General features: G+C 38.0%; 1 protein-coding gene across 4 annotated transcripts; it reads right to left on the bottom strand.

Moving 5' to 3' along the window:
• Window positions 1-50,353: 50,353 nt before the first annotated feature.
• DMXL2 (Dmx like 2) lies at window positions 50,354-237,987 on the bottom strand. Of its 4 annotated transcripts, none has more exons than XM_030930656.1 (44): window positions 237,611-237,987; window positions 193,133-193,258; window positions 185,293-185,364; window positions 181,652-181,730; window positions 180,685-180,820; window positions 179,944-180,010; window positions 163,638-163,816; window positions 161,986-162,169; window positions 158,789-158,963; window positions 154,935-155,174; window positions 154,190-154,461; window positions 152,872-153,568; window positions 152,372-152,493; window positions 131,822-131,911; window positions 129,223-129,340; window positions 115,458-115,577; window positions 111,102-111,329; window positions 107,157-108,836; window positions 103,627-103,737; window positions 100,210-100,379; window positions 97,187-97,284; window positions 96,608-96,773; window positions 88,489-88,753; window positions 83,068-84,149; window positions 82,471-82,662; window positions 80,787-80,863; window positions 79,109-79,236; window positions 76,631-76,879; window positions 73,516-73,694; window positions 68,416-68,543; window positions 67,787-67,872; window positions 66,905-67,106; window positions 65,653-65,770; window positions 61,930-61,992; window positions 61,049-61,135; window positions 60,846-60,967; window positions 59,637-59,775; window positions 58,629-58,689; window positions 58,386-58,513; window positions 57,485-57,562; window positions 56,032-56,123; window positions 54,152-54,204; window positions 52,677-52,894; window positions 50,354-51,770 (listed from the first exon to the last, which is right to left on the bottom strand). In XM_030930656.1, exons 1-44 carry the CDS (start codon window positions 237,695-237,697, stop codon window positions 51,561-51,563), a joined length of 9,174 nt encoding a protein of 3,057 aa, XP_030786516.1. In that variant the 5' UTR covers window positions 237,698-237,987; the 3' UTR covers window positions 50,354-51,560. The 4 variants fall into 4 exon arrangements, 2 of the variants coding, with proteins under 2 accessions (XP_030786516.1, XP_010359706.2); XM_010361404.2 differs by having other exon boundaries at window positions 79,109-79,239; XR_004057317.1 differs by lacking the exons at window positions 54,152-54,204; window positions 56,032-56,123 and having other exon boundaries at window positions 50,356-51,770; window positions 79,109-79,239.
• Window positions 237,988-240,060: the final 2,073 nt, after the last annotated feature.

Consider the following 240,060-nt stretch of genomic DNA (forward strand, 5'->3'; position numbering starts at 1 on the left):
CATAGGATGTGACTTGCATTTTGAGTAGAGGGGAAGGGTGATAACGGCGTAAAATGAAGTGGCCCTCCACAAAGGCCGGCTAGGGGACTGTTCTTTGACATAGTTTTAAAGGATGTGATCTGGTCCCCTTGGATGCCAGGAGAGAATCCAGCTGAACTTGCTCCTAAATGCTCTTAAATATGCATATTTTCTGCCAACTCACTTCTTTAAACATCTTTCAGCCCAGCGCTGCGGCCCCCGGAAGGGCCACTGCGAATAGAGAGGAAGCTGGAAAAGTTCCTGGGGCTCTGCAGCCAGGAAGGGGAACCAGGACAAATCTTACGTAAAGATTTTCCAACAACTTGCCCCAATTTGTGTGTGTTCTGAAACTTTTTCTCTGGGACCAAATTCATTCTCAGTGGCCCTGAGTTCAATACATTATTAACAGCAGCATTTTAAAACTTAGGAGATGAGCTGGGCATGGTGGCACATAACTGTAATCCCAGCTACTCGGGAGGCAGGGATGGGAGGATCACTTGAGACCAGGAGCTCAGGACCAGCCTAGAAAGACCCTATCTCTAAAAAATAAAATATAAGTAAATGAAACTTAGGGGGTGTACAGATTTAAATATTCAAATCTCCCAGCTCCCTTGAAAGTCCCCAGGCAGCTGTTAGTGACTTGTCTGTTGTGTCCTCAACATGATGGGTATTTGAAAGTTCTCCCCCACTTTTTCATTAGATTGGTTATGCCATAGCACCTTAGCTTTCAAAGATACTCCTTTCAGATTCACGTTCTCTAACAAAGAGTCTTATGTTCAAGATCGATACGTCTAATGAGTGCTGGTGTCCTTTTAAACTATTTAAATAGATATGTTGCCATTGCTGAACACAGGAGACCGGGATAAGGATATAGTTTCATAGTAATAGTATATACAATACTAATTGTATATACGGTAGCAACCAAAAGAGGTTAATTAGCACATACTCCTTTTAGAAAAATGTTTTAGAAACCTCAGTCTTGATATCTGAGCTATCTTGGCTTCCTTACTTGTGAGTAAGGGATCATGCTCACCACTGGAGAAGCTTACACTGGGACTGTTTTTCTTTTTTCTTTTTTTCTTTTTTTTTGTTATGACAGAATAATGCTAATGTAAGGACAACTGAGTTTGATCAGTGTTTAATGGCAGTGGGTAATCTTATCTGATTGTCTTTAAAAGTGAAAAGGATTAAGATTTTATTCTTTCTTGTAAACATTACTTGATTTTTTAAAAAAGTTTTGGCCTCACTGCTAAAATAGAGTGTGCAGCCTAAGGTTTTTAAGTCAAGATACTGTTTTAGGAGTTTGCCCTCTCATTTATAGCCAAAGTTGCTCTAAAGCACTTTCCAAATATCTGCACTTCTGATGTCAGAATCAAACCAGATAATTCTCTAATTCTTCTTTCATCTAAAGTAGATAGCTTCCCCCTGGAGAGTAAACAATACCATCCCTCCCAACCTCAAAGCTAGGCCACACTCTATTTCAAAGCATTTTCTTTCAACTGATAAGGTGTCTTCCTGAAGCCAAACAGGTGGTTCTGGTCTCAAAGTATCATTAGGCACAGGTGCTATCACAGAAAAAGTTCTGGGGTGGAAGTTTTCAGATGAGGAGCTCTGATCTTAGGCATCTTAACAGTCACAAGGTGAAAAGTCAAATGAAACAGTGCAATTCTTGATGAGTCAGGTGTCATCTTCCCGTCACACAGAGGACGTTTTGGCTATGATCATCTGATGGCAAGTGAAGGAGAAATGAGTGATAGGGCTTTTCATTTTCATCCAGATGCCGTGGCCTTGTGTTTCACAGCATTAAGAGCCATAATTTCCAACCTGCACAGATTCTGAACAACAAATGAATAATGATGAATGTCTTTTTGGTTGTAATTTAACAAGTCAAATAAAATAATCATTGCTGAGCACAATCACATGTTGAAACAAGTGTGTTGTTATTTTTACCTCTTGTTAATTTATATGTAACATTTAAAAGAAAAAATCCAAAACAATATTGTGGTAGAATTATACTAGTTGCTCCTCTGCGGAAACTCTCAATTTGCTAGCTCCTTCTGAATACAGTACTGGAAAATTGTTGATATGGACTGTCTTTTCTCTATAAGAAAACACGAGCAATGGAAATATAGTACTACAACTGGGTTATACGTAGACATAAATGCAATGAAGATTTGCCAATTCATCAGCATGGGCAAGGCAACTGAGGACATAATATTTGAGGCTAAAAATTAAAAGAACAAAAATTTAAAACTGGATTTGTGTGAATTTGGGCAAGTCTCTTAATCCCTCGGAGCCTCTTTCATCTGTAAAACATGTCTAAAAAAAAAGTAACAGTATTTACTTCCCTTGGTTTTTCTATGTGATATGCTCTGATAATTATACAGTTCTTGACAAATTATAATTGTTAGTTTTATTGTTCCTCCCTGCAGGGAATCAGAGTGACCCTGTTGTTCTCATGGCCTTATCTAGGGCTGCAGAAATAGTTAGGGACACCATGTGAATAGTTTCCATGGGCTGAGACCAAAGACCTGTTACATCAGGTAACACTGTCACAACACCAAAAGGTGGTCCCTTAGTTATACAACAGATTTACATAAAACTCCCCAAATAATGAAAAAATGGTTCAAATACCTGTTACCTTGACCTATGGACCTTCTTTATAACCTTCCCTAGAAGTGCTTGTTATTGGACTTTTGTAATTGAAATATTACAAAGTAAAAAAGAAAAGTCCAAGGAGAAAATAATAGTCTCACCCCTTTAAGTGGACCCTTCAGACCATGCATGTGATTTTAAGATATCTAATCTTCTATCTATTCACTGTAAAGATTTTAAATAAGGGTGAAATTGGTCTTTCAGTCCCATTACTGTTTCCTCCAAACACTCTGGTATGATCGAGCTCAACAATTGAGTTAAGCTTTAATAAAGAAGTGGTTTAAATTACTTCTAAACTCAGATTTTTGCGTCTGGCAACATGGCATTGTCAATGTCCCAAGCTGCTTGCCCAGAGGCCACATCCACAATTGCAGGATGATAAAAGGTCAACACTGGATGGGACCCCTACAGAACACTCGATCCCACTCTCATTTTAAAGTCTAGGAAAGTGAGACCAGAGGAGATGCATGACTGACTAACCCCACGTGCAGTTGAAGTGCCAGAGTCAAAAGGAAGCACTGTTCCTGACTTTATGTTTTCCACCTCATCCCACCGCTTCCAAAGATAGGATCTGGTTCTTATAACTGGAAAGTGGAAAAGTTAACTTTGAACGCTTTTTAGGGCACTCCTTTTTAAAAAGCTATATCTAGAGAAATATGCCAAACCCAGCCTCGTCTTGCAGAGAAGTTCCATCACTCGGTAATGGCCAGCCTCACCTTCTGGAGCAGATACACACACTCAAGTCCAGCACTACTTGTTGCTCTCGGGATTCCCACCACTGGACAGACCTTCCTTGCCCAGTGCTTTAGAAACATCAAAGTAGCTGCCACTTAGTGCTCATCATCTCTATGCCGTGGTGTCTTCTGGGCAATCACCACACACGATTTCACTCAATCATGCCCGAGTAGAAAAGTCCTTAGATATCCCCCCTTCTCTCTACATGATGTTTAAATCCTCATTACAAATGCAGTGAACACTGTGATGCACTCACAACTTGGATACTACTTCAGAAAACGCATTTTGCTTTTGGTGCTGGAAGTGCCGTCAGCATATAGCTTTCAGTTGTCAGCACCTACAGAAACGGTCAGTACTGCAGAGAACCGCTTTGCCCAAGGATACGCCTCATCATCCAATGACTGATCAGTGTGAGAGTTTAAGGCGTAGACACCTCAGCCCACCTTGGAATTACTCTAAAGAGCAATTCTAGAGCCAGAGCACCCGATGGTTCAGCCAAGTCTGTCCCCGGGCCTGTACTGCAGGTTGACTTTCTCTGTCCTTCCTGCTTCTGGCACCTCCTTTCCACAGTGTTGATCCTAAGGGCTCTTCTTAATGACATCATGCTGGCTAAACTCCATCTCAGAGTTTGCTTCCCAGGGAACCCAACCTGTTGTAGAATTGCCACATAAAATACAGGATGCTCAGCTACATTTTAATTTCAAATTGACAGAAAAATTATAGTAAAAATATGTCCTAGATATTGCATGAAATAGACTTTAAAAAGTATTTGTTTATTTAAAATTCAAATTTAACTGGGAGCCTCGTATTTATATTTACTGAATCTGGCAAGCCTAACCAGGTATGGTCACAGACAGAAGCCACTGATGTGGGGCTTTGGTGCTGGATTACTCACCACCCTTCCTTCAGTGAGGACCCCAGGTTGGTAACAGATAAAGCACAAATAGCAAATGGGACAAGGAACTGGTCGAATTGCTCGAACTTTCACTGGTGATCCACTGGCATGGTATAGCGGTAGAAAGGAAGGCATTAGCTGATGTGATGTGTCAGATGTTTGAGATTATGGGAGAAATAGGTACTGGAAGGATAATAAAATCAGGTGGCTACTGCTAAGCTTGATTGACCCACTGGAAACAGATAAAAAGCTGAGCGTGACTAATCACCAACAGAAAGCTGAGTGAGAAAGCCAAAGGCCTCCTAACCCGCTCCTTACACTTCCAGCTTACAAAAAGGCTCTTGTCTCCTGCAGAAGGGGAGAAAAAGCTCGGGATCACACCCTGGACTTAAAGATCGAAGTTACCAACCTCCAAAGAAGGTTAAACTCCCAACAAAGGAAGACCTGCTATGCCAAGGTTAGAACGTGAGCAGGGACAGGTCGGGGCTCTGACATACGGGATAAAATGTCTGTGTTGGCCACTTCCAAGTTGCCGTTTGTGTAGACTTTGTGGGCATTTGGAAATAAAGCGGAAATTCAAAGATGAGTTAAATCAAGTTTGTTGGCAAACTTTTTCTGTAGAAGACCTGATAAATATTTTAAGCTTTGTGGGCCACATGGTCACTGTTGGAACTGCTCACCTCTGCCATTGTAGTTGAAAACTATAATATGTAAATAAATGAGCATGGCTCTATTCTATTAAAACTTTATGGACACTGAAATTTGAATTTTATATAATTTTTACATCTCACAAAATGTTTTTCATTTGACTTTCTCAAACTTTCAACAAGCATCTTTGACTTTTAAAAACAATTTACACATGTAAAAACCGTTTTTAGTTTGCAGACCATACAAAAACAGGTGGTGAGCCAGATCTAACCTGAAGGTCATAGTTTGCCAACCCCTGGGATAATCATGCTGCCTCATTATACTTTCCATTAAGAACATTTTTTTGGCCACTGCTAGAAGATGGGAGCCACTGTGCCAACTTAAAGATAGCTGCACACATAGGGTACAATAGTTTTTATTTTGCTTTCTCCAAAGAAGCTAGAAAAGAAATACTATGGTGGTGGCAACATCAATGTTGTTCACGTTTTTGAGTGCTGACCATGTGCCAGGCACTATACTAAATGCTTCACATGTGTTAACTCGTGCAATTATGGGAAGTCTATAAGGTATAGTCATTTTTAAATTAATTTTCCAGATTGAAAAATTAAGAAGCTCACCCACTGTCGCCCAGTTTGTAAGTGGTGAAGTTGGGATTCAAATTCAGGCGGTCTGACACCAGAGCTCATGCTTTTAGCAACTACTCTTTCTTGCCTCTAAGTATACCTAGGATTCCTCCATTGGCTCCCTCTGACCTTTCTACTGTAGTGATAAGGGCTAAAGACATTCACATAGGAGGAGACTCAGCAAGTCCTTTTCTGTTTTTGTCTTTTGGTCTCTCTTGTCCTTAGGAGTCTGACAAGGTCATGTGAGGTTGGCAAGCTGATCCCTTGGTAAAAGATGGCTCTATATTTCTATTTCCACCCTTGCCATCTCTCTGTCTTTCCATCCCCCAACTTGTGCTCTAGGATATACTTTGGCTAATGCAAACATGTGCACTCCAGCTTTCTTTTGGTTCATGTTAGCATAGCATAGCTTTTTCCTCCCTACTGTTAATCTATGTGTGTCATAGTAAAGTGGGTTTTTTTGTAGGCAGCATATAGTTAAGCTTTGTGGTTTTTTTTCTTTTTTTACCTAACAACTTCGCTTTTTGAGATATTTAGACCAGGGATTAGTAAACTACAGTCTGGTGTGTTGCCTGTTTTTATAACTAATGTTTTATTAAAATGCAGCCACATCTATTCATGTATTGTCCATAGCTGCTTTTATGCTTATCATAATAAAGTTATATAGTTGCAACAGAAATGTTATGGTCCATGAGCTTAACATATTTATGATGGGCCCCTTTAAGAAAAGGTTTGAAGACTCTTGGTCTGGACAATTTACGTGTTTTTTCTTCCCAACTCCTTAGTTTAGACCATTTACATTTCATGCAACAGATATGCATTTATTGATATGGTTGGTTTAAATCTACCACCTTGTTATTGCTTTATCTGTTCTTTGTTCCCTTTTTTCTTTTTCTGATGACTTTTGAATTGACTGAATGTGTTCTAAAATTTCACTTTATTTCCTTTCTTAGCTTTTTAGTTATAATTTGTGTAATTGTTATTTCTGTGTTATTTTACTTTAGGGTTTATAATGTGTGTGTTTTTTCAGAGCCTTTTTAAAAACTAATTTTTTGGAAGGAGGCAGAGTAAGATGGTGAAAGAAGCCTCCAGCAATCACCGTCCTCACAGGAACACCAAATCTAACTACCATCTACACAAAAAAGCAATCATCGTCCTCACAGGAACACCAAATCTAACTACCATCTACACAAAAAAAGCACCTTAAGAAGCTAAAAAATCAGGTGAGTCATCACAGTACCTGGTTTTAACTTATCACCGAAAGAGGCACTGGAGAGGGTCACAAAGACTGTTTTGCATTGCCAATGCCACAGTGGCCCCATGACAGAGAGAATCTGTCCTTGGGGGCGGGAGAGGACAGTAATTGTGGGACTTTGCATTTGAACTCAGTGCTCCCCTGTCACAGTGGAAAGCAACACCAGGCAGAAATCAATTGACCCCACAGAGAGAATATTTAGATGAGCCCTAGCCAGAGGGGAGTCATCCCTTCCAGTGGCCAGAAATTGAGTTCCGCAAGCCTCGCCGCTGCAGGCTAAGGTGACTTGGGTTCCAACTAACCTTGAGAAGCAGTCTAGGCCACAAGGACTACAACTCATAGGTGAGTTCTAATGCTGTGCTGTGCTGCACTTGGAGCCCGTGGACTTGAGGGGCACACAATCTGGTGAGAAGCCAGCCGGGTCAGCCAAGGGGGTGTGTGCACCAGCTCTCCCCCAGGCTCAGGCCATACAGCTTGCAGCACAGAAAGAGACTTTCCTTCTACTCAAGGTGAGGAGAGGGACAAGTAGAGAGGACTTTATCTCGCAACTCAGAAACCAGTTCAGCCACAGTAGACTAGGGCAATGGGCAGTGTCCTAAGCCACTCATTCTAGAGCCTAATTCCCAGACAACATTTCTGGACACACTCTGGGTCAGAAAGGAACCCACTGTCTTAAAGGGAAGGACCCAGTCTTGGCAAGATTCATCACTTGCTGAGTAAAGGGGCCTTTGGGCCCTGAATAATCAGCAGTGGTCTCCAGGTAGTACATGTCGGGGGCCTTGGGTGAACCTCTGAGACTTACCGGCTTCAGGTGAGACCCAGCACATTCCCAGCTGTGGTGGCTGTGGGGAAAGACTCCTTGTTTAAAAAAAAATGCAGAGGGAAGAATAAAGAGTACTTCGTCTTGCAGCTTAGGTAACAGGTTGGTCACAGTGGGGTAGAGCACCAAGTGGGGGTTTGGGGTCCCTGATTCCAGGCCTTCACTCATAGATGGTATTTCTGGACCTGTCCTAGGCCAGAGGGGAGCCCACTGCTCTGAAGGGTGAGTCTTAGGTCTGGCAGCATTTACCACAAGCTGACTGAAGAGCCCTTGGGCCTTGAGTGGACATTGGCAGCAGCCTGGCAGTATTCCCCATTGGCCTATGACAGTGTTGGCCATGGGAAGAGACTCTTCTTATGGAAAAGGGAGAGAAGAGTGAGAAGGCTTGTCTTCCATCTTGAGTGCCAGCTCAGCCACAGTAGAATAGAGCACCAGGTAGATTCCTAAGGTATCTGACTCCAGGCCCTGGATGCCAGACAGCACCTCTGGACCCTCTGGACCCATCCAGGGATGGAGAGAATTCACTGCCCTAAAGGGAAGAACACAAGCCTGGCTGGTGTTGCCACCTGCTGACTGTAGAGCTTTGAGCAAGCATAAGTGGTAGCCACATAGTCATTACAGTGGGCCTTGGATGAAACTCAGTGCTGTGCTGGCTTTAGGGCTTACCCAGTGTAGTCCCAGTGGTGGTGGCCAATAAGGGTGCTTATGTCACCCACTCTCCCAGCTCCAGGCAGCACAGCATAGACAAAGTGACTCCATTTGTTTGGAAGAAAGTAAAGGAAGAGAACAAGATTCTCTGCCTGCTAATAGAGAATTCCTCTGGATCTCATCCAAGACCACCAAGATAGTACCTCTGAGTCTACACAAGCCACAGTATTCTTGGGCATGGAGTGCCTCTTAATGCAGATACAGCTGCAGTGACCAAATACATAAATCACAACACCCAAGTCGCTTTGAATACCTGGAAACCCTCTCCAAGAAGGACAGGTATGAACAAGCAACAACCATAATAAATACCTGTATTAGTCTGTTCTCCCACTGCTAATAAAGACATATCCAAGACTGGGTAATTTATAAAGGAAAGAGGTTTCTTGGACTCACAGTTCCACACGGCTGCGGAGGCCTCACAATCATGGCAGAAGGCAAAAGAGATGCAAAGGCACATGTTACATGGTGGCAGGCAAAAGAGGTGTGCAGGGGAACTCCCCCTTTAAAACCGTCAGATCTCATGAGACTTATTCACTGTCATGAGAACAGCATGGGAAAGACCGCCCCCCCATGATTCAATTACCTCCTACTGGGTCCTCCCATGACATGTGGGAATCATGGGAGCTATAATTCAAGACGAGATTTGGGTAAGGATACAGCCAAACCATATCATTACACCCCCCTGGCCCCAAAATCTCATGTCCTTATATTTCAAAACCAATCATGCCTTCCCAACAGTCCACCAAATCTTAATTCAGCATTAACTCAAAAGTCCACAGTCCAAAGTCTCATCTGAGACAAGGCACGTCCCTTCTGCCTATGAACCTGTAAAATCAAAAGCAATTTAGTTACTTCCTAGATACAATGAGGGTACAGGGATTGGGTAAATACACCCATTCCAAAGGGGAGAAATTGGCCAAAGTGACGTGCCTACAGGCCCCATGTAAGTCTAAAATCGAGCAGGGGAGTCAAATATTAAAGCTCCAAAATGGTTTCCTTTGAATCCATGTCTCACCTCCAGGTCACACTGATGCAAGAGGTGGGCTCCCATGGCCTAAGGCAGCTGCAGCTCTGTGGCTTTTGTGAACCCCCAAAATTTGAGATGGGTCTCAGTTATTTTAGAAATTTTATTTTGTCAAAGTCAAGGACACACACCCATGACAGTTTCAGGAGCTCCAGATGATATATGCCCAAGGTGGTCAGAGCACAGCTTGGTACATTTTGGGAAGATATGAGACACAACTAACATATGTAAGATAAACATTGGTTTGGTCCAGAAAGGCAGGACAACTTGAAGCAAAAGTGGAACCACTCAAAGCAAGGAGGGGGCTTCCAGGTCACAGGTAGAAGAGAGACAAAAAGTTGCATTCTTTTGAGTTTCTGATTAGCCTCTCCAAAAGAGGCAAACATATAATGCATTTGTCTCAGTGAGCAGAGGGGTGACTGAATAGAATGGAAGGCAGGTTTGCCCTAAGCAGTTCCAGCTTGACTTTTCCCTTTAGCTTATTGTATTTGGGGGCCCAATATATTTTCTATTCACATTTTCTCCCCTTTTTAAAATATTTTGGAGAAAGTATTTTAGAATAAAATGAATCTCTCTCTGGTCTAAGATTTTATCTGATCTTTCATTGCTAGGATGGTGTATTCCCTAGATGGGTAAGTCCCGAGTTATTAGGAAAGCTCATTTTCAGCAGGTTGTGAAGTCTCATGTCCTGTTGTAGCAGGAAGAGCTGCAGACAAAACGCCTCAGACACCGAGTTAAAGAAAGAAGGGGTTTATTCGGCCAGGAGCATCGACAAGACTGCTGTCTCAAGAGCCAAGCTCCCCGTGTGAGTAATTCTTGTCCCTTTTAAGGGCTCATAAGTCTAAGGGGTCCAGGTGAGAGGGTTGTGATCAATTGAGCAAGCAGGGGGTACGTGACTGGAGGCTGCATGCACCGGTAATCAGAACGGAACAGAACAGGACAGGAATTTTTACAATGCTTTTCTATACAGTGTCTGGAATCTATAGATAACATAACTGGTTAGGTCAGGGGTCGATCTTTAACTACCATGCCCAAGGCGCGGCACCAGGCTGTCTGCCTGTAGTTTTCGTTTCTGCCTTTTAGTTTTTACTTCTTCTTTCTTTGGAGGCAGAAATTGGGCATAAGACAATATGAGGGGTGGTCTCTTCCCTTATTCCCCCACTTTGAGACTCTCGCTCATTTTATTAGTGGGAATTCTCACCTTCATCCTCACTACCTATGTCTTCCTGCGTGGCAGATCGATAGTGATTCATATAGTACACTTGTGCTGAAGCATTCTGGTGAACTAGAGTAGCGATGAAATCTTTTACCATTTGAATGAGTACAGGTAGTAAACAAGGGATCACTAAGCAGGTTCCTGTTACTACTATAATTTTTATTATAAGAGTTTTAAATCCTCTTAGCACTGGGAACCATATTCAAACATGGCCTCAGGGTCAAATCCATGCCACACTTGGATAGGCACATGTGCCGATTTTGTCATGTCTTTATATCTTTGGCTACTTGCCCATGGTCATCTATGTGCAGGTAGCACATAGTAAAGTTAAATTTTCCACAGACTTCTCCTCCAGCTGCTAGCAAGTAGTTGAGTGTTAATCTATTTTGATAAATAGCATTTCTCATCTGAGTTTCTTGCTGGGCCAAAACAGTCAAGGCTTTACTGGTTTCATTAGTGATGATCTCTCCAAGACAGCTTTTAACCATATGATTCGGTTGAGCATGTAAATGGGGGTCCAGTATCCCCATGAGCCATCTTGTGCCTTGGTGGCAGGCCCATAGTATTGTATAATTTTTTTCAGGGGGACCGTTTATCATCTTTTTAATTATCTATGGCTATGCTTCACTTTTTGCAGGAAGCATAGACAGGGAAGCCCAGGAGTTTGCCAGTGTTTATGGGCAGTAGGAAGAAAGATGGTTTAATAGTGCCAATAACACAACTACCTGTCCACTGGTCAGGCAGCTTAGCATAGGCTCTAGGTCCACATATCCAGTATAGCCCAGTGGAGGCCGTCTAGTCCTGGTGGGATTCTGGGTGGACCTAAATGGTCTGCAACTTTGGAAATTTACTGAATGTATTTTTCTTTGTGTGGTTTGAACTCCACCATGTAACTGTTTTTGTGATACCATTATACAGTTTTTGTCCCAGGCAACTAAGTCATCCTACAGGATAAGTGAATTCTTTCCCTCCTCTAGCTATGCAATATTGTCTAATGATTGACACTTTTAGAACCCAGAAATGATCAGGGTGATTCTTTTGGGCCAGGAATTCATCAGAAACTGGGTCTGTAGGCACTAATACTTGGGTTTCCTATGGCCATTGATCTCCCAGTACAGTTCCTCCACAAACTTAACATGAAGTGACATTTAGAGACTGGGCTACAGGCTCAGCTAATTGCAAAAACAAATTTCTGGTTTTACCTGGAGTCTCCGGTACTGGCACATTTAGTTCATCGTAGAAAGTCTGAAATACCAGTTCTGGAGAGAGTTTACTAAACCTCCACTTTTAGTAAGGTATTTACTCTAGGATTTAGTCCTTTTCCATCGATACCCAGAGATACGTGTCCTCTTTTTTCCCACCTTGGGTTTAAGGGATTTGTAATTACTAATTTCAAGAGGTTGCAGCTTCCACTTGTACAGGAGGGGCTGCCTTCTCCTTTTTGGAGCTAAACAGGGTCTTTTTCATCCTTTTTCTAAGTAGTCCAGATGGCACAAGACCAGTAATTATACACATTTGCACATGAGTCCAATTCATGGCAGATATACTTATTTCCTGCCATGTAACTTTTTTTTTTTTCTAATTTAAAGAACTGCATCCTATTCCATGCCAATTGCTATTGACAGTGGCACAAGCATTAAATTTTAGGGTTATATGTTTGGGGACCCCTCTTTCTTCTGTCTTAGCTATTACTTTACTTGTGTCGCCTAGAAAAGGACCAGTCCTTAATTTTATTTTAAAAATGTGATCATGGGAGGCTTAAAATGGGTCATAACACAAATCAGGTTGGTTATTTCCTGGGCTACATACCTTGGATAGAATAGCATTATACAAACAAGTTCTTTTTAGAGTTCCAGTACACTTATAATAACCATAAAATAATAGGACTGTAGCAATCTTTTGTCCTACCTCAGTGACTTGATGTATATACTGGGAACAACCCTCAGTCTGAGGAAGGTCAGTTGAAGTCCTTACTGTACAAGTCCAAATTTTAAGGAAAATGAGTCCTGCAATGAGTTTCCTCATGGTTCAGCCATGCGTGGACCAGTCAGCTTCCAGGTGTGACCGGAGCAGGGCTTGTCATCTTCTTCAGAGTCACTTTGCAGGGGTTGGCGAAGCTGCTCCCATCCACGTACAGCTCCCAGTCTACTGATGTTTAAGGGTGGTCTCGGAGGTTGGGCCCACTAGAATAAACTGAGTCTAATACCTCTACACAGTTACATTCAACTGGGCTCTGTGATACCGGGAGCAAGGTGGCGGGGTTTAGGGTGTCGCAAACTTCAGTGGTTATGCGGGGATTTTCAAAGAGCAAATTTGGTATCTAGTTAGTCTAGCATTCATTAGCTAATGATGTCCTTTGGTATTTATTAAAGTCACCACAGGATGGGGGGACGTGAGGTTTTGCCCAAGAGTTAGCTTATCTGCTTCTTGTGCTAACAGGGCCGTTGCTGCCAGGGCCCTTAGACATGGAGGCCAGCCTTTGGAAACCCCGTCTAGTTGTTTTGAGAGATGGGCCAGTGGCCTTGGTCAGGGCCCCACAGTCTGGGTTAAAACTCCAACTGCCATTTTTTCTCTTTCTGACACATAGAGTGTAAAAAGTTTTGTCAGGTCAGGTAGCCCCAGGGCTGGAACCAACCTAAGTTTTTCTTTTAACTCATGAAAAGTTTGTTGCTGTTGGTTGTAATAGATGTAGTTTATCTAATATACATTTTTATTAACTGTCACCCACTAAACTATTGACTTAAATCCTGTAGCTATTTGATTTTAAGCTTTAAATTGATCTGGTATTTCTTGTGGGGCTCCAATTGCATCTAAATAGATGTGAGAGTCAAAAGACCCATAAGGGGTTTCTCTCACTTTATGATGTCTTATTTGTTTGTCCCTCTGGTTGATGAAATGCCAGTGTGAAAGGGATAGCCAAATGGACTAAAGCACAAGTGCCACTCCAGTTATTCGGCAGAGTGCCCAGTAAAGGTCCACCACAATACCACCCCACTTCCACTTGGGGATGAACAAGAGTTGATTGATAAGCTCTTGAAAATTCTTAAGCTCACTGCATCCCTTCAGGTCTCCAATGAATGCTAAGTTTCCTACCTGTCGTGAGAGACATGAAATGAACTTACTGTTGGGAGACAGAAGCTGGATGGCGCTCGGGGGCCGACATGCAGGGTGCTGGACTTCAGGATATAGCAGAAAGAGTTCGGCATGATTTACTACTCCAGACTGCAGAATCCTGGAAAAGAGCTACCATGCAGCCTACACCTGGTTGACTGGAGAACCACCTTAGTGGAAGGGGTACAATCTGGGCCTCTGGCCTGCCATGTGCACAAGCATAACATTTGCTTTTGCTTAACGTGCCGATGGAATATTTGATCCATTTTAACCAGGCATTTGCATCTTAGTATCCTGTCTTTATTGCTAAAGTCTGTTTTAAGTCTTTAACTTATATGATCCTCTAGTAAAATGAATGTATGTATGGTTTTAGGAAATTACAAAAAACGGTTGGGGCAGTCCATCTTTGCTCTTTAGTGGTCCACAGAACATTGGAACAACTGTGGCATGAAAGCTCTACATCGGGGGGGCAAGACTCCTTGTTGGCACTGGGGTCTTTATCGAAATCTCTCCAGATTAAATGATGTAGTTTACTAATGTCCAGTCTGAGGGGAGTCAGGAGGGACAGAAGTACTTTTCTGAAGAAGAAAGCTGTCTTTGACTTGGCAAGTCTCCACAGGGTATAACAAGGCAAGCATTAAATGCAATAGTTTGAGGCAAAATTGACTTGATTATGTTATTAACTAGATGGTCAGCAATAGAACAAGGAAAGAAGAAAGAGTAATAGAATAGATGAAAAGTTAAATTTTTCTTAGCTTTAGTTTCTTAGGGTTTCCCCTGGGACTATGGCCCACGACTCTGGAGGGGGTGGTGCTTTCTTGACTCAGGTGTGATGAATCCATCCTTTTTTTTTTTTTTTTTTTTTTTTTTGCTGTACGAACAGCAGTCTTGGTGGTTAGCATCACAAGGTAGGGGCCTTCCCAGGCTGGCTTGAGTTTTTCTTCTTTCCACCCTTTGATGAGAACGTGATCTTCAGGCTGGTGCTAGTTTACTGGAAATTCTAGAGGTGGTACATGTGCTAAAAGACTTTTAGTTTTTGAGGGAAAGGAAAGTGGAAGATAGACCAAGTATATAATTTTTAAGAAATTGACCTTTTGTTTTAAATATGGGGACCTTGGCAGTGGACTTTATAGTCCTTAGTGCCTTTTTACTGAGAAATTTCCTTTAGCATCTATTTTTATTAGTTTTTAAACCAAAGAAAGCCAAATATTTTATATTTAGCAATGCTTTTTGTATGATTTTTATACCAGATAAGCTAAATTTTACCTTTATATTAGTGTGTTATTAATGTTAAACTTAATTTTAATAAAACCTTGTAGATATATGGTCAAACATTAAAAATTGGATAAATAAGGTAGGGTTTTATAGACTCTTTAACCTTTTATAATTTTTGCTAAAGAGCAGGTTGGTGCTTTAAGAAAAACCTGCTATGCTTTTATTTTAATGTTCAGTTTACAGAAAAACTGGACGATACCTCTTTAGCCAATGTTTACACACAGAATTTTCTTTCCAATTAACATTTTAAAACTTGATTAAATGTTTAAAACAAAATATACATATTTTTAAACTTTTAATGTAGGTAAAAATTTATATTCTTATGCGTCCTTATCCTTTTACCAAAGGTATATTTTACTTTCCTTATACACCTTGCACATAAACTGTTTTTTTTTTTCCAATAGTTTTGCATTCAGGAGGCCTAGTTACTTTTAAATTATACAATATTTCTTGCATAAATCCTTTTTTATAACATTGTTTTCTTTCATGACTTTCACAGACAATTCTTTGACCTTCCTCAGCTTTCTCACTCATTACAAACATTTCTTTCTTTAAACAACCAGTTAATTTATTTCAGGACAAGAATTTACCATATAATACTGTTTTTACGTAAATTCTGCCCCCCATTTTTTCCCTTTTTTTTTCCCCGAAGATAACCATTCTTTTGCAAAGCGAACTTCTTTTATGTCTGTGGACTAGACTGTCTAAGGCCACAAAATTAGAAGTTACTATAATACATATTACATGTTAACTTTTAGCAAACTTTACTTTTCTTGAAAACCTTGTAAGTTCAGGATTTCAATTATCCTTTGCTATTAATACGACCTTGTTTTGCCCAAATTAACTTAGAATTGGTATAGATGGCTTTTTCCCCCCCTTCAATTACCTGGGAGAAACCATTGATCATCCTGTCCTGAAGGGAGTTCTTAGGTCTGATCGGACCTTTGTACGGTAATTAAGATTTAAACCCCTTGTTAGGAAACCTGCTGGGTTGAGGGAATTTCCCTTTTTTATTTTTTATTATTATTATTTTTTTTCTAACAGAATAGCCCTATACTTTAAGATTTTTGAGTTAGTAAGCTACTTTTTGGCTTTTTTGATTTAGGATAGTTCTGAACTGAACTAGTGAGATGGCCTCACAAGGAGGTTTCCTCTAAAAGTTATTTTTCTACTTTCTTCCGTTAGCAAAGCAGTTGCTGCTACAGATTGAATGCATATGGGCCATCCGTTGGTTACTGGGTTAAGAATTTTTGATAGGAAGGCCTCAGTGCATTTGGGACACGCCCTTGTTTACCCTGACAACAAAGTGGTATTGGAGTGTTATAGGGTTACGGAGAATACCTTCAGTTATCAATTACAGGTTTTAAATTTACCTTGGCTTTTAAAGGACTAGAGTACTCTTTTTTTTTTTTCTTAACTACTTGTATGTATCTCTTTCTCTTTCTTTCTCTCTTTGACTTTCTCTTTGACTTTTCTGAGCCTCTGTCTCTTCCTCTCTTTCTCTGCCTCTCTCTCTCCTTTCTGCCTCTTTCTCTCTCCTCGGCTTCTCTCTCTCCTCTCTACCTCTCTCTCTCTCTCTCTCCTCTCTACCTCTCTCTCTCTCTCCTCTCTACCTCTCTGTCTCTCTCTTCTCTGCCTCTCTCTCTCTCTCCTCTCTGCCTCTCTCTCTCTCCTCTCTGCCTCTCTCTCTCTCTCCCCTCTCTGCTCTCTCTCTCTCTCTCCTCTCTCCTCTCTCTCTCTCTCCTCTCTGCCTCTCTCCTCCTCTCTCTCTCCTCTCCTCTCCTCTCTGCCTCTCCCTCCTCTCCCTCTCCTCTCCCTCTCCCTCTCTCTCTCTCCTTCTCTGCCTCTCTCTCTCTCTCCCCTCTCTGCCTCTCTCTCTCTCCCCTCTCTGCCTCTCTCTCTCTCCCCCCTCTGCCTCTCTCTCTCCCCTACTCTGCCTCTCATCTCTCCCCAGCTCTCTGCCTCTCTCTCTGGCCCCGCTCTCTGCCTCTCTCTCTGCCCGCTCTCTGCCTCTCTCTCTCTCGCTATCTGCCTTCCTCTCTCCCCTGCCTGTCTCTCTCCCCGGTCTCTGCCCTCTCTCTTCCTCTCTGCCTCTCTGCCCTCTCTCTCCTCTCTGCCTTCTCCTCCTCTCTGCCACCCTCTCTCCTCTCTGTTTTGTTTTTCTAAGACCACCAGAGCGGGTACAAAAGAACCAGCAACTAGGCAAGGGTAGGAGCAAAACTGCAAGTTTATTTTGGTCACCTAGCTTCAAGGGAAGAAGGTGGGTAGGGAGAGGTCTGTTGGCCCCCCGAACAAAGGGGCCCCAGAGTCCACCCGTACAGCTCTCGGACGGATGTTCTCGCATCCTAAACATCCCGACAGGAGTGGAGGACTGAGGAAGGCTGCGCGTGGCGTGCCTCTGGAGCGGCTTTTCTAGGAGTGGGAGGGCAATAGGCGGGGCACGGGCATGTCAGGGGGCGTTCCACAGGTGCGACCAGGTAAATCTTGGTCTCTTTAGATTGACATCACCTGGCGCATGCCTAGTTGGTCTGCACCTTCCCAGGTCACCGGCTGGATTTTCGCGCGCGCGGGAAAAGTTGGGGGGGATGAAGAACCCGGAAGTGCGCCATCTTGCCTCCCTTCATCCAAACACTCTCTGCCTCCCTCTCTCCTCTCTGCCTCCCTCTCTCCTCTCTGCCTCCCTCTGTCCTCTGCCTCTCTCCTCTCTGCCTCTCTCTCCTCTCTGCCTCTCTCTCTCTCTCCTCTCTCTCTCTCTCCTCTCTCTCTCTCTCCTCTCTGCCTCTCTCTCTCTTCTCTCTGCTCTCTCTCTCTCTCTGCCTCTCTCTCTCCTCTCTGCCTCTCTCTCTCCTCTCTGCCTCTCTCTCTCCTCTCTGCCTCTCCCACTCTCCTCTCTGCCTCTCCCTCTCCTCTCTCTCTGCCCTCTCTCTCCCCTCTCTGCCTCTCTCTCCTCTCTGCCCTCTCTCTCTCCTCTCTGCCTCTCCCTCTCCTCTCTGCCTCTCCCTCTCTCCTCTCTCCCTCTCCCTCTCCCTCTCCTCTCTCTCTCTCTGCCCTTCTCTGCCTCTCTCTCTCTCCCCTCTCTGCCTCTCTCTCTCTCCCCCTCTGCCTCTCTCTCTCTCCCCTCTCGGCCTCTCTCTCTCCCCACTCTCTGCCTCTCTCTCTCCCCGCTCTCTGCCTCTCTCTCTCTCCCCTCTCTGCCTGTCTCTCTCTCCCGTCTCTGCCTCTCTCTCCTCTCTGCCTCTCTCTCCTCTCTGCCTCTCTGCCTCTCTCTCCTCTCTGCCTCTCTCTCCTCTCTGCCACCCTCTCTCCTCTCTGCCTCCCTCTCTCCTCTCTGCCTCCCTCTCTCCTCTCTGCCTCCCTCTCTCCTCTCTGCCTCCCTCTGTCCTCTGCCTCTCTCTCCTCTCTGCCTCTCTCTCCTCTCTGCCTCTCTCTCCGCTCTGCCTCTCTCCTCTCTGCCTGTCTCTCTCTCTCCTCTCTCTCTCTCTCCTCTCTGCCTCTCTCTCTCTCTTTCCTCTCTTCCTCTCTCTCTCTCTCTTTCTCTCTGCCTCTCTCTCTCTCTCTCTCTCTCTGCCTCTCTTTCTTTCTCTCTGCCTCACTTATGCTGCAGTTCTCTCAACCACTGTGGAGGGATCTAAAACCAGCTGTAACCAAGCATCTATGTATGGAAACTGGTCTGGGTGCCCTGGCTTTACAGGTTACCTTGTGCCATACCTTTGAAACAAAGGACCTGTCCAGGCTCCTTCTGATGACCATCCCACCTGTAATGCTGGCCAGTCTATTTTACATAAGGTTCTAAGTTTTCCTGGTGTCATAGTACTCCATAGTCTCCTTTAAATTCTTTCTTGAAATTTTTCAACATGGTTCCTAGTGGCGTGGGCTTACTTTGCGGCTGACCCATGTTTCCTCGAGACAAAACACCATGCTCACACCACATGCATACCACAAAACAAAGAATGGGTAAAAAGGGTGCACACACACTTTTACAGTTTACACCAAACCAGAATCAAAACCAAAATCAGAGTATCAAGAAATCCAGACCAGGTCAAAACCAAAACCAAAATATCAAGCAATCCAAGTCAAGTCAAAAACAAAAACCAAAGTGCCAGTACAGGCACGTCATTGGTGATCAGGCCATGCTTCCACTCAAATGGAGTAGGCAAGTTCCCAAGAGCAGTCCTGTCAAGCAATTCAAACCAAGTCAAAACCAAAACCAAAGTGCTGATAAAGGCACACCGTGGGTGGTCAGGCCACGCTTCCACTCAAACAGAGTAGGCAAGTTCCAAAGACTGTTCTTATCAAGTTTTAGATGTCCGGACTCCAAGTGCCACTGCTCTGGCAAGGCATCCCACTGGGGCAAATACCTACCTGGGAGTGCTCTCAGGATCCGCATGACTTGAGCTGGTCGGAGTCCCCCACAGGGACGTTCCACAGGGCAGACTTAAGGCACCTAAGAAGCTGCATCAACCATCTGCCAATCACCTCGCTTCTTGGTCAGGGAACCAAGAAATGTAGCAGGAAGAGCTGCAGACAAAACCCCTTAGACACCGAGTTAAAGACAGAAGGGGTTTATTCAGCTGGAAGCATTGGCAAGACTACTGTCTCAAGAGCTGAGCTCCCTGAGTGAGCAATTCCTGTCCCTTTTAAGAGCTCACAACTCTAAGGGGGTCCGTGTAAGAGGGTCATGATCGATTGAACAAGCAGAGAGTACATGACTGGGGGCTGCATGCACCGATAATCAGAACGGAACAGAACAGGACAGGGATTTTTACAATGCTTTTCCATACAGTGTCTAGAATCTATAGATAACATAACCAGTTAGGTCAGGGGTCGGTCTTTAACTTCCTGGCCCAGGGCACGGCACTGGGCTGTCTACCTGTAGATGTCATTTCTGCCTTTTAGTTTTTGCTTCTTTCTTTGGAGGCAGAAATTGGGCATAAGACAGTATGAGGGGTGTTCTCCTCCCTTACTGTAAAGATAAAATAGAGGGAGGAGGGGAGAAAAACAACAAAAGAACAATCCTGGAAAATCAATATAGGCCACATTACTCTCAAGTCCATACATCAGTAGGCAGGTATGAAAGTGACTTATCTATGTAAATAGGTTGCTATTGTTTTCTTCTGAAGTTTGTCTGGCTTCAGTTCACAGGGTTTTAAGAAAGCACAGCTTAGTTTTCAGTGACTCCAAATTAGGAAAAATGGGGAAAAAAGAAGGAAAAGTAATTGAAAACATTATTTTGAAGACTTGTAGTCAACAAAAAATAGTTTGGTTCAAACTGAAAAAATAATAAAAATCAAAAACAATTAGGCAAGACCAGACTCTAGTAACAGGTGTACTATAGTTTTTGAAACATAACTTTTCCTCCCTTCAGTTTCCCAGTTTTACTAAAGACAAATCATGGTAGGATTTATTTGCTTTATTACACTTGATCTGATTATTTGTATACAGTACAGCAAGAATAATTATTTTTATATAGGTTTTTAAATTGGCTTTGATGGAACCTTGTTCCATGGTACGAATCTCAGGTTAAGACTTTTTTTAAAGCCCAGCCCAGCCATAGATTTGTACCATTAAGTACTTATGAGTTGGGTGAACTCCTCTTCTCTTGAAGTTTCATGATAAACTACCTCCCAAAGAGGACCAAAACAAGACAACAGTTGTCCACGGATGACAAAAAGTTTTAGGGCAGCCACAGTCAAACACAATTGACACGGAAATTTGTTACCTCTATGGCACACAATAATTTAACATAATTATTACTGATAATGTACACTACATTATATCAGAATTACAGGAGCTTCCCTTAATTTTGGAACACATACCAATAACATAACTATACAAATACAGCTCAAAGAAAACCAAACACCATTTCGTATTTGACAATATTTCCTGTACGATTTTTATATCAAATAAGCAAACTATGTCATTTTAGGACATTAGGGAACCTAATATCTTAAAGGATTAATTAGCCCAGAAAAAGACATAATTTATAATTTAATCTTGGAAAGTTTGTCAGTCATCAAAGGTTTAAAACTCTTGTTATCACAAAATGGATAATTTAACCAAATAATAACTCAAAGATGTTTTTTGAAAAGGCAAAAACCTTCATTCTTTCAGAGGAGACTTAGTTTTCCAAACAATAAGCCCTAATAAAAACAGCATGCAGCCAATTAAATTTGGTTTTCAAAATTTTATAAACTGCCTATAAAATTTTAATCTTGACCATAAGATATAACTTCCATAAGCCTTTTATAACCTTTATATCTTTTATTAAGGAGTTGATTAATGCTTCAAGAAAACCTTGTTAATCTGACACAGGGGCCCATATGCTGGTCTTGTATTAGTGTGCCTTTGAAGTTAGTGATTGCTTTGTAGATAAACTGAAGTTATCTTTCAAAATTGGCCTTTACAATCTTCCATGCCCACCTCTTCCATGATAACCCCTGGGCCTGGAGTTGAAAAGCTTTAATTTCTAGCACTGTGTCTTAGGAATGCAGTTTGTTTTGATTGACGTCATCATAGGAATGCAGTTTGTTTGATTGACATCTTCTATGGGGCCTGAAGGTGAGGATTTAATTGCTGTCCGTGTTTAAGATTTGGCAGGACTTGGTGTCCTTTTAAGACCCAGGAGTCAAAGCCCTGTTACTCACTGTCACAAGGACTTCAAAAGCATGTACAGAAAGATACACGGATATAATAACCTCAATTGATTTTTTTTACCTCAAGCCCAATCTCTAGAATGAACATTACAAGTTCTTTTTAATGAAAGACAACTTGATCTTATAAGAGTTTTTTTTTTTTTAAATAAATCCTCTTATTGTGATTTACATAGACCATTCATGACATGCTTAGACTTTCTGGTTTGTCCTAAACATTCTTCTTTCTTAACCAGTCATTTTATTCTAGGACTAAATTTACCATACAATATTTTGTTCTTACATAAAATTATTTATCTTTAAGCTTTCTTACCCCCAAACTCTTTATTTTTATGACTTTCTTTACATCTCTCCTATTTCCTGGTTCCTTTTAACTTGTTTCATATATAACCTTTAGATCAGCTTTGAATTAGACAAAAATTGTTCACCTTTGTAAAAGGACACTTTTTTTTTTTAGCAAGAATGTTTTTCTACAATATATTTGTATAGGAAAATACTCAAATAATGAAATACCTATTATTTAATATAACCTTAGATTCTAAACTGTAACAAGTTTATCTACAAGTATTTATCCCATTACATTTACTTATTTTAATAATTTACTTATATTGTTTATAAAAACTGCATAGTCATCATTTAAAGCTATGAAACTGTCATTGCAAAATTATAACTCAGACAGTGAAAAAGATCTGCCCTAAATGACTCTATCTTGCTTCTAACTTCCAAACTGTCACTGTTCACTCCTGGATGTAGGCCAAACTAACTTTGAGAAGGATTTAGTTTATAGTTAACTTGATACAAAAAGGATAACAGTCCCTTCCTAAGGCAAACCTCCTTACTGCCTGTGTACTCGACTGCCTAAGGCCACAGGATTAGAAGTTACGATAATTTTACTAAATTCAAGATGTAGCTATTTTCATTAAACCAATACTAATGTCTTATTTGTTAAAAAATTACATAAGCAAAGGTCATTCTGTTTGGAGCTGTTTATAGTTTTGTAACCCTTATGCCAAATGTTGATACCTTATAATATTTGACAAGGATAAGTATGAAATTGCTTGATTAATAAAGGTAAACAAAAATGTATGCTGGCAATTCTTCAGACATTTCTAATATTACTTGACCAATAATTTTAAAGCTAGCTTATTGAAGATTTTACTTGTCATGTAAACTTCAAAACGATTTGACTAGCCTTTTCTTTTTTATGATAAAGTATTTGATTTAGGTGCTTTTACTTTTATAAGCCAATGAGAGCTTTTTTATGTATTTTCAGTAGTGAAATATGGTGTACACAACACATAAATACATAGATGTATTAGGCATGCCGATAAACGTACAATTTATAGATTCATAAAAACCTTTTTCCCTCTATCTTAGACTTTCAGATTCTTCGTAACCTCTTTCACAACCCTAGTTAGTTGTCAGCTAAATAGCCTTAAATTTGCATATTAAAGGAAACAAGGTGAAAATCACATAGCAAAATTTACATCATAAGGTACAGAGAGAACAACTGGTGTACTAGAGGGAGATTAAAGATGGATGCCAAATCAAACATAAAATTATAAAAATTTATCATATGATTGTAAAATGAGACCAATTATATTTATTTTATTTTATTTTTTATTATACTTTAAGTTCTAGGGTACATGTGCATAACATGCAGGTTTGTTACATATGTATAGTTGTGCCATGTTGGTGTGCTGCACCCATCAACTCGTCAGCACCCATCAATTCATCATTTATATCAGGTAAAACTCCCAATGCAATCCCTCCCCCCTCCCCCCTCCCCATGATAGGCCCCGATGTGTGATGTTCCCCTTCCCGAGTCCAAGTGATCTCATTGTTCAGTTCCCACCTATGAGTGAGAACATGCGGTGTTTGGTTTTCTGTTCTTGTGATAGTTTGCTAAGAATGATGGTTTCCAGCTGCATCCATGTCCCTACAAAGGATGCAAACTCATCCTTTTTTATGGCTGCATAATGTTCCATGGTGTATATGTGCCACATTTTCTTAATCCAGTCTGTCACAGATGGACATTTGGGTTGATTCCAAGTCTTTGCTATTGTGAATAGTGCCGCAATAAACATACATGTGCATGTGTCTTTATAGCAGCATGATTTATAATCCTTTGGGTATATACCCAGTAGTGGGATGGCTGGGTCATATGGTACATCTAGTTCTAGATCCTTGAGGAATCGCCATACTGTTTTCCATAATGGTTGAACTAGTTTACAATCCCACCAACAGTGTAAAAATGTTCCTATTTCTCCACATCCTCTCCAGCACCTGTTGTTTCCTGACTTTTTAATGATTGCCATTCTAACTGGTGTGAGATGGTATCTCATTGTGGTTTTGATTTGCATTTCTCTGATGGCGAGTGATGATGAGCATTTTTTCATGTGTCTGTTGGCTGTATGAATGTCTTCTTTTGAGAAATGTCTGTTCATATCCTTTGCCCACTTTTTGATGGGGTTGTTTGTTTTTTTCTTGTATATTTGTTTGAGTTCTTTGTAGATTCTGGATATTAGCCCTTTGTCAGATGAGTAGATTGCAAAAACATTCTCCCATTCTGTAGGTTGCCTGTTCACTCTGATGGTAGTTTCTTTTGCTGTGCAGAAGCTCTTTAGTTTAATCATATCCCATTTGTCAATTTTGGCTTTTGCTGCCATTGTTTTTGGTGTTTTAGACATGAAGTCCTTGCCCATGCCTATGTCCTGAATGGTACTACCTAGGTTTTCTTCTAGGGTTTTTATGGCATTAGGTCTAACATTTAAGTCTCTAATCCATCTTGAATTAATTTTCGTATAAGGAGTAAGGAAAGGATCCAGTTTCAGCTTTCTACTTATGGCTAGCCAATTTTCCCAGCACCATTTATTAAATAGGGAATCCTTTCCCCATTTCTTGTTTCTCTCAGGTTTGTCAAAGATCAGATGGCTGTAGATGTGTGGTATTATTTCTGAGGACTCTGTTCTGTTCCATTGGTCTATAGCTCTGTTTTGGTACCAGTACCATGCTGTTTTGGTTACTGTAGCCTTGTAGTATAGTTTGAAGTCAGGTAGCGTGATGCCTCCAGGTTTGTTCTTTTGACTTAGGATTGTCTTGGCAATGCGGGCTCTTTTTTGGTTCCATATGAACTTTAAAGCCGTTTTTTCCAGTTCTGTGAAGAAACTCATTGGTAGCTTGATGGGGATGGCATTGAATCTATAAATACCTTGGGCAGTATGCCATTTTCACGATATTGATTCTTCCTATCCATGAGCATGGTATGTTCTTCCATTTGTTTGTGTCCTCTTTTATTTCACTGAGCAGTGGTTTGTAGTTCTCCTTGAAGAGGTCCTTTACATCCCTTGTAAGTTGGATTCCTAGGCATTTGATTCTCTTTGAAGCAATTGTGAATGGAAGTTCATTCATGATTTGGCTCTCTGTTTGTGTGTTACTGGGGTATAAGAATGCTTGTGATTTTTGCACATTGATTTTGTATCCTGAGACATTGCGGAAGTTGCTTATCAGCTTAAGGAGATTTTGGGCTAAGACAATGGGGTTTTCTAAATAGACAATCATGTCATCTGCAAACAGGGACAATTTGACTTCTTCTTTTCCTAACTGGATACCTTTATTTCTTTCTCTTGCCTGATTACCCTGGCCAGAACTTCCAACACTATGTTGAATAGGAGTGGTGAGAGAGGGCATCCCTGTCTTGTGCCAGTTTTCAAAGGGAATGCTTCCAGTTTTTGCCCATTCAGTATGATATTGGCTGTGGGTTTGTCATAAATAGCTCTTATTATTTTGAGGTACGTTCCCTCAATACCGAATTTATTGAGCGTTTTTAGCATGAAGGGCTGTTGAATTTTGTCAAAAGCCTTTTCTGCATCTATTGAGATAATCATGTGGTTCTTGTCTTTGGTTCTGTTTATATGCTGGATTACGTTTATTGATTTGCGAATGTTGAACCAGCCTTGCATCCCAGGGATGAAGCCCACTTGATCATGGTGGATAAGCTTTTTGATGTGCTGCTGGATTCAGTTTGCCAGTATTTTATTGAGGATTTTTGCATCGATGCTCATCAGGGATATTCGTCTAAAATTTTCTTTTTTTGTTGTGTCTCTGCCAGGCTTTGGTATCAGGATGATGTTGGCCTCATAAAATGAGTTAGGGAGGATTCCCTCTTTTTCAATTGATTGGAATAGTTTCAGAAGGAATGGTACCAGCTCCTCTTTGTATCTCTGGTAGAATTCAGCTGTGAATCCATCTGGTCCTGGACTTTTTTTGGTTGGTAGGCTATTAATTATTGCCTCAATTTCAGAGCCTGCTCTTGGTCTATTCAGGGATTCAACTTCTTCCTGGTTTAGTCTTGGAAGAGTGTAAGTGTCCAGGAAATTATCCATTTCTTCTAGATTTTCTAGTTGATTTGCGTAGAGGTGTTTATAGTATTCACTGATGGTAGTTTGTATTTCTGTGGGGTCCGTGGTGATATCCCCTTTATCATTTTTTATTGCGTCTATTTGATTCTTCTCTCTTTTCTTCTTTATTAGTCTTCCTAGCGGTCTGTCAATTTTGTTGATCTTTTGATCTTTTCAAAAAACCAACTCCTGGATTCATTGATTTTTTTGGAGGGGTTTTTGTGTCTCTATCTCCTTCAGTTCTGCTCTGATCTTAGTTATTTCTTGCCTTCTGCTAGCTTTTGAATGTGTTTGCTCTTGCCTCTCTAGTTCTTTTCATTGTGATGTTAGAGTGTCAATTTTAGATCTTTCTAGCTTTCTCTTGTGGGCATTTAGTGCTATAAATTTCCCTCTACACACTGCTTTAAATGTGTCCCAGAGATTCTGGTATGTTGTATCTTTGTTCTCATTGGTTTCAAAGAACATCTTTATTTCTGCCTTCATTTCGTTATGTACCCAGTAGTCATTCAGGAGCAGGTTGTTCAGTTTCCATGTAGTTGAGCGGTTTTGATTGAGTTTCTTAGTCCTGAGTTCTAGTTTGATTGCACTGTGGTCTGAGAGACAGTTTGTTATAATTTCTGTTCTTTTACATTTGCTGAGGAGTGCTTTACTTCCAATTATGTGGTCAATTTTGGAATAAGTGTGATGTGGTGCTGAGAAGAATGTATATTCTGTTGATTTGGGATGGAGTGTTCTATAGATATCTATTAGGTCCGCTTGGTGCAGAGATGAGTTCAATTCCTGGATACCCTTGTTAACTTTCTGTCTCGTTGATCTGTCTAATGTTGACAGTGGAGTGTTGAAGTCTCCCATTATTATTGTATGGGAGTCTAAGTCTCTTTGTAAGTCTCTAAGGACTTGCTTTATGAATCTGGGTGCTCCTGTATTGGGTGCATATATATTTAGGATAGTTAGCTCTTCCTGTTGAATTGATCCCTTTACCATTATGTAATGGCCTTCTTTGTCTCTTTTGATCTTTGATGGTTTAAAGTCTGTTTTATCAGAGACTAGGATTGCAACCCCTGCTTTTTTTTGTTCTCCATTTGCTTAGTAGATCTTCCTCCATCCCTTTATTTTGAGCCTATGTATGTCTCTGCATGTGAGATGGGTCTCCTGAATACAGCAGACTGATGGGTCTTGACTCTTTATCCAGTTTGCCAGTCTGTGTCTTTTAATTGGAGCATTTAGTCCATTAACATTTAAGGTTAATATTGTTATGTGTGAACTTGATCCTGCCATTATGATATTAACTGGTTATTTTGCTCGTTAGTTGATGCAGTTTCTTCCTAGCCTCGATGGTCTTTACATTTTGGCATGTTTTTGCAATGGCTGGTACCGGTTGTTCCTTTCCATGTTTAGTGCTTCCTTCAGGGTCTCTTGTAAGGCAGGCCTGGTGGTGACAAAATCTCTAAGCATTTGCTTATCTGTAAAGGATTTTATTTCTCCTTCACTGATGAAACTTAGTTTGGCTGGATATGAAATTCTGGGTTTAAAATTCTTTTCTTTAAGAAAGTTGAATATTGGCGCCCACTCTCTTCTGGCTTGTAGAGTTTCTGCCGAGAGATCTGCTGTTAGTCTGATGGGCTTCCCTTTGTGGGTAACCCGACCTTTCTCTCTGGCTGCCCTTAAGATTTTTTCCTTCATTTCAACTTTGGTGAATCTGGCAATTATGTGTCTTGGAGTTGCTCTTCTCGAGGAGTATCTTTGTGGCGTTCTCTGTATTTCCTGAATGTGAATGTTGGCCTGCCCTACTAGGTTGGGGAAGTTCTCCTGGATGATATCCTGAAGAGTGTTTTCCAACTTGGTTCCATTTTCCCCCTCACTTTCAGGCACCCCAATCAGACGTAGATTTGGTCTTTTTACATAATCCCATATTTCTTGTAGGCTTTGTTCATTTCTTTTTCTTCTTTTTTCTTTTGGTTTCTCTTCTCGCTTCATTTTATTCATTTGATCCTCAATCGCTGATACTCTTTCTTCCAGTTGATCGAGTCAGTTACTGAAGCTTGTGCATTTGTCACGTATTTCTCGTGTCATGGTTTTCATCTCTGTCATTTCGTTTATGACCTTCTCTGCATTAATTAGTCTAGCTGTCAATTCTTCCACTCTTTTTTCAAGATTTTTAGTTTCTTTGCGCTGGGTACGTAATTCCTCCTTTAGCTCTGAGAAGTTTGATGGACTGAAGCCTACTTCTCTCATCTCGTCAAAGTCATTCTCTGATCAGCTTCGATCCGTTGCTGGCGATGGGCTGCGCTCCTTTGCAGGGGGAGATGCGCTCTTATTTTTTGAATTTCCAGCTTTTCTGCCCTGCTTTTTCCCCATCTTTGTGGTTTTATCTGTCTCTGGTCTTTGATGATGGTGACATACTAATGGGGTTTTGGTATAGGTGTCCTTCCTGTTTGATAGTTTTCCTTCTGCCAGTCAGGACCCTCAGCTATAGGTCTGTTGGAGATTGCTTGAGGTCCACTCCAGACCCTGTTTGCCTGGGTATCAGCAGCAGAGGTTGTAGAAGATAGAATATTGCTGAACAGCGAGTGTACCTGTCTGATTCTTACTTTGGAAGCTTCCTCTCAGGGGTGTACTCCACCCTGTGAGGTGTGGGGTGTCAGACTGCCCCTAGTGGGGGATGTCTCCCAGTTAGGCTACTCAGGGGTCAGTGACCCACTTGAGCAGGCAGTCTGTCCATTCTCAGATCTCAACCTCCGTGTTGGGAGATCCACTGCTCTCTTCAAAGCTGTCAGACAGTGTCGTTCGCGTCTGCTCAGGCCTCTGCTGCTTCCCCTGTTGGTTTTTTAGCTGAGCCCTGCCCCCAGAGGTGGAGTCTATAGAGACAGGCAGGTTTCCTTGAGCTGCTGGGAGCTCCACCCAGTTCGAGCCTCCCAGCGGCTTTGTTTACCTACTTAAGCCTCAGCAATGGCGGGTGCCCCTCCCCCAGCCTCACTGCTGCCTCGCAGTTAGATCGCCACAGACTGCTGTGTTAACAATGAGGGAGCCTCCGTGGGTGTGGGACCCTCCCGGCCAGGTGAGGGATATATTCTTCTGGTGTGCCCGTTTGCTTAAAGCGCGGTATTGGGGTGGGAATTACCCGATTTTCCAGCTGTTGTGTGTCTCAGTTCCCCTGGCTAGGAAAAGGGATTCCCTTCCCCCTTGCGCTTTCCAGGTGAGGCGATGCCTCGCCCTCCTTCAGCTCTCGCTGGTCAGGCTGCAGCAGCTGACCAGCACCGATTGTCCGGCACTCCCTAGTGAGATGACCCCAGTACCTCAGTTGAAAATGCAGAAATCACCGGTCTTCTGTGTCGCTCGCGCCAGGAGTTGGAGACTGGAGCTGTTCCTATTTGGCCATCTTGCTCCGCCGCCCCATATGAACTTTAAAGTAGTTTTTTCCAATTCTGTGAAGAAAGTCATTGGTAGCTTAATGGGGATGGCATTGAATCTATAAATTACCTTGGGCAGTATGGCCATTTTCACGATATTGATTCTTCCTATCCATGAGCATGGAATGTTCTTCCCTTTGTTCGTGTCCTCTTTTATTTCACTGAGCAGTGGTTTGTAGTTCTCCTTGAAGAGGTCCTTCACATCCCTTGTAAGTTGGATTCCTAGGTATTTTATTCTCTTTGAAGCAATTGTGAATAGGAGTTCATTCATGATTTGGCTCTCTGTTTGTCTGTTATTGGTGTATACGAATGCTTGTGATTTTTGCACATTGATTTTGTATCCTTAGCAGAAGGTAAGAAATAACTAAGATCAGAGCAAAACTGAAGGAGATAGAGACACAAAAATCCCTTCAAAAAAATCAATGAATCCAGGAGCTGGTTTTTTGAAAAGATCAACAAAATTGATAGACTGCTAGCAAGACTAATACAGAAGAAAAGAGAGAAGAATCAAATAGACGCAATAAAAAATGATAAAGGGGATATCACCACAAACCCCACAGAAATACAAACTACCATCAGAGAATACTATAAACATCTCTATACAAATAAACTAGAAAACCTAAAAGAAATGGATAAATTCCTGGACACATACACTCTCCCAGGACTAAACCAGGAAGAAGTTGAATCCCTGAATAGACCAAGAGCAGGCTCTGAAATTGAGGCAATAATTAATAGCCTACAAACCAAAAAAAGTCCAGGACCAGATGGATTCACAGCTGAATTCTGCCAGAGGTACAAGGAGGAGCTGGTACCATTCCTTCTGAAACTATTCCAATCAATGGAAAACAGGGAATCCTCCCTAACTCATTTTTTGAGACCAACATCATCCTAATACCAAAGGCTGGCAGAGACACAACAAAAAAAGAGAATTTTAGACCAGTATCCCTGATGAACATCGATGCAAAAATCCTCAATAAAATACTGGCAAACCGAATCCAGCAGCATATCAAAAAGCTTATCTACCATGATCAAGTGGCCTTCATCCCTGGGATGCAAGGGTAGTTCAACATATGCAAATCAATAAACGTAATCCAGCATATAAACAGAACCAAAGACAAAAACCACATGATTATCACAATAGATGCAGAAAAGGCCTTTGACAAAATTCAACAGCCCTTCATGCTAAAAACTCTCAATAAATTCAGTATTGATAGAACGTATCTCAAAATAATAAGAATTATTTATGACAAACCCACAGCCAATATCATACTGAATGGGCAAAAACTGGAAGCATTCCCCTTAAAAACTGGCGCAAGACAGGGATGCCCTCTCTCACCACTCCTATTCAACATAGTGTTGGAAGTTCTGGCCAGGGCAATCAGGCAAGAGAAAGAAATAAAGGTATCCAGTTAGGAAAAGAAGAAGTCAAATTGTCCCTGTTTGCAGATGACATGATTGTCTATTTAGAAAACCCCATTGTCTCAGCCCCAAATCTCCTCAAGCTGATAAGCAACTTCAGCACATTTCCAGGTATCTTTACAGCAGCACTTCACTATATCATGTGAAAGAAAAATAAATCTTCAGGCCCCCAAATCATTAAGCTAAAGGGAAAAGTCAAGCTGGAACGGCTTAGGGCAAATCTGCCTTCCATTCTATTCAAAGTTGTCCCTCTGCTCACTGAGATAGATGCACATCTATTTGCCTCCTTTGGAGAGGCTAATCAGCAACTCAAAAGAATGCAACCCTTTGTCTCTTATCTATCTGTGACCTGGAAGCCCCCTCCTTGCTTCAAGTGGTCCAGCTTTTGCTTTGAGTTGTCCTGCCTTTCTGGACAGAACCAATGTTTATCTTACATATGTTGGTTGATGTCTCATATCTTTCTAAAATGTATGAAGCCAAGCTGTGCTCTGACCCCCTTGGGCACATATCGCCCGGAGCTCCTGAACTGGTCATGGGTGCATGTCCTCAACTTTGGCAAAATAAACTTTCTAAATTAACTGAGATCTGTCTGAATTTTGGGGTTCAAAACTGGTACCAACTTACTCTTAGTCTGTTCTCTTGCTGCTAATGGACATATTTGAGACTGGATTATTTATAAAGAAAAAGAGGCTGAATGGACTCAAAGTTCTGCATAGCTGGGGAGGCCTCACAATCATGGTGAAATGTGGAGGCATACTGAACGCACATATTTACATGGCAGCAAGCAAAAGAACATGTGCAGGGGAACTCCCCTTTATAAAACCATAAGATCTCATCAGACTTATTCACTATCATGAGAACCGCATGGATAAGACCAAGCCCCATGATTCAGTTACCTCCCACCAGGTCCCTGCCATGACCCATGGGAATTATGGAAGCTAGAATTCAAAGTGATGTTTGGGTGGGGACACAGCCAAACTATATTGATACCTAACTCTTCGATGTCCAGATACCAACAAACATCCACAAACATCAAGACTATCCAGGAAAACATGACCTCACCAAATAAGCTAAGGCACCAGAGACTGAAAGAACATATCACAGCCTTGAGCAATGCCTCCACTTCCTGGGCCCGACACAAACACATCACAGCCTTGAGCACATCACATCCCCCCATATGCCTCCACTTCCTGGGCCCGACACAAACACATCACAGCCTTGAGTACAACCATTTGTAAAAGCGCAGGAACCGATAAGAAAGCTGCTAAAAGTATAATTTAAAATGTAAACCAATTGTAATACTGTAGCCTAGAGAAATGCCTTGTTCCTCTGTAACCTGACAAGTCCTGTTTACCTCGAGCTATAAAAAGCGAGCGCATGCATTGTTCTGGGCCCTCTTGTATGTTGTAGAATGGAGGGACCAAGTTCGAACTTGCATTAAAGATCCTTGCCGCTTGGCTTTGACTCTGGACTCTGGTGGTCTTCTTCGGGGAACAAACGGTCTGGGCATAACAAGACCAATCCTGGAGAAGCCGATATGTGACCTTTCAAATGAATAATTCAGAATAGCTGTGTTGAGGAAACTTGGCAGAATTTAAGATAACACAGAAGAAATTCAGAATTCTATCATATATAACAGATTGAAATAATTAAAAAGCAGAAATTCTGGAGTTGGAAATGTAATTGACGTACTGAAAAATGTATCAGTGTTTTTGTTTTTTGACATTGTGTCTGACTCTGTCACCCAGGCTGGAGTGCAGTGGCACAATCTCAGCTCACTGCAACCTCTGCCTCCCAGGTTCAAGTGATTCTCGTGCCTCAGCCTCCTGAGTAGCTGGGATTACACGCCCATGCCACCACACCAGGCTAATTTTTGTGTTTTCAGTAGACATAGGGTTTTGCTGTGTTGCCCAGGCTGGCTTCAAACTTTTGGGCTCAAGGGATCCACGTGCCTTGGCCTCCCAAATTGCAGGGATTACAGGTATAAGCCACCATGCCTGGCCCAGAGTCTCTCAACAGCAGAATTGATCCAGCAGAAGAATTAGTGAGCTTGAAGACAAGCTATTTGAAAATACAGAGGAGACAAAGAGTGAAAAACAATGAAGCCTGCCTACAAAATCTAGAAAATAGCTGTAAGCTGGCCAGATCTGAGTTGTTGACCTTAAAGAGGAGGTACAGAGATTGTGGTAGAAAGCTTATTCAAAGGGATAATAAGTGACTTCCCAAACCAAGGGAAATATATCAGTATTCAAGCAGATTTATAGAAGATTATAAAACATTAAGTTTTAACCCAAAGAAGACTACCTCAAGGCATTTAATAGTCAAACTCCCAGAGGTCAAGGATGAAGAAAGGATCCCAAAAAGCAGCAAGAGAAAATAAACAGCATACAATCTGACACTACATCTGACTTTTCAGTGGAAACCTTACAGGCCAGGAGAGAGTGGCATGACATATTTAACATGCTGAAGGAAAATCTTTTACTCTAGTATATCTGGTGAAACTATCCTCTAAACATGGAGAAATAAAGATTTCCCCAGACAAAAGCTGAAGGATTTCATCAAAACCAGGTACGTCCTATAAGAAATGCTAAAGGGAGTACTTCAATTAGAAGAGGATGTTAATGAGCAATAAGAAATCATCCAAAGGTAAAAAAGATTCACTGTTAATAAGTACACAGAAAAACATAGACTACTATAATACTATAATTATGGTATATAAAGTATTTGTATCCTGAATAGAAATATGAAAAGATGAACCAATCAAAAATAACTACAACTTTTCAAGACATAGATAGTATAATAAGATATAAGTAGAAACAACAAAAAGTTAAAAAGAGTGGGGACAAAGTTAAGGTGTAGAGTTTTCTTTTTGCTTCTTTTGATTTTGATTGAGTTTGATTATGCAATCAGGGTTAGATTGTTATCAGTTTAAAAAGTGGGTTATATAAAATATTCGCAAGCCTCATGATAACCTCAAATCAAAAAACAACAGATACACAAAAAATAAAAAGCAAGAAATTAAAACATCCTATCAGAGAAAATCACCTTCACTAAAAGAACAACAGGAAAGAAGGAAAACAACTAGAAACCAAATAGCAAAATGGCAGGAGTAAATCCTTATCAATAATAACATTGCATATAAATGGACTAAACTCTCTAATCAAAAGATATAGGTGAATAGATTAAAAAAAAAAAAAAACCCAATGACCTGTTGCCTATGAGAAAAACACTTCACCTATAAGGACACATACAGGCTGAAAATGGAGTAATGGAAAAAGATATTCCATGGCAATGGAAACCACAAAAGAGCAGGAGTAGCTATACTTATATCAGACAAAATAGTTTTCAAGACAAAAACTATAGAGACAAAGAAGCTCACTATACAATGATAAATGGGTTGGCTGGGTGGGGTGGCTCACTCCTGTAATGCTAGCACTTTGGGAGGTGGATCACTTGAGTCCAGGAGTTTGAGACCAGACTCGGCTAGATGGTGAAACCCTGTCTCTACAAAAAGTTAGCTGGATGTGGTGGCACATGCCTGTAGTCTCAGCTACTTGGGAGGCTGAGATAGGAGAATCACCTGAGCCTGGGAGGTTGAGGCTGTAGTGAGCTGTGATCATGCCACTGCACTTCAGTCTGGGTGAAAGAGTGAGACCCTGTATCCAAAAAAAAAAAAAAAAAAAAAAAAAAAAAAAAAAAAAAAAAAAAAACCAAAATGATAAAGGAGTCAATTCAGCAAGAGGATGTGACAATTTAAAATATATATGCAGCTGGGTGCAGTAGCTCACACCTGTAATCCCAGCACTTTGGGAGGCTGAGGTGGGCAGATCACTGGAGGTCAGAAGTTTTGAGACCAGCCTGGTTGACATGGTGAAACCCCATCTCTGCTAAAAATACAAAAATTAGCCAGGTGTGATGGTGGGCACCTGTAATCCCAGCTACTCTGGAGGCTGAGGTAGGAGAATTGCTTGAACCCAGGAGGCAGAGGTGGCAGTGAGCCAAGATAGTGCCACTGCACTCCAGCCTGGGCAACAGAGTGAGACTCCATCTCAAAAATAAGTATATATGCAACAACACTGGGGCACCCAGATAAATACAGCAAATTTTAGAGCTAAGGAGAGAAGTAAGCTCTAGCACAATAATAGCTAGAGCTTTCAACATCTCACTTTCAGCAATGGATAGATCTTTCAGACAGAAAATCAAAGAAACACCGTATTTAATCTGCACTATAGAACAAATGGACTTAATAGATATTTATAGAACATTTCATTCAACAGCTACAGAATACACATTTGTCTCCTCAGCATATGAATTGTTCTATAAACTTTCCTGTTAGAATTGCTTTTCCTGCTTTGCATAAATTTTAGTATGTTTTCATTTCTGTTGGCCTCAAGATATTTTAACATTTTCCTTTTAATATCTTCTTTGGCCCATGGATTGTTTAGGAGTATGTTTAATTTTACTGTATTTGTAAAGTTTCTGAAATTCCTTCTATTACTGATTTTTAGTTTCATCCTATTGAGGTTAGAAAAGATTATAATTTTAATTTTAAATTTGTGAAGACTTTTGTGGCTTAACTCATGACCCATCCTGGAGAATGTTATATCTGCACTTGAATGTGTATTCTGCTATTAAATGGAATGTTCTCTTTTAAGTCTGTTAGGTCCATTTGGTCTCAAGCATAATTTAAGTCTAATATTTTCTTAGTGATTTTCTGTCTGAATCGTCTGTTTATTGCTGAAAGTGGAGTACTAAAATCTTCCTCTATTATTGTATTGCATTCTCTCCCTTCAAATCTATCAATATTTGCTTTATGTGTTCAGGTGCTCTGATGTTGGATGCATATGTATCTATATTTGTGATATCCTCTTGATGAACTGACATCTTTATCATATGATCTCCTTTGTCTCTTATTGCAGTTTTAACTGAAAGCCTAATTATCTAGGTATACTTCTTTTTTTGGGTCTCCAGTTGCCTGGAATATATTTTTACATCCCTTCACTTTCAGTTGATATGTTTCTTCAAAGGGGAAGTTACTCTCTTGTAGTTACAAGTTACTCTCTTGTAGGCAAAGACCCACATAGTTGGGTCTTTTTTCAAAGAATCCATTTAGCCACTTGATCTTTTGATTAATCCATTTATATTCAATGTAATTATTGATAAAGACTACTGCCAATTTGTTAATTATTTTCTGGTTGCTTTGTAGGTTTTTTTCTGTATCTCTTCTTTTGCTGTCTTCCTTGTAATAAGATAATTTTCTGTAGTGGTATACTTTGATTTCTTTTTATCTTTTAGGTATCTACTATGTCGTTGCTTTATAGTTACATGAAGCATGCATAAAGCATCATATAATAGCTACTTTAAGCTGATACTTTGATTGCATACAAAAACTCTACACTGTATTCTCCCTCCTCACATGTTATGTTTTGGGCATCACAACTTACATCTTTTTATATTGTGTATTCCTGAACAAATAATTGTAACTGTTATTAATAATTTTGTGTTTTAGCCTCCATTCTAAAGATATAAGTCATTTACATACCACTATTACCATATTAAAGTATTCTGACATTCTTTATTATTTAAAAATTTTTTTGTGGGTACTTAGTAGAAATATATATTTATGGGGTATATGAGATGCTTTGATACAGACATGCAAAGTGAAATAAGTCCCTCATGGAGAATGAGATTATATAATTCATCCCCTCAGGCATTTTTCCTTTGAGTTACAAACAAGCCAATTACATTATTTATTTTAAAATATACAATTACGTTATTATTGACTGTAGTCATCCTGTCATGCTATCAAATAGTAGGTCTTATTCTTTGTTTTTTTGTACCCATTAATAATCCCCACTTCCCCTCAAAACCCCCACTACCCTTTCCAGCCTCTGGTACCCATCCTTCTACCATGAGTTCAATTGTTTTGATTTTTAGATCCCACAAATAAGTGAGAACATGTGATATTTGTCTTTTTGTGCCTGCTTCGTTTCACTTAACATAATCTCCAGTTTCATCCATGTTGGCCCAAATGAGATCTTATTCGATTTTATGGCTGAATAGTACTCTATTGTGTAAATGTACTACATTTTCTTTATTCATTCATCTTTTGATGGACATTTAGGTTGTTCCCAAATCTTAGCTACTGTAAACAGTACTACAACAAATATAGGAGTGCAGATATCTCTTTGATATACTGATTTCATTTCTTTTGGGTATATAGCTGGCAGTGGGATTGCTGGGTCATGTGATAGCTCAATTTTTAGTTTTCTGAGGAACCTCCAAACTTCTCCACACTGGTTGTACTAATTTACATTCCTGCCAACAGCGTACAGTGGTTTCCTTTTTTCCACATCCTCACCAACATTTGATATTGCTTGTCTTTGAATATAAGCCATTTTAACTGAGGTGAGATGGTATTTCATTGTAGTTTTGATTTGCATTTCTCTGATGATCCATGATGTTGAGCATCTTTTCATATGACTGTTTGTCATTTGTAGGTATTCTTTTGAGAAATGTCTATTCAAATCTTTTGCTCATTTTTATTGGATTATTAGATTTTTTTTCCTGTAGAGTTGTTTGAGCTTCTTGTATGTTCTGATTATTAATTCCTTGTTGAGGGGGGAGTTTACAAATATTTTCTACCATTCTGTAGGTTGTCTATTCACTTTGTTGATTATTTCCTTTGCTGTGCAGAAGCTTTTTAACTTGATGTGATCCCATTTGTCCATGTTTGCTTTGGTTGCCTGTGCTTTGTTGGGTATTGCTCAAGAAACATTTGCGTAGACCAAATTCCTGGAGAGTTTCCCCCAATGTTTTCATGCAATAGTTTCATAGTTGAGATCGCTAAATTTAAGTCTTTAATCCTGCTTTGATTTGAGTTTTGTATATGGCAAGACATAGTGGTCTAGTATCATTCTTTTGCATATAAATTTCCAGTTTTCCCAGCACCATTTATTAAATAGACTATTTTTCTCCAGTATATGTTCTTGGCATCTTTGTCAAAAATGAGTTCATTGTAGGTATGTATATTTGTTTCTGGGTTCTCTGTTCTGTTCCATTGGTCTATGTGTCTGTTTTTATACTAGTACCATGCTGTTTTTGTTACTATAAGTCTGTAGTCTAATTTGAAGTCGGGTAATGTGATTCCTCTAGTTTTTGTTGAAGAAAGGTATGGCTATTCTGGGTCTTTTGTGGTTCCATATAAATTTTAGGATTGTTTTTATCTATTTCTATAAAGAATGTCATTGATATTTTGATAGGGATTGTATTGAATCTGTAGATTGCTTGGGTTGTACGGACATTTTAACAAAATTTATTCTCCCAATCCATGAACATGGAATATTTTTCCATTTTTTGGTGTCTTCTGTAATTTCATCAGTGTTTTAGAGTCTTCATTACAGAGATCTTTCACTTCTTTGGCTAATTCCTAGGTATTTGATTTTATATGTGACAAATGTAAATGGTACCACTTCTTAATTTCTTTTTCAGATTGTTTGCTATTGGCATATAGAAGTGCTACTGATTTTTGTATGTTGATTTTGTATCCTGCAACTTAATTTATCAGTTCTAATAGCTTTTTGGTGGTCTTGGAGATGTTTTCTCAAATATAAGATTATATTGTCAGCAAATAGGGATAATTTGAATTCTTTATTTCCAATTTGGATGCCCTTTATATATTTCTCTTTTCTGATTGCTCTAACTAGGGCATTCAGTACTGTGGTGAATAACAGTGGTGACAGTGGTCATCATTGTTGTGCTCCAGATCTCAGAAGAAAGGCTTACAGTTTTTCTCTATTCAGTATGATATTAGCTGTGTCTGTAGTATATGGATTTTATTATGTTTGGGGTATGTTCTTCTGCACTCAGTTTTTTTTTTAGGGTTTTCATCATGAAAGAATGTCGAATGTTGTTAAATGCTTTTTCAGCATCAGTTGAAATGATCATATGGATTTTGTCCTTCATTCTGTTCATGTGATGTGTCACATTGATTTATTTGCATATGTTAAATTATCCTTGCATCTTCTGGGATAAATCTCACTTGGTCATGATGAATGATCTTTTTAATGTGTTGTTGAATTCAGTTTGTTAATACTTTGTTGAGGATTTTTGCATCAGTGTTTATCAGAGATATTGACCTGTAGTTTTGCTTTGTGGTGGTGGTGCTTTGTCTTTGTCTGGTTTTAGTATCAGGGTAATCGTGGCCTCATAGGATGAGTTTGAAAGTATTCTCCCATTCTCCCCTCCTCTACTTTCCAGAATAGTTTGAGGAGGATTGGTATATTGGTAGAATTCAACAGTGAAGCCATTGAGTCCTAGGTTTTCTTTACTGAGAGACTTTTCATTATGGCTTTGATCTCGTTACTTATTTATTGATCCATCCAGGTTTTGGATTTTCCTAATTTAATCTTGGTAGGTTGTATGTATCTGGAATTTGTCCATTTCTTCTAGATTTTCCAGTTGATTGGCATATACTTGTTAATAGTAGTCACTAATTATCTTTTGACTTTCTGTAGTAGCAGTTGTGATATCCTTTTTTCATTTCTGATTTTATTTGAATCTTTTTTTTTTTTTTTTTTTTTTTTTTTTTTTTGGAGACAGAGTTTCACTCTTGTCACCCAGGCTGGAGTGCAATGGCGTGATCTTTGCTCACCGCAACCTCCACCTCCCGGATCCCAGTTCAAGCAATTCTCCTGCCTCAGCCTCCTGAGTAGCTGGGATTACAGGTATGTACCACCATGCCCTGCTAATTTTTGTATTTTTAGTAGAGATACAGTTTCACCATATTGACCAGGCTGGTCTCGAACTCCTGACCTCATTATTTGCCTGCCTTGGCTTCCCAAAGTGCTGGGATTACAGGCATAAGCCCCCACGCCAGGCCCCTCTCTGTTTTTCTTAGTCTGGCTAAAGTTTTGTCAATTTTGTTTAACTTTTTCAAAAAATGAAATTTTTGTTTCATTGAACTTTTATGTATTTTTTCAATTTCATTTATTTCTGCTCTGATCTTTATTTCTTTTCTTCTATTAATTTGGGGTTTGGTTTGCTCTTGTTTTTCTAGCTCTTTAAGATGTGTTGTAAGCCAGGCATGGTGGCTCATGCCTGTAATCTCAGCATTTTGGGAGGTCAAGAAGGGTGGGTCACTTGAGGTCTGGAGTTCAAGACCAGCCTGGCCAGTGTGGCGAAACCCCATTTCTACTAAAAATACAAAAATTAGCCAGGCATGATGGCACACACCTGTAATCCCATCTACTCAGGAGGCTGAGGCAGGAGAATCATTTGAACCTGGGAGGTGGAGATTTCAGTGAGCCAAGATCACACCACTGCACTCCAGCATGGATGACAAAGTGAGACTCTGTCTCAAAAAAAAAAAAAAATTGTTTATTTGAAGTTTTTCCTCTTTTCAGATGTAGGCACTTATAGCTATAAACTTACCTTTTTTAGTTGCTGTATCCCATAGGTTTTTGTATGTCGTGTTTTGATTGTCATTTGTTTCAAGAAATTTTTCATTTTCCTTCTTAATTTCTTAATTGACACACTGGTCATTCAGGAACATATTGTTTAATTTCCATGTGTTTGCATTGTTTCCAAAATTCCTCTTGTTTTCTAGTTATATTCTATTGTGATCTTCTTAGAGAAGATCTTCTTAGAGAAGATCTTCTTAGAGAAGATCATATGATTGCAGTTTCTTTGAATGTTTTAAGACCTGTTTTGTGACCTAACATACGGTCTATCCTTCAGAATGATCCATGTGCTGAGGAAAAGAATGTGTACTCTGCAGCCATTGGATGCAACATTCTATAAACGTCTATTAGATCCATTTGTTCTATAGTGCAGATTAAGTATGGTGTTTCTTTATTGATTTTCTGTCTGGAAGATCTGTCCGATACTGAAAGGTGGGTGTTGAAATCTCCAGCTATTACTGTATTGAAGCCAATCTCTTTCTTTAGCTCTAGGAATATTTCCTTTATATATCTGGGTGCTCCAGTGTTGGGTGCATATATATTTAAAATTATGTCCTCTTGCTAAATTGATCCCATTATCATTACATAGTGACCTTCTTTGTCTCTTATAGTTTTTTTCTTGAAATCTGTTTTGTCTAATATAAGTATAGCTACTCCTGCTCTCTTTCGGTTTCCATTGGCATGGAATATCTTTTTCCAACCTTTTGTTTTCAGTCTATGTGTGTCTTTGTAGGTGAAGTGTGTTTCTTGTAGGCAACAGATCAATAGGACTTGTTTTTTCATCCATTCAGCCAGTCTGTTTTTTGATTGGAGAGTTTAGTCCATTTACATTCAATGTTGTTATTGATAAGTAAGAACGTACTCTTGCCATTTTATTATTTGTTTTCTGGTTCCTTTGTAATCTTCTCTTCATTTTTTTCTTACTGTCTTCCTCCTAGCAGAGGTGATTTTCTCTAGTGATATGATTTAGTTTCTTGCTTTTTATTTCTGTATATCCATTGTATGTTTTTTGATTTGAGGTTACCATGATGCTTTCAAATACTATCTTATAACCCATTATTTTAACCGGATAACAACTTAGCACTATTTGCATAAACAAGCAAAAAAAAAAAAAAACACTAATAAAAGTCTATGCCTTAACTTCATCCCCCTCCTTTTTAAATTTTTGTTGTTTATATTTATATCTTATAAATCTTAACTGTCTTGAAAAGTTGTCATAGTTATTATTTTTGGTTGGTTCATCATTTAGTCTTTCTACTTAGGATAACAGAAGATTACACAGTACACTTACAATGTTATAATATTCTGTATTTCTCAGTGTACTTACTATTACCAGTGAGTTTTGTACCTTCAGGTGATTATTTATTGTTCATTGACATTTTATTTTCTTTCTGGTTGCAGTACTCCCTTTAGCATTTCTTGTAGGACAGGTCTGGCATTGACAAAATCTATCAGGTTTGTTTATCTGAGAAAGTCTTTATTTCTCCTTCATGTTTGGAGGATGTTTTTGCTGGATATACTATTCTAGGGTAAAAGTGTTTGTTTGTTTCAGCACTTTAAATATGTCATGCCACTCCCTCCTGTAAGATCTGTAAGGTTTCCACTGAAAAGTCGACTGGCAGTTATTGAAGCTTCAATGTATGTTATTTATTTATTTATTTTCTCTTGGTGCTTTTAGGATCTTTATCTTTGACCTTTGGGAATTTGATTATTAAATGTCTTGATGCAGTATTCTTTGGGTTAAATTTGTTTCATGTTTAATAACTTTCTTGCACTTGGATATTGATATCTTTCTCTAGGTTTGGGAAGTTTTCTGTTATCCATTTGAATAAACTTTCTACCCCTGTTTCGTTCTCTACCTCCTCTTTAAGGCCAATGAGTCTTAGATCTACCCTTTTGAGGCTGTTTTCTAGATCCTGTAGTTGTGCTTTATTGTTTTTTATTCTTTTTCCTTTTGTCTCCTCTGACTGTATTTTCAAATAGCCTGTCTTCAAGCTCCTTAATTCTTTCTTCTGCTTGATCAGTTCTGCTATTAAAGGACTTGGAATTCCTCAGTGTGCCAATTGCAAGTTTCAGCTCCAGAATTTCTGCTTAATTCTTTTTAATTATTTCCATCTCTTAGTTACATTTATCTCATAGAATTCTGAATTCCTTCTGTGTTATCTTGAATTTATTTAAATTTCCTCAACACAGCTATTTTGAATTCTCTGTCTGAAAGGTCACATATCTCTGTTTCTTTAGGATTAGTCTCTGGTGGTTTATTTAGTTTATTTGGTGAGGTCATGTTTTCCTGGATAATATTGATGCTACTAAATGTTCTTTAGTGTCTGGGCATTGAACGGTTAGGGATTTATTGTAATCTTCACTGTCTGGGGTTATTTGTAGCTGTCTTTCTTGGGAAGACTTTCCAGATATTTGAAGGGACTTTGGTATATTGATCTAAGCTGTATCTGCCTGAGGGGGTAACCCAAGCCCAGTAACACTGTCATTCTTGAAGATTTGTAGAGGTACCACCTTGGTGGTCTTGGATAAGATCCAGAATTCTCTGGTTTTCTGGGCAGAGACTCTTGTTCTCTTCCCTTAACTTTCTCCCAAACATACAGAGTCTCCGTCTCTCTTCTGAGCCAGCTAAAGCTGAGGGTGGTGTGACACAAGCACTTCTGTGGCCACCACCAGTATGACTGCACTGCATCAGACCTGAAGCCAGCACAGCACTGGGTGTCCTCCAAGTCCAGCTGCAACCACTCCCTGACTACTGCCTATGTTCACTCAAGGCCCTTGGGCTCTATAATCACCAGGTGCCAAAGCCAGTCAGACCTTTGTCCTTCCCTTCTGGGCAGGGACATTGCCCAAGCCCCAGGTGGGTCCAGAAGTGCTATCTGGGAATCGGAGACTAGAGTTAAAAACCCTTAGAAGTCTACTTGGTGTTCTATTGTATTGCAGCTGAGCTGGCACTCAAACTACATGATGCAGTCCTTCTCACTTTTCCTTCCCCTTTCCAAAGGGAGAGGAGCCTCACCCCACAGCCACTGCCACCCCAAGCCACAAGGAGTACTACCAGATTGCTGCTGATGTTCCCTTAAGGCACAAGGTTTCTTAAATCCGCTTGTTGTGAATGCTGTCTGGCCTAAGACTCACCCTTCAGGACAGTGGGCTCCCCTCTGGCCCATGGCAGGTCCTGAAATGCCATCTAAGAGTCATGTCTTGGAATTGAGGGACCCCAATTGGTGCTCTCCCCTCCTGTGGCAGTGTTGGTACCTAAGGTGCAAGAGACTTTTCCCTCTGCTTTTCTGAAGCAGAAGGAGTTTTTCCCTGTTGCCACCACAGCTGGGGAAGTACTGAGTCCCATCTGAAGCCAGCAGATCTCAGAGGCTTACCTTAGGCCCTCAGTATAATAGTTGGGTATCACTCCTAGTTATTCAGGGCCCAAGGGCTCTCCAGTTAGCAGGTGATGAATCCTACCCAGACTGGATTCTTTCGGTCAGAGGCAATGGGTTCCATTTTGGCCTAATGTGTGTCTAGAAATGTCATCTGAGAGCTAGGGCCTGGAATAGGGGCCTCATGACTCTGAATGGTACTCTATTGTGCTGTTGCTGGGCTGGTATTTTAGATGTAATAAGATACAGTCCTCCCCACTCTTCTCTCTCCTCTTCTCAAGTGGAAGGAAGAGGTCTGTCTTGGGACCATGAGCTATGTAGCTTGGGGTTAGGGAAGAGGTGACGCCAGCACTCCCTTAAGTGCTCCGGCTGGTGTCTCGTATGTCCTCCTCCAAGTCCACTGTTTTAGTGTAATTCAGTGCTAGGACTTGCCTAAGAGTTACAATCCTTATAGCCTAGACTGTCTTTCAAGTTTACCTGGAGACACAGAGCACTGTTGACCTCAGTGGCAAGGTTTACAGGCACTCAAGTTCAGACTGCTGGGATCAGTGATTCCCCTCTGGCTACGGTTGGTTTAAATGTTCCTTCCATGGACAGGCATCAGCTGAGTGTGGTCTGGTTTTCCTTTCTGCTCTAATAGGACAGCACTGAGTTCACTGCCTCACAATTGATGTGTTCTTTGTCCCCCAGTGCCCAGCGATGCCTGGCTTATTTCACTTAGCATAGTGTTCTCCAAACCCATCCACGTTATCATGAATGATAGTATTTCCTTCCTTATAAAGATTGAATAATATTTCATACATATATATACCTCATCTTCTTTATTCATTCGTTGATGGACACTTAGGTTGATTTCTTAAGATGACTATAGTGAACAGTGCTACGATAAAGATAACTGTGCAAACATCTCTTCAACAAACTGACTTTTGAGTAAATATCCAAAAGTGTAGTTGCTGGATCGTAAGTCTTCATTTCTTTAGGGTCAGTTGCTAGTGCTTTATCTTGTTCTTTTGGTGGTGTCATGTGTCCCTGATTGTTCTTGACTCATGTGGCCATGCATTCATGTCAGAAAAGGACTGATTTGAGTCTTTGCCGACTTGCTTTGGTTGGGCAAGTACTTCACCAGTCAACCTGTCCAGAGATTCTGGCCAGGCTATCTGTTATGGCCCATGGGCAGGCTTGCTTCTTGTGTTCTTGGGCGGGCGGGCCTGGTGCCTAGGTCTATGAGCCTAGATTCACTGGAGTAGACCTGTTGATGAGGTCTATGGGAACTGATCTAGTGCTGGGGTACATACAGGCTTTGACTGTGAATCTGCAGGGTCTAGCCAGGCAATGGGATGATCCTGGCAACAAGTCCACTGGGAGAGACCTTGACTCTGAGTCTGTAGGGCCAGGTCTGGGTCCTGAGTCTGCAGGGGCTAGCCTGGTACTGGGTCTACTAGGACAGGTCTGAACCTTGGGTCTGCTGGAGCATGGGTTTGTAAGAACTGGTCTGGCACTGGATAGGGCTAGAGCCTGTGTCCACACATACCAGCTTGGGACTGGGGTTTGTGGGTGCTGACCTAGTGCTAGGACAGGCATAGAGCCTGGGACCATGGGGGCCAGCCTGTTGCTGGGAAAACCTGGAGGCTGGGTCTATGGATGCCAGCCTGGAGTCTGGGACTGCAAAGGCCAACCTGGAGCTAACACAGACTGGTTCCTGAGGCAGCAAGTGTCAATCTGGTGCCTGAGGCCAGGGGTATCTACCTGGTGCTGGGGTGGGCCTAAAACCTGGGGTTATGTGGGCCAGCATGCCCTGAGCTGCTCTGGAGCTCAGGACTTCCAGGGCCATCCTGGTACTGGGGTCAATGGCTGCCAATCTAGTGCTGGAGCAGGCCTAGAGGATGGGTCTGCATGTACTAGCCTGAAGTCTGGGGTTGTGTAGGCTCAGCCTGGCACTGGGGCAGACTGGGTCCCTGGTCAGCAAGGGCTGGCTGGAGGCTGGATCTGTGAATGCTGGCTTGAGGCTGGGGAGGACCTGGAAACCAGGTCTACGAAGGCTGGTCTGGAGTCTGGGGTTGCAGGGCCAGCCTGGAGCCTGAGGCTGCTAGTGCCAGCTGGATGTTGTGGGCAGTCTGGAGCCTCAGGTCACTAGGGCCATCCTGGCAGTGGGACAGGCCTGGAACCTGAGAATAGTCTACAGCCTGAGGCTGCAAGTGCTAAACTAGTGCTAGGGCAGGCCTGGAGCTTGGGTCCATGGGTGTCCCACTGATGACTAGGGCTGCAGGGACTGGCTCAACACTGGAGGGAGCCTGAAGCCCAGGGCTATAGAGGCCAGCCCAGCACTGGGAACAGTCTGGAGCATGGAGCCACTGGGGACAACCCAGCCCTGGGGTAGGTCTGAGAGAATAAGTCCACTGGCACCAAGGTAGGCCTGCAGGCAGCTCCATGGGGTCTTGTCTGGAGCCTAGATCCAGTAGGGTCTGCCTGTCACTGGATGGATCTGAGGACTGAGTCCTCGGGGCCATCCTGGAGCCTGACTGCGGTGTTTGGCCTGGCATTGGAACCGGTCCAGAGCCTGGGGCTGCTGAGGCGAGCCTAGAAATTGGGCCCAGAAACGAAGTCCAGTGAGGGGCCTGGGGCTGCAGGAACCTGCCTGCTGCTTAGATGGGCTTAGAGGCTCAGTCTGCAGGTATTGGCCTGAAATCTGGGCAATAGGGGTCTAGCACTGGGTTTTACTGGGGGAGGCCTGGTGTTGGGGTCTGAGGTACCATTCTGGTGCTCACCTCCCTCTCTATCCTGCATGCGGAAGGTATCTCTCTCCACATCATACTACCCAGGGTTGGAGGGAGAGTGGCATGGGTCATTTTTGTAAAACTCTTTCCTATCCTCTTCACAGCATCTTTTCTCATTTCTGTGCAACATTCAGGTGCTGTAATCTCTCATTTGGTTTCCTTAGCTCTTGTGAGTGTATTTTCATGCATGGATAGTTCTTTAAATTGGTGTTTCTGTGAGGGGTGAGCATTGGAAAGTCCCATTCTGCTATCTTGCTGATGTCGCTCCCCAAACTAATTATACTGTAGATTTTTATCTAACTTTAAGTGATATATCACTTCACATATAATGTAAGAAGCTTACAACAGTATACTTCTAGTTCTCCTCTCCTGGCCTTTTGTGCTGATGTTGTCATACGTTTCACCTGTACATATACACACGATACATTATTACTTAACGCTTTTTAAAATTTTTTTGAGACAGTTGTGCTCTGTCACTTAGGCTGGAGTGCAGTGGCGCAATCTCGGCTCACTGCAATCTCTACCTCCCAGGTTCAAGCGATTCTTCTGCCTCAGGCTCCTGAGTAGCTGGGATTACAGATGCCCACCACCACGCCCGGCTAATTTTTGTATTTTTAGTAGAGACAAGGTTTCACCACGTTGGCCAGGCTCGTCTTGAACTCCTGACCTCAGATGATCCGCCCCCACCCCAATTGGCCTCCCAAATTGCTGGGATTACAGGCGCAAGCCACCACGACTGGCCTTACTTATTATGCTTTAAACAATTGCCTAGGAGAGATTTAAACAATGAGGAAAAGTCTGTATGTAATTTACTTATGTAGTTATAATTGCTGGTACTCTTTATTCCTTTGAATAGATCTGTATTTCCATCTGGTATCATTTTGCCTTCTGATTGAGAAACTTTCTTTATATTCCTTTGATATTTCTTATAGTGCAGATTTGCTGGTGATGAATTATTTTACCCTTTTCGTGTCTTTATATAAACTTCATTTTTGAAAGGTATTTTCACTGGGCAAAGAATTCTAGATTGACGGCTTTTTTGCTTCCAGTACTTTAAAGATGTTGCTCCACTCTTCTGGTTTGCATTGTTCCTGAAATAAATCTGTTGTCATCCTTATCTTTGTTCTTGTGTATGCAATATGTCTATATTCTCTTTGTGATCCTAACATTTTTCTCTTATTACTGATTTTAAGCAGTTTGATTGTGATGAGTATTGCTATATTTTCCTTGTTTCCTGTGCTTGAGTTTCATTAAACCTCTTGGATCTGTGGTTGAATCAAAACTGGAAAATATTTGGCCATTATTTTATTTTTTTCTTTACCTTCCTCCCTCAGGGACTCCAATTACACATACATTAGGATGCTCAAAGTTGTCCCAGAGCTCACTGGTGTTACTTGGTTCCAATGTTTTTTAAAAGTGTTTCCTTTTAGATAGTTTCTATTGTGCCTTCATATTCACTAATTTTTCTCTCTGCAATGTCTAATCTGCTGTGAATCCGGTGTATTTTTTTATCTCAAACATTATAGTTTTATTTCTGTAAGTTTGATTTGAATCTGTGTGTCTTCCATGTCTCTTCTTAACATTGAATTGTTTCTCTAGCTTCTTGGACATATGAAATAGTTATAATGCTATTAATTTTATCATGTGTTATTTCTAGATCTGTTTTGATGTATGTTTTCCCTCTCATTATGGTTTGTATTTACCTACTTTGCATGCATTTTTTTTAAATGTCAAATATTGTGAATTTTGCCTTGTTGAGTGTTGGATATTTCTGTATTCCTACAAATATTCTGGAGCTATGTTCTCAGATAAAATTTAGCTATTTGGGAAACAATTTGGTCATTTCCTTTTTAGCTTTTTTAGGCAGGACCATGATAGTGTTTATCCTAGGACTAATTTTGTCTTGCTACTGCAGCAAAATCCTTGAGAGTACTACCTAATGCCCCATGAATTATGAGGTTTTCCAGCTGGTTGGTGAGAATATGAATTACAGTAGTCCCCCCACCTTATCTACAAGGGAGATGTTCCAAGACTCCAGTGGATGGATGCTTAAAACTGCAGATGGTACTGAACCCTATATATGTGTTTTCCTTTCTATATATACGTATGATACAGTTTAGGACAGGCATGGTGGCTCACACCTGTAATCCCAGCACTTTGAGAGGCTGAAGGAGGCATATTACTTGAGGTCAGAAGTTCAAGACCAGCCTGGCCAACATGGTGAAACCCCATCTCTTCTAAAAATACAAAAATTAGCCGGGCATGGTGGCACATGCCTGTGCTTCCAGCTACTTGGGAGGCGGAGGCATGAGAATTGTCTGAACCTGGGAGGCAGAGGTTGCAGTGAGCTGAGATCACACCACTGCACTCCAGCCTGGGTGACTAAGTGACTCTGTCTCAAAAAGTGTAATTTATGAATCAGGCACAGGAAAAGATCAACAATAATACAACAATTAATATACAGTAATAAAAGCTATGTGAATATGGTCTCTCCCTCTCTCAATTTCTTATTGTACTGTACTCACCTATTTTCAGGCCATGGCTAACCACAGGTAACTGAAACCACAGAAAGCAAAGCCACAGATAAGGGGGGCCTGCTGAATTCCTAGCTTTGTGTGATTAGATTGGTACCTCTAATCCCTTTCAATGGCTATTGTCCTGGGTGCCAGTAGTTTGCTCATACACATACACTGATCCCCTTTTCAGCCAAATATTGAGGAGGATCTTGATGTGGTTTGACTGTGTCCGCACCCAATTTCATCTTGAATTGTAGCTCCCATAATCCCCAAGTGTTGTGTGAGGGACTCAGTGGGAGGTAACTGAATCATGAGGGCAGATTTTTCCCATGCTGTTCTCGTGATAGTCTCACGAGATCTGATGATTTTTATAAAGGGCAGTTTCCCTGATGCTTTCTTGCCTGCCGCCATGTAAGATGTGCCTTTGGTCCTCCTTTTCCTTCTGCCATGATTGTGAGGTCTCCCCAACCATGAGGAACTATGAGTCCATTAAATCTCTTTCCTTTATAAATTACCTAGTCTCAGGTATGTCCTTATAGCAGTGTGAGAACGGACTAACACAGACCTTCTGTGCACCTCTCCCTGTGCAGCTCTGTTGCCTTTGGCCTGCAAACTCTAGCCACATTCTATTCCCCAGACTTGCAGTTCTATCTTGGCAACTTGGAGAGACCATTAAGCTCTGCCTGGGTTCTCTTCCTGCCTGTGGCCTAGAAACTTTCTCGAGGTGGTAAGTTGGGACGATTAAAATGCTCACCTCTCAGGGATCAGTCACTCCCTACCTGATGCTTAATGCCTTGAGAATCATTGTTTATATATTTTGTGTTCTTTTTTTCTTTTAGTTGTTTCAAGCTAGAAGGTGAATCTGGAGTCTCTTACTGCTTTTATCTGACAGAGAAAGTTCTCTTCCCTTTTTTCTGAAAGCTCCTTAGAGCCAGTTTTCCTTTAGGCATTGAGATGTCTCTCACAAGCTCATTTTCCTGGCTGTTCTTGTCAATGAGCATATTCTGACCTCCCTTACTTAGGAGCAAGCAAAGAGCCAAGACTCAGATTTGAGTTTTGGATATAAGGTTAGTACTTCATTCAATAAACTTCAAATCTGTCTGGAGAAGGTATAGTGAGGTTAGCTCTTGCCCAGCTAAATCTCAACATTGTGTGCTTTCTCTGTCTGGCTCTCCACTGTATCCCATTTCCTAGAATGGCTTTGGTATACAAGGTATTCAGTAAATACTTACGAATGAATAAACTGCCTAATGGCTTGCAAAATCTCTAACAGTTAAAACATTTTATCCAATTAAAAATCTCAACTGTCAAAAACAGTATCAAAGAATGCCAGAGCAGTCTATTTAAACAAATCAAACTAAAATAAAACTCTAACAAATAACATTTATTTTTCTTTTACATACATATTTCACAGCCTGAACATCACATCATCTTCAGAGAAAGTTACTTTTATGCCATTGTATTTACTATTTACCACACAGGCATTAAACATTCTCATTAACATAAGACAATTTGCTGGTAAACATTTAAACACACAGACATTAGTTTCAGTATATCAACATATTTTTGGTCATAACCAAGGAAATACATCAAAGTAATGACAACATTGGCTAATATTTTACAAGCAAATATTTAACTCTGCATAGTTTATACAATAGGCTGTGGCAATAAATAATATCACCAATCTCATCAACTATTAACTGGCCACAAGAAGCCTAACATTCATTTTAATTATGATATGAAATGCTCTATTGGTGTAGTTTCAACATATCCTTAAATGTTGTGGGTGTTTAACTTTGAATACACGAAAAGAAAACGTACTAAACTGGACTAAGAAGGTGTGTTTGGTTAACTACAAATATGTCATGTTCACATAGTACATTCCTAACATGAAGGCAAATATTTAAATAGAAAAAACTAGCAGTCCAAAAAATGTAAATGTGCAAATTGTGAGGAAAACATTGCATTTAAATTTGCACTCATTTGCAAGTTACAGTACTAGCTCAGTATAAACACTAACAGGAAAAATATTCAGCAGGAAAGAATGGAAATAACCTCTCCCAGCAGAGAACTGGTCACTGCGCACTGCTCCACAGCTAAGTAAGTTTTCCTGGTGGTCTAGCGCTCCTAACACCTTATGATTATCCTTCATTCAACAGAGGAGACTGCAGGCATGCTTCGGTCAGTGGTAAGAACAGGAAGAAAAACCCGAATCAGCAACATTTTCTTCCTTAATTTGGTATAAACGTCCTTTTCATTATTTCAAGTTACTAATTTGCTAATCTCAAATGTTTTCTGAATCAGGTTTGCTAAATGCTGTAAAGAATAGCTATCCTTCATACAATAGGTACTAGGTTTTATTTTTTTTAGTATGTCAGCATAATAAGGTACATGCACATTCATTCCACCAACCTGTATAGATAATACTCAGCTTGGGTCATATTCGAATTCTACACAGAGATTCTCTGTTTTCAATATGTTAACTGCTTAGAAAGCAGAATTGCCTAGTGATTACTGTACTGTGCCTTTTAATTGAAATGGATATAAAAATAAAATCCCAATCTTTAAATCTATAGAATGTCAAGAATTCTGTTAGGGATGTTAAAAGCATTGGGCAAAACCCTGGTTTTCAGCGTGCCATCTGCACCACAGGAGAAGATCCGATTGCCCTGGATGATGTCAATCTGCATGACTCCGGCCCCAATGTTTCGAAATATGGACTGCTTAGCATGTTCACTTTTAAATGAATGAATTAGGCCATGGCCTGTCAATCTCCAAACCTGGTGCAAAACAAAGAGTTTAAAACACATTACGAAAAGACCAAAAGCAAAAACATGGCCCTTCTGCTCCCCTGGTCCAAGTGATCTCACTAAAGCCCAACCTTCCCACCCACTGCCTCTTTCCTAAGAGCTTATCTAAGTGGGAAATAATAACATCACTCCCACGATTCATTTACTGTCCTCCTTTCACATTTTTCTTCACATCCTCTCATAGTTTCATATTAACCATATGAAGCCCATCTCTAATTCAATTAACTATTTGAGTTAATTCGGTTAAATGTGTTCCTCATGCTGAGCTAGGCCCTAAGACTATGTAAAAAGTAGTGTGGTACAGACAGTCCTCTACTTACAATGGTGTGACCTAAGACTTTTTGACTTTATGACAGTGTGAAAGCAATACGCATTCAGTATGCTCCTTGGCTTATCCTGAGGTTAGTCTCAATAAACTCACAGTAAGTTGAAAATATTAAGTTGAAAGTATGTTTTTCAACTTAACAATATTTTTAACTTATAATGGGTTTGTCGGGACGTACTCCCACTATAAGTCAAGGAGCATCTGTGCTAGCTCACTTAATGGAAACGCCACCTCCGCCACACACACGAGGAGGGAGAGGGGAGAAGCTTCTAAGAAGCCAAACTAATGTCATCAAAAATTTTCATGTATTAAACTCATATACTTTACTCAAAATAGAATGCTTTAAAGCTTTCTAATGACCTAAGTCCAAAGAGTTTGATAATCTCATTGACCAAAACAGTTTAGAAAGAACCATACAGAAGCATAGGGATGCGGTAGAGTGTTGAGACATCTTATATCTCCACGAAGCTTTATTTCAAAGAATGTGGAGTTTTTGTTTTTTCTCTTTCCAATCAGTCTTTAGCACATTCCAACCTCTTATGCTGACTCACCTTTATGTTACCTTCTGCTGAACCTGTGGTAAAATATTCCTCATAGGGATCCAGGGCCAGAGCCTTAATAGCTGAGTCATGGGCCTGGAATGTGTGAATGAGCTGCCTTTGCCTGATGTCAAAAATGCAGACATGTCCTTTCCTACCCCCCGAGATTAGGAGTTGCTGTTTGGGTGCATACTGAAGTACTGTGGCACCATGATCATGGCATGTGAAACCTGAAGAAGAAAAACATCAGAGACTTTCTCAAAACAATTTCTTACCTTGGTAACTATGATGTCTAAATCCACATTTAAATACAGAAATTACTGATGCATTTTTCATTCTAAGGAACAATTTATTGTTTTGTAAGTCATTGAATTTCTGTAATCATATGATTAAAGAAAAATGTTAAGCAATATCAGAACAAATCTTTTATCCATAATCTCAATATGAAATGAACACAGAGAGAAAAAGTTTAAACCTTAAGCCCTAAGTGATACTGCCTCATAAAAAGTATACAGAGCAGCAGAGACCAAGCTTCTCAGAGTTGGTGAGTATTGACCCAACCAAGTGCTGTACCGTACATGTTCTCTCATCACAACAACACGGTGAGGAAATGTGTGAATGTTTTCAGTTACAAGTTAAGAAATTCATTATCCTTCCCAGGAGTATTTGCATTTCAATATGATTAAGGATTCAAATTAACATGTAGAAAATCTGTAAGCAATGTTAACCACTGTTCACAGAATTCTGCAATAAAATTGAGAAGTAACGACATCTTTCAAAATGCATATCAGTGTATTAAAAGACTGAGAATCTTTCTGTAAAACTACTTCATTTAACCAAACTTACTTGAGCATGGAGCACTTTTTGGGTGGTACTATGTGGAAGACAGAGTTAGGACACTAATTTGGCAAGTACTGTCTTAAAGGAATATTTAAATGGCACTGTTTACATTTCTAGTCATTATCATAAGGTTAACCTTTGTTTTATTTTATGGTTAGGGCCAGGTGTGATGGCTCATGCCCCTAATCCCAGTACTTAGGGAGGCAGAGGTGGGAGGATAGCTTGAGCCTAAGGAGCTTGAGACCTGTCTGAGCAATACAGTGAGACCTTGCTCTCCACAAAAAGGAAAAAAAAAGACAAAATGTATTTTATGATTAGGTTAAATTCTTTAAAATATGCTCTTTTCTATTAAGCTCAATGAATACTTTGCAACTAATCTCTTAAATAGCCTTGTTAGTAGTACCACTATCCATACCATATTTTCTGAATAGAATACAATATAAAGACTATTTTGGATTTCTGAGACCATATATATTTAACTCAGCAAGAAAGCTAGATATGCTAATTAACTTTCCAAATTTTTAGTCATTCATTTTAAATATTTCTCCATTTTCAACCTGACAATAAACACTCACTGGATTCACTAATTAAAACCAAGAAAGCATTCCTTCATGGTATATTTTTAAAAATCATAGACCTTAACTCACCATGAATGAGGCTGTTTCCGGGTGATATTAATGTGTCCCAGAGGCAAACATTTCTTTTAAAGAAACACAATAACAAAAATATATCATAAACAATTGTTCTAAGTCATCACCAGGGACAACCTGTCTTTCAAATATTTTGCTTATTCATTCTTATTTTTTTAGTTCACTCACACCTATAGAGAGTAGTGATTCCCAACTAGGATGTGGGTAGGGACAAACTCCACAGTTCCATCTTACATGGTCCTGCCCGTCTCTGCATCCTCTACCCCAACTCCTTTCCATTACCACTCCAGGAGACTGATATGACTTCCTGAGTATAAGGAATGCTTTTACATCCCCAGGTGGTAGCCACTGCAGGGAAACGAGATGCTTTTCCTGGCCACGTGTTGCTAATGAAAACCATGTGAGGTCAAAATAAATGTTGAGAATGATGGGGACAGTGACAAATGCCTGTTAGTCCCTGAATCCTCATCTCTCACCCTATACAAAAATCAACTCAAGATGGATCAAACTTAAATCTAACACCTGAAACCATAAAAATTCTAGAAGATAACATCGAAAAAACTACTCTAGACATTGACTTAAGACAAAGAATTCATGACCAAGAACCCAAAGGCAAATGCAACAAAAATAAATAGGACCTGATTAAAATAAAAAGCTTCTGCACAGCAACAGTAAACAGGCAACCCGCAGAGTGGGAGAAAATACAATGCATATATCTGACAAGGGACTAATATCTAGAGTCTACAAGGAACTTAACAAAAAAATCCCATCAAAAGTGAGCAAAGGACAAGAATAGACAATTCTCAAAATACAAATGGGCAACAAACATGAAAAAATGCTCAAAACCACTAATTACCAGGAAAATGCAAATTAAAACTCCAATACGATACCACCTTATTCCTGCAAGAATGGCCATAATAAAAAACCAAAAAATCATAGATGTTGGCATGGAGGTGGTGAAAAGGGGACACTTCACTGCTGTGGGAATGTAAACTAGTAAAACCACTATGAAAAACAGTATATGGAGATTCCTTAAAGAATTATAAGTGGAACTACCATTCAATCCAGCAGTCCCACTACTGGGTACCTACCCAGAAGAAAAGAAGTCATTATATGAAAAAGACACTTGCACACTCCTGTTTATAGCAGCACAATTCACAACTGCAAAACTACGGAACCAACCTAAATGTCCATCAGCCAACAGTGGAAAAAGAAAATATGGAATACTTCATAAAAAGGAATGAAATAATCATATATGCAGCAACCTGGATGGAGTTAGAGACCATTATTCTAAGTGAAGTAACTCAGGAATGGAAAATCATGTGTCATATGTTCTCACTTATAAGTGGGAGATAAGCTACGAAGATGCAAAGGATCAGAATGATATATACTGGACTCTGGGGACTTGGGAGGGGTGAGAGGAGGGTGAGGGATAAAAGACTACACATTGTGTACAGTGTACACTGCTCAGGTGATGGGTGCACCAAAATCTCAGCAATTGCCACTGAAGAACTTATCCATGTAGCCAAACACCACCTATTCCCCCAAACCTCCTACAATAAAATAAAAATGTTGAAAATGATAGTGACAGTATCAGATGCTTGTTAGTCCTGGAGAAACTAACAGTGTTAACAGTAGTGGTTTTAAAAAGACTGAATAGCTTTAAAATAAAAATTACACATATTAGGAATAATTTTCATTTTTGCTTTTCTCCTTTTGGTAAGAAAAAACACTCTGAAATAAGAATTATGTAACAAAGTTTTTTTTTTTTTTTAATGCCTAGAGTGGAAAAACCCTACCAATAGAAATCCATACTTTTAGCAAGAATACTTTTCTAACATTTTTATATTTCTTGCTTTGCTTTTCTGTCAACCTACCTATTGTCATTGGAGTGTCCAGATGTGGCAACTAGACTTGAAGAGGTAATAAATGCAAAGTCACTTGTGGCTTTACTGTGGCACTGCCAACTCTACGAAAAACAAAGTGCAACTGATGTTATTTTACCATCAGATAAAATTTGATATAGTACTAACATAGTCTGCTAATAACATACTATATGCATGAGCTAAGAACAGTTTTTAAAAACTCAGTCTAGAATAAAAGAATAAGGGATAATACGAGGGTTAACTATGTGTATATTTGGCTACTGTCCAATAATTTTTAATAACTGGAGTTGGTAAAAACAGAATTAAAGGTCATGTTTTTTAGATTATGTAAGAATAGGACATCAAAGTACATGAACCTACCTAAGCCCTGTCAATTTTAGTGCTAATGATCTCAAATACACGTAATAAGCTTTAATAATAAGCCACAAAGGAAATGCTTACAGACCCAACTAGTCTTACGATGTCAAGGTATGTTAAAATATATAATGCATGCTTTTCTGTCTGGAATTAGAGTGGTGCAGATCTGACTGAAGATGAAAGTATAAATTCAAGATTACTTCCATTTCTGCATAGACAAGGTACAGTCTATAGTGTACTAATTTAAGAGAAATATCTTATACACATAATTAAGAACATATCTATAGTTTAGAAAACTTTTTTAAAGTATTTGGGTAATCTATCTGGTCCCAGGAGGTTCAAGGCTTCCTGAACCTCCCTCCATATATGTGAAGCCTGAAATTTCATACAAGACTGTCACCTTCCACCCTCTCCCGTGTTCCCTTCCCCCACCATATCTCCATCAGGTAAAGATCTACTTGTCTTCATCACCAAGTATTTTGTAGTCCAATTTGGATTAATAAAGTGGCTCATTGGGATTGGCTATTTTATAATCTGGTAAGCACAGTTCTGGAACAAATTGGAATAGATGTTTGGAACCTGATTCTTTTTTTGAGACGAAGTCTCACTCTGTTGCCCAAGCTGGAGTGCAGTGGCACAATCTCGGCTCACTGCAACCTCCGCCTCCTGGATTCAAGCAATTCTCCTGCCTCAACCTCCCAAGGCGCTGGGAATACAGGCATGAGCCACTGCACCCGGCAGAACCTGATTCTTAATGATAGAATTTTATGGTGTGTATATTAAGAAGATAGAGTTTTCAAAATGGATAAAAGTATAATAAAAAACCCCAAGGTGTACCATATACAGGGAAAGCCCCCAAAATTTTTAAAATATAATGATTGCCCTTCAAGGTGAAAAGCAAGGGTTTTTGTTTTTCAGGTCATTTCAGTCTAAAACTAGGGTAAGGATGGGTGCTGCTGTTAGGCTGGGATTGCTGAACAAGATCATCCTTTTCCCAGTAGGACCACCAATGAGATTCACTGTCTGAAACAGACTTCATGAACAAAGTGTTGTCTATATGTGCCCTGGAAACATTAGTGATACTTACCATATAAGGTTTAGGATTTGATGCAGTTTGGTTAACTTGCCAGATACTCAGAAAACCCTCTCCATCCGCAACACCACACTGTAAGAACAGTATAACTACTAAACACATGTTCTTAGCATCCACAGCAAAGGTAAAAACATGGAAAGATGATTCACTAAGGCCCTACTAAACAAATATTCTGCCCCTAACTATGTTTCTGTTGTTGTCATTCCCAAAAAGTCCAAGTGCTAAAAAATTCCTTGTCACTTTTTTTTTTTCTTTGAGATAGGGTTTCACTCTGTTACCCAGGCTGGAGTGCAATAGTGCAATTATAGCTTACTATAACCTCAAACTCCTGGGTTCAAGGGATCCTCCAGGCTCAGCCTTCTGAGTAGCTAGGACTAGGCACATGCCTGGGCTAATTTTTAAAAATTTTGTAGGGATGCGGCCTCCCTTTGTTGTTCAAGTTGTCTCAAATGCTAGAGTTCAAGCAATCCTCCTGCCTTGGCCTCCTAAAGTGTTGTAATTACAGGTGTGAAAAACTGTGTCTGGCCCTTCCATCACTTCTTAACTGCTTACCTGTTTCACTGTTTTCCTCTAACCTCTTACTGATGAAATTTAGTAAGAAACTAGATTTCTCTCAAGAACTTGCCTGTGCTTATAGGAATCACCAACACACTCGAGAGGCAGTTTTTTTTACTCTCACAGTATATTTAGTATCTTTAAATAGACGATCAATCCATACTAAATTTTGTAGATTTTTGCTTCTATTGGAAGAAAAGAGTATATGAATAGACACCAAAAAACTGCCTGCTCAGTTTAAATCCAGGGTCAATGAATTCATTTTTCGATGCACTTTTATCACTCCTAAATATCCACAATTATTTTCAGATGAATTTAGCAGAAGCCCCCAGGAACTAACCTTGTTGCCTTGTGAATTAAAATATAATCTAGTAACTCTTGCATTGCCAGCTTGACGAAAGCAGACAAGTTGCTGAGGCCGCGTCCATTCAAACATCCGTACACTGCCGTCCTGAGCACCTGTAAGATCTGAAACACAAGAGAAAAAGCAGGAAATAGGAAATTAAAGAGTTCCAATATTCTCTATTCTATAAATCAACCTCCAAATGAGGACAGTTACAATTATTAGGTCATAAATACTTACAGTATTGATGGACTGGGTGTGAAGTCATTCTCTTAACATTATGTAGATTCCTTTTCATAAGCTTTAAAAGAAAATTTTAAAATTTTTATTTTGTGTATTCAGAAGAGATGAGCAAGGATATGCTTCAGGATAAATTCTGACATTTATTCTCTTACACCCTGCTTATTTCTGAGAGAAAGCCTGTTATGGATGTTCCGAACCACTACACAGAACAACTGTCTGAAGAGGCTGAGGAAGCAGTTACTTGCTGGTACAGCCCTGGCCTGTGAGGTTACCAAGGAGCTTCATCTCATAATAAAGGAACTCTTCCTCAAGTGCTCCTCCCTGAGGACATTCAGGAGCACCTCCAGATGGTTCAGAGCAGAACAGAAGAATGGGACCCCTCCAGCTACAGTGACAAGAACGTTACTGACATGCTTTCAAACACTTAGAAGTAGACATGAATTCCCCTTTAACTTTGCTTTACCATTTTGTATCTGTTTATTCATCTATAAAATGATAATGGAGCATCATAATAGCACCTACCACCTAGGATTGTTGTGAGAAAAAGCATGCATCTAACACTAAGAAAGTCATATGAGGCCAGTGTGCTGGCTCATGCCTGTAATCCTAGCACCTTGGGAGGCTGAAGCGGGTAGATCAGTTAAGCCCAGGAGTTCGAGACCAGCCTGGGCAACATGGTGAAATGCCAAATACAAAAATTAGCCAGGCGTGCTGGCATGCACCTGTAGTCCCAGCTACTTGGGAGGTTGAGACGGAAGGATCAATTGAGCCCAGGAGGTCAAGGCTGCAGTGAGCTGAGATTGCACCACTGCACTGCAGCCTGGGCAACAGAGCTAGACCCTGTCTCCAAATAAAAAAGCCACAATAAATGTCAGCTGTCATTACCATGGCCTATCTACTGGTATTTGTCCCTGAACTTTAGGATCATTCCTATGTCAAAGTGATTCCAACTGATTTTTCAGAGAGTCCAAATCCAGAAATGATACCTATAAGTAAATAACATACCACACTAGCTCCAGTGCTAGTCTGTCCACTGCCCAGCCATGGCAGAGATGAAGGTGGATGCACCTGACTTGCTGAATAGGATGTTGCACTGGGCTGATAAAGAGTTGTAGTGGAACCACGATAATCAACATCATCTGAACTGTGAAAAACATTTATGTGTTACTTTGAAAGTTCCCTTTTAACACAAATTCCAACTAAAAAGCTTTTTATGTACCCGTAGGACAATCTTTATTTTAAAAACTAATTAAGTGGCCATGAGAAAAACTTAGGTACAAGTCCTAATCACCAATTTTAATACTGGTTAACTTTTTTCCCTTTTGGCAAAATATAAATTTAGTCTAATGTTGTTTGGGGACAACTTTATTGCTGCACAAGTTGAAACAAATGTTTGTTGTAAAGTATTTAATATAGATTTATCTATGGAAAAAATATATGTTCTCTTCAAGTACAGATATCTCAGTATCAAATTAACACCTTTAAAGAAATTTGAGTTTAAAGATTTCCTGGAGTAAGATATATAAAACGTGAAAGTAATTTTTGTGATGGATTGTATCATAGTACATGGTTATATCTACTTTGAAATGTGATATTAAATCCTACTTATATCACATACAAAAAAATTCAACAAAACAAGGAGAGAAACTATCATGGCACCATCCTCAAGCACATACAATTTCTAAGAGTCTGGAGAAAAGCAAGAGGGAGGGCAAACCATGAAGGAGAAACCTCAAAATAGGTAAGAATGGCAAAACACTCGTGGTGCCGTGTCCAAAGCTTTAATGAAAAGTGAAGCCGTCTACATTTTTATATGTTTAAAAAAGAGTATGCTTATTAGGTGGTAAGAAACTCTGCAAAATTACTCAGTAAATGTGACTCAGTGTACTTAACATACTTGTGTATACTGTTTTAATTATCCAGGTCAGATTAATTTACTGAATATCATGAAGCCAAGTGTCAGGGATTATCCTGATTGAAATACTATCAAAAAAAGAAATACTATCAATAGCGTAGGGTTTAATGGAAGAAGTATAATTTACTCGGTTAATGTAGGCAAAGACTTTCATTGGCAGCTAAACCAATTATATTTGTCACCTACTCAAATGAAGAAAGAGATACATGTATACCTTTTGAAATAATTCAAATCATGTGCATAACCATTTAGTGAGTACTTCTTACAGAAAACTATATGTAAAAGTGACTATGAGACACCTTTTGGATTCTCTGTCATATTCTTCTCCGATCCATATATATGACTGACAGGCCAGTAGAGAAGTAACATCAAGTTCTTGAACATCATGTGTTGAAGCCAAAACAATTTCATTACAATTTGCCTATAAAGCAAAGGCAGAGTCAATGATTTAAGCAATTTCACTGAAGAGAAATACATTGTTTATAATGATGATAGCTTTTACCTTATTAACAGAAAATGCCATGATCATATCAGATTCCTTATGAATGACTTTCGCTTTTCCACCTGGATAGCCCAGATCAGCTTCAACCTAGAAAACATTCATCAGCAGTTTTAGTTGTGGCAGCACAGCTCTATTTAGAGTTATGCACATCCCATAAGATTTGAAAGCAGGATAAGAAGAAAATGTAGCAGCAGCAGCGATAAAAAAGGGTAAGAGTAACTGTAACGTGTTGAAAACTAGCTTTGGAAAATTCGCTTAAATTCTCTGATGTCCTGTAATCACCCCAATTTCCATTGTGATGGTAAGATACTGATTAATTATAAAAGATGGCTAATATATTTTTATTAGTAATTTATACAGTAATATGTCTCTCTTAGCTCTTCCAAAAGTGCATATTCTGCAATAAGAATGTGCATACATTAAGAGGCACAGAGTGAGGTAAAAAGCCATAGAAAAACCACAAAGAAACCACCCTTTGAAGTAAGGGTGATGAGACAGAAATAAGGAAAAGTTGGAAAGAGGGATAGTTCGAAAGGGATAAAAGAGACTGACGAGAGGAAGGTGCAATGCCTTAGGGTTTGTGATGGCAAGGAAAGAAAAGGCAGAATCGAGAAGGAAAGATGAAACAGCCATGCTTAAAACAGAAAAAGTGACAGAAGTGAAGATGGAATAGGGAGCAAGAAAGACAAGAACCAAGGGCAAGACAGAGCAAGCCAGATACAGTGAAGCATCTCCTCCCCTGTAACACTGAAGTGGTATGGGAGCACTACGAGTTCTCTGAGTAGTTAGCCATTTGGGCAGGTCATGGTTAGTATCAGAGATGAGACGTTAGCTCCTTGAACTTTAAAGAATGAGCTAAATACAAGATCTTGGAATACTACCTTGATGTGGCAATCTTCTGCTACGCAGTTTTGGTTGACCTGCTCCACATGTTCTTCTATAGACTAAATACCACCACACCGTCACAAACACAAAACACATGCATGGAATGAAATTATAAAGACAGTGAAATATTTCAAGCTGAAATGGCCACTCCACCACTGAAAGATGATGAAAATGAATTTGCAAAATCAAGAAATTAAACTGAATAAAACAGTCATCAAATAAACAACACAAAGCCAAAAGAGCAAAATTAATGTGACTATTACATATACACAAGAACATAAAAGCTATTTTAAAATCAAAATTAGTTATCTGTATACAGTTATAAGAAATTTAAGTTACATAACTGGTAATCTATAAAATTAAAGCTCACTTATATAAGCAGATGCACAAGATGCTACATAAATTCCTGCCCTATAGGGGTGGATTTCAAATATAAATTATTTATTTCTAAACATAGATTCAAAATACTGATAATTATTTCACTCATAAGGAATATGACTAATCACATGATTTTTCTCTAAGTAAATAAATGTTTAATAAAATCAGGCATGGAAAAGAAATCACTCAGTGATTTGCTCCCAGGTTGATGCAGGGTCCTAAGGATGACTGTAATCGCCAGTCATACTTCTGCTCTGCTGTGGAAACTCTGAAGATTTGATCAGAGAAACAAACTCTTCCTCATACCTTTTCAGGTGACTGCCTCCCTTTCATCATGAAGGGCCATTCAAAATTTCTGACCATGCCTCCAGGGACTCCCCTATGGCTGCTGTGGCTGATAAAGATGTATCCAAGAAAACTTCCAAGGAATGGTCAATGTGTGGCACAGCTAACTCAGTGAAGGCCAAATTGCTGAAGAATCTATTTGTCTTAACTAGCCGAATTCACCAATCTGTTTCCCAAAACCTTGTTTTGTGAAATATTTTTCTTTAATATCTTCAGTGAGTAAAAGATCTTATTCTTATACATATATCTATAACTTCATTTATCAGGGATTTTTTTTTTAAATGCATCCAGCATTTTTAGGATTAACCTGCCAATTTTATTGGTCACTTTTCTGAATTTGCCAAATTTAGTGATTACCAAAATTCTATTTGACAATTTTAAAGATTTAAGCACTCTTACTGGATTGGGTAGAGTTTTAATAAGTTTTGCATATTTCTGAAGCTAGCGACGAGTTTTTGTCCAGCAGCGTTAACATTTTATTCATAATTTTTTTCTTAATGAAAACACCTTTTTTTCAGATCTGTGCTATTCAAAACAGCAATCACTAACCATACATAACTATTTAGATTAATTGTAACTATTTAGATTAAAATTTAAAATTGTTTCTCAATCACGCTAGCCACACTTCAAGTACTCAGTAACCACATGTGGCTGGTGACTACTACATTGGACTATGCAGATACAGATTTCCATCATCACAGGAAGTTCTATGGGACAGTACCAGACAAGACAGTAATTCCATTGTTTTAAAATTAAAAGGGTACATGATAAAAATTCTTCCATCCTAACTCCCAGTTGCTTATATAGCACTTTAAGAAACATTCCATTTATCTCTGTCCTACTTCCCTGTTTGTGGGACCACTGCTGGAAGAAAAATAGAAGAGAACACACAGAGACTAAGGGGCATAATGGAAGGGAGACTGAGGGACAGAGAGGGGGAGAATTAGTTAAGGAAGAAGCAAACTAGTGGGGAAGGGCAAGACGAGAATGGGAGGGTCCAAGAAACCCAGACACCTGGCTTCCCATAGCACTCTACACTCTGATAAGTCAACCAATCAAGCTGCTATCAACTTTACCAATATTTAAAACATACTTGTGATCAATCTTTAATTTTAATAATTTGAAGAACAAAACACTCAGAAAATTGATCACTCAATGAACTGGTTTTCTGTGAATAACAGAGCCCCTAATTGACCAGAAATCTTATTAAGACAGGGTCTCACTTTGTTACCCAGGCTGGAGTGCAGTGGTGGTTGATCTCAGCTCACTACAACCTCCTAGGCTCAAGCAATCCTCCTGCCTCAGCCCTGCAAGTAGCTAAGATTACAAGCGTACACCATCACACCTGGATAATTGTTTTGTATTTTTTGTAGACACGGGGTTTCACCATGTTGCCCAGGCTAGTCTCAAACTCCTGAACTCAGGAGATCCCACGTCTAGTGCTAGGATTACAGGTGTGAGCCACTGTGCCTGGCTAAAATCTTTTATTTCAAATCACTATCTTAGATTCTTATATCTTAGTTTATGGAATTTGGACTCAGGATCACTATAGGAAATGCTATACATAGTGGTTTAAATGAAAGAGGCAAATAATTTGCCTCTGATTTCCCTAACAAAGCTCACATCAATAATTTCAATGCCATAAGGGTCTTTTGTTATGAAAAAGCTTATAACTAGGACTCAAAAGGTCTCTACACTTCATTCTTCTACTTCCTCATTTAAGTACATAATTTTTTAATCCACAGAGAAAACAAATGACTGTTCATAAGGGTTGACCACAATTACCATTCAGGTAAGTGGGTAAGTGGGAAAGAGAACAAGTATGGTAGGTTCCACTGCCCTAGGCATGAGGAAAAACTGAAAAGCAGTTTTATATTTTTAATCTTGGGAAACTGAGCCATATGGACTCTCTCTGTTTTCACTTTTCTAAGTAAAATATAATTCATTTCTTCTCTTCTCATTGATTGATTTGCCAAATCTTTTTTTTTTTTTTTTTTTGAGACGGAGTTTGGCTCTTGTTGCCCAGGCTGGAGTGCAATGGCACGATCTTGGCTCACCGCAACCTTTGCCTCCCGGGTTCAAGCAATTCTCTTACCTCAGCCTCCCAAGTAGCTGGGATTACAGACATGCGCCACCACGCCCAGCTAATCTTTTGTATTTTCAGTAGAGATGGGGTTTCTCCATGTTGGTCAGGCTGGTCATGAACTCCTGACTTCAAGTGATCTGCCTGCCTCAGCCTCCCGAAGTGCTGGGATTACAGACATGAGCCACCGTGCCTGGCCATGTTTGCCAAATTTTTAATTGCATCAGACACTCAACTCTGAACACTCTTCAAACTGCTCATTACCTCACTAAATAGCCAAACAGACTGAAATGCTCATATAAAAGGTCCTACTTTTATAAGGAAGAGGTCATCTGCCAATCTCCCAAACTGCTGGTTCTTCTTGAACCATGTCTGCTATTACATTTGTATTAACTTAAAAATAACCATGCAATGCAGAACCTCTGCCTTGCTTTGTAAGAGCAATCTTCCTTCATCTTGTATTTGCTATTTCTGTAGTTTATTTTCTCATAAAAGTATCCTGAATTTGTTGCTTCAAATCTTCATTCTGTTCATTTCTAAGTGCTAAGTAAATAAAATGCCTTTAAAGGGCTATTTTATGTTTTAAACACATATTTGGAGAATATTATAGAGTAAGTTTATATATTAAATTCCTCAAACCATCCATCACAATGTTTATTACATGTAAAAACCTAATGACAAATACTATAAAGTACCAACTTTCACTTGAATATATGTAATTTATCAAAGCACCTATGTTGCTTCATTGCTATGAAATGAAAATTATAAGGTTTTATCTTAAAACTAGTTCACGGTAGTTTAGTGAACTTTGACTATTACCCAACCAGAAAGAAAATTTCAGAATAAATTGAGCACTGATTTACTTAGAAACGTTAAAGAAAAATTATAATAGAAAATATTTTTCTCAAAATACCTCACTCTGCTTTCTTTTCTTAGTGAAAATATATCTAATAAATGTCTCTTGAAGGACTTCTTGTTTAACAAGGAAATGCCAAAGTCGTTTGACTGGAAATGCAGAAGAATCCCGGGACCTATTAAAAAAAATTAATATATCACACTATTTTAGTCTATAGAAAATATGTTTATATTTGTAGATATTTATTTTTAAAACCTTCACAATCTATTGCAAAGAAGACACAACATTAAACTCAACAAAACTGTACAGTTTACTTTTAATTTTTAGTTCTACTAAAAATCATTTCATCTAGCAACTAATTCTCTAATCACACTGAATGAACCAGTTAAGCTGACAAATTATTATTCTCTTTTTAAAGTATACTTTATGTTGGTTCTCTTGGTTAAAGCATATCGGCAATGACTATAAGTCATAGATGTCAATTCTAACAGCCTAACAAGCTAAAAAGCTTTGTTCTTTTAACCTTATTTTAATAGTAAATACTATTAATCAGGGTCCACTATCTCAAAAAAAAAAAAAAAAAGCATGCTGCTTATCAAAAGGGATCTAGATGGGTGGGCAGGCAGAAGATAAAAAACGTCAGTTAAAAACCTGTGATGTGTTTACTGTTAAATTACTGACAAAAGCCAGAAGCACCTTATTTGCATATATAGATTGTTAGAAAAAAAATTCTGTAAGAGTTCTGACAATAAGAACATAAATATGCCGTGTGCAGTGGCGCATGCCTGTAATCCCAGCACTTTGGGAAGCCAAGCTGGGGGACTGCTTGAGCCCAGGAGTTTGAGACCAGCGTGGGCAACGTGGTGAAACCCCATCTCTACACAAAATACAAAAAAATTAGCCGGGTGCAATGGTACTCGCCACTAGTTCCAGCTACTCGGGAGGCAGAGGTGAAAGGATGGGTTGAGCCCAGGAGGTTGAGGCTGCAGTGAGCTGAGATTGCACCACTGCACTCCATCCTAGGAGACAGAATAAGACCCTGTCTCAAAAAAACAAACAAAAAACACCACACCAGAAATTAATACAATAAAGAATTTTTCCTTTATGTAAATGGAATGTCTATGAATTATAGATAATACAGGGAAAAAAATTCTATTCAAATTTCTGATATTTTTCTTAGGGTATTCTGCTAAAAATAGGACTGCAGGTTCAAAATTATGAATGTTTTAAAGTATATTGGCATATTTAGCCAAACTGTCTTCCAGAAAAGTTAAGCTATACTCTATCAGCATTATAAGAGCTTTCTTACTTGAACGGGGTATTTTCAGGTTCTAGCATTGCTTTATTTCGAAGAATAGCTGGTCCAGCTCCCACTGAAAGGTCAGTTGGATATGTGTTGATATAGTTAGCGGGTGGACCTTCAAACTGATCCATTTTCTCTTGCAAGATCTGTTCCCAGTTCTCCAAGTTTTTAATCACAGCAATACCTAATGGTGATGTTACAGGCAGCTCTACAAGGTGACAGAACATGTTATTTAATAAAAAATATGGATCATCATCCAAATGTTTATAGAATCTGAATTCTGAGACAAAACCTCTGAAAATACAAATAAATCTGGAAATGTTAATGTAATACAGTTTAGATTCTTAATGCTCTCAACAAAACAGAAGTGGGTTTCTGCTCTTTCTCCATCTTCTGTGTAGAGAGTGATTCCTGATATAAACTAAAGTATTAGACTAAAGCCAGGTGTGGTGGCTCACACCTGTAATCTCACCACTTTCAGAGGCCAAGGCAGGTGGATCGTTTGAGCCCAGGAGTTCAAGACTAGCCTGGGTAACGTGGTGAAACCTTTTCTCTACAAAAAATACAAAAATTAGCCCAGCATGGTGGCAAATCTATAGTCCCAGCTACTCAGGAGACTGAGGTGGGAGGATGGCTTGAGCCTAAGAGGCAGAGTTTGCAGGGAGCTGTGATCACACCACTGCACTACAGCCTGGGCAAAAGAGCAAGACTCTATCTAAAAAACTAAAAATAAAGTCACAGATTGGAGCCTAAAATAAACAAGACTTTATAAAATATCTAATGCACTGTTTTTAAGTGCCAAAGGACCTTTTATATAGATTCTGTAAAGAGAAACTTGACGGCAATTTATTATATTTAATAACATTAATTTTTAAATTCCAAACTCACCAGAGAATTCCAGTCCAGCAATAGGAAAGAAATTCTTGACATTGTGAAGTGCTAGCTTAACCATTGTCAAATGTAGAAGAGCCCAGCTGTTCAAGAAGGAGCAAAAAAGTCTTTAAGTGAAAAATAAAATCATGGGAGACAACAGAGTAGTGTTCCCTGCCTACTGTTTAGCCCACTCTCCAACCCAGAAAAAAAGCTGTCATTGAAATTTACTATGCAAAAATGACAGCTTTGTGGTCACTGAATATAAAAAACTTGCAATACTATATTACACATGCTGAAAATTACCTCATGGAAAAAGATTTACCACATAGTCACATGGAACCTAATAGTATACCAATAAATTATATATTAAATTCTAATAGTATAACATGAGTTACATATTTTTTCCTCACTAAAAATGCTTGTGTTTGCATTCTCCATGAAAGCTAGTCTTTGGAGGTGGAGAAAATATTATGGAGAAATTGACCTCAAAGGTGCAGAATTTGTTACCTGGAAACATAAGTCATTTCTTATATAAATTCAGGATAATAATGTTATTTAAAATTAATAACATTGGGATTTTCTACAAAAAGAAAAGCCAAAAAAAAAAAAAAGAGAGAGAGAAAGAAAAGAAAAGTCTTATTTACCTATAGGAATTTGGATCTTGGTGCTCCTGTATTTGTGTATCTGAAAAAAAGGCATCATCTTCTTCATCACTATGAATGCTTTCATCAGAATCATATATAACACCACTATCAGACAAAGGAAGAAATGGCTGCAATAAAAGATAAAGTTATTTTTTAAAGATTATGATTTTATAAACATATAAAATATATTTTAACTATATAATTTATGTATTATATATTTAATATAGAAAATGTTTTTAGTATATAATTATTTTTGTTCTAACATAAAAGTAAACATTTTAAATGGTGTTGGCATAAGTAAAAATTTTCTTTTGCAGATGATGCTACATTTACAAAGTCAAGATGACTAGGTAAAACTCTCAGACTCAGTAACTGAATAGCTAGATATGAAACGTGTTTAAAATCAATAGTTTTCTTCTTATAGATCAGCAATAAAAAAGTTAGAAAAATCTAAAGAAATACAAAAGGACAACTGTGAAAGCTGTGAGACAGCTTTGTGAAGGAAATTATAAACCTTTATAAAATTATATGACAGGAAGGAGTGAAATGTGTAAAAACTGTAATTCTTTATAAGTTAATTTACATAGGCTTTAAATAATTTCAATAACAATGCCCCTGGGAATTTCTCTTCCTATTTTGGAACTTTAAAATGATTCTGAAGTTCTTAGAGAAGAAAAAATAGATGAGATCAGCTGGGAAATTTTTTTTTAATAAAAAAATCCCATTTTTTTTTAGTGGATATTAAACTAAGTAAGAAAAATGTAGTCTAGCAATTGATTGATACAAAGATATAATACAAGAATCATATATGTATAAGAATTTAATCTGATAAAGATAACATCTTAAGTCAGTGGGAGAAAAGGAAGGATTATTTAATGAATAATAATGGAACAACTAGTTAGCTAAGTGTGGGGATGGGAGATGAAGTCTGATCCAGTCTGTTCCTCACTTTATTCTAGATAAATAAGAGAATTAAAAGTTAAGGAGGAGGAGAAGGAAAAAAAACAGGAGGAAACAGAGAAGGAAGGTAAAATAAATGTAAACATTTATTAGTGGAAAAGACTTCTGCTTAAAAATAATGTAATCAATAAGGAAATGTATGGATAGATCTTTTTAAAATTTCTGTGCATGGTAAACTTTTTAAAACTTCAAATGCATAATAAACAAAATTTTAAAGCAAATAAACTAGAAAAAGTTTAACAAGATAAATTAATATCCCTAGATAAATAAAGTATCCATAAAAAGGAAAACGCCATAATCTCAATAGATAATTTAGGTAAGAATATGAACAGTCAATACCTCAAACTGGAAAATCAAATGGCAATAAGATCATTAAAATTTTAATGTCACTAACAGAAAATAAAAATCATTTAATCTATCAAATTAACAAAAATGAAAAAGGAATACTTAATGCTAATAATGGAGTAAAGTCAGATGCATCCTCTCACTATTCTCAAGAAAGTACAAATCAGTAATGTAGAAAATAATCTGGCAATACGTATTAAAAGCCTTATTTAAGTTTATAACCTTTGACCTAGTATTTTTTTTTTTTTTTTTTTTTTTTTTTTTTGAGACGGAGTCTCTCTCTGTCACCCAGGCTGGAGTGCAGTGGTGCAATCTCGGCTCACTGCCAGTTCCGCCTCCCAGGTTCACGCTATTCTCCTGCCTCAGCCTCCTGAGTTGCTGGGACTACAGGCGCCCGCCACCACGCCCGGCTAATTTTTTGTATTTTTAGTAGAGATGGGGTTTCACCGTGTTAGCCCGGTCTCGATCTCCTGACCTCATGATCCATCCACCTCGGCCTCCCAAAGTGTTGGGATTACAGGCGTGAGCCACCACACCAGCCTGACCTAGTACTTCTTAAGGAAATAATCTGCTCATGAACAAGAGGTATCTTTAAAGATACTGTTCTTGGCATTATAAACATCAAATCGCTAATTAGGTAAACTATAGTGTATTCATCAAAGTGAAATGTTACATGGTCACTATAATTGATGCTTATCTAGAAGCAATGATCAACCAAGCAAGAGTGAGCACCCCAGCATCTGACTGTAATTTCTAAATATAATTTCTCACAAAAAGGAACCAGGTTATTTAAAAAAAAAAAAATGATTGTTCTCAGTCACGGGCAGGAAATATACATGATTAGCCTAGAATAAAACTAGAAAGCAGGCAAACTCAAACAGTAGTGGAATAATCTCAAAAAGATTCGGAGCCAACTGTGGAAGAGGCTCTCACTGGCAAAGATGGATAATCTGAGGCCCCATGAGAAAAATAACTGCAATGGATTAAAACATATAAAATATGTTTAAATCTATAAGCTCATAACAAAACTGAAAGCAAAACAAAACTCACTGCCCTTCTCTGAAGGATGCTTGAGAATCAACTCATCATTTTGAAAACTGGTACACAAAAGCAAAGAATAAAGCATTTATCATGTCTTTCCAACTCAAAATGTACTTCAGGGTAACTGAATAGATTGATGAAGAGACATTCCAGCAAATAGATGAAAAATGAATGACAAGATTATATCATCATAATTTAAAACTTTCACTGAAATAATAAATGTAGGCAAAGATCAACTAAAATCATAAAAAGCTTCCTGACAGAAATATACAAAACCACGGACGAAGTTAATCCTGCACTCCCTCTTCCTATCCCATCAGAATGAAACTGGATTTAACTTTCACTTTACAAGATTCAGAGGAACAAAATATGGTGATGCCATCGGCAAAATCCGTTGAAAAATTCTAAACGTCAAAATTCTTTCAGGGCAAACAAAAAAGGTAGGAGTTAAGTTAAAAAAAAAAAAAAAAGAGAGAGAGAGAGACGGAGGTGGAGCCTATAGATTAAAAGAGACTGAAGATGTAGCAACCACTTGCAAGGTATGAATCGTATTTTAGATCCTAATTTGAACAAATCAACTATATAAAAACGTTTAAGATGCAATTGGTGAAATGTGAATACTGTCTGAATATGTGATAATATTAAAGAATTGTGAGTGTGCTTCGGTGGCTGTAACACTAGTGTAGATCTGTTTAAAATCCTCTTTTTTTCAAAAACAAATACTGAAATATTTTTGAATGAAATTTTATGTCTGGATTTGCTTCCAAACAATCTTAAGTAGTGGGGTGAGGTATAAATGAAACAAGACTGTCCATGAGTAGATAATTTTTGAAGCTACATGATGGTAGATAAAAGATTCATATGCCATTACCTCTCCTTTTGTGTATGTTGGAAGTTTTCTACACTAAAGTTTTAAAAATGACAGCTATCTAAGTTTTTAATGGTATAAAAACTGTTTACCTTGTTAATGTTAACAGAAAAAAAACTACATGCACTGATCCAATTATATACCTTTTTTAATCTGAGGAAAAAAGATTAGAAGTAAATTGGCCAAAATGGTAACAGCTATCTTTGCATAGATGAGTGCTATTTCCCTTCTTTATAATATTTTGCATTTTCCAAATTTTCAAAATATATATCAGGAGGAAACATTTTTGAAAAACAAAAATTAATTTAGCACATTACCATTTACAAATCTTAATGTTGTTATCACTCACATTAATGATGCAATGAGCTTTCATTCATGGCAAATAAAACGTTTAAAAAGGTAGGAGTGGGAACTGCCTATACATTTTTAAGAGTACTTTATTACTTCCCTGGTTTATTAGCTAAATACAATTAAGTACAACTCAACTGGCAGCCTTAAGGGATAGGCCAGAATGACTCTGGAAGTATAACTCGGACCCTGATAGAGTGTAAACTTGGAAATCTGCACTCACAATGTGCCCAATCCCATAGTTCTCAAACTTTAGCACACATTAGAACCATCTGGAGAGCTTTTTAAGACACAGATTGTTGGTTCTCACTCCCAGAGTTTCTGATTGAGGGGTCTGAGGGAGGACCCAAGAATTTGCATTTCAAACAAGTTCCCAAGCAATGCTGATGCTGCCGGTTCTGAGACCACACTTTGAGACCCACTGACATAACCAAAGTCTTTTTTGGGGTTTTTTTTTTTTTTTTTTTTTTTTGAGACACTGTCTCAGTCTGACACCCAGGCTGGCACGCAGTGGCACAATCATGGCTCACTGCAACCTTGACCTCCTGGGCTCAAGCAATCCTCTCATCTCAGCCTTTCAAACAGCTAGGACTACAGGCACACACCACTGCACCTATGTTTTTAAATTTTTTTGGTAGAGACATGGTCTATGTTGTCCAGGCTGGTCTCAAACTCCTGGATGTAAGCATCCTTCTACCTTAGCCTCCCAAAGTGCTGAGGTTACAGGTATGAGCCACTGCACCTGGCCTCAAAGTCTTTAGATAACAAAACAAAGCTTCCAAACTCACACTGAAAGACTTTTTAAGGATCAGCTTCTTAGCATACAAAAAAACGGAATGGGATCAGCACCTCAATAACTCTGAGATCTAATAAAAATCTAAAAATGGGAAGAGGCATGACTCTGGAGATGTATTCCCTAATGTGTACGCACAGCAAGGTGACAACAGAGTTAACACATGCAAAGAGGGAAACATACCAATAGAAGGAGAATCATGAGCTCAAAAAAGCAAAGTGCAGAAAAGCAAACATTAGCATGCACCCACTATGGTATGAAATGGGGCTATACCAGATCCAGTCACCATGAGTATTCTGATCCCCTGAGAAGTTTCCTTTGCTCTGGGAAAACAGAGATGTATCATGGGGCCTCATCATGGCCTGATAAAACCCTCAAATGTCCATCCATCTCCTTCTATTCTAATCCCATGCTTACCAAGGTAGCCACTGATAATTAGAAGGCAGGTGCCTAGATGGTAGCTGCAAGTATTCCAGTCACTAGAAAAAGATAGTGCTGATTATATAATAACCTGACTTCTGATTTATACCCAACTCCCATGTGATTTTAATTTGTCTCCTACATCATCAAGTAACTGATCATCCTTAAATTTACTATGACTATTCAGTTTCTGGACTTAATAAATGTCTAAACTATGGTGATTCAATCCAAAAGCTACCCCATCATTCCTATGTGAGACACATGCAAGAGTTAATAAAATAAATGATACAATTATCTTATAGCTTGCATTCCTCACACTCCTTACCTTTGCAACAAAATAATCCCACATACTAAGTTCAGGAGGAATAAATTTTTCTTTGTAAGATGGTCTTTCTGCAGGCACCGGTGGTGGGGTAGCATCTTTTACAGGCCTTCCAGGGACAAGCATTCGCATGTTAAATCTTCTACGGTGTTTATCTATGTCTTCAGAAAGGACAGGAGGTGCTAAATGAAGATAGAAGGAAAAAAAATCTAGCATTCATTTTCCATTGTTAATTGATAGAGTTAAGCTTTCTTTTTATCCTACTCTTGCCATGTTTTGGTCTAGACTAAATTACTTATTCCTGTGCTTCTAAACTTTTCTAGTTACTGAATCAGCTTTCCAGCAGTCAAGGCAGAGATGCAGATGGAGATAAAGCATTAAAGCATATCTTGCCATGTGCTCCATAAAATAAGGATTAAAGTAATTCTATATAAAATATACTAAATAAGTGGTATATTCAATAAATATTAAAGTGAGTGATTGACTGATTACCCCTGGCTATGAGGTTCAAGAAAGATTCACTGAATATGTAGAATTTAATAGTGTGCCTTAAAAGAAGGGCGGAAGTTCAATGGGAAAATGGAAAAGGGCAACATAAATAATCAAAGAAGGTTTGGGTAAATGAGGAGTCAATTATTTTTGGTAGACAGGAGTTATGGAGGGAAGTAATATCGACAACAAAGTCTAGAGTTAGGTTAGGACAAGTCTGTGGCTAGGAAGCTGGGAATCTGTGTTTTGGGCAATTCTCACTAACACTTCTTAAGCTTTAGTCACACAATGAAGTATGGCTTGTCTGATCAATTAGAGAGAAGATGAGAGATGACATAAGAACGGCCTGCACTAATATGGTGGTGGGTGGTAAAAAGTAGAAGGGTTGTATATGAGTGATACACAAAAGAAATAGCAAAAGGATTCAGGAATTGGATATGAGAGGGCGAGAAAGTAGAAGTCAACCTGCTCCTCTCCTAAACCTCCCCATCACAGAAAATAATTTTATCTCAACTCTTCTTTCTTCCCTACCCCACACACAATTCATCAACAAATCATTGGCTCTAACCTCAAACTATATCCAGAATATGATCACTTTTCACTCTGACCATAACTAACACCCTAGGATAAACCACTATTATTTCTTTTTAATTGAGGCAAAATTTACATAACATAAAATTAACAATTTTAACGTGTACAATTCAGTGACATTTAGTACATTTAACATGTCATGCAACCACCACCTCTATCTAGTTCCAAAGCATTCTCCTCACCTCAAAAGGAAACCCTATATCCAATAAGCAGTCACTCCTTATTTCTCCCTCCCACTAGCCCATGGCAACCACAATCTACTTTATGTCTCTATGGATTTACCTATTCTGGATATTTCATATAAATGGAACCAGACAATATGAGACTTTTTGTGTCTGACTTCTTTGGCTTAGCCTATTTTTGAAGTTCATACAGATTATAGTATGCATTAGTACTTCATTCCTTTTATAGCTGAGTAACACTCCACTGCACGTATATACCATACATACTTTGTTGATCCTTTCATCCTTGATGGTAACCCACAATTATCTTTTAAGTGGACTAGCCTCCCTACTACCAGGCTCCCTACTCTTATTTATGTTACCCAGTCTATTCTCCACAAAGCAGCTAGAGCAGTTCTTTTGAAAAGCTGAATCAGATTATGTCACTCCTTTCTTTCTTTAGAACAACTAACACTTTTACCATGATCCTAAAGGACCTTACTCCCGCTACTTTTCTATTCTCATCTCCTACAACACTCCCCCTCTTCACGAGAGCCATGATGGTCCCTGGGTAGTTCTTGGAAAAGGCCAAACTCAATTCTACCTCAGGACCTTTGCATTCATCTGCCTGGAGTGCTCTGGTCTCAGATATCCACATGGTGTGACTCCTAACTTCCTGACAGCTCTGCTCAAATACTATCTCATCAGAAACATGTCTTCCAACCCCCTTAACTAAACTGGTCCATTCCCATTCCCTCATCACTCTCTTTCCACTTACTCCATTTTTATCACAGTTCTTATCATACCTGAAATATCATTTGTTAATTGCCTGATAGGTGTTGTGAATAAATTAATGCAAATATAAATATGTACTGGCAGGTTTTAAGCATGGATGATTTGATGGATAAATTACCACGAACAAAAAATCAGAAAACTCAGGCAGAGAAAGAAACAATTTTGAGGAAAAACTTTTAAGTTTAAAGTGGACTATAACCAAGCAGCAAGAAAGAGATTCAGAGGTATCCACATTTAATGGGAATGGAAGCAGTGGGAGTTGATGAGATCATCTCCCTTACAATGACTTACACAGGAACCTATTTATTTAACTCAATCACAGACAATGAAGACAGAGGTTAGTGTCATTTAAACTTGTGTGCCACTGATTCCTCATCTGTAATATGTCCATTTCTAAGGATGAATTAAGATGATTTCTATATATGAGCATCAAGATAGAAATCTTTCCTGTGGCATCAGTCTATACCTCACCATATCCTACCATCTTCAAAAGTGGGATGAAAAATATATTCTGGTCCATGAGGGAAGAAAAAACAAGGAAAATGGAATAATACTATCACACTGAAGACTATGGGAACATATTTTAGAAAATAAAAATAAAATAGAATTTTAAAACCATGTGTACGATTGGAATGGCTGTCTTGCACATGACCATACACTTAATCTGAAGCCAACTGCTGGTATGCGCTAAAGATTTTGAACACTTATTTAAATTTTCTTTCTGTAATTAAGAACTATCCTTTTTGTTTTTGTTTTCATTTTATTTTCTTAGGAACTATCCTTTTTGTATGACTTTGTTCCTTAATATTGTTTCTGTATTTACCTTTACCTTTCCTCTATTTTTAATCTTCTTCAAACATGTCCTGCTTTATCAACCTCAAAAATGTTATTTCTATAAAAATAAAAGTAACAAACTATATTTTTATTATATCATGGGTTTAATTATTTGCTGTCATTAACAAGAGTGGTTATACTTTAAGCATCGCTTATTTTCAAAGTGAAATTTCTTAAAACATTAAAAAATTTTTAACATTCAAAATGATTGACATTTACATACATTACTGGTATCAAACTTATCTTACCTGAAATATTTTCTGATTGTCTTCGAGGTTTCACAACAAGTTTTACACCACCTCCAAAAACAGCAGCCCACATTCGATTATTTAATGGGTGGGCTGCAAGCCGAAATAATTCATTGGAGGAATTTGTGGCAAGAGCATGTATTAATAAACTTAAGTAAACAGCAACAACAGCTTCACATAACAAAATGTTCAGTTTTGGCTGGTCTTCATCTTGGGCTGAACTCAAGAGATTAATAAGTGAGCTCACACCTATAAGGGAATATAAAATCATAAGAAGTATGTCAGGATGAAGAACCAGAAGGAAAAAACATCCAAATTTGCAACTTATCCAAAATTATGCATTTATATTTTACAAAAATATTTCCATAATTTGAGCAATAAAATAAATAATGATAGGAATGGATTATAGCCTATAAAATAAAATCATCCATTTGTCTACAATGATATAATAAATGAGTAGATGAACAAAAGGTGAGAAGGGGAAGCTCTTTCTTATAGTAGAATTTCAACTAATACATAAAATGAGTGATAGCAGTAGAAAATCACCATCTAGTAACCCCACAGTAATATGATTCAGGCAAACATCATCACTAGATGCTAAAATTAGCAAGTGAAAGTATAATATTTTACACAGTCTCAAACTCTTCACAAGATACTGATTAATTACAAAGGGAAAAAAAAAGTAACTTTACAATGGAGAAACTTGGCAGAAACCACCTTACCAAGTGATCAAAGTTAATAGCAGTTGGGGCCAAATGACATCATATGCCTCTTATACCTCCTACTGAGAAAGGCACATCTTTTTTGTGGTATCCCTGCCAAAAAATATGTAACTTGAATCCAACATTAAGAAAAAAATCAGGGCTGGGCACGGTGGCTCACACCTGTAATCCCAGCACTTTGGGAGGCCGAGGCAGGTGTATCACCTGAGGACAGGAGTTCGAGACCAGCCTGACCAATATGGTGAAACCCCATCTTTACTAAAAATACAAAATAATTAGCTGGGCGTGATGGCGAGCGCCTGTAGTCCCAACTACTCAGGAGGCTGACACAGGAGAATTGTTTGAACCCAGGAGGCCAGAGGTTGCAGTGAGCCGAGATCGCACCACTGCACTCCAGCCTGGGCGACAGAGCAAGACTCTGTCTCAAAAAAAAAAAAAAAAAAACAGAAAGAAAGGAAAGAAAGAAAGGAAGGGAAAGGAGGGGGGAAGGGAAGGGGAAAGGGAAGGGAAGGGAAGGGGAAGGGGAAGGGGAAAGGGAAAAGGGAAAAGGGAAGGGGAAAGGGGAAGGGGAAGGGAAAAGGGAAAAGGGAAGGGGAAGGGAAAAGGGAAGGGGAAGGGGAAGGGGGGAAAGAGAAAAGGGAAAAGGGAAGGGGAAGGGGAAGAGGGGGAAAGGGAAAAGGGAAAAGGGAAGGGGAAGGGGAGGAAAGGAAAAGAGAAAACATCAAAAATGCCCAAATTGAGAGACACTTTAAAAAAATAACCTGCTGGTACTCTTCAAAAGTGTCAAAGTTGTGAAAGAGAAAGAAGGAAGACTTGACTCCATATCAGAGGAGACTAATGAGACATGACAACTAAATGTTACATATAGGCCCCAAAAAGCACATTAGTGGGACAACTGGCAAAATTCAAAAAAGCTCTGTAGATTACAGAACATAAATGCTAAATTTGGTAATTATGTGAGAAGGTCTGTTTATAGGAAACACACATTGAAATGTTTAGATGGAAAAGGATACCAGGTCTGCAACTTACTCTCAATTTAAAAAAAAAAAAAATACACTTAGATACACAAACATAGCAAGTGAGTGAGAGAGAAGAAATGAATGATAAAGCAAGCATGGTAAAATGTTAACATTTGAGGAATCTGGGTGAAATTTAGTATTATGTTTGCAATTTTTTGCAAGTCTGAAATTATTTTGAAATAAGAGGTTAAAATGAAAACAATGTGTTTCTATAAGGCAATGGTTAAAGTAATCTGAAATATACACTTAAGGTATTGAAGAGAGCAGAGAAGTTTTGAAATAACTGAGGTAGAAAATGAGAAAGAGAGCCAACCAGAAAAAAAGGACTGTCAGACTGCATGATATATGTACCATAGAATAGTCACTCCTACCCCAGTACATAAATTTACACGCCCAAGAACAACTATATTTTCTCTGGTATGTCTGTGACTTTCTAAGACTCTAATTCAAAATTTCTAAGAAAGATAATGTGCTCCATCCTTATGAAGGATGTTAAGACATTGCTTTTTTACGTTGCTTAACATAGCTGGTTTTATGAAGCCTTAACTTCCTGAGTCTTCAGACAATACTGCAGTACTTCATAGTTCCTAATCCATAGCAGAAAAACATCATCAAAAAACGAAGAAAGCAAGAAACCACTCACTAAATCCAGCAACAAGCAGGAAACTGGTCAGTAGACTTTTAAGAAGAAATTGCCAAATAGAAGATTTTTTTTTTTTAATCACTTAAATTCTCACCAGGCCACTGAGCAGGAGATGAATTTGGTGTTGCGTGTTCTTCAATGCTTTCCGTCCTTAGTCTTCTACGATCACTTAAAAGAAGTCCTTGATAAGCCATTCCTGTAAACTGATTTCCTTCTGTTTGACTGCTAAAACAAATAGGTTCAGTTATTTATCATTGTAAGAGAGGTAAGAAAAAACTGCACTTTATGCACATCATCTATTTTAGACGGCTACTTTAATAAACAAAAATTTTTAAAATGCATTCACTGTTCTAATAAAAATTTATTTTAGAAAATTATTGAAATTAGTTACAAATGCTTATTTTTTTTTTAAACAAAATAACAAATTTTACTATGTTGGGCAGATGACATTTATTCCTTTAGAATTTTCTCCAGATGCCACTTTAATACTTTAAAATCTTTTCTATTTGCAGTAATTTTTATTTTGTGTTTTTACAAAGTCTGAGGTAAGGAGACTACTGTTGGTACTAGGATATAGTAGGCAGAAAATTTCAGGGTACTAGTGGGTTGCATTTCTTTTCTCAAAAGTTGTGCAAGCTTAACTCTAAATTAAAATATGAACTAAAACCTGGAGAATCATATTTTAGAAATACCTAAACCTGAAACTAAATGTCCCTAAATATTGTTTAATAATATTTACTTCCCTCTCTATAATTGCTATCTTTGTGAAGTTGGGGAAAATATAAAAGCAGAAAGTCAAGCTGAGTCTAGTAAATCATAGCCGACCAACTGGAAAATACATATTTAAAAACAATGTATTTGCATTTTCATTTGGCGCCATTTTAATGGTGACTGACATCAAACAAGTTATCTTTGATCATTTAGATGACAACAGTCAACTAAATCAACTTCTTTCCTTATTTACATTTCTAATCTTTCGAGTTATTTAGACACAGCCTTCATTAAGTTATAATCAGAGTACAGGTCATTTTGATAGATAATTCTTTACTTGATACCAAATGCTCCCACAAAAGGCTGCTACCATTACAAGAAAGAAAGCTAGACATATATTTAATATCAATTTAATGTCAATCTACTATTATAAACTTTTCATTTATTAATATAATTCATTTAAATCTAGGTTATCTTTCCAAGTGATTCAATTTCTTGCTACTTATATTGCTCTAGTCATTAAAATGCAAAGTACATACTAATGAAGGCAATTTTACATTGGGAAAAATTCAGTCTCTTTCTTCTAATTGATATCACTTCCAAAGACTTCTACATCATATGTAAATGGTAGGTAAAAGTAATTTAAATAATTCCATTTTAGGAATATACTTTTTCAGTTTTCAAAAGTATTTTTATTTCAATGGATAATTAGCTAAATAAATAGCTGCTAATCCAATACAAAAAGAAATTGTTTCTAAGGAAAAACAATTAGAAAATTTCATATTATAAGTTATTATGGACAGTAAACTCTTCTTTCTTCAAAACAAAAAAGATGGTAATGATGGTAATTTACATTTACTGTTTGTTACTTTCTCTGTGACTACTAGGTGATAACTAAACAAATAATTATTTTATTTCTGATTCTCTCTCATCTATTAAAATATCATGGCAGTCATATTTAGGGATTTTTCAGTCCCTAGGAAATAGAAACTTAATATAACTCTGGAACAGTTTAATTGTTTTTGCTGTATTAATACTATTTTGGGTGATTTTTTTTTTACCTGTAGCTATGACTGTCACATAATGCTTGGTAAATTGATGCAGAAAGTGATGCTGCTAGTGAATGAAGTGTGTGCACCTAAAACCAAAACAGCCACAATTACATTTTGTACTAACATTTCTACACAACAGTAATATTTCAAAAATTAGAAAACATCCAGGAAACCTAGCAACATCATAAATAAGACTGAATCCTAGATGAGACTACTAACTCTGCTTTAAATCTCCTAAAGTAACTCTCACCCACCTTTATACACATGCCACAACAAAGCTGACTGTTTCAGACACATTTTAATCAAACATTTACTTACTGTGAGCCTGCCGTTTACCAGGCCCTGAGCAAAGTGCTAATGTTTGTATTACAGGGATTTGTCCTAGCCTAACAACTAGCTTAAATAGTAATACTCAAAAAAAAGCAGAAGCAAAATAAGAATAGAATTTTCAGAGCTTTTATTTAAGCTTGCCTCATGAAATTCACCTTGTTGAAAATAAAGACTTGATCTTATCAATAAAAATGAATTAAATCTTTTTAGTAAATGTATCAATCACTGTGTGAAACAGCTAATTTTCTAGAAAGTAAGTAATTTACTTGGTACTCATGAATTGAGGATAGTCTTAGAATTTTACATTTAGAAAGTTTTAAATTTCTCCATATAATTAAAAAAAAACACCCTGAAATGCTATACTGAATCAATATTTTCAGACTCACAAAATCTTTAAATTTGAAGGGACCTTAGAAACAGTTTCATATGTTATACAGATTACTCTTTGAAAGCCTTACCCAAATTTCTAGGAACCAGAAATGTTTACTTTGAATTCATATGCTTTTTATGCCTTTTCTGCATGACCCTATTCACCTAACAAATGCTTTAAATAATCTCTGCTAAAATACTAATATAGGTTAATTCATACTATGGATGAGAAGTCCCTAATTGGTTACGACCAGGCCTTTAGAAGAATGTACTGCCAGAGATTAAATGTGCTTGTCAAACAAAACAAATAAAAAGTAAGAAAACGGGGGATCTGAATTGTGCATCAGCCACTAGAACTGGAAAAAGCATAGCACAAATACACTTAGGCTGGGACAGTGGAAGTCTGATCAGCTCCCCAGATCCTGCCAAGCTCCCTAGCGTTTCTTGGACTCTATCAGTTTTTAAGATTTTGGCACGGGGTATCAATATAGTTTGCGATAGTAACTGCTGAAACTCTGATTGCCTCTAACTATTGCCTCCAATAACCACAACCACCAAGGAAACAGTAATAAGGACACTCTCTGGGACCATTTGTGACCAATCACGGTTCCCTCCCAGATACTCCCCAACTTATATTTTCATAATATCTTGGCGTGTAAACAAATAATCATAAATATTTCCAACGTAATGGTTCATTTAAGGGGAATGGAGGATCTAGAGGGATATTAAGTGGCAAGAATACTGTCAAGAAAATTAGTTTTATTGCCAAAAGTATTTGTCTGTCTTAAAGGGAGACAATAATTTTTCCAGAAGTAAGAACACTTGCTTTTAAATTACATTAATTGGACAAATAGTCTTGAACTGATCAGGAGTGAGAAAGGTAGCACATAAGAGCACATTAAAATATTTCCTCTAAGTTCAAATTAAAAGACAGGTATAACATATTTACCTTCTCAGTGTGTATAATATCAAATGATCATAAACTTTACATTACCTTCACATCTTCAATACTGGGATGAGGTGGTGTTTTCATCTGAACAATAGTATAAAGTATATCATGGATGTGATTATTTAAGTACAATACAGGATTAGCTATGACTGTTTTTGTTGACGCAATACTTGCTGAAAGCAGAGGTAGGGTGGTAGGCAGTGGTAGTGGAGACTGGAGCTGCTTTACTGTAGTTTCCTGTGGGTGATAGTGAATTATTTTTTTCAAAGTAGTTAAAAAAATTTCATCAGTTATCTGATAGAAATACTGGTGATAAACATTGTGTAAAGGGAGTATGTTCAATCACTAATTTTACACAAATTTATTGAGTACCCAGTATATACCAGGTACTATGCTAGATGTAGATGGTATATAAAGAGAAATATGACACAAGAATACTCTCAAGCTTTTAAGCCTACTCCTTATTATCAAAACTTGAGTCTAAGACCACATAGAGTACAAATATCTGCCTCCTATAAAGAAAGGAGCTGAACATATTTAGATTAACTAGTAAAAAGTAGTAAAAGAGCTTTATAGCTATAACTGCAAGAGCTACTGAAATTATTGAAATAACCAAGATTGAAAAAAAAGTGATATTCACACCTGTTGGGATTCTTGTAGCAAAAATTTGAGTTCCATCCTTACTGAAGCCAGACCACCACCTTGGGCCCCATGAAGGCTACAGTAGCTGAGAAACACTCTCAGGAGATCTTGGTTTTTCTGCAACCACGACTTGCGTCTTTCTGCATGCTCTCGTTTGGCCTGCAATCTTCTTCTTTCTATTTGATGGCGCTCATAGGAACCAATATCTGGTTTGTCTACCATTTCTTCCTGATCCAGTAGATCACTCTCTACTTTGGAATATGTCTTACTGGAATATTCCTTAATAACTGATTCATGATTACATATTTCATGCAAGGCAGCAATTTCCTTTTCAAGCCAGTTATAGAGTTGAAATCTGAGTTTCCCTCCATCTACTTCATAACCTGTAGCCAATGTTCTTAATTCAGTCATAAGGATCTTTAAACAAGCTCTGAATTTTAGTTGCTCAGCAATCACATCAACTTCAGTATCACCTTCAGGACCATCCTCTTCCTGAGGTGTTAATAACATGGTAGGGTCTGAGGCCTTCTGATCTGATTGTTTATCTTTTTCCCTGGCATCTGTACTTTTCATCACTAAACCAACAGCATCTTCTTCCTCTTCATCTAAGGCACTGTCGTGATCTTCACCCCAATCAAGATTAAGAGGTTCCTCATCAACTTTTACTACTGGCTGACTCCAGTCATACTGTGATGAAGTTACATTTGACCAATCAATACCAGAACTTCCACTGCCATCACTCAGAGCTTTTGATTGTGAAGGTACATCATCCATCTTGTGAGAAATGAAGTCAGGCTGATCTTTTTTTGCAGATAAGACAGATGTTTTAGTTACTTTTGGAATTTTGGAGAGTACCTCCAAGGCTAAAACAGGGCATCCAACTTTAAAATGAGCATTTGCAGTGGTAAAGAATAATTTTCTTTCTATGAGGTTAATTTTATCAACAAAGTTCTTCTCAGTTTTGAGACCTAAGGTTGCCAAAGTTCCTTCAGGGGAGGCAAGATTTCTTCGAATGAGCAAAGGATGAGTTCGAAGGTAGTTATAAAAACTAAATGCCACTGGGTTACAAGACTTGATGATAACTATGGATATCAAAGAGATAAAATCACAAAGCATTATGTTAATATGTATTTACATTACAAAACAATAAAATACGTCAGCATTTCTTCAAAAAAACAACATGTAAATATTAACCTACGATAGGTTAAACTACGGCACATACAATCATTAAAACTGTACAGGTGAAATAAAAAGAATTTCCCAATATGCTATAGAGTGATGTCCAGGATACACTAAGAAAAAGAAGATGCAGAAAGTACATGTAGTAACCACCTTTTATCTATATAAGACAGTGGAGAGGAAATACAAATACACACCCATGCCTATTGGCTTATCTTTTTTAAATGGAAGACAAACACAAAAAATTTTAATCGATTCCTTAAAAGGGGAGAGCAAAACAGAGAAAAAAAGCTAGATTCCTCTGAAAATACACTGGTTTTATATATTTTATTTCAACACCATGTCAACACTTTACATAATTTTAAAATAAAATCAAATCTAAACCACAATTCACAAAAGGCAAAATTAAACAAATCAATCTATCGAGTTGGGAGCATAATCACACAGAGATGAAATCTAAAAAGTGAGTTAAAAACAAGTAATTTGACTGTACATCCTTAGCAGAATGTACCATAAAACAAAAAAAATCTGCAAAAAAGCTTAAATTATGCTCAGAATCATGTTATTATAAAAATATCTGTATTATTATTCTGAAACTTATACGCACATAGATAGCAAATAACTACATTCATGCCATGAGAATTCAAGCATTTCATTATAAGACACAAACTTGACATCTAAGAAGAAAGAACCCTATAATCTATATGTGCATGAGAAATATCAGGGTAAATTCCTAAATTCTTAAGGAAAAAAAATTTCCTAATTCCATTCATTGCCATAGTATAGAAATTATGACAAGATTAGTACCAATGAGGATCCCAGTGCCAAAACTATAGTTTCTAAATATTATTCCCCACTAAAAGGAAGCAGAATGCTTTGGAGGAATGGTCATTTCCAGGTCTGGGGCAGGAAATGTACAAGATGAGCCTGAAACATTCTGTAATACCAGAAAGCAAGAAAACTATCAAGAAATAATGCCAGAAGAATTCAGAAACCTGAAGAAGCTCCATTTGTGAAAGACAGAACAATCTGAGCATCCATAAAAACAAACCAAGAGAATGATGTCAGCAAGATGGCTGACTAGACACACCTGGCATTCATCCTCCGAAAAGAAAGGACCAAGGCAATGAATAAACAGCTAAGATTTGACTGGAGTGTCAAAGGGAGAGCACTAGAGTGCAGCAGGGGAGTGGAGATGCACCTGTGGTGACTGCAAGTCTAGGACAGCAGTGTGGAGGTACCCAGCCTCTGCAGCCCTATCTCCCCTACCCAGACTGGATCTGCCCACAGTCAGGAAGAACTTCTCATTGCAGAGGGGAAAAGGTAAACAGAAGATCCCCAGCAGCCCTCATGGCCACCACAAACATCTACAGTCCTTACAACAGAAGAATCCCACAGTACTTGCAAACCCTGTGTCCAGTTTGGAGAGACGTCAGAAATTCATGCAACTGCATTGCCCCAGATTAGGAGCATAAGGTGTGTGCCCTCCACCTACCGCCAGTGAGCCAAGCTGCTGCAGCAAAGTACTATCTTGAGACCAGTCCCTCTGGCATGCGCACTGCTCTGGGGGCCAGGAGTCACCGTACCTCTCCCACACTGGGGCCCCATCTTCATTCCAAGCCCACATGGGTAGCTGAATGCTACAATCCCAGCTATGCAGAGCCTAGGTCCACGATTGGCTATGACTTTGGTCCTGCATGGCAGGGAAATCAACCCCTACCATCACGCTTTTAGTCAGAGAAACAATCTGGGAGTCTTGCCCAGGGTGAACCTGCCCTTGAGCCAGCCAAACCACTACATACATACCCTCCCCCAAATGAGAGAGGTCCCCAAGCCTATGAGCAGCTGATATGCCCCTGGACCAGCAAAGAAGCTACATGCCCACACTCAGGACCTCAGAAACAGCCTGCAGCACCCCTGCTCCCTGAACTCAGAGTTCTGGCCTGCCAAAGGCCCTGCACCTGCAATCAAAGCCTGAGAAATAGTCCTTCAGGCTGCCCCTGGCAGCACACCACCAGGCCAGCCAAGCAGCCAAGAGCCCATTTCCACGGTCCTGTGGGCTATCCCTGGTGGACACATCCCAGCCTGGTCAAACAGCCCCGCAGGCTGCCCCCAGTGTGCACACCCCTTAGCCATTTGAACAGTCTTGCACCAGCCTCAGACCGGAGAAACAGTGACATAGGCCCCTAGCAGAAATGCCCCCATGCCAGCTGAGCAGCCTTATGCCCACACCTCAGGCCTGAGGAGCAGCCTCACTGCCACCCCAGCCAACATAGTCCCAGAACAGCTGAGCAGCCCTGCACCTGCATCACAGGTATACAAATAACCCATGGGCAACACCCTGCAGAAACACCCCCAGGCCAGCTGAGCAGCCATGCAGTCATGTCATGGGCCTGAGAAACAGCCTTGTCCCCACCCCCAGCAGACAAAACCCCAAGCCAGCTGAGTAGCCATGAGCCCACATATGAGGCCTGAGAAACAGACCTGCAGGCTGCTTCTGGCAGGCACACCTCCAGGCTGGCCAGGTGACCATGTACCCACACTCCTGGCCAGAGTAACAGACCTGTGGCCCCAATCCCAGCCAACCAGACCCTAAGCTGGCTGACCCATTGTGTGCACATATGCACCCCGACCTGACAAACTGCCCAGCAAGCCCATCCTGGCAAAGCTACATGACCATCACCACAAACTCAGCCTAGGCAACTGAGAGGACTGCAAATGCCACTAATGTGGATTACAGCTGAAGAAGCTACATGGAGACTACACTACTGTATCCATCTAACCAACGCACTCCACCAAACCAACACCTGAGGACCTATTCATAATAACAAGTCTTTCCCTATAAACCCTACTCCATAAAATTAGAAGAGGCAACTTTTTCCACCAGATGCATAGGATCAATGTAGAAACACACCAACGATGAGAAAGCAAGGAACTATGACACCAAAGAAAAAGAATGGAAAGGAAAATACTAATTCTCCAGTAATAGACTCCAGTCATAAGGAAACATATGAAATGCCAGAAAAATAATTAAGGAAATCATAGTCTTAAGGAAACTCATTCAGATACAAAAGAATACAGATATACAACTAAAAGAAATCAGGAAAAGAATTCATGATGTGAATTTGAAATTCACCAAAAAGAAAGGTATCATACAAAAGAACCAAACAGAAATACTAGAGGTAAAAAATTCAATGAATGAAATAAAAAATATAATCAAGAGCTTCAACAACAGACTAGACCAAGCAGAAGAAAGAATTTCTGAACTTGAAGACAGGTCTTTTGAAATAACTCAGGCAGACCAAAAAAAAAAGAAGGAAGGAGGAGGATGAGGAGGAACAGGAAAAAAAATAATAAAGAACGCCTACAGGATTTATGGGACACCATTAAGTAAACAAATATTCATATTATGGGCATTCCAGAAGAAGAAGAAAAAGGAAAAGGTGAGGAAAACATATTTAATAAAGTAACAGCCCAAAATTCCCAAGTCTTGGGAAAGAGATAGGCATCTAGGTCCAAGGGTATTCAAATAATCCCAGATAGATTCAACCTAAAAAGATCCTCTCCAAGGCACATGGTCAAGTTGTCAAAAGTCAAAGACAAGGATCTCCTCATTTTTATTCCCAAAAGGCAGTCAGTGACCAATGACCAGTATTTCATTTCTTATGATTTGTTTCGGGAAACAACCAAAGGAAATGGAGGAGGCAGACACAATATGTGTGCACATTCAGGTGCATGTGTGTACAACATATATATGTCAAATGCAACAAGAACCACACTGCTGTGCATCTTACTTTTTCCACTTAAAAATACAGCACATATTAACACATCTATCTACCTCAATTTTTAACGACACACTGATTCTATATGTGGATATATTAAAATGTATTTAACTATTCTACTGACAAAAACTTAAAATGTTCCATTCCTTTCAAATTATTGCAAACAATGCTGATAAATATCCTTTAAGTGCTTGTAATATCTAAATTATTTAGGACAACAAGGAAAAAAGAAAATTTACCACAGAGGCATAAAGTTTTTGTATGCTTGTTAAATATATATGTAATTAGAATAGGATGATAATCCTATCTAATCCTTTAGCCACACAAGAAATTTTAATAATAAATTCTCAAAGTTGAAAAGCAAATCTGGTAATGATTTTTCTTAATCTAAGGGAACATTAGTTCAGAAAGTGTCTCTTCCTTTAAAAAACAAAATAAAGAAATCCACAAAATGTCCTACCTTGATGTTCATCATCCTCCTTTGGTGTTTGTTCCAGTAATGTGTCCAAGGCTCGGGTGTAATCTTTCATTACCCAATAGGCAAGACTACGCAGGAAAGGATCAGGATGTAATCTTTTGCAACTGAATCCTGAGCCATCCTTTTGGCAACCCAAAATCTTCTGATTTAGGATGGATATATAAGTGGATGAAGTCTCAAATTCAGATTCATATAAACGGGCAATAACCATGGCTAGCTGAATATCTTCCATTTTTTCAAGACATACCTGAAAATTTAAATTTTAATACTTATCTTACTTAATGATAATTAGAGAGATGAAATATCCCATCAATACCCTGAAATTATCTACCATTTATATTCTCATGGTGGGGGAAGCGACAGTGAAGGGTAGTTAAATGATTGATAGGAGATTAAGGAATAGCAAAAAGAGTAACAGGTTGGAACTTAGTAGCTTCCAAACTAGACAGATCATTTATAAAATAAGCATGAAACAAAGTCTATTAATATCATCTCAGACTTAGATCAATTTAAATAATACTCATTTTTAAATTAAATACTACATATGACACTAGAATTTATATACCACTCCCTCTTAATTTCCAAATATATTTCTGCATAAACATAATTATTACTATCGGTCTCATATTTAAATAGTAAATAACTTATGAAATAAAGCCACATGTTCTATTCATAGTCTCTGGGAGCCTATATGCTAACGCAACTACCAGTTCTGAGCATTTGAGGTCATTCAGGCAATATGAGCATCTCTCAGTCAACACTTCTCTTTGCTTGAATATCTTCTAAGCTAAACTTCCAATTTTAAAATCTTAAGTATTGATAACCAGCGCCCAAGATGGCCGAATAGGAACAGCTCCAGCCTCCAGCTCCCAGAGTGAGAGACACAGAAGACGGGTGATTTCTGCATTTTCAACTGAGGTACCGGCTCATCTCACTGGGGCATGTGGGACAGGTGGCGCTGGTCCGCGGGCGCAGCCCGACTAGAGAGAGCTGAAGCAGGGCGAGGCATCACCTCACCTGGAAAGTGCAAGGGGGAAGGGAACTCCTTTTCCTAGCCAAAGGAAATTGAGACACACAACACCTGGAAAATCAGGTAACTCCCACCCTAATACTGCACTTTACCAAGGGTCTTAGCAAACGGCACACCAGGAGATTATATCCCACACCTGGCCCAGAGGGTCCCATGCCCACGGAGCCTCCCTCATTGCTAGCACAGCAGTCTGAGATCTAACTGCAAGGCAGCAGTGAGGCTGGGGGAGGGGCACCCGCCATTGCTGAGGCTTAAGTAGGTAAACAAAGCCCGCCAGGAAGCTCGAATTGGGTGGAGCCCACCACAGCTCAAGGAGGTTGGCCTGCCTCTGTAGATTCCTCCTTTGGGGACAGGGCATAGCTAAACAAAAAGCAGCAGAAACCTCCGCAGAGGTAAATGCCCCTGTCTGACATCTTTGAAGACAGCAGTGGATCTCCCAGCACAGAGGTTGAGATCTGGAAACGCACAGACGGCCTGCTCAAGTGGGTCCCTGACCCCTGAGTAGCCTAACTGGGAGACATCCCCCACTAGGTGCAGACCGACACTTCACACCTCACACGGTGGGGTACACCCCTGAGACAAAGCTTCCAGAACAAGAATCAGACAGCAACACTCGCTGTTCAGCAATATTCTATCTTCTGCAGCCTCCGCTGCTAATACCCAGGCAAACAGGGTCTGGAGTGAACCTCAAGCAAACTCCAACAGACCTACAGCTGGGGGTCCTGTTAGAAGTAGAACTAACAAACAGAAAGGACACCCCACTAAAACCCCATCAGTACATCACTATCATCAAAGACCAAAGGCAGATAAAACCACAAAGATGGGGGAAAAGCAGCGCAGAAAAGCTGGAAATTCAAAAAATCAGAGCGCATCTCCCCCTCCAAAGGAATGCAGCTCATTGCCAGCACAGGAACAAAGCTGGACAAAGAATGACTTTGACGAGTTGAGAGAAGAAGGCTTCAATCAATCAAACTTCTCAGAGCTAAAGGAGGAACTACGTAACCAGCACAAAGAAACTAAAAACCTTGAAAAAAGAATGGATGAATGGATAACTAGAATAATCAATGCAGAGAAGACCTTAAAAGAACTGATAGAGATGAAAGCCATAACAAGAGAACTATGTGACAAATGCACAAGCTTCAGTAACCAACTCAATCAACTGGAAGAAACAGTTTCAGCAATTGAAGATCAAATGAATGAAATGAAGCGAGAAGAGAAGTGTAGAGAAAAAAGAGTAAAAAGAAATGAACAAAGCCTCCAAGAAATATGGGATTATGTGAAAAGACCAAATCTACATCTGATTGGTGTACCTGAAAGTGACGGAGAAAATGGAACAGAGTTGGAAAGCACTCTGCAGGGTATCATCCAGGAGAACTTCTCCAACCTAGTAGGGCAGGCCAACATTCAAATTCAGGAAATACAGAGAATGCCACAAAGATACTCCTCGAGAAGAGCAACTCCAAGACACATAATTGTCAGATTCACCAAAGTTGAAATGAAGGAAAAAATCATAAGGGCAGCCAGAGAGAAAGGTCGGGTTACACACAAAGGGAAGCCCATCAGACTAACAGCGGACTCTCAGCAGAAACTCTCCAAGCCAGAAGAGAATGGGGGCCAATATTCAACTTTCTTAAAGAAAAGAATTTTCAACCCAGAATTTCATATCTAGCCAAACTAAGTTTCGTAAGTGAAGGAGAAATAAAATCCTTTACAGATAAGCAAATGTTTAGAGATTTTGTCACCACCAGGCCTGCCCTACAAGAGATCCTGAAGGAAGCACTAAACATGGAAAGGAACAACAGTACCAGCCATTGCAAAAACATGTCAAAATGTAAAGTCCATCGATGCTAGGAAGAAACTGCATCAACTAGCGACCAAAATAACCAGCTAATATCATGACAGGATCAAGTTCATACATAATAATATTAACACTAAATGTAAATGGACTAAATGGTCCAATTAAAAGACACAGACTGGCAAGCTGGATAAAGAGTCAAGACCAATCAGTTTGCTGTACTCAGGAGACCCATCTCACATGGAGACACACACACAGGCTCAAAATAAAGGGATGGAGGAAGATCTACCAAGCAAATGGAAAACAAAAAAAGCAGGGGTTGCAATCCTAGTCTCTGATAAAACAGACTTTAAACCATCAAAGATCAAAAGATCTTTACCATTACATAATGGTAAAGGGATCAATTCATCAAGAAGAGCTAACTATCCTAAATATATATGCACCCAATACAGGAGCACCCAGATTCATAAAGCAAGTCCTTAGAGACTTACAAAGAGACATAGACTCCCATACAATAATAATGGGAGACTTCAACACTCCACTGTCAACATTAGACAGATCAACGAGACAGAAAGTTAACAAGGATATCCAGGAATTGAACTCATCTCTGCACCAAGTGGACCTGATAGACATCTACAGAACTCTCCACCCCAGATCAACAGAATATACATTCTTCTCAGCACAACATCACACTTATTCCAAAATTGACCACATAGTTGGAAGTAAAGCACTCCTCAGCAAATGTAAAAGAAAAGAAATTATAACAAACTGTCTCTCAGACCACAGTGCAATCAAACTAGAACTCAGGACTAAGAAACTCAATCAAAACCGCTCAACTACATGGAAACTGAACAACCTGCTCCTGAATGACTACTGGGTACATAAAGAAATGAAGGCTGAAGTAAAGAAGTTCTTTGAAACCAGTGAGAACAAAGATACAACATACCAGAATCTCTGGGACACATTTAAAGCAGTGTGTAGAGGGAAATTTATAGCACTAAATGCCCACAAGAGAAAGCAGGGAAGAACTAAAATTGACACCCTATCATCACAATTAAAAGAACTAGAGAAGCAAGAGCAAATACATTCAAAAGCTAGCAGAAGGCAAGAAATAACTAAGATCAGAGCAGAACTGAAGGAGATAGAGACACAAAAAACCCTCCAAAAATATCAATGAATCCAGGAGCTGGTTTTTTGAAAAGATCAACAAAATTGATAGACCACTAGCAAGACTAATAAAGAAGAAAAGAGAGAAGAATCAAATAGATGCAATAAAAAATGATAAAGGGGATATCACCACAAACCCCACAGAAATACAAACTACCATCAGAGAATACTATAAACACCTCTACGCAAATAAACTAGAAAACCTAGAAGAAATGGATAATTTCCTGGACACTTACACTCTCCCAAGACTAAACCAGGAAGAAGTTGAATCCCTGAATAGACCAATAGCAGGCTCTGAAATTGAGGCAATAATTAATAGCCTACCCACCAAAAAAAGTCCAGGACCGGACGGATTCACAGCTGAATTCTACCAGAGGTACAAGGAGGAGCTGGTACCATTCCTTCTGAAACTATTCCAATCAATAGAAAAAGAGGGAATCCTCCCTATCTCATTTTACCAGGCCAACATCATTCTGATACCAAAGCCTGACAGAGATACAACAAAAAAAGAGAATTTTAGACCAATATCCCTGATGAACATCGATGCAAAAATCCTCAATAAAATACTGGCAAACCGAATCCAGCAGCACATCAAAAAGCTTATTCACCATAATCAAGTGGGCTTCATCCCTGGGATGCAAGGCTGGTTCAACATTCGCAAATCAATAAACGTAATCCAGCATATAAACAGAACCAAAGACAAGAACCACATGATTATCTCCATAGATGCAGAAAAGGCTTTTGACAAAATTCAACAGCCCTTCATGCTAAAAACGCTCAATAAATTCGGTATTGAGGGAACGTATCTCAAAATAATAAGAGCTATTTATGACAAACCCACAGCCAATATCATACTGAATGGGCAAAAACTGGAAGCATTCCCGTTGAAAACTGGCACAAGACAGGGATGTCCTCTCTCACCACTCCTATTCAACATAGTGTTGGAAGTTCTGGCTAGGGCAATCAGGCAAGAGAAAGAAATCAAGGGTATTCAGTTAGGAAAAGAAGAAGTCAAATTGTCCCTGTTTGCAGATGACATAATTGTCTATTTAGAAAACCCCATTGTCTCAGCCCAAAATCTCCTTAAGCTGATAAGCAACTTCAGCAAAGTCTCAGGATACAAAATCAATGTGCAAAAATCACAAGCATTCTTATACACCAGTAACAGACAAACAGAGAGCCAAATCATGAATGAACTTCCATTCACAATTGCTTCAAAGAGAACAAAATACCTAGAAATCCAACTTACGAGGGATGTGAAGGACCTCTTCAAGGAGAACTACAAACCACTGCTCAGTGAAATAAAAGAGGATATAAACAAATGGAAGAATGTACCATGCTCATGGATAAGAAGAATCAATACTGTGAAAATGGCCACACTGCCCAAGGTAATTTACAGATTCAAGGCCATCCCCATTAAGCTACCAATGAGTTTCTTCACAGAATTGGAAAAAACTGCTTTAAAGTTCATATGGAACCAAAAAAGAGCCCGCATTGCCAAGACAATCCTAAGCCAAAAGAACAAACCTGGAGGCATCATGCTACCTGACTTCAAACTATACTACAAGGCTACAGTAACCAAAACAGCATGGTACTGGTACCAAAATAGAGATATAGACCAATGGAACAGAACAGAGCCTTCAGAAATAATACCACACATCTACAGCCATCTGATCTTTGACAAACCTGACAAAAACAAGAAATGGGGAAAGGATTCCCTATTTAACAAATGGTGCTGGGAAAACTGGCTAGCCGTAAGTTAGAAAGCTGAAACTGGATCCTTTCCTTACTCCTTATACGAAAATTATTTCAAGATGGATTAGAGACTTAAATGTTAGACCTTAAACCATAAAAACCCTAGAAGAAAACCTAGATATTACCATTCAGGACATAGGCATGGGCAAGGACTTCATGTCTAAAACATTAAAAGCAACGGCAACAAAAGCCAAAATTGACAAATGGGATCTAATTAAACTAAAGAGCTTCTGCACAGCAAAAGAAACTACCATCAGAGTGAACAGGCAACCTACAGAATGGGAGAAAATTTTTGCAACCTACTCATCTGACAAAGGGCTAATATCCAGAATCTACAAAGAACTCAAACAAATATACAAGAAAAAAACAAACAACCCCATCAAAAAGTGGGCAAAGGATATGAACAGACATTTCTCAAAAGAAGACATTCATACAGCCAACAGACACATGAAAAAATGCTCATCATCACTCGCCATCAGAGAAATGCAAATCAAAACCACAATGAGATACCATCTCACACCAGTTAGAATGGCAATCATTAAAAAATCAGGAAACAACAGGTGTTGGAGAGGATGTGGAGAAATAGGAACACTTTTACACTGTTGGTGGGATTGCAAACTAGTTCAACCATTATGGAAAACAGTATGGCGATTCCTCAAGGATCTAGAACTTGATGTACCATATGACCCAGCCATCCCACTACTGGGTATATACCCAAAGGATTATAAATTATTCTACTACAAAGACACATGCACACGTATGTTTATTGCGGCACTATTCACAATAGCAAAGACTTGGAATCAACCCAAATGTCCATCAGTGACAGACTGGATTAAGAAAATGTGGCACATATACACCATGGAATACTATGCAGCCATAAAAAAGGATGAGTTCGTGTCCTTTGTAGGGACAAGGATGCAGCTGGAAACCATCATTCTCAGCAAACTATCGCAAGAACAGAAAACCAAATACTGCATGTTCTCACTCATAGGTGGGAACTGACAACAAGATTACTTGGACACAGGAAGGGGATCATCACACACCAGGTCCTATTGTGGGGAGGGGGGAGGGGGAGGGATAGCATTAGGAGATATACCTAATGTAAATGATGAGTTAATGGGTGCAGCACACCAACGTGGCACATGTATACATATGTAACAAACCTGCACGTTGTGCACATGTACCCTAGAACTTAAAGTATAATAAAAAAAAAAGAAAGAAAATAACCTATGGAGAAACAAGGATGAACAATTACATCAGAATTATCAACAGCAAAACTGAGTATAAAAAATAAAACAATGTTCAATCTTAAGTATTTGTTATTTAAAAAAAGAAACTCAGATGCCTGGGATAATTGTAAAACAAAAAAAAAAGAAAACCGACTAATTCTAAATTTAAAATACTAAAGTACTTTCACTTAATTGAGTATTTTTCTATCATTTATTATTTCCAATTGTATTTGCCCTTTACCTGTTCATATTTTACATGATAGTAAGTAATCTAAGAGGAAGATACCAGAAGTAAACAGAAACATTTGTAATTACTCTCATAATCAGCTGCTAGGATTACATATCAAAAAATGGGAAGTTTTACCTCCTCACATCATTTTCTAATATAATATTCTAATATTATGAAATATTATAAAACAGTACAAACTGCAGTTTCCATTCCTTATTTATGAATTTCATTATAAAAAAAGAGAACAGCTTAATGTATCTGCCTTTCTGCACAGAATAAGAAGGTTGTGACCTACATACTTTAAATAGTTCAGAATCACAAGATGGTCGGGAAGACAACATTCATAAACTGTTTTTCAGCATTTTTTTCATACATTTTACACATAGTCTTGAAATGCAATGTGCCATATATGAAATTTTTCTTTTTTTCTTTTTGAGATGGAGTCTCACTCTGTCACCCAGGCTGGACCGCAGTGTCGCAATCTCACCTCACTGCAACCTCTGCCTCTTGGGTTCAAGTGATTCTCTTGCCTCAGCCTCCCAAGTAGCTGGGACTATAGGTGTGTGCCACCACACCTGGTTAATTTTTGTATTTTTAGTGGAGACAGAGTTTTGCCATGTTGGCCAGGCTGGTCTTGAACTCCTGACCTCAGGTGATCCACCCTCCTCGGCCTCCCAAAGAGCTGGGATTACAGGCGAGAGCCACCATGCCCAGCCTGAAATTTTTCATTTGTTTCATATTTTCTGTTACCACAGGGCCACTATTTTAAGTACAGCAACCTTTGTAGTTATTCTGTGTCCTTACAAACATATGACCAAAAGTTACGACCTCCTCTACAACCTTCTCAGGTTTTCAATCTTTTACAAGTATTATACAGTGTGTTTTCTTATTTATACCTCTATGGCATCTTTCAATGAACCCGCTAGCAAGAAAAAAGCGGCTGATTGTTCAAAGCGTTGTTTTCCAAGTAAGGAAAAAGCATTTTTCAAAGCAGCTTTTCGCCATCTATCTTCATTAAAGTTGTGGCTGAAAAATGTTGTCATTTTTTCATCATGCTGTGACCTGGGAACCAAGCAGAAACATAAAGTGGTTAAACCAAATTTAAAATGTTCTACAAAATGTATAAAAATATAATATAAAAACCTCAAACATAAATCTAAAAGAAGAACAGGCATTTGTTATCAAGCATCTCTTCACTTCTTCTAATAAGGAATATCAACGCCTTATGTATACATAAATAGGAAACGAAAGCATTTTTTACTTTGCAAAGTGCTTTTATCAACTTTTAAAACATCCCATCCCTTAGATTAAGCTGAAAATATATTTTACCCTTTTTTTTCAGCTAAAGGAACCAAGTCGCATAGAAGTTGATTTGATGAAGCTCATACACCTAATTATTTTCAAAAGCATTAGGTTTCTTACTCACAGCACAATCTTCATTCTGTTGAATCACGTTAAGTGTCAAGGCAACTTACCTAAACAGACCCCACACTACTGCTTTCTTCTTCATTGAAAGGTAGAATAGTGCAGCATCTAAGGCATCATTGTTCCTTTGAAAAGAAGCTTTGGCAACCTAAATGATAAATAAAATATTAAATTAATAATTTGACAAAAGAATTACAATCAATTAATCAACAATGTTTCCCTGCTACTTCCATGGCTGATAGAAACTGTAGAGACAGAAAAAGTTGGTTCTGTTTCACAATCTCCAGTAGGTTATAATATTAATACACGCTCCTAGAGATAACCATTTGCAAGCCAGTAATTATGGTAAAAATCATAATTACAGCCAGCACTTATTGACTATTTACCATGTACTGGGCACGAGTCTATGCACCTTTTGTTATCTTATTGCATCACTACAAACCATGAGGTTCTATCATTATCCCCATTTTACAGATGAAGTGACTGAGACAGAAAGGTTAAGTGAATTGCCTACAGTCACACAGTAAGGGTTAGAAAAGGGAATAGAACCCACATAGAACTGAAACTAACATAGAAAGCAATAAAGAAGGCAGAATATTCAATAGACGTGAGCTTTTTCTTGAAAATTCAACATGTTATACCGTATGTAATCATACTGTCTTAAACATAAGAACATATAGGCCATATCTGATTTTTCCAGGATGCTGAGATACAGCCTCTGCAAATCATTAAGCTGAAAGGCATAATGACAAAAAAACAGTGGATGCTTTACTAATTAGCTCACATTGATGGCAAAGCAGGAAGCTATAATAGTAAGGTATGGGAAAAAGGGAAAAGACACCTAAAATTACATCACGAAAATGCTTTACTCTTGGGCCGGGTGCATGGTTCATGCCTGTAATCCCAGCATTTTGGGAGGCCGAGACAAGCAGATCACTTGAGGTCAGGAGTTCGAGGGCAGTCTGGCCAACGTGGTGAAACCCCATCTCTACTAATAATACAAAAATTAGCCAGGCGTGGTGGCGCACACCTGTAGTCCCAACTACTCGGAGGCTGGGTGGGAGAATTGCTTCAACCCGGGAGGAGGAGGTTGCAGTGAGCCAAGATCACGCCACTGCACTCCAGCCTGGGTGACAGAGTGAGACTCCATCTCGGAAAAAAAAAAAAAAAAAAGGAAAAAAAGAAAACCTTTTACTCTCAATGCTCTTTTCCCTTCCCCCTTTTAATTGTTCTCTGCCCCCTATCATTTAACTTAGTGCTTCAATATGCTCCATCAGTTTTAGAGGAATTTTATTTGTATTCAGGTGATTTATAATATACATTTCAAGGCAGAAAATGTACATATCCCTTTGATTTAATTTTAAGAAATAAATTACTTGCGGAAATAAATCATGTGTATATTATCACAGATAATTATAATGACAAGACACATGTTGACAAGAAGTAAAATCTTTGTGGGATACATCTGAAACAATTCAGTTAAAATATGTCCTCTTTTATCCAGTGCTTTGGAATATAAAAACTTTAATGTAGATACTGTATCATTTATATTCTTTAACAATTAACTTTTCCTATACATCAGAAATCACATTTTTTAGTTGGTGCAGGAATGAATTCCTTCTTATATCTGTGCTTATTTTAGAAAAGAAATACGGGTATTTTGTCGGTAGCCTTACATGTAACAGAAAAATAATACTTTTAGACTCACATTTAAAACTGTGATCTGACAACCATACACACCAGAATCATGGGATGCTGATCAAGATGAAGAAACCTCAGCCTTACCACTAACCTACCAAATTAAAATCTCTGGTTATGAGATGGAGAATATGCATTCTACATAAGTTTACCAGCTGAGTCTTCTTTGGGGAACTACTATTAAGGAATTAATCAGGAAAAGGTCTTGGCATCCTTCAGAGAAACAAATTCATACTTCACAAATATAGTACCGCTGATTGTACTCCAGGGAATTCCAAAGGACTAAAAGGAAAATATGAATGAGAATTCCACTTTCCTAATCCTGCTAAAGTAGAAAGGGCACAGGCTAAATCTAACATTTATAAATGACTGGAGTTTGGGCTTGTTACCCAGCCTCTCTGAATCTTAGTTCCATTATGTGTAAAATGGAAATGACGACATGGGGTTGATTAGAACATAATCATGGAATTATTTATGAAAAGCAACTGGCACCAACCCTGGTAGAGAGCTGAACTGAATTTTTTTTTTCCTAAAAGGAATCTACCAGAAAACTGACTCCAAAAACCTGCCCTAAAAACTTTTACAGCCATTTCACTTGCTGCCACAGATATGTTCTTCAAGTACATACAAATCAAAACTGTTTTTATCCAATGAGATTTCAAGCATGCAAAGAACGTTTGCTACTTATTAAACTAGTAATGCAGAGAGTCCTTTGTATAAAAAGTTTTTTAATTTGTAATGTAAATAACAAACAAGAACTCAAGTTTACTTTCTAAATTTAGATTTTTGCATTTTCTTAAACTAGAGCACACCTCAATTAATAACAGAAAATATTATTATTCCACGGATATATTATAAATTCAGCCTATACAGAAAGACACAATATCATACTGCATGGATGTTTTATGAAGGTCAAGTTTTTATAATCTCCAGAAACTTTAAAAAGTCTCACCAGTCATGGTGGCTCACATCTGTAATCCCAGCCATTTGGGAGGCCGAGGAGAGCAGATCACCTGAGGTCATGGATTCGAGACCATCCTGGCCAACATGGGTGAAACCCTGTCTCTACTAAAAATACAAAAATTAGCTGAGTGTGGTGGCACATGCCTGTAGTCCCAGTTACTCGGGAGGCTGAGGCAGGAAAATCGCTTGAACCCAGGAGGCAGAGGTTGCAGTGAGCCAAGATCACGCCATTGCACTCCAGCCTAGGCGACAAGAGCGAAATTCCATCTCCAAAAAAAAAAAAATCTCAAGACCTCAAGACAGACAAACAAATTTCCCACTACAGGTTTTCTGGGAGATAGTATCTTTTTTTCTTTAGGAAAAGTTTTTTTTTTTTTTAATATAACTCAAAATCCACTAAAAAAAAAGTTACCTTTTCAATGCATCTTCGAAGCGTGTTAATGTTCCTCACCCACCACCCTATTCCCATAGCTCTTAATTCAGACCACTGGGGGTCCCCTCTCTGAATTGCTGGAATCATATTAATCAGTTCTTCTTCAGCCTCAGAATGAAAAGCCCAGGCAAAATGGCATGTAGACACACCTAAATTGGAAATATAAAATAATAACCTTCATAATTGTATCAAATAAGAAGAAAAACAATTTTTCATGCAGTCACATACGCATTCGTTTTGGAAAGAATTTTGAAGCAGAAAGAAAGAATGAAAGGCAGTCTGTCATCGATTCAGGACTTTATACTGTAAGTTTCTGAATACAAGATCAATAATGTGATACACAAAATCCAAAATTTGTTTTTGTTTCCCCTACAAAAATAGGGACACTAAAACTTAATCATTAGAAAGAAAAATATTTGAATATCAGGCCATTCACACGTATGGCACACCAAATTTATCAAGAGGTCATAAGAGCTGCCCAAGCTCACACAACTAAGAGTGTAGGGCCCAGGCCTGATTCCAGGTTTCTCTGTCACGAGGACCTGTGAATCTGGCCTGCCCAAGAGGACACAAGGTGTGTTGTCCCCGACAAGAGCCCAGGGGAAGGAAAGCGTGGTGAAAGCTTCGTTCATCAAGTCAAAAGCACTTGGCTCACCGGCCTGGATGTCGATTCTAGCACCACTACCCCATTCTTCTCTCTACCCATGGAGCTAAATATCACTTCAAAGCAAGCTCTAAACTTCATGAGAGTTCCAGAAAATAATAAGGGTAAGTTGCAATCATGATGTACATTCCTCTGCTTTTAGTGCCTTCAGTTAAAAGTAAAGTGCCTAATACTGATGCTTTTTGATGAACATTGTTTTTTGTTTTGGGTTTGTTTTTTTTCCTCCTGGGAGAAGACTGACAGAGATCTAGGCTATTTATAGAGACAACAAAATCTTTACTGATGCTATTAGACTTCCAAGTACTAATGGATTTATCAACAGTTCAATTATTAATAACACTCTTACTGAAATTCGACTTAGAGCAGGTAAAAACAAAACATAATGAATGTGAACCACGCAGAATGGTAATGAATAATGGGAATTCTGGGAAGAACTCTGGGAAGCCCTGGAAAGAAGCCAAACTAGTCCAAGTAGCCATCTCTATGAACTCATTTTAGAAATAAAGAAATGTCTCAGGTCAATGAAAGTCACATTACAACACAGGTCTCTCAGTGCTATTAAGTATCAATATTGTTACACATAATTTTTTTCATTATCAACTACTATATAGATTTTTGTATGCAGTTTAAAGCTTTTCTAATAATTACTGCTTCACTATAATTCCTTTAGAAAGTAAAAAACAAAAAACTATTATGATTATTTTGAATAACAATCTTAACTCTCTTATATTTCCCATTGCCAACACTCATATAACAACTGTGTTTGTAATCATACCACAAAACTAATGCAACATGTCTTGGCTGCCACTATAAATTTAGGGGAAAACACTGGACAAAATTAATAAAATCAATTTAGTTTTTTATAACCTGAAAGGCAGACTAATTTTTTCACTATTTAAATCTCTGCTGTAAGAGAGACTTACTGTATCATATAATTGATATTCTGCTTTAGAAACTAATATACAGCAACACAAAATGCATAATTTGCTGATATAAAATTTATAATATAAAATAATACATAGCATATTACATTCTATATCCTTAAATTAATTAAAATTTTGGTATAAGAAGAAACAAAACAAAAATACACACAGACATGTCAGAAGAATTAGGTTCAGAAAGCAAGATTAAGAGCCGTGAATGTATTTGAAAACTTGCAGAGGTGAAAAAAGTTATTAGGGAAGAAAACGAACAGGGGCACCAACAGGCACTTCCTTTTATTTACCTACCAATGGCAGGCTATTCTCTGCAGTTTACCTCTGCTCTTCTCAGCTTTTCTATCTACATACTGGCTACTTAATTTTTCCCTGAAAACTGGTCCCAGGACCATCACCTACAACACCAGTCATTTCTCATCGCCCATGCTTTAACTGTAGCAGAAGGGAAAATGGAATTCGACAAAGCTTTAGAAATTTGAAGTGTTTTAGATTGCCCTAGGAAATGTACAAAATTGTCATTAATTGATTCAATACCACTTGACTATCACCCAAAATTAAATTTAAGAGAACACGGAGATACCATTTTAAAAATCTATCCAAATGGCATAGATTGCTTAAAATATTAATATCAAATGTGGGCAATGGGTTAGTTTTGGCATCATCAAACTTTTTTATTTCACATTTTTAATAATTTTTTGTTTTCAATTTCTGTGGGTACACAGTAAGTGTATACAAACTTCTGGGAATGTAAATGAGCGTAGTATTTCTGAAGGGCATTTTCATGATACTTATCTTATCAAGAGTGAATAATTTTCACGCCTTTTGATTCAGTAATTCCACTGCTAGAAACTAGCATGAGGAAATAAACAGGAATGTAAATACTTACACGCCAAATTACAAGGTTATTCATTACAGTGACAATTCAAATAGAAAAAAAACTTCAGCAAAATCTATTTCAAAAATAAAGGATTTGGTAGATAAAATACAGTTTAGACACAGAATTTCAGATGGCTATTTAAAGTTATGTTTTCAAAGAACATTCATAGGTTAAAGGGTATAAGTGTCATGGGTAGGAATAACAGTCTATCAAGCCTAGTATTCTAGGTTCTGTAATACTAAGACATATATTATGGGACTCTTTCCAAGATGTTGGTTTCAAAAGAAATATGGTCCAATGAAACGAGCTCTGGACTGGGATTCGAACTCCAAATCTTCTAATAAATAGTCCTGTATCCTGGGCAGGTCACTTTTAATTCTATGGTTTCAATTTTTTAATCTGTAATAACAAGGCTGATATAAATCCTCAGGTCTCAAATCAGGTGTGGCAGTATGCTTGAAATATGCAAATCCACTGTTATCAATATGGCAGATCTTCCTGAATCATCAACTTTACTTGCTGGCAAATAACTAGAACATAATGCTTACATTAAAATAAATACAAAAACATATCACAGAGCAAAGCTTACACAATTTTTCAAAGAAAAGACATCAAGATATTTAGGGCTAATCTGCAGAGAGCCACTTTGGGTTACCACCTCAGGCATACCACATGTACCCCCTAAGCTACTACTTTAGTAAATAAATTCTAAGAAATTTAGTTAGATGAGTTAAGTCACAGAATAGAGCTGAAGGATGCACAGAAAAATGGTAAGTGGGTACTATGTGACAGAAAGATCTTAAGGCCAGTGATAGGTATGCACGTAATGACTTACCTAATGTTTACACACAAATGCAAAAAACCCCACCGCTCCAATATTAAGTAAAAGTTGTGCAAAGCTTCAGTGAGTGAATTACCTTGATGAAGTAGCTGCACTCGGTATAAGGGAGGCAGAGATGTCAAAAGGCATGTGTGTAGGCGCATAGCTAACAAATATCTCAAACCACACTCATCTAATGTATCTCTTCCTGTAATTTAAACAGGAAATACGTTTAAGGAAAAAGGAATGCAAGAGGCCACAAATTGATAAGCTATAAAACAAACATTAAACTTAGCCATAATTTATATAAAACACATAAGATATTTTTAGTGTATTCCTTCCTGAACACTTTAACGTTTTTACAAAAAAATCATATCTTTACAAAAAAAAATATGTGACTACTAAAACTCTTAAAAGAAAAATGATTTGGGGAAATATAATTAACTATTAGAACAGATAACAAGAGCATTTATAGTGACATAATAAATGAAAGACATCTTGAAATCCAATAAAAAATATATTAACTATAGTATGTTAGGTACAACTTTTAATAATATTTTCTACACGAATTCCGATGAGATGTAATGGAAATTACATAACTGATGTGAAATCATGTTATATATTTAAACAGGTAATATTTTCTACCATGGTTAAATTAACTGAAATATCGTACTACCAAAGATTTAAAATTTGAATCCCCTAGCTAGTTAGTGTTACATGGTTAGGCTGAATCTTCACCTTGATTCCACAATTTATACAAATGAATTCCACTTAGTTGAAGTATGAAGGTGTGGCAAGTGTAACCAAAACTATAGCCACTGCTGGATGAAAGCAAAGCAAAAATACTGACAGCACCTAGCCCAATAACTGACACTTCAGAAGTACTCAAACATTATACAATCAAATAATATTTTCCAGAAAAAAAAACCAAAAACTTTTAAATGGCCAAAGATCAAGCCCAAGTTCTGCTTTTCATTACCTATATCAATCCATCCATCTATCCATCTATCTATTTATTTGGCTAGATAGATAGCTATTAGGTTGGTGCAAAAGTATTTGCAGTTTTGCCATTACTTTTGCACCAACCTAATATCTACCTATTTATTTATTTATAGACATAGGATCTTGCTATGTTGCCCAAGATGGTCTAAAAGTCCTGGCCTCAAGCAATCCTCCCACCTAAGCCTCCCAAAGTGCTGCCATTAAAGGTGTGAGCCACCATGCTCATTCGTCCATTTATTCATTCAACAAATCAAGCATCTATTACATGTGAGGAACTCTTCAGGTACTGGGAATTCAGCAGTGAATAAGGCAAAGTCCCTACTCTCTTGGGGATCATATTTTAGGAGGTAGAGACAAACAATAAACAAATAATATGTGGAAATTAATGCTACGAAGGGAAATAAAGCAGGACTGAGAGATAGGGAATGCTAGAGTGAGAGAGTTCTATTTCATACAGTATGGCCAGGAAAGAACTCTCCAGTAAGATGACATGCCAGCAGCAATTTGAGGAAGTAAAGGAATGAGCCATGCGTGAATCTGGAAGAAGAGCATTCTAATAGAGCAGAAATGAGCACAGATTGTGTGCTCTTTTAGGCCACTTTAAGGCTCTTAACTTTTATTCTAAAGTGAGACAGGAAGGCACTGGTTTATGTTGAGCAAAGGAGAGATTTAATGTGATTTGGTTTTAAAGGAATCACTGGTTCATAAGCAAAGAACAGACGGAGGTAACAAGAATAAAGCAGTTAGGAGATGACAGGGACTTGGACCAGAGTAGTAACTGCAGAGGTAATGATAATTGATTGTTGGATTCTGGATATTAATAGAACTGACAGCATTTGCCAATGAACTGGATATGAGGTATGAGAGAAAGCAGAGTCAAGAATGACTACGTTGTCTCACCGAAACAAGTGGAAGAACTCATTTACTTAGAATCCATTTACTGAGATGTGTAACTCATTTAATCTCTGACCTTCGGTTTCCCACCTGTAAAATGGAGACATTCATTCCTGCCTTATTACCTCATGAATGTCCACTGTGTCCAGGATACACTATTTCTATATTGCTTTAGCCAATGATATACTTTTGTATTAGAAAGTGTAAACTATTTTTTTTACAAATTATGGCATGCCTACTTTCTTAATGTCCCACAGTAAAAACTAATATATATTAAACATACAACACAAGCTTAAGGTTGTTCTGGGAAGAACTCACTCAACTGCATACAACCTCATAATGGTTAAGATTTTTCTTTTCCAATTAATAGTGAGAAAATAAGTCATAGGCAAAACCCTAGGTCTCTAGTTACTTTAACCTGCAGAGGAGAAAACTTTGGGGAATATACTATAGGGATGTAAATCTACATGAAGAGATATTTTCCAGCTGCCTTTCTCCCACAAATCTGGAAATTATGCAATAGTTAAAAGGGTACAGGCTTTGAGTCAATAATTTATCCACATATGAACCCCACTTCTACTCCTTAATGCCTATGTGAACTCAGGTGAGTCCCTTAATTTCTTAAGGATCAGTGTCTTCATCTATAAAGTTAAACATAATAATAGCTATCTGCTAGAAGATTGTGATAATTAAATATGATAAAGAAAATGCCTGAAACACAGCCATTTTTCACTCCTCCACAATATTTTTGAATTAATGAAATTTTGATCATTAATTTTCAGTTTCCTTTGCCCCTGCTATCATTTACAATCGATACCATTACCCTGAACTATGTGCATAAAAGAGAATGCAATCTAGTTCCAGGAAGTAGCCAAAAATTTTCTAGTTACAGAATGAATTAGGCAAAATACATATGACATTAACTATAAGGAAACCTCTCTGAAGAGACTTTTTGGAGAAAATTAGGTAATTGTAAAAAGTTGTTTATGGCTAGAAATGGGAAGACCAACAAGTTGAGCCCATGAGGTCCCAATAAGCCTCATGATTCCAAGTAACATTAACAAATGGGCTGTTATTATCAAAGGAAAAATCATAGGGATCAATCTGTTTTAAAAAAACGAGAGACTTGGCCAGTCCACGGTGACTCATACTTATAATCCCAGCACTGTGGGAGGCCAAGGCAGGAGGACTGCTTGAGCTCAGGAGTTTGAGACTAGCCTCGGCAAAGTAAGGAGACCCAGTCCCTACAAAAAAATAAAAAGAAATTAGCTGGGCCCCCATGGTGGTGCACACCTGTGGTCCCAGCTATTCAGGAGACTGAGGTGGGAAGATTACTTGAGCCTGAGAGGTTAAGGCTACAGTGACCCGTGACTGCGCCACTCAACTCCAGCCTGGACAACAGAGCAAGACCCTGTCTCAAAAAAACAGAAAAACAAAAAACCCACCCAAACACACACAAAAAACAAGAGATTATAAATCAAAAATGACACAAAGGTTTCAGTGTAAAAACTCATGAGAGAATGCACATGGATCTCACAAATCTGTGCATTCATATGCCTGCCTCAACTGTCTTTTCTGAGCATATTATATAATAGTAATTGCCTATTAAGGAGGTCTTTTCCCTGCCAAGTTTGAAAGTTGAGACTACAATTCAATAAATGAGTCAGTATATAGATAATATAAACATTTCTATTAGGTACAACTTTATCCATTTTTAGTGAGAATATTTACCTGAGCAACTCTTATCTCTGCTTTCATCAAGCTCAGTACTGGTAGTAGCCACTGTATCAGCCAAAGCTACAAGGAACATCTGCTCCAAACGGGTAAGGCCTGGTAGACTTGAGTGCATAAGATGACTTGAAAGTACCCTTGCATGTTCTTGGCCAAAGTAAGCTGGTCCATACTGAGAAAGATTTATTACTTTTGATTTGTTTTCTCTCTTTTCGGGCTCTAAATCAATATCATCCGTTGTTATATCCTGGATTTGAAACAGCTCTGAATACTGATCCTCTGGTTGACTTACTGTCTGATCTTCATAGCTCTGTGGTATCTTTGTACTTTCTTCTGAAATTCTGTACGATATATCTTGATCTGCAGCAAGTAATGCATATAGTGGGAGTGGAGGGATAGAATCTATCTCAGTATAATCTCGAGTACCATCTTTTCCTACGGTGACTGTTTCCTTTGCTGTACTGCCGCTTACACTAATAGTTCGAGAAAGATGTCGCTTAGTTCCTTCTCCAGCATCAGCATCTCTAACTATTGCTACTTCACCTGCAATACACTTTACTAAATGAGAGAGAATGGCTTTAGCCCTTCGCACTTTCCCTAAATCCATCAATTCTAACAGCTGAGTTGGATGATACTGTGGAAGAGTAGGGGAAAGTACATGTGCAGCCTCAAATAAGCCACCATCTTGAATTACAGTTGGTGAACAAAAAACATCATCAGAAATAGCTGTTCCTTCAACAATACTTTTTCTTGCCAGCATATTAGATTTAAAGGTCAAATGATCTTGCATTGCTGCCTCTTCTGCATTCGGACTATCAGCTTCAGTGTCTCCAAATTTGACAGCATGCTTCCACTGTGCATATACATGCATTTCACAATCCATTCCTACCACCAATATCCCATCTCTTACCCAAGAGAGAGAAACAGGCAGTGAAGGAGTACCATCAACGGAAGATACCAAGTCTATAGATCTAAGAAGAACCCATCTTGACCTAACCCCTTGCTTGATACTACCACCTAGTGGTAAAGTAATGACAGCTACTCCATCCTTACTGTTGGTTTGCTCAGTCACAATTCCTGAAAGCCTTCCATACATGAAGATATTAGCACCGACCCCCACTGTAAGAATGTGGGAGCCATCTTCTTTTGATACCCAGTCCAAATGTACTAAATGTTTGATATTCGGAATAAGATATCTATCCTTGCTCAAGAGTGCATCTGACTTGCTATATACAAACAGATTACTGTCGACGCTGACCCTTGAATCAAGTACACTCCCAACCTTAACCAAATCATCAAGATGAATTGTTTGTTCTAAAACCCACTCTGATCCTCCTGTAGATTCACATTCAAATATACAAACATGCATGGAAAATTCTTTAGAAATAAAACCATTATGGTGGATAGGTTGCTTATAAGCCACTGCAAGGCGACCTGTGTATGAACAGCTAACAGCAACTGGTCTTCCCACGATGCTCACTGTACTGCTATTATCTTCTCCTTCATCATTCATCAAAGGCCATCTCTTCCAGTGATAAATTTCTTTCTCATCACTTTTATTACAGTCTGGGTTGGTTTCCATACAACATTTCCAGAAGCGTACTTTATTGTCAGAACAAGTTGTAACCACTAAATAAGGTGCAAGGCACACTGGATAAATTGAAGAAGAGCTCAGATGGCCTTAAAAAAGAAAAAGCAAAGTTAGTTATAATAATAATACTAAAGCCACAAAATAATATGGTTATAATCAAATTCTGGAATGTGATCAATTCAAAGTCACTATGAGCTTCTTCAGAATAACTCAGCAGTCTTCCTCTTAACTAGTATCCCACTAAATGTACATTGGCCAACGCATCTATAAAGGTCTTGAAGAGCCCATCAGTGAAATCAAGGTATGCAATAATAATCACTTAATTTGTTTTTAGGCAATTAAGTTTAAATGAGGCAACCATTTAATTAAAATAAAACTCAAAAGCACTGAAATAAGTCAACCCTTAATGTGTTTCTGATATTTAAATTTACCTTCACAACATGCCTCCCTAGACTTTCATACTATATATTTAATCATTTTCATCATGAATACTTGACTGAGCTTTACAATTTGCCTTTCAAATGCCCCTAACCCTCCCTCAAATAATCCAGACCCCAGATGGTACATTAAATTTTGTTTCAGACAGCAAAACAAACCAATAGATCTTACCCATTTTACCAAGTTTAATTCATCCTCTCTTAGCACTGAACCAAAACCCTCTTATCTATTCCTGACTGCCAAAGACTAACAAGGTACATCTGTTGTCAACTGTAAGACAAGGGGATATAGAGATTAAGATCTGAGGCCAGAAGATCTGGATCTCAGTTTCAATCCATCAATAATTTCATTAACAGTGGGAAAGCTACTTAATTAATTAATCACCTGAGCCTGTTCCATCTAAATAACTGGGATCAGTTACTGTTTCCCCTAGAATATTATTGTCAAATAAGACATTTTATAAGGCCTCTGTAAAATATAATTTATTATCACGAACTCCAATAAACTTGAGTATAACCCAAACCTTTCAAATATTTTGAAAGATTAACAAATTGGCCTAGATCTGCACCCGCCACAAAAGCCCAGAATACACTCTTCTCAACATGATCTTTCCAACTGTAAATGCAAACCTCTTGGGGATGAATGAGAAAACACCCTTACTGAATATCATCCACCAGTAATATTAACAGCCCTGAACCTCCAATTTTGGTTTCCCAAAAACACTATTCTAGAAACTCCCCAACTAAGATTCTATAAGTAGCAGATCACTTTAAATATAGCTGCCAGTCTTGCCCTCCAAATATGTTATCTATCTTGCTAAAGTCGGTATCATTCCAGACCAGCCGAACTATAATCTTTTATCCTACATTTTTCCTCAGAGTATCTGCCAACCCTTGTTCAAACATTCTTAATAAAAGTGAGATATGATTACCACAATGTGAATGAAAAGTCTTAATTAAAAAAAAAAAAAGCCTCAGTGGTTTACAAATGAATTTGTTCTTTAAAATTTTTACTATCATGATATTCCAAAGTATTGGCAAGACACCTCACATTAAAATATTTACACTATTTTGGCCGGGCATAGTGGCTCACACCTGTAATCCCAGCACTTTGGGAGGCCAAGGCGGGTGGATCATGAGGTCAGGAGATCGAGACCATCCTGGCTAACATGGTGAAACCCCGTCTCTACTAAAAACACAAAAAAATCAGCCGGGCATGGTGGCATGCTCCTGAAGTCCCAGTTATTCGGGAGGCTGAGGCAGGAGAATGGGTGTGAACCCAGGAGGGGAGCTTGCAGTGAGCCAAGATAGCACCACTGCACTCCCAGCCTGGGCGACAGAGCGAGACTCCGTCTCAAAAAAAAAACACACAAAATAGTAAAAATTTACACTATTTTCTGTCAAGCTGATTACATTTATCACACGAAATGTGTGTGTGTGTGTGTGTGTGTGTGTATAGTCTCACTGTCGCCCGCCCAGGCTGGAGTGCAATAGTGCAATGTCGGCTCACTGCAACCTCCACCTCCCGAGTTCAAGCAATTCTCCTGCCTCAGCTTCCCAAGCAGCTGGGATTACAGGCGCATGCCACCATGCCCAACTAATTTTTGTATTCTTAGTAGAGACAAGGTTTCACCATATTAGCCAGGGTAGTCTCGAACTACTGACCTCAAGTGATCCACCCACCTCAGCCTCCCAAAGTGCTGGGATTACAGAAGTGAGCCACTGCACCCAGTCAGGAAATTATTTCTAATAAAGACATGTTTCTAAACATCTAGACATATCATTAAAAGAAAATAAATCTTTATTTTAATGTCATCATAGCACATATTTCAGAAGAGTTCATCTATTTTATCTACTAAAGAGTTCATACATTTTATCACTATGAGCTACCACTGTGCAGTCTTAAAATGACCTTACCTGCTGAAGGAGTTGCTCTTATTACTTCAACTGATTCTGGGAGATCGAGGGGTTGGCTATATACCAGTCTAGAACTCAGAATAAGTTTACTGGCAGTTTGAAGATTGGCAATTGACGAAGAATGTGGCATGGGGCTCACACTAGGAGAAGTTTCTGGAGAAGAATCTACATTCTTCTGTCCAGGGACTGAAAGTAGACTCTCAGAGGAAGCACCTTCTGAAGCTTTAGCTTTAAAAATAAATTATAAAATTACAAAATGTATGTATATCATTACTATAAATATGAGCTAGAATATTACTTTGTTATTATTTAAGAAATATAGCTTCTTAAAAGTATTTTGGAGGTGAAGATACAGAGAAAAGAGAATTCTTTTTAAAATAGAAGGACCATATGACTCAGCAATCTCACTACCAGGTGTTTATCCAAAGGAAAGGAAATCAGTGTATCAAAGGGATAACTGCACCCCTACATTTATTGTAGCACTATTCACAACAGCCAAGACATAAAATCAACCTAAGTATCCATCAGTGAATACACGGATAAAGAAAATGTGGTATATACACAATGGATACTATTCAGCTATAAACAAGAATGAAATCCTGTCACTTGCAGCAACACAGTTGGAAACCAAAGGTCACTATGTTAAGTGAAACAAGCCAGGCACAGAAATACAAATATCACCTGCTCTCTTACTCACATGCGAGAGCTAAGAAAGTGGATCTCATGGAGGTAGATAATAGAATAATAGACACCAGAGAATGGGAAGGGTTGTTGGTGGGTAAAGAGACTGTTTAATAGGTACAAACATAAAGTTAGACAGAAGAAATAAGTTCTATTGTTTGATAGCACAGTAGAATGACTACAGTTAACAACAATATATATTTCAAAAGAGCTAGAAGATCTGAAATGTTCCCAACCCGAAGAAACAATAAACTTCAAGGTAATGAATATCCTAAATACCCTGATACGATCACTACATATTCTATCCATGTATAAAAACATCACATGTACCCCAGAAGTATGTATAATTATTATGCATCAATAAAATGTTTTTAAAAAATTACTTTGGAGACAAGGTCAATTTTCAAACTTTTGCTTAGTTTGCTTGAGCTTACTTTTTTTTTTTTTTTTTTTTTTTACAGTTTTACTCTTTCTTAGCATCAGTTCCATCATGGGAGACTGACAAGGAAAAATCACAACATGTAAAAGCTAAAAGAAACCCCTTATACAGTCCAGTGCTTACAACCTTTAAAACACATTAAAAGCTTGAGGAATTTGTTAACACGCAAATTCCCAGGCCTAACCACAGAGACACGGATTTAGATGATATGGGGTAGATCCCAGTAAAGCAGCCCAGGTGTTTTTGAAACAGATGGATCATGAACCAAACTTTAAGAAATAGCAATGTACTGCCTCACTTTTAGATTAAGAAATTTAAACTTAGAGAGCTTAGTGATTTTCCTGAGGCCTTATAATTAGCTAGGGGCAAAGAAGACATTAGACTAGCAGCCTCCTATCAAGTACTCAAATCAGAGAATGATTTCAAGAATAAACACAAAAAGTAAAAGTTGTAAGAAGATTTAAGACAATATTAGTTGACTGCCTTTGTAAGCCATATTGACTTGATCTTCCAAAGAACTTCCAATGAGTATAAATCTCTAAGATTCAGTTATCTGTTCTTCCATGACATATAAGAGATACTCTATATTTATTTATTTATTTGTGTATCTGTCTCTCCCCATTGGACCACAAATTCACTACAGGCAGGGATGATATGTTATTGCCTTGTACATCTCAAGGAGCACCAGAATATCTAATAAATAATAATCAATCCTCTTTTGTTTCTGTTAAACATGTCAATCTATCTTATACTGGTAGGCCACTAAGTAAGAAATATGAAAACATTTTTTTGTAAAATGAAATAAGACTACAAACTTGAATCCATAGTCAGAATACAGGAGTCCCACTCCTGGCTCTATCACTAATGAGATGTGTTTCCTTAGGCCAGGCACTTCACCATCTCTGGCTACTTTTTCACCAGCAAAGTAAGGTTAAAACTACGTCATTTCTCTTCCTGTGAAGCATGCTATTTTCTAACATATATCTCATGCTAAGAAAGAAAATAAGAGCAGAAAAAAAAAGCAAAGACTTTAGAGTCACCAAGGCCTGATTTTGAAACTTGGTTCTGTGACAAACTATATAATGAGTCTTGGTCAAGTTACTTACCCTTACTCCATTAGTAAACTGGGTATAATATCTATCTCACATATATAAAGCACCAGTCTCAGTACCTGGCACCCAGAAGGTACTCAACATGTTCCCTTCTCTAACAAAATTTAAACCAATTATTTATCCTCTAACAGGATATTTACTACCGTGGTAAATTTAAGGATTAAATGTGAATGGCAGGACACACTGTTAAATCTGCAGCAAAGATCAGAGCAAAAAGATGGATGTTTTCTATCACAGCTAAGAAGAGTACATTATTTGCCTCTACTGTAATCTCATTGTCTGTGACCTACTGCTGTCACAAACAGTGTAGGCAAGCAACTCAACTCTAACCCTGGCTTTAGTGAGACACACACCTCATAAACAGTGGGGACAAACAAAATCACACAGTTCCTGTCCTCCCACAAGGATCTGTTACTACCTCTGTAAATCTCTTGAGAGTCACTCCTATCTCTGTGCCAAATTCTAGAAATTACTATATTCTCTGCTGGGTGAATCTCTTCCTGATGAACTGGTTTTAGATCCCTTCTCTTGCATTTCTATCAAACAACATATAATGCAAAAAATTAACTCCAAAGGCTTTGAAAGAATTTTTAAATACCTGGTGCCTCAAGAAGATTAGGCTCAACTAGGTGAAGGTAAAGGTTCTGTCAAATAATTTGGCTTTTCTAATGCCAATTCATGGCCCAGTTAGAACTGCTACCTACAAAGTTATGTGATAATGTGTAATACACATGAACAAAAAAGTACAAATTATTCTTTCACTGTATTAAATGTTGTATAAGAAGTTGTATAAAATCAACTAATATAATTACAAGAAATAATAAAATATTACAACTCAAATATTTTGAGTTAACAGTTTAAAGCACATTCAATGTGATATGGCTATCCATGCAGTTCTTCATTTTAACAATTATCTCTCAAAAAGTAAAAGTTTGTTTTTAAAAAAAACTATGATCAATTTCTTTGCTTCATACTACAGATTTCCCAATTTGTTTAGAGATTAATCTAAATGTGTACAGCAAAAGAATGGCTGAAATAATTTTTTAATCACAAATGCGTTTCTTTTTTTTTTTTTTTTTTTTTTTGAGACAGGGTCTCACTTTGTCATCTAGGCTGGAGTGCAGTGGTGCAGTCTCAGCTTATTGCAGCCTCTGCCTCAAGGGCTCAAGCAATCCGCCCATCTCAGCCTCCCAAGTATAGGCACACGCCACCACACTTGACTAATTTTTTATTTTTTTGTGGAGATGAAGTCTCATTATATTGCCCAGGCTGATCTTGAATTCCTGGGCTCAAGCGATCATCCTGCCTTAGCCTCCCAAAGTGCTGGGATTATAGGCATAAGCCACCATGCCCAACCTGTATTTCTTAATGTTCTACAAAAACAGTTCTGCTTATAAGCCTCAGGCACTCAATCATATTTTATCAAACAGCAATTCTGCTTTTTTTTTTTTTTTTTTGAGACGGAATCTTGCTCTGCTCTGTCGCTCAGGCTGGAGTGCAGTGGCGCAATCTCAGCTCACTGCAACCTCCATCTTCCAGGTTCATGCCATCCTCCTGCTTCAGCCTCCTGAGTAAGCTGGGACTACAGGTGCCCGCCATCAAGCCTGGCTAATTTTTTGTATTTTTAGTAGAGATGGGGTTTCACCATGTTAGCCAGGATGGTCTTGATCTCCTGACCTGATGATCTGCCCACCTCAGTCTCCCAAAGTGCTGGGATTACAGGCATGAGCCACCGTGCCTGGCCAATTCTGCTTCTTTTAATGATGATAAAGCTGATGATGTACAGTGTATTGGATGGGAATGTGTATTACCAAAAAAGTATAATATTAGTTCTATGGACATCTAGAACAGTCATAATGTGCACTCAATAATATTCACTGAAAAAAATAAACCAAGCTTTTCTTTTTTTTCAATATGTCTAATGTGCCCATAGGCTACTTTTTAGGATTAACCAGTTTCATTAATGATTTATGACCTTGTAATTAAAAGTTTAGAAGAGACATAATTCAGCAACTCAATTTACAGTTTACTGGAACTTCATTTTACAGAATTAACCAAAGTAAAGCATATTCTATAAAATGAATTTATTATGTATCATCTCTGTATGAAACTATAATTACTTACCTAAACATGCTTGTACAGATTTAAGATGAAGGTGCCACATATGCAGAATAGAGTTATTATTGCTGTCCTTCTCAATTACTACTAGAAAGAACTTTTCTGAAAATGGTGGTGGGCGGTATCCTATTATTCAAAGGAAAAGGATATTTAAATTAGTATGCTTTTATAGGGTTAAAAAAACACTTTTTAAAAGCTACCACCACCTCTTGATATGCACAGAAGTTGGGAAGAAAAGGCAAGAAATACCTTTAGGAGGAGTTTTATATAATTTTTGTGCCAAAAGTTAGATAGCTATCAAGGACTAATGAAGTTATGTCAAAAGTACACAAAAGCTAATATGAAAGGATACCCACTGGTCAAAGAGGGGACACTTTGAGCATCAAAGAATAAAACTGAATACAATTTGTTAAAACATATTTATCCTATTACAAACTAGGAGTTCACACAAATACCAAAAGAGGCTACATAAAAAAGAAAGGAAAGGAAAGGAAAGCAGCAGAAGAATGGAAGAGAGAAGGGAAGTAAGCGGGTTGCTGAGCATACAAAAGCTCAAGCCGGCCTCACAGGATGCTCCTGGAGTAACTGAGGCACTTACTCCTTATTTAGAGAACTGGCAATTAAAAGGAAATAATAAAATATTCAACCTTTCTTGTATGAAAACAGCATTAAAAAAAACTTAAGTTGTGGGAGAAGGAGTAGTGGTAGGGTAAAGAAGAAATTTTGTAGAAATTTCACGCATTTTTTAAAGAAAAGACATTACTTGTATATATAATTTTCCCTGTTGACAATTATAGTCTTCATAACTGAAAATGAGATCTATGCAGGATAATAAAAGCTTTCCTTAATAATGAAAACTCATAATGACAACTTATTGGCAATGAGCGCTGCTAGAGTTAAAATTCTGGCCTCTAACCATTTCCATTAAAAGAAACAGTTTGGCACTGCATGTTCTCACTCATAAGTGGGAGGTGAACAATGAGAACACACGGACACAGGGAGGGGAACATAACATATCGGGGCCTGTTGAGGAGTAGGGAGCTAGGGAGGGGAGAGCATTCGGAGAAACACCTAATGTAGATGACGGGTTGACGGGTGCAGCAAACCACCACAGCACGTGTATACCTATGTAACAAACCTGCATGCTCTGCACATGTAACCCAGAACTTAAAGTATAATAATAATTTTTTAAAAAGGAACAGTTTGGAAGGATGATTCCATTCTTGCAAAGGACAGCTACAAGATAAACCCAGGAAAATATTGTGCCTGAAAGAAAGTAAACTATTACGGCAAGATGGCCGAATAGGAACAGCTCCAGTCTCCAACTCCCAGTGCAAGCAACAGAGAAGACCGGTGATTTCTGCATTTTCAACTGAGGTACTGGGGTCATCTCACTAGGGAGCGCCGGACAATCGGTGCTGGTCAGCTGCTGCAGCCTGACCAGTGAGAGCTGAAGGAGGGCGAGGCATCGCCTCACCTAGGAAGCGCAAGGGGGAAGGGAATCCCTTTTCCTAGCCAGGGGAACTGAGACACACAACAGCTGGAAAATCAGGTAACTCCCACCCAATACCGCGCTTTAAGCAAACGGGCACACCAGAAGAATATATCCCTCACCTGGCCGGGAGGGTCCCACGCCCATGGAGCCTCCCTCATTGCTAACACAGCAGTCTGCGGCAATCTAACCACAAGGCAGCAGCGAGGCTGGGGGAGGGGCGCCCGCCATTGCTGAGGCTTAAGTAGGTAAACAAAGCCGCTGGGAAGCTCAAACTGGGTGGAGCTCACAGCAGCTCAAGGAAACCTACCTGTCTCTCTAGACTCCACCTCTGGGGACAGGGCACAGCTAAAAAAACAACAGGGGAAGCAGCAGAGGCCTGAGCAGACGCGAACGACTCTGTCTGACAGCTTTGAAGAGAGCAGAGGATCTCCCAACACGGAGGTTGAGATCTGAGAACGGACAGACTGCCTGCTCAAGTGGATCCCTGACCCCTGAGTAGCCGAACTAGGAGACATCCACCACTAGGGGCAGTCTGACACCCCACACCTCACAGGGTGGAGTACACCCCTGAGAGGAAGCTTCCAAAGCAAGAATTAGACAGGTACACTCGCTGTTCAGCAATATTCTATCTTTGGCAACCTCTGCTGCTGATACCCAGGCAAACAGGGTCTGGAGTGGACCTCAAGCAATCTCCAACAGACCTATAGCTGAGGGTCCTGACTGGCAGAAGGAAAACTATCAAACAGGAAGGACACCTATACCAAAACCCCATCAGTACGTCACCATCATCAAAGACCAGAGACAGATAAAACCACAAAGATGGGGAAAAAGCAGGGCAGAAAAGCTGGAAATTCAAAAAATAAGAGCGCATCTCCCCCTGCAAACGGAGCGCAGCCCATCGCCAGCAACGGATCGAAGCTGATCAGAGAATGACTTTGACGAGATGAGAGAAGTCTTCAGTCCATCAAACTTCTCAGAGCTAAAGGAGGAATTACGTACCCAGCGCAAAGAAACTAAAAATCTTGAAAAAAGAGTGGAAGAATTGACAGCTAGACTAATTAATGCAGAGAAGGTCATAAACGAAATGACAGAGATGAAAACCATGACACGAGAAATACGTGAGAAATGCACAAGCTTCAGTAACCGACTCGATCAACTGGAAGAAAGAGTATCAGCGATTGAGGATCAAATGAATGAAATGAAGCGAGAAGAGAAACCAAAAGAAAAAAGAAGAAAAAGAAATGAACAAAGCCTGCAAGAAGTATGGGATTATGTAAAAAGACCAAATCTACGTCTGATTGGGGTGCCTGAAAATGAGGGGGAAAATGGAACCAAGTTGGAAAACACTCTTCAGGATATCATCCAGGAGAACTTCTCCAACCTAGTAGGGCAGGCCAACATTCAAATTCAGGAAATACAGAGAACGCCACAAAGATACTCCTCCAGAAGAGCAACTCCAAGACACATAATTGCCAGATTCACCAAAGTTGAAATGAAGGAAAAAATCTTAAGGGCAGCCAGAGAGAAAGGTCGGGTTACCCACAAAGGGAAGCCCATCAGACTAACAGCAGATCTCTCGGCAGAAACTCTACAAGCCAGAAGAGAGTGGGGGCCAATATTCAACTTTCTTAAAGAAAAGAATTTTAAACCCAGAATTTCATATCCAGCCAAACTAAGTTTCATCAGTGAAGGAGAAATAAAATCCTTTACAGATAAGCAAATGCTTAGAGATTTTGTCACCACCAGGCCTGCCTTACAAGAGATCCTGAAAGAAGCCCTAAACATGGAAAGGAACAACCGGTACCAGCCATTGCAAAAACATGCCAAAATGTAAAGACCATCGAGGCTAGGAAGAAACTGCATCAACTAACGAGCAAAATAACCAGTTAATATCATAATGGCAGGATCAAGTTCACACATAACAATATTAACCTTAAATGTAAATGGACTAAATGCTCCAATTAAAAGACACAGACTGGCAAACTGGATAAAGAGTCAAGACCCATCAGTCTGCTGAGACCCATCTCACATGCAGAGACATACATAGGCTCAAAATAAAGGGATGGAGGAAGATCTACCAAGCAAATGGAGAACAAAAAAAAGCAGGGGTTGCAATCCTAGTCTCTGATAAAACAGACTTTAAACCATCAAAGATCAAAAGAGACAAAGAAGGCCATTACATAAATGTAAAGGGATCAATTCAACAGGAAGAGCTAACTATCCTAAATATATATGCACCCAATACAGGAGCACCCAGATTCATAAAGCAAGTCCTTAGAGACTTACAAAGAGACTTAGACTCCCATACAATAATAATGGGAGACTTCAACACTCCACTGTCAACATTAGACAGATCAACGAGACAGAAAGTTAACAAGGATATCCAGAAATTGAACTCATCTCTGCACCAAGCGGACCTAATGGACATCTATAGAACTCTCCACCCCAAATCAACAGAATATACATTCTTCTCAGCACCACATCGCACTTATTCCAAAATTGACCACATAATTGGAAGTAAAGCACTCCTCAGCAAATGTAAAAGAACAGAAATTATAACAAACTGTCTATCAGACCACAGTGCAATCAAACTAGAACTCAGGACTAAGAAACTCAATCAAAACCGCTCAACTACATGGAAACTGAACAATCTGCTCCTGAATGACTACTGGGTACATAACGAAATGAAAGCAGAAATAAAGATGTTCTTTGAAACCAATGAGAACAAAGATACAACATACCAGAATCTCTGGGACACATTTAAAGCAGTGTGTAGAGGGAAATTTATAGCACTAAATGCCCACAAGAGAAAGCTGGAAAGATCTAAAATTGACACTCTAACATCACAATTAAAAGAACTAGAGAGGCAAGAGCAAACACATTCAAAACCTAGCAGAAGGCAAGAACTAACTAAGTATCAGAGGCAGAACTGAGGAGATAGAGACACAAAACCCCTCCAAAAAATCAATGAATCCAGAGGTTGGTTTTTTTGAAAAGACAACAAAATTGACAGACCGCTAGCAAGACTAATAAAGAAGAAAAGAGAGACGAATCAAATAGACGCAATATAAAAATGATAAAGGGGATATCACAACGGACCCGACAGAAATACAAACTACCATCAGAGAAATACTATAAACAACTCTACGCAAATCAACTAGAAAATCTAGAAGACATGGATAATTTTCTGGACACTTACACTCTCCCAAGACTAAACCAGGAAGAAGTTGAATCCCTGAATAGACCAATAGCAGGCTCTGAAATTGAGGCAACAATTAATAGCCTACCCACCAAAAAAAGTCCAGGACCAGAGGATTCACAGCTGAATTCTACCAGAGGTACAAGGAGGAGCTGGTACCATTCCTTCTGAAACTATTCCAATCAATAGAAAAAGAGGGAATCCTCCCTAACTCTTTTTATGAGGCCAACATCATCCTGATACCAAAGCCTGGCAGAGACACAACAAAAAAAGAGAATTTTAGACCAATATCCCTGATGAACATTGATGCAAAAATCCTCAATAAAATACTGGCAAACCGGATTCAGCAGCACATCAAAAAGCTTATCCACCATGATCAAGTGGGCTTCATCCCTGGGATGCAAGGCTGGTTCAACATTCGCAAATCAATAAACGTAATCCAGCATATAAACAGAACCAAAGACAAGAACCACATGATTATCTCCATAGATGCAGAAAAGGCTTTTGACAAAATTCAACAGCCCTTCATGCTAAAAACGCTCAATAAATTCGGTATTGAGGGAACGTACCTCAAAATAATAAGAGCTATTTATGACAAACCCACAGCCAATATCATACTGAATGGGCAAAAACTGGAAAAATTCCCTTTGAAAACGGGCACAAGACAGGGATGCCCTCTCTCACCACTCCTATTCAACATAGTGTTGGAAGTTCTGGCTAGGGCAATCAGGCAAGAGAAAGAAATCAAGGGTATTCAGTTAGGAAAAGAAGAAGTCAAATTGTCCCTGTTTGCAGATGACATGATTGTATATTTAGAAAACCCCATCGTCTCAGCCCAAAAGCTCCTTAAGCTGATAAGCAACTTCAGCAAAGTCTCAGGATACAAAACCAATGTGGAAAAATCACAAGCATTCTTATACACCAGTAACAGACAAACAGAGAGCCAAATCATGAATGAACTTCCATTCACAATTGCTTCAAAGAGAATCAAATACCTAGGAATCCAACTTACAAGGGATGTAAAGGACCTCTTCAAGGAGAACTACAAACCACTGCTCAGTGAAATAAAAGAGGACACAAACAAATGGAAGAACATACCATGCTCATGGATAGGAATAATCAATATCATGAAAATGGCCATACTGCCCAAGGTTATTTATAGATTCAACGACATCCCCATCAAGCTACCAATGAGTTTCTTCACAGAATTGGAAAAAACTGCTTTAAAGTACATATGGAACCAAAAAAGAGCCCGCATTGCCAAGACAATCCTAAGTCAAAAGGACAAAGCTGGAGGCGTCACGCTACCTGACTTCAAACTATACTACAAGGCTACAGTAACCAAAACAGCATGGTACTGGTACCAAAACAGAGCTATAGACCAATGGAACAGAACAGAGTCCTCAGAAATAATACCACACATCTACAGCCATCTGATCTTTGACAAACCTGAGAGAAACAAGAAATGGGGAAAGGATTCCCTATTTAATAAATGGTGCTGGGAAAATTGGCTAGCCATAAGTAGAAAGCTGAAACTGGATCCTTTCCTTACTCCTTATACGAAGATTAATTCAAGATGGATTAGAGACTTAAATGTTAGACCTAATACCATAAAAACCCTAGAAGAAAATCTAGGTAGTACCATTCAGGACATAGGCATGGGCAAGGACTTCATGTCTAAAACACCAAAAGCAATGGCAGCAAAAGCCAAAATTGACAAATGGGATCTAATTAAACTAAAGAGCTTCTGCACAGCAAAAGAAACTACCATCAGAGTGAACAGGCAACCTACAGAATGGGAGAAAATTTTTGCAACCTACTCATCTGACAAAGGGCTAATATCCAGAATCTACAAAGAACTCAAACAAATATACAAGAAAAAAACAAACAACCCCATCAAAAAGTGGGCAAAGGATATGAACAGACATTTCTCAAAAGAAGACATTCATACAGCCAACAGACACATGAAAAAATGCTCATCATCACTGGCCATCAGAGAAATGCAAATCAAAACCACAATGAGATACCATCTCACACCAGTTAGAATGGCAATCATTAAAAAATCAGGAAACAACAGGTGTTGGAGAGGATGTGGAGAAATAGGAACACTTTTACACTGTTGGTGGGATTGTAAACTAGTTCAACCATTATGGAAAACAGTATGGCGATTCCTCAAGGATCTAGAACTTGATGTACCATATGACCCAGCCATCCCACTACTGGGTATATACCCAAAGGATTATAAATTATTCTACTACAAAGACACATGCACGCATATGTTTATTGCAGCATTATTCACAATAGCAAAGACTTGGAATCAACCCAAATGTCCATCTGTGACAGACTGGATTAAGAAAATGTGGCACATATACACCATGGAATACTATGCAGCCATAAAAAAGGATGAGTTTGCATCCTTTGTAGGGACATGGATGCAGCTGGAAACCATCATTCTTAGCAAACTATCACAAGAAGAGAAAACCAAACACCGCATGTTCTCACTCATAGGTGGGAACTGAACAATGAGATCACTTGGATTCGGGAAGGGGAACATCACACACTGGGGCCTATCATGGGGAGGGGGGAGGGGGGAGGGATTGCATCGGGGAGTTATACATGATATAAATGATGAATTGATGGGTGCTGACGAGTTGATGGGTGCAGCACACCAACATGGCACAAATATACATATGTAACAAACCTGCACGTTATGCACATGTTCCCTAGAACTTAAAGTATAATAAAAATAAATTAAAAAAAAAAAAGTAAACTATTACCATAATGAACTTATGTCAAAAGGACTCAGGACCTACTTCAAATGGTATTTACTAGCCTAATATAGGACTATGTAGGCATTTAAAAAATGATTGCAACTGATTGAAATATCCTACGTACATAAAAATTCGTTGAGTTATATGAGAACTTCTCGTATGTATATTATTGTTCATTAAAGAGTTTTCTTAAAATGAGTTCATATTGACACTTAAAAGACAAAGAAATCCAAACAACAACAACAACAAATTCAACAGTAGTAGCTGGAGACAACCAGCGCACAGACTCCTCATTTTGAAACTGTTAATTAAATGGAAAGAATTAAGCACTTAAACCCTTTCCAAAAAGAACTGTTTTTCAAAGTAATCCAATAGCCCCAGTAGATAAAGAAATGCTTTTCTTTACAGACCTTTTCTAGCTGATAAATAAATGAGAACTGATAAAATTGGAATATCATAATTTTTCAATCCTTAATGAACTAGTATAAGATCAATAATATTCATAGGAAGAAGCCATGAGATAAAGACTGTTGTCAAACTATAATGACACCACCAATTGAATCTTCTGACTCTTAATATGACTAAAAGTGAGATATCTGAATACTATTTTTTTCTAGTATGATACATATGAAGTACTGCATCACCTAGAATGTTGAACCCAGATCTAATCAAGTCTATAGAGCTAACTTGCACTTTACAGGTAATACAGTAGACAAGAAAAAGTTGAAACAACATCACAAGTAAGTAGTCAGAGAAACTCCTTAAAAAAAAAAAAAAACTTGCCCTAAAACTAAAGGAGACAGAGACACAAAAAAACCCTTCGAAAAATCAATTAATCCAGGAGCTGGTTTTTTGAAAAGATTAACAAACTATATAGACCACTAGCCAAACTAATAAAGAAAAAAAAAAAAGAGAAGAATAAAACAGACACAATAAAAAATGATAAAGGGGATATCACCACTGATCCCACAGAAACACAAACTACCATCAGAGAATACTATAAACATCTCTACACAAACAAACGAGAAAATCTAGAAGAAATGGGTAAATTCCTAGACATATAAACCCTCCCAAGACTAGACCAGGAAGAAGTGAAATCCCCAAATAGACCAATAACAAGTTCTGAAAGGCAGTAATTAATAGCCTATCAACCAAGAAAAGCCGAGGACCAGACAGATTCACAGCCGAATTCTACCAGATGTACAAAGATGAGCTGGTACCATTCCTTCTGAAACTATTCCAATCAATAGAAAAAGAGGGAATCCTCCCTAACTCATTTTATATGGCCAGCATCATCCTGATAACAAAACCTGGCAGAGACACAACAAAAAAAGAAAATTTCAGGCCAATATCCCTGATGAACATGGATGCAAAAATCCTCAATAAAATACTGGCAAACCAAATCCAGCAGCACATCAAAAAGCTTATCCACCACGATCAAGTTGGCTTCATCCCTGGGATGCAAGGCTGGTTCAACATACACAAATCAATAAATGTAATCCATCATGTAAACAGAACCAATAACAAAAACCACATGATTATCTCAACAGATACACAAATGGCCTTTGATAAAACTCAACAGCCCCTCATGCTGAAACCTCTCAATAAACTAGGTATTAATGAAACTTATCTCAAAATAATAAGAGCTATTTATGACAAACCCACAGCCAATATCATACTGAATAGGCAAAAGCTGGAAGTATTCCCTTTGAAAACCAGCACAAGACCAGGACCAGGATGCCCTATCTCACCACTCCTATTCAATATGGTATTGAAAGTTCTGGCCAGGGCAATCAGGTAAGAGAAAGCAATAAAGGGTATTCAAATAGGAAGAGAAGAAGTCAAATTGTCTCTGTTTGCAGATGACATGATTGTATATTTAGAAAACCCAAATGTCTCAGCCCAAAATCTCCTTAAGCTGAGAAGCAACTTCAGCAGTCTCAGGATACAAAATCAATGTGCAACAATCACAAGCATTCCTACACACCAATAACAGATAAACAGCCAAATCATGAGTGAACTCCCATTCACAATTGCTACAATGAGAATAAAATACCTAGGAATCCAACTTACAAGGGATGTGAAGGACCTCTTCAAGGAGAACTACAAACCACTGCTCAAGGAAATGAGAGGACATAAACAAACGGAAAAACATTCTAGGCTCACGGATAAGAAAAATCAGTATCGTGAAAATGGCCACACTGCCCAAAGTAATTTATAGATTCAATGTTATCCCCATCAAGTTACCACTGACTTTCCTCACAGAATTAGAAAAAAAAAAAACACTTTAAATTTCATATGGAACCAACAAAGAGGTCACATAGCCAAGACAATCCTAAGCAAAAAGAACAAAGCTGGAGGCATTATGCTACCTGACTTCAAACTATACTGCAAGGCTACAGTAACCAAAACAGCATGCTACTGGTACCAAAACAGATGTATAGACCAATGGAACAGAATAGAGGCCTCAGAAATAACACCACACATCTACCACCATCTGATCTTTGACAAACCTGACAAAAACAAGCAATGGGGAAAGGATTCCCTATTTAATAAATGGTGTTGGGAAAACTGACTTGCCATATGCAGAAAACTGAAACTGGACCCCTTCCTTACACCTTATACAAAAATTAACTCAAGATGGATTGAAGACTTAAACATCAGACCTAAAACCATAGAAACCCTAGAAGAAAACCTAGGCAATATCATTTAGGACATAGGCACGGACAAAGACTTCATGACTACAACACCAAAAGCAATGGCAACAAAAAACTAAAGAGCTTCTGCACAGCAAAAGAAACTATCATCAGAGTAAACAGGCAACCTACAGAATGGGAGAAAATTTTTGCAATCTATCCACCTGACAAAGGGCTAATATCCAGAATCTATAAGGAACTTAAACAAATTTACAAGAAAAAAACAACCCCATCAAAAAGTGGGCAAAGGATATGAACAGACACTTCTCAAAAGAGGACATTTATGCGGCCAACAAACATATGAAAAAATGCTCATCATCACTGGTCATTAAAGAAATGCAAATCAAAACCACAGAGACACCATCTCACGTCAGTTAGGATGGCAATCACTAAAAAGTCAGGAAACAACAGATGCTGGAGAGGATGTGGAGAAATAGGAACGCTTTTACATTGTTGGTGGGAGTATAAATTAGTTCAACCATTGTGGAAGACAGTGTGGCAATCCCTCAAGGATCTAGAACCAGAAATACCATTTGACCCAGCCATCCCATTAGTGGGTATATACCCAAAGGATTATAAATCATTCTACTATAAAGACACATGCACATGTATGTTTATTGCGGCACTGTTCACAATAGCAAAGACTTAGACCCAACCCAAATGACCATCAATGATAGACTGGATAAAGAAAATGTGGGCCGGGCGCGGTGGCTCAAGCCTGTAATCCCAGCACTTTGGGAGGCCGAGACGGGCGGATCATGAGGTCAGCAGATCGAGACCATCCTGGCTAACACAGTGAAACCCCGTCTCTACTAAAAAATACAAAAAACTAGCCGGCTGAGGTGGCGGGCGCCTGTAGTCCCAGCTACTCGGGAGGCTGAGGCAGGAGAATGGTGTGAACCCGGGAGGCAGAGCTTGCAGTGAGCTGAGATCCGGCCACTGCACTCCAGCCTGGGCGACAGAGCGAGACTCCGTCTCAAAAAAAAAAAAAGAAAATGTGGCACATATACACCATGGAACACTATGCAGCCATAAAAAAGGATGAGTTCATGTCCTTTGAAGGGATATGGATGAAGCTGGAAACCATCATTCTCAGCAAAGTAACACAGGAACAGAAAACCAAACACTGCATGTTCTCACTCATAAGTGGGAGTTGAACAATGAGAACATATGGACACAGGGAAGGGAACATCACACACCGGGGCCTGTCGGCGGGGTGGGGGGCCTAGGGAAGGGATAGCATTAGGAGAAATACCTAATGTAGATGATGGGTTGATGGGTGCAGCAAACCACCACAGCACGTGTTTACCTATATAACAAACCTGCACGTTCTGCATATGTATCCCAGAACTTAAAGCATAATAAAAAAATAATTTAAAAAAAAAAACTTGCTCTAAAACAAGTCAGTGGCATAATGCGGGTGTATATAAGGTATCACTTTAGATTAAAATACTCTTCTTAATAGACAGTGAAAACACAATATGTAAACCTTGTTTGGATATAGATTCAAACAAAAACACATAAACAAAAACCTCAACTTTTTGACAATTCAATGAAAAATGGGAGTAGTTATTGCATGATTCTGAGGAATTTTATTATTTTATCAATTTGATAATAGCAAATATGTAAGGGAGTTATTTTTAGAAATGCATATGGAAGTGAAACAACACTGCAGGTGGATTTACTTCAAAATATTTCAGGGGGGCCAGGCACGGTGGCTCACACCTGTAATCCCAGCACTTTGGGAGCCAAGGCGGGCTGATCACTTGAGGTCAGGAGTTCAAGACCAACCTGGCCAACAGGGTAAAACTCCGACTCTAGTAATAATACAAAAAAATTAGCCAGGTGTGGTGGCACATGCCTGTAATCCCAGCAACTTGGGAGGCTGAGGCAGGAGAATTGCTTGAACCTGGGAGGTGGAGGTTACAGTAAGCTGAGATGATACCACTGCACTCCAGCCTGGGCAACAGAGCAAGACTCTGTCTCAGGGAAAAAAAAAAATTTCAGGGGGGAAAAGGAAAGAAAAATTGTGTAAACAAAACAAGTGTGATAAAATCTTTAACTTACATTATAGAATATGGAGGTTCACTTAATTATGAACTCTAATTTTGTCTATTTTTGGCATTTTAAAAGTAATAAACTTTTAATTAAAACTTAGAAAGTACAAAATAAAGCAGAGGCAGAGAAGAAGAGAGACCTATACAAGTCCTTTAAGAACACAGCTATAAAATCAGGAAGAAAGAGAAACTTCACACAAAAACTAAAGGAAAATCAAGAAAGCACTGAGGAAATCTTTTGGCCTGACTTAGCAGTGGCACAACAAATATCAAAAGCGAGAAATAAAGAAAATTTTTAATGTAAGTCAATTAAAATATTATAAAGAAAAGTACCAACTTTATAAAAGCATTGAATTCTCGTAAGTTGGCATATCTTTCCTGTTAGAAATAACGTGATAAATAGCAGCTACATTTGTTGGAAACCATATTAAAAAGATTAACCCAGGCAAAGGTAAGATACTACAGAAAAGTAAATTTTAAATCTGTAAAGAAGTACTGCTGTTATAATGATAGTGAAATAAAAGTGAACATAATTGAATAACATAAATAGGAGAAGTTTTGTGTATAAAGAAAGATATATGAAAGAAAAACAAGTTACTAGTCTGGCGAGTGAAAACATGTTTGAGCTAAGCTTCTTAGAATACAAGACCTCAATCTGATTTTCCACTAAAGCAAAGGAAATTATCTGCACAAATTACATAGAAACAGTTTCCTTAGATGCTATACATAATTTTGTGATGAAAACTATACTAAGAAAATTAAATATGTCCATCTGGATATTCACAATTTGTAACCAAATGAAATTAATTATCTGAAAACCCTTTGTAAACTAAATATTCACCACAGACACTTAATTCTTAAAGACATGGCTTTTCAAATAGAACATGTTGGTTTTATAATTATGAAGTTTTATATATATATATATACAATTTTATTTGCCAATTAAAAAAACTTAAATACAGTTTAACGTCTGAAGGTAACATTTTAAGCTAAGTTATAAAGCTTAAACTAAACATCATATTGTTTGTTTTTGAAAGGGTTAAACTACTTACTTTCACAAAAAGGAAAAAATACCACACTTCAAAGGGGAAAACTTTGAGATGGTACCTTGCATTCACTATTTCCATGAGGTTTCTACTGTCCCACACAACATGATACCTTATATCTTATATTCATCATTGGTCTGAAGCAATTTACTGATAATTTTTTAAAACCTATAATAAAATTAACTGTTTTCCTTGAGATACCAAATGGAACTACCAATCAAAATAATTTATTTATAGAGTTGAATAAACTTACTTTTTAAAACAAATTAAGGTTCATAGACACCATTTCTTGGCAAAAGTCTGTATCACCGATGAACTGTCTTGCAAAATGTAATGTTCACCCACATGCCCTCTTCATCTACAAGCAAGCAATTTTGACAGAACTAACTGGTGTATCTGTCAAAAATTATGAGAGTGGTAACTTTTGAAGATCCATACTCAATGAAAGCTTAGAGATCTTCTTGTTAACATGAAGGTAAACAAATGCAGACTATTTTTTTAAAGTACCTTGTGATGGCTGAAAAAATATTTCTGTTTCCTTTTTCTCCATATCTTCTTTATGTGGTTTATATCCTATAATAAAGTCTTCTTGAAACACATGAAGCAACTGTGTATTTGAGCCACACTACAAATATGAAAAAAAATGAAGAGGTTTTATCTTTGAAATTCCCTGTCTCCCATCTCCCATCCATCACCTCCCCAATGCTAATGCAGAAGAAATATATCTAACAATTTCTATTCTTTACCTACTACTAATTAGAAAGAAAAAAAGCAACAGAAAAAAATCATTAAAAACTACTTTCAAAGATGTCACAGCCAACAGCAGAATAGAAGAACTCTAGTAGAAACAAATCAACAGGTTTGCTTCTCAAAAAAACAAAAACAAAAAAGAAGCTACAAAAACCCAAATTTAAAGAGCAGTTAAGCAACCTTCACCACTTTGAGCCTGAAAGCATCAGATTCACAACTGACGGGGGAGGGCTGCACTAACTGTGTAAGACACACTAGACTACTACACAACTTCTAGTTTTTTCAATTCCACCGGAGAACCAAAAAACAAAACAAAACCCAGAGAGCTCCTCAAAGTACCCCAATAGCTCTGTCTAGTGGGAATTACCAGGGATCCTGTAACAGCCAGCAGGATGATACATGTCTAGAGAACTAAACTCACACATAACTAACTAGAACCCCTCAAAGGATGGATGAAACATCACTGTCAACTGCTATGCTCCATGACCATGTTTTAAGACTGTCACGAATGGCTACTTAGAACCTTAACGTGAACCGAAGTTCAAGGAAAGGCTACATCCAAAAGAAAGCTTATTTTGGAAGTGTATTAAGACAATCAGATGGCTCCCCCAGAGATTTCAAGAGAGGGAAGTAGCTATGATTATCTTGGCATTTGATGAGGAGTCAATAATCTTATAAAGGAAACCCTGCTTCTTTACATAATAGAAAGAAATAAAAGGATTATAATATTTGGTTGGGTCACACAATTTTATGAAAGTTATAGGGTATTTTGTGTTTCTATAGGTAAAAACATTAAAAATCTCTTCATATTCATTGTCTAGGAGGTCACCTCCCCAAGGGACAAAGAATAAATGAAAGTAAAGAGAAGGGTGATACCTTTATGGATATAGAAATCATACAACACACTGGGAACAAAGCTAGAAAGAATTTTAAACTTTGTCATTCATTATTGCTTACAGTTTACCAGGCCTTCTGTTAAAAATAGCCACAAGGAGCAGGGAAGAAAATGTTGAGCAAATATGAAGTAAAAAGACTGCTTTGTGAGAGTCTTTGCAAAGGTAATCAGTGCAAAGGAGGCTAAAGCAGGGGATGAATTTAACATCCAATCCATTAAAAATTAACTTATCTATAGGAAGGAAGCCAACCCACGCTTCTACATCCCTATGGAGTAGAAAAAAGAAATCACAGGCTGAATCTGAAGAAAGGTGGGGCACTGGGGATTAAAAAGCATTTCCCAGGAGGTATTAGCAATATGGGTCTGGCAGCCCCAGTTCTGGTATCAAGAGATGATGTATTTTATCTATATTAGCAGAAATGACTACATTTTCCCCAACAGAAAGTGCAAAACACCAAAGAAAATTTATGATATAATTCTATACTTGCTTTTAACTACAGTTGGCTCTTTCTTCATTTCCTTGTTTAAAACTATTGGTAGCTTCCTTACCAAACTAAACCTTTTCACATTTGGAATGAATGTTAGTTCTATCCCTTAATACATAAACATAGTCCTAAAGAAACAAATATCCTGAGGGCTAAAATGGGTTTTACATCTCCCTGTAGGGAGAAGGGTTCTCCTTATTTTCTAGGTAGTAGCTAGGGAGGAATACTGAATTCACAAAGGACCTGTGATTAAAAAGTTTATGTTCACTTTGATCTGACTTTTATCTGCATTTTAAAGGACTTCATAAAAGTACTCAACATGGGGCCTAACAAGGCAAACACTCTGAAGCTGAGGTTACCCTCTACTGAGTTGAAAAGAGTAATAATATAAAACGAGAAACCACAACCCGATCCTCTATGCAGCTGCACTGTATTTTCTCTCAGCATTTCAAGATCAGGGTCATGGTTTCTCTAACTGAATCAAATTTCCTTTGCTACAAATACAATTCAACTGGAGAAGAATAATTCCTTTTTAAAAAAATTTTATTTAAATAGCTTTTGGAGTACAAGTGGTTTTTTTGTTACATGGATAAACTATATAGTAGTGAATTCTGAGATTTTAGTGTACCCATCACTCACGTAGTGTACACTGTACCTAACATGTGGTTTTTTAAATCCCTAGTTCCATTTCCACCCTCCCGCTTCTGAGTCTCTAAAGTCCATTATATCGCTCTGTATGCCTTTGCATACTCATAGCTTAGCTCCCACTTTGTAAGTGAGAATATATGGTTCTTGGTTTCCCAAGGAGAAAAATAATCCCTAAATCATTAGTAGATTTTCACTATGGGAATCAACTGAAGTTGTCTGCATTTAATAACAAACAAGAAAATTATTCTGAGAATGACATATATCATATACACATAAAACATCATGGGATAAAGTATATAATATCACCAATTCACAAGCATGTTTTTACTTGGTTGGTTATTGCATCGAGTTCAATAATGCAGCCAGGTCGAGCTGTAGACTGTTGGCTCACAATATTAAACACTTCTCCAATAAGTTTCTGTAAATAAAAAACACAAAATGTTAATGGCCAACAACTTATAATCTACTGTCAATATGATACAGTATCTTGGACATTTAAGGCTCCCTCTAAATAGTCACTGATTGACAATGGAATGTGATAAATTCAAAGAAATATTTCAACTTTCTATACTCATTCTCATGTTAACTCTAAAGTTAAGCGGAGAGAAAACTCTATAGTGTTTACAAAAATAACATATAACTTCAAGGCATCATATCTTCTTCATTTCTGCAACCTTAAAGCCCAAGACAGACATGACTAAAGATCTGGCCCAATGCCTGAGTGGTGTGCAGACGTGCAATGACATTTAAAAGTACAACCCTGCCAGACTGAAGGTAAGGGCAATGGTTGAGAAGAAGTGGGACTGTGTCTTGGGATAAAGATGTAGGAACTAACACATGAAGCCTAACTTTGGAACCCCAAAGCCCCAAAACTTTCTGCTAAAAAGAACAGTCCTCCTCACCTATGTTCCAACCAACTTTCTCTTGCATAAAAACCTTTCAGTAATTTCATCTGAAACGGCTTGCCTCAGAAAGAAATGCCCATTCTCCTCAGCACCCACCTTTACTACTTTTCACTACCTCAAAAAGGCCAATAAGAGGGGTTAGAGGCTAGCTTCACCTAGATATAAGTACAAGATAGGGGAGAAAACAGCATATATACTGGAGTTGTAGAAACTTTATTTGTATCAGTAGGATTCCAGAGAGCATCTAAGAAAATGGATTCTAGGGTTATTAGATCAAAAGAAAAAAAATATGTAGTTAGGTAGGGCTGAATTTATTGATATGGGTATGTTCACCCAAGATTCATGATTTAAAGTGTTAGCTCAGACATTTAGAAATGGTGTTAACAGGGCCAGGCGCGGTGGCTCACACCTGTAATCCCAGCACTTTGAGAGGCTGAGGCAGGTGGATCACCTGAGGTCAGCAGTTAGAGACCAGCCTGGCCAACATGGTGAAACCCCTCTCTATTAAAAATATAAAAATTTGTGGGGAGTGATGGAGGGCACCTATAATCCCAGCTATTCAGGAGGCTGAGGCAGGAGAATCACCTGAACCTGGGAGGCGGACGTTGCAGTGAGCCGAGATTGCGCCACTGCACTCTAGCCTGGGCAACAGGGTGAGACTCCATCAAAAAAAAGAAAAAAGAAAAGAAAAAGAAATGGTGTTAACAGTCTGCTGGGTTTGTTCACTGAAATCTGGACTCAACTGTGGCCTATAGTTGGTGAGGTGAAAACAGTGAAATTTTTGTAGCACACAACAAAGCTTTGCTACTCAAAGTGTAGTCAATGGACCAGCAGTGACAGGAAGATTTTTATGAATGTATACTTACTTCCTGAAACTAAGACATCTGTGTTTTAACGAGACTTACATAGGATTCATGTGTATACTAAAGTTTAAGTAGTACTGCTGTAGATCACTTGTTCTCAATCTTGGCTGCACACTGAATCACCTGGAGAGCTTTAACAATCAATGATGCTTAGGTCCCATCTACAGATTGAGGTGCTGCCAAATGTGCAGCCAAGGTTGAGATCCCCTCACAGGAATAGATATGTATTCCAGCTAAGGATCTGCTTTCCCTGCCCACAACTCTCTGCCAGTACTATAATTAACAGACTTTCTGAACACTACACTACAGAATTCCAGAATTCTACAGAATCTCACTCAACATCACCCCCAACAAGGAACTCATTTTATAGTGGAAGACACTACTGGAAATTAGAATGAAGTGAAGCATTCACCCAGGGTGCAAAATTTAAAAGCGTGCTCAAAAATTCAATAATCAAGAAAAATAATATTTTAATGCAATACTTTTAAAATCAAAATGTAAACAATCCATAATGAGCAAAATATCAAACATTTACATACAGAACCCAGTAGTATCTTAATGAGCCATATTGATGCCATTAATGTGCATCAAAACTGCACATACGTGTTTTGATTTTTTTTTTTTAATGGTTAATATTTTTCTTTTTTTTGCTCTACTGGCCTCCAATTTCCAGGCTCAAGTGGTCCTTCTACCTCAGCCTCCCAAGTAACTAGGACTACAGATGCACACAACCATGCCTGACAAATTTTTTAATTTGTTTGTAGAGACAGGGTCTCACTATGTTGCTCAGGCTGGTCTCAAACTCTTGGCCTCAAGCAATCCTCCCACCTCAGCCTCCCAAAGCACTGGGATTACAGGCATACCACTGCGCCTGGCTGTAGTTAACATTTTCCCGGAACATTAAAGTAGCTGAAAAATACTAAAAATTGAAAAGTAGGTGCATTAAAACTCACGTATTACTTTAAGTTTAAATTTATTTATACCAGAAATTTGACTAATTATAGTTTCATTTTTTTGGCTTTAATGGAAACAAACACATTAATAATATTTTCAAAATCTCTTTCTTTGATTATCTGGTTTTGACAAAGTCTCTTTTTTTTTTTCAGATGGAGTTTCACTCTTGTTGCCCAGGCTGAAATGCAATGGCATGGTCTCGGCTCACTACAACCTCCGCCTCCCGAGTTCAAGTGATTCGCCTGGCTAATTTAGTATTTTTAGTAGAGACGGGGTTTCTCCATGTTGGTCAGGCTGGTCTCAAACTCCTGACCTCAGGTGATCCACCTGCCTTGGCCTCCCAAAGTGCTGGGATTACAGTTTTTGTTGTTGTTGTTGTTGTTGTTTTGAGACAGAGTCTTACTCTGTTGCCCAGGCTGGAGTGCAGTGGCGTGACCTCGGCTCACTGCAACCTCTGCCTCCTGGGTTCAAGCAATTCTCATGTCTCAGCCTCCCCAGTAGCTGGGACTACAGGTGCACGCCACCACACCTGGCTAATTTCTATATTTTTAGTAGAGACAGGGTTTCACCATGTTGGCCAGGCTGGTCGCTAACTCTTGACCTCAGGTGATCCACCCACCTCGGCCTCCCAAAGTGCTGGGATTACAGGCATGAGCCACCACACACAGCCCTGAATTACATTTTAAGGGCATCATTCTAACCCCTGTGTTGAGAACAGACTTTGAGAAAGCAGAGCAAAATCATAAAGGAAAGCAATACAAATTGTTTCACACTCTAACCTGTAACTTCCTATCCAGTCTCAGCTATTTCCAGCAGCCATTCACATTCTATGCTACGGCTGTAATAAACTACTTACAGCTTACTATGCATATTCTTATACCTCTGTGCATTTTTAGTTGCTGTTATCTCTACCTGAAATATCCTTTTCCTCCTTCACTTTCACATCTTACCCATTCAGTAAGTCTCATCTCAGATATCTCCACCAGAAATTCTTTCCTGACCACCACAATCTGGATTAAGAGTTGCTTCTAACTATAGGAAAAGCCATCTTATCTGACAGCATTGGACAGAGAGAGGATAAATCACTCAGCAAGGTCAGTTAACCCAGAGAATCATTTTTAAAATAATATGTATACTTTAAACATTTTGTTTTATTTTAAACATAAAACATATATAAATAACTGATATTTTGGTGTTGAGTAAGAGTATGGGCTTGCTAATGGGAATTACAGGTCTTTCTTGCTTATGCCACCCCTGTAAGGCCTTGGCTGTATTTTTCAGTTCTTTAAATGGAAGTAGGCTGGACACGGTAGCTCACACCTGTAATCCCAGCACTTTGGGAGGCCAAGCTGGGTGAATCACCTGAGGTCAAAAGTTCGAAACCAGCCTGGCCAACATGGTGAAAACCCCATATCTACTAAAAATACAAAAATTAGTCTGGCATGACAGTGCGCACCTGTAATCACAGCTATTTGGGAGGCTGAGGCAGGAGTATCGTTTGAACCTGGGAGGCAGAGGTTGCAGTGAGCCGAGACTGTGCCACTGCACTTCAGCCTGGACGACAGAGCAACATTTGGACTCAAAATAAATAAATAAATAAATACATACATACATACATACATAGGAGTAAAAACATAAAGACACCTACAAAGCACTTTGAGTGCAGTTTTTCTTAAACATTTTCCTCCTGAATCTTTTACAGTTGTTTTGACCATGCCTAATTAAAGAATGATTTTTAGCAAAATTGCTTCCAAAGCACTTGTTGTTTTTATAAAAACATTCACATTTTTATACTCACATTTCATCAATTTATGTAATAATTAAGTTACAGAATGACACTAATCTGTGCAACTTGACATATACAAGGTTGAAAATAAACACAGCTGGCTCTTGAGAGACAGTCAACGTAGTTGCAAGAGCTTGGTCTCTAGAGCTAGGTTGCCTGGGTTCGAATCCTGATTCTACCATTGCTAGCTGACTAAACTGGGACAATTAATTACGTTTCTCTATGCTTCAGTGTCCTTACCTCTAAAGTATGGACAGTAATATTACATTTTTCTTAAGGTTACCAGGAAGGTTAAGTGAGTTAATATATGTAAAGCATTTAGAAGAGAGCCTGACATACAATAATCACTAGATAAAAGTTTGCCAGCAGCAGCAGCAGCAGCAGCACTTTTTTTCATGTTAAGTAACTTTCACAGCTATTATTATTGTTAAGGTTATAAGTCAACTTGTGGAATCAACAAAGCCTGGTATACTATTCCCTATGAGCATCCATCCTATATTTTATAGAGGGAATGGACAGCATCAATGAATCCAATGAGTTGGCTTAAGTGAAGGCCAATTAAATGAATTTCACAACCTGAAATCTGCCTTTTCTTCTAATTTACCACTTATTACATACTATATGTACATATTTACATGACTCTATAGATACAAGATCCTTGAAAGTAGGGACTACTTCTATTCATTTTAACACTATTAGCACCTGGTACAATATGCATATTTATTCTTCCATGTACTATAGGTTATGCACAGTGAGTCCTCAATAAAAATTAAAGATTGAGTAAATAAATTACTGAGTGAAAACAAATTACACTTTAGATCATTCCTACTTTAAAAGCTTCTTTTTACTAATAGCAGCACACACTATACCATCCTATCTTTCAACACAACTTCTCCCTTATTTATTTGTAGAATATCTTAGTAAGTATTCACTAAATACCTGAATGAATGGATCTCACCAATCTAGCATCACTGGGTGAAGATAATCAAAAGCTTATTTTTTAGGCACCAAAACAACTGTATCTTTGATATTTTAAATGGAATTTTTTTTAAAAAAGCTTAATCCCTGTCTTCATAAACAGCTTGCTAAACATAAGTCTCTTCTTGATGACTGGCAGTCACATTTATGAACATTAACTATTACTAATGCCTTTAGAGATCTAATGACTTCAAGTACTGTCTTTGTAATAATAAATCCCAAACGTGCACTGATACCTAATGTGAAACATTAGGAATATCTCCAATTGCCTGTAAAACAGGTATCTAAACCAAACTTAGGGGCTGGGCACGGTGGTTCACGCCTGTAATCCCAGCACTTGGGAGGCCGAGGCAGCCGGATCACTTGAGGTCTGGAGTTCAAGACCAGCCTGGCCAATATGGTGGAACTTCATATCTACTAAAAATACAAAAATTAGCCAGGCATGGTGGCACACGCCTGTAGTCCCAGCTACTCAGGAGGCTGAGGCACAAGAATCGCTTGATCCCGGGAGGCGGAGGTTGCAGTGAGCCGAGATCATGCCACTGCACTCCAGCCCGGGAAACAGAGCAAGACTCTGTCTCGAAAAATAAACAAACAAATAAACCAAACTTAGGAAACTAAAACCAAGGTCATCTTACATTCAATGTGTCCAAAATTTAAGTCATTGTTAATACCTCAAAACTATCTTGCCATAGCTACTGGAACAACTGTCACAAACTAGAAACCTCAGAATCCTCTGTTTTCATGTCCATTTCAAGCAACTACTAAGCTCTGCTCCTCTCCTTTCCTAGACTATGAAATCCCACTTTCAATCAGGTTTGTTTTACCACAAACTTAGCTGACCTCAAGAGACTCCCTGCTATCTGCTATCTTCATGCTTCCGGTACCTACCAATTCTACTCTACCCTGCAAATTAATCACTGTATTTCCCTTCTTGTGCTCCCTAAATCTACCCCTCTACCTACAGAACAATATTTATAGCTTTCAAGTATCTGTTACAAAATTTTTAAAAAGCTAGCCTTTACTTGGCATCTACTAAAAATCTCATTTGAGGAATAGGAGAGCATGTGACAACTTGCTACATTTTGCCTCAGAATTAATAGAAGTAAGTAGGAGAACTGCTATTGTATTAAGAAAATCAAAACGATGAGCAGAAACAATGGAAATGTGACAGAAAGTAGTCACGTCATCTTAAGAGTTTAAGATTGAAAATAAGGGCAAGACTCTATAGTTGATATTTTAGAAAGGTTAAAAAATCCCAGAATGCCTTATAGTATGGGGGTCTCAAAGTCAAAATGGCTCAAGGAAGTCTGGAGGCTCAAGAGACTTTGAAAGTTCCCGACTATGCAACTACAAATATAACTGATGAGAAAAGAAAGTTGATCAGAGTAGTGGGTTAAATAGTATCCTCCCAAAATTCATGTCCACTCAGCATCTCGGAATGTAACCTTGGTTTGGAAGTAGGGTCTTGCAGACATAACTAGTTTAAGAAAAGGTCATACTGGATTACAGCAGGTGCAAAATCTAATGACTGGTGTCCTTACAAAAAAATGATACACAGAGACTCTCAGATGGAAGAAGGCCATGTGAAGACAGAGGCGGACCGCAGTGATGCAGCTACAAGCCAAAGAACACAAAGGACTGCCAGGAGCAATCTAGGAAGAGGCAAGGAAGGATCCTCCCCTTGAATATTAGAAAGAGCATGGCCTTGCCAACACCTTGAATTTGAACTAAACGTATATACACCAAAGAACAGTGCTGTAAACTATGTGAAGCAAAAACTTATAGAAGTAAAAGGAGAAACAGACAAATTCACAATTATAGTTGGAGACTGCAATACCTCGCTCTCAAGACTGGATAGAACGATTGGGGAGAAAATCAGTAAAGATACAGAAGAACACCATCAATCAACAACATCATCAATCAAAATAAGATTAACTAACATTTATAGAACACTCTACCCAACAACAAGAAAATACACATTCTTCTAAGTGCTAGTGAGTGGAACTTATACTAAAATAGACCACGTCCTGGGCCATGAAACAAACTTCAACAAACTAAAAAGGACTGAAATCATACAGTACATTTTTCTACCCTGACGGAATCAAACTGGAAATTATTAACAGGACACTTGGATGCTAAATCATACACTTCTAACTAATCGAGGGTCAAAGAGAAGTTCTCAAGGGAAATCAAAACATATCTTGAACTAAATGAAAATTAAAATGCTACATATAAAAATATTAAAGCAGTGCTGAGAGAAAAATTTGTAGGCACTAAATGTATACCTTAGAAAATTTTTTTAAAAATTAAAATCATTAAGCTAAGCTCCTGTCTCATAAATCTAGTAAAAAAAGAACCAAAAAAAAGAAAAGCCCAAAGCAAGCAGAAGGAAGGAAGCAATAAAGAGTAAAAATCAATGAAGATAAAAATGAAAACATTACAGAAACAAAGAGCTCAATTAAACAACAAGTTGATTCTTTCAAAATATCAAGAAAATTAACAAACCTAGAGAACTTCCTCAACTTAATAAAGAATATCTACAAACAACCCAACAGCTGGAGGCAGGAGAAGAGGAAGATGGCAGAATAGAAGGCTCCACCAATTGTCCCCCCAGCAAAAACACCAATTTAAACACTACATGAAAAAAAACACCTTCATAAGAACCAAAAACCAGGTAAGCACTCACAGTACCCAGTTTTAACTTCATTATCACTGAAAGAGGCACGGAAGAGGTAGGAAAAACACTCTTGAATCACCAACACCACCCTTCTCCCATACCCTGCAGCAGCAGCAGCAAGGTGCTGAGTTTCCGTGTCCTGGGGAAAGGAAGAGCAAGCAAGTGTGAGCACTGAAGTCAGTGCTGCCTTGTTATATAGCAGAAAGAGAAACCAGACCAAACTCAGCTGACACTCGCCCATGGAGGGAGCCCTACCCAGAGGGGAATCGCTGATCCCATTTGTCTGAGCTTGATTCCCCAAAAGCCTTGCCACCACAAGGCTCAGGTGCTCTGGGGACTTAAATAAACTTGAAAGGCAGTCTAGGCCACAAGGTCTGCAACTCCTAGATGAGTCCTAGTGCTGAACTGGGCCAAAGACAGTGGGCCTGGGAGGCATGCAACCTACTGAGACACCAGGCGGGATGGCTAAAAACGTGCCGGCATCATCCCTTCCCTAACCCCCAGGCTGTACAGCTCACGGCTTCAAAGAGACTCCTTCCTTCTGCTTGAGGAGAGGGGACAGAAGAGTGGGGAGGATTTTGTTTTGCCTCTTGGATACCAGCTCAGCCACAGCAGGATAAGGCACTAGTCAGAGTCATGAGGCTCCCTTTCCAGGCCCTATCTCCCACATGACATTTTTAGACACACCCTGGGCCAGAAAGGAACCCATTGCCATGAAGGGAAAGACCCCTGGCAGGATTCATCACCTGCTAAATGAAGACCCTTTGGGCCCTGAATAACCAGCAGCAATATCCAGGTACTCTGACGAGGGTCTTGCATGAGACTCTGAGACTGGCTGGCTTGAGGTGAGACTCAGCACATTCCCAGCTATGGTAGCTACAGGGCAAGACTCCTGCTTGAGAAAAGCAGGGGCAACGTGCTCGCTTCGACAGCACATATACTAAAATTGGAGAGAAGTAGAGGCAAAACTAAAGGGAACTTTGTCTTGCATCTTAGGTACCAGCTTGGCCACAAGGGAGTAGAGCACCAAGCAGGCTCTTGGAGTCCCCAATTCTAGGACTTGGCTCTTAGACAACATTTCTGGATCTTCTGTGGGCCAGAAGGGAGCCCAATGCCCTGAAATGGTGAGTCTCAGACCAGGCAGCATTTACCACAAGCTAACCAAAGAGCCCTTGGTCCTTAAGAAAACATTGGTAGTAGTCTGGAAGTACTCCCTGTAGGCCTGAGGTCATGGTGGCCACAGGGTAAGGTTCATCTGCCTTTGGAAAGGGGAGAGAAGGGTGGGAAGGACTGTGTCTTGTGGTTTGAGTACCAGCTCAGCCACGGTACAATAGAACACCAGGTAGACTTCTAAGGTTATTGACTCTGCTCCCTACCTCCCAGATGGTACTTCTAGACCAGCCCAGTGCATGGGGGAAATCATCACCCTAAAGGGAAGGACACAGGCCTGGCTGACTTTGCTACCTGCAGACTGTAGGAGCCCCAGGGCTTTGAGAGAACATAGGCAGTAGCTGGGGAGTGATTACAGCTGGCTTTGGGCAAGAACCAGTGCTGTGCTGGCTTCAGGCATGACCCAGCACAGTACTATAGGTGATGGCCACAGGGGTGCATGTGTCACTCCACTACCATCTCTAGGTGGCTCAGAAAAGAGAGACAGAAAGAGAAAGAGAGAAGGAGAGAGAGGTGAGAGATGGGGGAGAGAGGGGGAGAGAGAGATGGGGGGGTAGGGACAGAGAGGGGGAGGGGGGGAGAGAGAGAGAGAGAGAGAGACTGAGTTTGTTTGGAATACAGTAAGGGAAGAGAACAAGAGTCTCTGCCTGCTAATCCAGAGAATTCTTCCAGATCTTGTCCAAGACCATCAAGGCAGTACCTCTAAGAGTCTGCAAGAACCATAGCATAACTGGGCTTCGGGTCCCCCCAAAGCATATACAGCTTAGATCACAACACCCAAGTCCTTTTAAATACCTGGAAAGCCTTCCTAAGAAGGACAGATACAAGTAAGCTCAGACTGTGAAGACTATAACAAATACCTAACTCGTTAATGTCCATGCACCAAAGAACATCTACAAGTATTAAGATAATTCAGGAAAACATGACTTCACCAAATGAACCAAATAAGGTACCAGACACCAATCCTGGAGAAACAGAGATATGTGACCTCCAGACAGAGAATTCAAAATAGCTGTTTTGAGGAAACTCAAAGAAATTCAAGATAGCACAGACAACAAATTCAGAATTCTATCAGATAAATTTAACAAAGAAATTTAAATAACTGAAAACAATCAAGCAGGATTTCTAAACAATGCAACTGGCATACTGAAGAACGCATCAGAGTTTTTACTAGCAGAATTGATAAAGCAGAAGAAAGAATTTGTGAGTTTGAAAACAGGCTATTTGAAAACACACAGAGGAGACAAAAGAAAAATGAATAAAAAACAATGAAGCACATCTACAGGATCTAGAAAATAACCTCAAAAGGACAAATCTAAGAGTCATTGACCTTAAAGAGGAGGTAAAGAAAGAGGTAGGGGTGGAAAGCGATACTAATGGGGAAATTCCCAAGCCTACAGAAAGATATCAATTTATTCAAAGGGATAGTAACAGAGAAATTCCCAAGCCTACAGAAAGATATCAATATCCAAGTACGAGAAGGCTATAGAACACCAAGCAGATTTAACCCAAAGAAGACTACCTCAAGGCTTTTAATAATGAAACTCCCAAAGGCAATAAAGAAAGGATCCCAAAAGCAGCAAGAGAAAAGAAACAACATACAATGGAGCTCCAGTATGTTTGGCAACAGAATTTTCAGTGAAAAACTTACAGGCCAGGTGAGAAAGGCATGACATATTTCAAGTGCTGAAAAGAAAAAAAAAATTACCCCAGAACAGTGTATCTAGTAAAAATATCCTTCAAACATGAAGGAGAAATAAAAACTTTTCCAGACAGACAAAAACTGAGAGATTTCATCAACACCAGACCTATCACACAAGAAATGCTACAGGAGTACTTAAATCAGAAAAAAAGAGGACATTAATGAGCAATAAGAAGTCATCTGAAGGTACAAAACATTGGTAATAGTAAGTACACAGAAAAACACAGAATATTATTACACTGTAACAGTGGTGTGTAAACTGATCTTAAGTAGAAAGACTAAATGATGAATCAATCAAAAATAATAACTACAACTTTTCAAGATATAGACAGTACAAAAAGATATAAACAGTAATAACAAAAAGTTGTAGCAAGACAAAGTTAAGGAGTAGAGCCTTTACTAGTTTTCTTTAGGCTTGTTTATTTATGCAAACAGTGTTAAGTCATAATTAGCTTAAAATAATGGGTTGTAAGATAATATTTGCAAGCTTTGTGGTAATCTCAAATTAGAAAACATACAGTGAATACACCAAAAATAAAAAGCAAAACACTAAATCATATCACCAGCAAAAATCACCTTCACTAAAAGAAAGACAGGAAGGAAATAACAAAACAACCAGAAACAAATAACCAATGGCAGGAGTAAGTCCGTATCTATTAATCACTTGGACTAAATGGACTAAATTCTCCAATCAAAAGACATATAGCGGCTGAATGGGTAAACAAGATTCAATAATCTGTGGCCTGCAAAAAACACACTTCACACATAACGATGCACATAGGCTGAAAACAAAGGGATGGGAAAAGATACTGATATCAGTATCATTGTATGTCTGATACTATGTATCAAACAAAATAGTTTTCAAAACAAAAACTGTAAGAAGAGACAAAGAAGGTCACTATATAACATTGAAGGGGTCAATTCAGCAAGAGGATATAACAATTCTAAATGTATATGCACCCAACACTGGAACACCCAGATATATCAAGCAAATATTAGAGCTACAGAAAGAGACAGACCCCAATACTATCATAGCTGGAGACTTTGACATCACTCAGAATTGGACATATCTTCTAGACAGAGAAATCAACAAAGAAACATCAGACTTAATATGTACTACCAAAAAAAGGGACCTAATAGATACAGAACATTTCATGCAACAGCTACAGAATATACATTCTTTTCCACAGCACATGGATCATTCTCAAGGACAGACCATACATTAGGTCACAAAACAAGTCTTAAAACATTTTAAAATATGAAATAATATCAAGTATCTTCTCTGAACACATTGGAATAAAACTAGAAATCAATAACAAGAAATTTTGGAAACTATATGAACATATGGAAATTGAACAATATGCTCCTGAATGACAACAGAGTCAATGAAGAAATTCAAAAGAAAATTGAAAAATGTCTTGAAACAAATGATAATGAAAACATGACATACCAAAATCTATGGGATACTGCCAAAGCAGTACTGAAAGAGGGAAGTTTGTAGCTGTAAGTGCCTACATCAAAAAACAAGGAAGACTTCAAATAAACAACATAATGATGAATCTTAAAGAACTAGAAAAGCAAGAGCATACCAAACCCAAAATTGTAAAGGAAAAGAAATAATAAAGATCAATCAAAGCATAAATAAATGAAACTGAAACAAAGAAAAACATACAAAGATCAACAAAACAAAAAGTTAGTTTTATGAAAAGATAAAATAAAATTGACAAACTTTTTCCCAGACTAAGAAAAAGACAAAGAAGACCCAAATAAATAAAATCAGAGATGAAAAAAGGGATATTACAACTGATGCCCAAGAAATTCAAAGGATCAACAGTGGCTACTATGAGCAACTATATGCCAATAAATTGGAAAATCTATAAGAAATGGACAAATTCCTAGACACAAACAACCTATCAAGACTGAACCACAAAAGAAATCCAAAACCTGAATAGATCAGTAAAACAAGTAACAAGATCAAAGCCATAATAAACAGTCTCTAAGTAAAGAAAAGCCCAGGACCCAGTGGTTTTGCTCTGAATGCTACCAAACATATAAAAAAGAACGAATACCAACCCCACTCAAATTATTCTGAAAAATAGAGAAGGAAGGGATACTTTCAAACTCATTCTATGAGGCCAGTATTACCTTGATACCAAAACCAAACAAAGACACATCAAAAAAAGAACACAGGTCGATAACTCTGATGAATACTGATGCAAAAATCCTAAACAAAACACTACCAAAGCAAATTCAACAATATGGTTAAAAAGATTAAAAGATCATTTATCATAACAGGGATACAAGGATGGCTCAACAATATACAAATCAATCAGTGTGATACATTTCATCAACAGAATGAAGGACAAAAACCATGATCATATCAATTGATGCTAAAAAAAAAAGCATGATAAAAGTCAACACCCCTTCATGATGAAAACTCTAAAAAAATCTGGGTGTAGAAGGAACATACCTCAACATAATAAAAGCCATACACCACAGACCCACAGCTAGTATGCTGAATGGGGAAAAACTGAAAGCCTTTCCTCTAAGATCTAGAACACAAGGATGCTCACTTTCACCACTGTTGTTCAACATAGTGCTGAAAGTGCCAGCTCAGGCAATCAGACAAAATAAAGATATATAAAAGGCATCCAAATTGGAAAGGAAGAAGTCAAATTATCCTTGTTGGCAGACAGCATGATCTTACATTTGGAAACACCTGAAGACTCCACCAAAAACCATTAGAACTGATAAATTCAGTAAAGTTGCAGGATATCAATCAACATACAAATATCAGTAGCACTTCTATAGGCCAACAGCAAAAAATCTGAAAAAGAAATTTTGAAAAAGTAATCTCGGCTGGGTGCAGTGGCTCACGCCTGTAATCCCAGCACTCTGCGAGGCTGAGGCGAGAGGATCATGACGTCAGGAGATCAAGACCATCCTGGATAACACAATGAAACCCTGTCTCTACTAAAAAGAAAAAGAAAAAGAAAAATTAGCCAGGTATGGTGGCACATGCCTATAGTCCCAGCTACTCCGGAAGCTGAGGCAGGAGAATCACTTGAACCCGGGAGATGGAGTTGCAGTAAGCTGAGATCATGCCACTGCACTTCAGCCTGGGTGACAGAGACCCCGCCTCAAAAAAAAAAAAAAGTAATCTCATTTACAATAGCCACACATAAAATTAAGAACCTAGGAATTCACCAAAGAAGTGAAAGATCTCTATAATGAAAACTGTAAAATATTGAAGAAAGAAATTGAAGAGGACAAAAAAATGGAAAGATATTCCATGTTCATGGATTGGAGGAACTGATATTGTTAAAATGTCCATACTACCAAAAGCAATCTATAGATTCAATGCAATCCCTATAAAACACCACTGATATTCTTTATGGAAATTTTTTAAAAATCTAAAATTTATATGGAACCACAAAAGACCCAGAATAGCCACAGCTATCCTAAGCAAAAAGAACAAAACTGGAAGAATCATATTATCTGACTTTAAATTATACTACAGAGTTACAGTAATCAAAACAGCATGGTACTGGCACAAAAACACACACACAGACCAATGGAACAGCAAAGAGAATCCAGATACAAATCCACACACCTACAGTGAACTCATTTTTGACAAAGGTGCCAAGAACATACAATGGAGAAAAGGCAGTCTCTTCAACAAATGGTGCCAGGAAAACTGGATATCCATACGCAGAAGAATAAAACCAGACCCCATCACTAACCATATACAAAAATCAAATCAAAATAGATTAAAGATTTAAATCTAAGACCTCAAACTATGAAACTACTACAAGATAACATTGGGGAAACTTTCCAGGACATTGGTCTTGGCAAACATTTCCTGAGTAATACACAACAAGGACAGGAAACCAAAGCAAAAATGCACAAATGGGATCACATCAAGTTAAAAAGTATAGGATACAATCAACAAAGTGAAGAGACAACCCACAGAATGACAGCAAATATCTTCAAACTACTCATCTGAAAAGGGATAAATAACCAGAATATATAAGAAGCTCAAACAACCCTATAGGAAAAAATCTTAATAATCTAATCAAAAACTGGGCAAAATATTTGAACAGATATTTCTTAAAAGAAGACATACAAATGGCAAACAGACATGTGAAAAGGTGCTCAATATCAGAGATCATCAGAGAAATGCAAATCAAAACTACAGTGAGATATCATCTCACCCCAGTTAAAATGGCTTATATCCAAGACAGGCAATAACAAATGTTGGCATAGATGTGGAGAAAAGAAAACCCTCATATGCTATTGGTGGGAATGTAAATTAGTACAACCATGATAGAGAACAGTTTGGAGGTTGCTCACAAAACTAAAATAGACCTACCATACAATCCAGCAATTCCACTGCTGGGCACATACCCAAAAGAATGAAAATTAGTATATTGAAGAGGTATCTGCACTCCCATGTTTGCTGCAGCTCTGTTCAAAATAGCCAAGATTTGGAAGCAACCTAAGTATCCATCAACAGATGAATAGGTAAAGAAAAAAAATGTGGTACTTATATACAACAGACTACTAATTGGCCATAAAAAAGAATGAGATTCTGTCATTTTGCAGCAACAAGGATGAAACTGGAGGTCATTATTTTAAGTGAAATAAGCCAGGCACAGAAATACAAATATTGCATGTCCTCACTTATTTGTGGGAGCTAAAAATCAAAACAGGTGGATCCATGGAGATAGGGAGTAGAAGGATGATTACCAGAGGCTGGGAGGGGTAGTAAGGGATTGGCGGGAGGCAGGGACGGTTAATGGGTACAAAAAAATAGTTAGAATTAATAAGACCTAGTGTTTGATAGCACAACAGGATGACTATAGTCAATAATTTAATTGCTCATTTTTAAATAACTAGAAGAGCATATCATTTGTAACACAAAGGATAAATGTATGAGGTGATAGATACATTTTCCATTATTTGACTAAGAATTGCATGCCTATATCAAAACATCTCATGTACCCCACGAATACATACATCTACTATGTACCCACAAAAATTTTAAAAAAAGTTTTTAAACCTGCAACTAACATTATATGTAATGATCAAAGACTGAATGTTTTTCCTCCAAAAATGGGAAGAAGGCAAGAACATCCAATCTCACTTCTTATTCAACATGGTGTTGGAAGTTTTAGTTAACCACAACAAAATAAGAAAAACAAAAACCATACAGATTAGAAAGGAAGAGAAAATTGTTCCCATTTATAATGAGACGATTATCTACATGGAAAAGTCCCAGAAATCTACCAAAAACACTCCTACACCTAATATATGCATTCAGCAATGTTACAGGATACAAGATAAACACACAAAATTCAATTGCATTTGTATATTCAATCGTATTTGTATATTCAACTGTATTTGTATATCCCGGCAGTGACTACATGGACACCAACATTAAAAAGACAGTACCATTTACAATCAGTAGAATAAATGAAATACTTACGTATAAACCTAACAAAACATTCACAGGACATGCATGCTGAAGACCACAGGAGAGGGAGATTGGGGATACTATTGAAAGTTGTTTACTATATATATATTTATATACGTTTACATTATAAATATATATATATTTATATACGTTTACATTATAAATATATATATATTTATATACGTTTACATTATAAATAGATATATATTTAGTATAACGTTTCATTATAAATATTCAAATTATTTATATACGTTTACATTATAAACATATAATATAATTTATATACGTTACCATGATAAAATATATATAATTTATATACGTTTACATTATAAATATATATATTTCTATATCGTTTACATTATAAATATATATATGTATTATACGTTTACATTAAATATATATTTATACGTTTACATTATAAATTTATATATTTTATATACGTTTACATTATAAATTTATATTATTATATACGTTTACATTATAAATTTATATATTATATCTTTAATTATAAATTTATATATTTATATACGTTTACATTATAATATATTATTTTATATTTATATACGTTTACATTATAATATATATTTATATATTTATATACGTTTACATTATAATATATATATTTATATATTTATACGTTTTACATTAAATATATATATTTATATATTTATATACGTTTACATTATAAATATATATATTTATATATTTATACGTTTACATTATAAATATATATATTTATATATTTATATACGTTTACATTATAATTATATATTTTATATTTATATCGTTTACATTATAAATATTATCTTTATATTTTTATACGTTTCATTATAAATATATATTATATATTTATATACGTTTACATTATAATATATATTTATATATTTATATACGTTTACATTATAAATATATATATTTATATATTTATATACGTTTACATTATAATATATATATTTATATATTTATATCGTTTACATTATAAATATATATTTATATATTTATACGTTTACATTATAAATATATATTATATATTTATATACGTTTACATTATAATATATTATTTATATATTTATATAATGTTTTACATATATATATATTTATATATTTATATACGTTTACATTATAAATATATATATTTATATTTATATACGTTTACATTATAATATATATTTATATATTTATATACGTTTACATTATAAATATTATTTATATTATATATACGTTTACATTAAATATATATATTTATATTTTATATACGTTTACATTATAATATAATATTTATACGTTTACATTATAAATATATATTTATATATTATACGTTTACATTATAATATATATATTTATATATAATTTATATACGTTTACATTATAATATATATATTTTATACGTTTACATTATAAATATATATATTTATATATATATTTATATACATTTACATTATAAATATATATTTATATATATATTTATATACGTTTACATTATAAATATATATTTATATATATATTTATATACGTTTACATTATAATATATATATTTATATATATTTATATACGTTTACATTATAAATATATAATTTATATATCTATTTATATACTTTACATTATAATATATATATTTATATATATTTTATACGTTTTACATTATAAATATATATTTATATATATATTTTATACGTTTACATTATAAATATATATATTTATATATTTATATACGTTTTACATTATAAATATAATTTATATATATATATAGATAGGTTACAGGATGAAATGAGATGGGAGAAATATAGATTTATAAGTTTACATTATAAATATATATATATTTATATATATATTATTTTACATTTACTTATAATATATATATATTTATATATATATATATGTTTACATTATAAATATATATATATTTATATATATATTTAGAGATGGGGTCTCACTATGTTGCCCAGGCTGGTCTTAAACTTATGGGGTCAAGCAATCTTCTCATCTCAGCTTCCCAAAGTGCTAGGATTACAGACGTGAGTCACCGTGCCTGGCTACATTATATTTTGAGTATTATATTATTATTTGAAGGTAGACTATGAGAGGTTAAAGATGCATATTACAAAACCTTGAGGTACCACCAAAAACAAAACACCGAGTATAATGGAGAACAAATAGAACCATAAGAAAATACAAAATCCCCCAAATCATGGGGAATGCCATCAATGGCAAAAAACGAAAAACCAGCAAAAATTCCCATTTTCAAAAAGGAAAAGAGCATACTGCTGCAGGGCAGACTGAGGAGCTTAATGTCTATCTAGTACAACGTTTTGGTCACCAAGGGATGTCAAGGTGTGTACATTATACCTATCATATATTAAAACAAATCACCTCATATAACTTTGACTTTCTTCTTTGACTGCAGAAAGTAGAAAGAGTGTATTTTATTTCAGAAAGTATATGACAGGCTGTCTCACAGAAATCCTTGAAACAAGCTGAAAAACATTCCAAAAAATGAAAATGGAGAAAGATTTCAAATGTATACTGCTAGGTTCTTTCTTCAGACCTGTCTATTTATCATATTAATAACTGACTCAGATGATGTAGATATAACACTCTTCAAATAGGCTGGTGACATAGTCATAAAGCAGTAACAAATATATTAAATAACATAATCCAGATTCAAAAAGATACTGAGAGACTGGACTGTTTAGTTGTGCTCAGCAAGATGAAATGTAATAGGAAAAAATAGGTCTACATTTGGACCCCAAATTCAAATGCACAAATACAGAATGGAGAAGACAAGGCTTAGCAGAGGGCAGGGACAGGGAAAGACTTCGGGATATTGAGAGTCAGCTCATGATGAATCAATTACATATAAAGAATGTAGAGTGCCTGTCAAAACATAAATGTATCTAACGAGAGAGGTCACAATATTGCTGTTTTAGTCATCCTACAAGGCTCAGAGCACAGACAAACGGAAACCTGCTCAGAAGAGTAACCAGGGTCAAATGTAAAACAGTTAAAGAAACTTGATAGGCACAGGCGGAGCAGGTTTGGCCTGAGGTAGTAAGGTTCACGGGTTACAAGAAAGCTGTCTTTAAATATCTTGAGGTGTTCTCATATGCAAGAAATATTAGATTTACTATAAGTAGAACTAGCACTAACAAATAGAATTTACACAAAATAAATAGCATTTAAATACGATTGTTTGAGCTATTCAAGGACAGAATAAGCTGCATTTAGAGTTGAGTCTCCCTCATCAGTGGCTAGATGACAAATTGACAGGAATGAAGCAGAGGGGAATAAAGCATCAGATGACTGGTGAGACCAGGTGACCTTTAAAGTATCTTCCAATTCTAGTTCTATGATTCTATTTTTCTAGACTTTCTCTATGCCAAACCTTAAGCTCCAATCCAAATGGCTTTCTCACTGTTTCTGGAACAAGCTTTACATATGTACTTTCCTGTATCTATACTTACTTTCAGGCAATTTTCTCACTCAGGCAAAGACAAAGAATTTATCTTTCTAAATCTTATCCACCCATCAAGAATGAACCCAAATACTGTCCTTAATGACTTCCATGCCTACCTTAATCTGATCTCTCTCTCCTCTGAATAATGAAACACTTCTAGGGCCATCCTTTTGGCAATTAATTGCGTATCACTCTTAGACTTCTTGTCTTATGTCTTAAACTGCTACTTAACTTTTTATTAATAAGCTTTCTCTTCAACTAAATTAAAAGCTCCTTAAAGGTAGATCTGAAACTTATATTCTGTACTCACTTTACATCTAGGAGAACACAGTAGATGCTCAAAAATAGTCACTGGTTTTCAATAATGGAAACATTTTTATTAGAATAGTTGTTTCTATAGGTAAATGGAAAATCTGTTCAACTCTAGATACTATCATATATGACTTCTAGCTCATATACAGAACTATCAGAATGAGATGCTGCCACCCACTGATAACAAATTCTAACCAGAGAATTTTTTTAATGGTCAATCAAGCTTGAAAAAGTTCCAGTTTTCCAACCTAAACATACAGCTTGATAAAGATGTCTTAAAACCTTTTTTGAGCAAAGTAAGATTAAAAGAACCAAACTAGAGAGTAAAATATGTTACAAACAAATAATATTTTAGAAAAAATCCTTTTTATTTCTTTTTATGTAAAATGTATTAATGTGTGGTATGTACACTAAAATTTTGATTCATATACCTTGGAACACAACTTAGGAAAAAATAAATGTGTCATATATATATCATATGCAGCCCAGAACATATGCTTACTCCCTAAACAGCAACTAACAAATATAGGTCCTAGACAAGTCAAAAGAAAATTCTTTACCACCTTAGATAAATTAATAAAGATTATTAAATACTTACTGAAGATTCTGGGTCTGACAATTCATCCAATAATTTCCTTGCATCCACTACAGCTTGATAGAGTCTCAGATTTTTGCCATCAGAAGCAACAAAGCAAGCACTTGCAGAATTGCAATATGTGCCTGAGAAAGGAAAACAAGGACTCTGGGTTCTAAACATGTAGTTTATTTTTCTTATTGGCTAAAGGATAAGAAACAAGTATTCACATTTTTCTTTTGAGGCTTAACCATGGTCTAGAATCACAATTAAACAGGTACAATAAGTAGATACAAAATTATTAACAAAAAAATTTAATTTAAAAATGGATTATGAGAGGTTAAAAACTTCTCAGTTCTAAAAATAAGTCTCATGCCTGTATTCTGAATATTAAAAATCACCTTAATAATAAAACTGAATACTTACTAAAAATCATCTTAATAACAACAATATAAACCATTTTGTATATAACAAATAATAGTTTAAAAGCTTTTGTTAATTTCACAATTACAATGAACACTTACCTAGACAGTAACTGGGAATGAGAGTTGGAAGCCAAGCCACATTAGAGAACGCTGAGGTATGTAAAGAGTTAATTCGAGCCAATTCTGATACTCCTCCAGTGTATGACAAAGGTCCTATTGGGTCTACACGCCACAGAATAAGTTCACTGTAGATTGCATTTGGGTCATGAAATGTACGAGTTGCTGCATTTCTAAGAGGTTGTTTTGAGGAACCTTTCATATGTTTTACAGGGTCCATTAATCTACTTAATTTATTGTCTGAGTCCCACTGATAATCTGATTCAGGAGTCAACAGAGCATTATGATGAGAGGATGTCAATAACAATGGTAAAACTGAATGACATGCCAGGTCATTGAGGTGAAATCGATGACCGCAATATCTAAATTTGTGAGATACAGTTAGAACAGTGGTAAAGGCAGACTTATCAGCAAAAGTGACTGCCCACTGATTTAAAGAACCATCTATGTGTTTAGAGATCATCATCACTGTGGGAGCTAAGATGTTCATATTTGTACTGTGTGATCTAGAGTGTGGCTGTGATCCGTGAGGACTGCCTACAGACATCCCCTCCTGGTGTAACAAGGTGTGGTCAGAATCTTTTGTCGCATTTATACAGGCATACATCATGATATTTTTACTAAGAGAGCTTGCATCACCAGAGGGAAATGCAACAGGAATCCGAGAAGAAAAAGAAACCTGGAAAACATAATTATATGATTCAGTACAAATAGTTTACCTCCTCTCAAAAAAAAGACTTCTCAAAATACCAAATCTCAGCTTCTTATCAAAAAACGTCATTTTCAACCTCTTTATGGTTCAATCCCTTTCTTCTATTTACGAAATATCATATCTCTATTCGTGGCCTAAGAGAAGGCTGAAGAAATAAAGTTCAGGTGCTTTGCTTGTACAACAGAATGACCACCAGCCACAGATCTAAATAGCAATAAAGTTGAAAGAGATGACAAGTAAAGGCAGCTTCGTTTAGCTCATCAAATTGGGCACAAGGAGGAGCTCATCCTGATTCATATTTTCAGGGTAGTTTCTTAATCTTATTCAAAATATTATTAACTCCCCCCAAAATCAACACATATTTAAATATTCAGTACTGCATTTCAAGGCCAAATTCATTATCTTCTAACTAATCAAGTTTGCTAAGCTTATAGTCACTGATCCCTTCTGAAAGCAAGAAGTATTCTTTACTCAGATGCTTATCAAAACCAAAATTTTCAGTAATTCTACAAACATGCTAACTCTACAAAGCATTTATTTTTTTATTGCTTTCAGAAACGTAAAAACTATTTCATCAATAAAATATACCTGGACTTGTCTAAATATTCCAGGATTATATTCATCCAAATACTTTACATGCCACACTAGAAAGGTACCATCTACAGGGTGTATTGTAAAAAGCATATCAGGATTCTTATTCCATTCAGTTAGCAGCGTTTCAATCTTCCGATCAAGCAGAACCGTAGGCAGTGGCATTGGTACACTAAGTCGTGAATAAGTTCTAGGACTTCCTTCTCTTTCTCCATCTTCATGTTCCGATGATCCTGTACCTGCCTCAGATTCTCTATCCAGGGATAAATCTGAACCAGAAAATATATTTATCAATACATGCATTAAGTAATTCATTTACATACTAGACTACAAATAAATGGCATACTATCTTTAAAAACTATAAATCTCTTTTCCAATTTACAGTCAGGAAAAAAAAAGGAAACTTTTGTCTGAATTGAAAGTTACTATAGTTACTACTTTTAGATAAATTAAAACTTCATTCACCCTATCATTACTACTACCATTAGCAAAACCTGTTCCCCAGAAAAGGCTATGGCTTCCAAAGACTCAAAGAAATATGTTATAACAAAACATATAGTTAGATGATGTTTGCAGGACCTAGCAGAGTGTCTGATCCAAGGCAGATGGTCAGTAAATACTTGTGTAACAAATAGAAAAGTAAAAAGGAGGAAGAGTGGGAAGGAAGAATTCAAAACTAAAAGTGGTACCACAGAAGGCTGTTAACTTTGGAGTAAGAAAAACCTGAACACAGGATACTAACCATGGTCTAATTTCATATGTAAACCCCGTTCTCTATCCTCCTGTGAATGCTCCTCATCTTCTCTATCTGCATCATCACTTTCATGATCTACCTGCTTATCAGAAAGTTTTCGTAACTGATGCATAAATATTTCTGTAGATGACGTAAAATGAAATTCCTTGTTGTTTAACCAATGAACTACAAAGCCCCCATTTCCATCATCAACATTAAATGCAGTGCCAACCAAGACATTTGGAATATCTGTGGAAATAAAAAAGATTTCAATATAAATTTTTTTATTTCTTTAAAAACATGACAAGTGCTTACAATGAGTAATCTATACAAAGAAAAGGTGCTAAACAAGTCAACACAATTTTAGCAGCATTTGTAAAAACGTTAACTGAATTTAATGGTAAATGTAAATCTTAAGAATGACAGACTTATATGAAATTAAACTATTAACTTAAAAACAAAATACACAAATGTATCAACCTTCAGTGAATTCTAGTTTGGGGACAGGAGATGAAAAATTAAAGCAGAAAAGCAGCCATAAAAGAGATAACTGGGGAAGTTTAAATATGAACTGGATATTAGATATTATGGAATTACTTATCATTTTCTTAGGTATGATGATATTACGATTATGTGAGAGAATTTTAGGAGATACTTGCTACTGTAAGGGTGATACACCATGATAGGTGTAACTTATTTTGAAAAGACTAAGAAAACATTTCGACTGTGTGCTCATGCCTGTAATCCTAGCACTCTGGGAGGGAGAAGCAGGTGGATTGCCTGAGCTCAGGAGTTTGAGACCAGCGCGGGCAACACAGTGAAGCCCCATCTCTACTAAATACAAAATACAAAAAATTAGCCCAGCATGGAGGGGTGCGCCTGTAGTCCCAGCTACTTGGGAGGCTGAAGCAGGAGAATTGCTTGAACTCGGGAGGCAGAGGTTGCAATGAGTCGAGATCACTCCACTGTACTCCAGCCTGGGTGACAGAACAACACTCCGTTTCCAAAAAAAAAAAAGAAAAAGAAAAGAAAGAAAGACAAAGAAAAGAAAACATTTCACACACATACACACAGAGACATTTGCCACACATAAAGCAACCGTGGCAAAATGTTAACTGTTGAATCAAAGTGAAGAATATAAAAGTATTCACTGTACTATTCTTCCAACCTTTCTTAGTGTTTGAAACTTTACTAAAAATCTGTCAGGAAATAACATGAAGAAAAAACACAAGAAGGCAGGCAAAATTCTAAGTAAGAGAGAATTTCTCCATTTGAGGTAACTGAAATTTATGAAGTTGACGAGTTCATGTAAGACAGTATAAATTGGCCAGGGTGGTGGCTCATGTCTGTAATCCCAGCATTTTTGGAGGCCAAGGCAGGAGGATCACTTGAACTTAGGAGTTTGGGACCAGCCTGGGAAACAGAGAGACAGTGTCTCTACAAAAAATACAAAAATTAGCCAGGAGTGGTGGCACACACCTGTGGTCCCAGCTACTCAGGAGGCTGAAGTGGTAGGATTGCCTGAGCCCAAGAGGTCAAGGCTGCACTCTAGCCTGGGTAACAGAGCGAGACCCTGTCCCCCTCCGCCCAAAACATGGTGTAAATCAAAAACTTAATCTCCTTAATTTCAATCCATATTATAAATAATTCATTCAACAGACGGAAAAATTGTCCTTTGCAAAAAGAAGTGAAAATCTAAAGATAAAATGCATGGACAATAAATATGAATGCTAAATAATGCTTTAAATTGTTCTTTCTTTCCAGTTCCTGGATGACCATCCTGGTTTTGTGATAAAAATGAAATAAATCATATAAAATAGGATTTGTGAATTAGCAATCCTGTAAAACACTACATCACCTATGTGACTATATAGTAATCTTGCTCAAAGTGTTAAACCTAAATCTTATGAACAAATATTCAGACTGTGAGACATTCTGAAAGAAAACTGAGAGACAACTTTTTGAGACTGACAGATTTTTTTTTGACAGTTGAGAGAGGGACTGTTCTAGATTGGAGGAATTGAAAGAAAATAATCTGCATTTAAGACAGGAATCTATATTTGCATATGAACTATATATTACATGGTATTATTTTATCCGTGTTCCTCACATGCAATAACAGTATTACAGTTATGGAAGCAAATTCCCTTTTTTGCTAAAAGATATATTCTTAAACATTTAGGAGGTGAAGGGTAATGTGATAAACAACTTTACTTTCAAATGGTTCCGCCAAAAATAAGGGAGGAGGCAGCAAAGACATATCTATACAGGCAGAGAGGGGAGAATAAAAGAATAAATGACAAGATGTTAATATGTGGTAAATCTGGGTAAGTGGTATATGGGTATTTGCTGTACTATTTTTTCAACTTTCTTGTAGTTTCAAAAAATTTTTTGAAAAAAAGGTGAAGAGGACAAGTCCTAACAATATAAAATTATTTGCATTTAGTAATCTATTTGGTCAACTTAAATGTTATATTTACATGCAGTAACCAAAAATGCATGATGTTAAACATTTTTAAGAAAATTGTTTTTAAAATAATATGTAGGTAAGTTAGGATGAGCATGAATAAAATTAGTGACGGTTAGTAAAGAAGCTGGGGAAGACCAGGGCCCAGTGGCTGCAAGAACATATCCAGTCCTTAGGCTCAAATGATGTGACACAATGCTCATCCTCTGTGATCCTATTCTATCTAATTAGGACAGTGCACACAGTTAAAAACAAAATAACATGTAATCAGATGGCAAAGCACTGTCCAATAGAAATATAATGCAGACCAAAAATGCAAGACATGTTAAACAAATTTTAGATATTTCAGTAGCCATGTTTCAGAAGGTAAAATGAAACAGGTAATATTAATTTTAATGATATACTTTATTTGACTCAACATATACAAAAGAGTCTTTCAACAAGTAATCAATATGAAATAAAATTATTAATGAAATAGTTTTCATTATTTTTTATACTAAGTCTTGGAACTTCAGTGTGTATTTTACAGCATATCTCAGTTTGGACCAGCCACATTTCAAGTCCTCAAACAGCTAATACGGGGCTAGTGGCTACTCTATAAAACAGCACATATCTAGAGTCACCACTGAAGATCACCCTTTTAGAATTCTATTTACTAAATACTGTATTTACATACAGAAACATTTAAAACTAAAAGCCCCTTCACTCTGAAGCAACAGACCTCCAGTTCAATAACATACAACTATAATTTTATATAAAACTTTATATAGTTCTGAGCAATGTAATATAAAATTTATAGCCTTTCTCATACATTTCCATGTAGAAGGAAAACATATTGCCTTTAAAATAGAAGCTCACAAATATGTGTGCCAACAAAGAACCTGCCTCAAAATACTTCTCAGTCACATAGGGGAAAAAGGGAAAAGAAAATATTCAAGTTAGAAGGAAAAGTGTTTTCCTTAGTATAGGACAAGAAAGTCTACAAGGGTAGAAAACAAGATATGCTGAGATATAAGAAAAACTTTGTAAAAATATATTTAGAGGAGGTTATAAAAAAGAGTTGGGAAGATTTAAACTGTGAAGTGAGGGAAATTACACTAATTTACCAGGCTGCCACCAATTGTGACATCAGGTTCAGTTAAAGCTCTAATTTACTGGGAAACCTTGTTATAGACTAGACAAAGATGCTCAGAAATAGCTACTGAAGTTAATACCCTGAGAATCACATAGTCCCAATTCAAAAAATGGTACTTTATATTATATCTCTATTCCAATTAAGTATTTTAAAGGCAACATGAAATAATAAAATAAAAAATAGGTTATAAAAGTAGTTCCACTTTTCTATTTAATTACCTGACTTCAACATATTTATGGGAAATAAAACTTTATCCTTTACCTGTGGCAGGGTTGATGCTTGCTGCAATATGAAAATGACAGAGGGCATTTGCATGGTGGGAAATGTGTCTTTGAACTTCATGCATTGCTGTCTGGTCGGGCATTAATTCAGCGTGAGTTACAAGAACAGATGACCTCCTCTGTCCTTTCCTTAAATTTTTCAAATGGTGTATTGTCTAAAATAGAAAAATAGCTGCTGAGCCCAACTGTTGAAGGTCTAATAAATGCCAACCAAAATACTCTTAATTATTAAGAGGTTTCAGATTTTTTTCTCCATATAAACCTGATCATTTTAAAGGGAATTTTTTAAATTACAGTAAAACTATTTTGGATGTATTCTCTACAGTTCTTGTAAACTTTTAGTTCAAGGCAAAAAGTAGTGTGCAAAAATACGTATTCATGTTATCTACAAAACATGAATAAAATTCCCGTTAATATTAGAAGGTCCAAAGTTTTTTTTTTTCAGGATATCCTAGTACTGAGACAGAATTTTCTAGTCATAAGAGTAAAAAAAAAAAATTCCTGAGTCTTCCTACCAGGAAGAATATTGCCTCCCCAATATTGCCTCTCACTTAAAATTAAACAGTCAGCTAAATAATCAAATTCATGATATTGATTATAAAGAAAAAAACAGGGTATGAAAATACAGAGTAACAAGGGGAACCTACCCAGCTAGGAGTAGACAAGGAAAGACCTCATTAAAGTGTTGACCTTTAATTTGTTTAAATTGTTTTAAACAATTTGCAAATTGGATTTGTTTAAATTGAGATAAATCTATATGATTAAAATTCTTCATTAGCATGCGTGATCATGTGGACTATTTTAGACATGGGGCCACGTCATCCTTGGCATTATCTTTTTTCTCCATGTCATGGCCCCACCTCGCAGTAATTCCTTATTCTGTAACTTAACCCACTCCCAAGACCATGTTTCATAATAACTTTCTATTCTTTTCCTTTGTTCTTCACATTCAATTAAATAAAGTATAAAATGTTATCAATTCTTTCTTCATTAAAGTAACATATTTGGTATATCCTCTCAATTTCTACAGCCCTTCTCATTTTACCTATGGAAAATAGTATCAGGTCAATGGTATGTCCCCCACCTCTGGTCTCCCACTACGGAGTTGCTTATTGCTTTGATAACAGGGTTAAGATGGACATTAGAGACCCCCTGGTCCAAACTGCGTATCAAATTATTTTCACTGGATCCTTGACATTTACCATTATTTTAAATTAGACTGACAAGACTGATCTAACACTGGCTATTTTCTCCTAGAAACAAAAAATATAACTTAAGTATATATACAATTATATAGACCTAACAGTTAGGAGTTCCATAGGAAAGGATAGGATGTCAGAAAGCAAAGTTACTTGTAAGTCAGACACTTATGCCTTTTTTTAAAAAAACTATCTTAACATATTAATTAATAATATTACTAAAAGACAGTAAAAACTTGTCAAATCACTGGTTACATATCTACTCATATTTCTGTTCTATTTTACATGGCAATAATTCAATTTAACAAACACTTGAAAAGCAATATATCAGGTACTATGGAGGATACAAAGATGTCTAAAAGCCCTTAGTTTCCAAAGGCTCATATATAATTTGAAGATAAAATACGTTACATAAGTATAAGTAAATGATCATAAATATCTAGTTAAAAATTAAGTACTCTGTCCTACTAAATACCAGTATCAAAATAAAAGATAACTGTTTTGACATCTGGTTTTAATTTCACTTACATTTTAAATACTGAAAAAAATGTACAAATAGCGCCCAATCATAGGCAGTGATATAGTTTGGATACTTGACCCTGCCTAAATCTCACGTTGAATTGTAATCCCCATTGCTGGAGGTACAGCCTGGTGGGAGATGTTTGGGTCATGAGCCAGATCCTCATGGCTTGGTGTTGGTATTGTCTTTGCAACAGCGAGTGAATGATCATTTAAAAGTCGGCACCTCCCCCCAACTCTTTCTTGCTCCTGCTTTTATACCATGTGATGTGCTGACTCCTGCTTCAACTTCTGCCATGGGTAAAAGCTCCCTGTGGCCTCCCTAGAAGCCAGCCAGATTCTGGTGCCATGCTTCCTATAGGACCAAGAGGCAATTAAACCTCTTTTCATTATAAATCACCCAGTTTCAGACGTTTCTTCATAGCAGTGCAAGAATGGCCTAATATAGACAATATCTGAGGAGGGCTGCTTCATATAAAACTTTTATTACACATCCTTAACCTGTCAAAGTTGTACAATATTTCTGCTTGGTAAAATGGCAAAGCCACTTTGACTATGCAAGCTTTAAACTGTTAATGTAAATACATAAAGTAAAAGTATAGTCAATAATGTAGAGTGTAACAAATTAAGTATAAAAAGTTATAAAATATTACTGCATAATATGATCTCAATCTTATAAAGAAAAATACACGTATTCACATGACTAGAATAGTTGAATTATAAATTCCATCATTTCTTCTCCTTTTCTTAATCCAATTCTAGCATACATTATTTGAATAAAAAAGTCACAAGAAAAATAGTAAACTAAGTTTACTATAATACATTTCTGACAATTTAAAATAATGCATATATCTCACTGTATTACCTAATCATATGGGACACAATCATTTGTGCTATATGTTATAATCTAATTTCTTATGAAGCACTTTTATTTCATACTGTATTTAAAAATTAGAAAAATTATTTCATTTTCAAAATATTCAATCATGGAAACTCCAAAGAAGTTCAGTTGTGTCTAATATCTTAATAAACATCTGTATTCTTAAGGAACAAAATAGTCATTTTTAACTAGAACAAAATTTTAATCTTTATGAAACAAAAGCAAAATATTTTTAATTACAACTAATTTCAAGGACCTTTACATTATTTTACTAATACTCCTATAGATTTTCACATCTGACATGCAAAGGATTAAAATATTATCTAGAACTTGAGCATATATCAATTTTTAAAAAATTTTTAATAATATTTACCTATACAACATGTCTGAGATCATTAATTTCTGCATTTGGCTTCTTAGTGCAATAAATAAGTAGTCTAACAAGCATAAATGAGAGTTTATTGCTGTTAATTTCACTCATTACATGTACCATGTGTGCCATCTGCATATTAGTTTATAAATTTCCACCAGGCTCACATTATCATCAAAATTCATTTACCATTTTAAATAATATAATACCTCAAGAGCATGCTGTATTCTGTCTTTGTGTCTTCCAGCATGAGAAAGGTTGCTGGCAATGCTGGAAGTGGTAGTCTCACAAATCTGCTCACCCAAAAGACAGTCTTCTGGTAATAAAGTTTCTGCCCAGAGCCGGCACACACCATCATGACATGAAGTTAATAACACATTACAGACAGAGCCCCTAAAAACAAAGAGAAATAAATAAAGGTTAATGTGAATATCAATCCCATCAATTAATTAATATTTTGGTTCTTCATGCATAAAGTTAACATTAGGGCAAAACACGATGGAAAAAAGGAATCAATCAAAGAGCTTGAAATTATATATAGTATCACTGTGAACATCATAAGAACCGGGAAATTGTTTTGAAAAAAGAGCTAGAAATTACTGCTAGATTATACATTCAGGTTCTAGAGGATTATTAGTATCTCCTAAACAAAATATACAAACTAAACAGCAAAGGAAAACCTAATCATTGCAAATTACAGAATGACCATAATAAAAGATCATTAAATGTAATTAAACTATCTGGCTTACGGCAGTAGTTTCATTTTACATCATCCTTCCTATAACCCAAACAGTTACAAATAAATAATTATCTTCATCATGAAACTGTAAGGAGAGTATCATTTCAAACTATAAATCCATTTCCATTAAGTTAAAATAAGCAAAAATGGCATGGCATGGAGCAACGAAAGTAACTTACCTCTTCGTTACAAAGAAACAAAAAAATCATTCTCCATTTAAAAAAATGCTCACATAGAATCTAAGTCAAAAGTATTCTGCAAATAGATGCAGATGACTTAAGTAGAATAGACTTTTTATTTAGATTCAAAAAGTATATAAATTTCCCATGTTATCATTTACTGAGCATCTCTACAATGTGTGCTATATTTCCTATCAGGCATAAACAATCCTCAGATATATTCAGTAGGCGAAATAACCCTCCCTCAAGAACAAACTAGATTTCTAAGCAAGCTTCTGAGTGCCCAACAGCTTTCTTAGACCTGTATAAAATAATCATTTGTATAAGCTGTTTTGCAGTTTATTTAATCTTCTAAATACCTTTAAGAGATGCCACAACAATGAGGAAAAAATGTATAATAAAAAATTCTTTGAGAAACTTCTGTTGACAGCCCTCAGATTTAAAAAAAAAAAAAAAAAAAGTACAACCTGGCCACTTTCTTCAGACTACATTATATGCTTTAACACCATATATATAATTGACAGTTTTATACTGATATATTTCCCTTCAGTGTGTGCTTTCCTGTTATTTGCAAACATTTTCTTGCTAGGGTCTGCTAGAACCACAGCTACTACTAACAATTTCATTGCCTGGACACAAAGTATGTGCAAAAAAGCCTGTACTAAGCACTTCCCACCCACAAACTACACTTTTAGTTTCACAACAACTTTCTGAGGTAGGTACTATTACAACCCTCATTCTACAGAGAAAAACTAAGGCATAGACAGCTTAAGAAATTTAGTCAAAAACTCATGAAGCTAACAGGACTTAATTTCAGGCAGCTTGATGTCACAGCCTATGCTATTAATTACCACCATGTAAATAAACTAAAAGGACTTTACTTTCATTACTTTTATAAACATAAAAGGATAAAAACTAAAGTTGTATGATTCATTCATCTAACCTGGGCATATACTTGCTAGTTTTACGCCATGAAAAACCTGTCACAGCTCGGGGATGTGCCAAGTAAACAAAGGAAAATTGAGTAGAGGACTGTCTCCTTTTCACTTCATGATGATCCTGAGGTATAATTGAAGACTTCCAACCAGTCATAGGATACCATACTTTCAAAAGACAATCATCCTGAAAAATATATAGGTCAATATAAAATTAATTTGTACATACACAATTCAAAATTTAAGTGGTTTGAAGAAGTTTTAAAAATTAAGCTATATCTGAAAACTAAAAAGTGACTTATACATAACACAAAACTTATCTTAAAATTATGTTTATTAAAGAATACTATTCTTGAAAAATAAATGAACCTATATCAATCTTTTCTGTGTGATAGTGTTTTTCAAATGCAGACTGATGTCAAATTTCCCCATTTAGACATAAACTGCTCAGTGCAGAGAAAAGATTCTGATGCCAGCCCCTTGGATAAGTTAGTTAAGAAAGAATTAGAAAGACTTATGCTATCTTTTCAGTAATTGTTATTCCTTCCTTTTTGAAGTAGTCTATCACAGTGAAACCCTTCACCCTTCACCTCACGAATATGAATTGTTTCTTGCTCTAAATCAGGAGTCAGCAAACTTTTCTGCAAAGGGCCAGATGGTAAGTAAGTTAGGCTTTGTGGGCTACACATGTCTATGACGCAGATTCTTCTTCTTTCCTTACAACCCTTTAAAAGGTAAAAAAAAAAAAAAACTTTCTCAGCTCTTGGACCACAGTTCTGCGATCCCTACTCTAAGTGATGAGAAAGCATGCAGGTAGCTGTCACCTCTATGTCCACTTAAAATATTTACAAGTATAACAATAGGCACTGACTTAATCATTTTACTTAGTTCTAACAATTTAGTTAAAGGCTAAATAATTGTATTTTAACAAACTATCCTTTATAGTGCTTTATAATCAATAATAAAAACTGCTTTAAAGGGAAATAAATGTTATCACTTATGCAAAAAGATAACCTCTGAGAAATTTTGAAATTACGTATTCCTGAAAAGTATGCATTGGTCCAAATATTTTCATCTGGACTAGACAGACAATTCTGTTTTTTCCATCTTGGTACTCATTCTCAAATTATGCTGCATAATGAAACATACATTTCCATTAATGTCTCATTTTTTTGGATATTTTAATTATACAGCAAATCTTTTAAGTGCTTGCCCTCAGACAGCAACTAGCCACAATATACTAGTTGCTTTCCTCCAAGTGTCTTCTTCAGCATAGCATCATTTTCACATGATCAAATTTACAGCACATTCTATGCAGTGGTTTCAGACTATGTAACACAGAAATTCTAGAGGTACCTGAGAGCCCCTCAAAAGTCACAATGAAATACAAAGAGCCCCACGAGCAGGTGATACTCTAGCCCTTCTCCCACTCCCACCAAGCTCCCCCTCAAATGAAGCAGTCCCTCTTTCATCTGTTATTGTCTACAACTGTAAAACCACAACAAAATTAATCACTGATAACAGAAAGATATCTAGAAAATTCCCATATATTTGAAAACTAAAACCTTCAAAATTACAGGGGAAAAGTTTAAATATGTTGAAAATATGAATGAAAATGAAAGTACAACATATCAAAACGGGAGAGTAGTAGTTACCTGAGTGCATGGGGGAAACTCCTAGCTTTTTTTTTTTTAAGTTCACTTTTGTTTAGTGTTTTTGTGTTATTTATTTATTTAATTTCCATAGGTTTTGGGGGAACAGGTAGTGTTTGGTTACATGAATAAGTTCTTTAGTGGTGATTTGTGGGATTTTGGTGCACCCATCGCCCAAGCAGTATACATTGTACCCAATTTGTAGTCTTTTATCCCTCACCCTCCTCCCACCCTTCCTTCCTTGTCCCCAAAGTCCACTGTATCATTCTTATGCCTCTGCATCCTCATAGCTTAGCTCCCACTTATGAGTGAGAATATATGATGTTTAGTTCTCCATTCCTAAGTTACTTCACTTAGAATAATGGTCTCCAATTCCATCCAGGTTGCTGCGAATGTCATTATTGCATTCCTTTTTATGGCTAAATAGCATTCCACGGTGTGTGTGTGTGTGTGTGTGTGTGTGTGTGTGTATATGTATATATATCACAATTTCTTTATCCACTCATTGACTGATGGGCATTTGGGCTGGTTCTATATTTTTGCAGCTGCAAATTGTGCTACTATAAACATGCGTGTGGAAGTATCTGTTTCATATAATGACTTCTTTTCCTCTGGATAGATACCCAGTAGTGGACACCTGGATCAAATGGTAGCTCTACTTTTGTTCTTTAAGGAATTTCCACACTGTTTTCCATAGTGGTTGTACTAGTTTACATTCCTAACATCAGTGTAAAAGTGTTCCCTTTATATCACATCCCCACCCACATCTATTATTTTTTGGTTTTTTGGTTATGGCCATTCTTGCAGGAGTGAGGTGGTATCGCATTGCAGTTTTGGTTTGCATTTCCCTGATCATTAGTGATGCTGAGCATTTTTTCATATGTTTGTTGGCCACTTGTATATTTTCCTTGCAGAATTGTCTATTGATGTCTTCAGTCCATTTTCTGATGGGATTGTTTGTTTTTTTCTTGCTAATTTGTTCGAGTTCCTTACAGATTCTGGATATTAGTCCTTTGTCAGATGTATAGATTGTGAAGATTTTCTCCCACTCTGTGGATTGTCTGTTTACTCTGCTGCTTCATTTACTGTGCAGAAACTTCAGGAAAGGATATGACAAAAAAAAGGCAACCACAGACCAATATCCCTGATGAATACAGATGCAAAAATCCTTAACAAAATACTAGCTAACCGAATCCAACAGCATATCAAAAAGATTATCTACCATGATCAAGTAAGTTTCATACAAGGGTTGCAGGGATAGTTTAACATTCACAAGTCAATACATATGATACACCACAAAAACAGAATTAGAAACAAAATCACATGATCATCTCAACAGATGCAGAAAAAGCACTTGACAAAATCCAGCATCCCTTTATGATTACAACCCTCAGCAAAATCAGCATACAAGGGACAACCCTTCCCTTAAGAAATCTTCTCATCCTAGCCCTTGAAAAACCCAGTTTTTCACTCAAAGGCATAATCTTCTCTCAAAGAAAATGCTGCATTTTTAATTATAAATTGACAACTTATAATTGTATAAATTTACAGAGTACGAAGTGATGTTATAATTCACAAATATAACACGATAATTACGTCAAGCTAATTAACATATCCATCACCTCAAATACTTAACATTTTTTATGGTGAGAAGACTTGAAATTTACTCTTAGTAATTTTAAAATATACAATATTCTATTACTAACTATATTCACCATACTGCACAAAATAACTCAAAAGAAGAAAAGATATATTCCATTTTTTGAAGAAAACAGGATACTTAAATTATTTGCAAATTTTACAAAATAACCAAGTGTCATTTTTTAAAGTGTTCCAATACAAACATTTTGAACATAAACAAATAATACTTCAGCAAACATCTCCTAGTAAGCAAATCAGAGAAAACCAATTCTTGAACTAAAGATTTAATCAGGTATGTTTTGTGCGGGAAAAAAGGCTCTTTAGTAAGTAAGTTTTATTTTAAGCTCAGATAGAAATTTAAAATACTCTTAAGCCTAAGAAAAATTTAATTTACCACATTTATAAAAAATATATCTTACCAGCCAAAGTCCTCAATGAACTGTAATATTAAAAATCCTGGAAGTAACTGAATTTGAGTCTCACAACACCTGAAATAAAATCCTGTCATGTGTAGCAGAGGCGGTGGAAAATGCCTTCTAGTGGGAGATCCACACAGTGACCATCTGTTTCATCAACTCAAATTTGGCTTTATTAACAGAAGCAAAACAAATTGTACCAAAAAAAAAAAAAAACTGCCCAACATTCCAAAGTTACTTTCTGTTCTTTTTATCAGGATAATCTTAATCAGATGCGGTATATTCTCAAAAATGTGAGAAAATAGTTTTTTTAATTCAAGACACATTTGCTCAACCTCCACAGGATCCTCACCAGAAAAGCATTCTTATCTTTCCATAAGAATTATGAAACACTTAACTCTTAGGATAACTGAATATAAACAGCTTAGGGAGACGTGACTAACACAATGGAAAAAACACTCATCTAGAAAATAAAATTTTTGTGGACATTTTGACAGTCCATATGTCTCTTTCAGGGAAGGGTAGGCATCCTGTAGTTTGTATCAAGCTACTATTCTTAATTCAATCTAATTACATATATTTTAATATGTTTCATAAGAACCAATTATTATACATTTGATTATGTCCAGAAACAGATTTATTAAAGAGCCAAATTTCACTCTAAGCAAACTCAATGGTTTTCCAACCATTCTCAGGATCAAAAACAAAATCAGTCCTCAACATACTAATAGATAATGATGATGTGCCATAAACTGCCTGTACAACTATGAAACAGTTACAAGATTCACTCAAACAACAAGTATTTATTGAACAAAGCTACTGTGTGAATGGCTGGGGATATAGCTGGGGCAGAGGAAGACACGGACATAATAAAATGTATTTCCTCATCCCACAGAGCTTATTCTCTAGAAAGGAAGGCAACATTAAGTAAGGATATAAATTATTGTTTTAATTACAGTTGTGATAAGCACTATAAGAAAGAAGCAGAGGGTACCAGGAAAGTATTTAATTAGGAGATTTGACCTTGCCTGGGAGATCAGAGGATTCCTTAAGGAAGTGGTATTTAAACTGAGAGTTGAAGGATACATAAAAGATGACCAGGCAAAGAAGCAGGAAGGCTCGGTATTCTAGGTATTCCCTAAACAAAGAACAGCACATAAAAAGACCTGGAAGCAGGAAAGAGCTTGGCATATTCAAGGCCTTGAAAGGACATCAGTGTGGTAGGCATTAAGGTGGGAATGAAGCTGGAGAGGCACAGAAGGGTCAGATCAAATAGCAGAGCCTCACAGGCCATGGTAAAGATCATAATCTTCATTTTAGGAGCAACAGGAGTCATTAAAGGGTGGTGAAAAGGAAAACGGCATGTTCAGGTGGCTGGCTCCTGAGGGCAGACCGATGAGAGGACATCTGCGGGACATCACTTTAGGGACTACTGTAAAGGTCCGCAGCCCCGAAGATGCTGACACAGGCAGTGGCAGTGGAGGGCAGAGATGTGGACTTCATCCCTTTTTAAAAACCTTAGCTTCTTCTGTGATCACTAAGATCATTAATTAAAACTTTATGATTCCACAAAAGTTTCTTTGCTTTAATTTATGCAGTTAGGCCTCTACTATCTACAGATGTTCAAACTGTTCTCCCATATGTTCTAGGTCATTTGACAAAATTAATTGACATTCCCTCCTTGAACTTTTTTTCTTGGCTTCTCTAATGTCACATTCTCCTGGTTTTCCTTCTATTTTAGTGGCTACTCCTTCCCAGCATGCTTTGTAGGCATCTCCCCTCTCCATCATTTCTTAGTGTTTGAGGATCCTGGGATTTGATCCTGAGTCCCATTCTCTTCTCTGACACACATTTTCTCCCTAATTTCATCCAGACCCATAACTTTAAATACCACCTTTGGATAAAGAATTCAAATTGCCAAAGAACTCCTGACTCTCTTATCCTATCTGATATCTTAACCCAGATGCATCTCAAACTTTGGTCTAACCACTACACTCCAGCTTTCTGTTGTTCTTTAACAAGCCCTGCTAATTCCTATTTCAGAGCATTTGCACTTGGTGTTTGTTCCCTTGGCCAAAACACTCTTTCCCCTGAACTTCAGTTGTCCCCTTCGTAGTATTCAATTCTCAGTTTAAAGGTATCCCCTCAGCAAAGCTTTCTCTAAAGATCACCCACTCTAATAGACACCCAGTCACACTACCACATTATCCTGTCTTAGTTTTCTGGAAAGCACTTGTTAATACTTGATTTTTTTTCTGTTTTTCCTCACCAGAAGTTAAGTCCTGTAAGAACAAAAGCCTTGTCTGTCATCTTCATCATAAGATTGCCAGCACACACAACAGTTTAGGGTATATGGTGGTGTTCAAAAGAATATTTGCTAAACATGTGAATGAAGGTTGTTAATTTCAGATATAATTTCAAATCAATTTTTCCTCCAAAATGCACTATCAATTTTACATATATAAAGTCTATCATGATATGAATACGACTATAAAAGATTCTCATGTGCCTTACCAGTGTAGATTGCTAGAATTCTAAAATGCATTTTCTTTGACCAGTTTATATGATAAAAAAAAAATCAATGTATATGTTAAAGTACAGTTGATCCTTGAACAACATGGGTTTGAACTGCACATGTCCACTTACATATAAATTTTCTTCTGCCTCTGCCACCCAAGAGAGCAAAACCAACCCCTTCTCTTCCTCCTCTCCCACCTACTAAATGTGAAAATGATGAGGATGAAGACCTTATGATCATCTATATCCACTTAATGAATGCTTAATTTATTTTCTCTTCCTTAAGGTTTTCTTAATAACATTTTTCTTCTCTTCCTTAGAAGAGTATAGTATATATTGGATGCCACATGCAGGGTTTAAAAAAAAAAAAAAAAAAGTACAGTATATAATACATATACAAAATGTGTTAATTTACTGTTTATTTTATTGGAAAAGCTTCCAGTCAACAGTAGGCTATTAGTAGTTAAGTTTCTGGAGACTCAAAAGTTAGACAGGGATTTTTGACTGTGCAGGGGGTTGGATTACCTAACTGCCATGTTGTTCAAGGGTTAACAGTACACGAGTCAAGGAAAACTTAAGTGTACACAATACCTGCCCATGATCAGAGTGCCATTAATGATATTTAAAAGGAGGCAACAGGAAAACATGCTCCAAATGATGCACAGTATGTACAATAACCAAGATGACATCAGCAATGACTAACTGGGAATATTATAAGGCTGGATTCCAGTATGACTCTCCAGCAGCTCTCTGACCACGCTGAACTAGTCCTATATTAAATCATCCATAGGTTCACCTATTATGGACTTAAGTCAAAGGAATGATTGGCTTTATTAATCACTTACTAACGTGGTAATCCTAAGAAATATGAGTAACAAAAAAAAGGCCAAATCTGTGAGTTTTTTCAGTCAAATTTTAGGAGTAATGGGGTATTTGTTTTTAAAGATCCAAAGTTTTAAAGGTGACTGCCTAGTTTTAGAGATCAAGACATGAATTACGCAAAACAAAATAAAAAAGGAAAAAAGGACATGAATTATATTATTTCTCAAACTGTTTTTCCTGTGATTCTGGTAAGTGTTCCCTTCATGAGAAACCCACGCTTCTCAAATATTACAGAAAATTCTTCACATGTCTCTACATTTCTATCCAGAAACACTATGTTTTATTATTTGTAGATTATTGAACTGGCTTATCAAAATTTCAGTGTTTTATTTTTGAAATCTAGTTTAACAACAGTGAGGCAAACTAGCTGGAGTGGAGTGTGCAGGGGTGAGAGTTAGCAGGAGATAAGGCTGAAGCAGTGACGAGAGTCCTGATAAGCATGGAGCAGGCTAAACCATCACAAAGACTTGGGCTTTTGGTAACTGAAATGGAAAAACTTTTGACAGTTTTGTACAGAATAAGAGTAATAAGATCTGACAACATTTTAAAAAGATCACTCTAGGCCAGGCGCCGTGGCTCACACCTATAATCCCAGCACTTTGGGAGACCAAGGTGGGGAGATGACTTGAGGCCAGGAGTTCAAGACCAGCCTGGTCATGATGATGAAACTCCATCTCTATTAAAAATACAAAAATTAGCCAGGTGTGGTGGCACATGCCTGTAATCCCAGCTACTAGGGAGGCTGAGGCACAAGAACTGCTTGAACCCAGGAGGCAGAGGTTGTAGTGAGCCAAGATCGCGCCACTACACTCCCGCCTGGGCGACAGAGCGAGACTCCGTCTCAAAAAAAAAAAAAAAAAAAAAAAAATCACTCCACCTGCTGGTTTGAACACAGATGGTACAGAAGTGCAGCAAAAATTGGGAAACCAATTAATTTAATACAATAATACAAGTGATAAATAATGGTGGCTTCAACCAGATTATAAGAGTGGAGGTGGAAAGAAGTAAGCAAATTGTGGATATATTCTAAAGGTGAGCCATCAGGGAGTAGACTGAGGGGGTGGGGAAGTGGAGATCAGGGGCGAGGTACAGGCAAAAAATACAAATTTGAATGTCATCAGCATACAAAAATGGTATTTAAATGGCATCAGAAACTTTTGAGACTAGAAGAGCCCTGGGTACTCCAACATTTAAAAGTAGAAAAGATAACACTAACAACTAAGCAGGGGTAGCCAGAGTTAAAAATAAGCAGAGCACAGAAGACTTTTAGAGCAGTAAAAAGACTTATAAAATTGATAAACTTATAAAATTGATATAAGTAAAAAGACTTATAAAATTGAGATGAATGAAGAAAGAGGGAAGGCACAAATAACTAGTATCAAAACTGAAGAAGAAATCATTATACATGTATTATAGATATTTAAAAATACGGTGTTTTACACAATTTTGTGCCAATAAATTTGAAAATCTAAATAAAACCGAAAAATTATAGGTAAACACAACTTACCAAAACTGACATGCAAAAGAAAAAGAAAATCTGAATAATTTAAAAAACTGAATCCCACAAAGAAAATTCCTGATCCAGATGGCTTCACCAGCAAATACTTAAGAATAAAACTGTATCAATCTTACATAAAATCTTCACAAAAGAGAGCTTTCCAACCCATTTATAACGCCAGCATAACATCAACATAAAAACCTGTCAAGGACATTATGAAAATGGGAAAATTATTGGCCGAATCTCACTCTAACACATAAATCTTAAACAAAAGATCAGCAAATCAAATCCAACAAGGATAATACATTATAATGAAGTTGGGATTGTTCCAGGAATACAAGGTTTATAAAATCGGTCCATGTATTTCATCTTATTAAAAGATTTAAAAGATGGTCAGACGTGGTGGCTCACACCTGTAATCCCAGCACTTTGGGAGGCTGAGGCAGGTGGATCATCTAAGGTCAGGAGTTTGAGACCAGCCTGGTCAAAATGGTGAAACTTTGTCTCTACCAAAAATATGAAAATTAGCTGGGCATGGTAATGGGTGCCTGTAGTCCCAGCTACTTGGGAAGCTGAAATGGGAGAAATACTTGAACCTGGGAAGCTGAGACTGCAGTGAGCTGAGATTGTGCCACTGCAATCCAGCCTGGGTGACCGAGCGAGACTCTTGTCTCCAAAAAAAAGATAAAAATTGTCTCATTAGATGCAGAAAGAATGCTTGCTCAAATTCTGTATCGTTTGTGGTTTAGAAAAACAACCTAGCAAACAACAAATAGAAGGAAAGTTTACCTGAAAAAAAAGTATCTACCACAAACATCAACAGTAAACATTGTATTTATGATGACACAGTGAAGGGTATCCCTTTGAGACTGGGAACAAGAAAAAGATACCTGTTATCACCACATTTATTCAGCACTCTACTAGAGGTCCTAGACACTGTGGTTAAAAAAAAAAAAAAAGGAAAAATACGAAACATGGGAGAGTGACAAAAGATGAACTAGAGCTTTCATTATTCATAGATGATATTATTGTGTACATATAAAATCCAAAATTATCTACAGAGGAATTATTAGAATTAATGAGTTTAGTAAGGGTGCTGGGCATAAAGCCAATATACAAAAACTGCATGTCTATATACTAATAACAATTATTTTTCCAAAATTTACATAATGACTCCATTTATAACAGTATCAAAGACATCAAATATCTAGGAATTAATCCCAAAAGATATCTGGGACCTTCACAGAGAAAATTATAAAACATTACTGAGGAAAAAAAGGTCTAAAATAAATGAACAGATACATCATGTTCATAAATTGGAAGACTAAATATAGTAAAGATGTCGATTCTCCCCAAACTGACCTATACGGTCAACGTAACATCAATCAGAAACATAAGAGGTGTTCTGTTTGCTTTGTGAAATTTATCATTTATTCTAAAATTCATATAGAAATGCAAAGGGCCAAGAATAGATAAGATGATCTTAAACAAGAAAAGAGGGTAGGTATCAAGACTTAAATTAAAGCTATAGCAATTAAGTCAGGTGGCACTAGTACAAGGAAAGACCAATGAACTAGAGAAAAGAGCCCAGAAACAGACCTACAGAGATATGGACATTTGATTTTATGACAAAAGTGGTAATGTAGAACAATGAATAAAGGGAAGATTTTTTCCAATAAATTGTTCAAGACAACCAGATATCCATAAGGAAAAAACAAAACTTGACCTTCTTCAAATCACACCTAAACATTATTTCACATAGATTTTAGACCTAAATGTGAAAGACAAAACATAAAATGTCCATATTCTAGACCAGAGGTTCTTGGCCTGAGGTCCTCTGACCCAAATGTCCTGTGGATAGACTACAAGATATAAAAGTTACTTTTGACACATCATTTGTATCCCATCATGCCTTACCGTTTTGGTGTGCCAGTTTCAACTGCAAGCATCTACATCTTTTTGTCTGAAGTTTTCCAGGAGCTGGTTATGAGTGCTGAGAACTGATGCCTGGCCCTCACCCGCCTTCAACTAATATGTGTGAAGAACATGTGTAAGGAACATGATGCAAGTGAGGAACACGGGCTCCCAGAGGACCCAGAGATTCAAGCTTCTTAATACACTTAACAAAGGTTATTAAGTGCCTTTACTTCCCTGCCTCCAATCCAAAATATTTCGTGTGATCATTCCCCCATATTAATTACTTACACTTGAATCCTTATCTCAGGGTCTGCTTCTGAAGAAACCAAGAAAACTGAGACCCAAAGGTACCACGAACCTTAATGGGGAAAAACGATTACTTATTTTCATAAATGCTAACTGAAAAAAACAAACCAAAGTAGTAATGGCAGTACATACGACTATGTCTCTAACAGAATCAAAGATGTTTTCATATCACATTTTTTTACACTCATTTCTACTTTGAAATTGTTAGTTATTGGAACTGCTACTAAACAGCACATGATTGCAGTCTTCCTGTCTATATTGTTCATGCAACCGTTAAGCAACTACCTCTGTGCCAACTAATTGCTGAGCAATAAAACAGTAAAGTTTAACGTTTCTACAACTAGAGATCAACCCAAAAAGCCTTCAGTGAATTTTGTTGTTCTTGGAAAGCCTATCCTCACCTTATAAAGTGAGATATTGAAGTTTTAATTCCACATACAATAGCTAAACACAATTAAAACTGCCCATATTTTAAGTGCAATTTTTGTTACTGAACACATTAATTTAAAAGTACACAATGTCTCTATCACAAATGTATTTTTTAATATCTTGAAGCTGTATTTCAATAATTTATTTCTTTTGCAATGCTACATATTTTATTTTACGTGTTTAAAAACATCATACTATGAGGAAGGTTATTATAGGCTTCACTAGATTTCCAAAGGAATTCACAGCACAAAAAAACTTAAAACAACTCTGATCTAGAAGCTTATATAACATATGAAAATCCTCAGAATCTCAGAGTAGGAAAAACTTATTAAATAGGACTCAGAAAAACACTGATATATTTGACATTAAAATCAAATATCTCTATTCATCAAAAGATACCCTTAAGAGAACGAATGAACAACTAATGGAGTGGGAGAAGATCTTTGCAAAACATGTAACTGACAAAAAGCTCATATCCATAATAAAGAACTCCTACAAATCAACAAAACACCAAAAACTATTTTAAAAACGGGCAAGGAACTTGCCCAGTTACTTTCTTTTAAATCAGTCATCCAAATACCCGATAAATAAATGAAAAGGTATTTAGCCTCATTAATAATCAGGGAAATGCACTTTAAAACTACAAGGAGACCAGGCACAGTGGCTCACACCTGTAATCCCAACACTTAGGGAGTCCAAAACAGAAGGATCGCTTGAGGCCAGGAGCTCAAAACCAGCCTGGGCAACATAAGGAGATCCCATCTCTACCAAAAAAATAAATAAATAAAACTTAGCCAGCCATGGTGGGCATGCCTGTAGTCCCAGCTACTCAGGAGGCTGAGGCAGGAGGATCGCTTGAGCCCAGGAGTTCAAGGTTACAGTGAGCTATGATCAACTGACATACTATACATATGTGTGTATGTATATATACATGTTACATATAACATATAACCCAGCAATTCTATTCCTATGTATATATCCAAGAGAAATCCACACAAGAGCCTAACAGACATGTGTAAGACATCTGCTGCAGCATTATTTAATACATGTCAGAATGGCATGGCAGATCAGTGGGAAAAGAATGAACTATTCAGTAAATGTTATTGAGACAACTTTCATTTGGATTAGGGACTTAATTATAAGAGATTAAATTTTATGATTTTAGGAGAAAATAGAATACTTTTATAGCATCACAGTAAGAAATTTTCCTAAACAAGATTCAAACTACATTTAACCCACAATATATTGTGGATATTTTTGTAAAATCTTTATACTTCAAAAGTAGATACTTAAATATTTACAGACAAATGACATCAGTGACACAAGCCTAAATAACCCAACTGGGGGAGAAGTAGTACAGATGAAATAAGATTGGCTGAGTGATAACTGCTGAAGCTAAGTGATGGGTACAGAGGAGTTCAGTACATTTCTGTTCATGATTGAAGAAAACTTTTTTTAATTTAAGTCATCACAAATAAAGGGAAAAGAGACCAGCCTGGGCAACATAATGAAATCTTATTTCTACAAAAAAAAAAAAAACAAGCAAACAAAAAAAAAACTAGTGCACACCTAGATGGTGCACACCTGTAGTCCCATCTGAGGTAGGAGGACTGCCTGAGCCCAGGAGGTCGACACTGCAATGAGCCGTGATTGTGCCACTGCACGCTAGCCTGGGTAACAGATTGAGACTCAGTCTCAAAAAAAGAAAGAAAAAGAAAAACACAAACTCTGTGAAGTCCAAAACTGTGGAAAACTAAATATTATCTTATTTGGGAATTTAGATGAATGAAACTTTTTAAAATAAAATAATAAACATGAAAATCAGGATTCTGGTTGCCTGGGGTGGGAGGAGAGGAAGGAGATGCATGGAGAAAGATAAAGGACCCATTTGTTTCATGTTCTTTGTCTCAAGTTGAGGAGCAGGGTACATGTGTATTTGTTTAATTGTTTATTATATCTGGTTTTTTTTGAGACGGAGTCTCGCTCTGTCGCCCAGGCTGGGATGCAGTAGCCGGATCTCAGCTCACTGCAAGCTCCGCCTCCCGGGTTCACGCCATTCTCCTGCCTCAGCCTCCCGAGTAGCTGGGACTACAGGCGCCTGCCACCTTGCCCGGCTATTTTGTATTTTTTAGTAGAGATGGGGTTTCACCATGTTAGCCAGGATGGTCTTGATCTTGTGACCTCGTGATCCGCCCATCTCGGCCTCCCAAAGTGCTGGGATTACAGGCTCGAGTCACCAGCGCCCGGCCTGTTTATTATATCTTATACAACATGTTTTATATATACTTTTTTAATTTATGAAATATTTTGTAATTTAAAAAAAATCAGAGCATTTTAAAACCTCTTAAAAACTAAAAATTTAATAGCAGAAAAAAATTACTTTGAAGTTACATCTGAAAAGTCCCCCAGAAATTAAAAGAAAAAGATGAACAAGTGGAAAACAGTAAAGGGGGAAAATACTAAAACAGAGAATTAGTGTAAAAGTACCCATATCTGAATAAGAAAAGATCCAGAGAGAGAAGGAAATAACACAAAAGAAATAATACAAAATAATCTCTCAGAATTGAAAGACATGAGTTTCAGATTTAACAGGTCCCCCAGATGTTGTGGTGTTAGTTGGATAGTATTCTTTGGCTTTGGTTCTGGGTGACAGAAGAAGAGTCGCCTTCATACAATTTCTTCAGCCACTTTTATTCTTCAAGTGTCAGCACTTCACTTTCATTCTTTGTCAGTGTCAACAGTGTCTGTGAGTTACTCATTGTCTTAGGTTGTGGTTGATAGCAGAGGCTGTGGTGAGGCTTTGCTGCAGACAGGGACACCAGACAGGCCAGTTCTGGGGCACACGTGGTGGCAGAGGCAGGCCAGGCATGCTGGCCCTTGGGCTCCCAGGCAGCATACATGGACACCAGCAGTCACAGGTCCAGGAGGACCAGTCTTTGGGCCTACAGTCAGCTTGCTCAGGTGCCAGTGGTTATGGAAAACAGCATGGAGTTTTCTCCAAAAAACAAAACTAGAACTATCATACAATTCATCAATCCCACTACTGGGTATTTATCCAAAACAAAGAAAATCAGTATATCAAAGGGATAGCTCCACTCCCATGCTTACTGCAACACTATTCACGATAGCCAAGATATAGAATCAACCTAGATGCCCAACAGTAAATGAAGGGATAAATGAAATGTAGTAAATATACACAGTGGAATACTATTGGGCTGTACAAAGGACAAAATCCTATAATTTGTAGTAACACATATGGTCATTATGTTACGTGAAATAAGACAAGCACAGAAAGAAAAAATACCACATTTTCTCAATCTTATGTGGCAGCTAAAAAAGGAGATGAAGAGAAGTTGGTTAATTGGTGCAAATACACAGATAGATGGAATAACTTATAGTGGTCAATAGTACAGTAGGGTGGCTATGGTTAACAATAATATATTCTATATTTCTTTTTTTTTTTTTTTTTTTTTTTTTTTGAGACGGAGTCTCGCTCTGTTGCCCAGGCTGGAGTGCAGTGGCGCATCTCAGCTCACTACAAGCTCTGCCTCCCGGGTTCACGCCATTCTCCTGCCTCAGCCTCCCCACTAGCTGGTACTACAGGCCCCCACCGCCACGCCTGGCTAATTTTTTTTGTATTTTTTTTTTAGTAGAGATGGGGTTTCACCATGTTAGGCAGGATGGTCTCGATCTCCTGACCTCGTGATCCACCTGCCTCAGCCTCCCAAAGTGCTGGGATTACAGGCGTGAGCCACTGTGCCCGGCCTGTATATTTCAATTAACTAGAAGATTTGAAATGTTCCCAACAAAAAAGAGATAAACATTTGAGGTGATTGATATCCTAAATACTCTAATTTGACCATCATTACACATTACACATGTATCGAAATATCACATGTATCCCACACATATATCAATAAAAAAAGTTTACTGAGATACAAGATCGAGGGTCAGTGATTTTCAACCCAATTCTATGTCTGAGAAAATCAAGCGTAAGAAAAAAATCTTTCAGACATGTAAGGCCTGAGAAGTGTTTTTTCCTATTCACCTTTCTTCAGGAACCTATTGGGGGATACTGCCATCAAAACAAGAAAAAAGGAAGATAAATGATGCCAAGAAACAGAAAATTCAACAAAGGAGAGAGGCAAAGAGAATTTCCCAAAGTTGGTAAAATAAAACCCGAAAATGGTAGCTCTGCTATTTTAGACTGGTAGAGCAATTAAGCTGAATGAGAGCAAAGAGAACTCATGTTCCCAGAACACCTCCTATGTGGGATTATACTGAGAACAGAGTCAAAGCAGTTCTAAGGATGAATTAGGTATATAGGGAAAAAAGCAAACCGTAAAACACAGTAATTATTATCTCCAAAGTAATTGCCATTAAGAATATTCTGTACAATCTTAATAATGTAAACAATAACTATGATTTACCCAAAATCATGAGATACCTACATCAGTAAGATAGGAGCAAGTGAAATGAATATGTGTATGTATTAGATTTGAAGATGAGGTTGGGGATATCAACCCCTTCCCTTTATCAAGCTAAAGCCTCAGCTTCTACGGTGGGAAGGCAAAAAATAATGCACATAACTCAGGGGGCTGGGCAGAGAGAATCAAGAAATGGGAGCACTTCAAGTTACTCAAGGACATGGAAGGAAATACCAAAATATTCAACTTGACAAATAATTGCCTCCTGGACACAGGAATTAGCGTGGGAATAATGAGGCAAGGAGTACATCTTCTCATTGTGAATCCAGTATTATTTTACTTTTTAAGTTATGTACATACGCTATTTTTAAACACAAAACTTAGTTTTTAAAAATGCAAATGAGCCAAGGTCAAATAAGAGTAACAAGAATAGCCATTATTTCCCTAGTGCCTACAACCTGTGAGCACACCACCAGGTCTTTTACAAACACCACTTGTATTCTTCAGGCCAGCTTTGCCAAGGAGGATTAGCCCAGTTTTACAGATGAAAAAACTGAAAATAAAAATAAATAAGGAATATTTTTAATTCCTTCATTGTTTCTTTCACATGTTTTTGTTTGATCCTTTACCTTTCCAGCAGTAGCAAAATATTCACCATCAGGAGACCATTCCATCAAATGTACAGATACTGAGGTTCTAAAAAAGAGAGTTAGGCAATTAGCACTTTTAAAATCTGGTGTACTGTATATAAAAATGGTCAAGATGAAATTTTTGTAATATCAAAGTCAGAATCCTCAGAATAAGACTGTTTTTGCTTCCCTAAAAATATAAACAAAATATTTCACCTCCATAACAATATAAATTAATTAAAACTAATCCAACATTCACTTTGGGAAAAGAAGAATGTAAGTAGCATGAATACAGTATATCTCCACCTACATGTCCCACCAACATCCTAAATATAACATGTTAAAAGCTGAGCTCATCATCATCCCTGACTAGTCTTTGTCACATAATCTATATGACTGTTAACAGTACATCTTCCACTTGAAAGAGTGGCTGGCAACTTTCACATCTTCCCCCTCCCCATCCTTATCTCAACCTATTAATGAGTAATTCCTATGTATCAACCCTGTCAACTCCTGTCCTGGGGCTATAACTATGAAAATACTTTCATCCTTTTTTTAAATGATTAACTAGCACAAATTAAAGAATGCTATTATACGGGGTTTGGTTAGAAAAAAAATCTACTTTTTAGGCTTCTAAATGCAATGGTACCATCAAAAAATAAAGATCTTTGTGAAAGGAAACATATTTTAGGAAGCATTTGCTTTTAATTAATGAATATAACAATAGAAATAGACACTAACTTGCACTGCCAGATGCACTTCCAATCATTTAAAACAGGAGGAATTTTATTATCAATTTCTTCCTCCTCTTCCAGAATATCATCTCCTGGAGGAGCCCACAACTGAATGGAATCGGTTGCTGTCAACAGTCTATTATCTGAAAATTAAAGAATGTTATGATGAATAGGCAAATATTATATAGGGAAATACATGCACATGGGCTTCTGTTTAGATCCGTAAACTATTAACATTATGTGAAAAGTAAGCAATATCGCCAATGAAAAACACTTGGTATATATTTTTTAAAGTCCCTTAGAAGAAAAAAAAGAATCTTCCGGACAACAAAGAGTAGTTCTTAAGGAAGATTTGAGAATAACAAAGTAAAGCTTACTGGCAAAGAGCTATTACTATCAAGCAAGTCAAAAAAACTAACAGCAAATGTATTAATAGAATAACAAACTCCCCAAAACTCTGATATATACCACATAAAATGTCCTCAAAATATAAGGCATAACTACAAATTAATAAAATGTGGTTTTATACATGAAATATAAAAATAATCCTTATTAATTGTGAATATAAAAAGGGACAACAGCTATTATCATTAGAGGTTCCTAATTTTTCAAAATTAAAGATAGTAATTTCCTGATACAAATGATAAAATGAGTTCAAGTTTTTTCGGTCTCTGTTTTATTTCCAATGTGTTTCTTAGCAAATACAACAAGAATAAAGGGCAGCACACGTTAACTAGGAAACAAATCATAACTGTTTCTTGAAATAAAACACTGAAAGGCAGGGGAAAACACAGAATAGTAAATTAAGCATTTTACAAAGCACTGTATACCAAGAAGGAAAAATTGTATTTGTCAACAAAAAGAAAATACAATATATTGATCATTTTCGTTTTATGGGAGACTATATCACATTTTTATCATACATTTAAAACAAATATTTAATTTAAATAATTTTAAATCTGATTGCTAAATACCTTGAGGATCCCATGCTAAGTTGTATGTCACAGAACTCAAAAAAAACTGCCCAGTTTTAAGCCACTGGCACTTGAGTTGCTGAAATATATAGACGAAAAGAAATAAGAAAAAAGAAAAAGATGTTTTTAAAATAATATCCCAAAACACTACCATTTTATCATTTTCTTCAACTTAAGACCTTATGATCTGAAACAAAGATGAAAATATTTCACTATTATTTTCATATACTGTTTTAACATAACTTTCACTGGTTCTACTACTATTTATTATACCATATTGAGCTCCTTGCCATGCCCAAACAAAGCAGGTTCTCTCAGGCTTCCTTCCATGCCCATAAATACCTTCTTATATTTAGGATATCCTATTCCTCACGTCTCCAACTGCAAACCCCTATCCTTCCACTAAGATTAGCTAACTCATCATCTCTGCTATGAAGCCTTCTCTGACATCCTGGCAGCACCAATACCACTTTTACATTCTGCCATTATAACACTGATCACATGGAATTAGTATTTGTTTATACATCTGACTCTCCCATTAAATTGCAACTCTTCAAGGACAGAAACTGTGTCATAACAATTTCTGTTATCTTCAGAGTTTCTAATGGCTGGCAATAAAGATGTTAAATAAATGTTTATTAACACAAAATAAATGCACATTAGGAAGAAATGCAAATTGTCATAATCCCATGGACTCAATGTCTAAAAGAAACCTAGATATATCTCCCCAAAAGTCAACCCATCTGCACTATATTGTATATATAATCCACAAACTTTGTATCTGAATTTCTATCCTATTTTCTTAATATTTTCATTCTAAAAGGTGATTTAAAGTTTAAAAGTCAAAAACCTTTGACATGAAATACATTCTCTAAGTAAACAAAAGTTTATATATTTCTTTGTAGTACATAAATATAAAATGTCCTTTTGTGAGAGGACATTTTTGAAAAGCTTTGCAAAGCTATGTTACCTTAGGCAAGCTATATGTTAACTGCTTGGCAAATAATACTTTTTAAACAGTAATGCCCTTTCGTGTTATAGTATTTTAAGAATATTTAACAATTTTTAAATGTATACAAGGTTTCCTGACTACCTCGAGGCAGAATTTTAAAATACAGCTGCATTCCAACAGTCTGGGAGGCCATGACAGGAGGATTGCTTAAGGCCGGGAATTTGAAACCAGCCTGGGCAACATAGCAAGACCCCCATCTCTATAAAAAATTTAAAAATTAGCTGGGCATGGTAGCTCATGCCCGCAGACCCAGCTACTTCGGAGGTTGAAGCGGAAGGATCACTTCAGCCCACAAGTTTGAGGTTACAGTGAGCTATGATCACACCACTGCATTCCAGCCTCGGTGACAGAGCAAGACTCTGTAAAAAAAAATGTGTCGGGGCCAGGGGGGTGGGAAATGTGTGTATGTATCTGCAAACCCTGCACTTCATTATCCAAAAATAATTTTACATTTTATAATCAGAGAAAATGTTAGTTTTAAACCCTACCACTGCTGACCAAACAACAATCACAACAGCATAACACGATTTTAAATACTGTTCAACGAATCTATTTTAGTGTAGTAATTAAATAATTCTTAAAATTATAGACATCCCTAACACCATTTCCTTTAGTGTTCCTTAGAGTGTAATCTGTGGAGCAAGTATCTTGAAGAAATTTGGGGAATGAGACATGGAAACCTAAATTTTTAGTATGTGCTCTAGGTGTCTCTTAGGTAGTCCAAAATTTGATATCCATTTCATAATACTATTGTAGGGAAAGATTAATACTTTAATTTATACTGCTTTAGGGGAATGTAAAAAGATATATCAAAATACATATATTTAATGAAAAAATTCCAAAACCATTTGTTTTAAGGCATTTCACTTAAAAATATACTTTAAATATTACTTGTAAATATATACTCAGCATTCAGATTTAGCATTTGCAATTTTGATTATTTGTGAGTGATAGTAAAAATTTAATGCATGCAGTACTTTTTAGTTCTAACCACATTAGATGTTTTGAACGTTAAGTAAGACAAATATAATATAGCACCCAGTGTGAATCTGAATGGTTCACAATGTGGTATGCTTAACCATTTAGCTGAGCTGGTAAGTGAGCTTTTTAAACTCCTTCATTTGACCAACATTTAGGAATACCTACTATGTTCCAGATACTTTTTTTTTTTTTTTTTTTTTGAGATGGAGTCTTGCTCTGACGCCCAAGCTGGAGTGCAATGGCACAGTCCAGGCTCACTGCAACCTCCACCTCCTGGGTTCAAGCGATTCTCTTGCCTCAGTCTTCTGAGTAGCTGGGATTATAGGCGTGTACCACCACACCCGGATAATTTTTGTATTTTCAGTAGACACAGGGTTTCACCACGTTGGCCAGGCTCATCTCAAACGCCTGACTTTGTGTTCCACGCGCCTTGGTCTCCCAAAATGTTGGGATTACAGGTGTGAGCCACCGCATCTGGCTGTTCCAGATACTGCTCTAAGTACTGGGGATTCATCAGTGAAAAAAAGAAACAAAGTTTCCTACCCTTATGTACCTTTAGATAACATTCTACATAGCAAACAATAATAAATAAATGCTGTAAAAAAATTTTAAATAGCAAGATAAGCGGGGGTACAATTTTTTAAAGGGTGGTCAAGGTAAACCTCATTGTCAAGATATTAGTGAGCAAAGACCTAAAGGATCTATGGGAGCTATCCTTGGAGATATCTGGAGGAATAACATTCCTGACAAAGGAAACAACCAACACAAAGGCTCAAAGAGGGAAGGTTAACTGAGAAACAGTAAAAATGCCAATGTGGCCAGAGTAGAACCAGAGAGGACAAGAACTTAGGAGGTGACCTCTGAGACGTAGTAAGTGTGGGACTGCGTAGAAGGGAAGTCGTAGTCTACAAAACACTTTTGGCTTTTTATCTGAAAGAAGTACGGAGCAGCTGGGCATGGTGGCTCATGCCCATAATCCCAGCACTTTGGGAGGCTGAGGTGGGAGGATCGCTTAGCCCCAGAGTTCAAGACCAGCCTGAGCAACACAGGGAAACCCCATCTCTACAAAAAATTTAAAAATCAGCTGGCCATGGTGGTGCATGCCTGCAGTCCCAGCTACTTAGGAGGCTGAGGTGGGAGGATCACTTGACAGGTTGAGGCTGCAGTGAGCAGTGATCATGCCACTGCACTCCAGCCTAGGGAGAGTGAGACCCTGTCTCAAAAAGAAAAAAAAAAAAAAAAAAAAAAGAGAGAGAGAGAGAAATATGGAACGATTACAAACTTTTAGGCAGAGAAATGTCACGACCTGCTCTATTGAGAATAGAGACTGGGGTTGAAGGCAGCAGGAAACCAGATTATCAGATAGAGATTAGTAATCCAGATAAGAAATAAGAGTAGTTCAAACTAGGGTAGCTCTCATTTAACACAGGAAATCTCAATTTGCAATATTCTAGAGACTTGGGTTTCTAAAAGCACTAGGGATGTATCCCCAGTGAATGTAAGGATCCTAACATAAAGCACTAGACCAATTTTTCACTGATACTCTAGTCTATGTTCAGCACTAGCTCCTAAGGAGCCTTTATTAACATCAATTGGATTCTAAAGTTAACTAGATTCTAAAAATATTCTATTATTGGTTAATACTTACACAATTTCTTTTATGAGAATTTATGCCCAAGGGCTCAAATATACAAACAGCATTACCATATGAAGCTGCAATCTAAAAAAGAATAAATATAGCATTAATATCTAGAAAAGGGTAAAATAAAGGTATCTTCCTTTTCATAATAATGTATAAACTGATTACATATAATATAATCTCAATACAGTATTCATGGTTTATTTCCTTCCATAAATATACCTGGAAGTGTACTGGAGTTAAGAGTCTCTCCTCTGTTATCAAAAAATTCAGCAGGCTTTATTTTACACATCAAATACAAGGCTGATCTATTCAAACAAATCATATTTGGATGGACAGCTGGCAAGATGGCCGAATAGGAACAGCTCTGGTCTGCAGCTCCCAACGAGATGGATGCAGAAAGCGGGTGATTCCTGCGTTTCCAGCTGAGGTACCAGGTTCATCTCACTGGGACTGGCTGAACAGTGGGTGCAACCCACGGAAAGTGAGCTGAAGCAGGGTGGGGCATTGTCTCACACGGGAAGTGTAAGGGGTTGGGGTATTTCCCTTTCCTAGCGAAGGAAAGCTGTGAGAGACTGTACCGGGAGGGACAGAACACTCTGGCCCAGATACTGCACTTTTCCCACGGTCTTCACAACCGGCAGAACAGGAAATTTTCTCTGGTGCCTGGCTCAGCGGGTCCCACCCCCACGAAGCCCAGCAAGCTAAGATCCACTGGCTTGAAATTCTCGCTGCTATCACAGCAGTCTGAGGTCGACCTGGGATGCTCGAGCTTGGTGGGGGGAGGTGCATCCTCCATTGCTGAGGCTTGAGTAGGTGGTTTTACCCTCACAGTGTAAACAAAGCTGCCGGGAAGTTTGAACTAAGCAGAGCCCACCAACAGCTCCCTGAGACAGAGCCCCTGGGGGAAAGGGTGACTGTGGGTGCAGCTTCAGCAGACTTAAACGTCCCTGCCTGACAGCTCTAAAGAGAGCAGCAGTTTTCCTAGCACAGCACTCGAGCTCTCATACAGGACAGACTGCCTCCTCAAGTGGGTCCCTGACCCCCCGTGTATCCAGACTGGGAGACACCTCCCAGTAGGGGCCAACAGACACCTCCTACAGGATAGCTCTGCCTAGCATCTCCCAGAGGAAAAAACAGGCAGCAATCTTTGTTCTGCAGCCTCCACTGGTGATACCCAGGCAAACAGGGTCTGGAGTGGACCTCCAGCAAACTTCAGCAGACCTGCAGCAGAGGGGCCCAACTGTTAGAAGGAAAACTAACAAACAGAAAGGAAGACTATCAACATCACCAACATCAAAGAAAAAAGGTAGATAAATCCATGAAGATGAGGAGAAACCACTGCAAAAAGGCTGAAAATTCCCAAAACCAAAACACCTCTTCTCCTCCAAAGAATCACAACTCCTCACCAGCAAGGGAACAAAACTGGATGGAGAATGACAAATTGACAGAAGTAGGCTTCAGAAGGTGGGTAATAACAAACTCCTCCGAGCTAAAGGAGCATATTCTAAACCAATGAAAGGAAGCTAAGAACCTTCAAAAAAGGTTAGATGAATTGCTTAGAATAACCAGCTTAGAGAGGAACATAAATGACCCGATGGAGTGGAAAAACACAGCACGAGAACTTCATGAAACATACACAAATTATCAATAGCTGAATCGGTCAAGCAGAAGAAAGGATATCAGAGATTAAAGATCGACTCAATGAAATAAAGCGAGAAGACAAGATTAGAGAAAAAAGAGTGAAAAGAAACGAACAAAGCCTTCAAGAAATATGGGACTATGTGAAAAGACAAAATCTACGTTTGATTGGTGTACCTGAAAGTGATGGGAAGAATGGAACCAAGTTGGAAAACACTCTTCAGGATATTATCCAGCAGAGCTTCCCCAACCTAGAAACACAGGCCAACATTCAAATTGAGGAAATACAGAGAACACCACAAAGATATTCCTCGAGAAGAGCAACCTCAACACACATAATTGTCAGATTAACCAAGGTTGAAATGAAGGAAAAAATGTTAAGGGCAGCCAGAGAGAAGGTCGGGTTACCCACAAAGGGAAGCCCGTCAGACTAACAGCAGATCTCTGGGAAGAAACCCTACAAGCCAGAAGACAGTGGGGGCCAATATTCAACATTCTTAAAGAGAAGAATTTTCAACCCAGAATTTCATATCCAGCCAAACTAAGTTTCTTAAGTGAAGGAGAAATAAAATCCTTTACAGACAAGCAAATGCTGAGAGATTTTGTTACCACCAGGCCTGCCTTACAAGAGCTCCTGAAGGAAGCACTAAACATTGAAAGGACCAACTGGTATCAGCCACTGCAAAAACATACCAAATTTTAAAGACCATCAATGCTATGAAAAAACTACATCAACCAACAGGCAAAATAATCAGCTAGCATCATAATGACAGGATCAAATTCACACATCACAATATTAACCTTAAATGTAAACGAGCTAAATGCCCCACTTAGAAGACACAGACTGGCAAACTGGATAAAGAGTCAAGGCCTATCAGTGTGCTGTATTCAGGAGACCCATCTCACATGCAGAGAAGCATATAGGCTCAAAATAAAGGGATGGAGAAAGATTTACCAAGAAAATAGAAAGCAAAAAAAAAAGCAGGGATTGCAATCATAGTCTCTGATAAAACAGACTTTAAACCAACAGAGATCAAAAGAGACAAAGAATGGCATTACATAATGGCAAAGGGATCAATTCAACAAGAAGAGCTAACTATCCTAAATATATATGCACCCAATGCAGGGGCACCCAGATTCATAAAGCAAGTTCTTAAACACCTACAAAGAGACTTAGACTCCCAAACGATAATAGTGGGAGACTTTAACACTCCACTGTCAATATTAGACAGATCAACAAGACAGAAAATTAACAACGATACCAGGGCTTGAACTCAGTTCTGCACCAAGTAGACCTAATAGACATCTACAGAACTCTCCAACCCAATCAACAGGGTATACATTCTTCTCAGCACCACATCACACTTATTCTAAAACTGACCACATAATTGGAAGTAAAATACTCCTCAGCAAATGCAAAAGAATGGAAACCATAACAAAGAGTCTCTCAGACCACAGGGCAATCAAATCAGAACTCAGGATTAAGAAACTTACTCAAAATCTCACAACTACATGGAAACTGAACAATCTGCTCCTGAATGACTACTGGGTAAATAACAAAATGAAGGCAGAAATAAAGATGTTCTCTGAAACCAATGACAACAAAGACACAATATACCAGAATCTCTGGGACACATTTAAAGCAGTGTGTAGAGGGAAATTTATAGCACTAAATGCCCACAAGAGAAAGCAGGAAAGATCTAAAATCGACACCCTAACATCACAATTAAAAGAACTAGAGAAGCAAGAGCAAACACATTCAAAAGCTAGCAGAAGACAAGAAATAACTAAGATCAGAGCAGAACTGAAGGAGATAGAGACACAAAAAAACCCTTCAAAAAAATCAGTGAATCCAGGAACTGGTCTTTGAAAAGATTAACAAAATACAAAATACATAGACTGCTAGCCAGACTAATAAACAGAAAAGAATCAAATAGACACATTAAAAAATGATAAAGAGGATATCACCAGCGATCCCACAGAAACACAAACTACTATCAGAGAATATTATAAACACCTCTACACAGATAAACTAGAAAATCTTGAAGAAATGGATAAATTCCTGGACACATACACCCTCCCAAGACTAAACCAGGAAGAAGTTGAATCCCTGAATAGACCAATAACAAGTTCTGAAATTGAAGCAGTAATTAATAGCCTACCAACCAAAAAAAGTCCAGGACCAGACGGATTCACAACCGAATTCTACCAGAGGTACAAAAAGGAGCTGGTACCATTCCTTCTGAAACTATTCCAAACAATAAAAAAGAGGGAATCCTCCCTAACTCATTTTATGAGGCCAGCATCATCCTGATACCAAAACCTGGCAAAGACACAACCAGAAAAGAAAATTTTACGCCAATATGGCTGATAAACATTGATGCAAAAATCCTCAATAAAATACTGACATACCAAATCCAGCAGCACATCAAAAAGCTTGTCCATTACGATCAAGTTGGCTTCATCCCTGGGATGCGAGGCTGGTCCAACATACACAAATCAATAAATGTAATCCATCACATAAAGAGAACCAATGACAAAACCCACATGATTATCTCAATAAATGCAGAAAAGGCCTTTGACAAAATTCAACAGCGCTTCATGCTAAAAACTCTCAATAAACTAGGCATTGATGGAACGTATCTCAAAATAATAAGAGCTATTTATGACAAACCCACAGCCAATATCATACTGAATGGGCAAAAACGGGAAGCATTCCGTTTGCAAACCAGTACAAGACAACGATGCCCTCTCTCAACACTCCTATTCAATATGGTATTGGAAGTTCTGGCTAGGGCAATCAGGCAGGAGAAATAAATAAAGGGTATTTAATAAGGAAAAGAGGAAGTCAAATTGTCTCTGTTTGCAGATGACATGATTGTATATTTAGAAAACCCCATCATCTCAGCCCAAAATCTCCTTAAGCTCATAAGCAATAAACATACGAAAAAAAAAATGCTCATCATCACTGGGCATTAGAGAAATGCATATCAAAACCACAATGAGATACCATCTCACACCAGTTAGAATGGTGATCATTAAAAAGTCAGGAAACAACAGATGCTGGAGAGGATGTGGAGAAATAGGAACGCTTTTACACTGTTGGTGGGAGTGTAAATTAGTTCAACCATTGTGGAAGACAGTGTGGCGATTACTCCAGGATCTAGAACCAGAAATACCATTTGACCCAGCAATCCCATTATGGGGTATATACCCAAAGGATTATAAATCATTCTACTGTAAAGACACATGCACATGTATGTTTACTGTGGCACTATTCACAATAGCAAAGACTTGGAATCCGCCCAAATGCCCATCAATGACAGACTGGATAAAGAAAATGTGGCACATATACACATGGAATACTATGCAGTCATAAAAAAGGATGAGTTCATGTCCTTTGAAGGGACATGAATGAAGCTGGAAACCATTTTCTCAGCAAACTAACACATGAACAGAAAAGCAAACACTGTATGTTCTCACTCATAAATGGGAGTTGAACAATGAGAACACATGGACACTGGGAGGGGAACATCACACACCAGGGCCTATCAGGGGGTAGGGGGCCTAGGGAAGGGATAGCCTTAGGAGAAATACCTAATGTAGATGATGGGCTGATGGGTGCAGCAAACCACCATGGCATGTGTATATCTATGTAACAAACTTACACGTTCTGCACATGTGCTCCAGAACTTAAAAAGTATAATAAAAAAAAATATGCACATAAAAAAATCACATTTTTCATAAGAATTTTATTTTTAATATAAAAACAACTATTAAAAAATACATTTCAAAAGCACACATCTTTGTCAGAAACTTTATAATCTAGTGAAAATAACATAAAATCCATGAGAAAAGCATCAATTAACAACAGGTCTTAAAAATATTTCAAATAAAATGGCCTAATTATACCATCAAACAGAAAATACCAATTGAGACACCATCTAGAGGAAGAATAGAAAAAACAGGCCAAGATGTAGTCAGGGAGCCATACACTGCACCTGGGGGAAAGAGCTGAAGAAGACATCTCCAGAGGACTGAAGCAAGAAATTTAGGGACCAGGAGGATTTTGTTCCATGTCACATACCTGATAAGAAAAGACATAAATCCCTCTGTTCCTAGAAACTACCAGAGCCTGTTTTCCAATAATTTCTTGAAGGCTAGTTCCAAGTTCATCCTCCTCTTGGTAAGATTTAACTACAGGGCACAGATCAAAAACCATCCTTTCTGACACCTCTGCACCCCAGTTAACCTTTAAAACTCCATTAGGTATATATTCTTTTAAGGTCTGCCAAAAATATCCCCTATGATTTTAAGGCACTGTCATGCCAAAAAGTGATTTTAACTCTTACCTAACATCTAACATTCTTTCCAAGAAAAATCATAATCCACAACAGAAAGCTACTTAAAATAACATGCAAAAAGTGTTGTGAATGATTCCATTCAACATGTCAATGAATGAATGAATGATTGTAACAGACTAATACGAAGTCATGAATGTGAAAGTTATCACCACAAGAACTGGGGGATAAAAAGACTAAAGGAAGATGTCAACAAAGACAATAAAGATACTACAATTTTGCCTTATTTACATTAAACCAGCTCAAGAAAAGTAGAAACACAAGTTGCTCTGTTTCCCATGGTATGAATACCAATGTCTTATACACCTCTTTTTTTTTTTTGAGACAGAGTCTCACTCTGTCACCCGGGCTGGAGTGCAGTGGCCGGATCTCAGCTCACTGCAAGCTCCGCCTCCCGGGTTTATGCCATTCTCCTGCCTCAGCCTCCTGAGTAGCTGGGACTACAGGCGCCCGCCACCTTGCCCAGCTAGTTTTTTTTTGTATTTTTTAGTAGAGACGGGGTTTCACCATGTTAGCCAGGATGGTCTCGAACTCCTGACCTCGTGATCTGCCCATCCCGGCCTCCCAAAGTGCTGGGATTACAGGCTTGAGCCACCGCGCCCGGCCTATATACCTTTTAAAAAAATTTTACTCCCAGAGAACGTGTTCGTTGCGATTATCACCGGCACTTGAGCTATTTACTAAAATTCACCTCTGACAACTATCATACAACTTTAGGCAGGCTTAAGCTACCTTGCTCGGCCTAGAGAGAAGAGCAACAAAAAATTAATGAGAGAAATCTGACATTCTCCGTGTTTTCTAAAATAAGTATAAGCAATGCTTGAGGGTGAGGAGTACCTTGGGGGAAAATTAGAAAAACAAGAAACTAGTATCAGGAAACACCAGGAAATCCAGTGTTCCAATACTAGGTCAAATGTATCACTGAACTGTCAAGTACTGGTACACTTACACAAATATTAAGGCTTGATATGGGCAGTAGGATAGGGCAGGAAAAATGGTATAATAAAGTAACCATAATTTACCATTCAGTATAAATGTGTATGATTACTATTTATCAACATGAATATTCTGATTTAACATATCCTTGACCAAATTTGTTACCCAATAAAGAACAATTTCTAGAACACTAAGATAGTTTAAACCATTACAATGATTATAGGTAAAAATCTTACTTCTCTGTTCTTGTAGAGACATTCAACTCGGCAACATAACATTGGCCTTACTGAATTGCTGGGGTATACAGCAAACAGGCCATATTGACATGCAACCAAAATTTGATGTACATTATGTTTGAAAATTGCGGGAGAGGTACATATGATGAAATTTTAACTATTTCAAAATAAATCGTCTGTTTTAAAGCCTGAATGAACTATAAGACTCTTCACTCAACAAAAAAACTTTCATTATGCTAACAGATTTTACAAATCTCTTCCTATATGACAAGCATGATATTAGACATTAACAACTTGCAGAATTTCTTAATACAACTTTGATGTTATAATATGAGGGACATAAGGGGTGCTAGGTAGAGAAGATAAAAGTTTACTTCCCCTTACTGGCTTAATGGCTGCTAGAAGTAGTAACTGGCAGAATGTCAGTATGCACAGTATTGTAAGGCCTACAGATCTTTGAAGACAGTATACATACAGCTGTAGAACAATTGTCAAATTATCAGTTTAATGGCACTTTACAATTTGTATAAACCTATCGCTTTACAACTTCTATTAACAGCCACCCAAGCAATACATAAGAAATTATAGACAAGCTTTGCATAAAAGGGTAAGAATATTCTGAGATTATTAAACACATTTTTAAATGACATTTAGTAAAGAAATTAAATCCCTTACTCTTCCTTGTTGGTTAGAACACTCCACACAGCTGACTTGGATGTTTCCATGTTTAGCACCAGGAATGATCTGTACACATTCAAAGTCATTTGCCAAAATAACAATATCACAGCCTGATCCATATGCCTAAAAAAAAAAATTTTACAATATATAAGATACATAACTTTTGAAACCTTATTACATAATATTTTACCTTAGATTTTATTGCCATTATAAAGTATACCTTGGGACATTTTACAAAATAGTTAATATAAGAATATCAATTTCTAAATAAGAACATTAAAAATCACATAAAAAATAAACTGATGATACTCCATGCATTATCATTCAACAACTGTTACTAATAGGAAAAGAGTTCTTCCAGTTCTTAAACATGACATCCTCTGTTCCTGCAGGTCATAAATTATTCTGTTTAGACTTTCTCTCCAAAGTTCATCTCAGTAAACCCTAAAGTATAAAAGCTCCATCTAAAAATACTAAGACATTGAAGACTACAACTGTGTTCCCAGGGTTCAAACCAGACTTAAGAAACATCAATATGGAAATCAGGCATGCATTTTCCAACACAATTCCACATGCCTTAAAGAGCTAGTGAAGTAGACATGAACAACAAAGGCAGAATTACACGCACTAAGGCAATGGCTAAATTTAAATGCGTCAACGACTCAAATGAATCCATAACGCAGCCTGCCTCCAATATCCACCATCCATCCCCAACATCATCAGGCCTGAGGGAGAAAGGAAACCAACCCAAAGTTGTTTTACCAAAGGTAAAAAAAAAAAAAAAAAAAAAAAAGTCAAATAAAACAGAAAATGAACAAACTTATATAGAATATTGGGCAAATATCCCTATATGGTCTGGAAAATAGACCACAAAACAGAAATTGTTGGGAAAATTCCCATGTCCAACTCTAATAAGTAAAACCACACATTTCTTCCTATTGCAACACTTCTTGCTGTATGCTATTCCTGTTTTGCAATGTTGTGAATTTTATGACATAAGGGTCAGAGAGTGGGGACATTTTTCTTTTTCTTCCAAACTATTTATGATTAAATATTCAAAACAACCTAACCCAATTCTCAAAAGCAAAGTGCCATTAAAAGCAAGATAAACATAAAACTTATGACACGGTATTTTCCTCACTGTTTCCACACCCTTAAGCAATGTGGTTATGACCTACAAAATAGAGATATCCAATAGCAGGGCTGACATGTGATGAGATCCAAATCAGTGACCCATGCCCTGAAGGGGTCCATATAAGGCTGCTAACGAAAGACGGAAATGAAGATAAAGACCAGACAGGAAGACAACATTACTTCTACTAAAACTTCCAATGTTACCAAAATCCTGCCCTAACCACTATATAAAACATCTTAAACCCATGTGTTTATAAAAATCAAAAAGTTCACCAAAAGAAAAGCAAAGATAGAATTTTAAGCAAGAAAAATATAGAGAAAAATCACTCACAAGAGGAAATGATCACTTACATTCTTATAGACAAGGCAGACTTGGTTATACCATGAATTCAGGAAAGCCAAACTGAAGAATATTGAGTATATGCAGAAGAAATGTTTCAATCACCATGCTAATTTTTGAAGTATAGTATTAAAATAACAAAAATCATCTTACACTTGAGTAGCAATTTCAAAATTTCCAACATGCCTTATATCATTATCTCAGCAAAGTGGATTCATGGAAAAAGCACAGACTGTATCTAGTTTGAAATTACACACAGTTTTCAATTTTGGTTATGCCATGCTGTGCTATCTTAAGAAAGTTATTTAAGTTTCCTGAGCATTTCCTCATGGTAAAATGAAGCAAATAATACTTGTCTCTTAGGATACTTACGAACACTAAAATGGAAAATGTACACAGTCATTTAAGTAACAGAACAGTGCACCAAGTCTCGAGTCTGGGCTAGTGACTGGGAACACTAAAGTACAAGACATGGTCCCAGTTACTCTAATGGGGAGATGAGTAGGTAAATTACTAATTAAAGCTAAATGACAAACTGCCATGACAGAGATAGCCATAAAATACTAGAAGACAGAAGAGGTACTCAACAAATGTTGTATCACTCTCTCTTTAATCTTTGCAACAAATCTGGAAGGTAGATATTATTATATAAAGAAAAATTCAAGTTCATTAATTTGCCCAAGATTACAGTTACTAAATGCAAAGTGTTCAAACTCAGGTCTTTACAATTTTTACATTCTTTTCCCTACATTATATATCAAAAAGACATAAAATATTCCAGATAAATATTAGTACACTTTGTTTCTCTAAAGATGGGCCATCCCTAGCAACTGCTACTTAAGATAAATTCACTCTTACAGCTCAGTCACTGAAAAGGCTTTTTACTCTTCCCTAGATAACCATAATTGCCTGATGTTTTCCAGAGGATGTGTACTATACTTCATTTTTCTGATCCGGCAATAGTTCAAATTGGAGGCATCAAAATCACCTAGGAAACTTGTCAAAAACACAGATTGCTCAGTCCCACTCCAGACTTTAAATTAAAATCTTCATGGATAAAATAATTTGGCAATATCTATCAAAATCTTAAATACAATATACCTTTTGATCAAATATTCCCTATTTTACCCTAATAGTCCCTATTTTGCCCTACTTATATACATATATGTACAAAAGTTTGCCAAAATATATGTAGGACATTCAGTGCCTCAGTATCTATAGTAGCAAAAACTGAAAATAATTATACCACTCATCAGTAAGGAGTAGTTAAATAAATTACTGAATTACATGGGAATACTATACAGCTACTAAAGGTTAAGAGGTTGGGTACAGTGGCTCATGCCTGTAATCCCAACACTTTGGGAGGCCAAGGCAGGAGGATCACTTGAGCCTAGGAGACCACGAATAGCCTGGGAAACACAGTGAGACTTCATCTCTATAGAACATCAAAAAATTAGCTTAGCATGGTGTCACATGCGTGCAGTCCCAGCTACTTGGGAAACTTAGGTGAGAGGATCACTTAAGCCCAGGAAGTCAAGGCTGAAATGAGCTATGATTGCACCACTGCACTCCAGCCTGGGTGACTAAGTGAGACCCTGTCTCAAGAAAAGGAAAAAAATAGAAAGTTTAAAGACCACTGGTTTAGAACGGTTTCAACCCCCCTACCAAACTAGTAATTCCCATCAAAATGGAACAACTTATGTCCGGTGCTAGTTTCCTGTTGAACCAGAGTTAGGCAATGCCTACCATTTTATATAATAACCATGATTACTGCTAGAATGGAATCTCTTAAACTATTGCACACTAACAGCTTGAAAAAGTGCACAGGGGCATTTTCCAAAGAGTCTAATGCATAAATAACCCAAGTGTGGAAGAAAAAGGGACTCATATAATCAGTCAGTATTGAATCATGTGTATTCTGTAACTGAGGGCCCATGAGATTTTAATGGCTTTAAGGCATGTTTAATGTCTGTCTGGTTCCCACTATACTGAATGGTTCATTAGAGCAAGGACCTCACCTTGTCCTTGTTTACCACTGTAGTCCCAACACCTAGCACATAAGCAGCTCTCAATAAATAGCTGTGTAATAAATTATTAAAAGTCTTTCTAACCGAATATCTGGCTCCAGAAGTCTAAGCACTTAGAAACTTAGTCAAAGAACATGGAGTTGAAACACTGACACTGCCTTGTTGCTAACAATTTGGCCAACCTATCCTCATAAGCTTAAGAAAAGAGGGAGAGATTTTGACTGACTTTCCAGCTAACAGTATCCACAAATGTAGAAGTTCTACTAGAAGAGAATCTACCTAAGCCTTCCTTATAATTCACCATTTACTGAATACCTACTATGATCAAGCTGTTTTGCTAGGGTCTTTATAAAAATTATCATTATCTTCACAGGCCTGCTTTTGAAGACGGAGAAACTGAAGCCCAGAAAGGATAAGTAATTTGCCCTAGTTCACAGAATGAGGATTCATTTGCTTCACAGTAAAGTTCCTACTGTTTCCACTGCATTGCCCTACCTCTCTTCCATGAAGATCTTGTTGGTGCTAGAAGGAGTATGTTCATCTTTGTAATCCCAATTAATTTACCACATCATGGAGCACAGAATAAGCATTCTGTAAAGACCAACAGTTTATACAAAAGCGATAATTTACTCAAAAGATTCCCATTCTCTCAATTTTAGAGAGATCAAAAGTGATTTTGTTCCATTCTTTTTCAGAATCCAGTATTACCAGAGGAAGAATGTTTAGTGCAGGAGGAAAAGAGGGTGCTCGTTAAGACTGCAAGTAAATACTAAACTGACCCCAGAGAGTATGGATGTGGGCTCCTTTGTGTTAGATAAATGAAATACTTCTGACTAAGCTAAGTTAGTAAAGTCAGTAAACTAACTTCTTCACATGTGGGAGACAGGTCACAGGATTATTATAGAGAGGCAAGGAAAAGGACAGCAAGCCTTTTCTGGAGAAATGGAATCACTGGACTGGATTATCCCTCCTTGGATTCTTTGTAGAGCTGACCTATGCCAGAGCACGATATACCAGCGTCCTGCTCTTCGAACAGTACTGACCTATAAAACACTTTATCTAGAAATCAAGGATATGGCTCAGCCCCTACCCACAGAGAAGGCCCAAGAAAAGAGGAAGGGTCTTAGAAAAACTGCTTTCCTTCCATTCATGTGGGAGGATTTGTTTTATAAAAGTACTAAGCTGATGATAAAGAATGATTAGCTGATATTAGTAATTCATAACTAAGAGATAATTCTGTAGCATAAGCTGTTACATCCAAAACAAAACTTTACAAATATTAACCCTCGACCGGGCGCGGTGGCTCAAGCCCAGCACTTTGGGAGGCCGAGACGGGCGGATCACGAGGTCAGGAGAACGAGACCATCCTGGCTAACACGGTGAAACCCCGTCTCTACTAAAAATACAAAAAACTAGCCGGGCGAGGTGGCGGCACCTGTAGTCCCAGCTACTCGGGAGGCTGAGGCAGGAGAATGGCGTGAACCCGGGAGGCGGAGCTTGCAGTGAGCTGAGATCTGGCCACTGCACTCCAGCCTGGGTGACACAGCGAGACTCCGTCTCAAAAAAAAAAAAAAAAAATATTAACCCTCACTTGTTATAATCCTATTCTTAGAGACCAAATCCATCCTATTAGGAAAGAGAAAAGTATTCTCTGCTTTGAACATTGAAACTAAGAGTTTTCAACCTGAAGTCTAATAGACGTAGTCATAGATGGCCTCAGTAGGTCTCTGAACTCCTAAAAATTGTATTTAAAGTTGTGTGAATGTGTTTCTTTTCTTTGCTGTGGTATTATTACCACAATAAAGATATTGCTGCTTTCTTTAGAGCAGGGGCCCCCTATTCCTACCACCAGTCCATGGCCTATGAGGAACTGGGCCTCAGAGCAGGAGGTGAGCAGTGAGTGAGCGAGCATTACTGCCTGAGCTCCACCTCCTGTCAGATCAGCGGTGGCATTAGACTCTCACAGGAACGCAAGCCCTATTGTAAACTGCACACACTAGGGATCTAGGTTGCATGCTCCTTATAAGAATCTAGTGATAAACATAATGTGCTTGAATCATCCCGAAACCATCCCTCTCCCTCACCGCTCGCTGTAGAAAAACTGTCTTCCACAAAACCACTCCTTGGTGCCAAAAAGGTTGGAGACCGCTGCTCTAGAGGGTTTAATGTCCTCATGAACAATGCAAACTTTGAGATCACTGACAACTACTGACAGATGTGTCTAAATTTAAGAGACAAAAAAAGCACTGATAAGGAGTATTAGACATGTTGAGAGGACTTTTAATACGCAGTATGAAGAGGCATAACACACTCATTCAGTCTTCTCTAACTTTAGTTTTATATATAATTGTCTTAAGTACATTATTTTCAGAAAAGAAAACTAATACTCTAATCCCACAAACACTGTTCTAATTTCTCAAATTTCCTTTATGTCTCAGATAAATTGAAGTGGAGAGTAACAAAATGAAAACTTTTAAAAACCTTAAACAAACATGACCACATTTCCTATGAAATTACAGCATACAATAGATTAATTACATTGGCATTTACTATAGAATAGTTGGATGTTTTAACATCCCAGAAGTTACAGGGTCAAAGCATGAGATCATTGACAACTACTGATATGTGTCTAAACTTCAAAAACCAAAAAAAAAAAAAAAACCCTGATAAATGAAGGTGCCTTAAGCATGTTGACAGGTTTAACGAAGTACTATAATCTTACCAAGAATACTTTATCAAGAGTATTACTATTAAACTCCCACCTCTCCCTGGGAGTGAGTTTTGATCACTGTAAATATGTCTACTTTTCTACAGAAGAAGGCACATCTTATTAAGAGTTAGAAAACCTATTCAACATAGTGTTGGAAGTTCTGGCTAAGGCAATCAGGAAAGAGAAAGAAATCAAGGTCATTCAATTAGGAAAAGAAGAAGTCAAATTGTCCCTGTTTGCAGATAACATGATTGTATATTTGGAAAACCCCATCGTCTCAGCCCAAAATCTCCTCAAGCTGACAGGCAACTTCAGCAAAGTCTCAGGATACAAAATCAGTGTGTAAAAATCACAAGCATTCTTATACACCAATAACAGACAAACAGAGAGCCAAATCATGAATGAACTCCCATTCACAATTGCTTCAAAGAGAATAAAATACCTAGGAATCCAACTTACAAGGCATGTGAAGGACCTCTTCAAGGAGAACTACAAACCACTGCTCAGTGAAATAAAAGAGGACACTAACAAATGGAAGAACATTCCATGCTCATGGATAGGAAGAATCAGTATCATGAAAATGGTCATACTGCCCAAGGTAATTTATAGATTCAACGACATCCCCATTAAGCTACCAATGACTTTCTTCACAGAATTGGAAAAAACTACTTTAAAGTTCATATGGAACCGAAAAGAGCTCGCATTGCCAAGACAATCCTAAGTCAAAAGAACAAACCTGGAGGCATCACGCTACCTGAATTCAAACTATACTACAAGGCTACAGTAACCAAAACAGCATGGTACTGGTACCAAAACAGAAATATAGACCAATGGAACAGAACAGAATCCTCAGAAACAATACCACACATCTGCAACCACCTGATCTTTGACAAACCTGACAAAAACAATAAATGAGGAAAGGATTCCCTATTTAATAAATGGTGCTGGGAAAATTGGCTAGCCATAAGTAGAAAGCTGAAACTGGATCCCTTCCTTACTCCTTATACGAAAATTAATTCAAGATGGATTAGAGACTTAAATGTTAGACCTAAAACCATAAAAACCCTAGAAGAAAACCTAGGCAATACCATTCAGGACATAGGCATGAGCAAGGACTCCATGTCTAAAACACCAAAAGCAATGGCAGCAAAAGCCAAAATTGACAAATGGGATCTAATTAAACTAAAGAGCTTCTGCACAGCAAAAGAAACTACCATCAGAGTGAATAGGCAACCTACAGAATGGGAGAAAATTTTTGCAATCTACTCATCTGACGAAGGGCTAATACCCAGAACCTACAAAGAACTCAAACAAATTTACAAGGAAAAAGCAAACAACCCCAGCAAAAAGTGGGCAAAGGATATGAACAGACACTTCTCAAAAGAAGACATTCATACAGCCAACAGACACATGAAAAAATGCTCATCACTCGCCATCAGAGAAATGCAAATCAAAACCACAATGAGATACCATCTCATACCAGTTAGAATGGCAATCATTAAAAAGTCAGGCAACAACAGGTGCTGGAGAGGATGTGGAGAAATAGGAACACTTTTACACTGTTGGTGGGACTGTAAACTAGTTCAGCCATTGTGGAAAACAGTGTAGCGACTCCTCATGGATTTAGAACTAGAAATACCATTTGACCCAGCCATCCCATTACCGAGTATATACCCAAAGAATTATAAATCATGCTGCTATAAAGACACATGCACACATATGTTTACTGCGGCACTATTCACAATAGCAAAGACTTGGAACCAACCCAAATGTCCATCAATGACAGACTGGATTAAGAAAATGTGGCACATATACACCATGGAATACTATGCAGCCATAAAAAAGGATGAGTTCGTATCCTTTGTAGGGACATGGATGCAGCTGGAAACCATCATTCTCAGCAAACTATCGCAAGAACAGAAAACCAAACACCACATGTTCTCACTCACAGGTGGGAATTGAACAATGAGATCACCCGGACACAGAAAGGGGAACATCACACACCAGGGCCTGTTGTGGGGTAGGGGGAGCAGGGACAGATGGCATTAGGAGATACACCTAATGTAAATGATGAGTTAATGGGTGCAGCACACCAACATGGCACAGGTATACAAATGTAACAAACCTGCACGTTGTGCACATGTACCCTAGAACATAAAGTATAAAAAAAAGAGAGAGAGAGAAAAATAATTACAAGAAGGAGATATCATTTATTAAAAACCTACTGGGTGAAGGATATTATACTATTTTCATTCTATATTCCTAATCTTTCTTTGAAGACTGCAACAGTCCTAGAAGTTGGTTATTAATCCCACTTCAACATTTTTGAAAATGGAATTTCACAAGATTTAATCAAATTTCTAAGTCACAAGGTAAATACATGACTATAATTCAAACTCAGCCCTCTTTACTGTTTTTTCCACTTCACTAATTACATTTTTCTATTGTTTTGTTTTCTGTTGCTCAAATTTTTTGCTCTTTATTGGTTAATTACATTTCAATTCTTCACTTCTGCTGTATCTTTGCTCATAAACAAAAAAACTAATAAGACAGGGTTGTCTGGGCTTTGATGGTTACTTGGTTGCACCAAGAGATCTTACAAAAAGAGTTTTAAGAGGCCAGTGTTGACATACGAAAAAATCTTACAACCAAGAGGACAAAACACAGATTAACAAAGATTTCCCAGGAAAACACCCATTCCTTCTCTCCATTTTAGTCACCTAATTAAAATCCTAGCTCTTTACGATACTCTCAGAATTATTAATTTCTAAAAGGACAAATAGGTTTCCTTACTAAATACATTCCTGATTAAGCAAGAAATTTCACAAGTCACATATCCATTGAAATCATGTACAAGGTAAATAAGGCACATAAAATGTTTAATTTTAACGTTTTCAGTAACAAGATTTTCTTTTTCATAGAGGAAATAACACATATACTAAATTTTAAAATTAAATAAGAAAATGAAGTCACCTTCTCATCCTGTTCACCCTTCTTACCCCTCCCCTCCTCATTCCCAGGAAGCAATTACTTAATAATTACCTATGAACCCTTCCTGAAATGTTCAATATATAAAAGTATATCTTTTATAAATCTTCTTTTAACATAAATGGGATCATGCTATACACAATTCTGCCACTTCTTTTCCACTTATTTAACAATGCATCTTGAAGAACTTTCTACATCAGCACAGAGGAAATTACTTCATTCTTCTTAATAGTTGCACAGTATTAATATTTCATGTTGTGGTTTTGCCATAATTTTGGTTGTTTCCAGTCTTTTACTATTTCAAACGATGCTTCGATGAACATGTATGCATAGATGATATATGTGTATGTGTCCAAGAATCCCTACAGGATAAATTCTAAGATATAATATGCTAGATCAGTGATTAAAATTAATTGCAACTGCAAATTGTCTTCCAAAAAGATTATAGCCCAAAGGTGTATAAAAGTACCTATTTCTCCAGTTACTCACTAACCCCAATCATTATCAAATGTTTTAATCTTTCCATTCCAACAAAACCTGACATCTCCCTGTTCTAATTTGTATTTTTATTAGAAGATAAGCATCTTTTCATATATTTATCAGCCATTTATATTTCTTTCTCTGTAAACTGACTATTCATATTATTCGTCCATTTGTCGTTCTGCAATTTTTCACACCTACAATCCCTTATCATTATTAACTCCCACCCACCACCAAGCACCGCCAACTCCAAGATAAATAAAACTCCTACCATTGATATATGAGTTCACATTACAGTAAGAAAAGCAGGGAAGGGGTAGCATTTGAATAAATTCTTTTGTCCACATGATTGAGAACACACTTTACTGATATGATTCAGTTATTCTAACTGCCCAAAGTCTGCTCGAGAGTGCTGAATAAGCAAAATAAACACATGAAAAAGGAACTAAACAGCATGAAGAAAGCTTACAGCAAAAAAGTTTAACCTAAGTCAATGATGAGTACGGAAATGTTGGAAATAACCTAATAACGACTGCTTGTGTGGTAATCAAAGGGACTGTTCCTCTTAGAAACAACTTGTATCAGAAAAAGCAAAATGAACAAAATTTACACAAGTAGCAGTAGAAAAAAGCAAAGCTGTGGGTGGTATGTTGAGGGAAACATAAGACAAAGCTTGACTACAAATATGTAAAAACAAAAATCTATGGCCAGAAAAAAAACAACAGAAGAAAACTTAAGAAAACATTCTAAGTGTTTATGAGTAAGTGGTAAAATGCAAAATGATTTCAACTTTCTTCCTAACTACTCCAAAACAGCAACTGGCCTGAAAGAAAGAACTTTCTTTATAAAAATAAAATTTTAAATTTAGACTTTAAAAAGAGCAATTTAATGTTACTAAAAAAAACTCGCCAATTTTGATAATTTACTAATAGATGGAACTATAACAAACTTCTAAGTACTAAGCTAAAGAGAAACATACTTTTGGTCCAAAGTAAGTCTATTTACATACCTCTGATAAAGAAGAAAAATGTGTTTTTTTTGTTTACTGGTGGTAGTAATATCTGAAAGGAAAATGAGACCTTGAAAAGCAAAATATGCAATAATTATTTGCTCTAATTAACCATTATAAAACCAACTCTGTCTCCAGCTTGCCTACATTCTCAATAAAAGGTAGATCCAGAAGTGGAAGTCAAAAATCTTATCTCTTATATTTTATATGTTAGTACTTTTAATAACTATTTATATGTCAGTGTTAAGAATAAACCATTCAAAGTATTCACTGTCAAAAATCTCTAAAAAAAAAAAAAAAAAAAAAACAGCAACACTGTAAAAATCAGCCCCATGGCCTGGCCAACATGTATAGAAACCTACAGTCACCTTTTAGCCTCAAATTTATCCTCAAAAGCTTGGAGTATGTAACAATTTCCTTCATAACAAATAATGAAGTAAAATACTACTTTTTAAAATAGCTACTTCTAAAGAAATAAAAAGAACATTTTTAAATGACCCAATATTGTTTAGGGTTTTTGTGGTTTTTTTTTTTTTTTTTTTTTCTGAGATGAGGTCTCACCCTGTCCCCTAGGCTGGAGTGCAGTGGCACAATCTCAGCTCTCTTCAGCCACCACCTCCCAGACTCAAGCAATCCTCCCACTTCAGCCTCCCAAATAGCTGGGACCACAGATGCAAGCACCACACCCTGTTAATTTTTTTGTATTTTTTTGGTAGAGATAGTATTTCATCATGTTGTCCAGGCTAGTTTCAAACTCCTGGGCTCAAGTGATCTGGCCAGGAGCGCTGGGATTACAGGCCTCATCCTCCTAAAGCGCTGGGAGTTACCGGCATGAGCCACCACACCAAGCCACAATTTTGTTTCTCAATTTGTTCTTAATACATTTTACATTTGAAAGTTTTAAAGTTAGGTGTATATTATGTCATATATAGCAACATTAACAGGTAATATTTATGACAACTTCAAATTATTTTTGTAACTATTGGAAATTTCTAGAAAACCATTTAATCTAAATGTTGATATTTTGAGGGAAATGGTCGTAAGTATCCCAAAAAATTTGCTTAAATAATATGATTAAACTATTAAATTGTAATTAAACTTCCAACACCTTCAGTATGATGGAAAGAGCAGATTCCTGAGACTCTAGGAGCTAACACTATAACAATGGGTACATCACACTCTTCCTATAGATGTTTCCTTCAGCAGCCAAATGAAAGATTTCAGCTAGATCACTTGAGACTCCTTTTTTACACTGTAGTTCTGTGATTGTAGTACACAAATTTGCCTCAAAACGCCTCCAAAAGATTAAATAATCCAGTGTGCACTATTTTATATAGAGCCGTAGGTAAGCAGACACAGTATGTTCTTTACTTTGTGATGTTTCCCCTCCTCACAGATGGCAGAATTAGAGGATGGTCCAGAATAATGACTAATAGCCATCTGGAAATGATGGTGGCTAATAATCAGCTGGAAAAGAAGAGCTAAGCCAATCAGTCTACTCAGGGAAATTTAAACCAAAAGACCCAGAGTTACCAGAAAGATTGGAGCTGAAAAGTCATGCACATTCAGGAATAAGGCAACTATTAAGAATCATGTGCAACGTGAAGAGGAACTCACAAGTTTCAGAAGCAAATAGGTCAGATGGCCAAAGACAAAAAGACCTATGAGAAAACAATGCATAAAATCCCTAAGACAAAGCAGTTGATACTACCAGCTTTCTATTTCCAATTACTCTGAAGTCCAACTGCCCTTCCTTGATGGTTTATTGTGCATATTAAAATAAACCTTGCTCTTACTTCAGTACATCTGTCTCTTGCCCTGACTAGAAGCAAAACTGGTACAAAGATTAGGGATATACAGAGCAGGGCTTCAAAGAAAATGTGGATTTGGCCATGAAATTAGGGTAAGGAGTGCAGTGAGAATGCTGGGAGGAAAAGAGAGCGAAAACAGGATATATATAGTGAGAGGAGTTACTAAAGTTATCTGTGATCGCTTAGAACCCAGAATATGTGATTGCAAGGCTTTTCAGCATTAGATAGCTAACTGTACTTTTTTCAGCCTTTAATAAAGAATAGGAAAAGTAAAGAGCAAGAGTATGGTACAGCATCAAACCATACAGCTTTTCTGGAAAACAATTTGGTATTATGAATTAGGAGACTATAAAGAGATTTAAATAGAGTACTTTGATTCAGTTAGTCTATTTTTAGGACTTGATCCTAAGAAAACATCCAGACATGCAAACAAAGATCACAATTAGTATTAAGATGTTTATTGCACAATTATGTAAAGTAATAAAAAAGGGAACAATCTGAACAACACATAATAGAAAAATTATGCTTTATCATGTCAAATGTATTGTTCATTTTATTCACAGGCCTTTCTAGAGAAAAGTGCCCCATTTACAGTCCTTCTGAAAGGTCAGCCCTGGCAGACCATGTGATCAACACCCACAGTATAAAACTGACTGGGCCAGGCGCGGTGGCTCAAGCCTGTAATCCCAGCACTTTGGGAGGCCGAGACGGGCGGATCACGAGGTCAGGAGATCGAGACCATCCTGGCTAACACGGTGAAACCCCGTCTCTACTAAAAAATACAAAAAACGAGCCGGGCGCAGTGGCGGGCGCCTGTAGTCCCAGCTACTCGGGAGGCTGAGGCAGGAGAATGGCGTAAACCCGGGAGGCGGAGCTTGCAGTGAGCTGAGATCAGGCCACTGCACTCCAGCCTAGGCGACAGAGCAAGACTTCGTCTCAAAAAAAAAGAAAAAAAAAAAAAACTGACTGGATCCGGGGTTGACACTTGATTCCAAAGACCAAGAATTTAATACCAAAAGCTATAGGCTGGCAAGCAAGCTATGATGTGGTCTGGCTTAAAAGAGTGAATTGGGCCAGATTCTACTTCCTAGATATTCAACTAGTAAAATTAGGAAGTATAGCAGGTAGTAACAGGCACTAAAGCCAAAATGGTTTTATGTACACAGAGGCCAGGGCACTGTGATTTTCATGTAAGCCAGTTTTAATAGACTGAACACAAAAAGAGGCATAGACACTGTGAGACCACACAGCCCACTAGGAAGAGTAAGCAGTCCACAGAAATGAGTCCCTGATAACTGAGGCTCAGCTGTACTACAACTTGTGTTACAAGATTCTTGGAAGATTTGTCTTCTATTCCCTTTTCTATATCCTTAAATTTCCCATTACTAAGGTAATCTGCCTTGACTAGTTGGGCTCTCACTATGTTAGTTGGACTCAAACTCCTAGGCTCGGGTGATCCTCCCACCTCAGCCTCCCAAGTAGCTGAAACTACTGGCATGCCACTGCACCCAACTTCCATTTTAATTCTTTATTCAGCAACTATTTATAACACAGTAACTGCTAAGCATTAAGTCAACAAATGTCTACTGAGAAGTTACTCTAGACCAGGCACACAGGGCATAACATGGTAGAAAATACACACAGGATCCTGCCACATGTGCTTATATTTTGCCAGGACAGGAGGAGAGAGAGAAATGGACAATAAGTTTTTGTTTGTATTTTTTAAATTTGTAAAGCCTTGAGACTCTCATTAAAAATAGTAGACAAACATGCACCTATATAATCCCTCACAAAACCCACTAAGATAATGTTTTAAATTTAGAGGTGTACCCAAAACATACTCCGCAAAGAATAAATTAAAGTGAGCACATGTGTAACCACCACCCAAGTAGAGAAGAGTATTTCCAGCAACTCAAAAGATCATCCGTCCCTTCCAAATTACATTCTCCCTCTCAAGCAAAAGTAGCCACTACCCTTTTTGGGAAATCACCCCCTTACTTTTCTTTGTAGTTTTTCCACCTCTGTGTGCATGCCTAAACAAAATGGTTTAGTTTTGCCTTCCCTCTGAACCTTATGTAAATGGAATCATACTGTATGCTTTTCTGTCTCTTTCCCTGAACATTAGGTCAGAAGTTTATCCATGGTGCATGTAACTGTGATCCACTCATTTTCATTTCTTATTAATATTCCCTTGTATGTATCACAATTTATCCACTCTAATGTTGACAGGCATTTTGCCTATTACATACAATGCTGCTCTGAACATTCTTGTAGGGAAATCCCACATACGTGCATGCATTTCTCTAAAATATACACACAAAAGAGGAACTGATGGATCACAGGTTAGGCATATCTTAAATTTTGGCATTAATGCTAAATTGTTTTCCAAAGTAGTTGTACCAATTTATACTGTCACTAGCAGTGTATGAGAATTCCCATTACTGGACATCCTTGCCATCACCAGATATATGTGAGAGTTAGTAATTTTGTACAAATCTGTTAGGTATGTAATAGAATCTTCTGATTTCAATCTGTATTTTTGTGATTATTAACGAGCTATGGCTCCTTTTCAAATGTTTACCGGTCATTTAGATTTTCTCTTGTGACGGGCCTGTTCAAATCTTTCATCCATTATTATCATTTTCTTATTTATTTGTAGGTATTGTTATATTCCGGCCACTAGTTCTTTGTCAAATATAGATGTTGCAATTCTTTTCTCCAGCTCCACAACTTGCATTTCACTTTTAATGCTATCTTTGAGGAAGTTCCTAATTGTAAAGTAGTCTAATTTATCATTCATCTCTTCTTTTATGATACAGTATTTCCTTTACTTTTAATTTTTTAGAAAGTTGTAAAGTTATACAGTTATACAAAGTTATAAAAAGTTACCATATATCACATTCCCCAAATGTTAATATTTTACATCTGTTTTATCCTTGTCTCTATATACACAGATAACTTTTTTCCTGACCATTTGAAAGTTGCAGGCATGATTACTTTTTCTTCCTTAATACTTTAATATTTTCTCTTAAAATTTTCTTATATGACCACAGTACAATTATCAAGATCAGGCAATGGATACTGATAAAATACTATTATCTATAGAGCTTATTTAGATTTCTTGAACTGCTGCAATAGTGTCCTTTATAATAAAAGAAAATTCCAGATTAAGTGTTTAGCTATCATGTCTTTTTAGACTCCTTTAACCTGGAGTAATTCTTCACTCTTTCTTTGTCTTTCATGACATTAACAGTTTGAAGAACACAGGCCATTTATTTTCTAGAGTATCTCAAAATTCAGGTTTGTCTGATGTTTCCTCTCAATTAGATTTAGGTTATGGGTTTGGGACAGGAATACCACAGAAATGCAGCAACGTTCTTACTGCATTTTATCAGGAGGCACTTCTGTTAATTTGCCCCATCTCTGATGATGTTTACTTTGGACAGTGAATGCAGACAGTATCTTCCAGGTTTCTCCTCTATATTGCTTTTCCTTTATAAGTAATAAGTATATTATGGGAATATATTTTGAGATTATGTAAATATCCTGTTCCTTACTAAACTTTCATCCATTAGTTTTAGTATTACTATGATGGCTGCCAAACGGCAATTTTCTAATTCCATTGTTGCATCATTTGTCAGTTTCCCTCTGTAAAGAAGAGCATTCCTTATTTGTGTACTTATTTATATCAGTAAAAATTCATGGATTTTTATCTTATTCAAAGGGTTATAATCCACTATCACTTATTTTCATACCCAAATTGTCCCAGACTTGGCCAGTAGAAGACCTTTAAGCTAGCTCCTGTGTCATTATGACACGCTCTGATCATTCTTTGAGCAATTCCTTACTTTCTGGCACAAGAAATTCCAAATTTATCTTATTTTTCATGCTCCAGCTGAAAATCAGCTATTCTCCAAGAAATGCTGGTTCCTTTTAGTGAACAAAGGTATTTAGAAACCAAGATCTAAATGCCAGTTGTGTTCACTGATACAGGGGTATTACTGCTTCTAGGCCTCTCAGCTGACAAAGTTAGGAAACAAATGTGTGTGTATATTTATGTATGTATCTATAAACACAGACACACACACATCTATTTTCAACTGTCCACTGAAAGGGCTTAGGATCAAAGACACACCAATACAAACATCCCTATCATATCTACGTATCTCTATACCTATACATCATTGCTTTATGTCTGTTTAAATATATACAAATATATGCATGTATACATACACATATTATTCATATAAACACGTAATATATTCATATGTGTATAGACACATACACATCTATGAGGTCACACTAATGCCTCTAATCCAATTATATCGACAAGGTTCATTCTAGCCTCGCCACTTTCTCTTTTTTTGAGTCTCGCTTTGTCACCCAGGCTGGAGTGCAGTGGCGCAACCTCGGCTCACTGCAACCTCCACCTCCCAGGTTCAAGCGATTCTCCTGCTGCAGCCTTCCGAGTAGCTGGGATTACAGGCGCGGGCCACCATGCCTGGACAAGTTTTTGTGTTTTTAGTAGAGACAGGGTTTCACTGTGTTAGCCAGGATGGTCTCAATCTCCTGACCTCGTGATCCACCTGCCTCAGCCTCCCAAAGTGCTGGGATTACAGGCATGATCCATTGCGCCTGGCCGTCTTCCCACTTTCTATACCTGTAACTCTCTTCTTCAGTAATGAGAAACCTGGCTCACAATATCCAAAATATATCTATCTGCAATTGTGGTTTATTTGTGCAGTGAATTCCTGTAATTTTAGGTTGCCTTGCCATTCATTTCAAGTATAAGTCTGACTTTCTCATTGAAGAATCAGGGCTCAGTCACCCTTAACACAGATTTTAGTCCTCCATTTCCTTCCAGGTCCTCAATATGGTCAATCAAGATATCTGCCTTTTACAACCACTTCCTGGTTATCACCTCCTTTTGGGAGAGCTAGGTAGAATCTACCTGACTCACCGTAACGACCCCAAACCCTGCACAGACTGTACAGATATGCGTCAGTGACCACCTCTTAGTCACAGCATGACTCCTCAGAACTCATGCCTGCTTGCTCCAACCTACCAATTAGAACTCCCCATCGGAAACTTGCTTGGTTAAGAACACCCTGGACCCCAATAAAGACTTCAGTTCCCCAGGTCCTTTCTCTTTCGTCCCATCCACTGGTTGCACTTGCATGTCCTAGGTGGCTCCCCTCTTCCTGTTGACCTTGCAAGGTGTGCTTTCTCTTCTAAAATCTGAAATAAAAACTTCTTGTTATTTCAAGTGTTTTGTTTTACCATCTCCTCTGTAGCTCACCTGACCAACACACCTGAACCTAATTCTCTTCTTGGTCAGGGTTCTCCTAAAGCGTGGCTGTCTTGGTCAAATAAACTGGACACAGATCGGACAAGAACCACAAGGGTATCTGCCAGTATAAATAAGTCTCCTGTGAGAAGAACACCTTGCCATGGGTCTGACATTTAAGCATTAGGACATCTACCAAGATAAAGAACTATCTCATGAAGGACTGACTGTAAACATCCACGACCATCTCATATGGTCATATCCCAGCCCTACAATAATCCCTGGACATCATCAGGACAGAGATAGAGTTTATAGCCACTCTCCAGAGAGTTTATAGCCACTCTAAAGAAAGATCAAATTAGAGGAAAATACAACAATTTGGAGTTTTAAGAAACCTTTTGTAACCTCAAGGTTAGCAATACATTTTCCTCTAAATGTATTCCTCTGAATTCTGCCTTCTAAAATAAGTATTATTCTGTCTTGCACATCTCTAATCTACTTGGAGTTAATTTTTATGTATGGTATGAGATAGGGACCAAGTCTTACTTCTTTCCTATGTAGATAACAAGATGTCCAAGCACCACTGATTGAAAAGATCAACCATCCTGTTACTCTACCATGCCAATGTGTCATAAATCAAACATCAACAAATGTGTGGGTCTCTTTCTGGTGCTGATTTTGGTGTATTTGTCCTTAGACTGCCATCACACTATCTTAATGACTACAACTTTTATAAGTGGAGCTGGTAGAAGTCTTCTTTATTGCTCTTCAATATTGCCTTATCTATTCTTGGCACTATCGATCTCTATAAAATTTTAGCATCATTCTATCAAATTCCACAAAATGCTCTTAAAATTTTGACTGGGAATGCATCAAAGATACATAAATAAGCTTGGAAATGGTTGATTTTTTGTTTGTTTGTTTTGTTTTTGTTTTTGTTTTTTTCTGAGATGGAGTCTCGCTTAGTCACCCAGGCTGGAGTGCAGTGGCACGATCTGGGCTCACTGCAAGCTCCGCCTTCTGGGTTCACGCCATTCTCCTGCCTCAGCCTCCCAAGTAGCTGGGACTACAGGCGCCCGCCGCCACGCCCGGCTAATTTGCATTTTTAGTAGAGACGGGGTTTCACTGTGTTAGCCAGGATGGTCTCGATCTCCTGACCTTGTGATCCGCCCACCTCGGCCTCCCAAAGTGCTGGGATTACAGGCATGAGCCACCACGCCCAGCCAGAAATGGTTGATATTTTTACAGTAGTGAATCCTCCAGTCCATGAACATAGTATTTATCTCCTTTAAGTCTCTCAATAAAGTTTTACTAATTTTGCTTATAACAGTCTTAAATATGTATCATTAGATTTGTTGCTAGGTCCTAGATATTTTTTGATGGTATGAAATATTACATCATAGTTCCAGTTCTAAGTAAAATAAAGTAACCACGATGATGTATCTCCCACTTGAGGCAGCCATAAAACATAGAATGCACAGAACAGTTAGTGGAGGACTCTTAATAAAGTAAATGGCAGCAGATAGATGAGGTAAGAAGAATGGAATTTGAAGTTCACTGTACTAGCAGAGAGTTTCCCATTTTACTGAACTAAGTTAGGCCTGGACTGTCAGGCCTAAACCAAGCAGCAAAAACAGGGAGCTCCAGGAGACGCCATTTACTTTTGGCTCAATGAATGGGAAAGGAGACTCTTAATGTTCAAAGAAAGGGTGGAAAAATTATCCATTTATCTTTTTTTTTTCTCTCTATTTTCTGATATCCCAGCTCCCAAATAATTCCACAGTTCTACTCTGAGGAGCTATAATCCCAAGAGAGTAGAGCGGATCCACATTGCTCTTTTTCTTTCTCTAGCTACTTTGGCACTGAATACAGACAGGTACAGTCACAAGAAGGGACTAGTTTTCCAGCCAGAAAACCAGAAAGTACCAGGAAAGTCACAGAAAGAAGAGTCTGGAAAGGCAACTCAATAAATTTGCTTGTAAACTCCTGGGCTCATCCCCAGGCTGTGCAAGCATAATCTTAGCTTAAACAGCTGAGCAAAAACCTTGAGACCACTGCCGAGGTCCCATACTGGCCACTAAGTGGCACATCACAGGATAGAGTATATTCAGCTAGCACTGCAAAGGCTTTGAAAATCGAACTTCCATAGAAACCACAATATTATAGAAGGTTGGTCAAATCTTTCCACCTCAACCCAGCCAAGTCTAATTCCTGCTAAAACAAAAATATCAACATTCTCCATAGGATTTACACAAGGCCCAGAGACACATAATGTAGTATTTTTAAATGTGCAGGCATAATCCAAAATTACTTATATAAAGAACTAAGGCCAGGCGCGGTGGCTCACGCCTGTAATCCCAGCACTTTGGGAGGCCAAGGCAGGCGGATCACGAGGTCAGGAGATCGAGACTATCCTGGCTAACACAGTGAAACCCCGTCTATACTAAAAATACAAAAAATTAGCCGGGCGTGGTGGTGCGTGCCTGTAGTCCCAGCTATTCAGAGGCTGAGGCTGGAGAATGGCGTGAAAACAGGAGGCGGAGCTTGCAGTGAGCCGAGATGGTGCCCCTGCACTCCAGCCTGGGTGACAAAGCGAGACTCCGTCTCAAAAAAATAATAATAAAATAATAATAATAAAAAAAGAACTAAGAAAATCTCAACTTGCAAGACAAAAGACAACAAGACACATGTTGAAATCAACTGACAAAGATGTTAAAATGACTAGTAGAAAACTGTTTGAAGAAGTATGGGCACTCCCAAATCAATAATGTAGGTTTCCATCTTAATCAATTAGAAAAAGAAGAGCAAGGGGGCGGAGCAAGATGGCCGAATAGGAACAGCTCCAGTCTCCAACTCCCGGTGCGAGCGACACAGAAGACAGGTGATTTCTGCATTTTCAACTGAGGTACTGGGGTCATCTCACTGGGGAGTGCTGGACAATCGGTGCTGGTCAGCTGCTGCAGCCCGACCAGTGAGAGCTGAAGCAGGGCGAGGCACTGCCTCACCTGGGAAGCGCAAGGGGGAAGGGAATCCCTTTTCCTAGCCAGGCGAACTGAGACACACAACACCTGGAAAATCGGGTAATTCCCACCCCAATACCGCGCTTTAAGCAAACGGGCACACCAGGAGATTATACCCACACCTGGCAGGGAGGGTCCCACGGCCATGGAGCCTCCCTCATTGCTAGCACAGCAGTCTGCGATCTAACCGCAAGGCAGCAACGAGGCTGGGGGAGGGGCACCCGCCATTGCTGAGGCTTAAGTAGGTAAACAAAGCCGCTGGGAAGCTCGAACTGGGTGGAGCTCACAGCAGCTCAAGGAAACCTGCCTGTCTCTGTAGACTCCACCTCTGGGGACAGGGCACAGCTAAAAAACAACAGGGGAAGCAGCAGAGGCCTGTGCAGACGCGAACGACTCTGTCTGACAGCTTTGAAGAGAGCAGTGGATCTCCCAACACGGAGGTTGAGATCTGAGAACAGACAGACTGCCTGCTCAAGTGGGTCCCTGACCCCTGAGTAGCCTAACTGGGAAACATCCCCCACTAGGGGCAGTCTGACACCCCACACCTCACAGGGTGGAGTAAACCCCTGAGAGGAAGCTTCCAAAGTAAGAATCACACAGGTACACTAGCTGTTCAGCAATATTCTATCTTCTGCAACCTCTGCTGCTGATACCCAGGCAAACATGGTCTGGAGTGGACCTCAAGCAATCTCCAACAGACCTACAGCTGAGGGTCCTGACTATTAGAAGGAAAACTATCAAACAGGAAGAACACCTATACCAAAACCCCATCAGTACGTCACCATCATCAAAGACCAGAGGCAGATAAAACCACAAAGATGGGGAAGAAGCAGGGCAGAAAAGCTGGAAATTCAAGAAATAAGAGCGCATCTCCCCCTGCAAAGGAGCGCAGCTCATCGCCAGCAACGGATCAAAGCTGGTCAGAGAATGACTTTGACGAGATGAGAGAAGAAGGCTTCAGTCCATCAAACTTCTCAGAGCTAAAGGAGGAATTACGTACCCAGCGCAAAGAAACTAAAAATCTTGAAAAAAGAGTGGAAGAATTGACAGCTAGACTAATTAATGCAGAGAAGGTCATAAATGAAATGACAGAGATGAAAACCATGACATGAGAAATACGTGACAAATGCACAAGCTTCAGTAACCGACTCGATCAACTGGAAGAAAGAGTATCAGCGATTGAGGATCAAATGAATGAAATGAAGCGAGAAGAGAAACCAAAAGAAAAAAGAAGAAAAAGAAATGAACAAAGCCTGCAGGAAGTATGGGATTATGTAAAAAGACCAAATCTACGTCTGATTGGGGTGCCTGAAAGTGAGGGGGAAAATGGAACCAAGTTGGAAAACACTCTTCAGGATATCATCCAGGAGAACTTCCCCAACCTAGTAGGGCAGGCCAACATTCAAATTCAGGAAATACAGAGAACGCCACAAAGATACTCCTCAAGAAGAGCAACTCCAAGACACATAATTGCCAGATTCACCAAAGTTGAAATGAAGGAAAAAATCTTAAGGGCAGCCAGAGAGAAAGGTCAGGGTTACCCACAAAGGGAAGCCCATCAGACTTAACAGCAGACCTCTCGGCAGAAACTCTACAAGCCAGAAGAGAGTGGGGGCCAAAATTCAACATTCTTAAAGAAAAGAATTTTGAGCCCAGAATTTCATATCCAGCTAAACTAAGTTTCATCGGTGAAGGAGAAATAAAATCCTTTACAGATAAGCAAATGCTTAGAGATTTTGTCACCACCAGGCCTGCCTTACAAGAGACCCTGAGACACTAAACATGGAAAGGAACAACCGGTACCAGCCATTGCAAAAACATGCCAAAATGTAAAGACCATCGAGGCTAGGAAGAAACTGCATCAACTAACGAGCAAAATAACCAGTTAATATCATAATGGCAGGTTCAAGTTCACACATAACAATATTAACCTTAAATGTAAATGGACTAAATGCTCCAATTAAAAGACACAGACTGGCAAACTGGATAAAGAGTCAAAACCCATCAGTCTGCTGTATTCAGGAGACCCATCTCACATGCAGAGACATACATAGGCTCAAAATAAAGGGATGGAGGAAGATCTACCAAGCAAATGGAGAACAAAAAAAAAGCAGGGGTTGCAATCCTAGTCTCTGATAAAATAGACTTTAAACCATCAAAGATCAAAAGAGACAAAGAAGACCATTACATAATGGTAAAGGGATCAACTCAACAGGAAGAGCTAACTATCCTAAATATATATGCATCCAATACAGGAGCACCCAAATTCATAAAGCAAGTCCTTAGAGATTTACAAAGAGACTTAGACTCCCATACAATAATAATGGGAGACTTCAACACTCCACTGTCAACGTTAGACAGATCAACGAGACAGAAAGTTAACAAGGATATCCAGGAATTGAACTCATCTCTGCACCAAGCGGACCTAATAGACATCTATAGAACTCTCCACCCCAAATCAACAGAATATACATTCTTCTCAGCACCACATCGCACTTATTCCAAAATTGACCATATAATTGGAAGTAAAGCACTCCTTAGCAAATGTAAAAGAACAGAAATTATAACAAACTGTCTCAAACCACAGTGCAATCAAACTAGAACTCAGGACTAAGAAACTCAATCAAAACCGCTCAACTACATGGAAACTGAACAACCTGCTCCTGAATGACTACTGGGTACATAACGAAATGAAGGCAGAAATAAAGATGTTCTTTGAAACCAATGAGAACAACGATACAACATACCAGAATCTCTGGGACACATTTAAAGCAGTGTGTAGAGGGAAATTTATAGCACTAAATGCCCACAAGAGAAAGCAGGAAAGATCTAAAATTGACACTCTAACATCACAATTAAAAGAACTGGAGAAGCAAGAGCAAACACATTCAAAAGCTAGCAGAAGGCAAGAAATAACTAAGATCAGAGCAGAACTGAAGGAGATTGAGACACAAAAAACCCTCCAAAAAATCAATGAATCCAGGAGTTGGTTTTTTGAAAAGATCAACAAAATTGACAGACCGCTAGCAAGACTAATAAAGAAGAAAAGAGAGAGGAATCAAATAGACACAATAAAAAATGATAAAGGGGATATCACCACGGACCCCACAGAAATACAAACTACCATCAGAGAATACTATAAACACCTCTACGCAAATCAACTAGAAAATCTAGAAGAAATGGATAATTTCCTGGACACTTACACTCTCCCAAGACTAAACCAGGAAGAAGTTGAATCCCTGAATAGACCAATAGCAGGCTCTGAAATTGAGGCAATAATTAATAGCCTACCAACCAAAAAAAGTCCAGGACCAGATGGATTCACAGCTGAATTCTACCAGAGATACAAAGAGGAGCTGGTACCATTCCTTCTGAAACTATTCCAATCAATAGAAAAAGAGGGAATCCTCCCTAACTCGTTTTATGAGGCCAACATCATCCTGATACCAAAGCCTGGCAGAGACACAACAAAAAAAGAAAATTGTAGACCAATATCCCTGATGAACATTGATGCAAAAATCCTCAATAAAATACTGGCAAACCGGATTCAGCAGCACATCAAAAAGCTTATCCACCATGATCAAGTGGGCTTCATCCCTGGGATGCAAGGCTGGTTCAACATTTGCAAATCAATAAACGTAATCCAGCATATAAACAGAACCAAAGACAAGAACCATATGATTATCTCAATAAATGCAGAAAAGGCTTTTGACAAAATTCAACAGCCCTTCATGCTAAAAACGCTCAATAAATTTGGTATTGATGGAACGTACCTCAAAATAATAAGAGCTATTTATGACAAACCCACAGCCAATATCATACTGAATGGGCAAAAACTGGAAAAATTCCCTTAGAAAACTGGCACAAGACAGGGATGCCCTCTCTCACCACTCCTATTCAACATAGTGTTGGAAGTTCTGGCTAGGGCAATCAGGCAAGAGAAAGAAATCAAGGGTATCCAGTTAGGAAAAGAAGAAGTCAAATTGTCCCTGTTTGCAGATGACATGACTGTATATTTAGAAAACCCCATTGTCTCAGCCCAAAATCTCCTTAAGCTGATAAGCAACTTCAGCAAAGTCTCAGGATACAAAATCAATGTGCAAAAATCACAAGCATTCTTATACACCACTAACAGACAAACAGAGAGCCAAATCAGGAATGAACTTCCATTCACAATTGCTTCAAAGAGAATCAAATACCTAGGAATCCAACTTACAAGGGATGTAAAGGACCTCTTCAAGGAGAACTACAAACCACTGCTCAGTGAAATCAAAGAGGACACAAACAAATGGAAGAACATACCATGCTCATGGATAGGAAGAATCAATATCGTGAAAATGGCCACACTGCCCAAGGTTATTTATAGATTCAATGCCACCCCCATCAAGCTACCAATGAGTTTCTTCACAGAACTGGAAAAAACGGCTTTAAAGTTCATATGGAACCAAAAAAGAGCCCGCATTGACAAGACAATCCTAAGTCAAAAGAACAAACCTGGAGGCATCACGCTACCTGAATTCAAACTATACTACAAGGCTACAGTAACCAAAACAGCATGGTACTGGTACCAAAACAGAGATACAGACCAATGGAACAGAACAGAGTCCTCAGAAATAATACCACACATCTACAGCCATCTGATCTTTGACAAACCTGAGAGAAACAAGAAATGGGGAAAGGACTCCCTATTTAATAAATGGTGCTGGGAAAATTGGCTAGCCATAAGTAGAAAGCTGAAACTGGATCCTTTCCTTACTCCTTATACGAAAATTAATTCAAGATGGATTAGAGACTTAAATGTTAGACCTAATGCCATAAAAACCCTAGAAGAAAACCTAGGTAGTACCATTCAGGACATAGGCACGGGCAAGGACTTCATGTCTAAAACACCAAAAGCAATGGCAGCAAAAGCCAAAATTGACAAATGGGATATGATTAAACTAAAGAGCTTCTGCACAGCAAAAGAAACTACCATCAGAGTGAACAGGCAACCTACAGAATGGGAGAAAATTTTTGCAATCTACTCATCTGACAAAGGGCTAACATCCAGAACCTACAAAGAACTCAAACAAATTTACAAGAAAAAAACAAACAACCCCATCAAAAAGTGGGCAAAGGATATGAACAGACATTTCTCAAAAGAAGACATTCATACAGCCAACAGACACATGAAAAAATGCTCATCATCACTGGCCATCAGAGAAATGCAAATCAAAACCACAATGAGATACCATCTCACACCAGTTAGAATGGCAATCATTAAAAAGTCAGGAAACAACAGGTACTGGAGAGGATGTGGAGAAATAGGAACACTTTTACACTGTTGGTGGGATTGTAAACTAGTTCAACCATTATGGAAAACAGTATGGCGATTCCTCAAGGATCTAGAACTAGATGTACCATATGACCCAGCCATCCCACTACTGGGTATATACCCAAAGGATTATAAATCATGCTGCTATAAAGACACATGCACACGTATGTTTATTGCGGCACTATTCACAATAGCAAAGACTTGGAATCAACCCAAATGTCCATCTGTGATAGACTAGATTAAGAAAATGTGGCACATATACACCATGGAATACTATGCAGCCATAAAAAAGGATGAGTTTGCGTCCTTTGCAGGGACATGGATGCAGCTGGAAACCATCATTCTTAGCAAACTATCACAAGAAGAGAAAACCAAACACCGCATGTTCCCACTCACAGATGGGAACTGAACAATGAGATCACTTGGACTCGGGAAGGGGAACATCACACATCGGGGCCTATCATGGGGAGGGGGGAGGGGGGAGGGATTGCATTGGGAGTTATACCTGATATAAATGATGAATTGATGGGTGCTGACGAGTTGATGGGTGCAGCACACCAACATGGCACAAGTATACATATGTAACAAACCTGCACGTTATGCACATGTACCCTAGAACTTAAAGTATAATAAAAAAAAAGAAAAAAAGAAAAAAGAAAAAGAAGAGCAAAACAACTCCAAATCACATAGAAGGCAGGAAACAATAAAAAAGCAGAAATCAATGACATAACAGAACAACAAGAAGGAATATGAATGAAATCAAAAGAGCAATATAACATAAAAACTTCAGCAAGATAGGCAAAGAGAAAAGACACAAATTACCAATATCAAGAATAAAAGAGGGGTATCAGTACTAACCCTGCACATATTAAAAGTATAATAATGAAATGCCACAAACAACTCTACATGCAAATCTACAAAAATGAAACAGGTGAAATAGACGAATTCCTCTAAAACAAAAAACAGTATAAACACACCCAAGCTGAAATACATTACTACGATAGTCCTTTAACTAGTAAATAAATTAAATGTGTAGTTAAAATCCTTCCGAAAAAGAAAACTCCAGGCCCAGATTGTTTCACTGGTAAATTCTACTAACATTTAAAGAAGAAATAACAGCTATTCTACATAATCCTGACAGAAAGTAGAAGAGGACAAAATACTTCCAAACTCATGAAGCTAGTATTACAATGATACCAAAACCAGACAAAATCAGTACAAGAGAAAAAAACATAATAATAAATATTCTTAATGAACACAGACGTAAAAACACTCAATAAAATATTAGCAAATCAAATCCAGCCACAAATAAAAACATTTTATTTTCCAATTGTTTCCAGTCGTTCACGTCTGTTGATTTTGTATCCTGTGACCTTATTAGCAGTAGGTTTTTTCTGTTTTGTAAATCTCTTGAGATTTTCAGTGTAGATGTCCACACTAGCTGCAAATTAGACCGTTTGAATTCTTCCTTTCCAATCTATGCGTTTTTTTTTTTTTTTGCCTTATTGCACTAAGTTTTTTTTTTTTTAATAGATGCCCTTTATAAGGCTGAGAAGACTCTTTGTTACTCCTTGTTTGCTGAAAGTTTTTATCATAAAGGAATCTTGAATAGTGTCAAGTGCTTTTTCTGTATGCATTAATATGGCTATGTATTTTTTCTTTAAATTATTAATGTGTGGATTGCCATGACTGAGTTTTGAAAATTGAATCAGTCTTGTAGATACCATTTTAACATAGCTCTGAAAAATGAAATACTTCTAACAAAACATGTATCAGATCTATATGCATAAACACTGATGAAAAGTCAAAGACCTAAATAAATATAGACATATGTTCATAACTGGAAGACTCAAAGATGTCACTTCTCCACAAACTGATCTACAGATTTAAAAGAAAGGCAATCAAATTCATTCCCAGCAGGATTTTTTTTTTGTAGCTATAGATAAACTGATCCTAAAATTTAAATGGAAAGGTAAAGGAACTAGAATAACTAAAACAATTGTTAAAAAAAAAAAAAAAAAAAGAGAGAAGAAAGTTGCAAGAATCACACTACCCAATTAAAAGACTTATCATAAAGTCAGTAATCAAGACAGTGGTATTGTGGCAAAAGGATAGAGACATAGATCAGTGCAACAGAACCCAGACTACAGAAATAGACCCACAAAAATATAGCCAACTGATTTTTTACAAAGGTACAAAGGCAATTCAATGGAGAAAGGGCAGCTTTTCAACAAATGGTGTTGGAACAACTGCACATTCATATACCAAAAAAAAAAAATCTAATCTGGTATTTTATACAAAAATTAACTCAAAATGAATCACAGGATCTAAATTTAAAACACAAAAAGCTTCATGAAATATACAAAAAACATCTTAACATGATACCAAAACCAGACAAAAACAGTACAAGCGGGAAAAAAAACATATAGATTAATATTCTTCTTTTTTTTTTTTTTTTAACGGTCTCACTCTGTCACTCAGGCTAGAGTACCGTGGCATCATCTCAGGTCACTGCAACCTCCACCTCCTGGGTTCAAGTGATTCTAGTGCTCAACCTCCCAAGTAGCTGGGACTACAGGCGTGTGCCACCATGCCAGGCTAATTTTTATATTTTTAGTAGAGATAGGATTTTACCGTGTTGGCCAGGCTGATCTCGAACTCCTGACTTCAAGTTATCTGCCTGCTTCGGCCTTCCAAACTGCTGGGATTACAGGCATGAGCTACCTGGCCCGGCCCATACAGATTAATATTCTTAATAAACACAGATTTAAAAACACTCAAAGAGCTAAAAAAAAATACTGTGCGAAATTAGTGGGCCAAAATCTAAGAGAAAAGAACATAAGGCTGTGCTCAGCACTGAATGCCAATTTGTCCTAACAGCATTTGCTAATCTAAAAGAGTGAGGGTAAAACTGAACCGCATTTTGATGGTCTCTTGGATCTAGAGGAACAAAAATGAAAGTGCTCCATCTGACAAAAGATGGGACTCCAATAAACTACCCAACACTTTAAACCGAAATATTGAAGATTAATCCACATAACATGAGAGACCTAGAATTAAACCAACACTTACAGAGATTGTGTGTGTGTGTGTGTGTGTGTGTGTGTGTATGTGTGTGGGTGTGAGATGGAGTTTTGCTCGTTACCCAGGATGGAGTACAGTGGAGCAATCTCAGCTCACTGTAACCTCTGCCTCCCGGGTTCAAGCAATTCTTCTGCCTCGGCCTCCCGAGTAGCTGGGATGACAGGCGTGCACCACTACGCCCAGGTAATTTTGTATTTTTAGTAGAGACGGGGTTTCACCAGTTGGCCAGGCTGGTCTCGAACTCCTGAACTCAGGTAATCCACCCACCACAGCCTCCCAAAGTGCTGGGATTACAGGCATGAGCCACGGCGCCCAGCCACTTGTAGAGATTCGCACCTGTCTTTGTATCACTCGGATGGTTTAGAAAATTTCAAGCCTTGGGCTTGAATTAATGTCATCCCTAACCAGTAAAATCCCTAAGACATGTCACCTAGTTAAATTAAAATTCCCTTTTGGGTAAGATACCACCATCTTGGGACTCAGGTTATTTCTAAAAGTCATTTTTCAAATACACATAGTCAACAATATCTATCACATGAGGAAAGAAGACCTCATGAAAGAACCAGAATAACCCAAAACTAAGAATTAAGGATGGCTTTATCAGCAAATTAGACATGGTTGAATATAGGTTTTGCAAATTGATTAGAAAAAAACACCTAGAATGTTTCACAAAAGGATAAAAAGATAGAAAACATGGGGCCAGGCGCGGTGGCTCATGCCTGTAATCCCAGCACTTTGGGAGGCAGAGGCAGGCAGATCACCTGCGATCGGAGATCGAAACCAGTCTGGCCAACATGGGGAAACCCTGTCTCTACTAAAAATACAAAAATTAGCCGGGCATGATGATGGATGCCTCTAATCCCAGCTACTCAGGAGGCTGAGGCAAGAGAATCACTTGAACCTGGGAGGTGGAGGTTGCAGTAAGCTGAGACAATTCCACTGCACTCCTGGGTAACAGAGTCACTCTGGGCGACAGAGCGAGACTCTGCCTCAAAAAATAAAAATAAAAAGACAGAAAACATGGCAAAAACTATTAGACATAGAAATAAAGTTAGAAAGTCTAAAACATACTTATTTGTTTTACAAGGTCAATCAGAGCAGAGGCAATATTTGAAGAAACAGGTGAAATTTTTCAATAAATGATAAAAGATATTAATGTACAGATTTGAAAACGCCCAGATTTTTTAAATGTATACACAGACAAAACATAGCAAAACTTCAGAAACACAAAGGAAAATATCTCAAAGGCAGCTAAGAGAAAAAAAATACAACTTTCAAAGAACCAACAGTAAATTAGCAGTTTACATCTCAACAGAAACAGTAGAGGCCAGAAGACTATAATCCTCAAGGTGCTGAAAGGAAAACACTGCCACGCTCTATCTACCTGTCTAACTGCTAAAAGACAGCAAAACGGCCTTTCAAGAATGAAACAAAACAGGCTGGGCTCCCACCTGTAATCCCAGCACTTTTGGAGACTGAGGTGGGCAGATTGCTTGAGGTCAGGAGTTCAAAAGCAGCCTGGCCAATATGGTGAAACCCTTCTCTCCTAAAAATACAAAAATTAGCCAGACGTGGTGGTGTGCACCTGTAATGCCAGCTACTTGGGAGGCTGAGGCAGGAGAACCATGTGAACCCAGCAGGCGGAGGTTGCAGTGAGCCAAGATCATGCCACTACGCTCCAGCCTGGGCAACAGAGCAAGACTCAGTCTCCAAAAAAAAAAGAATGAAACAAAATAAAAACAGAACTACCATTCAACCCATCAATCCCATTACTGAGTATATGCCCAAAGGAATATAAATCGTTGCACCATGAAGACACATGCATGCATGCGTATGTCCATTGCAGCACTATTCACAATTGCAAAGACAGGGAATCAACCTAGATGCTCATCAATAGTAGACTCAGTAAAGAAAATGTGGTATACATATGCCATGAAACACTATGCAGTCATAAAAAAATGAGATCATGTCCTTTGCAACAACATGGATGTAGTTGGAGGCCATTATTCTAAGTAAACTAAGGCAGAAACAGAAAACCAAATACCACATATTCTCATTTATAAGTGGAAGCTAAACACTTGAGTACACATGGACACAAAGAAGGGAACAACAGACACCAGGGCCTACTAAAGAGTGGAGGGAGGGAAGAGGGAGAGGATCAAAAAACTGCCTATCAGGAACTATACTTATTACCTGGGTGACAAAATAATCTGTACACCAAACCAAGCAACACACAACTTAACCTGTATAATAAACCTGCACACATACCCCTGAAACTAAAAGTTTTAAAAAGAATGAAAAAAAGGCTTTTTTAGACAAACAAAAGACAACATTACAACACCAACAGATTCACACCAAAGGAAATTCTAATGGAGATTCTCCAGGAAGAAGGAAAATGATCTCAAATGGAATGTAAGAGAAGGAAGAAACGAAGAGCAAAGTAACATATGGGTAAATCTAAATAAGCATTGACTGTGTAAAATAATAATGTCTTCCAGGGTTATAAAAATAGGCTTACCATAGAAGGGTATATTATAAGCAGGAAGGGAGTTAAAAAGCAGTACAAAAGGTTCTTGAATTGTCTAGAAGGAATGTAAACCCTCATAAGGCTTCAATAAGAGAAATAAGTTAAGAATGTATGCTATAATTTCTAGAGTAACTAGCAAAAGAATGGAAACAGAATATGGAGTTTTAGGACTACAGGGAAAAAAACTGAATGAAAAAGAAAATTCATTTCAAAAGACACAAGAAAGGAGAAAAAGGGGAGCAAAGAACAAAAGGAACAAACAAAAAGCACATAGTAAGATTGCGAATTTAAACACAAACACGCCAGTAATTACATCAAGCATAAATGAACTGAAAGTTCTAGTTAACACAGAAATTGTCAGGCTGTATTTTTAAAAATCCAACTATGTTTTACAGTCATGTGCCACATTAACATTCCAGTCTACAATGGACCTGGTCTACAATGGACCACACATATGAGGGTGGTCCCATAAGATTATGTTGCCATATTTTCACTGTACCTTTTTCTACATTTAGATATGTTTAGATACACAAATACCACTGTGTTACAACTGGCTACATTATTCAGTACAGCAACAGGCTATACAGCTTTGTAACCTGGGAGCAACAGGCTATGCCATATAGCCTAGGTATGTTCTGGGATATACTAGCTAGGTTTGTGGCCAGGTGTGGTGGCTCACGCCTGTAATCCTGCACTTTGGGAGGCCAAGGAGGATGGATCACCTGAGGTCAGGAGTTCGAGACCAGCCTGGCCAACATGGTGAAACCCCACATCTACTAAAAATACAAAAATTAGCCAGGCGTGATGGCATATGCCTGTAACTCCAGCTACTTGGGAGGCTGAGGCAGGAAAATCACTTGAACTCGGGAGATGGAGGTTTCAGTGGGCAGAGATTGCGCCACTGCACTCCAGCCTGGGAGACAAGAGTGAAATTCGGTCTTAAAAAAAAAAAACTATCTAGGTTTGTGTAAGTACACTTTATGATATTTGCACAACGATGAAATTGCCTAGCAATATATTGAATGCATCTCCATTGTTAATCAATGTATCACTATATTTGGAAGAAAGATCTGAAACATAACTATGCAGAAAAGTTGAAAGTAAAAAGATAGACTGTACAAATGCCAACCAAAGGAAGCTAATAAAACTATATTAATGCCAGAGAAAGTAGACTGCAGAAAGCATTGTTAGAAATCAAAAAGGGTTACTTCCTAACGATCAACAGATCAATTCACCAAGAAGATGTAATAATTTTAAACTTGTAAGCACAGATAAATAAAACAAAATTAACAAAACTACAAGACAGGAATAAATGCATATTTATTATAGTAGATTTTAACACATCTCTTGGCAAAATGAATAAGCAGATAGAAAAGTGGTAACGTTTTAGGAGATTTAAACAACACGATGAACAAGCTTGACCTAAAATATATAAAACTGTCCAACAATTGAAGAGGACACATTTTCTTTAAGCACATATGAAACACTTATAAAGGCCGGGTGTGGTGGCTCACGCCTGTAATCCCAGCACTTTGGGAGGCTGAGGCAGGTGGATCATGAGGTCAGGAGATTGAGACCACCTTGGCTAACACGGTGAAACCCCATCTCTACTAAAAATACAAAAAATTAGCCGGGCATGGTGGCGTGTGACTGTAGTCCCAGCTACTTGGGAGGCTGAGGCAGGAGAATGGTCTCTGGGAGGCGGAGCTTGCAGTGAGCCGAAATCACGCCACTGCACTCCAGCCTGGGCGACAGAGCAAGGCTCCGTCTCAAAAGAAAAAAAAAAAACCTTATAAAAACTGACCAACTGAAATTACAATAAACTTAAAAAGATTATAAGTACACACTGCATGCCATTTGCACACAATACAGCTACGCTAGAAATTAGTACGCATATTTGTAACTTTAAAAGTCCCAGATATTCCAAATTACTTATGAGTTCATAGTTTTAAAAACATCTTTATAGAATGCAGAAAATGCAGATCTTGGAGGAAAACCTACATTCTAAATTCATCTATTAGGGAGAAAGACAAAAATGAGCTAAGCATTTAGCTCAACAAGGTAGGGGAAAAACAGCAAAATTAATCAATATAATATAAAAGAAAGGAAATAATAAATTAAGAAAAACATTAATAAAATAGAAAATAAGTATATAACAGAGAGAAATGGTAAAGCTAAAGTGGGTTCTTTAAAAAAGATTAACAAAGTTGATAAACCTCTGTTGAAGAAAAAGGGAGAGGCACAAATAACCAATGGCAGTAATGAGAAAAGAAGCAACAGAGATGCTGCAAACCTAAGAAGATATTAAAAGGCTGCTGTGAACAACTTTATACTCATAAATTTGAAAACCTACACAAAATAGAAAAAATTATTAGAAAAATAACTATCCAAAAATCATTCAACAAAAAAAATTACAGGTAAACATTCTCAAATCAGTAATAATACGAGCTTCCTCCGTGAGGCCTCAGTCCAACTTACCAAAATGTTAAGTGGGGTTATCTCTGGGTTGTGCCATTATAAATGATTTTCTCTTTCTTCAGGATTTTTCAAATTATCTGCAAGGGCATGTGTTACTTTTTACATTTTGCTGGGGTGGGGGGAAGAGAACTGGGAGCTTTGGGTTCCAGTCTTAATTCTGCCACAGTACTAACTAGGTGGCCTTCATTAAATCATTTAATTTCTCAAGAGTGTTAGTATCCTCATCTATGAAATTGAGACGTGAAGCCAGCTGGACTTCCTGGGTCAAGTGGGGACTTGGAGAACTTTTCCATCTTACAAGAATATTGTAAAATGCACCAATCAGTGCTCTGTAAAATGCACCAATCAGCAGGATCCTAAAAGTAGTCAATCACAGGGAGGACTGAAAAAAGGGCATTCTGATAGGATGGAAACCGAACCGGAAGGGACAAATAAGGGAATAAAAGCTGGCCACCCCAGCCAGCAATGGCAACCCACTCAGGTCCCCTTCCATGCTGTGGAAGCTCTGCCCTGTAGCTTTTCACAATAAACCTTGCTACCGCTCACTCTTTGGGTCCGTGCCATCCTTAAAAGCTGTAACACTCACTGCAAAGGTACACGGCTCCATTCTTGAAGTCAGCGAGACCACGAACCCATCGGCAGGAACCAATTCCAGGCACAAAATGAAGACACTAAACTAGATTTAATTTGTAAAGCAGATTTGATTTCATGTACCAATTTAACATACAAGATAAATATTAATCTTACTACTTTTAAAAATTGCCTTGTTTTCTATATACCAACCACACAGAGACAGCACTATTTAACACTGCCAGGAAGAACGGCTACAGTTCAATTATTCCATAGTCAAAATCATCACGTTAGTACATGATCCCCAATTTAACTAATTTATAGCTAATAACAACATACACCAAGCCCTCTTGTACAACGGTACACTTTAATAGCTAATTTATCTTGTATGTGCAATGCCCAGGCACCAAAATATTTTTTGTATAAAGGATAACCAGTAAGTTGTACTAATTCGTCTGGGGACTGGAAACTTTCAGTTTTACTTTCTATATTTCAACGCTGTTGGAATTATAATTCTTTTACAATGCAGATATTACATTAATTTTTTAAATCAAATAATCCGAATTTTTTGTGGTTTTTATTTGCTTTTTGCTTTTAATGGTCAAACTGCGCTTTTAATTATATCTATATAAAATTTTCCAGCATAAAATTATCGCAGCCATGTTTGAATGTCCCATTTGTCCACATATTAGCATATTCTTAAAATTTCTTAACAGAATCTTGCTTCTATCCAAGAGTACTTCTTTGGTTGAGTTGAGATTACCACCAAGTAGGGCAGCCACCTCAATCATGTCTTTGTTAGGCTCCTCAATTTTCAATTCCAGGACCAGCTCAGCCGATTGTTAAAACATGTTGTGGACTATACTGTGTGCCCCCAAAATTCACAGCTTGAAACTCTACCTACCAACGTGACTGTACTTACAGGTAAGGCCTTTAAAGAGGTAATATAAGGTTAAATGAGGTCTTAAGGGTAGGGCCCTATAAGACTAGTGTCCCTAAGAAGAGAAAAAGACACCACGAGTGCATGTGCACAGAGGAAAGGCCATATGAGGACACAGCAAGAAGGGGGCAATGTACAAGACAAGGAGAAAGTCCTCCAGAGAAACCAAATCTGCTGACATGTAGATCTTGGACTTGCAAACTCCAGAACTGTGAGGAAAAAAAAAATTCTGTTGTTTAAGCTACCCAGTCTGTGTTATTTTGTTATGGCAGCCCTAGCAGATTAATACAACATATTAAACTCCTAAAATACAGAATCTCTACACTCCAGGTATTTGTCAGGCTAACCTCTAATTCATTATATATTTAAGTCTTTCAAAAGTATCACTGTGGAAAATTTGAGAACCGCCTGTCAATTCCTCTTGATACATTAATATCCTTGGATTAAACCAGACCAGCACAGCTTTACACCTATATTGTATCAAAGCTCTCTGCCTTCATCCTATAAAATAGATTTTTCTAAATATGACTTAATGCCACTGACCTATATCAAGAAATATTATAAAAAATAGCCTTATGAAAAGATCAGTTTTTACTGTAAGAATGTGTGTATTACACTAAGTATCCTTTCCACTTACTAATTTATTGAGTACTTTTTTGTACCACCTTCTGTTTCAAGTGCTAAAGAAATAGCAATAAAGGGCATTGCAGGCACTCAGGTTTTTACTCTGAGTGGAAAAAAAAAAAGGCCACATAAAGTTTGGAAGAAGGGACTAAAAAGATTTTATTTGTATTTTAACAGGAGCATTCTAGCTACCGTGTTGAAAATACACTGAAGGAGGACAGACTAGAGGCAGAAAAGGCAGGAAGACCATTTAAGATTCAACTGCCATAATCCAGGGGAAAAAACGATGCTGTCTTGCACCAAGGTGGCAGCAGTAGAGATGATAAGTAGTAGTCAGATTCTAGATGCATTTTGAAGGTATAACCAATAGAATTTGCTAACATTAGATACAGGACATAAATGGAAGAGAAAAGGTAGACTACAAGGGAACTAAAAAAAAGTGGAGTTGCCATTTATTGACTTAGGGAAGACTGGAAGAGGAAAATGTGATAGCTATTAGACCTTCAAGGAGGAGATGTCAAGGAAACAGCTGAGTATACAAATCTGGAATCAGGCTGACAAGAAGCAATTAAGCATGGTAGGAGAAAACTAAGAAGACTAAATGAACGTGTTTCAGTAGAGCAGAAAAAGCATTTTTATAAGAGAGAAGGGAGAAACTGCTAGAATCATGCACTTAAGTAGGAAAGAGAGATGCAAACCATAAGGTACAAATCAGGGTTTCTCACAACTTTCAGTACAACTGACATTTTGGGCTGAGTAACTCTTCATTGTGGAGGGCTCTCCTGTGCACTGTAGGACGTTTTATCAAAATCTCTGGCCTCGCCTCACTAGATGGCAGTACCAATTCCCCATCTCCAGTTACAGCAATCAAAAATGTCTCTAGACACTGCCAAATGTCTCCTGGGGTACAAAATCACACCCAATTTAGAACATAAATGGAGGAAGTGGCCTTTGCTGAAAACACTGGTTATTCATCCACATAAAAGGAATGATGGGAGTTATTATGGGAAAGGTACATGATGATAATATGATTACCTCCTGCTGATTAGATCCTCTTAAGTGTGGATGCAGTCGAGGCCAGAGATGATATGAAGAAGTTGCTAGCACAAAACCAAAATCATTACTCCTAAGAAAATGTATGCAATTTTGTTTTTGAACTACAGCTAACCTATGAGCTACATATATCTGTGAAATGAGTCTAAGCCAGAATTTTTATGAGTTTTTTGTGTCCATCTATGCTCACTTGCAAAACGCACTTACGACTTTTTGAGTTTCTCCTAAAATCACAAGAAAACTCTACTGATTTAGTATGAACCAATGGGTTTCTCCTAAAATCACAGGAAGAAAACAACAATGATTTAGTTTGAATTAAATTAAATGTTATTACTCCCAAGAAGGCTCAGTTTTTAGAAGAAAATGGACCGAAAGGAACATTTCTCCAATGATAATCCATCTAAGAGGGTATTATGTATTCCCTTAAAATCACTCCCACCATATTACCATGTATAATATTTAGAGGGGCCTAACTCTATTTTCTGTATCTGAAAGAGATAAGATAGGCCGGGCACGGTGGCTCATGCCTGTAATCCCAGCACTTTGGGAGTCTGAGGCGGGCAGATCACGAGGTCAGGAGATCGAGACTATCCTGGCTGACACGGTGAAACCCCGTCTCTACTAAAAATACAAAAAATTAGCCGGGCGTGGTGGTGGGCACCTGTAGTCCCAGCTACTCAGGAGGCTGAGGCAAGAGAATGGCGTGAACCCGGGAGGCGGAGCTCATAGTGAGCTGAGATTGTGCCACTACACTCCAGCCTGGGCGACAGAGCAAGACTCTGTCTCAAAAAAAAAAAAAAAAAAAAAAAGAAAGAGATAAGATAACCATTACATTTTTTAGGTGTTCAGGACTAGGGGTAGACAGCATTAAAGGAAGCCTCAGGAATCATGAAATGAGAAGATGTGAGAATACAACTTGCAGGCAAACAAAAAAAAAAGAAATTTAAGAAAACAAAAACCCACACACAAAAAAATAAGAAGTTCAGGCAACTGGTTTCATATTTACATCAAGTTCCAGGATTACATGATCACCTCTTTGAACTACCAGAGATTTGACTCATTGCAGGATAACATTTCCAAAACCTAGATCTTACACTGAAAAGAACAAAATTGTTCAAAAGGTGATGTTTTAAAATGTGGTATCTACAGCTACATTTATGAAATCACAATTCAATGTTTAAGAAAAGAGCTGTATGCTGCCTAAACACAAGTGAAAACGATCATAGCTTACTCTTTAAGAAAGAGTGAATACAGTCATGCCACCTTTGTTAAATTGTACTTGGTCCCTCAATACCAAGTGACATCATGGATCAGGGTTTCAGAGCACTAATATAATGCAAAAGGATTCTACAAACTCGAAAAGATTGAAAACCCTAACACTTCTACTAAAATATTTGGCTTCCAAATTTGTTTTTTAAAATTACTGACAAATGGCCAGGTGCAGTGGCTCATGCCTGTAATCCCAACATCTTGGGAGGCTAAGGCAGGAGGTTCACTCGAGGTCAAGAGTTCAAGACAGCCTGGCCAACATGGTGAAATCCCGTATCTACTAAAAATACAAAAATTAGCCTGGCATGTTGGCACGCGCCTGTAATCCCAGTTACTCAGGAGGCTGAGGCAGGAGAATCGCTTGAATCCAGGAGATGGAGGTTGCAGTGAGCAAAGACTGTGCCACTGAACTCCAGCCTGGGTGACAGAGTGAGACTCCATCTCAAAAAATAATAATAAAAATAAAAAACTGACAAGCTAGAGAAGTCTGACTAAATCTGAATTTCAGATATTCTATATTACTATCCCATTTTAAATACTGCCTTGCTTTTATAGAAGGAAATTAAATTGGTCAGGCATGACTTGTTTTTCCACTGTGCCATTATGGTTGTTACCAACATCCTGTGCTCTTTCAGATAATTAAATACTGAGACTGATTTGTTCTAAAAATTTACTGAGATCCAAGTTAAGATAATCTGATTATAATTTCTAAAGTAGTCTTTTAAATCCCCCAAATCCTAAGAACAGAAACTAAAAGAATAAAGGCATTACATGGGAAAAGGAAAGCTGTGAAAGGAGAACCTAAACACTATCACACTGGCCCCATCTCCCACCCAATACTGTACTATGGCAGTCGCAGGCAATTATTATCTGTCAGGTGCCAAGGCCCAAAACGTAATCAAGAGGCTCCTCCTCACAGGCAATTATTATCTGTCAGGTGCCAACTTCAACACAACCACTTCATGTTTCTAGTCCATTTTCTCTTTTCGCCCCTGAAAATCTCTAGAGAAGTCCATATAATTGTCATTCGTGGTCTAAATACTTAAAGAATATCTTTAAGAACTTCTTTTACAGATCAAAGACCTAAACATGGTTAAGTGATTTAGACAACACCATACAAGTAGTTGGTCTCTGACCTCCCATTTTTGGGGAAGACATTATTCAGAACCTTACCAGAGTTTCTCAGTAATTGCTAGGAGTCTTCTTGCTACAAGCAGGAAGGCTAATTAACAAGCTACACAGGGACATAAGAACTTATATAACCCTATATTCAAGTACTGGCTGACAGGAAGCCCAAGCCCACAAGGTTTTAAATGTATCCGTTTAAATAAACAAGAAACTACACGCCAAGAACAAAAAGGCCAATTTCTCTTAGAAAACAAGTCCATTCTAAATTCTTGACTTCTGTCTTTCGCTTTCCTCTCAGCACAGGTTGACACATTAATAACCAGCCAGTGCAGAAGCATGTTTCTAACCAACTCCTTGATTCCCCTGGCCAAAAGTTATCTCTTAGTCTTCCTGAATTCCCACTTAAATGCTGGTAATACTGCACAGCTGGCCTACTGTGGTTATTAGGTACATGTCTTTTACTCTCCTATTAGATTACCAGAATCCTACACTTCTTCAGTAAACTCCCTGAAAGCAAGACTATGTCTTGCAATTCTTTTTTTTTTTTTTTTTTTTTTAATACCCACAAAGCTTAGCACACCTATGTGTTGGACATTTGCTAAATGTATAAACTGGTTGATTATTTTTAAGGTTTAGTGTTGCCATAACTCTAGGACTGAAATGTTATTCTACAATAGAGTTAAGACATATCTAAATGCCATAAAAGAGGTTATACAACATTATCTTCTAATTTTTAAATGAATGGTTTTCCATTTATTTCCAACCTTTTGTTGGTACTTTAATTAAAATAAAAAATCGAATGTCAGAATACCAGGTATATTTTCCTGAAAAGCTACAGGTAATGTTTGAAAATTATATTTTTTCAACATTCTAAGAGTGTCTATTATTTAATGAAGAAGTCCTGTGGTTAAAAAGTAACTTTTGCAAAGACAACAGTCACTCAATAATTTATCCTTTGTATTATGCCATTCCTTTGCTTCTGTTGTTCTTATCTTTCCAAATCTTAATTTCCATAAAACCTCTTCTTGTTTTCCCAACTACAATCTCTTCCATCTGCCTTATGTTATAATTATATAAATCATTTTAATCTCTGCCAGTATATTATAAATTCCCTAAGAGTGCAAATGACTTACTAATTTTTGTAAACGTTCATCAATGTGTTGAAATCATGTCAGACTAGAATAATAGTCACTGCCCACATCTGAAAATAGTCTGCAAACCTTAAGGCCAAATGAATTTTTAATTTGAAAATCATCATGTATGATTATTTCAATTAATATTTTAATATGTGCAGTAAAGTTTAAAAATAGCCAAGGCCTATCTTTCAGAAAAGTAATAACATAAATAATGAGAAATTTACAATATCTGTTGCATAAACCCTCAAAACATTCACTGAAGGGTAGTTAGAAATGTCTTAAAGGCAAAATAAAGTACAATAAAGCACATACACAGGAGAAGATCATCTCTTTGAACTACCAGAGATTGGACTCATTGCAGGATAACATTTCCAAAACCTAGATCTTACACTGAAAAGAACAAAATTGTTCAAAAGGTGATGTTTTAAAATGTGGTATCTACAGCTACATTTATGAAATCACAATTCAATGTTTAAGAAAACAGCTGTACACTGCCTAACACAAGTGAAAAGCATCACTGCTTACATGATACCACTAAAACCACAGACATCAGCTGAGACTGTCTACTACAGACTGCACTACCATGTCAATATTGCACAAACTGGGACATCATGACATCAAGCAGTCATTCACAGCCAACCAATCACGCCACCCGCCACACACAGGAAAATATGTAACACATTCTTTCTTTCAATTATTACAATGTTATAAACTCAAAATCCTTTTAGAACAATTCTGTTCAACGATGTATCAATTTTAGATTCTGAAATAAAGTATGTATTGTATTTTGAAAAGGTTCTCAGGTTACCATGAAACACAACATCAGCTAAGAATCATCAGTTAGTTGCAAGACAGTATTCTACACTATGTCTGGCTGGGAGGCCTTCCATCCATCCACTAACCTACCTACGTACGCACACGCCCTCTCCAAAGCAGGCACTCTGATATTAAGAAGGAAATACTACAAAGAAAAGCCCACACCATGAGAAGTCACAAGACCTTCATTCCAAGTCCTAGCTGGTCACCCTTTTAATCATCTGATCCAGAACTAAAGCTTCTTCATCTGATTGCTCTAAAATCAAGTGACATGCTCCATGAAAAGGAGCTTGCTTTTTCTTTTTACTATACAAATATAGGAATTCAGGTATTTGTTAGTTGATTGTACAGTGCTTGAAAGCAGCTTGTTCTTTTTTTTTTTTTTTTTTTTGCCAATCTGTTTTTCACAAAGCCCAAGAGGTCATCTCCAGTTCATGACAAAATTATAACTGGATCAGTACACTCAAAACTAAGGTATTAAAATGAGGTGGTGTGCAAAATGGGTTTGTATTTGTATTTGTCAAAAGACCAAAATAACAGTGTCAAAGGCAGGCATCCTAAACCAGGTAAATTTTGAGTCGAATTTGGAAGACCAAAAGGACTGTCTTGTTGCAACATAAAAATGCAGGTTAGAGTAAGAAGATCAGTATGTAACAGAGGGGCCAAAGTGAGGAGTACATATAATTAAATATAAAGTCAAAGATGGAGAATATTTGACAAGTTTGTATTTCGTAACACAGCTATTAGAAACAACTACATATTCTTAAGCCAAGAGTGATATGGTAAAATGATACTTGAAGAAAATTATCCTAGCAGCGGTGTGGAGGATGAAGTTATTAGACATGAGTGTCAGAAAATTCAGTTTTGAAAGCTTTCAAAGACTGTAAGATAAGGTGGTGGTTAAGGACATGAAAAGGAGTAAATCTGGTAGACAGTGCAGAGAGTCAACTAGACTTTGTGAAAGGCTGAATTAGGGAGGTGCAAAAAGATTTGAAAATGACTCTAAGCATCTGGTCACAAGGGGCCTACAGCATAACCACACCTGCACAGCACTAACAGTTCTTACACAGGCTTTTCCAGGCTGCATCTGAACCCGTTTATTTAGTTCTACATACCAGACCTGCAGTGAGACAGCACTCCACTTCAGATGGAAGCAGAAAACTATCACCACCATTCTAGCAGGAAAATATCCATAACCAAAGATTCCAGCTTTGTTTCTTGATGAAAGAGGCCCACTCTTCTAACCCTGAGGAACTTCCTATCTGCACTACTGGGGAACAGGGAAATTTCTTCTCTCTATCCCCAAAAGATTCTCCACACACTTGAAGACCAAGCTCAGTTCTATATGGATCTTTTAAGTCACATGTACATAAAACACAGATGACACCAGTGATAGTGATAGGCGTAACAATATAAAGCAGGCAAACCCTGTTTTTAAAGGGCTCGTTCTAAACTGGAGCTAGGCCAAGTTGATTACACTAAAAAATTAAAGTGGCTAAAAAGCAATCTTCTGGGGTTAATGTATCACAAAACGTCAAAAAAATAAATTGTTCCAGAATGCACTGCTACATAATGATTCTGCAGTTTTGCTGAAGCTTTATTTTCTGCAGTTTTAAAAACACTGTTGGAAAGCAGACATCAGATCAAAGGGTTTTCCTTGTCTAAAAAGCATATACTATTATGCTATTTCCAATTTTATCAAGAAGAATGGTTATCAACAACAAAATGTATTTAATAAAGGTCTGGCTGCCTACAGTTCCTTTTAAGGAAGACCACGTATAAATTTCGTTATTTAAAAAAGAACTCATATTAATCTATGGGAGACTATGAGTAAACAAAGCTCCAGGGCTTGGTTTGAACATTTCCATTTTCAAAAAGGACTGATGAATCCAATCTCCTTGAGAAACATGTCTATTTCACCCAGCTTTTAAGGAGATTCTAAAACGTTATGTATACACACACTTTTCTCAAACAAACAAGCACTGTCGTAAATTTTTCACATTGCCTTACTATATTTAAAAAAAAAAAAAAAAGGCTACCTTACAAATTAAAGTATTACCTAGGAGGGTTACCAAACTACGACCTCCTGATAAATGAGATAGCTCCCCAAGTCACTGTCACTCTAACCCTTCCATGCTAAATCTTTCGGGCGCAGAGGATGAATTTTTCTATCTTCTTGTTGGAATTAAGATCCTGCATTATCAGGAGATACACAGGGTTAGACTTAAAGCCACAGACTCCAGCAGCTCCAAGCTGCCCTAGCACAGCGGGCAGGGGGAGCCAAGGCGCAGCATCGCCTCCAGGCTCCGAGACCAACACCAAGTCTCTTCGCCTCCACGTTCCGAAACCAACACCAAGTCTCTTCGCCTCCACGCCGAGAGCAGGTGCGAAACGGACGCTCTGGGGTTTCAGCGGCACCACCACCTTCCTCTACCGCAGACCCAAGAGCCGCCCTAGGAGGAACCTTCTAGTCCAGCCACCTCGGGCCCGTTTGCTGGGGGTGGAGAGTGCGATGGATTCCTAAGCCTTTCCCCTAACGGGTGATTTCCTACACCAGAGGCAGCACCCACGGTCCCACGGGGAACTCAAACCCAAGGCTGCAAAGGCGCCACGGGTGGGGCCCACCAACACCTCACAGCCTCCTGAGGAGGCGTGCGCCCTGGACAGGAGGTCCCTGCCCCCGCGTCTGGATCCTGGTATCTTCCCCTCGGGCTCCCGGCCGCCGCTCACCGTGAAGGGGACATCCCCGACGCTGCCCACGGAGTAGCAGTTGTCTCCAGGGTTGACAGCCCCAGTGAGGACCTGATGCAGATGCATCTCCGGAGCCCGGGCTGTACAGAATGCGCGAGAGGGGCGACGACCCCCGCGCCCGGCCCTCCGGCCGCGAGAGCCGCTTCCCTCTGTGCCTCCCTCGGAAACCCGCCCCGCGGAGGCTCCGGCTTAACTCCTCGCCCCCCTTTCGCCTTCCCTCCGCCTCGTCCCTGCCATGGGGGAGCTCCTCGACCGCCGCCGCCGCCCGGGTCGCCGCTCAGCTGCGGAAATGCCCGGATGTTCCCACTGCCTGCTGCACCGGCGCACAAATGCGGGAGGAGGGCAAGGGTGCGTGTGAGGCGGGGGAGGGCACTAGGAGGAACGCGCGAGCTGGGAGCTTGCAGCAACGGACGCTCCGCCCGAGGGAGCGGGCCGGCGCGCGCGCCCACCGCGGGGGAGCGACGGTCGACGGGAGGTAGAGCCCCAGCTCCCCGCTCCAGAGGCAAAGCTCTCAGTTCAGTCTTTTCCCCACGCCCCGCGTTTGCGCGTGCGCGCGCCGTGGTTTCCAGGGCAATTGCGCGCGCCGCGCCGACCCTCGGTCCCGGGATTGCGCGCGCAGACGTGCGGGAGTTCCCTTGGAGCCTCCAGGGCTGCAGCCGCTGCGGACGGAGGAAGGAGGACGGAGGCGGGAACGGGGGCGGGGCCGGGGGCGGGGTCGCGGGCGGGGGCGGAGTGGGGTGTAGGTCGCGCGGGACCACGCGGTAGTCGGACGCCGGGGACGAGCCACGAGCCTGTTTTGCTGTGTGGAACCTAGTCCAGAATACAGTGTGCAATGGTCAGTGCAGTTGACCTCAGAAGAAGGACACCCGTCACCGGGAATTTACACCTGGAGATATCTTAGATCTCTTCGGTGCAGTACCTAAGATAATTTATTTTACATAAACAATTTAGGCATCTTGCAACTATTTAGAGAAGCTGTACTCCCCTGACAGCTAATTATTTTGCTCCCACTTTTTGTCACGGTTATTCTAGACAGCAAAAAGCCCCCTTAGAGACGGGTGACTCCTTTAGACTTTTTTTCATGGGTAATTTCATGAATTAGAAGAATCACCTGATTTTCCATACTGTCTGGTAAACGTTGAGTGGTTGATAACGAGGATCAGATAGATCCCTGCCGCAGGCCAATTCATGGCAAATTTTTTAACCCATACTTTGCTTAAGTCACAGGGTAAGGCAGCAGGGGACACCAAGACACAACTGTGTAAAACCAGGCAGAACGCCAGAAGTGTTGTGATTGAGATATAAAAGTCTATGCACCACAGAAGAGGAAGAAGGATGTTGACTAAGGGCCTGGATAAGGCGTTATGGAGACATAACCTGACATAAACGCTGAGTTTAATTTTGACAGGCTGAGATAAGAAATGCTGCAATACAGTACAGAAAATGGAGGGGGAGTGTTGAAGGTACAAAGATTAATGTTTGAGACAGATGATTTATAGGGTGGGGAAAGTAAATAATACTTAGCAAGAGATCAAGGTATCCAAGTGGTCTATCTCTTGGCGTACCAAAACATGTTATGGAGAGTCTTGAATGCGCCAAGAAGCCCAGATTTCACTCTGCATGCAGTGGGGGTATATCAGATGTTTCTGAGCAAAAGTTTATATAATCAGAGCTGCTTTGGGGAGATGACTTTGTAGCACTTTGAAACATAAAGGGAAGGGTGGGGAAGATTGGAGGCAAAGATCTGTCAGTCCTTGGTAATCTTTTCAGTAGAAAGTTGCAAGAGGAATGAAAAATAATTCTTAATGATCTAGGGCATTCTCTCTCTCTCTCTCTCTCTCTCTCTCTCTCTCTCCCCCCCCCCTCCCCCTCCCCCCTCCGCCCCACTCTCTCTCTCCCCCCCTCCACTCTCTCTCTCCCTCCTCCTCCCTCCCCCACCATCCCTCTCCCTCCCTCTCTCTCCCTCCCTTTCTCCCTCTTCCTCCCTTCCCCCGCGCCATATCCAAGGGTTCCTTTTTGATATCCCAAATTCATGTCCCTCATCATCTCCACTGCCATTACCTTCGTTCCAAACATTATTTCTCATTTAACTGCCCTCATAGCCTTCTAAATGGTTAAACTGTCTTCCACCTCTTGCCTCTCCAATCCATCCGCCACACTGCAGCCAGCGAAACCTTTCTAAAATACTTTTTAAAAAAGAGACATCTTTAAAAAAAAAAAAAAAAGGCATCTCCCATTGTTGTCCAGACTATACTTAATTCTCCAGCCTCAGCCTCCTGAATAGCTGGAACTTCAGGTGCCTGCCAACCCACAGGTTCAGAGAATCCTTTTTAAAGGAAAAATTCCTCCGCTTAAAATCCTGTAGTAGCTCCCCACTCCATATAGGTTGAAGTTCAAACTCCTTAGCTTGGCTGAGAATCCCATCCAAT

This window comes from Rhinopithecus roxellana, chromosome 5 (genome assembly GCF_007565055.1).
Source record: "Rhinopithecus roxellana isolate Shanxi Qingling chromosome 5, ASM756505v1, whole genome shotgun sequence".
NCBI classification, from domain to species: Eukaryota; Metazoa; Chordata; class Mammalia; order Primates; family Cercopithecidae; genus Rhinopithecus; species Rhinopithecus roxellana.

Bases quoted from the DNA above. Each gene is read 5' to 3' on its own strand.
- DMXL2 (XM_010361404.2), bottom strand. From the start codon at position 237,697: ATGCATCTGCATCAGGTCCTCACTGGGGCTGTCAACCCTGGAGACAAC. The intron at 61,993-65,652 runs GTATTTTGAGAA...GGTGGTATTTAG, and splicing joins AGAAAAGAAAGCAGAGTGAG to TCTATAGAAGAACATGTGGA. The intron at 57,563-58,385 runs GTTAGTTCCTGG...CTGTTCTTACAG, and splicing joins TTAATTCACAAGGCAACAAG to TGTGGTGTTGCGGATGGAGA.